General features: G+C 42.5%; 2 protein-coding genes across 16 annotated transcripts; both read left to right on the top strand.

Moving 5' to 3' along the window:
* Positions 1–37733: 37733 nt before the first annotated feature.
* On the top strand, positions 37734–70104 carry CFAP300 (cilia and flagella associated protein 300). 4 transcript variants are annotated; one of them, XM_050942284.1, is made up of 7 exons: positions 37734–37805; positions 39773–39854; positions 41182–41254; positions 53192–53358; positions 55053–55225; positions 64982–65048; positions 69439–70104. In XM_050942284.1, the coding sequence occupies exons 1-7, from the start codon at positions 37786–37788 to the stop codon at positions 69568–69570; spliced, it is 714 nt and encodes a 237-aa protein (XP_050798241.1). In that variant the 5' UTR covers positions 37734–37785; the 3' UTR covers positions 69571–70104. The 4 variants fall into 4 exon arrangements, with proteins under 4 accessions (XP_050798241.1, XP_050798235.1, XP_050798261.1 ...); XM_050942278.1 differs by having other exon boundaries at positions 37754–37895; XM_050942295.1 differs by lacking the exon at positions 37734–37805 and adding an exon at positions 38629–39421.
* An 879-nt stretch (positions 70105–70983) lies between these two features.
* On the top strand, positions 70984–224879 carry YAP1 (Yes1 associated transcriptional regulator). 12 transcript variants are annotated; one of them, XM_050941512.1, is made up of 10 exons: positions 70984–71532; positions 76354–76604; positions 139946–140061; positions 150173–150286; positions 181305–181406; positions 186363–186544; positions 189453–189500; positions 205576–205706; positions 220504–220616; positions 221350–224879. In XM_050941512.1, exons 1-10 carry the CDS (start codon positions 71251–71253, stop codon positions 221583–221585), a joined length of 1575 nt encoding a protein of 524 aa, XP_050797469.1. In that variant the 5' UTR covers positions 70984–71250; the 3' UTR covers positions 221586–224879. The 12 variants fall into 12 exon arrangements, with proteins under 12 accessions (XP_050797469.1, XP_050797468.1, XP_050797471.1 ...); XM_050941511.1 differs by having other exon boundaries at positions 186363–186556; XM_050941514.1 differs by lacking the exon at positions 189453–189500 and having other exon boundaries at positions 186363–186556.
* The last annotated feature ends 23118 nt before the right edge of the window (positions 224880–247997 follow it).

Here is a 247997-nt window from a genome sequence, read left to right as displayed (position 1 = left end):
TTGTGTGCAGTGCTAATGCAGCTATTTTGAACCCAGGATATTAGAGAGACAAGGTGGGTGAGGGATATCTTTTGTTGGACCAACTTCTGTTGGTGAAGGACACAAGCTTTTGAGTTTACAGAGTTTGCATAGGTGGTTCACAATTACATGGATATGGTATGTGCCACAAAGTAAAGAGGAAAAATAGCAGTTTCACAAAATAAAGACAGTTTTCTACTATGGCTCCCAGTGTTCTACAGTTTATGTGCATATCTAGGGAAAATTATTCCAGACCTATCTCGTTCTAAGAATAGTAGCTTTAAATTGAACAAAATATTATAGGTAGCAAACTAACTATAGCTTGAGGTTTATCCAGTGAAGATTTGAAAGTGAAAACTATAGTTTTAACTGCTTAACAGTTCCAAAAGCCCCTCTAAAATCTGAAGAGCATGTACTGTAGAGTTTGTCCAGCTTACATTTCTGCAACCTTTCCTTATTTACCGTAGTGCACTGTAACTGAGTCAATATGTCCCAATTAGAGCTGATTAAAACTCAGAATTTTCCTTATGGGAAATTTCAACATTCCTAAATTTTTCATTCCATGAAAACAAATATTTTGTGAATTTCCCACAAAAGTGACAGTCCAAAAAAAGTGATTTAAAAAATTTGAAATTATTTCGAAGTAAAATATTCACTTTGATTTTTTTTCACTTTTATATTTATTATTTTTATATTATTGCCTGACATGTTAATAGTAGTAGTGCATAACATGACACGTCACCATTGTCAGGTCATGTCAGAATATGACAAGATGTCATTGACATAATAATGGAGAATATTCCTTTTTATTTTGAATTCATTAAGGGTACCTGCTACTAAGTATTCTGGCATTTGTTTGTGTTCTAATGAAACCATTTGATCCTTTGAAGAAGAAAAGAAGATAAGCACTCATTACAACACAAATAGGATCTAGAAAATAGGCTGTAACATATGATTTGTACTAAGTAGCAGCTACTGTGAATGATTTTAAAAGTAAAATATAAAATAATTTTTTAAAAATTGCAACTTTTCTGTCATAATATGTCATGACTACAGTAGTTTTTAGAACAAAATGACTTGTTCAGGTTATGACCTAATACAGGTCCCCTTGTGCTGCTACTAAGTCATGAAATAATGTAAAAATAAAAATATAAACATGCAAAAAAAGTTTTGAAATGAAATTTCAAAATGTTTCTGGACATTTGTTTTGAATTTTTTTTGTTTTGTCAAAGTAACATTTTGCAGTGGGAAATTTTTTCAACTCAAATGTCTGACCAGCTCTGTCCACTTAACAGGTTGCTCTCTTGTTCTCTTTCCTGTAATGTTTTTAAAGTATGGGAAGATTATCCTATATGGTGTGCTCCCTTTGTTGTTTTCATTTACAAACACTATGAAACATAGTATGATAAATATAAGTTTCACAGAAGTCTCAATTTATAAGGCAAAACAGAAGCAGGAACATCGATCCCAGCCAGCTCCTTGCAGGGTGAGTGTATGGAAGGTGCCCACAGCCCTTCAGGGGGCATTGTGGCACCTGCCAGCTAATGGCTGCCCTCCCTTGTTAAGAAGGCTGCCTTTGATCAATCCCAATGCCTCTAACAAGCGCTGGGGTCATCTTACAGGAGGAAAAGAAGGACAAGGTGAAATCAGGCCTTCTCCTTTGCCTCCTGCTCCATTGCAAACTGGACACGTTAGAATGATTTGAGAGCTGGTTGCTTGTGGGGCTCATCAGCTAAAATTAATGCTAGCTGCTTCTGTGGCAGATGGTCCTATCAGCAGAAATTTTATTCCTCACAGCAGGAGTAAAATTAGGTTCTTCTCGAGTGCTTGCTCATATCAATTCCAATTAGGTGTGCGCGCCGCGTGCACATTTGTCGGAAGATTTTTACCCTAGCAACACTCGGTGGGTCGGCTGGGTCGCCCCCTGAAGTGGTGCCGTTATGGTGCCAGATATATACCCCTGCCGACCCAACGGCCCTTCAGTTCCTTCTTACTGTCCGTGTCAGTCGTTGGAACAGTGGAGCGCGGCTTAGCTGATCTCCACTTCCCTAGCCTACTTGTAGTTCTTTACTGATAGTTGTGTATATAGTTCGAGTTTTACTGTTTTAGTTAGTTTTAGTCGTTTGTACATGTAGTTAGTGTATATAGTTGCAGGGGGATCGGGGATTAGGCCCTTCCCTCCACCTGGTACTGGGGCTCATGCCCGGGTAACCGGGATTCAAACCGTGCTCGGCGTGCCAAAAGTCGATGCCAATGGGAGATCCCCATGACTCCTGCCATAAGTGCCTTGAGGAATCCCACCTTCCCGTCAAGTGCCGTATCTGTAAGGCCTTTAAGCCGAGGACGAAGAAGGAGTGGGACTTTCATCTCAAACAGCTCGTGATGGAGGCAGCTTTTAGTCCAGCGCCCTCGGCACCGAGTGCTGAACAATCCACATCAGGGAGAAGCACTCTTTTGGCTCTGGACTGCCCCGGAACCGCAAAGGCACCCCGGCACCGACCGTCGCCGGCACCAATGTCGGCTCGGCACTGCTCCCTGTCCCCACGGCCCAGGAAGCAACATAAGGCTCCCGCTGCATCTGTGCCATCCGCACCGCAGTCGGAGCACCCACCTAAGACGGATCGCCCAGCACTGACACCTGCCACGGCACCGCTAACAATGGCACCGTCGATTCCAGTCCCGCAAGGGCTGTCGAGTCCAGTGCCCGAAAGCTCCCCGTCTCACGCTATGGTCGAGCTCACTATTCTGTCTACCCCGGAGACCTTTTCCATGGTGAGGGATTTGATCGCAATGACGTAGACCGCACTGTCTCAGCCCCCGGCACCACTGGTGCGGGTCATTCAGTCTATTGGCAAGCCTGCCCTGCTGAGGCTGCCCTCCGTCAGCACCGCTGAAAGGCACCAATCAAGATCTCGGTCCTGCCAGCGTTCTTGGTCCCGTCGCCGATCCTGGTCCCAATGCCGCTCGCAGTCCCGGCACCGCTCTCCATCACGGTACCGGTTGCACTCGTGGCACCGCTCAGCTTCCCATTCGCCTGCCCGGTACTAATGGTACTGATCCAGCTCCAGGCACTGCTCCCAGCACCACTCATCTCGCAGCCATTCTAGGCGAAGAGCTTCGAGATCCCGGTCGACCTCCCAGCACCGATACAGTTGTAAGTCCCAGTCTCGTTCACAGTACCGTTACAGCTCCCAGTACCGCTCCCCGGTGCCATCCTGAGAAAGACCAACTCGAGACGTGGCTCCTTCTCAGGGTTCCTCAGGACCTCCTTGGCCATCAAGACACACCTCGGTGTCATCTCATGCTGGCAGCACTTCCTATGCACAGGACTGTGACTCGGACGTGCCCAGCCGCATGTTCCAGGAGATCCAAGGCCTCGAGCAAGGCCCCCATCAGTGGTCTTCCTGGACATCTTGGGCATACCACCAAGGCCAAGGTGCTCCCCTAGATGCACCATGGTCCGTGCCATCGGAACAGCAGGTGCCAGAGGCGACAGTAAGCCGCCCCCACCCCCACATGGGTACAGATGAGGCTTCCGTTCCACCAGCAGACACACAGGCCCCACCTGAGCCTGACACCACCCCTCAAGAACAAGAGCCCCCACAGGACCCTCTTGTCCCTGGCCTCTCCTCTTCTTCCTCACCAGATGAGGTGGTGGCAGGGACATCCTCCTCCGGCCCTCCCCGAATTGACCTGAGGGCTCATCAAGACCTTCTGAGACGAGTGACTCAGAACATGAATCTTCAGGTGGAGGAGGTCCCTGAAATAGAGGACCCAGTGGTGGACATCTTATCAGCTGACACCCCTACAAGAGTGGCTCTGCCTTTCATTCACACTATACAGGTGAACGCTGATACCATCTGGCAATCTCCACCCTCTATCCCCCTCACAGCCAGGGGAGTAGAGCGGAAGTACATGGTACCCTCTAAAGGGTCTGAATATCTGTACGTGCACCCTCCTCCCTGCTCCCTAGTAGTACAATCGGTCAACTTTGTACCGATTGGCGAGAGGGAGCGCCATGGCCAGCAAGCTCCTGCTCCAAAGTCCAAGGAGGCTAGGCACATGGACTTGTTGGGCCGCAAAGTATACTCTGCTGAGGGCCTCCAACTTAGGGTGGCAAACCAGCAAGCCCTACTCAGTCGCTACAATTACAACACCTGGGCGTCTATGGGGAAAGTCACGGAGCTAGTTCCCCAAAACTCCCGCCAGGAGTTTGCAGCCCTCTTGGAAGAAGGAAAGAAGGTGGCAAGAACCTCTCTCCAAGCTTCATTGGACCCAGCCGACTCAGCAGCCAGGACTCTGGCTTCAGGAGTGGCGATGAGGAGAATACCCTGGCTTTAAATGTCAGGCCTTCCACCTGAATTACAGCAAACTATACAAGACTTGCCCTTTGAAGGCCAAGGGCTATTTTCCGAAAAGACTGACCCTAGGCTGCAAAGCCTAAAGGACAACAGAATAATCATGCGCTCGCTGGGAATGCACACCCCGGTGACCCAGCACAGGTCCTTCCATCCTCAGCCTCACCGCACTTACCCCCCACCTAGGCCACGACAGGACTTCAGCAGAAGACGTGGCCGGGGGAATCGCAGGAGGCAGTCTGGGCCCCAAGGGGGTCAAAATCAGGCCCCCCCTAAACCACCGGCGGGGCCCAAGCCGAACTTTTGAAGAGATGCCCAAGGAAGGTGCACCAGTTGTTTTCCAGGATCCTTTTCCACCCTTTTACAACTGCCTCTCCCGTTTCCTTCCTGCGTGGTCCCAGCTAACATTGGATCATTGGGTCCTACGCACGATGGAATTGGGATACCACCTTCAGTTTGTTTCACCCCCACTTTCCCACCCCCCCTCCTCATCCCTCTTCAGGGACCCCTCTCACAAGCAATTCCTCCTACAAGAGGTACGGATGCTCCTCATCATGGGAGCTATAGAGGAGGTACCAAAAGACTTGAGGGGCAAGGGATTTTATTCCTGCTACGTCCTAATCCTCAAGGCAAAGGGAGGTCTAAGACCGATCCTAGACCTGCGAGGACTCAACAAGTTCATGATGAAGTTGAAGTTCCGCATGGTATCCCTGGGGACCATTATCCCATCATTGGATCCTGGAGACTGGTATGCCTCCCTCAATATGAAGGACGCATATTTCCACATCGCAGTTTACCCACCACGCAGATGGTACCTCCATTTTGTGGTCAACTGTCAACATTTTCAATTTACGGTCCTTCCATTCGGCCTTTCTATGGCCCTACAAGTATTCACAAAATGCATGACCGTAGTCGCCGCCTCCCTCCGTCGTTGTTGAGTGCATGTCTTCCCGTATCTCAACGATTGGCTCATTCAAGGGACCTCCAAGACGCAAGTGAGCCATCACGTGGGCATCGTCAAAGATCTCTTCAGGCGACTAGGCCTGATGATCAATATAGAGAAGTCCACTCTGGTTCCCACACAGAGAATAGACTTCATTGGGGCAATCCTGGACTCCAATCTCACCAGAGCCTACCTACCACAGCCTCGGTTTCAGGCGATGGTAACAATTATTCAAGGCCTCCAAAACTTCCCGACAACCTCGGCTTGCACTTGTCTCAGCCTCCTAGACCACATGGCTGCCTGCACCTTTGTGACCAAACACACCAGACTACGCCTCTGTCCACTTCAAACTTGGCTCACCTCAGTATACCAGCCGGGCCAAGACAGCCTGGACATGATCCTCCTGATTCCCACGAGCATCCTAGGCTCCCTGGCCTGGTGGCTGACTCCCACCCTGGTCTGTGCAGGGATGCCATTCCACCCACCTCAACCTTCAATGGCCCTAACCATGGATGCGTCATCTCTGGGTTGGGGTGCCCACCTCAAGGGTCTCCGCACTCAAGGCCTTTGGTCTGTTCAAGAACTAACTTTACACATCAATGTGCAGGAGCTGAGGGCGGTTCACCTCGCGTGCCAGGTGTTTCGAGAGCGTCTCCAAGGCTGTTGTGTCTAAGTGTTCACAAACAACACAACAGCCATGTTTTACATAAACAAGCAGGGCGAAGCACGCTCCTCCCTCCTTTGTCAGGAAGCCATTCAGCTCTGGGTCTTTTGCATAGCCCACTCGAGCGATCTGGTAGCATCCTTTCTCCCAGGAGTTCAGAACACCCTGGCGGATCACCTCAGCAGATCCTTCCTGTCTCACGAGTGGTCGATTCATCCAGACGTCATCCATTCTGTTTTCCGGAAGTGGGGCTTTCCCCACATAGACCTCTTCGCCTCTTGTGAGAATTGGAAGTGCCATGAGTTCTGCTCCTTCCAGGGTCACTCCCTGGGCTCCCTCTCAGATGCATTCCTGATACCATGGACGAACCATCTACTCTACACCTTTCCACCGTTCCTGCTGGTCCACAGGGTCCTGCTCAAGCTCCGCAGAGACAGGGCCCATGTGATCATGATCGCTTCAGCGTGGCCGAGGCGGCACTGGTACACCATGTTGTTCGACCTGTCAGTGGCCAACCCAATTCCCCTACCACTCTGGCCGGATCTCATAACTCAGGACTACAGCAGACTTCACCACCCAGACCTACAGTCTCTTCACCTCACAGCATGGTTGCTGTATAGTTAAGCCAGTCCGAGTTACGTTGCTCTGCCTCGGTACAACACGTACTCCTGGGTAGTAGAAAACCTTCCACTAGGTTGACATATCTAGCCAAGTGGCAGCATTCCTCCTGCTGGTGCGCTCAGCGTAACGCTGTTTCCACGCAGGTACCAGTTCCTAGTATCCTGGATTACCTCTGGTCCCTGAAACAACACGGCCTAGCGGTTTCATCAATAAAGGTGCATTTGGCGGCCATCTCTGCCTTTCACCCAGGGGAGAGTGGTCGCTCGGTCTTCTCTCACCCCATGGTTTCAAGGTTCCTCAAGGGCTTGTAACGTTTGTACCCGCAGGTCCGACATCCCGCCCCGACCTGGGACCTCAATCTAGTTCTAGCCAAGCTTATGAGTGTTCCCTTCGAGCCGCTAGCCACCGGCTCGCTGCTATACCTGTCCTGGAAGACAGCATTCCTCGTCACTATTACATCGGCAAGACGAGTCTCCGAACTTCGGGGCCTCACTGCGGACCCCCCATATACAGTGTTTCACAAGGACAAGGTACAGCTGCGACCACAACCCGGCCTTCCTCCCTAAAGTGGTATCGACCTTCCATGCCAATCAAGACATCTTCCTTCTGGTCTTCTTCCCAAAGCCGCACTCATCGCGCCAGGAACAGCAGCTGCATTTCCTAGACGTCTGTAGGGCTCTCACCTTTTATATTGAATGAAGAAAACTCTTTCGAAAGACGCCCCAACTCTTCATTGCGGTGGCAGTCCGAATGAAGGGCCTACCTGTCTCCTTCCAGAGGATTTCATCTTGGGTGACGTCGTGCATCCGTGCCTGCTATGACTTGGCTCACATTCCGATGAGCCACCTCACCACCCATTCTACTAGGGCTCAAGCTTCATCTGCCGCTTTACTGGCCCATGTACCCATCCAGGAGATATGTTGTGCAACTACCTAGTCCTCGGTCCACACCTTTGCATCACATTATGCATTGGTACAACAGTCCAGAGATGATGCGGCATTTGGATCAGCAGTTCTAAATTCTGCAACATCTCACTCTGACCCCACCGCCTAGGTAAGGCTTGGAAGTCACCTAATTGGAATCAATATGAGCAAGCACTCGAAGAAGAAAAGACGGTTACTCACCTTTGTAACTGTTGTTCTTCAAGATGTGTTGCTCATATCCATTCTAAACCCGCCCTCCTTCCCCTTTGTCGGAGTAGCCGGCAAGAAGGAACTGAAGGGCCGTTGGGTCGGCAGGGGTATATATCCGGCACCATAACGGCGCCGCTCCAGGGGCAACCCAGCCGACCCACCGAGTGTTGCTAGGGTAAAAATCTTCTGACGAATGTGCACGCGGCGCACGCACACCTAATTGGATTGGATATGAGCAACACATCTCAAAGAACAACAGTTACAAAGGTAAGTAACCATCTTATTCTCCCAAACCCACAGAGTCTGGGAAATGAGGTAATACTTCCCTTTGCCTCTAGTTAGGCCTTGAAATGGCTGTGTGCCTTGGAATAATACAGATCTGATAGGACTCCTTAGGTTTACATGGGCTGGATTAAATCTGGGACATGTTAGGATACTCTAGATTTGGGCATCAAAAGGGAAAAAAAGTTTGCAGTGCATACAGATGGCTGTGTTTTTCCTCCCTTGTCATTGCTGCCAAGAAAGGGAGCCCAAAGTTGCAGCCACTTGGCAAAAGAGTCTGATGTCTCCATTCTTATTAGGCTATTGCTAGCCCGAGTAGATGTCTAAAATCTCCAACAAAACAGTGAACATAGGCAGCAGCACTTGAAAATCAGAATTGGTTTGCACTATGCTGAGCCCATACCCTTCTGTCTGTATGCAGTATACTGTAACATTCCAGTATGATGAGGTTTCCCTCAGTAGATTTAATATTTAAACTCTGAGAAGAACTTTCCCCTCAGCGATTGAGAGGGAAAGCAAATAATTGAACTACTGGAGGCTGAGGTTCAAAAACAATCCTGCTAGTCAGAGAGCTAGATGTCATCTTATGCAATATTTTCCCCACTGGTTTAGGAAGCAAGCAAAGCTCTTGAGTCAATCCACTCTCCCCTTAACTAGAAATAAAGGCTGAGATTTGTAAAAGCGGATGCCTAAAGTAAGGTTTCTGGAGTGGAATTTTCAGGATAGCCCAGCTGACTTAGGAGCACAAGTCCCATTGAAAATCAATAGGATTTGCCCTCCTAAATCACTCTTGAAAATCCTACTTGAAAGTTCTTATTTAGGTGCCTGAATAAGTGGCCTGATTTTCAGAAATACTGAGTACCCACAAATACAAATGAACTCAGTGGGTGCTCAGAACTTTTGAAAAGTGGGCCACTTAAGAGAGATTTTTTTTTTAAATCTTGGCCAGATATTCCTTCTCACTTCAAGAAAATCAAAGGCTGAAAAACTATATTTAATTTTTTTATAGGGTGGACAAAGTATAGATTACATTAAAACCAAACATTTGCCAAACAGGTTTGCTTCAGAAATGAACATCTTCATGTTTGGGCAGGTTGGATTGCTTTCAAAAACTCTTTACCCTGCCCAGTTCCTTGCTGCTCCCAAATGTAAACCTCACCCACTTCCTTGCTTTGACAAAAAGTTAAGTTGACAAGAAAACATAAGAAAAACAGGTTAGCGTGGCTCAAGTGTAGCCTCGATATAAAGAACACGTCTGTTTATTGTAAAGCATTTTCTTCCCTAATCTTGCAGATCATGAGCCTAATTTTCAAAGATTTTGATCTGAATGTTTTAGAACAACAGGTGGCTCCAGATATGTCCAACCGTATACCAGTGTTTTCACTGTATTTAATAAAGAATGACTTTTACATGTTCTAAATAAAGCATGTGTCCTGGCCTCATGTAATGAAAGTACTGCTATACTTAAATATACTTATTGTATTGAATGCAAGACTGATGGATCACAGGCAATCTTACTATGGGAGCTAGAGCACAAAATAAAGCTGCCATTGAGCAGAATAAATCAGCACATTTCCTTTTCAAAGTAACTTCTTCCCTTGAAGTTGAAATTAACTTCTCTGAGTTGGAAATACCTAGTGACTCTAGCCTTTTTTCAGTCCCAGCACTCTGGCAGGTACTATGACAACCAGTAATAAACTCACAATTTATAAAGGACATCTGTCTGTGTCATAACATTTTAGTTGCATTAATACTGAATTATTATTTGCATTACTATGGTGCATAGAGGGCCCCTATTTTACTAAGCACTGCACAAATACAGAGCCTTTGTCGAGACTAGGAGAAAATATATTTGAAATCATGTTAGCTAATCCCTAGTTAAGAAGCACTTAAGCCCTAATGTAGATGGAATTTAACACTAAACCCAAGTTAGTTGGTCATAGGGTCATAGTAAAAGTGTCCTGCTCTGGTGAGCTTACAATGTAAATAGACATGAAAACAAAGGAAGTTTTTAAGATATAGGGAACTGAGATTAAATGATTTGTCCAAGGTTAAATAGGAAATTTGTAATGGAATTAGGCCCAGAGTTCCTGAGTCCTAGTCCAATGTCTTAACCACAAGACCATACTTCTCTAAAGGATGGAGTTACCAGAGGCACTAGCAACAATAGTAGTTCAAAGGAATTAGTGACCAAGTAGTGGTAGAGCCTGATACTTCATCTCACAATCCCAGAAAATATGAAACTATTACCTACAGTAAATGGGAAGCTGCTACAGTATAGTCCAAGGGTCAAATTATGTCCTCAGATTCTTCACTGGAAGCTCCCTGAGCATATGTGGAAACAGAATTTAGCTGTAAGTAATTTTTCAGCTGAAGTGTCTTTGGGAGCAAAGGTGAAGCAAGCAATGAATGCAGTAGTGTTTTTACCTTTACAGACCTGGACTCAAAGTTTTTTTTATTACCAAAAGAGCAAATGAGGTATTTGGTGGATTCACACGGGTCAAATATTTACCAGCCTGATAAAGCCACTACACTATTTGTCACAATGTGACAAATCAGAGTCATGGGACTGGAATCCCAGTGTGGCCACGGATCAGATTTTTTTCTGAAATTGCACTGTTAAATGCCAGGCTCCCTATATAATAACATGCTACTGGGGGGTACATCAAGGCATTTCAGAGAAAAGAGACTTGTAAGATTCGTGTTTGCCTGCATTGGATCCAATATTTAACAAGCTGCATAATGTGCATATTGGGTCAAATTAATCCCTGGTATAACTCAACTGATTTCAAGTGAGTTACATCAGGGATGAATTTGCCCCAATATGACTAGAGAAGTAGGGATAGACTGAAACCATATTTTTTGGATCTCTCTTTATACTGAATGGTGCTTCTCAGTAATTGTTGAGTACTGATTACAAATCCTAATATGGATAGCTACAACTGTGGCAGAAGTCCAGAGGACAAAGGAGTGGCTGCTTGCATATAACACAACTCTGATCACTGCCTATATTTGTTATGTTTTTAAATGTTTGTTTAATCATGTAACAGCAATGTTTCCCAGGGTTCTTGTTTCTCTAGGTTAGTTACAAAAAAAAAAGGTAGTTCTTCCCTGAACTTCTCTATTTTCCAGCAGTATCAAATCATATTCCACCTTTCCTCCTACTGGCAGAAGACGCTGACTCTCTGTAAGGTGCTGAAATATAATAAGCACAAATGCCAATAGAATGGAACATTGTCACAAAATAATGGTGTTCTGCTGTAACTTCCATGTTGTTGAAGATTGAAGAATTAAGCCATTAACCAAACTGAAATAGACCAAAACATTTATTTCCAAAGAAGGAAATGTTCCTGTGATACTCTTCTATTGCAAGGTTATATTTTAACACAAAGTATTGAATTATTATTTTGTTCAATTATGATATTTATATGGTTCTAGGGAAGAAAGATGATCTGGTGGTTTGCACTGAACTCAGCTGTGTGCAAAAGGGTCTATCACCTAACAGAAGCCAAGAATAGTCAGAAGGGTGGTTAAGTTAGAAAGCCATGGAGTTCCAGACTAGAGAGGCAGGGGTTATCTGACAGGGTCCAGAGGCAGATGAACCTGTTATGCTCCCAAGAAAACCAGACTGGAATATTTTAAAAGAACAATAAGTTCACTGCTGGGGGACAGTTTGAAAGCTGACGTTTGAGGTCCAAAATCTTCCATCGCACTAAATGCGGGGTCGTAGTATAGCGGGGTTTCAAACCAGTCAGTTTGCCAGTGGTCCCCAAAGTGGTGCACTGATGTGCACCGCCTAGTGCCCCTAGTGCCTAGTGCCCAGCAGGGGAGAGAGAACTACGAGGCTGCAGGCGCTGGTGCTCTCTGTCCCCGGCAGGTGCAGGGCCGCGACCTCTCTCCTGCTTCAAGAGGAGCCGCGGCCCGCCGCCTGCCGGGGACAGAGAGCACCAGCGCCCGCAGCCCCGGAGTTCTCTGTCCCCGGCAGTCACGGGGCTGCAGCTTCTTTCCCTGCAATGGTGTTGGGGATCACTGGTACTGTACAGCACTGTGAAAACATTTATCTAAGTTATATCTGCCTTAAAGGGAGCCAACCTATGATCGCGTTATATGTGATTTCATGTTATAGCGGGGTGCATTATTGCGAGATTTGACTGTAATCGGAAACTAGGAATTCTCATTGTTTAAAAACTTTTTGGATTTTGTCAATATCTCCTGAAGAAAAGGGTAGGACTTGAGATTTTGGTTGGTTTCCACCCTGTGAAGAGGGCCTATTTTAGATTTATGGTATTGCTTGCTTGAAGAAATTAAATACTGGAGATCTCAGATTGCTTAAACCTGAGACATGGGATCTGAGACTTGTGATTGTGTTCAGGGCTGTAGCAACAAAGAACGTGGCCCCCTCCGAACATATGTCTGGGGCCCCTTACAATGCAGAAACGATAAAAAACTAAACAACTAAATTAATAACATTTATCCACTGACCGCCATTATGAACGCAAATACACATTCTTTGAATGGGTCCAACTAAAATTCAAAACTGACCAACAGACAACTGATGTAGCCAATAGCATTATGATGTATCATAATGACTTCACGGTTTTGTCAGTAAAACCGACATGGATTGTGCAATAGCATGAATAAATGTCACTTACCTAGTTATACCTTACATTTTTTTTGCCACTTTTAGGGGCCCCCTTCCTTGCAGGGCCCCCTCTGGTCAGAGGGTACGGAGGGCGCTCGCTATGCCTCTGATTGTGTTGTCTATGGGACTGATGAATACACACTATGAAGACCATCTTTATTGAATTTCCCCTTCCTGGTTTGCTTAGGTTCCTCTGTCACTTATGCCTTGTGTGGCCTTGGTCAATTTAATCTTTCCACCTCTAGTCTTCCTTTGTAAAACAGAGATTATTCTTCCATCTCCCATACAGCTGCTATAAGATTATATACGCACGTTGCCAATTCTCGTGATTTTGTCATGAGTCTCATGATAGTTATTGTTTTCCTCCAGGTTCTGGCAGCAAGTGGATACATGATGATTTCAGCATTCATTCTTGAAGAAAAAGTAAGTTTCTAGCCCTTGTGGCGATGGAAAAAGCTTCAAAATGTGCACCCTAAAGACTCAAAAAGCAGAAGGCTAATAAAAAGAACAACAAATCTATTATGTTTACATAATCTCATGATTTTAAAGCCAATCTTATGATCTTTGGTGAGCCTGACTCATGGTGTTTGAACATTTGGGGTTGGCAATACTTCATACATTGTTTCTGAGGAGATCAGATTCTATGGTTTGTGGGGCTCATGCACATATCAAGAGATTGGATTGCAATAAGGAAGACAAGGGTGTGTACCATGCTGATATATCATCCATATTTCTCAAATGATTGCAGTACATGGCCCTGCAGAGGTAGAAGGATGTCCCAGCATGACACACACCCTGGGGGATGCATTGCTTCATTCACAATTCTAGTAATCAAAGGAGCAAACTTAAGTGCTACTTTATAATCTTTCCTTGTTTGTAAGATCTCTGGTACCTACTCGTGACAATATGGTGAATGTGTGTATGTGATGACTAAGTGAGTATAATTACAAAGGGCCTCTCAGTGTGCTGCTTTCATCGGCACACCGTGCAGGGGGCAGAAAGCCCAGTGTCACAGGTGAACTGTGTGAACAGGATATTGCCTCATCTCCTTCTCTGCTGCAGATGCTTCTGTCATCTGAAACCCAGCATGAATGTAACAAGAACTTGGCTGGCCCAAGGAAACTGTGTGATTCAGTTAAGGGTAAAGTAGCCTAGGATAGTGGGCAGTGTAGATGGAGATTCTGTGAATATGAATGGAATAAGCTGTAAATCCTCTTGGCAGTTCCCTGCCAGTAAACAATAGAATAGGTCTATCTGTTGCAACTGTGACACTATACCTCATATTCATATCTTCTGAGGTGTTGCTGAAAAAGTTATAATTTGCTGAGTATGGTTATCCTATTTGTGTGCATGTATCACTTTTGTATCTGAAGTTATAAATATTGACTATGTATCTGTATTTCAAATGTGGTTACACCTTGGTAACACCCATTAGGCAAAATGCTTCCAGCCTAGACAGCTGGTTGTGAAGGGCCTATTCAGGGTAATGGGCCATTAGGAAAAACAATGGGCCTTAGGAGAAGCTTATCCCCCACCTGTTGAGCCTTCCTGAGAACACTCCAGACAGCCTGTAAATAATGGCTGCTATGACTCTGTAAGGGCATGTGACCTGATCACATGACTCTGAACTCCATTTTTCCACAAACTGATCTAGGAATCAAGTTTGAAACAAAGGGTTCCTGTCATATGGAAAAGCTATATAAGGCAGGGAGTGACATCATCTGTGGTTCTTCACTCCCCCGCAACTCAACACCAGAGAGAAGCTCTGAAAGAAAACAACTTGGAACGGGAGTAGGGATCCCAACCTGAAAAGCAAGTGCAGCTTGTGCCTTGAGAATCTGCAAGCCTGCTTGCATCATCAGTCATGGCCAGGAATTGCTAATTCATATGCAATCTTTCTAGTATTTTAGGCTTAGTTTGTGGGTTTGTTTATTTACTAGGTAATCTGCTTTGATCTGTTTGCTATCACTTATAGTTAAGGCTAAGATTTTGACATGGATATTTTTAGGAAAAGTCATGGACAGCTCACGGGCAAAAAAAAAAATTCATGGAAGCCGTGACCTGTCTGTGACTTTTACTAAAAATATCAGGGACAAAATTGGGATCTGCGGGTCCCCACGCCACCTGAAGCAGGGCAGCTGTTCAGGTCCTAGGAGCTGTCTGCAGCAGCTGGGGGCTGTGGGGTATCCCTGCATCTCCAAGGGTTCCCTGCTGCCCATGGGGGCTGGGAGTTGTAGGGTGCTCCTGGCTTCCGTGTCAGCTGGGAGCTGTGGGGTACCCCCACTGTCTGCAGTTCCAGGGGCCCATAGGGCCGGGAGATTGGGGGTTCCCTGCCAGCCATGGGGGCTGGAAGCTGAGGGGTGCCCCCCCACCCATAGGGGTGGGAGCTCTGGGGTACCCCTGCCACCCACACCTCCAGGAGCCGTAGTGGCCAGGAGCTGCAGGGTACCCCTGCTGCCCACAGCTCCAGGCGCCTGCCATGGCTGGGATCTCGGGATTTACCCTGCTGCAGCTCAGATCTTGGAGGTTCCCCACCACCCTTGGGTGACCGGGAGCTAGGGGGTTCCCTGCCACCTGCGGCAGCTGAGAGCTGCGGGGGCTGCCAAAGGTAGTGGGGGTACGCCGCAGTTACCAGCCCCCACGGGCAGCAAGAGACCCTGCAACTCCACATCGCTGAAGTCACGGAGGTCACTGGAAATCACCAATTCTGTGACTTATCATAGCCTTGCTTACAATCACTTACAATCTTTTTGTAGTTAATAAACTTATTTTTTGCTTTATCTATTTTGCTTTATCTTATTTTTGCTTTATCCAATGTACCTTTGAATGAAGTGTCTGGGGGGAAATCTCAGCTTAGTTAACACAGGTTTGCTGTATATTCCTCTCCACAGTGAAGGAGAAACAAACTGATAATACATTCATCCTGGTCAGGGTTTTGACCAGGGCAGGATGGTACAACTCTGGGGTCTTAGGCTGGGAAGCTGGAGGTTATTTTGGCTGCAGCCTCTCTATTGTTGGTTCATGGAGTGACTGGCCAAAGTCTGCAAGCAACTCCAGCTGAGTGTGTCCCTGCCTGTGTGAATGCTGGTGGAAGTGTAGGACCGGGAGCAGTCTACACTTTGTCACAGCAGCACAGTGTGAGAGGGAGCCCAGGCTGGTGAGTCAGCGGTGGTACCTCAGTGGTACCCCAGTTCCAGGTGGCATCCTGGGTGGAACGCATCCCAGCTACCTTCTGTGGGCTGCATTCTGGGCGACTCTGAGAGTGCTGGGGGTTGGGAATGTGAAAGTGGCACCCTCCCTTGGCTCTGTCAGAATCCCTATCACCTCTGTGGAGCAGGAGTATCCTGTACCCTTTGAAACAGTGTAGCAATAGGTCCTCTCCACCTGTCAGCCAGAGACTGTGGGAGGAATCAAAGCCTTAATTTGAAATCCATGATACTGCACGCTCCCGTGTTTTTGCTATAAAAAATAACCTGGGGTGGTGGGTTTTTTAATTCTAATGGATCAAATGTGGACCTAGCCTGCATAATGGTTGTCTTTTTAAATGAGGACAATTCTCTTCTGACTCTAGGAAACATTCCAGAACCAAGCTATGAAGTTGCCTACACACTAGTACAGTGTCTTGCCCCTGATTTATAATTTGAGAAGCAAATTGTGTTCAGACAGAATGGGAGTTGAACAATGACGATTCTAATCCTGATCTTACTAACAGAGATGTGATCCAGGATCCTATTATATGAACTGTACCAACAAACATTGATAAAGTTAATTTTCAAAAGGCTTTTCTGTCACACACTTAGGACACAAAGTTAAAATATCTAGTCAAATACAAAGGTGCCCCAATATAGACTTACTCATGGCCTTTATAAGACTCCCTATGAGGGATGTATCGATCACATGAAGTTCAAGGTTATTCCATTAAAAGACTTGAGGATGGTTGAACTATGGCACTTTTTCCTCTAATTTATGCTGATTCAAAATGAGTCACTTTATGACACCATATCATTTGACAATAGTAAAGAAGCACTGAGCCACTTTTTTCTAATACTGAACAAGGACCTAGCTTCCTACTATACATTTGAAGAAACTGTACCATATCCTCACACTAAACTTTTGGCCTCAATGATATCTTGTGGCAATGAGCTCCACAGATTAATAATGCACTGTGCAAGAAAAACTTTCCTTTTATTAGTTTTGAATTTGTTGCCTTTCCGTTTCATGTCCCTTTGCTTTTATAATGTGAGACAGGATAAATAGGCATTTCGTCTTCACCTTCTCTACACTAGTCATTATTTTGTAGATTTTTGTAGTCTTATTCATCTCCTCTCTAAACTTGAGTCCCAGTGTTCAGAGTCTCTTCTCCAAAAGAAGTCTTCTCATGCTACTAATTGCTCTTCACCTGTGTCTGAACTTTTGATAACGAATAGCTAGGACAGTAATAGATGCTACACTTTCTAGCTGATGTGTGGCGGTTCAGTCACATAGGCTGTGTTGACTTTGGGAGTCACCTGGCTTAATCCCCATCAACTGCTTTGACTGACTATTTAGATGAATGTGATTGCAAAATGTGTATTTGTTTCTTTTTCTTTTCTTCCTTGACGGTACTGACTGTTCTGTAACCCCTCCAGTAGCAAGACAGCCTATTAAACCTGGTTTCCATTAACAGACCTCTTACTTAAAATGCCCTTCATCCCATCTAGTACTGTGCTGTGACCCCTGTTTCATGCAGCACTAAGGACCCCTTCATAGTGCTGAAAGACATTCCAGAAAGGCTAACCTACCCTTAACCTAATGTTCTACTAAAGTGTAGCAATCTGTTACCCAACAAGGTAACAAAACTTAAAACCAAGCCCTACCTAAAAGTAATCAATCTTTTGCTAACTAATGTATGCTAAGAGACTTCATCTTACAACATATAATTTCTTTCTTGCCTGTGCCTCTTAGTTTGTCTTCCTCTCTTGGTTATTGGCCTCATGACTAAATGCTTTGATTTAGTCACCATTCAGGAACCAGTCCCGCTTCATGCAGACAAGACTCTCATGGAGAATTTTGCAGGGGTTAGTACTGCAGGAACTGTACTCACTGTACCTCTGCACTACCGTTCTCTCTCTTTACTGTATTCAGTCTCATGTCTTGGATGATCTGATTCTGTAAAGTATTGTTGGGCGCACTTTGAATGGACAGTGCTGCACAAATAAAGCTGTATTATTTCACATAGCAAGTACTTAACCAATGAAACAAAACCAAGGCAAATATTTATTTTATCTCAACAACATGGGAAGAGTTACTTTGCAACAGTTTCAGTAAATGAATTCTTTCCTTCCACCTCCAACACAAGAAAAGGCCCACGGCCCAGCTCTTTGTTCCTCTGCTCCTGCCCTTAGGGCAGGGACAGAGCAGAGAGTGAGGAAAAGTAGACTTAAGCCACATTTGTGCGCCCTGTATTTTTTAGGTTTTCAGTGACTTGTATTTATTGGCACAAGGCTCCCAGTGTGAGTTAGAGCAGTTCCAGGGTGGCTGACACTTATGCTCTACTTCCCACGGGTCCTGGGAAGAAGAGGACAGCTGTAGTGCCGTGTGGTCTGGCTCACCCATTCCCTCTTTCCCTCTCTCTCTTTCACCTACTCCCATTATATTTCCTACACCAAGTGCTAAGAGCAAGGTTGGCATAGATTCCTTATGCTAACTGGGTAGGCCCCTTGTGCAAGATATTCTTCTCAGCAGACCATTTTCACCTGCTGCCAGAGCAGCATAAAGGGGCTTTAATGTAACTGAGAATTTAGCCCATTTTTTATAGAATCATAATAGTTAGAGATGGAAAATTCTGACTGTCCAGACCATCTCCCTGCCAGTGCTGGATTGCTCCCTGCGGTCCATTTTCTAGTGTCTTGTGCAGTCTAATATGTTTAACAGATACAGTAAGTGCTAATATTTTCCCACCACATTAGCAAATGGTCTACTCTGGTCTCACAGTTGTACTCAAGGGCTCTGCTCCAACCAAGCATTTCTCAGGTTTTCTGTCAGTCACTTCATAGCTGTTAAAAGGAAACTATATTAAGGACATAGATCAGGGATCGGCAGTCTGTGGCACATGGCCTGCCAGGGTAAGCACCCTGGTGGGCCGGGCCAGTTTGTTTACCTGCTGCGTACACAGGTTCAGCCAATCGTGGCTCCCATTGGCTGCGGTTCACCGCTCCAAGCCAATGGGGGCTGCAGGAAGTGGCGGCCAGTACATCCCTCGTCTCGCACCACTTCCCGCAGCCCACATTGGCCTGAAGCGGCAAACCGCGGCTAGTGGGAGTCGCAATCGGCTGAACCGGTGGATGTGGCAGGTAAACAAACTGGCCTGGCCCACCAGTAGGCTTATCCTGGTGAGTTGTGTGCCAAAGGTTGCCGATCCCTGGCATAGAGTATCTGATCTTAGAACATCTAAAAGTTTAGTGGGATAAAGCTGTTTTGGAAGAATATTTGTTGGAACTGTGGAAAATCTAAAAGGATATCTAATAAACACACTCTCTGATTGGATTCTAGGGTAAACAAATTCTGGGATTATAAGATAATAGATCAAATATGGCTTTGGAAATTGACATTCCCAGCAACCTAAAATGCTTGTTAGTAGGAGATTTTTGAGAATTTGGGGTCTAAATAGATGGAGGTGGGGGTAATCCTTTAAAACTAATAACGCTTTGAAAGAGGCTCATGCTACAAAAATAAAAGCCAAGAAAAAGCTTTAACTTTATAAATTATTGCATGAAATCAGGTAATGAGTCAAATATAGGAATAATTACTTTTGTTTTTAATGTCAACCTAGATCAGGGGTCGGCAGCTTACGGCACACGTGTCAAACACAGCGGCACACGAGTCGATTTTGAGTGGCACGCTGCTGCCTGCTGCTGTCCCGGCCCCCAGCCTAACTCAGCTCCCCCACCCACCGCTCTCCCTTGCAGGGGCAGGAGGCAGAAGCTTGATTCTGCGGCAGCCACGCTTCCCCCTCTCCTGCTTCTTCCCCCAGCGTGGTGCTTTCCTACCCCGCCCCCTCTCCTTCCCTGAGCCAATCAGTTAATGGCCCTTGCGAGTGGAAGGGGGAAGAGTGGCAGCATGCACACAGCTCCATACAGGGCAGGGGTCTGGGAGCACCACTATGGGCTGAGCACCTCAGCCCTCTACCCTGACCCCCCACACACACCCAGCCTTCTGCCCTGCATCCCCACAGCCCCATCCCTCTGCCCTGAACCCCTGCACACACCCAGTCTTCTTCCCTGCACCCCCACACACCCCCAGCCCTCTGCCCTGACCCATGAACCCCCCCCACACCCAGTCTTCTGCCCTGCAACCCCCATGCTCCCAGCCCTCTGAACCCCCGCCCCCAGGTCTGGGGTCCTGGAGTCCCAGCCGCAGGCTCTGCTCGCCCTAGGTGAACAGAACCCCAGGCTGGCAGCGTAAGATCAGCATTTTAACTTAATTTTAAATGAAGCTTCTTAAATATTTTGAAAAGCTTGTTTACTTTACATACAATAGTTAAGTTATATAATATAGACTTACAGAAAGAGACTTTCTAAAATGTTAAAATGTATTACCGGCACTCGAAACCTTAAATTAGAGTGAATAAATGAAGACTCAGCACACCACTTCTGAAAGGTTGCTGACCTCTGACCTAGATGGTGAGGGGGCAAATGGACACCTTCTTCTGTCTGTACCTCTCTTCCTTTAGTTTGAAAATCTAAAATTAGAACAAAAATCTATTCTAAAGAATGATTATGTGAATTGATCTGATTCTTGCTGAGACTTTAAAGTGACCTGATTAAAGTTTTCAAAATGAAAGGGACTAATAAAACCGATTATTTTGTCACACTAGTAAAGAGTTTAAAAAGTATTGACTGAAACGTTCAGAACCACTTTCTGGATGCCAAAGTCCCATTAATTTTAATGCAAGTTGGGTGTCCAAATATCTAAGGCAGTTTTGAAAATCTCCGCCATAATCTACAAATTAGGTTCAAACAAGGAACTCATGAAGAACAATTCCACATGAAGGGTAATAAATATACAGAATAAGGTTGCAGAACTGCTTAACAAACAGTATAAATGCTATAAGAGAGAGCCCTGTGCGTCAGTTTTGAAATGTCTAGTAGGACTCCTGAAAACCCAAGTTCAAATCTTGTCGGAGACAACTCAGTTCTGCGTCCTCCCTGGGTAGATAAACTCACATCCATGAAGCTTATAGCTTGGAGGACTTTCAAAAGAGACTTTATAAAGAGTACTTCAAGTTTAACAGTTCAGGTCTGTCCCTGAAACCATTAGCCAAAATTCCCCTTCTCTCACTGGCGTGCAGTTTGTTAGTCTTGTTCTCCATCCACTACAGCTGACTGCAAATGCTTATATAAGGGGCACAGGCCCAGACCCTCAAAGGTATTCAGGTATCTAACTCCCATTGATTTCAACTGAGAGTCAGTATATTAAAACTAATGAGTCTAAGAGTTACCCTCATTCTTTTGTGGAGAAGGGAGGGGTTCAAGGTTTAAGTAAAAAGGCAGGTGGAATTAATAGCACCCTTAGAAGAGCAGGCATGTTGGGTAGGATGCTGGTCTCTGCTTGTTCCTTAAATATTATATGTCCTTAATAAGAAAGCACTTACTTAAATATTAGGTGATGGGGTATCACATAGGCCATTTCTGCTTATTAATTTCCTATAAAGAAGTTAACCATTCTGGCCACGCGTGTTTAGTTTGGCAGCTGAAGGTACCCAAGGTTTAAAGTGTACTTGTTCTGCAGTTATATCATAATCTAAGCCTGGCCTCCCTCTTTCACTGTTGCCTGCTGCAAATGAAGCTACAAAATTGGTGTTAATTTAGTCTACTGTTGACCTCTTTAGATCACCCCACCCATTGGAGTCACACACTGTTTTGCATAATTTGCTTGCATTTCAAATACTAGGCCATCTTCTCTAGGTATGTGCATACTGCCCTCTACTGGAAAGAAGCGGCAATCAATCCATTGTACTCCTTGGCTTTTAAAAGAGTGCACTGTCCTGAAAACTGTATGATGATGGCTTATAATGGTCATGTATCCAGTTAGTCTGAAAATTTGTAGAAAAAGCCCACCAATAGCCTTACAGTAGTATCTCACTAGTCAGGAAGTGGATGATCATTTGCCATAGGCATTATTTTAAGAGCATATGTCAGAATTTTGCAACCGTCATCCTTTCATGTATTTATACCTGCTCCTGTATTTTTCACTCCATGTATCTGATGAAGTGGGTTCTAGCCCACAAAAGCTTATGCTCAAATAAATTTGTTAGTCTCTAAGGTGCCACAAGGACTCCTCATTGTTTTTGCTGATACAGATTAACACGGCTACCACTCTGAAACTGTATACAAGGTAGCTAAAATTTGCTGAACATGCCATATTAGAAAGAAGGATGGTCTTGTGGCTGACTTACATGCCTAGAGGTCAGGAAACCTAGATTCTATTCCCAGTTCTCTTTAGAAAAAAAAAAACTTTTGTGGCTCTGGGGAAAAATAAGTCTTCCTATGCCTTATTTGTAAAATGAGAAAATGATTATATGCCATTTAAGGACATTATAGAATTAAATAACTGTTAACGACATGTATAAGCAGGGTCTGAATGAACTCTCCCCTGACAACTAGCTGGGGAGGGGAAGAAACTTCAGGAGCAAACTGAATTTACATGAACATACCTACTCTGCGTGGGTGTCTAGCAGAAGTGATGAACTTTGGGTGGTGCTGGGTTACAAATTACTTAAGTACTGAATGCAGGGGTAGTGAAATATTATCACTGTTGTTGTCTTTATTGTCTGAGTAAAGGGGAGCAGAACTGTGCTTAACCTGTCCCAAATAAGGGGGTCACCCTCAGCTGAAAGGACCTCATTAAGCCAGGGGCTCAAATGCCAGACTTCTGTGAAAAAGAGAGGGGCAGGGACAGGTGTTCTAGCCAGGAGGTTTGGACTTTCCCTAAGGGATCCTGGTCTGGTTTAACCTGTTCTTCTCCACTGTTAAAAGATGGAGCTAAATGGGCTCCTGTTAGGACCCTTTGGTTATTTTAAGTGCTTAAAAGAGCTGACAGTAACTTGTGGTGGGACAGCATCTCTGCTCAGCCTCAAAGCTGAAAATCACTAAGAGCTGGGTGGAACTTCAAGAGACTGACCTGCAGAGGTCACAGCAGAGAGGCAAGTGGTGACCAGCAACCCAAATGAGTGGCTGGCAAGGCAGCCAGTGGAGCGGAACGAGCAGCTGGCAGGGTGGCCAGCAGAACAAGCAGCTGTGGGGCGGCCAGCCACCGCAAGTACTCAGATGGCAGAATAAGCAAGGTGCCTTCTTACCCTTGTGGGAGGGGAACTCAAACAGATGCACCTCTGAACCCTGGGTCCTCATTGACCAAGGATAACCACTGAGAGTGAGGTATGGTGATGGAGCAGAGAGGGGCACAGAAAAGAAACTTTTGGTTATAGAACTCAAGAACCTGAGGCAGAAGGCACTGCCCCGCACACTCTGGGGTGGATATCCTGCTCACAGTTTTATTATTATGAATCTTGTTTGTGGCATTTTCCCTAATTAATGTCATGTGACTTCCCTCCTTTCATTACAAGTTTATTTTCTACACTTATACTCTCTGCTTGCGAGTGGGGAAGTATTGCTTCTCAGAGGTGCCCTGGCGTGGTGTGTAGTTTTCCCAGGTTACTGGGTGGATGCTTGAGCTGGCTCTGTGATGTATTGTTGAAAAGGAACTGCTAGATATTGAATCTAACCCTGGCTGCTGCTGGCTCCACCTGGCAGAGGGGTTACACATGTATGAAGATCTCTGGATAGAAGTTGCTACAGAAGTGAAGAGCATTATATTAGAGATCCTTCTGGATTCATTCAGAATATGAGAGTCTGTCAGCCTTGAAGAAAGTAATGGATTTCCTCCTACAGTAAAGACCCTGTATTCTTCATCCTCGTCTACTGCTTCAGTGGGGTTTTTTTGGAAACCTTAAACACTCCTAACTCCACCAGAGAGGTCCTTTGGGGTCATCTGCCTGTCCCAAGTCAGGATAAAGGAGGAGGGTTGAGTGTGGGGCTAGCAACTCCACCTTGTAAAAAATCAACCTGCTACAGAAACGCCAACAATAGAGACAACAGAGACTGGCCCAAGATAGAGGACTCTGGAGATCTGTGTTTGGTGGCCCATACCCCGATTGGGGTGACGGACATGAGTGAGTGAGAGAGTAAACACCCCTACTTTAAGTTCTGTGAGGCAGGAATATCTTTTACTGTATGTTCATGCAGTGCGTAGCACAATGGAGCCCCCATCTTGGTCAGAGGCTCTTGACACTGCTGCAATATACATAATTTCTCTAAATGCCACCTCCTCACTCAATTTTTGTAAAAGGGTGTTGATATCAATACATTTTATAGCCCTCGTCTAAATACTTCTCAGTTGACTATACTGGTGTTAAGAAGGATTTGGGGTTGATTCTGCACCATTGAGGAAAATGGCAAAAATCTAAATTATTTCAATGGGAGCAGGATTGAGTCTATATCTATTGGATCTTTCAGAAGAAGAAGACTGAAATTTTTCCAGATCCAGGGTACTTCAATCAGGACTCTTGATTTTATGAATGCTGTTTTGTAACCTGAAAGCTCTACAAATCACTTATTTGCCTAAGTGCTGGGAAGGAGGAGTGGAGTTTAGCAATGGAAACAATAAGGACATTAACATCAAAAGCAAAAGGATGCCACTCCTATTTACTTTCTGACTTGTTCCAAGAGAAGAGCTGACAATCCATTCTGCATAGTGCCAACTAAGGAGAAAAAGTTAAAACATTCTGTTATTCTGGGGGTGGACAATAAAAAAAAAAAGAATAATCAATGATTGACTACTCTGAGATTTACTAGCGCCAGCCTTACCTGTACATACTATTAGACAAAGTAAAATTATGTGCAGCCTTCTTGCAATTACTTTAAGGATGGATTTTGCAGGCCACTTTATTCAATAATATTGTCTGGGATAAGATGAGACTGCAGTTTCTTACCACCTTCACACAGAGGTCTTAAGTTCAGTCCTGATAGATCTGAGATGATGTTTGCTTCTTTAAAGAAATGGTAGAGGATGTTACTTCATGGTAGGTTGAGAATGCCAGTTTGGTTGACTGTCGGGTTGGCTCACACCCTCAAGGTCTTGTGCTGTTTCTGGATTTCTAAGATTCAGCTGTAACCAGAAATGTCTTTTTTTTTAATTGTGGTCTGGCCAAGAGATTTTCCTCTCAGATGTGGGTCTTGCCAGTTATCCATATCTTTGTGCCCGCCAGGCTGGGCTGCTCTAATACATTCTAAATGGGGTTGCCCTGGAAGGCTACTTTTAAACTTCAACTAATGCTGAATGCTATTGTCCACCTTTGGTAGAAAAGTAGTAGATAATACTAATAGTGCAGACAAATCAGACCATAAAACTGCTCCTGCGCTTCAGACTCTGAAGTGGTTGCCAATTTGCTTCCAGGTTCAAGTTAAGGTGCTTATTACATCCAAATCCCTAGTCTTTGACCTCTTTCTCTAAAAATCTTGCCTCTCCTGGGGTTGAATTTACAGAGCTGGGTAAAGGCACTCTCAGTGCCTGGTTCCAGCTATGGCATTCCCTCCCCCTGGACTAACTAGCAGAACCTGAATCTTGCTGTTTATAGGTCAAATTGCACAAATCATCTCTGGTCTGGTATTTCCATGACAGGAAGTGTTGCCATAGCCACGGCAAATGAGCACCCTGGCTGGTACTATATTGGCTCTAAGGGAAAGTCTCCCTGTTGACGAGCGAGAGGACAGAAAATGTTTGGAAAATTTCAAAGAAAAACAAGCTAAATATTTTCAAACATTGATATTTCCTACCCTGTTTTTCAATCTGCTCTAGTGACACTATTTTTAATGTCTGTGTTTTAAGTTGTGCTCAAATAGTACTATGCTGGGGGTGTAATAATAAAAATAATTGGAGGCTGGTGTCAACACAAGGGCCCACAATCTTGAGAAAAATGCTATGGAATCTTTAATGATCAGACATTTTAAAGACATCAGACATGTATCATTCACACAGCGAAGAAAATTTGTGTGCTATCTCAGGTACTTAGCCCTCCCACTATAGTAGCTGAACACCTCACAACACCCCTGTTAGGTAGGGAAGTAATGCTATCCCTATTTTACAAATGGGGACCTGAGAGGCAAAGGCCCAAATCTTCAGAGGTATTCAGGCACCTAATTCCTATTTAAACCAATGGGAGTTGGCCACCTAACTATCAGTTCAATTCCCTGCTCCACCATAGGCTTATCCAAGTCACTTGTCCAGGATCACACCTGAAACCTATGGTGGAGCAGGGAATTAAACTGAGATCTCCCAAGCAAGCAACACAATCACTGAACTGTCCTTCCTTTCCCCTCGCTGGGTATCTAATAGAGTGGATTTCCTCATATGACCAAAAACAATTGCAAGAGAAAAATCTGTGTGGGATTTTAGACTAAATAGTTTAAAATAAAAACTAAAAGCTTAAGGTGTTTTATAAAGGTAAAAATAAACAAATATTACAGTGCAGGAAGGACTTCACAACTCTGAGTTTTAATCCAGCTGGCCATGGTTTGGACTCATGATTATGCAATGAAGGAGACTGGACTTATCGAGTGGAGGAAAACATCTGGGAACCTTATTTTATAATGCTTCATAAACTTTGTTTAAATAAGTATAAACAGCAGACAAAGAAGAAGGATTTTTATGAAAGCGAAAAAGACACATGACCTCCTCTGCAGCACTAAAGAGCAATAAGAACTGGCTTTGCCTGCCAGCCCTAAAAAGTCTTAATTTAATGTTAAAGATAAAGGTCTTGTGAGGCAACAGAACTACATTCCAACCTTTACATGTTTATAGCTTCCTCCTATTGCCATAACTCCACCCTTTACACTTGATGAGAAACAAAAGGCAACCAGGCTTACCCTCTGTTTCCTCTGATCTCTCACTGCAGTTGAGAGAATTTCCTGATTTTTCCATTGGTAAATTTTTCAAAGCAAAATATACTGATATAAGGCCTGTGTACATTGGGTATATCTGCAAATCCCTAGCCTGGACGCACTGCACCAGGGAAAAGCAAGACTTGGACAAGTGCTAATTATCCAAGTTTCAAACCATTACAGTCCAGCTATACTGGGGCTTTGCACAGATGTAGCTACCTTGATATAAAAATCCCTAATGTAGCCCACAGATGTATCTTGCAAATTTCAGCACCTAATTTAGAGTAATGCTGTGAAAAATTGTCCCTGCAAATATGCTCTTATGCAAAACTCCTGTACAATTTATGATAAATTTTCTGTAGCTTTATAGAACCCACTCAGACTCTACAGAACAGATATCATTCTCCATAAAGTTCTGCAGGATGGTTCATAAATTTCACTTTAATTCTACAGGAGTTGTCCAGAAAGGGAACCTCATTAAAATCACAATGTACACATGCACCGTACAGCAATAGTGCTCAGGTAGTAAGAGTCACATCTAAGGACGGCCATGCTGAAGGTGAGGATACAAGATTCTGATCACTGTCCAAAGAAGATCTGAGCCTGTTTACATTTTAAAGGAATTTGGGAGATATGTTGGGCCAGATTCAAGAGCTCTGGGGGTTGCAATACATAACGTTTAGGTGCTAGAAAATCCTTGCAATCCACAAAGCTTGAGTTAGGCACCTAGGCTCCCTATACAATGACTGGGGAGAGAAAGGCACCTAAGAACACAGTCCACAAAATCCAACAAGCTAGGCGGCTTTCTGCCTAAGTGAGCCAAAGGGAGATGCTAACAAGAAGCATAGGTGCCAACTCCATGCATGCTCTGGGGCTGGAGCACCCACTGGGAAAAATTGGTGGGTGCTCTGCACCCACCAGCAGCTCCCCGACCCTCCCCCCTGCCCGCCTGCCCCCCTGCCCCAGCTTACCTCTGCCTTCTCCCCTGAGCATGCTGCTGAGTCCTGCTTCTCCCCACCTCCCTCCCAGCGCTTGCGCCGCAAAACAGCTGTTTCGCACAGCAAGTGGTGGGAGGGAGGAGAAGAAGGAGGAACGTGGTGTGCTTGGAGAAGAGGCGGGGCCAGGGCAAGGATTTAGGGAGGGGTCCAGTAGGGGCAGGGAGGAGGCAGACTCGGGGCGGGGCTGGGGCAAAAAGTTGGCACCTGTGACAAGAAGGGTATGTACAAAGCCCCACTCCTCTCATTCTGTTAGGCACATGGCTCTGGACTGCAGGGAGACACCTACATCTGCTTGTGATACACAACCAATTACTCCTATCCTGAAGTCAGACATCTAAGCTGCTCCTTAAAAAAGCATTTATAACTTTTAGTCCGATCGTTAGAGCACATTCAATTCCCCCTTCTCCTGATGGGAATATAGGTCTCCCACATCTAAGGAGAGTGCCCTAACCAGTGGCTTGTTCTCATTCTCTCCTGTTGAAGCTGTTCCACATTGGACAACTAATTAGAGTAATTAATTAGAGTAGGGAGACTGGCTCCTGGGTCTCCCATCTCCCAGATGAGGCCCCTAACCTCCATACTTTCAAGTCATTCTCACTCTCTGGCCCAGTGATTCCTAAAGTGTTTATCTAAAGTGGAACAGCTTCAACTGGAAAGACTGAGAAAGACCCACATCAGAATACCTCATAGCCCAGGGATTAGGGATGCCCTGTTCAAATCCTTCCTCTCCATCAGACAGAGGGGGGAACTGAACCTGGGTGTCCCACATCCTAAATAAATGCTCTAATCACTGGGCTAAAAATCGGGGGAGGGGGGAAAAGCTCCTACTCTTGGATTTCAAATGGGCCCCAATTTGGTAAGTGTGTTCCCAGCTCATCTTCCAGATTGCGCTTTGCACTTGTGCTTATTTAATTTCATCCTGTTTACCTGAGACCATTTCTCCCATTTGAATTTAAGTCCTGTCCTCCAAAGCACTTGCAACTCCTTACAGCTTAGTATTGTCCACAAACTTTATAAGTGTACTCTCTATGCCATTATCTAAATCAGTGATGAAGATATCTAACAGAATCGGACCCAGAACAGATCCTTGCAAGACCCTACTTGATATGCCCTTCCACCTTGCCTGTGAACCACTGATAGCTACTCTCTGGGAATGGTTTTTCAACCAGTTATGTACCCACCTTATAGTAACTCCATCTAGGTTGTATTTCTCTAGTTTGTTTATGACAAGTTCATGTGAGACAGTATCAAAAGCCTTACTAAAGTCAAGATATATCACATCTACCGCTTCCTCTTCTTCCAAAGCAGACCTCCCCCACCCCAATCTATAAGTCGTTACCTTGTCAAAGGAAATTATTAGGTTGGTTTGACATGATTTGTTCTTGACAAATCCATGCTGATTGTTAATTATCACCTTATTATCTTCTAGGTGTTTGCAAACTGATCACTTAATTATTTGCTCCATTATTTTTCTGGGTACTTAAATTAAGCTGACTAGTATGTAATTCCGTCTTTATTTCCCTTTTTATAGATGGGGCCTATATTCAGAGGTGAAAGTAAGCCAGTACACCAGGGTATGGTATACCGGTAAGAGCTGGTGCACCGTACTGGGGCAGATCAGCTTCTCTGGCGGCAATATAAAAAGCCCGGGGCTCCCAGAAGCGGCTGGAGACCCAGGCCCTTTAAATTGCTGCCAGAGCCCTGCTGCCAGAGCTCTGGGGAAGCAGCAGCGGAACTCAGGTGGCAATTTAAAGGGTCCGGGGTGGCGGCAGCTGCTACCACCCTTGCCCTTAAAATAGCCGCCGGACACCCACCGCCACCTCCCAGGACTCTGGCAGCAGGGTTTTGGGGACGATTTAGAGGGTCTGGGGCGCCGGTAGCTGCTACCATCTCGGGCCCTTTAAATCGTCCCAGAAGCCTGCCGGAACCCTGGGGTAGCTGCGGCGGGGATCCGGCAGCAATTTAAAGGGCCAGTGGTGGTAGCGGCTGCCAAGCCCCTGGTCTTTTAAATCGCCACCCGAGCCCCACTGCTGGAGCCCTGGGGTAGCGGTAGCATGGCTCTGGTGGTGATTTAAAGGGCCAGGGGCTTCCAGCTGCTGCTACTGCAGTGGAGCCCTGGGCCCTTTAAAGCTCCGTCAGAGGCTGGGGCCCCAGGGTGGTGGCAGCAGCCGGGATCCCCCTCCAATGGTGATTTAAAGTGCCCGAGGATTTAAAGGCCCTGCCTCTTCCAGTATAGGTCCTGCCGCCTCCTAAGGACACTGGAGTACCAGTAAGTTCTGTAAGTTACTTTCACCTCTGCCTATATTTCCCCTTTTCCAGTCCTCTGGAATCTCTCCTGTCTTCCATGATTTTTTGAAGCTAATCGCTCATGGCTCAGATATCTCCTCATTCAGCTTCTTGAGTATTCTAGGATGTATTTCATCAGGCCCTGGCACAGGCACCAGCTTCCTCCAGGCCCCGGGATGCTCAACCCCTCATTCTGCCCTATGCCCAGCCCTCACCTCTGCCCCGCCTCTTCCTACCCCTGTTCCATCCCAGGCCCCAACCCCACCCCATTCATTATCCCAACCCCCCGCCACACCCCACCACTTCCTGCCCCCTCTCTCACCCCACCTCTTCTCACCCCCCCCAAGCACGCCCTGTCCCTGCCCCTTCCCCTCCCTTCTAGTGCCTCCAGCATGCTGCAGAACAGCTGATTGCAGGGGACAGGAGATGCTGGCAGGGAGGGGGAGAAGTTGATTGGCAGGGCTCCTGGAGGATGGGAGGCTCGGGGGGTGAGGAGAGAGGAGCTGGCTGTCGGTGCATGCTAAGCACCAACTAATTTTTTTTTCCATGGGTGCTCCTGCCCTGGAGCACCCACAGAGTCAGCACCTATGGGCTTTGGTGACTTTTTGTAAGACTCTTTTTTGAGTTTCAGATCATTGAAGATCTCCTGTTTAAGCCAGGGTGATCATGATAAATTGTAAACACATATATTAAGTAAAATATCAGGAGTCTCTTTGGGGCAGGATTTCATAATGGAAAAGTGACTCTAACATATTAATGAGTTGATAAAAGAAAGCTATGCTATATGGCCAAACCTACCACAAATAAAAGAATAAGCTTTATTGCCACATACTAACATTCAGCACTGAAGCTGAACAAGGTACAGACATGAGGGATTAGTTCAATGGGTGTGACTGAAGGAAGATGCTAGCACCACCCTAGATGACTGATTCATGAGCTCAGCAAGAATCATAAGAAGGCCAAGAGGTTATGCTAGATTTAGGTAGGTTATGTTTTAAAAAAAGGATCAATACAATTATACAAACTTTCTGATATATTAATGAGCATTTTAAAAAAATTAGTCCACGGAGGCACAATTCTGCCCTCCTTATGCTCCCCTAACTCCCATTAACACAGCTCAACACAGTATCCAGAGAGCTCACACTTTCTAAAATTACCCTAACCTTTATTTCATACTCCTACTTTAACTTTTCAAACATCTTCTTAAACATTAACATTAAGTAAATTCAGTATGCTGCATTTCTCATATACTACTGAGAGCTTTCGCTGAGCAAGGAGACAGGCCCTACTTGTATTCTGATGTAGTTAGTTTAATAATTCAGTAGGTTCCCAACTGCAATTACTGAGATAAGGGCAATCTTTTAAACAAGCATTTCTCAAACTGGAATCCATGAGGGGTCTCCTGGGGGTCTGCGGACCCTGCTGATCAACTCAACTCCTCCCCCTTCCTCACAGCACCTCCTGCATGCTGGGGAACAGCTGTTTAAAATTTAAACAAAAGGTCTTGAGCTGTATGTTGATAAAATGTTCTGTCTCTGTGGACCTGATTCTGTAAATATTTAGGCCCTATCCACAAAGGGACTTCAGCTTCACAAGGCCTAACTTTTTACGCTTCTTGAAAAATCACTGCAATTCACAAAGCCTGGCTTACTCACCTATGCTTCCTATACAGTGAATGGGGAAGACTCAGGCATGGGAGAAAGGGATCTACAAAAGCCAGTATACTAGGCAGGGAGATTCCTAAGATAGCCAATGGAAAAGGGGAGAATTAAACCTGAGTCTCCCACATCCGAGGTGAGTGCTCTAAACTATAAACCCACCATCTCCTGTGGCTATTTTGTATGCAGTGAGGCAAACACCTAATTCATTCTTACAAGAAACAACTTAGAGAGACAAGGTGGTTGAAGAAATATCGTTTATTGGACCAACTTCTCTTAGTGAAAGAGAAGTTTTCAAGCTTATGCAGAGCTATTATTCAGGTCTGAGAAACTTATTGAAAATGAATTAATACAAGGTGGAACAGATTGTTTAGCGTAAGTGGTTAACACATATTTCAAGGGACCATTCAAGGTGCAGTGGCCCGTTAACACCCCTTCAGTTGTAAGGAAGAAAGTGGGGGGAGCAATGGTGGGGGCGGGGGCAGTTAGTGAGTTATAGATTATTGCAATAAACCATAAATCCATTGTCCCTATTCATTCCATGATTTTTAATGCCCAATAGAGTTATGAATTTAAGATCCCAGGCTCATCTTTTGAAGTGTTGTGCAAGTTCCCTTTGAGGAAAATACTAGGATGCCAAAATGCCAATCTCTTCATGGACCACATTGAAAAATAATTTCTGGACAAGTGCTCCACAAAACCAATGCCTGAGATACATCAATTGTATTTTCATCCTCTGGACAGATAAACTGCCTCATAGATGTGTATCACAATTTCAAGCACCATGATTGTCCATTAAACTCCCATGCTTAGCAACAGCTTCCTTGACATTACAATCAGTTTCAACAATGGAACCTTACAGACAACTACATACAAGAAACCCACAGATCACCACACCTACCTTCATAGGTCCAGTAACCATCCCAAACACACCAACAAATCTGTTACCTACAGCCAGGCACTCAGATACCATAGAATATGCTTCAGAGGAGAAAGTCCGGGATGTACATCTTAACACACTCAAAACTGCCTTCACCAAACAAGGACACTCCACCAGAGAAGTAGATTGCATCATGGAACAGTACACCCAAATACTTGCTTCAATATAGAAATAAAGCTCCCTTTGACCACACATCCCAGTTGTCACATACCACCAGACACTGGAACTCAAATGGGATTTCATCAAACAACTACACCCCATCCTCGAGGGAGACTCCATCCTGAAAGAAATCTTTTCTGAATCTCCTCTTCTGGCCTTCAAACTACCCCCAATCTCTCCAACCTCATCATCAGGAGCAAGCTCCCCACAGAGCAGGACACCCCAGCTCAAAGCAGCACCAGATGCCTTCAGAATAACAGATGCAAAACCTGCAGACATATCTCCACTTCTACAATGATCAGCAGTCCCCACCACACACCTTTAAAGACCTATGGGTCTCTCACATGCCTATCAAACATGTGGCATACCTCATCCTGTGAACTAAATGCCCCAATAGCAACTGTGTGAGTGAAGCCAGACAATCACTACACTCTTGAATGAACTCACAAAGGGAAATGATAAAAGACAAGACCTGTAAGTGAACACTTTTCACAAAGCAATCATTCTGTATCTGACCTACCAGTCCTCACCCAACTCAAAGGAAACCTGCATAACACTTTCAAAAGATGAGTCGGGGAACTTAAATTCATAACTTTGGCTGACACTAAAAATGATGCTCTGAATAGAGACACTAGATTTATGTTTTATTATAACAATCTATAATCCACTAACTCCTTGACCCAACTGCTTCCCCTCTCGTGCCCCCACCCTTTCCTCCCTATGACTGGAGGGATGTTAACAGACCACTTCACCTTGAATAGTCCCTTGAAATATGTGTTAACTACTTATGCCAAAGAATCTGTTCCACCTTGTATTTAGCTGTGACACCTTGAGTAAGTTTACCAGACCTGAAGAGCAGCTCTGTGTAAGCTCAAAAGCTTGTCTCTCTCTTCAATAGATATTGGTCCAATAAAAGATACTACCTCACCCACCTTGTCTCTCTAATATTCTGGGACCAATATGGCTGCAACACAACTGCATACAGGAAACAACTCAGGCACCTAACTCCAGGAGAGAGGTTTCTATCTGTGCATCACAAGCAGAAATAGGCACTTTTTTACTTCCTGAATTTAGGTGCCTAGTACCTCCGTGAGAGTGGTGGGGCTTAGGATATTCCCCTTTCTTTGGCATCCCATTGGCTAGTGTAGGCCACTCCTCACCTAGTATGCTGACATATCTGGCTTTAAGACTAAGCTTGATAAGTGTATGGAAGGGATGGTATGATGGGATAGCTTAATTTTGGCAATTGATCTTTGATTACCAGCAGATAAGTAAGCCCAGAGGTCTGTGATGGGATGTTGGAAGGGATGGGATCTGAGTTGCTGCAGAGAATTCTTTCCTGAGTGCTGGCTGGTGAGTCTTGCCCACATGCTCAGGGTTTAGCTGATTGCCATATTTGGGGTTGGGAAGGAATTTTCCTCCGGGACAGATTGGCAAAGTCCCTGGAGGTTTTTCGTCTTCCTCTGCAGCGTGGGGCATGGGTCACTTGCTGGTGGATTCTCTGCAGCTTGAGGTCTTCAAACCACAATTTGAAGACTTCAATAACTAGGACATAGGTTAGGGGTTTGCTATAGAAGTGGATGGGTAGGGTTCTGTGGCCTGCTTTGTGCAGGAGGTCAGACTAGATGATCATATTGGTTCCTTCTGACCCTGAAGTCTATGAGTCTATGAGACTTTTGTGGATTTCATTCTTATGTTCCTGTCTCTCCCCACTCATTGTATCAGGAGCATAGGAGGCTAACTCAGGCTGTGTAGATCACAGTGATTTTATCGGCACTTAAAACTTAAGCATTGTGACACTCAGCATTGAAATGCCTAAGTCCCTTTTGTGGATCCTGGCTTAGGTATACTTTAAGCATGAGTCTCATGGGTAAGACAGGTAAGGGAGCACCTATCTCCACCCTGCTTGAGGCTTAGGTGTGAAATAGGTGTCCAGACGCCTGCCTGAGGCGGCAGTGCACATGTCCTAAGGGACTTTTACAGTGAAAATGTAGGCACCAAGTGAGTTTAGGCACCTACAGAGTTAATCAGCAGCCAAGCAGGGGTTTTGTGGATTGTAATAGTGCCTAAACCTGGGATTTAGGCACCTAAATCTTTGTTTTAGGTTTCTAAGACCATTTATCGATCCGAGCCTTAGTCCTGAACTCTTACTGCTGTGAATAGCCCTACTGACTTAATTTATAGACAGGTATCAAGATCAAGCCCTTAATTTGGTATCTAACACCAAAACCACACTAAGAAACTATAGTTTATGTACAACACTGTAAAGCAGTGAGATACTGTCACTTATTCCAGGGATGTTCTCCAATGTTTATCCTTTTCTCTCTTCTGATCAATTAAATTCGACTACCTAACCATTTTCCATTGATGCTGAAGACTTTTGCCAGCAGACAGAGAGAGCTGCTATACAGGTTTTCTCTTTCCTCCCCAGCTGTAATTGGTTGCTAATCTTTCACTGCCTGACCTTTGCCTTAAAAAGAGGTGTATTTTGTAAAGGTGCAACTGGGCTGATCCTCTGTAATTTGATTTCTGTTTGCAGTGCAATGGCTGGTTTATCTGTTTTGTATTTAAATACCATAGTTTTATTCAGCAGATTAAAAATATTATGATGACTCGTCACAGTCAAATATATAAATATGTGAAAAATAAATAATACTGAGAAAACTAGTCAGACAATACATATTGTGTGCCACTCTTACTGTTCAAAGGACTGTCATCTTTATGCTCTTGGGACTTCATTACACAACAGAAGGAGATAAGGATTTTCACACTGAAAATATCACAAAAGCTAAAAATCTCACCATAAATTAGTGAGGAAAGCTGTTGTATTTAGAAAAGCATTTTTGTTTTAAAAATATTGGGCTGACTCTCCATTTTGTGCTGGTGTAAATGACTACACAAGGTCCAAAGCAGTGGGGGATAGGCTGTTTAAAACAAACAAACAAAAGTAAATCTCCCCACCCTCCAAGCCTGACTTCTATTATTGTAAACTGATGAAAACTTGAAATGTTAAATTATGAAGCCAAGGTTACAGATAGATGACAATACAGTAAGGAAATTTATTCCATGCCGTTTTAAACATTTTGTGCTGCACTTATTGGGCCAAACCCTGAAGTCCTTACTCATTTTCTAGGTTCTGATTCATCAATGCACTTAAGCACCATTGATTTCAGTGGGACTTAAGCATATGCTTTACTGAATCAATACCTTAGTCAACAAAAATTTTCATTGAAGTCAGTGGAAGTATTTTTTTCTGAGAAGTACTACGGCTATCAAGTTTAGCCTTTTGTGTCTTACATTTGAGATTGGGTAAGTCCAAGTTGACAGTCTGTGCCTTGTGCTAGTTCTTGCTGCACCCTTACCTCTGATTCTCTGCCCAAACCAGTTCTCTCTCTGGTCACTCCTGCTGCTACCAACATTTGTGGCAATAGGAGCTTCACAAACGGAGATACTTATCTCCACCCATACTTGTCAAGCACAAGATCATAGCTATGTATTCCAGTTGTTTGTTATTTAGGACTTAGTTTCTATTTTGCAGCAAAAGATTGATTACTTCTTCCTACTTTATCCCTCCCCAAGTTTTTGTCAGTTCAGCATATTTCAAAGGAGCTAAAAGGTATATTCTTTATATTTATCAGCTTTTAAATGTTTAATGCACACCTGCCATCCTTTGAATGGTATAAAAAGAAACATTTGGGCAGGCAAATAGGAGTATATATTTTTCTCTATAGAATTGTATTTGAGAGGGAGAATTTCTGCAGGAAATGCAAGAGAGAAAATGGTTAATATTTTACTGATAAACAAGGATTGTCTATCTCAGCTAGGGGAGGTTGGCATGTATGTTTCAGGGTTCTGCTGTAGTTTGATTTTCTAATTAATATCAATTACAGGTCATTGGTGTGTGGACACTCATGGAAAATCTATAGCATTTAATAGACATAAAACTATTGAATACTATAGGTTTTCAGAGCAATTTCTATAGAATTTATTAACAATGTAATTTCTATAGCTTTTGGAATCACTGTATGGAATTCTATTTGCAAGATAGAATATTTGAATAACATATCATCTGGTGGTTTTGAACCATCCTAAAGGCTATAATTTTCTATTAATTTCCATGGGACTTTCTAATAAGAGGAGGGGTTGAGTTTTGGCATTTTTGTAGCTTGATCCTGAAAGAGCATCTACTTTTGTGGCTTGAGCAGTGATCAAAGTAATTTGGCATCCAACCCATCACTGAAAAATCAGATATGGTCCTAACCTCACCCTCAGCAATATTCACAGGTTCTTTGCTTGAAAACAGAAAACTCCAAAGCTGGAGTCTATTGACCAGACAACAAAGAGTAAAATGTTACTTGTGGATTTGGGGCAAAATAAGGCCTTCTTTTCTGGAAAAGCAGATTGGCAATGGAACCCGTGAGAAATAGTCATGCAGGAAAATGCTCCCTTCATTCTTTATGAAAAGCAGAATTTTCCGCAGGTTTCACAAGGCTCCACAATTGCCAACTCTCAGGATAGCTGATGTTTTCCTTTAGCCCCAGTTCCTGGAGTCTGGGGATAAAAAGCTTCAACTAGCTTTTAGGGTTGCAAGGAAAAACTTGAGGTGACCTCAGTGCAGCCAGGTGGCTCAGACACCACAAGGCCAAGCACCCAGAGTGAGTCATTTGCACAACAGTCTCATGATAATGGGGGGCTTGACTCCGTATTTTGAAAGGCTGGGGATTGCCAATACCGTGCCTAGGGCTTGACTGGGGAAGCTCCAGCTAGGGCTGGAAGCCTGGTCCAGCCGGCCAGGTGCCAGGTGACCTCTTGGGGGGCAGCTGCCTGGTGGTACTGAATCACAGCACTGTATGTGCTTGCAGACAGAGCGAGGCAAGGAAGGGGGGAAATCTCAGCGCGCTCAGCCTAAGAAGCAGGGAGAGCAGGAAGCTGAGCCGGCTCAAGAGCCTCCCTTCCTAGCCGCAAGGTGCAGAGGAAACTAGGGCGGCCCCTTGGGGCAGCGGAACCATTGTCAGCGCGGCAGAGCACTCCAGGGGAAGCTGAAAACCAGAGCACCACGGCCTGGGTGCGTTTCCATGGTAACCAGCGCGGCGTCTAGCGGAGGACCATGTCTGCCGGGGATGAAGGGTCCGAGCGGCGCTTCGCTTTCCGTTATCTCCCCCAGAAAACCCTCCCCTCCCTGGAGAGCAGGGATACGCAGAGCCGGCTCCGCAAATGGTGGGAGGGGGAAACGCTGCTACCTCCCGGGGGGCATGGCGGGGTTGGGGCGGGCCCGCGGGGGGCTGGGCTCTGCCGAGAGGGGAGAGGAGGAGGAGGGCTGCGGGGCAGGAGGGGCTGGGATCTGCTGGGGGGGAGGGGGAGGGCTGCGGGGCAGGAGAGGCTGGGATCTGCTGGGGGGAGGGGGAGGGCTGCGGGGCAGGAGAGGCTGGGATCTGCTGGGGGGGAGGGGGAGGGCTGCGGGGCAGGAGAGGCTGGGATCTGCTGGGGGGAGGGGTAGGGCTGCGGGGCAGGAGAGGCTGGGATCTGCTGGGGGGGAGGGGGAGGGCTGCGGGGCAGGAGAGGCTGGGATCTGCTGGGGGGAGGGGGAGGGCTGCGGGGCAGGAGAGGCTGGGATCTGCTGGGGGGGAGGGGGAGGGCTGCGGGGCAGGAGAGGCTGGGATCTGCTGGGGGGAGGGGGAGGGCTGCGGGGCAGGAGAGGCTGGGATCTGCTGGGGGGGAGGGGGAGGGCTGCAGGGCAGGAGAGGCTGGGATCTGCTGGGGGGAGGGGTAGGGCTGCGGGGCAGGAGAGGCTGGGATCTGCTGGGGGGAGGGGGAGGGCTGCGGGGCAGGAGAGGCTGGGATCTGCTGGGGGGAGGGGGAGGGCTGCGGGGCAGGAGAGGCTGGGATCTGCTGGGAGGGGTGAGAACGGGGAGGGCTGCAGGGCAGGAGGGGCTGGGATCTGCTGGGAAGGAGGATGAAGAGGTTATTGATGTCACACGTTCCCTTGGTATATGGATTAACATTAGAGTTGCCAAAGGTGTCCAGTTTTCAACCATAATCCCCTGTTGAAGGGGACCCTGGCGGCTTTGGGCAGCACCGCTGACTAGGTCTTTGAAAGTCCGGTTGGTGAAGTAGCGGGGTTAAGGCAGTGCTCCCCATAGCTCCTGGAAGCGGCTGCGAGGTCCCTGCGGCCCCTACATGCAGGGAGATACCACATGCTGCCTCCACCCCGAGTGGTGGCCTCGCAACTTCCATTGGTTGGGAACCACGACCAATGGGAACTGCAGAGCTGGCACTGGTGGAGAGGGCAGCACGCTGAGCCTCCCTGGCCTCCCATGCACCTAAGGGCTGCAGGGACCTGGCAGCCACTTTCTGGGAGCCGCCGGGACCCCACACCACCTTCTGCACCCCAACCCCCTGCCCCAGCCCAAAGTCCCCTCTCACACCCAATCTCCCTCCCAGAGCCTGCTCCCCTGTGCCCCAGCCCAGAGCCCCCTCCTGCACCCGAAACCCCTCATTCCTGGCTCGAGCCCAGAGCCCACACCCAACCAGAGTCCTCACCTCCCTTCCGCACCCCAACTCCTGCCCCAGCCTGGTGAAAGTGAATGAGGGTGGAGTGATGGAGTGAGGGGGGCAGGGACAGCACTTGGGGAAAGGGAAGGTGTAGGGCCTCAGGGAAGGTGTGGGGCAGGGGTGTTTGGTTTGTGTGATCAGAAAGTTGGCAACCCTAATTAACATCAACCTTGTTTTGCAGTAAAACTGTGGTAAGTCCAGAGCTTGACTTACCGCAGATCTTTTCAGTGTTTTTCAGGCATATAAAGAGCTGTTTGGAGGACAGTTCCTGAAGCAAAGTTAATTGCTGTTATTTTAAATAAAATAATATAGATATCAGCCATGCAAAATTCTTCTTGCCCTAGAAGAGTAATTTTTTAATCTATTGGACATATGAATAAAATATAATGGAAAAAAATAATTATCAATAGTTGTCATGAAAGGGTGAGAGTGTGGTTTTTGTGCCAGGGCTAGTAAATATCTAGACAATTTTCAACTGCTAAAGGGATGTGTCCAGTGTGTATGTTTTTTAATATTATTACTTACTATGTTCTGGGTTTCAGGTCCATGCATGGCAGAATCACCATGCAAGCATTCAGTTTTGACCAACATTTCAAGACCTATCAAAAGGATGAATTTGTTAAGGTAGTTATAAATCTATCACATTTAATGGTTCCGTTTTAAAGGAACTGTAACTTTTTTTGTGCTGGAATAACACTTAAACTTTCACATTATATCTGCTATATTATGCTTTTACAAGTGGCGAACAGTTACCGTAACTTTGATAATAGGTGGATTGGGGGTGGGGTGCTCTTATTTTTGGTGAGCTGTGTAATACTATGACAGTATTTTACAGACAATGTTAACATTTCTCTGTTGGTCCAGTAACATGAGAGCTAAAGAATGGGACTCTGGTTGGTTCTGGTCCTGGCTGCCATTAGTTCTCCGTTGATGTTTGGGAGACAGTCACATAGGCCTAGATTTTCAGAAATGCATATGAATAGGCAGTTAATGCAATCAGCTGCTCAATCACAGTAATTATATGCACGAGCTAGACGTGCATGTGCATTTAGAAGTCTGAAGAAGTGAGGCCATGTTTTCAGAGGTGCTGAGAGCCTGCAGTTCTCGTTGACTTCAGTTGGTCTTATAGATGCTTAGCATTTCTGAATATTAGGCCCTTTGTCTTTAACTTCTGTATTCCTCAATTTCCTTGTGTATAAAAGAGGATATATTCATCTCTGTGAAGTCATTTGATTTAGTAGCGAGAATGCATCTGTTTAGTGTAAAAGTAGGTTGGTTTCCTCTCTTATTTGTTGAATAGACATTTGACAACATCAGCTGATTTTTCTTGGAGATTAATTCACAATCAGGTGGTAGCATAAAAGAAAAACTCTATTCAGAAATGTAGCTAAGCAGCTGAGCTCCCGCTGGGATTATTCTACATCTTAATTGACTGAAGACTTATTAAAGACACATCTACTGCCTCCTTAACACTTTTTTTTTAGAAGTAAAATGATAAATTAGTTTGATTGTAGAGATTACATATAGTAATTTGTGGTTTATTTTTCTAACTTTGGTTTGCAGAAAGTATGCAAATTATGTATGGATTTTGATTATGCTGCAGAAAAAAGCATCCTGATAATTCCCTATTCTACAAAACTTTGTAATGCACTTAAAATTAATCAGACCAAGCTGCAGGCATAGTTTGGGACAACTGATGTTTCGCAGACTGAAAACCTCAAATTTACATACACAGATACCTTTGTGGGTATATTTTTTTTAAAAATTGTTTAGTCAAAATTGCAGAGGCATAAACTTGGGGATGTAATTTTTGGGTATGCAAACTCAGAGGTCATACTGAAGCCACTTATTTACTGGGCCCTAAAATTTGTCATAGAAATGTAATTTATTGCTTTGGTTGATATTATGAATCTCATTTTGTTAACTTTTCGTTTTTAATTTGAAATTTTAGGCATTTTTTAATGATCCAAATGTTACTGCCAATTTGAAATTGCTTACAGCTTCTGGACAGTGGACTACACTAGGTAAATACATTTAGAATAAGTCAGTCTTTTAAATCTTTCTCTGTGGTAACTATATTTTCTCCAGTTAATGTTTTGTAACAATGACACGATTCAGATCTGTACCTTCACCCTCATGAAATAAAATTTGCAGCAGAAGATCATTTAAAGGAATCTCCTTCCTTTAAACCATTGCTAAGGGCCATTAATCTAATTTCTTTCATTAAATTGTCAAAGTTAAAGGGTAAACTTCCTCATTGATGTTTAAGGCTAGCCCATTTCTTTAATAATAAAGAAGACTCAGGTCCCATGTATATTACAAGTAAAACTGTGTTTTTTGTAAATCGACTGCTGACTTGGTTACACAGTCCACACACCCAACAACACAATTGTGTGTCAGGAGTGGCTGTAACCATGCCTACTACCTCACCAGGGTGCAGTGTCCAGAAGAGTCTCATAGAGAAGCAACCACAACATTTCTGAATTGTCCTACTGCAAAGAGAGTTGGGAGGAAGAGAACTAACTAGGGCTGTTAAATATCAGAGGGGTAGCTGTGTTAGTCTGGATCTGTAAAAAGCAATGAAGAGTCCTGTGGCACCTTATAGACTAACAGATGTATTGGAGCATTACAGGTGCCACAGGACTCTTTGTTGCTTAGGGCTGTCAAGTGATTTAAAAAATTAATTGCAATTGTGTGATTAAAAAAATTAATTGTGATTAATCACACTGTTAAACAATAATAGAATACCATTTACTTAAATATTTTTTGATGTTTTTTACATTTTCAAATATTGATTTCAATTAAACACAGAACACAAAGTGTACAGTACTCACTTTATATTTATTTTTATTAGAAATATTTGTGCTATAAAAACAAAAGAAATAGTATTTTTCAGTTCACCTCATACTAGTACTGTAATATCTCTTTATCATGAAAGTTGAACTTACAAATGTAGAATTACGTACAAAAAAAAATTGCATTCAGAAATAACAACATAAGACTTTAGAGCTTACAAGTCCATTCAGTTCCATTTCCTGTTCATTCAGTCACTCAGACAAATACATTTGTTTACATTTGCAGGAGATAATGCTTCCCGGTTCTTGTTTACAAAGTCACCTGGAAGTGAGAACATGTGTTCACATAGCACTATTGTAGCCGGCGTGACAAGATATTTATGTGCCAGATGCATTAAAGATTCATGTCCCTTCATGCTTCAACCACCATTCTAGAGGACATGCGTCTATGCCAATGATAAGTTCTGCTCGATAACAATCCAAAACAGTGCAGACCAATGTGTGTTCACTTTTATCATCTGAGTCAGATGCCACCAGCAGAAAGTTGATTTTCTTTTTTGGTGGTTCGGGTTCTGTAGTTTCCACATCAGAATGTTGCTCTTTTAAGACTTCTGTAAGCATGCTCCACAACTCACCCCTCTCAGATTTTGGAAGGCACTTCAGATTCTTAAACCTTGTTTCGAGTGCTGTAGCTATTTTTAGAAATCTCACATTGGTACCTTCTTTGCATTTCGTCAAATCTGCAATGAAAGTGTTCTTTAAATGAACATATGCTGGAGTCATCATTTAAGACAGCTATAACATGAAATATATCGCAGAATGCAGGTAAAAGAGAGCAGGAGACATACTATTCTCCCCAAGAAGGTCAGTCACAAATTTAATTAATGCATTATTTATTTAACGAGTCATCAGCATAGAAGCATGCCAAATTTCAATTGGTATTCTGTTGTTTAACAGTGTGATTAAAACTGTGATTAACTGCGATTAAATTTTTTAATCACAATATTTTTGAGTTAATCGCATGAGTTAAGTGTGATTAAGGTAGAATTAACATGGTTACATGAGCACTGTTGGGGGCCCTGTCTACAGAATAATATAAGCATGACCTAGCTGTTGGACGAAAGCCATGTGGTAGGGGCTGTGCCAGTTGTAAAAGTGACACAAGGTTGAACTCATGGTTAATTACCTTGTGCCCTGTCACTAACTGGTCACAGACTCAGCTAAGTGTTATAACATAGACAAGACCTTAAAGGAGCATAATCAAAAGAAATGAAACATGAGTGCAGGACAAAATCCTATAATATGTACTGCCATATATAAGAGATTGTAAAAGCACCACAAGGAAATGCAAATGGTAATACAGTAGAATTTTGTGTCTAACTAAGTATTTATAAGGTCTGAATCATACTGGTATCAGAGCAATGGCTCTGTGTTTTAGGAACACAAAGGTGTTATCCCTCAAGAATTTGCACTCTGCAACTTGGTTTGGCTGCAGTTACTCTGTGTGTGTGTTTGTGTGTGCGTGTCTAATCCACACATCTCCTGGGTGTGGTGTTCTATCCCATTGGGGGGAGGGGCAGCGAGAGAGAGAAAAAAGAAAATGAGTCTGCTCTACAGCCTTAGCTAACAGCCAGTTGGCTTGTAGCTCATGTGGCAGAGGCTCATGCACTAAGCTCCAGTAGTCCCCCTGGTTTGATCCCGCCTGCTGACGACTGGGGTCTGTTGGTATTACATGCGCGTGCATCCATGTAGTTCTTCTGTGTGGCTGTGTGTGTGTGTTTCTCCATTCCTGCTCTCTGTGGAATGGGCAGGGAAGTTCCCCATTGTACTTTGACACCAGATACTCTGCCTTGTTGTCTGCAAAGTTTCATCTTCCTAGAATACTGTATCTGGCCTTTAACACAACACAGCCCTGCTAGTTGCCTCTTTCCTAGTCATCAAACTGTAGCAAGCAAAAGAAAATATAACAGACCAAATCAAGGTAATCTTCCCTCTCTCCTGCTTTGGGCAAGAGTTCTTAAGCTATCTGTCCTGCTTGTGTGACTTTCCAGCCCCCTTCTCAGGGAAGGTCAGCAGGTTACATACCTCCTGCTGGGGTCAAAGGGTCACCTGCCAAGTATCCTGGCTTTTTAACTCCTGCTGGTGCTGAACACATCTTGGTGTGGTAAGCACAGAAATACCGCATTTTCCTTCCATGAACCAGAAGTGTTTGCTCTCTGAACACTGAATGGCCAGTATACTCCATCACATTTTACTCTTTAAAACCTGCCTTCTCTCTCTCTGCTTACCTTTTTTGGTTAAGTATGTGGGCTCATTTTTTTCCCTTTAGTTTTCATGAACATTTTTTTCTGAAAAGTATAGTAAGAAAACACAAGCTGATGATTTTCTAGCATTCTCTTAGTCAAATTTGCAGATCTTCAGCCCTAGCTACCCTGTTTTGAGAGAGAGACACACACACCTATCTCATAGAACTGGAAGGGACCTTGAAAGGTCATTGAGTCCAGTCCCTTGAACTCATGGCAGGACTAATTATCTAGACCATTCCTGAGAGGTGTATGTCTAACCTTCTCTTAAAAGTTTCCAATGATGGAGATTCGATAACCTCCCTAGGCAATTTATTCCAGTGATTAATCACCCTGACAGTTAGGAAGTTTTTCTTAATGTCCAACCTAAACCTTCCTTGCTGCAATGTAAGCCCATTGCTTCTTGTCCTATCCTCAGAGATTAAGAAAAACATTTTTTCGTCTTCTTCCTTGTAACAAACTTTTATATACTTGAAAATTGTTATCATGTCCCCTCTCAGTCTTCTCTTTTCCAGACTAAACAAACCCATGTTTTTCAGTCTTCCCTCATAAGTCATGTTTTCTAGACCTTTAATCATTTTTGTTGCTCTTCTCTGGACTTTCTCCACTTTGTCCACATCCTTTCTGAAATGCGGTGCCCAGAATTGAACACAATACTCCAGTTGAGGCCTAATCAGAGCAGAGTAGAGCGGATGAATTACTTCTCGTGCCCTTCTAATACATCCCAGAATGATGTTTGCATTTTTTGCAACAGTGTTACACTGTTGACTCATATTTAGCTTGTGGTCCACTATGACCCCCAGATCCCTTTCCACAGTACTCCTTCCTAGGCAGTCATTTCCCATTTTGTATGTGTTTAATTGGTTGCGCCTTCCTAAATGGAGTACTTTGCATTTGTCCGTATTGAATTTAATCCTATTTACTTCAAACCATTTCTCCAGTTTGTCCAGATCATTTTGATTTTTAATCCTATCCTCTAAAGCACTTGCAACCCCTCCCAGCTCAGTATCATCCACAAACTTTATAAGTGTACTCTCTATGCCATTATCTAAATAATTGATAAAGATATTGAACAGAACTGGACCCAGAACTGATCCTTGCAGGACCCCACTCATTACGCCCATCCAGCATGACTGTGAACCACTGATAACTACTCTCTGGGAGCGGTTTTCCAACCAGAGTTTTGCACCCACCTTATAGTAGCTCCATCTAGGTTCCATTTCCCTAGTTTATTTGTAAGACGATCATGTGAGACAGTAACAAAAGCTTTCTAAAGTTAAGATATACCACCTCTGCCGCTTCCCTGTTATCCACCAGGCTTGTTACCCTGTCAAAGAAAGCTATCAGGTTGTTTTGACATGATTTGTTTTTGACAAATCCATATTGACTGTTACGTATCACCTTATTATCTTCTAGATGTTTGCAAATAGATTGCTTAATCATCACTCCCCAGCATCTGCTAAAGTGGGAGCTGCTGGAATTCCTATTAGGATGCTGTCCTAGGACTCTACTTAGGAACTCTATCTTCCATATCAGCCTCCAACTAACATTTGAGGTGTCAGTTTAATTGGAATCTCCCCTGTCCTGCCCCTTTTGGCTGCAAAGTAAGATAAATATTTTTTCTGTCTTCTGTTCACCCTCTCATGCCAGTCTCCTGGCTTCTTTAATGGGAGTATTTCTACCCTTTCCCACTCTCTAAATAGCTCTTGTCCCCATTGCCTGTCTGCTGCTCCTAGCTTTTCTAAGCAGTAGCAGCAAAGTCAAATTGATCTGATTCTTGTCAATTTCACTGCTGCCCACAAATTTTGAATAGCAGCAGTGAAAACTAACCGGCAGCTTTCACTTTGTAGTAGTAGTGGCACTGCACATGTCTGTCAACAGACTTAAGGAGGCAGCACTGCATCTGTTCAAACTCAATTCACATATGCAGAATTATCTTCAAAGGACTAGAAATACCTGTTGGGGTTTTGTTTGTTTGTTTTTTAAATAAAAGCTTTAATTCTGCAGAAGCTGGCAGTATTTGCCTGGGACAAATTCCCAGTTGCCTCTCACAAAATGGATTTTTCGAGCTCTAATGACATTCATCTATAGACCCTATGTTTTTGAAATCTGTGAGAGACAATCTAAAATTAGAAAAGTTATCAATATAAACCACTACTGCAATTTTCATTCACTGAAATGGTTTTTACCTGTCATTTGAACCCACAAAATGTCACTGTGACCCTTGGTTTTTAAAATAGTTCCAGTTTAACCCTAACATAAGCACTGATACATGGTTTTCCTTAAGTTTTAAATCACATGTTTTTATAAATAGTAATTTGCACTGAAAACCTCAATGCACACCAGTACAAAAAAACAAAACCTCAAATATTGGTCATATGTGCTGGATGTTCTCTTAAAAAAAAAAGTCTTATGAAGGCTTTTAGTTGGGGTTATCTGATTATCAGTTTTCTTATTTAAAAATTAAGAATGAGAATTTAGGATGTGGTAGATATATTTCATACATCCAGTTCTTGATCTCTGTGGATCCCCACTTTAGAAGATGTACCCCATGCTGATGAGATTCAATGCTGCTGGAAGAAGTAAAGCTACTTGTGGTACTCTACTATACAAAATGTCGCAGAACTGTAGACTAAAAAAGGCCCTGCCCCCATATTATACCTGGTTTTTTTGTTTCCCACCCCCAAAGTTAGCAGAAGACCATCTCTCCCCATTCTGTTGATGTTTGTTGGGATGGTATTCAGATTGGTTAGTCCTGTCCAGGCAATTCTGAGTCTATCCAATTAGTTCCAGATCTAATATCTCAAATGGAGAGGAGACTCCATTACAGTCTTTAATCTCGTCATCTACCATTGTCAGTTTGGTTTCTGAATGCCTAGGGGATGAACATCTATTGTCTTTCTGACAAGCTTAGAACACTTTTCCTGGATTTCAGGAGACTGTGAGGAAGTCATATATGGAAGTCTTAAAATATGTAAAATATTGTTATAAAAAGGACAATGATCAATTGTTCTTCATGTCCACCAAGGATAGGATGAGAAGTAATTGGCTTAGTTTGCAGCGAGGGAGATACAGGTTGGATAATAAGCCAAAAGTGTCTAACTGTGAGGATAGTTAACCTCTGAAACAAGTTACCTAGGGAGGTTGTGGAATCTCAGTCTTTAGAGATTTTTAAGAACAGGTTAGACAAACACCTGTTAGGGATGGCCTTAGATATACCATATATACTCGATCATAAGCTGTTTCATTTATAACCTGACCCCCCCAAGGTGGATAAGTAAAAATGGGAAATTTTTATAACCCATTCATAAGCTGACCCTATAATTCAGGGTTCAGCAAGCTTTGGCTCCCGGGCCATGAGGATAAGCTGCTGATGGGCTGAGGGCTTGTCTACATCAGAAAGTTGCAGCGCTGGTGAGGGAGTTACAGCGCTGCAACTTAGGAGGTGTACACATCTGCAGGGCACCACCAGCGCTGCAACTCCCTGTTTGCAGCGCTGGCCGTACTCCCGTTTTGTCTCGGGTGTAGAGGATCCAGCGCTGGTGATCCAGCGCTGGTAATCAAGTATAGTCACTTACCAGCGCTTTTCTTGACCTCCGTGGAATAAGCAGGTATCCCAGCATACCTGAGGAAGCCTCTGGTAATCAAGCTGGTCTCCTTCCCCGGCTTGCTCTCGCGTTCCCCGAACCCCGAGCAAGCAGGTCTCCTTCCCTGAGGTTTGCTGGGTGGTTCCGGGAAGGCGAGAGCAAACCGGGGAAGGAGACCAGCTTCGCCGCGGTTTGCTCTCGCGTTCCGCGAACCACCCTGCAAACCGCAGGGAAGGAGACCTGCTTGCTCGGGGGTTCGGCGAACTCGAGAGCAAACCGGGGAAGGAGACCAGCTTCGCTGCGGTTTGCTCTCGCGTTCCGCGAACCACCCTGCAAACCGCAGGGAAGGAGACCTGCTTGTTCGGGGAACGCGAGAGCAAACCGCGGCGAAGCTGGTCTCCTTCCCCGGCTTGCTCTCGCGTTCCCCGAACCCCGAGCAAGCAGGTCTCCTTCCCTGAGGTTTGCTGGGTGGTTCCGGGAAGGCGAGAGCAAACCGGGGAAGGAGACCAGCTTCGCCGCGGTTTGCTCTCGCGTTCCGCGAACCACCCTGCAAACCGCAGGGAAGGAGACCTGCTTGCTCGGGGGTTCGGCGAACGCGAGAGCAAACCGGGGAAGGAGACCAGCTTCGCCGCGGTTTGCTCTCGCGTTCCGCGAACCACCCTGCAAACCGCAGGGAAGGAGACCTGCTTGTTCGGGGAACGCGAGAGCAAACCGCGGCGAAGCTGGTCTCCTTCCCCGGTTTGCTCTCGCGTTCGCCGAACCCCCGAGCAAGCAGGTCTCCTTCCCTGCGGTTTGCAGGGTGGTTCGCGGAACGCGAGAGCAAACCGGGGAAGGAGACCAGCTTCGCCGCGGTTTGCTCTCGCGTTCCCCGAACAAGCAGGTCTCCTTCCCTGCGGTTTGCAGGGTGGTTCGCGGAACGCGAGAGCAAACCGCGGCGAAGCTGGTCTCCTTCCCCGGTTTGCTCTCGCCTTCCCCAAAACCCCTTGAAGCCGCCCAACAGCGCTGCAGTGTGGCCACATCTAACACCACTTGCAGCGCTGGTTGCTGTAAGTGTGGCCACTCTGCAGCGCTGGCCCTATACAGCTGTACTAATACAGCTGTAACAACCAGCGCTGCAAAATTTTAGATGTAGACATGGCCTGAGATGGTTTGTTTACTTTGAGCGTCCGCAGGCACGGAGGTAAACCTACGTAAACAAAGTGTCCCAGCCTGCCAGCTGCTTACTGTGACAGGCCGGGACAGCAACTGGTGGGGAAATTTTTTTGAGGGAGAAGCTGGGGGTCAGGGGAATAACCCCTGTGACCACCCTCCACATGACCTCAGCCCTAGCCCGGGACCCATCCCATCCTTTCCCACCTTATCTGGGGAAGGCCAGGGGAGGATGTCTCTGACCTGGCTGGAGCTGCTCCAGCAGGCTAGGCAGCATGGCCGCAGTCTGCTCCAGCGGGCCAGACTGGGCGGCGCAGCTGCAGCATGTTCCAGTGTGCTGGGCCAGGCAGCACGGCCGCAGCGTGCTCCAGTGGCATGGCCACAGCCTGCTCTGGGAGGCGGGGCCGAATGGCACCGCTGCAGCCTGCCAGCCCCGGAGCTCCAGCTGCTTTGGAGGCTGGGGGGAGAGCAGCATAGCCAGAAGCAGAAAGACTCTAGCTTTCTGGCTGTGCTGCCTCTCCTTGCTCCTTCTGTTGGGGGGAGGGGCTGTGTCCCACCTCTCCCTCTCTATACTCGTTCATAAGCCGACCCCCTTCTCTGGTACTTCCCTTTTTTACTAAAAAAATTCGGCTTATGAATGAGTATACGGTACTTAATCCTGCCTTAGTGTGAGGGGATGGACTAGAACTACCTCTTCAGGTCCCTTCCAACCCTACATTTCTATGATTCTGTATATTTTGGAGTAGACATTTGGAGATACAAAGACTTGTTCCATTCCCTATGTTTAAGCTTATTTTTGAAAAAAATGCAGGTTTACTTTCAGATATGTAGTCATTTAGCATCCAATTCTGCCTACTACATATCAGTTTTTGGTTCTTCAGTCTCACTGCATCTAATTAGAGGCCTGGTTCAGCTACTGTTAATTTCATTTGAAAGACTCCTATTGACTCCAAAATGGGAGTTGAAATGGGAAATAAAAAGGGGGAGGTTGTTTTTTTTTTGAGGGGGGGGAGAGGGGATTAGGTCTATTACACTTATTCTCAGTGACTTGTGAAATCTCAGCCCCTGGATTTGAATTTTGATTCTTACCAGAGTGATGTCGTCTTCACTTTTTCTCTTGAAAGAAGTTGCAAATTTTAAAGCTGATGTTCCTTGCTCCCTGTTCCCTGATAAGGTGATTGTGAAATCTCATGCCAAACTTTTGCCTAAGTGGTAACAATTTTCACATAGAGAAAAAATGCAAAAGAAATTGTATGATGATCTGGTAAGTGAGGTGAATTTCAATAGGTTAGATCAGGGATCGGCAACCTTTGGCATGCGGCCCACCTGTCGGGCTGGGCCGCTTTGTTTACTTGCCGCGTTTGCAGGTTCAGCCGATAGCGGCTCCCACTAGCTGCGGTTCGCCACCCTAGGCCAATGGGGGCTGCAGAAAGTGGCGGCCAGCACATCCTTCAGCCCGTGCTGCTTCCCGCAGCCCCCATTGGTCTGGGACAGCGAACCGCGGCCAGTGGGAGCCGCAATTGGCTGAACCTGAAGACGCAGCAGGTAAACAAACTGGCCCGGCCTGCCAGGGTGCTTACCCTGGCGAGCTGCGTGCCAGAGGTTGCCGATCCCTGGGTTAGATGTTAAAAAGGGACTTGGTTACTGTTTTGGAAAAAAATAAATCTTTTCATATATCTTCCATATAATTTATGAGGAGAAACCCAAAGCAAATGTCCTTTTGAGTCAGTCTTTCTAAATGGGCCATACTTTGCAAGTATTATGATCAGGATGGAGGACCATTATTAGATACATTAGAAGTGTATTCTGTCAGAAGTGTCAGTGTTTATTGCCTCTTTTCAGAGGCAATGTTGTACTTAGAGTGAATTTCACAACTTCACAAAGCATTTGATTATTCTCTGGTGATGCTGGAGATTCTGACTCCAGCTAGTTCAGATCCTCAATTCAGTTCTGTAGGGCACTACCTAATTATGTTTAACTATACAGTCCATAGCCTTCCTAGATTATGATTCTGCTGGTTAATTCCCTGTGGCAGGGATCTGCAGAGGCAATTCATGAAGGCGAAAAGATGGAAACTCAGTGGAAATGTATTTGAGCATAAGCTCTCATGGGCTACAGCCCACTTCGTCGGATGCATAGAATGGAACATAGAGTAAGGAGATATGTATACACATACAGAGAACATGAAAAGGTGGGAGTTGTCCTGCCAACTCCAAGAGGACAACTCCCACCTTTTCATGTTCTCTGTATGTGTATATATATCTCCTCACTATATGTTCCATTCTATGCATCCGATGAAGTGGGCTGTAGCCCACGAAAGCTTATGCTCAAATACATTTGTTAGTCTCTAAGGTGCCACAAGTACTCCTGTTCTTTTTGCGGATACAGACTAACACGACTGCTACTCTGAAATCAGTGGAAATTGAAGTTCTCTGGATGAATTCCCTCTGCAGAGCCACCGTGACGCTCTTCATCTCTTCTTGAGAATCCTTTTAAGGACACTTTGAAACAGAGAGGAAACAAAGATGGGTATAGGGACGTGAGCTTTTCTAGTCTGATTCTGAAACATTTGGATCCTAAGATGCAGCAAGTGATGGTTAATGACTAGAGCCTCTCAAGCGTGGCACAGAATCAGAGAAATGTAAGGCTGGAACAGTCTCGAGGCAGGACCAAGTAAACCTAGACCATCCCTGACAGGTATTTGTCTAATCTGTTCTTAAAAACGGACCATACTGAGGATTCCACAATCTCCCTTGGAAGCCTATTCCAGATCTTAACTATCCATATAGTTAAAAAACATTTCCTAATATCTATCCTAAATCTCCCTGGCTGCAGATTAAGCCCATTACTTCTTATCCTACCATTAGTAGACTCAAGGAACAATTGAGCCCCATCCTCAGAACAGCCCTTGATATATTTGAAGACTGTTATCAGGTCCCCACTCTGTCTTCTTTTCTTGAGAGTAAACATGCAGTTTTTTAACCTTTCATCATAGGTCAGGTTTTCTAAACCTCTTTCATGTTTGTTGCTCTCCTCTGTACTCTCTCTAGTTTATCCACATCTTTCCTAAATATGAGACCCAGAAGTGGACACTGTAGGCCTGAGCAGTAGAGTGGAACAATTACCTCCTGTGTTGTACATATGACGCTTTTGCTAGTACACTCCAGAAATATATTAGCCTTTTTTGCAACTGCATCACATTCTTCACTCATGTTCCATTTGTGATCCATTACAAGTCTCAGATTCTTTTTAACAGCCAACTATTTATTCCCCATTTTGTATGTATGATATTGATTTATCTTTTCTAAGTGTAATATGTGACTATGGTGTGGGTCTGCAGAGGCCCTGTATTCTAAATTCCAGTTACTGGTAAGTATTCTGCCTTTTCCTATGAATGCAAAGAAGTCACTGGCAAACTTCGATACTTCCTCTTGTCTTATAGATTTTTGTGTCACTGTTAGCATAAAAGGATAATGAGACAATGCTCTGTGGTGGGTTTAAGAAGTTCAAGGCACTTTTATAAGCTAAGAAACATTTCAAAATGTCTTGAATTTTTTTAATGGTAAAATGTCTGAAATGACATATTAGCTTTCAATTAATATAAATGCTAAACATCATATTTTTAAGTTTGTGGGACCTTGGTAGTGGCTATGGACTTTTGCACCTTGTTTGTTCTAATTTGGAGTTGACTCTTCAGAACTTCTAAGGCTGGACATGATGAAGAAAACATTCCAGGATGGGACCTAGCTCTACATACTTCGTCATGTAGCTGCCATATATTTTGTCTAAGAATGTCCATGGCAGTCTTTATTTATTCAGGAAAAAGTGCATGGGGCTGAAACTTGTCTAAATACAAGACTATGTTACAGCTATTTGCACACTTGTCTCTCCCTCTAAAAATGTTTAGCTCCTAAATATGGTTTATTGTATTTGTTTGTTTGTCTGTTTTAGCCATAATTGCATATATTACAAATTTCTCAACATGGTTTTGTTTGGAGTAATTATGTGCATGCTGTGTTCACGTGTGAAAATGTATCTTGAATTTTTGTGGAACCCTTAATAAAGGGAAGATATCCTGTATTTCACCTCAGGGTTTCCCTGTTAATGAAGACTCTGTCATCTTTCAGGTACCAAAGTGAAAAAAATTGAAGCCATAGTTGTTCCCTGTACACAAGTTTCCATGTCATTTTTTGACCGACTGTACTCTGAAGAAGTTGTTAGAGAAACTGGCCATATTGTTAAGTGTTATGATGACTATTATGATGGCATTCCCATCTCAGATGAGTTAAGAAAGGTCAGTACAGCATTTAAGAATTTCTCAGTGGTTTTCATACCTCTGTCAGTCACTGCTAGTCACTTCTTGCCATCCTGTGGCTGTCCCCAAAGCATACAGCTAAGTAATTCTCAGATTTCGCATGGATGTTTCACTGGCATGTTGTACAGTTATCCCTACTGCCTGGAATAGGAAAGCATTAAACACAGATCTGAAAGTTAGAGATGCAATTATTTAGATTTGTGCTCACAATTCCCAGAGAGTAGTTATCAGTGGTTCATAATCATGTTGGAAGGGCATATCAAGTAGGGTCCACAGGGATCAGTTCTGAGTCCAGTTCTGTTCAATATCTTCATCAATTATTTAGTTAATGACAGAGAAAGTACACTTATAAAGTTTGTGGACAATACCAAGCTGGCAGGGGTTGCAAGTGCTTTGGAGGATAGGATTAAAATTCAAAATGATCTGAACAAACTGGAGAAATGGTCTAAAGTAAATAGGATGAAGTTGAAAAACTCCAAATGCCAAGTACTCCACTTAGGAAGGAACAATCAATTGTACACATACAAAATGGGAAATGATTGCCTAGAAAGGAGTACTGGAGAAAGAGATCTGGGGATGATGGTGGATCGCAAGCTAAATATGAGTCAACAGTGTAACACTGTTGCAAAAACACCAAACATCGTTCTGGAATGCAGGGCCGGCTTTAGGCCGATTTCCCGGAATCGGGCCCTGCGCCTAAGAGGGTCCCGTTCCTTAGGCGCCTTTTTAATTTTTTATACTCACCTGGCGGCAGTCCAGGTCATCAGCGGCATTTGGCGGCGGGGGGTTTTTCACTCGCTCCGGATCTTCGGTGGCATTTTGGCAGCGGGGGGTCTGCAAAAGACCTGGAGTGAAGGAAGGACCCTCCGCTGCCAAAGTGTCGCCAAAGACCTGGACTGCTGCCAGGTATTTGAATTGGGCCCTGCAGTTCCTAAAGCTGGCCCTGCTGGAATGTATCAGCAGGAGTGTTGTAAGCAAGACATGAGAAGTAATTCTTGCACTCTACTCTGCGCTGATTAGGCCTCAAATGGAGTATTGTTACCAGTTCCAAGCACCACATTTCAGGAAAGATGTGGACAAATTGGAGAAAGTCCAGAGAAGAGCAACAAAAATGATGAAAGGTCTAAAAATGTGATTTATGAGGGAGATTGAAAAAATTGAGTTTGTCTAGTCTGGAGATGAGAAGACTGAAAGGGAACATGATAACAGTTTTCAAGTACATAAAAAGTTGTTACCAGGAGAAGGGAGAAAAATTGTTCTGCTTAACCTCTGAGGATAGGCCAAGAAGCAGTGAGCTTAAATTGTAGTAAGTGCAATTTAGGTTGGACATAAGGAAAAACTTCCTAACTGTCAGGGTAGTTAAGCACTGGAATAAATTGCCTAGGGAGTTTGTGGGGACTGGACTATATGACCTCTCGAGGTCCCTTCCAGTCCTACGATTCTGTGATTCCATTAAAGCATTTTTCAGATGTAAAACATGTAAATGAAAATCACATCCACTGTGAGGATTTCTGCCTGACTGAAAAAGTTTCCCATATTTTATATGTAAATAATGGAAATTCCTAAATGATCAGTCTCTGTGGTTAACATACAACAAAATAGTTGCATTTGTTAAGTTTTTTAAATTTCATACTAGAAAATGAAATTGACATTTTTTTCTTGCTCCTTTCCAGGTTTTGCTTCTGGAAGATTCTGACCATTTTGATTTATTCAGCCAGTCAAATCGTGAGGAGTTTCTCTTCTGTCTTTTTAAGCATCTTTGTCTTGGAGGAACTCTCTGTCAATTTGAAGATGTGCTTGGTCCATACTTAGAAACTACAAAGGCTTTATATAAAGATCTTGTAAGGTAAGGTTGTTGCATTTAGAATCTGATTTTCAGAAATGCATACAAAATTTTACATGTGCAGCTGTGCATAGAATTGCATGTGCACATTTTGAAAATTACGCTCTTTGAATCTTATGAATATACTTTGTGCGATAAGATCGAAGATAAGTTGAAACAGAACATTAATGCTTCACTAGCAAAATAATAGTTTTAATGGCGACTCTTTTATAAAGGAACTTTTTGCCACATTACAAATATTTGCTGTATAGTTTATTTCCATTTGATTGGTTCCAGTCATTATTCTACATATGGAAAATGGGGAATATCATTGAAACCAGATTAAGTGCTCCAACTGTAGTAGATAAAATCACATCAACCAATTGTGGAAATATATAAGTTCCTAATAAAGTTATTATTTTCTGAGCTTAACATTTTACTCTTAGGAGAATAGACTTCTGAGTCATCTCCTATTCCCTAGTGCATGTAGCTTTCACAATTCAAAGTAGCAAGTTTGAAAGTTGTTAAAATGATATTAATGGAAATTTTTATTTTTGCATTATGGACTCAGTCCTATAAGGTGCTGACTACTTTGGCTCTGATCCAGCACACTCTTAAGCACATGCTTAACTTTAAGGATGTGAATAATCCCACTGAAGTTAAGCACTAAAGGATATATAAAACATGTCAATGGGACAACTACACGCGCTTAATAATTTTGCTGGATTGAGGCCAGTGTTCAGCATCTTGCAAAATCAAGCTCCGTTTGTCTTATAAATCAGGCCCAAACAAGGTGCTTTGGGTTGAAATGTTGGTTCTTTCACAGTCACCTGGAATAAAATATTTAAGTCTTGATTTTTGCCACCCTTAATTATGCTGGTAGTATCCTACGCTTTAAATATTCATAATGAAATCAGTGAGACTTTTGCAGAGTAAATACTACTTAATAAAGGTAAGAATCTGGTCTTTCTTAACTTAACATAATGGATTAAAGTGAGCATTCTTGCCTGGTTTGGAGAATGAAAGAGCTTGTCTATTTTGCTTGAGACTAACCCATATTTTCTGAATCAGCATCTGGTGTTCACATCAATTTAATTTTTTTTAACTATTGCTTATTCTGTTTGTCAATGATAGATCATAGGTTGACAATGACCATTTAAAAAATCTTGTTCAGAGTTATGTATTCTGCAAAATTTTAAAAATCAAGACTAGCCACACAGCGCATAAATTAGACACTAATGCCAGAAGAAGACATCTTTATTCATGTAAGTAAGGAGTTCCATTGAATTCCATGGCACTTGTGAATAAGGATTGCTGTATCTGGCCTTAAACTGGAAGAATTTACTTTCCTGTTGGAATTTTCTTGTTTTAAATATTTTTGTAAACCACTTTGGTTGACTAAGTTTAAATCATCCTCCATTCTAAACAATTTTAAAAGTTTCTCATATCCAGCGCTTTCCAATGGGCATTCATTTCTATAATACTGAAATCATCAAAATGAGCTCTCATTGGGAAGTAGTGTTAAGACAGTTTCGGCCATTGAAACAACCCAATTAACAGATGGAAGATACTGAAACAGAGATTTTTATTCTAAAGTTTGTTTTGCATATTCTTTTTAACATGCACATAGTGTTACATATTAAGTTTATTTAACTAGTTACAGTATCACAACTAATCCCAGCAGTTTTCTTAAGTAGTGTAGATGTGGTGCTTTGCTATATGGTTTCCATAGTACTGTACAGAGTATTCAAATGGGCACCTCAGGAATACTGAACATGGCAAGAAAGGAGCTAACAGTAACAGAAACTTTATCTTCTCCTCCCTCACTCCACACTCACAACATGCTGTCTGCTGCTCTAATCCCCAGCCTTAGTTTACTCTCTGCATTATACTACAGCTGTTCCTATTCCCATGCTGTTGAATGACATTGAACAAAGTGCTAAGACTACAATTAGTTCCTCTACACTCTTCATTCCTTTTGCCTCTCAAATACCTTCTTTCTTCTAGACAGCTTTACTTCTACTCTCTGAGCCACTCCTGGGCTGCTATCTCCAGCTGAATTTTCTTTATCTTCAACTCTCCTTAAACCTTCTTCTTGGCTTCTCTTTTTATATACAGCTTTCTCTGACCAGGATCTTGCAAACTTTTAAAAACAAGAAATTATTTGGCAAAATTGCTTCACTCCCTTCACTAGTTCTATCTTCTTCTTTCATGCCGATCTGACTTTTACCTTTGTACTATCTACCTTTTAAAGCCTCAACTTGTTCTCTTGACTCCATTCTCCTGCTGTTTCATTGTCTTCCTTGCTCTTTCTCATTCCCTTACCTTCATTCTTGCTTCTTTCCTTAGAGACAACAGAAATTGTCTGTTTCTCCTTTCGTTTGTCTTCCAAGTCCTCAAATATGCTGTTTACTCGTTTTACTTACTCTCCTTCAACTCTCTCTCCTTGATCCCTCCAGTCTGCCTTCTCCACTCCCCTAAAACTGTCCTAACCAAGATCACTAACTTCCATCTCTACGCTAAGACTTTTTTTTCCTATTCTTTTCCTTTATTTCTTACTTGACTTTCCCCTCTGCCCATAACCTCTGTGGCCATTGTCCTCTTCAGTTGCCAGTCAGGCATCACCTTTTGGCAGCGGAACTCCCATCTCAAACTCAGTCTTTCCAAAGCTGAACTCCAGGGGCTAGATTCACAAAGAAACATAGATATGCTAATACTTAGCATCACCACCCTTAACTTTTGTTGGCATCCTTTTGCCTGCAAGAGACGGTGGGAATTGCAGCCTATAATGTAGATGGTTTGCAATACCTCATGTGACTGAATAGTCCAATACAAGATTTGCATGATCTTTGGCAGTTACTGCAAATGTATGTATCTTGGTTGAAAGCTGTTTGCTTCCTATGGGCTCTTTTCTTTTCAAGCTGTAGGAGCTACTCCTGTCATGGACTTTGATGTCCTGATGGAGATGATGGCGCCACTTGTTACAATCACAGAATCATAGAAGATTAGGGTTGGAAGAGACCTCAGGAGGTCATCTAGTCCAACCCCCTGCTCAAAGCAGGACCAACACCAACTAACCATCCCAGCCAGGGCTTTGTCAAGCTGGGCCTTAAAAAACTGGTTGCCAAGATTTCCCATTGGTCAGGATCAGTTCCAAATTCCTTCATATCTTGTTTGCATATATCTTTATAGCGAAGCTTGGGACATCCTGTTGTTCTTGTTCCCTGTGATAGCTCCCTGTGTAGCATGTCCTAGGGTATGCTTCAGTCTTGCAACCTACTCAGATGGTCCAGCAGGACAATCGTCTTTGCTTGAGCAGGGCTGTCACTCTTGGTACATTTGCCCTTTGAAGAACCTCTGTGTTGGTGACTTTATCTTGCCATTTGATCTTGAGTATGCAGTGTAAACAGCATAGGTGGAAACTGTTTTAACCTTTTCTCCTGATGAGCATAAATTGTCCATGTTTTCCCACCATACATGAGAATGCTTAGGAAGCAAGCTTAATACACTAGCATTTGGTCTTGGTAAGCTTTGAGTTGTTCCATGTTCTTTTTGTCTGCTAAAAGTGGTGGCAGCCTTTCCAATGCAAACATTTAGTTCTTCATCTGAGGAGAGGTTGGTGGTCACTGTAGAACCTAAACAGCTGAACTTTTGGACTATTTCTAGCTGGTTTGCCTAGTGCCTAGAAAATAACTGGGATTGACAAAGCCTGAGTTCAGCATCTTAGGCTCCATATGCAATTAATGGGAAGCAATAGGCATCTCAGGATGGGATTCACAAAAGTCAGCATGCTAGCTGGTTACCTGCCAAAGCTAGCCAAAGGGAGATGCCAAGGCAAGGAGTGTGTCCTAAGCCTCACCTCTCTCTAAGAGAGAGGCTGCAGGGAGACGTCCCTGTGCTTGGGATTCTGAAATGCAAACCCTTTCTTGGTGTTAGGTGCCTATGGTTTTTGTTTTGTTTTGTTTTGTTTTTTGCAAGCAGCAAGAGGAAGACTAGCTGGACCTCCCTCATAACTTAAAGCCCAGAGGGTAGGGTACTCACCTGGGATGTGAGAGACCCCTAGTTCAAGTTCCCCAACTTGGGGAGAAGGGATTTGAACAGGGATTCACTGGGCAAAGGGGCTCCTTTAGTGTCTCCTGTTGAAGCGACTCTATAGTGGATATACCATTAAAAATTAATTGGAGCAGGGGATCCTGGGTCTACACATGCACACAAAATTATTCTCTTGTTATTTATGCACAGTGGATCAGATTCAGCACTGGGCTTCAACTCCTCCTCATCCTTCCCTCGCCATTTTGTGCATCTATGGGGGGCCCAATCCAGTAGGTGAGCTCTGAGCATGCTTCCTAACAGATTGGGCCCTGCATTTAAGTAAGGTAGATGAATGCTTATCTTCCCCTGGTTTGTGAATCATTCTGGGGTTAGGTGTCCAGATTCCTGGTGTGGCTGCAATGTGCATATGTAGAGACAGAAACATAGGCTCCTAGAGAATTTTTTTACTGTCAAAATTTAGGTGCTGAGTGAGTTTAGGTGCCTACCATGTTTGAGGGCAGCTGAGTGTGGGTTTTGTGAACCCCAGTGGGCCCTGATTCTGGGATTTAGGCACCTAAGGTGCTAGTTAGGTGCCCACATTCTTTTATCAATTTAGCCCACATCTTTCATCTTGATAGGTACTGAGATCTTTGTTAATCCCATGACCAAAGTTGCTACCATGATGTCATTTTAGACTCTTCTCTGTTTCTTCTCTCTCCTGGGTTTTATTTGTTGCTTCTTCCTTTTCAATATTTCTGAATTACACATAATGTTCTCCCTTCTGATGTCTCCTTTTCATGTGCGGTTTATCCAAAATGCTGCTGCTAACTCTGTTTTTCTCAAACCCCTCTTTGATAATATTTCCTTCTTTTTAAATCCTTTCACTGGCTTCCTAGCTCCTCCCTCATTAGTGTCAAACCCTTCAACTTCTCCCTTAAAGTTGTACATCATCTTGACCCCCCTTACATCACTAATCTCATTTTCTTCTTCTCTCCCACTCTCTATCTATTGAGGTTGTTTCTGTAATACTCAGTTTGTGTACACACAGGTGCTTTAGTCTAAGCTGAAAGATCTCTAGAAGAGCCCTCCTAACACATGAAATGGCAGCTCTTTAATGATCTTTTCCTATCCCCTCTTCTTACAACAGTCTGTACCTAACAAACTCTGCAAGTCCCAGCACTATTCCACCCAAAATTCAAATTATTACAAAATGCTATTTAATAAAAGGAAATGTCAAACCTTTTAATATTTTATCACTTACAATGTAGGTCAATTTATTAATATTTCTTCCCTTCATAGGATGATCCACTAAGCACTGCAATTTACAAATATAAAGAAGGGTTATAAATAACTGATTTAACAAACAGTATTACTGTATTCCAAGTTAATTACAAGTCTCTTCTTTTAAACTGTCACGAAAGAGTAATTCTACATACATTCATTATAAACGGAATTACTGATTTTCAAAATAATCACTAACGTGGTAATGTCTCTTCCATAAGCCTTTTTACTTTTATAGGAAACCTTTTATTTCAGAAGCCTAGCTCTGCTGGATCTTCTGTCACTTCCAACTTTTAAACTAAATTCTAGTAGATCAAAATAATTTTTTTTGGACCAGATGCGCCCAGGGTTGGGGGAAAGAATAGCATGCAAGGATCTCTACCCTGGTGTGACCCACACTTATCTGTCAGAATTGCAGTCCCTGTGCTGGGGACTTCAGTGTATTTGTTACAGAAACTAGTTACTGCTTGATTCCAATCCGTTCCTTATTTTGATTAGGTTTACCTGAAGACTTTCATGTCACGTGACTGCTTCAGCATATCTGTGAAAAATAATGTAGATACTTTTGTTCATTATCTTTTTAAGTATGCTTTCTAGTCAACATGTCCTGATTAAAATTAAAACACAGTTTATCATGAGATTTAATGATTATGGTCTCCTAATTTATAAATATTTTCCGTGGACTGCACCTTTAAATTTCTAATGAGGTTTTCCATCTCCATTTTGGAGAATAATTTCACTTTAAGATGGCAGCTGTTAGAGTTTCTTGCACACTGTGCTCACACCCATGGAGATTTCATGTGCTTTTTTGTTGTTGTTCCTTTCCTTGATCTAAACTAAATTTAACTGAAAGCATGTTGTTGTTCTTTTGTGTGTGGAAAACATAATATAATGGTGATACAGAGGTATAACTAGAGCTCAAAGTAAGTATGAAACAGTGAAGAGGTTTCTCCTTTTTATAAAAGAGAACAGATCTAGGTTAATATAGCCATTTATGGAATGTGGATGTTTCCCAGTTTAACAATTAGGTGTGAAAAATAGATGGAAAGATTTGGAGAAATATCACTGCAAATATCACTATATCTAAGAAGGCTAGTAATTTTTCCCTAAAACTCTTAGGGAAAAATGAATTGCGGCTTAGACTTGTTTTCACATGAACATGTCAGAGCATAAGGGTAAAATCCTGGTCCCATTGACTTCAATAGGGTCACAATTTCCGCCTAAGAGTTTTAATAGAGGTGCTTCCAAAGCATTATGTACTAGAAACAAACACTGAAGCTGAAAATTATAATTTCCTTCCAGGAAGCCAACAGGAAGCAGAAAATACCTCTGAATTTCTAGCCCACTTAAAACAAAAAACAACACCCCTTTTCACCATCTATTTTGGTAACCTAGAATTTCCTTTTTTGAATTAAGAAACATGCAAGTGAAAGGCTGCTGAACATTTTCATACAAAGCAACTAACACTAGAAGGACCTGCAGATACATTTGTAATATCTGAAAAAAATTAATTTAAGAATCTCTGCTAAAATACCATGTACTAGAAGAGGGACCCAGTCCACAGCATGTAGATTTGATGATAATCCACAAGTGACAACTTCACGATCCTACAGATGATATCATCAATCCAAAAGAAACCAGGTGCCTATTGGTTAAAGAGATTGTATTGATGGGAGCAGTTTGGGTTTTTGTTTTATTTTTTGTCTAGTTCACATTCTCTTTTCAATAAGTAGAAGCTTTGGTAAAAGAGGACAGATTGCCAAGGCTGCCTGTTCTGTGCTGTTGTGGTGTACAACATGAACAGAAGTACTAATGCCTAAAGTCTGATTCACCTAATTAGTTATTAGACTCTAGCAGAATCTGTCTCAGAAAGTATCAGAGGGTAGCCGTGTTAGTCTGGATCTGTAAAAGCAGCAAAGAATCCTGTGGCACCTTATAGACTAACAGACGTTTTGGAGCATGAGCTTTCGTGGATGAATACCCACTTCCTCAGATGCATGTAATGGAAATATCCAGGGGCAGGTATATATATGTGTGCTAGCAAGCAAGCTAGAGATAACGAGGTCAGTTCAATCAGGGAGGATGAGGCCCTGTTCTAGCAGTTGAGGTGTGAAAACCAAGAGAGGAGAAACTGGTTCTGTAAATGGCAAGCCATTCACAGTCTTTGTTCAATCCTGAGCTGATGGTGTCAAATTTGCAGATGAACTGAAGCTCAGCAGTTTCTCTTTGAAGTCTGGTCCTGAAGTTTTTTTGCTGCAGGATGGCCACCTTAAGGTCTGCTATAGTGTGGCCAGGGAGGTTGAAGTGCTCTCCTACAGGTTTTTGTATATTGCCATTCCTAATGTCTGATTTGTGTCCATTTATCCTTTTCCGTAGAGACTGTCCAGTTTGGCCGATGTACATAGCAGAGGGGCATTGCTGGCATATGATGGCATATATTACATTGGTGGATGTGCAGGTGAATGAACCAGTGATGGTGTGGCTGATCTGGTTAGGTCCTGTGATGGTCCATCACAGGACCTAACCAGATCAGCCACACCATCACTGGTTCATTCACCTGCACATCCACCAATGTAATATATGCCATCATATGCCAGCAATGCCCCTCTGCTATGTACATCGGCCAAACTGGACAGTCTCTACGGAAAAGGATAAATGGACACAAATCAGACATTAGGAATGGCAATATACAAAAACCTGTAGGAGAGCACTTCAACCTCCCTGGCCACACTATAGCAGACCTTAAGGTGGCCATCCTGCAGCAAAAAAACTTCAGGACCAGACTTCAAAGAGAAACTGCTGAGCTTCAGTTCATCTGCAAATTTGACACCATCAGCTCAGGATTGAACAAAGACTGTGAATGGCTTGCCAATTACAGAACCAGTTTCTCCTCTCTTGGTTTTCACACCTCAACTGCTAGAACAGGGCCTCATCCTCCCTGATTGAACTGACCTCGTTATCTCTAGCTTGCTTGCTAGCACACATATATATACCTGCCCCTGGATATTTCCATTACATGCATCTGAGGAAGTGGGTATTCATCCACGAAAGCTCATGCTCCAAAACGTCTGTTAGTCTATAAGGTGCCACAGGATTCTTTGCTGCTGTCTCAGAAACTGAACCTCTTCATGATAAGGCGTTTTGTGAGTTAACACACTTCTCAGAACTGTATGCAGTATGGAATCTACAAGACTCAAGTGCACCATAATGAGTTAATGTAAATAAAAATTATGTGGAATTAGTGAAAACTGGTAGAGGCTATATTATCTGATTTCTGAAGAAATGTAAAGATAAATATGTCAATATAAAATTAAGAGAAAAGGATGTAATTTTGAAAACTTTAATGGTGAATAAAAGTATTGGAATGTCTGCAGATATTATAACTGAGGAAACTGACAGCTTCACACAAATAGGTTGGTAGTTTAGAAATGTAAAGGTGCAGTAAACAGAAAACACTCCTAAGTTAGGGCTTGTGTCCCTAGTGGGGTAATGAGCTCTATGGGGGTGTGACTTTTAAAGTGCATTCATTAATGTGTTGCATATTAATTGCTCTGTGTAGACCAGGGGTTGGCAACCTTTCAGAAGTGGTGTGCTGAGTCTTCATTTGTTCACTCTAATTTAAGTTTTCGTGTGCCAGTAATACATTTTAACATTTTTAGAAGGTCACTTTCTATAAGTCTATAATATAGAACTAAATTATTGTTGTATGTAAAACAAATAAGGTTTTTAAAATGTTTAAGAAGCCTCATTTAAAATTATGTTAAAATGCAGAGGCCCCTGGACCAGTGGCCAGGACCTGGGCAGCGTGAGTGCCACTGAAAATCAGCTTGCGTGCCATAGGTTGCCTACCCCTGGTATAGACTCTGCAATACATTAGTGCACTTTAAAAATCACACCCCTGTACAATACGTTACCCCACCGGATAGATATACCCTTTCATAGCTATGCAGAAAACATTCCTCATTGGAAAAATATGTTAAATAAATATATAAACCACTTCAACTATAAATGGATGGGCGTCCACATCTCTTGCTTTTTGCATCCTTAAGATAATCACTCTTTTTTACTCTGCAGTTCTTCTACTCAAAAAATACATGAGGTAAAAATATTAATTAGCTAAGAGAGAGAGGTGCATCTCTGATGAAAACGAAAATTGTTTTACAACCTTAGCTTTGGAGTCATTACTGTGACCCTGTGATGTAGCTGTAATTTAGTGGATGGAAATAAGGAGAATCTAGCCCCAATTTTTAAAAAATAATTCAATACTTTCTATAAACATGTTGCAATGTCCAACCATTTCTAGGATAGAGATGACATGGATCAAGTCCTAACCACTAAATTTCCCTTCATAGATTTGAGCAAGAATATAATGTAAATGCTGGCAACTAATTTAGTAAATATTAAAGAAGTCTATTAGTCATTTTGTAGATGCTGGTATTAAATATGGGTTATTTCCCCATATTTCAGTGTTCAAAAGGATCCTGTAACAAAGGAAATAATTATTACATCAACTGTCTTCAAAGTTTCTGCATATGTAAGTATTAACTTTCTTGCCACGGCACCTATACATCATGAGAGCTAGGCATAAAACACACTCTCAAGTTTAATTATACAACATGAAAATATCAAATTGATTTGAAAATTACACAAAAATGTAAATAAAATGTACTATTTAATTTGAAGAGATTGTTCAGGCACACTACTTTTTATTAACCCTTTTTGCTGATGTCATCTTTGTTCTAGTCTTTAATAACATTTCACCAATGAGCATGAGCACCATTTCATTTTCTATTCAGTAAAAAATAAATTTTGAGCCCTGTAGCTTTCTAGGAATATAGGTATAGAGCTCTAGAGAGAAGAGCTTATGCAAAGCAATACATTCCAGCCCAGGCCTTTGCTACACTGGAGAGTTGCAGCGCTGGTGGTGGGCCTACAGCGCTGCAACTTACTCACCGTCCACACTTGCAAGGCACATACAGCGCTGCATTTCCCTGGCTACAGCGCTGGTTGTACTCCTGCTCTGCCTCGGGTATAAGGATTGCAGCGCTGGTGATGCAGCGCTGCTTCGCAAGTGTGGCCACCAAAAGCGCTGTAATTGGCCTCCGAGGTATTCGGAGGTATCCCAGAATGCCTGTTCAGCCACTCTGCTGTTTTGTTGTGAACTCCGGGCTCCCGGAGCTGCTTATCTAAAAAACAAACACAGCTCGTTTGCTCGAGCAGAGGCAGGCAGGAGGATTCATTTGGAATGTTCATAGTTTGCTTGAGGAGAGAAGCAACACGGGGGGGGGAGTCCATTTTGGAGCAGCTGCTTATCTGGTGTGAAGGCTATTTGCATTTAGTGAATAAGAGAGGGGTGGGGGAAGGGGTCGAAACTTTTAAAATGATTGAAGGTTGGTGCTGTGTATCTTCCAGTCATTAGAACTTGCAAGGCAGGGTGCTGACACAGTGTCAGCTCCAAAAATTCACTCTCTCTGTCTCCCCCACACTCCCTGTCACACTCCACCCCACACCCCTCTTTTGAAAAGCACGTTGCAGCCACTTGAATGCTGGGATAGCTGCCCATAATGCACCACTCCCAACAGCGCTGCAAATGCTTCAAATGTGGCCACACTGCAGCGCTGGTACCTGTCAGTGTGGCCACACTGCAGCGCTTTCCTTACACAGCTGTAACTCCCAGCGCTGTACAGCTGTAAGTGTAGCCACACCCCCAGTGCAGCCATCTAGATCATACTGTTATTCTATATAAACTCAAGATAGAATCAGTAGACGCTAAGGGCTAGAGTAACAAAGGAGCTTAGGTGTTAACAATGCTTCCCAGTTTAGTTGTTCCTCCACTAGGCAGATCCATTCCAAATCCTCCACCATGCACCTGAGCATGCAACAACTTAAATGTAAGGTAACATATCTTCCAAAAGAAAAAGAGTTGGTGTCACTGCAGACAACACACACTACCGGTGGCCCAGTTTTTCATCAGTGGGCCATCATCTTTTAACTATCATGCATCGTTCATAGACCGTTTTGGAATGCTTTTTAAAAAATAATCTCTTATGTGTTTGTCAGTATTTTCACCTCTCTCCTGCCCATTAAACTCAGGTTTCTTTTCATATAAAAAATGCTAAAACTATATGTCTGGAACCAAAAATTATTTATTAGCATTTTTATTTTAACACTTTTTCATATCTGCAGTTGTTTTCATATCTGTGAATTCGTATTGGTTTGACATCAACTTTAGATGTTTAGATGTTTATATTATTGTTTGGTTAGATTTAGGTAAAATATCCAAAAAGACTTCTGGGTGCCTGTCATATTTTAAAAATACTATCAACAAAATAAACAAGAATATATTCAGTGGTCTCCACAAAACCAACAGATGGAGAGATGGGGAAGAAATCCCATTCCAATCACAGATTCCTGTCCTTAGTACAAGCCCTCTTCCCAAAAGCCTAGGAAAAGAAGTTGGCTTTGCAGCATTTTCTTGAGGTCAGCAAACACGGGTTATTTCAGATGAAGGGGGAGAGTGAATTCCAAAATCCAGGCCCACCACGGAGAAAAGCCTGCGCGCAGTTTCTTCTTATAAAATGAAGAGACTTTAGTTTGAGTACCTGTACTACCTCAAAACAGGTTCAGTTTCTGAGTTGATTTAGGTGTAGTTTTTATGTAGTGTGCATATGGTAATCTGATTTTGAGGTGACAAAGACATTGATCATATTGGTAGTGTCCGCATCCGAAAGAAATAGTAACAACCGCTTAGCCAGACATAGATGAAAGAAAGCTGTCTTGGTCACTGTTGCTATATGATCATCTAACAGCAGCTGGGAATCTAATAGAATGCTAACTCTGAACACTGGAGTAACAAATGGTAGACATGCATCCTCAATTAATGAGGCAAAGATAATCCTCACTATATCTTCTTGTTGAATCCTCATTCTGTGAGCATCGCTTCCTTTTCATCCGGACTGAGCCTCAGCCACTTAGCCCAATCTCTACCAAAAACTGGGTGGATAAAATAGAGAAATAGAGCTTGGAGTCATCAGCATAATGAAGACACTGTGTCATCTCAGGCCTCCTTACTAACCCCAGCCCCATATGCTTATCTTGACAACTTGGTAACACTGCTTTCAGTGCTGAAACCATGTAATTATAGAAAGCACTGTGATACATTGGTACTGAATATGTTCCAAAACTACTTCTAAATTTTTAATCTTCTGACCTTTCAAAAAAAAATTAAACTAATACTAGATTTTAGGACTTAGTTACATGTATATAAGTATTTTAACACAGATTTTGGCAGTCCAGAGAGAGAGGGGAAGGGAAGTATTAGAAATGTTTGTAACAATTGTATACTTCTGAACCCAAAATGGTTTAAGAAGTCCAAATGATTTGCATATAACTAAATTTCAGCACGAAGAAACCTGAAGTATTTATGATATTAAATAACAAGGAAATTTCTTGAATGCTAACTCATCCTTAACTACAGCAGTGCTATTGGCACCAGAGTAGTAAATATAAACACATATATATATTTGCCAACTCTTAAGATATACTGTATTGATAAAATGTTACACATGGCATTTTGGAGAGATGTTCAATAGTATCATTATTTACAGTATGTCACACATATGCTATCTCAAATCATCACCAGATTATCTCCATTTCTCCAAAGCCAGCAGTGAAAACTATCCAGCTCTGGCATCAGTAAGTCAACCGAGTGTCACACACACACCACCTGTTTAAACTTAGAACTGCAGATGGAAATGATGCTATTCTTAATTGTTGTATAAGGCATCCAAATATTATGGTGATGAGGCACCGAAATATACAGATAGAACTACTCTTATCTAAAACTAGTGCAAATAAAAAATACAATAAAATATATCTCAGCTAACTAAAATAACTTTAAAAGGCACCCAGAACATAGTACAAAAACTCTGCCTAATTTAAATCAGATTGTATTTCCTAGTATCAATATTTTGATCAATATTACTTTTTGACACAGTAGTACTAATACATCACATAATTTTATTTTTTATCCAACAAACTTTAAGTGGGATTCTGTAGCCTTTACAGAGTCAAAACTTCGATTGAAGTCAATTCTGTCTGCCTGAGTAAGGACTACCAGATTGAGCTCTTCGATAACAGTCAGAAATCAATAAAATCTGATTCACAAACATAGCTTGATATTGCTCCTCTCATTTTTTTTGAATCTTAAAAGTACGGACATTACTTTCAACAACACGCAGTAGCTCTTACTAGGTAAATACAGAGAAAGTTATTTTTGAGTATGTAAATATTTGCTGAGATGGTGATCAGATGCCTAACTGAATCCTGACTGGAAAAGGCTCAGTAAGAGAATATATTTAGGGCCCCATTGAAGTTAAGACAGGTTTTACCATTGACTTCAGTGGCAGTATGATCAGATCCTTATTCTTTAACCATTTGTAATTTAGTCCCTAATTATGCAAACACTTACATAGGTAGCAAAGAGTCCTGTGGCACCTTATAGACTAACAGACGTTTTGGAGCATGAGCTTTCGTGGGTGAATACCCACTTCCTCAGATGCATGCATCTATAAGGTGCCACAGGACTCTGCTGCTTTTACAGATCCAAACTAACACGGCTACCCTCTGATACTTGACTTACATAGGTGACTATCTTTACACATTAAATTAAATGGAACTACTGACTTACATAAAGTTACTTACCCATGCAAGTGTCTGCAGGATTCTTGCCTTAATGGGCATCTATTCTACCATTAACATGAACTCCACACTGTCAGCAAAATTGTCACAGTGCATTTTGTAGATAATATATTAACTGAACATAAGAGTAATTGAATGTAAGAATTCATAATGTTCAAATAAAACTGTTTAATGATTGTAGTATATATCTAGTTTGTTATTAATACTACATTTCCCCCCCTCAGGATGAAAACGGTATGTGCTATCCTTCAACCAAAAGCCATGAACAGACATTTGCCTACTTGATTGTGGATCCTCTGAAACGACATGTTCATGTTTTGTACCATTCTTTTGGTGGGAGCTTATTTTTTAACTAATTATTCTTAATGTCCAATTCTACGTATTAGCAGTATAATGGAATGGAGGAGCTCGTCTTTCTATATGGAATTAATTAAAAATTCCATAGTTCCATTCCCTTCAATGAAATACACATTGCCTGGCTATGCAAAAATGTGAACTGTGATATACATTTTCCATAGTTTTTGTTGAATTATTAAGAAGGAATGTTTTCTGTTCACAGATAAATCATAATTTTATACAAAATGTTTACAAAGTCTTTGCTCTTGCTAAATTGATTTTAATTGTAAGATTCAGATCCTGCAAACACTGATGCTTGTACATACTTTTTACTTATGGATATAGCTGCCTAAGCCTCCCTTGAAGGCAATGGAACTAATCATACATAAATCTTTACAGGATTGGGGCCATAGTGAGTGCATCAGACTGTCTGAATATGACTTACATTAACTTGCATGGAATTCTTACAAGGGTCCATGAATCTTGCTCTTTCAACCCCCTATATTTTGTTACCTGTTGTGTTTCAAAAGCCTCAATAAATATATTAAAACTGTTATTCTTTTTGTCACTAATTTTAATAAATTTCATTTTACCTAATTTAGTTAATAAATGAGAGCTGTTATACACTCACTGGTCTGTATTATGAAGCATACTGAATCTAACCTCTTGGGTTAAACGGACTGAAAAGCAGGTTTCCATTGGACTCATGTTTTCTCTGTGTCATTTACCCTCTCCCAGAACCGTCACTCCGTAGCAAAATTAGTGTCCTTAGTGAAATGTAGGAGTTACGAGGAGGGTGGGGTTCCATTGTGCGATGGCGGGTTCCAGCTCTTCCCCCTCTCAGCCTGGGGATGAGGGCAAGGGATCCCATTTCTCTCCTTCACTTACGCCCCTCCCCGCCCCTGCCTAACTCCGTGGGTGGAAAGGGGGGCGGTGGGAAGACTGGTTTCTCCCGCGCCCGTTCAGGGGATTGGGGCGGGGGGAGCGGTGCCCCTCCTGGGGGCAGGGCTCGGAGAAGTCGCATCTCTTCTCCCGCACGCCGTTCTGGGGGCGAGGGGGTGCTATTTTTCCTTCCCAATTCCGGGGGGGAGGGGCGCAACAGGAGTATGGAAGTTTGGAGGAATTTATTTTTAACTTTTCGATGCATGGATTTCTGTGTTGCAGGGGAACGCAGACGGGCGGGAGTAGATGCTTGAAAAATGAGGCGGGCGGGTGCAAAAGGCCTGGCTCTCCTGGATGTGCGGGCAGGAGTCCGCACAGGACTTGATAGCGGCCACTGAGTCTGCCAGATTCTGTGCGGGCGGGCGCAGAAAAAAACCGACGTCTCTGAGTGGATACTGTGCGGGCGGGCGCAGCAGGACTCTGCTAGAGGCTGGCTGTAGGATACAGTGCGGGCGGGCTCGAAAGGGGCGGAGCTGGCTGTGGAGTGATGCGGGCGGGCACATCTCAGAACTTTTGTTTAGTGTGTTGTGTGAGTTAGTTTCCGCCGCTGGGGCAGAGGCGCCGGCCAGGCTGGGCCGGGCTCGGGGAAGTTACTGCTCGGTCGGGCTTGTTCTGCCAGTTGCTGCTGCCGGTTGTGTTTTCCGGCTGTGAGGGGCTGAGCAGCAGCAGCAGCGGGGGAGGCCCGGCCTGGGCAGCGGGGTATGCGGGGTGGGGAGCCCGGGCTCTGAGTCGCCGAGCCCCGGTACGGACGCGGAGCCATGGATCCCGGGCAGCCTCAGCAGCAAGCGCAGCCCCCGGCGCAGCAACAGGCGCCGCCGGGCGCCCCGTCCGGCGCGGGGCAAACCCCGGGCGCGGGGCCTCCTCCGGCCGGGCACCAGATCGTGCATGTGCGGGGCGACTCGGAGACCGACCTGGAGGCGCTTTTCAACGCGGTGATGAACCCCAAGGGCGCCAATGTGCCGCACACGCTGCCCATGCGGCTCCGCAAGCTGCCCGACTCCTTCTTCAAGCCGCCCGAGCCCAAGGCCCACTCGCGCCAGGTGAGGGGGCGGCCGGGCGGGGGCGCAGCTGGGAGCTCTCCTGGCGCTATCGTTAGCGCCCTGGGGGCGGGGGGTAGGAGCGCCCCCCTCCCCTCCTCTCCCCTGTGTGTGTGTGTGGGGGAAGGGAGCGCCCCCTCCTCTCCCCTGTGTGTGTGTGTGGGGGGGAAGGGAGCGCCCCCCTCCTCTTCCCTGTGTGTGTGTGTGGGGGGGGAAGGGAGCGCCCCCCTCCTCTCCCCTGTGTGTGTGTGGGGGGGGGGAAGGGAGCGCCCCCCTCCTCTCCCCTGTGTGTGTGTGGGGGGGGGGAAGGGAGCGCCCCCCTCCTCTCCCCTGTGTGTGTGTGTGGGGGGGGGGGAAGGGAGCGCCCCCCTCCTCTCCCCTGTGTGTGTGTGTGTGGGGGGGAAGGGAGCGCCCCCCTCCTCTCCCCTGTGTGTGTGTGTGTGGGGGGGAAGGGAGCGCCCCCCTCCTCTCCCCTGTGTGTGTGTGTGTGTGGGGGGGGGGAAGGGAGCGCCCCCTCCTCTCCCCTGTGTGTGTGTGTGTGTGGGGGGGGGGAAGGGAGCGCCCCCTCCTCTCCCCTGTGTGTGTGTGTGTGGGGGGGGGGGGAAGGGAGCGCCCCCCTCCTCTCCCCTGTGTGTGTGTGTGTGGGGGGGGGGAAGGGAGCGCCCCCCTCCTCTCCCCTGTGTGTGTGTGTGTGGGGGGGGAAGGGAGCGCCCCCCTCCTCTCCCCTGTGTGTGTGTGTGTGGGGGGGGAAGGGAGCGCCCCCCTCCTCTCCCCTGTGTGTGTGTGTGTGGGGGGGGGGGAAGGGAGCGCCTCCCTCCTCTCCCCTGTGTGTGTGTGTGTGGGGGGGAAGGGAGCGCCTCCCTCCTCTCCCCTGTGTGTGTGTGTGTGGGGGGGAAGGGAGCGCCTCCCTCCTCTCCCCTGTGTGTGTGTGTGGGGGGGGGAAGGGAGCGCCCTCCACTCTTGCATTCCGGAGTTTTGCAGGGGGCTCAGTCCTTTTCTTGTGAGGCAGTTCCCCCGTTTACTGGGAGGGGGTGCACCCCTCTTCTTGCCTGCTTTCTGGGGTTCTTAGGGATTTTAGTTGGGAAATCTTATAAATAGTTCTGAGCAGGAGTTACCAATCTCAACAGCTGATTTTTGTGGTGTTCATATTAGGCCCTGTCTCTGCCAGGGCCTCTCACTCCCCAGCAGCCTTCTTGGGCACCCAATAATTGCTCTCTTGTTTTCCAGCTTTTGTCGGGAGAGTGGGATTTAAAGCCCCTAAAATTAATCTTCGAAATCTTTCACTTGAAAGAACAAAAGGATTTGGTTCTCTGATGTAATCTTCACACTGTTTATTTATCTGAGTGGAGGCTGAGGAGGAGAGGATGATAAAGGGATTGTGTCCAAACTTTTTAAAAAAACAATATGGATGTGGCTTTTCCACCATTTCATCATTGCACTCTGTAGGATTACATTTCCCACATCAGAAGCTAATTCCAGTGCATTGGTTTTTCGGTCCCTGTTGGTACTAATCACCTTTCAGCTTTACTGAAGTACCATTTAATTAACAATATCTGCAGATTGAACTGAAATAACTTGCCTTCTGCAGTCCTGTAGTCTGAAGACACAGGGCATAATCCTGCAAGCCTAAAGTACAGGCTGAAAAAGAGTTGCAGGATTGGGCCCATAATAAGTCTCTAACAGTGTTTGTTCTTTAAGCAGTTTGACTCATGTGCCAAGATTGAAGTGTTGATACAAATATGACTAAAAGTTAATATTTAGGCTGCTGTTTACTAAATTTTTGTAAACTGCCTCTCTGCTCAAATGTTTTTATTAAGCAATGAACTTTGTTGCTAAGTTATAAAATAGACTTTATTGTAAGCTATTGTCACTTTATCTGTGTAGCCAATAGAAAAGAGATTTGCTCTGTATTACCCTGGTGCCTGGTACTCCTGTAGTTAAGGGTCTGTCAACATTTCCATTATTAAACTCTGGTTTGGAAGGAGTTACAACTCGGCTGTAAAAAATTTACTCTAAGCTAAACCTTGGCGCATATCCTCTCAGCCCAGGAGTTGATTCATTTTCCAAATATTAAAAAAACCAAACAAAAAGAAGTCTCGGAGTGCGACCCCCCCATTATAAATTAAAAACACTTTTTTTATATATTTAACACCATTATAAATGCTGAAGGCAAAGTGAGGTTTGGGATGGAGGTTGACAGCTTGCAACCCACCATATAATAACCTAGGGACCCCCGTCCTGACCCAGAGTTTGAGAACCCCTGAGTTAAAGGACTGCAAAGAAAATAGAAAGTGGCGGGGATGGGTTATTTCTTGATTCGTGCGTTCTTGTAACTTACAGAACTATGAATTATTGATTCACAGAGTTAGTTCCATTTGGAGTGGCTGGTAACAGCCTGTTTGAACTCTTGAGATTTGGGAAGAAGGTTACTATGTGAACATTTGTGTTCTTATGCACAAATGTATACTAATAGGTATTCAGCAATCATTTATAGCTAGATGCTGTAATCATGTATACTGTTGAGTACATATTAAGGCGACAGTAAATGCAGCTACGTATTGTATGAGGTGCCTGTTATTAATATCTATCCATATAGCATGCACCTTAAAAGCTTGGGGGCTGTGTGTGTACATTGCAAATGCTACTGGAGTACACAATTTAGCTAAAATCTTTGTTACTTTGTACTAAAATCAGCCAGCACCATGTATTGTAGTAAATCATGTAGTTAAAAGCCAGTTGAAGCCATTGGATTATTGGGTTAATTGTTGGCCTTTTCATTTTAAAATGATTGTGGTGGTGGTGTCCCTTTTCCTTGGCTCTTGTCTGATACTGCCATAAGAATATCCACCTTGAGATCTTTATATTTTTTTAGGTAAGGAAAATATTAAGTATTTGGTTAAAATCCAGAAAACCAAATACTTCGCATTTGAGTGAGTTATGTCCTTCCAATACATGGTTGCTTTTTACAAATTTTAGCAAAATGCAGACACTGGATAATTGTATAACATAGGCCAAATTCTGATTTTGAGAGTTTGCATGCTATTACATCATAAGGCACAGCAGCTGATTTAATGAGAAATGGGATGGGTGTACACATCTGAGTTCATAAATGAGCCCCATGTATTCTGCTATACCTAGGTACAGTGGCATAGCAAGGGCTGACATTTACATAGTAAAATGTAGGTGTGCAAATTATCCTACTGTACATGGGAAGTGAATGCCCTCATATATATGTCAACATTTAAATATAGTTTTCATAGCTATTTTTTTTTTGTTCTCCGTGGATTTGTGTCCATATCAGGAAAAACAACACAGTTTTTAACATGATTCACTGTCCTCAGTTCAAGAAGGACCCAAGGTTTTGTGAGCCAGGGTTGAGGAAGGTTTGCAGGGATATTCTTGGAAAATTTGATTTGTTTGTCCACATTCTGGCTGTGGCTAGTACTGCTCTCTTTTTATATGCACCATACATAAATTAAAGTACAGTTTACTTGAAGGTTGGGAGCCCTTTTCTTGCATATCATATCTTGTACTGTAATGAAATAGTCCTTTGGAGCCCAATTTGTAGTCGCTACTCATATTGAACTCCCACTGAAGCCAGTGGACTTGAGTAGTCATTTACATCTGTGCAAGATATGTGTATAACACCAATAATTTAGAGTAGTAGTTTACACCCACTTTGCATAGTCATTTCCACCAATTTAGTATGCAAGGGAACTGTGAATCAGGCATGATAGGAGTACCCTTTGAAGAATGGGGATAAGATCAGGCCTTAAGGCAGAGGTGGGCAAACTATGGTCCCCAGCCCTGCCCCTGAACTCGTGCCCCTCCCGGCCCCTCTCTGCTGTTCCTCCTCCCCTGCAGCCTCAGCTTGCTCTGCTGCAGGTGCAATGCTCTGGGCAGCAGGGTTGCAAGCTTCTGGGGCAGTGCAGCTGCAGAGCCGGAGCCTGACCCGGTGCTCTGTGCTGCGCGGAGGCGTGGCTGGCTCCAGCCAGGCGGTGCAGCTGCTTGTCCTGGCGCTCTGGGCAGCACGACTGTAGCGCTGCCAGCCACCGGTGGTCCAGGCAGTGTGGTAAGGGGGCAGGGAGTAGGGGGGCGGGGGTTGGATAGAGGGCAGGGGTGTTCGGGGTGGTCAGAGGGCAGGGAATGGGGGTTGAATGGGGACAGGGGCACCGGGGGCAGTCAGGAAGGAGAGAGGGGGTTGGATTGGGCAGTGGGGGGCAGTCAGGGGCAGGGGCTCCCGAGGGTGGTCAGGAGACAGGGAGAAGGGGTGGTCATATGAGGCAGGGGTCCCTGGAGGGGGCAGTCAGGAATGAGAGGAGGAGTTAGGGGACAGGGAACGGGGGGTTGGATAGGGGGGTGTCTGTCAGGGGGCGAGAAGAAGGAGGGGTCAGGTAGGGGGTGGGGGCCGGGCCACACCTGGCTGTTTAGGGAGATATAGCCTCGGCTAACCGGCCTGCCCTACAATTTTGGAAACTCAATGCGGCCCTCAGGCCAAAAAGTTTGCCCGCCCCTGTCTTAAGGTATGATCCTCACAAAGAAAATGGCTTTTTATATGCATACAAAGTAAAACTAAACAAGAATGAGAAACCTTTAAAATTAATATTCTATAGGTATATGTAAAAGTTTTACAAGCTAGCTCTTAAGTAATCTACTTTGGGCTACATCCTTGAATGTTAGCAACTTCAGAATAAGTAGAATTTTAGAAAAAACATATTTGCCTGCTTGTCTGGAAAACATTCAATAAAGTTAAAAGTAGATTGTATTCCAACAGGCATGTTTCTGCTGAAGTAAAATATCTTATAACAATTTAACTCCTGACAGGCCAGCACTGATGCAGGGTCAGCAGGAGCCTTGACTCCTCAACATGTCCGAGCTCATTCTTCTCCAGCTTCGCTGCAGCTAGGAGCTGTCTCTCCAGGGACACTTACCCCCTCTGGAGTAGTGACTGGTCCTGGAGCTTCACCTTCTTCTCAACATCTCCGCCAGTCTTCATTTGAGATTCCTGATGATGTACCTCTGCCACCAGGTTGGGAGATGGCTAAGACACCATCTGGCCAGAGATATTTTCTGAAGTAAGTAAAATCTATTCGAAAAAAGGTTAGCTGAATTTCCTAACAAAGTTTGTGTTCCATGTTCAAGAATCTCTGTGTGTAGGAATTGCTGCATCTTTACTAAAGTTCATTTAGTGTAAAATTTATTTTAAAACTATAGGGCATGATTTTCAGTAGTACTGAGCACCTGCAGTTCCCATTGACTTCAACTGGAGGTGTGAGTGTTCAGCTCTTATGAAAATCTTGTGTGTTTTAAATGTGTCTTATTCTTCATTTGCTTAAATATGATGTGGTTGTTTTCTGTGTTTGTGTTTTAAAAATCACTTGAATGTATATAATATTTTGAATTGCATAAAGTTCTCCTTCAGGCCAAAATAAATGGAAATGTCACACAAATTGCTATAAAATGGATGTTAATGTTAAGTAACTTTGGCACAGATATTGTAGTGAGAGGAGTAAAGTATTTATCTGATTGTTCAAAGTGCAATGATATAGGCACTGATTATGCATTCAGATCCACGCATGCAGACTCCTGTGCCCATGCGGAGTCCATTGGCACGTGGATCTGATTACAGGGTTGGAGTTTATTGTTCTTTAAATTAATTTTACATTGTTTGGCTTGAGAGGGAAAATTCATAAAATTCTTGAAAATTGCTCCTTACTCACGCACATTTGGCTTTTTTCCTGTACTGAAATTAGCATACCCTCTTCTATAACTGGCAAGAGCCTACACATGCCAGCAGTGTGATATGTAATCCATTAGAGAGTGTTTTTCGGTGTAGTTTCTAAAGCAGCAGGAGCCTATCCTCCTTTCTGAAAGAGTGAGCACCACGACATATAATTGGCCTTCAAATACTTGGACTGTATTTTTAGCATTTTTCTTTACTTATTTTTAGCATTTTGTTAAACTGGAAGGCTCCAAGTAGCCCATTATTTGCCATTTTGAATTTAGGGAAAATAAAGCATATATATATAATCCTAGTTTACTTGAACCAAATAAAGCATTTGCGTAGTCATACCTTGCTCGCTTTAAGATTATTGTAGACTTCTCTGTCATGTTTACCAAAATAAAGCATTCAAGCCTGAATTCTTTGGGAGATTATTCTGTGTTAAGAACCTGAAAATAGGCAGTAGCCAAAGAGTATGTAGCTCTGATTTTTCTCAGTGTCACTGAATAATACATGTTAGGCCAGATCCTCAGCTGGTGTAAATTGGCATTGCACCTTTGAACTTCTTGGAATTAGGTGGCAAGTTTACACCAGCTGAGACTATTTCCCACTGGGTCTTGAGGCGCTCAACATAAATTCTGAAATTAGATCAAAACTGTGTTGTTTTTTTTTACTGTACTACTTTAATTCTTACGAACTAGCTTATGTAATAGGGCAGAACTGCAAACACAACAGGCTACTAATTCAGATCAAATGTAATGGATTTAAAATTGCACAATTGGTAGTATTTCTTTCTATTTTTAGTAATTGTTGACTATTTCAATTTTATAGAAAGGGTTTTATTGCTTTATAAGAGATGCAAAATGTCTTTACACTTAAATACACTTTTATAATTGATTCTTTAATTATGCTCATTCAGGTGAAAGCAGAGGGAAGGATTTGATCTTGGAAAATTTTTCTACAGTTTCATTATTACTACAGAAAATCTTTTCCTTTTTTCTGCATGTTTCCTTTTTTGTCCTTTCTTGGTGTCCTGGTATCCATTTCAAAGGGTCAGGTTTCAGCAAGAACAATAAAGAGCCTGAGACTGGAAAGTACACACAAGTCTGGCAAACTCATCTGCATGAGCAAGGTCGTTTGTTCTCAAGCAGACATCCAAAGTAAATGATTGAAAGAGCTGCTAGCTGTGAAGGATGTGTCTTGAAGGGGAAAAGAGTGGAAACAAACCAGGTTGTTAGGAAGAAAAATAAAGGCTGTACTTTTTGAACCTCTCCCTGCTGGGTCCCATGCTGACCTGGGGAGATTTTCAACAGCTTAATAGGCTGTTTTCTTTCTACTTTCCTTGCGTGATTCTGTGCTTTGGGAAAGTCTAATGAGAATAGTTCAGAAGGCTCTGTTCACACTTGAAGATCAGCATTTGTTGTCCCTTACAGGTGTAGCCCACAAGCCTCATTGCAGTTCAGAATTACCTGTGTTATCTTTATAATCTGAGTACCAGTGAAACACTTTGGATATTTCAAAAACATACAGTAAAGAATTTTTTTGAAGAATTCCTTTTTAGCACAAGCTAATGTATATTTCAGGAGTTTTCTTAGAACAGTTATTTTGAACTTTAGATAGAATACATGTATAGGTCCTGGAAGCTGATTTAAACTGGCAATTTGTCTATTTATACTTTTGAGTTTTCTCAAAACGTAAGTAAGTGTATCCAGACTTTTGCTGTTAATATGACTTTTGTGCTCTAATACAGCTAAATATAAATATATACATCTAGGAACAAAGAATGTGGCCATATTTACAGGATGGAGGACTCTATTCTGGGAAGCAGTAACTGAAAAAAGATTTGGGGGTCATGGTGGATAATTAGCTTAACAGGCGCTCTCAGTGTGATGCTATGGCCGAAAGGGCTTGTTGATCCTTGGATACATAAACAGGGGAATCTTGAGTAGAAGAGAGGTTATTTTATCTCTGTATTTGGCACTGGTGTGACTGCTGCTGGAATACTGTGTCTAGTTCTGAGGGGTCCAGATTCAAGAAGGATGTTGATAATTTGAAGAGTGTTCAGAGAAGAGCCACAAGAATGATTAAAGAATTAGAAAATATGCCTGATAGACTCAGGGAACTCAATCTGTTCAGAAGAGTAAGGGTTGACTTGATTCCAGGGGGGAGGGATAGCTCAGTGGTTTGAGCACTGGCCTGCTAAACCCAGAGTCATGAGTTCAGTCCTTGAGGGGACTATTTAGGGAACTAGGGTAAAAATCTGTCTGGGGATAGGTCCTGCCTTGAGCAGGGGATTGGACTAGATGACCTCCTGAGGTCCCTTCCAACCCTGATATTCTTTGATTTTATGATAAGGGGAACAAATATTTAATAATGGCTCTTCAGTCTGGCAGAAAAAGGTAAAACATCATCCAATGGCTGGAAGTTGAAACTAAACAAATTCAGACTGGAAACAGGGCATACATTTTTAGTGGCAAGGGTAATTAATCGCTGGAACATTTTACCAAGGGTTGTGGTGGAGTCTTCATTGCTGACAATTTTAAAATCAAGAACGGATGTTTTCCTAGAAGATATGCTGTAGGCGTTATTTTGGGGAAGTTCTCTGGCCTGTATTAGGCCATGTCTACATCTAAAATTTTGCAGCGCTGGTTGTTACAGCTGTATTAGTACAGCTGTATAGGGCCAGCGCTGCAGAGTGGCCACACTTACAGCAACCAGCGCTGCAAGTGGTGTTAGATGTGGCCACACTGCAGCGCTGTTGGGCGGCTTCAAGGGGTTTTGGGGAAGGCGAGAGCAAACCGGGGAAGGAGACCAGCTTCGCCGCGGTTTGCTCTCGCGTTCCGCGAACCACCCTGCAAACCGCAGGGAAGGAGACCTGCTTGCTCGGGGGTTCGGCGAACGCGAGAGCAAACCGGGGAAGGAGACCAGCTTCGCCGCGGTTTGCTCTCGCGTTCCGCGAACCACCCTGCAAACCGCAGGGAAGGAGACCTGCTTGCTCGGGGGTTCGGCGAACGCGAGAGCAAACCGGGGAAGGAGACCAGCTTCGCCGCGGTTTGCTCTCGCGTTCCCCGAACAAGCAGGTCTCCTTCCCTGCGGTTTGCAGGGTGGTTCGCGGAACGCGAGAGCAAACCGCGGCGAAGCTGGTCTCCTTTCCCGGTTTGCTCTCGCCTTCCCGGAACCACCCAGCAAACCTCAGGGAAGGAGACCTGCTTGCTCGGGGTTCGCGGAACGCGAGAGCAAACCGCGGCGAAGCTGGTCTCCTTCCCCGGTTTGCTCTCGCCTTCCCGGAACCACCCAGCAAACCTCAGGGAAGGAGACCTGCTTGCTCGGGGTTCGGGGAACGCGAGAGCAAGCCGGGGAAGGAGACCAGCTTGATTACCAGAGGCTTCCTCAGGTATGCTGGGATACCTGCTTATTCCACGGAGGTCAAGAAAAGCGCTGGTAAGTGACTATACTTGATTACCAGCGCTGGATCCTCTACACCCGAGACAAAACGGGAGTACGGCCAGCGCTGCAAACAGGGAGTTGCAGCGCTGGTGGTGCCCTGCAGATGTGTACACCTCCTAAGTTGCAGCGCTGTAACTCCCTCACCAGCGCTGCAACTTTCTGATGTAGACAAGCCCTTAGACAGGAGATCAGACTAGATGATCACAATGTTCTCTTCTGGCCTTGGAATCTGTAAGCAATTCTTGTTTGTGAATAAGTGGTTCCCTCTACAATATGCAGAGTTTTGGCCCCTCATCCAGGTATTCAGCCTCTTCACTAGTTTGGTATTGTTGCTGTTTGTTCCCATTGCCCCATTCAGAAACCATTCCATGAAAGCAAGTTCCTTTCTGGTAAATCAGTAAATAGAAGTACTGTACATTTATACAGAATAGATGAAAGTATTAGACATATCTTCAGTTGTTGGTCAGCCCGGTGGTGTTGGTTATCGTAGTGCACTCTATACTTATGCTTGGAAGGATTAGTTTTTTATGGATAAATGTTTATAAACATAGATTACACCATACACATCCAAACCAAAGACAGATATTTCCTGTGATGATAATTCAAATTTACAGATAGGAAAAATAAGAAAAATGCTTCTTGAAAAAAAAAAAAGTTTTTATTTAAGGATATTTACTTTGTATATTTTGACATATGATGACAATTGTGTTTTAATGATTAAAAGTTTTAACATTTTGACCCCTATTGTCTTACTCCCCATAATTTCACACAACTGTGAAAATTTAAATCGATACAAATTTTAAAAAGTTTAAAACCCATTATTTTGTGCAGCTTAGAGAAAAACAAAAAGTGCTTAATATTGATATCCATCAAAATTATACAATATATAAAAAAATTAAATTAAACTCTGTCTATCCTATGGACAGTTAAATACAGTATGGAAATTTCACTTGTTGAAAAGATCAAGAACTGCAAATGCAACAATTTTCACAATGGGATAGGCATGTGAGAAAATGACCCAGAATAGCCAAATGTTATAATGACCAACTCTTGTACTCATGTATCAGTCTGGGATATTCTGAGTTAGGATCCAGTGTTGAAATCCCAACATTAGTCCATTTCAGCATCATCATTTAAACTTCATGTGTAAGTTTAAATTTCTGCCCAGTATGTGGTGGTCCAATACTCGATTAATATTCATATCAGCATTATAAAGAGGAGTTTTATTAGCATAATTATTCTATAGTGTAATTGAAGTAGAGTTAGAGCTGTGAGGCAAACACATTCCTGTCATGGGTGGTAGCATTTATACTTCATTAAAGCTGCAAACTTCTGTGAAATGTAGCTAGAGTTCATCAGTGGTAAAATAAGTCTTGCCTCCTTAGTAAGTAGTCAGATGTTAGCCTGCACAATATTATCATGCGGAGCAGGAGTGTTTCAGAATGGACTGAATATAAAATAAAGATTGCATAATTGGTCAGTGTGTCAATAACATGGCTTTTGAAGCACTTCCTGTTGGCCAGTGGTAGGTTGACATTTCAATGAACTATGAAGAGGGGCTACCATCTCAACATCTGGGCAAGAGATAAAATGCATTGCTGCAGTAATAGCAGTCAAAGCTTTTCAAAAGGGCAAATCCGTATGGTAGATGTAATTTCTGGTGTGACTTGCTTATTTTATATTCAACACTGGCCTATTTTAAATCATACAACACAGTCCACTTAATTCCTACAAAAGTGGTGTAATACCACTTCCCCTCTCGCCGCGTGAGGAAACTACTATTGCTCAGTCCAGCTGTCTTGTAGTTGCTTTTCCTGCAGGAAGCAGTTCTTCCATGCAGTTTGTCAACAGCTTCCTATTGTCTTTATGAAGTGTTCTACGACTTCCTGAATAAAGCTAAGTTGGTTTTGAGTGATATTTACCATTACTATTAACGTTTTGTAAGATCTCTTATCAGATGGGTTATTACTAGCTGTGTATTTCTTACATGTTCTGTACAGAGTTAGGGATTGATTCAAGTAATTTGGTCTAATATGGAACTAAAGGCCCTTAAAACAATAATGCAGCTTGATTCTTTGCTTTTATGTGATTTGTAATATGGAAAGGTAAAGGACCTAATAAAGTGATTGACACTGCTGTAACATTTCTCTCCCATTCTTCCTCAACACTTACACAAAAACAGGGAAGAACTGATCTGAGTTTTCTGGGCCAGAAAATGTTTGTTGATCTATTTGGATCCAAGGTGACATTAAATTGAATGTAGTACCTTAGTGTACAGATGAAGTACGTATTCAGCAACATAATTAATGGAGCTTCTCTGAAGTTCTTCGCCCTGCTCAGTACATAGCTCAGGTTCATTCTGACATTAAATGAATGGCACTGTTGGAGACTAAAATTATAACTACTGCTTATGATAGGTTTAGGCTATTTTTTTTATACTCGTGCTATTAAAAAGCAGTTGACGTTTTTAATACTCACTCTACTGAGCTATATGTAAGCCAGAGTACAAATAAAAACTTAATTTCATGTTCACAACATTGATTTCTGACTATTTTTTTTAAAGTTTTCTTAGTGTTTACGATGCACTGTATATCAGCCAGCTTCCCCAACTTTAAAAAAACCCACATTTATATTAGCTAATTTCACAACAAACTCGGGTATCTAAAAGAAGGAAATATACTTGTGTGTTACATTTAAAAATTCTTAACTTATGTGTGTTCCTGATGAGTTACTATTTTCCAAAACAAAGAAGTGTGTTTTATACAATAAGATAACTTCTTTATCCTTGAAAAATGAAAAGCCTTTAATATTTCTCTGTGATACTGATGCTGCAAAATTATTTTGAAACTGCAGTTGCACAAAGTATTTCCATATTTGGGGGGAAGGGCAAGTCTGTCTATTTGTCTTGAGAGTGAGCTGGGAGAAAGATGAAAGTATGTCTTTAATGCTCTGTAAAGAAATTGCACTAAGCTTAGTGGGTGGGCATCAGTGGAAAGAATGACACACAATACCTCACTGCTTTCAGAAAGAAAATGCAAGAGCACTGATAGTATCCTTGTGTTGAATAGTCGGCCATATGCAGTATTTTTGTAGTACTGTATAAAAAAAGTTAAGATAATAAAGACCATGCAAACTAACATTACATCTCATGAAAATATGAATAAAGCATTTTAAATGTGTTTTCCTTTTATAAATTTCCATTTGTTCCAAAGGAAAACTGGACAATTGGTATCAAGTTGTGAAATTACAATGAATTGTGATGGCCCCCTGGAAAAAAATCTTAATTAAAGATAGATACGCTTTTGGGGATTCACACTGATATTTTTTCGTTGGTTGTTCATTTATATAATTTTTAAAAGGACTTCGTACTCCAAATTTCTGTTTTCGGAAGAATAACATTTGTGGTTTGTAGGGATGTCATAAACAGATAGTTAAGGGTTAATGTCTCGTTTACCTGTAAAGGGTTAACAAACAGTGAACCGGACACCTGACCAGAGGACCAATCAGGAAACAAGATATTTTCAAATCTCAGTGGAGGGAAGCCTTTGTTTTTGTTTTTGGGTTTTGCTTTGTTCTCTCTGGGTCCTGGAAGGGACTAGACGTGCAACCAGGTTTCTTGCCAATCTCCCTGCTACAGTCTCTTATATATTCAGAATAGTGAGTATTTAGTAGAGAAGGCGGTTATAGTCTTTTGATTGTTTTCTATATTTGCAAATGTGTAGTTTGCTGGAAGTATTTTAAATTGTATTTCTGCTGGAGGAGGCTTTTTCTCCAGTTTCTATAAGCTGACAGACCCTGTAACTTTTACCATCTAAATTAGAGAGACAACTTTTACCTTTTTCTTTCTTATTTTATTAAAAGTTTTTGTTTTTAAGACCTGTTTGATTTTTTCCCCTTGTTGAGGCTCAAGGGAATTGAATCTGTACTTAACAGGGAAGGAGAAGGGAGGGGAGGGGAGAAGGGTGGAATCCCTTTGTTTTAGATTCACAGAGCTTGAATCTGTCTCTCTCTCCAGGAGCCCAGGGAGGGAACACCTGGAGGGGAAAAGAAGCAGGGGGAACAAACCTGATTTCTCTGTGTTGTGGTTCAAGGAGTTTGAATCACAGTGATCTTCCAGGGTAACCCAGGGAGGGGAAGCCTGGGAGAGGCAATGGTGAGGGAAGGGGTTTACTTTCCTTTTGTTAAGATCCAGAGGGTCTGGGTCTTTGGGGTCCCCGGGCAAGGTTTTGGGGGGGCCCAGAGTTTACCAGGCACTCCAAGTCCTGGTTGGTGGCAGCTTATCAGATCTAAGCTGGTAATTTAAGCTTAGGGGAATTCATGCTGGTACCCCAGCTTTTGGACTCTAAGGTTCAGATTGGGGATAGAATACTATGACAAGGGGCTTGATAAGTATTGACTTCAATTAGGACTTTATCTTTCCATTGACTTCAGTGTGCACTGGAGCAGGCCCTCATTGAGAGCCAAATCTTAATGATGTATGGGAAACAAGGCTCCGCAGCTCCCATTAATAGGAGCTGTGCATGTACCTTGAAGGGATGTGATTCCCCGTGTTTAACTATAGGAGTGTATTTTAGAACAATAACGAGATCACATTACTGCCATTTTCTTTAAATAGTGTTAAGAGTGAAAAGCAAAATTTTCATTTTTTTTAATATGTAAAACTACAACTTTAAAATCCCCTTGCAGCACTGATGTAAAACTGCCTCTGATATTATTTGAAGAACAATGTAATCTTACTTTAATATAGATTAAAAAGAAAATGTTTTTAATTTTGTTACAAAATTGCTCACATTTTGGGTTCCCCATTTGAATTTAACTTCAGCTTTGTATTCAGTTGGCGTTGCTCTCATTTAAAATATATTGTAACATGTTAACAAGCACAAATTATCACTTTTAGCATTAATTTGTCAATTATCAGTGTATTCTAATGGGAAGTCTTAAAGAGGCTGTGAGTATCAATAACAGTAGTTACAAAGTTTATACAGTTCTTAGAAGGGGACTGCTTATTAAAGGGTTAATCAGACTTTGATGCATTTATGAAGAAAAATTGTTGCAGGCCCTGGTTGCTCAAGTACTGTCGCACCAAGTTTTCTGGGAACAAGTGTTGCCACCAGGGAAGCACTTTTATTTGCTGGGTTCTTGAACTCTCCTTAAAGGCAAACAAAAGTTTGGTATAAATCTTCTAACCATCCTATCCCTCCTCTATCATTCTCAGAGGCTAGGAAAAAGGATAGTTGAATTGTTTACTACTCCTCTGGTTCACAGCATGGGAGGGATAATAATCTGTAACCCATCAAACATATAATAGATAACTGGTGCTCTATAGAAAGCTGTAAATTAACAAAAGGATGCCAGTTTGGACGTTGCCATTCAAGTAATAGTGGTATTAGCTTCTAATTATAACATTATTCTTTTTTATATTAAGCATTATTGGTAAGTGGTAGCATTTTCATTATCTCCTCATTAGTGGCAGCCGTCATCACGTACCCCATCATAAAACCCATCTCTTCTCCGTTCCATAAGAAGTACAGCAATAACATTAAGATTTAAGAGTTTTAAACTAGGGCTGTCAAGCGAGTTAAAAAAAATTAACTGCGCTTACTCGTGCAATTAAAAAAAAATCAATTGTGATTAATCGCACTGTTTAATAATAGAATACTATAAAAATATTTTTGAATATTTTCTACATTTTCAAATATATGGATTTCAATTACAACACAGAATACAATGCATTGAGTGCTCACTTTAATTTTGATTAACAATTTGCACTGTAAAAAACAAAAGAGACAGTATTTTTCAATTCATCTCATACAAGTACTGTGGTGCAATCTCCGTATCATGAGAGTAATTTAGAAATGTAAATTTTTTTTCTTTTTATTTGTTACATAACTGCACTCAGACAATACAATGTAAAACTTTAGAGCCTACAAATCCACTGAGCCCTACATCTTGTTCAGACAAACAAGTTTGGTTACAATTTCCAGGAGATAATGGTGCCCACTGCTTGTTTACAATGTCACCTGAAAGTGAGAACAGGCATTCACATGACCGAAGCATGAAGGGGCATACAAATATTCAGCATATTTGGCACATAAATACCTTTAAGTGCCGGCTACAAAAGTGCCATGTGAACGCCTGTTCTCACTTTCAGGTGACATTCTAAATAAGAAGCGGGCAGCAGTATCCCGCTTCCATGTAAACAAACTTGTTTATCTTAGCAATTGGCTGAACAAGAAGCAGTACTGAGTGGACTTCTAGTCTCTAAAGTTTTACATTGTTTTATGTGAGTGCAGTTATGTAATAAAAAAAATCTGCATTTCTAAGTTACTTTTTCATAATAGAGATTGCACTACAGTACTTGTATGAGGTGGATTGAAAAATACTGTTTCTTTTGTTTTATCATTTTTTACAGTGCAAATATTTTTGATCAGAAATAATAGTGAGCACATAATAAAATCAATACATTTGAAAATGTAGAAAAAATCCAGAAATATTTATTAAATTTCAATTGGTATTCTTTTGTTTACCAGTACAATTAATCATGATTAATCTTTTTTCAGTTAATTGCGTGAGTTAACTGCAATTATTCGTCAAGCCTATTTAAAATCTTCGGTACTTAGAACGAATTTATTGTTCAATGTCCCTGATTTATGAATGCTGCACACTAATTAATGACTTTACATAATTGATACTGAGTGGAACAAAGCAGGTATCAGTTTACTTTATTCACTTACATTGGTTGCCAGTAAGGTTTTTTGAGAAAAAGTAAGCCCATTATGTGTTTTTAAAACATTTTACCTCAGGGATTGAATTGAGTCACAGATGAAGTGAAGCAAGATGATTGATCTAGTTTACCTCTGAATAGTCATCTCTACGTATCACAGACATGATTAGTTGCCAGGTGAGGCAAATCGTGGTATAGCAAGGATGTTATGTCAGGACTGAAGTACATGATGAACTGTGGAAGCAGTTAGTATGCTTTCACATCAAAGCTAAAATTCACTCAGATTCCCCTAAAAAGAGAGAAGTAAATAGTTAGAGTACTGTTGGCCAAAAATAAAGATGTTTCTCCTTCTTTCTGCATGTATTCAGATCCTGTGATATGTTTCCCTTCATAGTTTAGGAAAAAATCCAAATGATGTAATTGACTTTAGTTTAACCCCTTGAAGCTGTGGGTCCGCAGCTCTTTCTATGTTGTAAAATCTAATTCGTTTTGCCATTACTATGTTAGGAAATCTCAAGTGGCTAAAACATATAATAAATATTTAAGTTGGTGAATTCCCCCATTAATAGTCACCTTTTTTGTGTAAGGAATAAAAATCCTCTTTCACACAAGGATGTTTAATTCCTAAAGCTTGAATAAATCAAGGTTTATTTTCCTCTTGTAAATTCTAAAAATAATACCGTGTTGAATCCAGGAAGTCTGTACAGGAGGCATATGCAAGTAGCACATGTAAAATACCTAGGCTAGATGCCACCAGGACATGTTTGTCTATGGATGAATACACACTTTCATAATCAGCAGTGGTTGTGTCATCGCTCACACCTCTGATGGAGTAATCTGACAAATTTGGGTTAAACTAATATGAAACAAAACTCTTACGTGGAGCCTAAGTTTTGGAAAGTTAAGATGCCGCACAATGATTGAACATATTTTATCAAACAATGCTTTTTAAATTAAGTTCAGTTTATTTAAAAGGTATACTTTGAAACTTGTCAGGTATGGAGCTGTTTGGTGTTAAGCATTTAATTTATGGGATGTTGTAATGCTCTGTTATGAAAGTGGTGACTAGTAAACATATTTTTGCTGTGTTGGAAGTAAAAATATTCTAAACTGGTTTTGATTTGTACTCTGGCTTTTTGTGTGCAAATTAGTACCAGAAGCAATGCTGGCAGTTTTTACTGGATATCAGGAGTTTGAAGCCTGTAAGATTAAGGTTTAACATTGTTTCCTAGCCTCTTTAAAGATCCATTCATGAATTCAAGCTCACATTTTAAGGTTGGGGCAAGCACAAGTGAAACACCAGCTGGTTTTTATCTTGCTTACTTTGGGCTAGGTTTCAGGCAAACATAGCCTATTTTAAATTACTGTATAAAATCTAGATGCTAATTTAATGGCTATCTTGTGAAGTAAAATCATTACTAGTATACTGCAGGTCAGCAATGCCAGTTACTAAGGAAACAAATCTTTGTCTTCAAAACAATTTTGTCCTTTGCTTTAATTTCATCAATAAGACTGTTCTGTGTCATACTGAGACACCAGAACCCTTTTGCTTAAACTCTGGCAAGCTGTCTGATAAAAGATTACATCACTGTTAGTAGAGAGTTTGGTTATGGATTATTACTCTGATGTTGGGTAGTCAAAACTGGTGCTGAACTGTTTTATAATAGAGCCAAGTAAAGGTAATTTACTATTGCTTGTTTATCTGCAAAGGGTTCTGATTTATGGAGGGCTTTGTGAGTCAGTGTGTATAGCCACATTAGAGTTATTTTAATAGTGTTGTTACTTCAGGGATGCCTTTTCCTTTCTCATTAACTGTTGGAACTGAAATGTTAAATTTTTTTTTTCTTCGGAATATATTGTAAAGTTAGACATTTATGACGTGATAAAATGTTTTCTAAAAGCCTTATGGGTTGTATAGCTGAGATGGAGTTTCTTGGTAAGAAAAGTAAACCGGTAGGGATATAGAAAGGGATATTTCTGGGGGTAGTAGGATGACATTAAGCCCTCGTCCAGACTAACCCGCGGCATCGGCGGGTTAAAATCGATTGCTCGGGGATCGATATATCGCGTCTAGTCTGGACGCGGTGTATCGATCCCCGAGCGCGCTTACATCGATTCCGGAACTCCATCAATCCGAACGGAGTTCCGGAATCGACGCGGAGAGCCGCGGACATCGATGCCGCGCCGTCCAGACTGGTGAGTACCTCGATTTTAGAAATTCGACTTCAGCTACGTTATTCTCGTAGCTGAAGTTGCGTATCTAAAATCGATTTTAATTCCTAGTCTGGACGTGGCCTAAGAAAAGGAAAATTAAAGGTTGATATTGATGAAAACCTTTTTCTTAGTCTGTTTTTTAGTTTTCTCAGGCCACGTCCAGACTAGGAATTAAAATCGATTTTAGATACGCAACTTCAGCTACGAGAATAACGTAGCTGAAGTCGAATTTCTAAAATCGAGGTACTCACCAGTCTGGACGGCGCGGCATCGATGTCCGCGGCTCTCCGCGTCGATTCCGGAACTCCGTTCGGATTGATGGAGTTCCGGAATCGATGTAAGCGCGCTCGGGGATCGATACACCGCGTCCAGACTAGACGCGATATATCGATCCCCGAGCAATCGATTTTAACCCGCCGATGCCGCGGGTTAGTCTGGACGAGGGCTAAGAGAAGTAGTGGAAGACTTTCTGTTTGGAACACTTAAAACTGGACTAGATCAAGCACTAAAAAATATAGAGAAGATGGCATTGTTTTGTGTAGCAGCCTAGCTCTTTTCAGTTCCCAGTTTGTAACTTCAGGACAACCATTTGTAATCTGCTCAGTGAAGTATCGAAAATGACTGTGTACTGGGAAATGTGATGTAATGATTGAAAAGTGACCCCTCCCCCTACACACACACGCGTTTGCAAGACTCTTCTACAATATGTACTATGAATCCTAGCATACTCCAAAAACAAACATAAATCTTTTTCGGTAGAGAGAAGGTAATGCTTTCCTTAACCGGGTGTAGCAGTTCATAGAATCTTGTATTGGCCGATGAGACAAGGTGAATTTCGCCCTTTAACAATAAAATAGTTCAGACATCTCCACTTTGTAGTGAGACCATTTAATAGCACTTTCCAACTTCAAAGCGCTCTGTAAATATTAACATAAACTTTAGGTAGTTTTAAGTGCTGGCGTTCCACCTTTCACTAAAAATTTGACGAGAAACAGTGTTACATATTAGAGCTAGAGGAAGTTTGGTTGGCCTGGTAATTAGAAAATTAAGCAATTTAAGTAGAAGGTGTGTTTTCCTTTCCCATTTTATTTTCACCACCTTCTTACTGCTTTAAACTGATGGACTATTAGAGTTGAAGACAATGTTAAAACAAACCGCTCTTTGATTAGTCTCTTCCATAAACAGTTTTTAAAAAAAAGTCCCTGAAAATTACATACCCTCCTTTAGGAGTTTTTACTTCTCCGTGAGATTCTTTTCTTGCCATTGTGAATACTACCTGCTGGTCAGCTAGCAGTATAAAGATGCACTGTTAAGTTTTGTATGTTAGTCTTCAAGGTAAACTACAGAAAGTCTTGTGGGTTTTTTAAATGTGGTGAAAGGTCTGAAAGTTTCTCTGCTTGATTTTTGGAGGACTCTGGCTGGCTGAAGAGCTAGTAAGATTACGACAAGTGCCAAAGAAGGTAAACCCGATTGAGTTGGAGATTTGTTTTTATTTAGACTGTATAAAATTAAGTAGGCTGTTTTTATTAACACCTGTCTAGGTTTAATGGTTAGACTAGGTTTGTCAACACCTCTTCTCCTTCAGTCAGTGGCTGAGAACGCTCACTAGATACATCTCTGAGATCCCCAACTCATCCAGCAAAGCTAAGGAAAGGTAAGACTTAACATTTGTGGTATTTCTAAAGTAAAAAGAAACACATTCCTTTCCCTCTCTTTTTAAAAAACAACTATTTAAAAAACAATCTGACATGCCTGCCTTATATATTATAAGAAGCAATAAAGCATCCAAATTGGTGGTTTGGAGGAATCCCTCCTCTCTCTCCCCACCCCCGTTTTTGCAGGTCATGTTTGAGAGACTTTGTTTCTAGACTTCGTGGCCTACTGGATAAAACCTGTTTTACTTGCATAGATTTAAATTCCAAGTGGGTTTGACCCTGTAAGGTGGTGAGTTCTTTGGACTCCAAAGTGTCAAGGATGCTCAGCGTCTTGCAAGAGCAGCTCGCTGGGAAGAATGGAAGCCTAGTGCTGTCTTTGTTGAATTTGACCTTTCAAAAGCAGCAAATTTACTGTGTTTTAATGCAGCACATACATCATTCTACAAGATCAGTAATAAATCTGAATCTGGTTATTTTGTAATTTTAGAAAACAATCTTCTCTCTTTTCAAAGACAACAAGTATTATAACTCTCTAGGATGTCAGGCTCAAGTAATTGTAAGGTAATGGGAATGTTTGTAAATTTAACATTTGTTTGTAAGATATTGGTGATGATCTGCACATTTTCTGGCACTAACAAATGGCTAATGACGACTGAAAAAACCCTATTTGCCATTTCACAATATCTTGATGATAATTTAGTCACTATTTCACTTTGTAGTGTCTCAGTAACTGGACCATATAAAGTCTTAGAATTAAGTTTCTAAAATCCTTCTACTCAAAGATAGTTCCATTCATTAATATGCCTCTGAAGGGACCTATACTTGATCAACTCTGATTTGTTGAGGAAAATAAAGATATTATCTATTTGATCTCTTACTTCGAAGCTTGGTGAATCAAATTTTAGTCGCATGTGGTAATGCTGTTTGAAAGACCCTATGATTCTTTAATTAAAAAAAATAAAATTGTGGGGTGGCTTCTCAGCTTCTGTTGTTAGGGTTGTATTGGTACCCTGAAGAGAACATTACAAAAGTGCAGCTATTTATGTAGTTCTTGCTCCAGGCTGCAATTTGTTTATACAGAGTTGCTGAGCAAGTCAGAGTTTGCATGTCAGCTGTAATTGATTCCTCCACCCTGCAGTCATAATGCAGTAGGAGTTCAGACCCTCTGCTGTGCAGTTTTGCTCGTTTAAAGTATCTTTAATTGCTTGTTTTGCTAAAGTGAAGTGAGGGGCATGGTGCGGGGGGATGCAACAGGATTTTAAAACTTTCTAAACACAAGTTAACTACTGGTATGTTACTGACTGCCTGAGGGAGTCACAAATGTTATTCAGTAAAAACTCTTAAGATATTTTTTGTTATAGATGACTACTAGTGTTATTTTTAACAATTTTTGTATCTGATTCAAATTTAGTTTGTCATCGTCACAAAAAGAGGTGTTCAGAATGATCTATACGGGGTTCAGACGAGAGAACTTCGAGTACTCGAGCCTTTGGGTATGTCTGCACTACAAGCACTACAGGCAGTGTAGCTGTAGCACTTAAGCGTAGAATCAGGGTTAGATGGGACCTTGAGAGGTCTTCTAATCCAGTCCCCTGCACTCACAACAGGACTCAGTATTATCTAGACAGTCCCTGACAGGTGTTTGCCTAACCTGCTCTTAGAAATCTCCAATGATGGAGATTCCACAACCTCCCTAGGCAATTTATTGCAGTGCTTAGTCACCCTGTACAGCAGGGGTCTCAAACACACGGCCCGTGGGGCTCCTCTGTGCGGCCCGCCAAGCCCCCCGGCCCCCCTGCCTATCTCCAGGCCAGAGGTGGGCAAACTACAGTCTGCGGGCTGGGGTTGCCCCCTGTGGCGCTGCGAGCCCTGCGCTGCTCCCTTAAGCCCTGGCAGCATGTCCCTTCGGGCCGGAGGGGAGGGGAGAGGAGGCACAGGGCTCCTGCGTTGCCTCGCTTCAAGGTACCCCCCTCACAGCTCCCATTGGCCGGGAGCAGAGAACCACGGCCAATGGGAGCTTCATGGGAGGTACCTGGAGGAACAGCAGCAGAGCCCTGTGCCCAACTCCGCTCCTCCAGGGGCCGTGCTTCCGGCTGCTTCCTGGAGCAGCGCTGGGCCAGGAGCCTGCCCGATGCGCACCTCTGCCACCCTGGAGCTGCTCTAGGTAAGCGGCGCTGGGCCGGAGCTCGCACCCCTTCTGCACCCATCTCCCTGCCCTGAACCCCCTGCCGCACCCTGCACACCTCCTGCATCCCCTGGTGACAGGGAATGGGCAGCGTTGGGGTAGGGACTTCGGAGAAGGGGGTGGAAAGGGGCAGGGAAGAGGTGGGAAGAGGCAGGGCAGGGGCGGGGCCTCATGGAAGTGGTGGAGTAGGAACGGGGCTGGGGGCAGTGAGGGTGGAGGTGTCAGTGATGCAGCCCTCGGACCAAAGCACTAGACCTCATGTGGCCCTTGTGGTCATTTGAGTTTGAGATCCCTGTTGTACAGTTAAGAAGCTTTTCCTAATGTCCAACCTAAGCCACCCTGCCGCTATTTAAGACCATTGCTGCTTGTCCTATCCTCAGATTAAAGAGAACAATTTTTCTGCCTCATAAAAATCTTTTATGTACTTGAAAACTGTTATTGTGTCCCCTCTGTCTTCTCTTCTTCAGACTAAATAAACCCATTTTTTTCAATCTTTCCTCAAAGATCATGTTTTCTAAATCTTTAATCATTTTTGTTCTTCTCCGGACTTTCCCCAGTTTGTCTGCATCTTTCCTGAAATGTGGTGCCCAGAACTGGACATGATACTCCAGTTGAGGACTAATCAGCATAGAGTAGAGCAGAAGAATTACTTCTCGTGTCTTGCTTACAACACTCCTGATAACGCATCCCAGAATGATGTTGGCTTTTTTTGCAACAGTTATACACTGTTGACTCGTATTTAGCTTGTGATCCATTGTGACCTCTAGATCCTTATGAGATGTTCCCCTCTAGTGTTATCTGGACTGGTGATCTGCTAGGTCATGCCGATCCTCGATTCTGGGAGCCAGCCTTACCCTGCTCTGCTGTGAGAACCCCTACTCCTGGGCTGTTTATGCACAGCCTCTAGCATATAAGCTGCTCCTTGGATTGCACAACCGAATGACACTAGCCAATATCTCTGGTCCCAGACACAACCCTAGGAACCTCCATCTTGCAGTGTCCAGTTATGCCCGCTGGACGCTGCAAGCTTATATGAGTTTGTCAATTGAATAAAGAAATTGATATGCACCAGGCTTGTTATCCCAAAGGGAATCTCTGACACGCTTCAAACCAAACATGCTGCTTCTGATAGAATAAACAAACAGATTTATAAACTACAAAGATAGATTTTAAGTGATAAGCAAAAAGTCAGAGTGGTTACCAAAATAAAATATAAGCACGCAGTCTAAACTCTCAACCCTATTAGACTGGGCAGTAACTAGATTAAGCAGTTTTTGTCACTCCACTGGATATTGCAGTCCTTAATATAAAGGTTTGTTCCTTAAACCTGGGCCATTCTCCTCTGTTGGAGTCTTGTCTTCTTCTCAGGGTCTTAGTTGCTTGCAGTGAAAGTGGGGGCAGGAGAAGGGCCCAGTATGTGTCCACTCTGTTTTATACCCTCAGTCCATGTGCCTGGGGAGCACAAGTCCAGGCATGTCTGGGGGCCATTGCTGAGTCTGTCCAAGCAAGGTTGAGCAATTCCCTTGGTGTGGCCTCATGCAGGTGAGTCATTGCATTGTAGCTCCCTTGCTGAACAATGGTTGTTGATGGGTGGTTTGACACCCTGCCTGGGTGTTTACTTTCCTTGCTGTTGCCTCTGGGGAGCTAATATCTGGTCGATTCCCCAACTTGCAGCATGCTTTAGTGACCACCATACAATACAATTCTCATAACTTCATATGTCTTAATGATACACATCTATAGATAGAGGAAATGACTTTCAGCGGATCATAACCTTTCCCCTGATACCTTACAAGGCATACTTTATATGCAAGATCACGATTATATGAAAATGAGGAATATGGGGAATTACAGTATGCTCCCCCAAGGCACAGAATGTCACACCCTGCAGTACTCCTTCCTCAGCAGTCATTTCCCATTTCATATGTGTAGACACTCGTAGTGATGGAAGGGTTTTTTCAATCACTGTAGTAAATCTACTCCTTCGAGAGGCAGTAGCTAGGATAATAATTTGTCCATCACCCTGATGGTGTCTATATTATGGCTTAGGTGTGCTAACTACACCTCTTCGAGGTATACATTTTTGCCACCCCGTGAACAACATAGCTAGAGTGACCTATGTTTTAGGCCTATGTTTTGGCCTAGGTTTTGGAACTCTGGGTACATGCAGTAAGAGTTTTGGTGCCCCTCAGCTAGAAATGCTGTGGACTTCCATGCCGTGTCATTGATTTCAGTTCTGTTTTATGATACCCAGGGTCATATAGAGATAGATTGTAGCTCTTACAAAATTTCATTCAGGTTTATTTGGAATGTTGCGTGTTATGTTCATATTTTTTGTTCGCCAAAAGCCATAGCTAGTTTGCTTGTGTGTTTGCGTAATTCTTTAAATGAGGAAAAAACAAACAAACATACAATTGCAATATGTGCTTGTACATGTAGCTTATTTAATAGCTGGCTAAAAATAACTAGTGTTCACTCAGCAATCAAAACATGCATTTGATCAGTATTTTCCTTAGCCTGAGGTTTTGGGGAGAGGGTAGCTGCTGAGTCCTATTTTGGGTCTTGTGAGGGATACTTCTAGCATCACTAATTTTTTTTCTGTTTTTTAAAAAATTGGCTGTACTGGAAAATGCTACTTTTAAGGTGTATCTAAGGTCTTAGAAAACAAATTGATGATGATTTGTTCTTCTATGTGAAGTAATATTATCTAGTAATTAACCAGACTAAAGACAATAGTCTTTATGTTGTGGTAGTGCCTAAAGGCACTGATCCATTTTGTTGGGTGCAGACCATACAGATAGTACGAGGGTATAAGCTCTTTGAGGCAGGAGCTAACTGAAAAGACAAAACCTATAAAAGGAAGGGGAAAGGACTGAAACATAAAAGTGAAGCAATTATTGTGATTCTAGACAAATGCTTAGTTCCATTGTGGCTCTTCTAATATGAGGTCCTCTCAACTGTCCCTTCATCTAGCTATTGTTAATGCCTTTTTATTAAAATTAAAATATTGAATGCAGTTTAAAGCATTCATTCTGATATACAAAAATTAACCAGTATATTGTTTGGATCCGTGCTATCACTCACCCTCCAACTCCTTACGTAGAAGGGCTATCTTCATACAGCCTCTGAATTTGTCATTCATTAAATAACACGCTTTTACCTAGAAGTTGTATATGCATGTTATAAATGGTAAAGTGAAGTAATTTAAAAAGAGAAGAGGCTTGTGCAGAAGATGATGTAATAGTAGATGGAGATGAGAAGTGGGGGCAGCGAAGGTAGCTGAGGGTATGGCTACACTTACATTTGTACAGCGCTGGGAGTTACAGCTGTCTTCGTACAGCTGTGTAGGGAAAGCGCTGCAGTGTGGCCACACTGACAGCTACCAGCGCTGTAGTGTGGCCACATTTGCAGCATTTGCAGCGCTATTGGGAGTGGTGCATTGTGGGCAGCTATCCCACAGAGCACCTCATCCCATTTTGGCGCCGTGGGAAGGGGACTGAAGGGTGCGGGTCATTCCGCTTCCTGTCCCAACGCCCCGTGGTGCATCGCTACACATCCCAGCAGTTTGGCGCCATTGTGAGTCTGCAGCGCAATTTGTGTTAGAAATGGAGCCAGAGCTGCTGAGGACTGTGCTGATGAATGTCGCCAGCACATCACGTTTGGCAGTTGAGCTATTCCTTCAGCTCCAAAGTGACAGTGAGTAGTCTGATGATATCGATTCGCCTGACGCGCGTGACACTAAATTGCTTGTGGCAGTAACGGACGTGCTCAGCACCGTGGAATGCCGCCTTTGGGCTTGGGAAACAAGCACTGAGTGGTGGGATCACATCATCCTGCAAGTCTGGGATGACGAGCAGTGACTGCAGAGCTTTCGGATGAGAAAAGCCTCTTTCATGAGACTGTGTGCTGAGCTCGCCCCAACCCTGCGGCGCAAGGACATGAGATTGAGAGCTGCCCTGCCGGTGGAGAAGCGGGTGGCTATTGTAATCTGGAAGATGGCAACTCCAGACAGCTACCGATCGGTCGCGAACCAGTTTGGAGTGGGAAAGTCAACCGTTGGAATAGTGTTGATGCAAATTTGCAAGGCCATTAATCGCATCCTGCTAAGAAGAACTGTGACTCTGGGGAACGTGCAGGACATTGTGGATGGCTTTGCACAAATGAGTTTCCCTAACTGTGGAGGGACGATAGATGGGATGCATATTCCCATTCTGGCACCACCCCACCTGGCATCCGCGTACATTATTTGGAAGGGGTATTTCTCTGTGGTTCTCCAAGCGCTTGTGGATCACCATGGGCGTTTCACTGACATTTACACAGGATTGCCTGGAAAGGTGCATGATGCACGCATCTTTCGGAACAGTGCCCTGTTCAGGAAGCTGCAGGCCAGGGCTCTTTTTCCAGACCGCAAGATCACAGTAGGGGACTGTCATAACCTATTCCCAGATTTGAACCTTAGCGTCCAAAATATGGGGGTTAGCATGAAAACTTCCAAGCTTAGTTACCAGCTTGGACCTGGTAAAGCTGCCACCACCCAAAAAATTAGTGTGTTTTGGGGCACTCTGGTCCCCCAAAAAACCTTCCCTGAGGACCCCAAGACCCAAATTCCTTGAGTCTCACAACAAAGGGGAATAAACCATTTCCCTTCCCCCCTCCAGGTGTTCCCTCCCTGGAGAGATACACAGAAGCAAGCTCCATGAATCTAAACAGAGGAATTCCACCCTCCCTATTTCCAGTCCTGGAAACAGAAGTACTTCCCTCTTCACCCAGAGGGAATGCAAAGTCAGGCTAGTAAATCTAACACACACAGATTTCCCCCTGACTTCTTCCTCCCACCAATTCCCTGGTGAGCACAGACTCAATTCCCTGGAGTTCCCCACTAAAGAAAAACTCCAACAGGTCTTAAAAGAAAGCTTTATGTAAAAAGAAAGAAAAATACATAAAAATGGTCTCTCTGTATTAAGGTGACAAATACAGGTCAATTGCTTAAAAGAAATATGAATAAACAGCCTTATTCAAAAGAATACAATTCAAAACTCTCCAGCAACTACACACATGTAGATACAAAATAAAAAAATATAAACCTTACTGCCTTACTATATTTGTACTTACAGCTTGGAAACAGAAGATTAGAAAGCAAGAGACAGAAATCCTCTCATAGCCGAGAGAGAGACAGGCAGAAGACAAAGAACAAAGGACTCACACACAAACTTCCCTCCACCCAGATTTGAAAAAGTCTTGTTTCCTGATTGGTCCTCTGGTCAGGTGTTTCAGGTTACTCCTTTCCAGGTGAAAGAGACATTAACCCTTAGCTATCTGTTTATGACAGGGACGTCGAAATGCCCATTGTGATCCTTGGAGACCACGCTTACCCGTTAATGCCATGACTCATGAAACCGTATACAGGGAAATTTGACAGGAGCAAGGACCGGTTCAACTACAGGCTGAGCTGGTGCAGAATGACTGTGGAGTGTGCTTTTAGCTGTTTAAAAGGGCGCTGGAGATGTCTTTATGGGAAGCTAGACTTGGGGGAAAGCAGCATCCCCGCGGTTATATCTGTGTCCTGTACCCTCCATAACCAATTTGAGGCTGAAAGCCAACAGTAATGTTTGGTGCCTTGCACGGGAGTGAAGTGCAGTGGTTACAATGATTTGCAGTGCCTATTTTTCCCTTCGGGTACAGTATTTTTCACTTTCTGCAATAATAAAAAATGTTTTAAAAGCCAAGAAATCATTATTCAAAATACAGTACATAAAAGGGCAGGGGCGTAGGGTGCTGAACTGTACATTCAGAGGTTTGAATATGTCCTGCCTGGATTGCTGTGCAATGCCTGCTGCACTTCAGGATTAATATGCTGCATGGTGATGGGGGTTGAGTGCATAGGGTAAGGGTCGTAGTTCTCAGGGCTGGTAGGTGAACATACAGGTGTTGGGGGCAGCTGGCGGTGGTAAAAACCAGGATGCTGGAGAAGGGGGTTTTGAGCAAACACTGGGGCACAAGGGAGAGAGCTTTGGGAGGGGGGCTTAGCACAGTAGTGATCTGCCTGCGTGGCTACAAGTGACTGCATACAGTCCGTTTGGCGCGCCAGGAGGCTTATCAGCTGCTTTGTGCTTTTCTTGGTAGCCAATTCCTTTCTCCTGCTTTGTGTTTCCCTCCACTGATGCATTTTCTCTCTCCAGTCCTGCAGCCTCTTATTCTCTCTGGCATACTGATTCATAACTGCTTTCACCAAATCTTCTTTGCTTTTCCTTGGTTTCCGCCTCAAGTTCTGTAGTCTTTCGGCAGGCTGTGATAGGGCCAGAGGATTCAAGGACACTTAAAAAAAAAACAGAAATAGAAACATTTAATACAGAGGCTGCATTGTTTATAATCACAGTGAAGGAGTTTGTAGGCTATTTGTAGCATCATTTACACATAGCAAACATAGCACAGAGAGGCCACAGCAGCGAAGACATGGTGAGTAATGGGGTGAGTGTTTCTGCCGCGACTCACCTGGAAGGGGAGCTGCTTGAGTCAGGGCTCACTGGGGTTTCTGTGCATTGGGGAAAGCAGAGAGCAGCTGGGGGGGATCTGCACTAAACACTATCCCTACATTTTCCACAGGATTTTCTACTGCCAGATATATCGCTGCTGTGGGTTACCTGGGAAGAGCGGGAGGGTCTTCTACAGCAATGTGGATTCTGCCCTGGTCCCCATGCAGCTTGCCTGTGTGCAGCTATGGTCCCCCCACCCCTCACGGCACAGTGGCGCGGACACGTTAGCCTGACTGGGACAAGGACCACGGTGGCTCTCCCTGTAAACTTGCGCAAGCGCATTGCCCACGCTCTGGCTGCAACTTGAAGAGATTACAGAGGCTGATTACCAAGACGCGATAGACCACATGAGTGGGCTATTCCACATCTAGGCATGCATGCATGCAGCCATAACCCCCCCCCCCCCTCATCTCCCAAAACATTTCCATCCTTAAAATAAAAGCTGCTTACCAGGAACCCGCTCCTCTGCTGCTTCTTCACCAACAAGTTCCAGCTGCTGCGACTGGCTAGCTTCCTCCTGGCTTGAGAAGAGCTGCTGGTTGCATGCCTCCTGGGACTCCTGGATGTCTCCCTCCACCCCAGTAGCCTCACTCTCGCTTTCCTCTACACCCTCCCCCTCTTCTCCCTGCTCTGAACTCTCCATCGTGGTCGTCGGATTGGCAGTGGGGTCACACCCAAGTATCGCATCCAGCTCCTTGTAAAAACGGCAGGTCGTGGGGGTAGCTCCTGAGCGGCGGTTTCCCTCACGGGCTTTGCAATAGGCACTCCGCAGCTCCTTTACTTTAACCCTGCACTGCAACGCGTCCTGTTCATGGCCCCTTTGCAGCAAGGACTTTGATATCTGGCCATAGGTATCATAATTTCTATGGCTGGAGCACAGCTGTGACTGCACAGCTTCCTCACCCCAAACACTGATGAGGTCCTGCAGCTCGCAAGTGTTCCATGCTGGGGCTCGTTTGGGGCGTGGAGGCATGGTCACTGATTGATTGATTGATTGCACTCCACACCTGGCTGAGCAAACAGGAAGGGGATTTTTAAAATTCCCGGGGCATTTAAAGGGTGGGTCACTCGAGCCCAGGGCAGTGGAGTGCGAAACGATGAGCAAAGTGGCTGAAAAGGTATGCTGGGATACCTCTTAATACCCTGGAGGCCAATAAATGCGCTTTTGGTGGCCACACTTGATGAGCAGCGCTGCATCACCAGCGCTGGAATCGCTACACCCCAAGCAGACCAGGTGTACAGCCAGCGCTGCAGCCAGGGAGCTGCAGCGCTGGCTGGGCTTTGCAAGTGTGGACACAGAGTGAGTTGCAGCACTGTAACCCCATCACCAGCGCTGCAAGTCTCCAGTGTAGCCAAGCCCTGAGAGTAAATACTAAAGGAAAAGAAAAGTGCATACAAAACATGTTTTTTTGAGTCAGATACTTAAGTAATCAGTTCTGGAATATAACCTCTGTCAAGTCCTGCTTTGGTAAGTAAGCTTGTTTGCAGGATCTCTAAGAGTTAACCATTCCCTTACATCTTCCCATGGGCTTTGGAGTGCAGACACATTTCAGAGCTGTCAGTTGCATTCAAACTTGCAAGGGAATAGAATTGTGGAAGTGTAGCACTGGAAGCGATCTTGAAAAGTCCAATCCCCTGCACTCAAGGCAGGACTACATAATAACTGGAAGTTTTTAAGAAACCTGTCAGGAATGGTCTAATGACCGAGATTCCACAACCTTCATAGGCAGTTTATTCCAGTGCTTAACTATCCTGACATATAGGAAGTTTTTCCTAATGTCCAACCTAACCCCCCCCATTGCTGCTATTTAAGCCCAATCTCTTCCAAACTCTGTAAGGGATTCCAGATTTTCTGGAGATGTCTCTAAAGTACCAGTTTGAAAAGGTTCCAGGTCATGTATTAGAGATGCTCATGCAGAAGGAAGCTCTACATATGCAATTAAGTGAAATGCGTGGGTGTTTATAAAATAATAATAGTAATTGTAAGAATGACTGTTCATTTTTAAAAAACTAGCTATGTGTTTGTTAATACATAGTCTGTTTCAAATTTGTTCAGATTTTTTAAATGGAATAGAAACTCTAATAGCTGAATATAAGAGCCTGCTATGCTAGAGAGATGGGGCAAAAATTTTTCATATACTTAGAGCCTTGCGTGGATCCATTTATATCCACTGATGCGAATATTGGTGGAGCTGCAGTGCTCTACTAGGAACTGCAGCGGCAAAGGCAGCAGCACATCGGGCCATCGCTTGCAAGAGCCAGTGCCCTGCACGGGCACTTCTCCGGCATGGCTGTATCATCCCCAGCCCCGCCCAGTGGGGTGGACACCAAGCTCACTGGCAGCAGTTCCTGGTTGTGCTAGTGTGTGCAAGCAGCTCACACGCTCCTGGGCAGGAGTCCCTTCCACGCAGCGGTCTGTGCCTCCTGTCCTGGAGCATGCACGTCTCTTGCACACACTAGCACAACCAGGGACAGCTGTCAGTGAGCCTGGTGCCCGCACCAGTGGGTGGGGATGGGGATGGTACAGCTATGCCAGAGAAGCTGCCCAGGTGGGGCGCTGGCTGTGTGAGAGGCAGCCAAACATGATGCTGTGGTTCCTGGTAGAGTCCTGCAGCTCTGTGGATATAATTTTGTATCCACACAGGGCTCTACATATACTCATTTTAATTCCTTTAATTTTATGCTTGAGTGAACTACTTTTTCGAGTGCTTGCTCATGTTGATTCCATTCTAGGTGTGTGCACGTCCACGTGTGCGGCCGTCAAATTTTTTTGCCTTAGTGGTACCTTTAGGGTGGCTGTGGCGCCCCCTGGAGTGCTGCACTCATGCTGCTGTATATCAGGTGCTGCTGACTCTACTGCCCTTCCTGTACCTTCTTGCTGCTCGTGGTGGTCAGTCGGAATGCAAGTGCCTTTCTTGCTTCGTAAGAGCTAGTGGTTTCTCCATCCTGAACTTCTTGCCTTAGGACCATTGTACATAGTTCCCATTTGATTATGTTAAGTGTTAATAGTTAGGGTCCTAGTGGGACTTGCCCCAGGCAGGGCATGCCCTGGTCTCCAGGGTTTAACCTTGCTTTGACTGCAGCAGGCCTATGCCTGTGAGTGACCCACCACAGCAGCTGGGGGAGTCGCAGGTTAAAGAGAGGTGCCAGATCTGCAAAAGCTTTCGACCCCGCACCCAAAGGAAGCGGGGTTTCTGCCTTAGGGCTCTCCTGATGGAATCCACCTTCTGCTCCGCTTCTGAGTTGCCCCATTAGGTCGCACTGAGTGCCTTGGTCGCAGCAAACCGCGGGCACCCATCTCCTCCCAGCACCATTTGCCATCGCTGGTGCCGAAGAAGAAGGCCAAGAAGCATTCCCTGGCACTGAGCAAGAAGGCCCAGGGGTCACTTACCAAGACCCCTGGCCACTGGGCTACTCTGGAACCATGCTATTCTGCCTCTCTGGGTGGGGCACCCAGCCCCCTTAAAGATCTGCCACCGACTCCTGGGAGCAGTATGGGATGCCCATTCCTGCCAGCACCATCGTCATCCCAGGCTCCCCAGACACAAAAAGAGCACCACTCTCCACCTGCTCCGATGAAGCCCTGGTGCCGCAGGACCCGGTTAAGTCTCCCCAAGAGGGCAAGCCTGCTGTAAAGACACCTCAGGGACAGGGGAACACTAGTGGTCGTTGAACAGAAGATGTCGATCCTCACTGTCGCATCGGGAATCACGGCAGGTCCCAGTTGCATCGTAGGTCACCTAGGCAAACTTTTAGATCCCCTCTGTGCTACTTACTGGCATGGGGTTGACACTCCCCTTACTATTCCCAGCACTGCTCATTCTCTCTACAGTTGTCCTCTAGGCATCCGTCCCGATCACCAGTGCAGTCAGAATGTTCCCCGTCTCATCACCGGTCTTCCTGGCACTTGTACCACTCTCCATGATACCGTTACTGGTTAGTTACACCTGGGCAATGGTTGCTGGTAGCCACGACCAGTAAGCAAATGCAGCCATCGACAGCTCCTCCCTGGTCACCAGAAGGGTGTTCCTCCAATACGGAGGGCCAGTTTAGCCCTTCGCCAAGGTCTCATCACTGTGATTTGGGCACTCCCGGAGCCCACTCCCTTGGCTGCAGCACCACAATGGCAACACAGCCGGTGGCCAGCGCAGTGACCTTATTGGAATGCATTGGATGTACCGGTTGTGATGATGCCTTCTTTGCAACACTCCTCGGTGGCTGTGGTGGAGCATCGGTCAGTGGCCCCACCGGCTCTGGGCCCACTGATGACTTTAGGGAACATCAAGCCCTTCTCCAGCACATGGCCAAGAACTTGGGGCTCGAGGTGCAGGAGATGGCAGAGCAGGAGGACATCCTCTTCAACATCCTTTCGGACTCTACACCCGCCTGAGTTGCCCTGCTGTACATGAGGGGGTCCTTAAGATAGTCACGGCCTTGTGGCAGCCCCCCTCCTCCATCCTGCCAACCTTGAAACAGGCCGAGAAACAGTTCTTTGTGCTGGCCAAAGGTTTAGAAAATCTTTATACCCACCCATCCCCGCAGGGCATTGGAGCTATGCTCCGGGTCTGCTGCTCCAGAGCTGCTCTGCACTCCAGCTCAGGGCTCCGCTCCAAAGCCCTGCATCCCTGGTCTCACTTGTTGTATCTGAGGCCAATGAAAAAAATAAGCACGTCCCCACCAGAAACAAGGAGGCTAAAAAATTGATTTATTTTGGAGAAAAATTTATTCAACTGCCAGCCTGCAACTTCAGGTGACGAACCAGCAGGCCCTGCTGGGCCAGTACATTTTAATCTCTGGGACGGTTTTAAAGTTTCAAGAATACCTCCCTCAGGGTCTGGCCCAAGAATTTGGCGCCGTATTGGAGGAGAGTACTGCGCAATGAGATGTTCCCTGCAGATGGTATGGGACCCAGTGGATTCAGTGGCAAGGGTGGTCGCATTGGTGGTGGTCATGTGACGCAGCTCCTGGCTCCAGATTGCAGGCTTCTCCCAGGAGATGCAGGCCTTGATCCAGGACCTCCTCTTTGATGGAGTTAGTCTGTTCTCAGATCAAACAGACGCCAGGCTGCACGTGTTGAAGGACACCAGGGCTACCCTTTGCTTGTTGGGCATGCATGTGCCGCAATCTGCCAGAAAGCCCTTCCAGCCACCGCCATGCCTGGCAACCTTGTAAGGAATCTACAAGGAGAAGGGACGCTAGTTTTAGTTATCATCGTTGTCGCTCTTTGTCTTCCTGCTCGCCAGCCTAGCCTGGGGCTGCCAAATACCCAGGCCCCCAGAAGAAATCATTTTGAGGGTGCCACCTGAAGGGCAGAGTGGTGCAGGTCCTAGCGGACAATACAGCTGCAGTGTATTACGTTAACAGGCAGGGTGGTGCCAGGTCTTTGGCCCTTTGTCAGGAGGCGCTCAGCTTGTGTGGCATGCCATTCATCCAGTGGCCACCTACCTGCCTGGAACCAGGAACGTTGTGCTGGATTGCCTCAGCAGGACCTTCTCATCACATCATGAATAGTCGCTTCATCTGAAGGTTGTCAGCCTAATTGTCCGCAGGTGGGGAGGGCTCCCCAGGTGGACCTGTTTGCATCCAGGCAGAACAGAGAGTGTCATGTGCTTTGTTTTCTGCAGGGCAGGGACAAGGGCTCCCTATTGGATGCCTTCCTGATTCTGTGGTCGGGAGCGCTGATGTACACCTTCCTGCCAATACTGTTGATCCACAAGATAGTGGTGAAGATGAAGCAAGACATATCCTCTGTTACCCTCATAGCCCCAGCGTGGCCTTGTCAGCGCAGGTTCGGCATGCTGCTGAGTCTTTTGGCAGCCACTCCAATGCAGCTACCTCTTCGGCCGGATCTGCTGTTCCAGAACCACAGTAACCTGCTGTGCCCGAACCTGGTATCACTGCACTTGGCAGCTTGACTGCTGTGTGGCTGAGTATGGACCAACGAGAGTGCTCCGCTGGTGTCCGACAGGTCCTGCTGGGCAGCAGAAAATAGTCCACCAGGGCAACATATGTGGCAGAGTGGAAGTGGTTCACATGTTTAGCCTCAGACCAACACATTCGTACTGAAGAGGACATCCTGGACTATTTACTGCACCTTAAGTTCTAGTGTCTGTTGCTATCTTTGATCAAAGTACACCTGGCTGCCATTGTGGCTTTCCATTCTCTGTTTCAAGGCCGATTGGTCTTCACCTATCCCTGAAAAGTCTGAAGCGCCTTTACCTGCATGTCTGGGACCCGGTTTCCTCTTGGGACCTGTATCTTGTGCTGTTGAGGCTCATGGATCTGCCTTTGAACCCTTGGCATCCTGCTCCCTTCTGCTTCTCTCCTGGAAGGTTTCCTTCCTGGTCGCTATAACTTAGTCCGAGATCAGGGCACTCACTTCAGAGCCACAGACCATCTATGAGGACCAGGTCCAGCTGCGTGTGCACCCGGTTTTTCTGCCCAAGGTAGTCTCCCAGTTCCACAGTGGTCAAGACGTTTACTTATCAGTCCTTTGTCCAAAGCCACATGTGACGGAGGAGGAACACAGGCTGCGTACCCTGGACATCAGACTGGCACTGACCTTCTACATTGATAGAACAAAACCATTCCATAAGTGCAATTGTTTGTTGCTGTTGCTGACAGGATGAAAGTCTGCCCATTGTCAGCCCAGAGAATCTCATCTTGAATCACGGCCTGCACCCGGTACTGCTATGAGCTGGCAAAGATGCCCCTGCTGACGATCGTAATGGCTCATTCTACTAGGGCGCAGACATCCTCTGCGGCCTTCCTGGCGCAGGTGCTGATCCAAGAGATCTGTTGGGCCCCCGTCTGATCATCTCGCCTCACGTTCATGTCACACTGCGCGCTGACCCAGCAGGTTTGAGATGATGCTGGCCAGAGCTCTGGCCCACCGCTCCTGCTGGGCCACACGGGTGGTGAGGCTGCGAGCTACTGCTGCTCTGAGCAGCATGATAAGGGAGGGGGGAGATGGATAAGGGGCAGAGGGTTCTGGGGGGCGGTCAAGGGACAGGGAGCGGGGGTGGTTGAATGGGGCAGACGTTCTGGTGGGGGCAGTTGGGACGGGGAATGGATCTCCAGCTTTTGCTAGCACTAAAGAATTTCTAAAAAGGTTGATCTGTGTATTCTGTGTGATGCATGAATCATCTGCATTAAATCATCTAAATATAGTTCATGAGGGCCACCTTTAAATGTTTGTGAAACTGTTCCCTGTACCATCTCTCTAAAGATGGCATTTTTCATATCTAACATTTTTATCCGACTTAAAAACAAAGACTCCAAGAGAGTCAGATTACAGTATTTGACTCCTGTAGTCTGGTAGGTATTCAGCCACTAGTTGTGATTAGAGAACATTTATGTAGGTCTGCCTCTGCTTCTAAATGATCAGTGTCTCTTATTTAGATTTGAAAGGCTGCTGCTTGGAATTCTGTATACTTTTATTCAGTCATCAATTTTTTTGTAGCTCTGATAACTAATTTGACAGCGCATTCCAGCAGTCACTTTTCAACTAGTACTCCTCATAGACATTCCCACCACTGCTGCTTGTTACTCTACACTTAGCAGATTATCCCCCTGGACAGTCCTTATATAAGAAGAAATTGTTGCTTCCGTAGTGTCTATAGTATCTTTCATTCTTTTAGGATGTGGATCCATTTTCTTAGTCTTCTAGTTAAGGATTTCTGAATTAGTTGATAAAATGGAAGGCTATTGGAAACACAGTCCCTTTATGTCTCTTTAATGCAGTGCAATGGGTTAAAAGACTGCATACCCTGAGAGAGTCCTGGTAACGTAAGTGTGAGCATCCGCCTGGCCTGGCCCACATATGAGCAGTCACACTGCAAAGCCATATTTGCGTGTCCTCTGAACTGCGTCCATATAGATGCTGTACTCATTCATGAGATGTCAGGACTTGAGGGAAAATGTCTCCTACCAAATTCAGGCTTCAAATTGTATTTTTTGTTGAGCTATTTGGCTAAAGCTTGATTAACACCTAAAACTTAGGTTGACCTAGCTATGCCACTTGGGTGTAAAAATTCAGATCACTGAGAGACTAAGTTACGCTAGCCTAAGTCCTGTTGACCTAGCTACAGCTCTTGAGGGGGTGAATGGATTTACTGTAGCTGTGGAAAAGGAAAACTCCCACCCCCTGCCATTGCTGTAACAAGTATTTACGCTATAGCAGCGTGTAGCTGCATCTTTGCTGTTGTAGCACTTGTTTAGGACGTATCTACACTACAAAAGGCATTTGTTTGAACTCCTGGAGGGAGGTGCCAGAGATTTTTATAATGGGAGGGGCCATCTGCCTTGAAATCTGCATCCCATGCTATACTTAGGACCCTGAACATAGTAACATCTAAAACTCTGCAAGATGCTCCACTTTAATGTCTCTAACACCCCGCCTCCCCCAACAAAAAAAGTCATGGCTTGGAGTATATTTGTTGTCAGTGTGGTAATGAGGTAGGGATGGTCTTTCCTTATGCCCATTAGACAAGTTGATTAGTTTTTAATTGTATAAACATGGCTAGATATGATGCACAAGTCCAATTTACAAATAGCAAGTAAAATAAACAAGAATAATTGTTTTAAACCCATCGTGTGAATTGCACACATGGTGTTTTTCTGGCTTTGTAAGTGAAATTGAAGTTTTATTGCAGACATCTGTTTAGGCTTGCCACCTTTCAATTGTGCAAAAACTAAACCAGGGCCACTCTGTAGTTCTTCCCCTCCAATTGCACACAAATCTTGAATGAGCGGTGGTGATTAAAGAAATATAGAAAATGGAAGTGATAGTTTACTTACATCCGACGAAGTGGATATTCACCCATGAAAGCTCATGCTCCAAAATGTCTGTTAGTCTATAAGGTGCCACAGGACTCCTTGCTGCTTTTACAGATCCAGACTGACACGGCTACCCCTCTGATATAGTTTACTGGTGTGTCATATATAGCAAATGTGGCTATGGTCATTGTAACATTAGAAACTCGTATTCAAGGGTGTTTTTTGTTTTGTTTTTTGTTTTAACCCCCAACAGTATGAGCAAACTGGATTCACCATGTTGTGCGGGTACAGTAGTCTGAGCGAAAGCTCACTAAAGTCAATGAGGTGTGTCCCCCCATCCCGCCCCATCCCCCCTCATTAACTTTAGTGGGCATTGGATCAGGCCCTTAGTATAACAAATGTGTTTTCATCTTTCCTGACTAACTTGCAGGTAGAGACTATTTTGAAACTTTTAAAAAGTGACCTTACTTTGACTGAGTTATTTATAGTCCATTCTTTTTCATCATTTATGCAAAGGGCTACAGAGAATTTAAATGTGGAGAAACTGTAGTGTTGTGTTTCTTAGACATGAGGTTGGAGGGATGGGAGCTTTGATCTTGTTGTTTCACATAAACATTTGAGATCAATTCTTTGTAGAAGCTTAGGAGCACTGAAGGTGGCTTGGAATATGGAGTGACTCAACGTTTTTTGCGGCCAGTTTTTAAATAAATGGTTAGGACGTTCATTTCAATTTGCTGCCAGCCAGAGGATTTTGACCAACAATACTAATGCAGAAAATGTAAGATTAACAACTACAGGTTATATTGCTGAAGATCAGTTAGTTTTTAGGACTCCTGAAAAACTGCTGCTACTAACCTTTTTGTCAAAGGGGCAAAAGTTATTAAAGGGCACTTTTGTAAACAAAACCATTTGTTCAATTGCATACCTGATGTTACACCAACTTATAAATTGTTTTCTCTGATCAGTTCCATAGAATTTATTTAAAGGGGGCACATGGGAAATGTACCTACTTTTTGGTAGTGACGTAGTAGGGGTGTGTGTAGTTTTTTTTTATTTTGTTTTGTTTTTCCCCTCCCCAGGATATTCTGCCCTGAAATTTATGTATGAGAGAGAGAGAGAGAGAGAGAAGGTATTGGTATAGCATGGTTATTTTACCTCTGCTGCAGAAGTTGACTGCTTGGCAGAGAAAAGTGAAGCCTTGTCTCTGTAACACAATATTTTGTTAATGCTGCATTTGATCAATTCTGAAATTTCAGGGAATGTTTTAGGCATTAATGGACAGAACCCTGTTGATTTTGGTGAAAAGCAGAAAACAAGAAGGGGAAAAGGGGTGACACGTGGACCCCTTTGTGTTTGGTTAGCAGACCCATAATCTTCAGCAGCCTCTTTAAATGTCCGTAGTTAAAAGAACCAGCTGAGGGCTGCCATTAATACCTTCTAGCATACCAGTATCCCCATCCTTCCCCAAAAGTTTCACGTGTTGATGTCCTGAATGACTTGTCCCCCAGACAGAAGGGAAAGAAATAAGAATGGTGGAAAGAATGGGAACAAACAGAGTTCCAGCGCTGGTTGGGCAGGAGGAGAATGGGAGACCATGGTATGTGGCAGGGGGAGGGGAACAAAGCCCCTGCCATGAGGATGGATGGCAGAAGAGGAGAATGAAGTAGTACAAAGAGTCCCTTGTATGGGACAATGGGGGGCTGGCATGGAGGAATTGGGGTGTGTGGCACAGAGCCTCTGACGTTGGGGGGAGGGTGCAGGGAGTCCCTGAAATAGAGGGAGATAGGTGGTTGGCACACAGGGAGCTTGCGGAGGCATGAGGGAATGCAAGGAGCCCCTGGTGTGTGTAAATGAGCTCAGTTTACAGAAGCAACAAGGTATGTGACCCTCTGGTTGCAGATGACAGTGTCAGAGTGTGCTAATGGATATTAATCACATGCAGTGTAATGCTTATACAATACAGCATTAGTTACAGAGACTTTAATAAGGCTTTTGCTTCTTTATTTATACCTTGCATTCAGTTATGTCCAAGTGTTCTGTGTCTGTAAGAGGTGCATGTATGCTGTAAACTGTTGGGTAGACATCTTTTTTTTTTTTCTCCCTAATCTCTCTTGCTCTCAACTCATAATGCATAGTAATCACTGTAGCTATGGTTCACTCTTGAGAATACCAAAATGAAAATAATGAAGATGTTCTGTAGTTAACTATTATTCCTTCTCTGATTTATGACTTGTTTTTCCAGCTGATCTGCTTCATTTAACTGCTATGCTGTGTAAAACTAAAGTAAACTTTGGATGCTTTTATGTGATAAACCAGAGTTTTTCCGACTGTGTTCTGTTCACAACAGAAGGGCGCAAACACAGCTCCATGTGTATGCGTGCTCTCTCTCTCCCTTCGATGAAACCTCTACAGGTCAAATATCCTTACTATGAAGTTTTTTTGCTTGGAATACTGTTTAATCCAACATATTTTGAAAAATCTTAGTTTTGAGAGAATAACAATCACTTTCATTAGAAGATAGAACTAAGACACTCTTTTTTTTTTTTTTTTTTTTTTAACTATGATTCAGTTTCATAAGTTTTCAGACTGTTCAAGGTAAACACTGTTAAGGCCATCTCTATGGAAAAAAAAATGTTGTTATTCTGTGTATTGTTATTGTTCTGTCCTGTACAGTACAAGATTTTATGGAGATATTTGTGCTTTCTAGGGGGGATGTATCCGGTATATTTGAGATTGTAGAACGTAATCTTGATCTTGCAAACACTTGTGCCATAAGTTACTCACCTCTGAGTTAGCTCTGCTGAACTCAGTGGGACTAACCTGCATAAAGCTACTTGCTTCCAGGAGGAAGCATGGTAGAAGAAGGAAAGAAAGGGGGGTGGGGGGAGAGGAGGCACTCAGATCAGATTTATGTTCTTTTTCCTGCAATAATTGATGCCAAAACTTCACATTTAACAATGCAGGTGATGCTTTAGGTGGTAATAATTTTGTCAGCTGTACCAGGGGAAATTTGTGCTGTCATGTAGGTGAGTAATGAAAGAGGAATAAAGGTTTTTTTAAAAATATTTTAGGGTATTTACATACTTTTTAAATCAGATCTGTGTTCAGATACTGGTTTGTGGTTATGTAGTTAGTTGAAAACAAATTCAGCGTTGTTTTTTGATACCTTGATTTTATGTATATTTGACATTGACAATATTGAATAACATGGCATGGTGTCTTAACAATTTACCAGTATTTATTCATAGACTTTAGTATTCATTTAATCTGATAGCATCCATTGAATGATCTGATTATGTTTATAAATCCAGGATTACTCTGTAATTCATTTCGATAAACACTTTTTAAAAAAAAACTTGAACTCTGAGTAACAGAAGAAAGAGGCTTCTCTTTTAAAGAAAAGGTTAAGCCATTGAAGGGTCAAAAAGGTGAGTTCTGTAATCTGGGATTATAAATTAGTGTTGAGGGGTTGCTTATCAGTTATTGTAACTAAACCAGCCCTAATAAGGAAGACCTGTGCTGAACATCTTTATTGTTCCTGGACTGATTGGCTTTGACCTCTTTGTTTTAACAAATCTGCTGTCAGCAGGACATTGTCTGACAAAGGGCTTAATGATGGAAGAATGTTGCAAGTAAGATGGGTGAGGTACAGTTCAGAACCAGGTAGTTTTACTTCGAAAAATTAACAATGAGACTTAATTGCATTACATGTATATACCTATATGAATGAGTTCAATTTCATATAATTATTGTTTACGATGAATTGTTAACATCATTCAAATTTTAAAGTGTGGTTCTACTCTGAAAAAGTGATTTAAGAAAAACAATATAATTGAATTTCCATTTGTCAGATTTCCTGACTGAAAAAATATGATTATAATGCCAACCCTGTGAAGTTCTTTGGTTCTAAGATTCACACAACATCCAGTAATAGTTATAGATTTTAAAGGCCAGAAGAAACCGTTATGATCATTTAGTCTGACTGCCTACGCAACACAGTCCAAAGAACTTTATCCAGTAAATCCTTTGCTGAATAACACATAAAAGATTGCTCAGACCAAATTCTTCCTCATTTACATATGTCATCAATAGTGAGTTGGGGGGCAGGAAGGGGAATATAACTTATTTTCTTACTCCCATACTTTTCATAACTCATGGTATGGTTGTGGCATGTCTGAAATTGGAGACACTATCAGAAAGAGAATGTTGGGTGTAATTTTTATTGGAAGAAATTTTAACAGCTGGAAAATATTTGAAAGTAGGGATACAATGTACTGCATCTGCCATTATTAAAGTGTATCAACTTTCCTTAATATTGTATTTCCTTAATATCACACTAAACATAATAAAGTTTTGCGGGAATTACAAGACTTGCTTTAATGCTAAATACCATCATACCAAAAGGTGTTTGAGTACTCAAGATCAGTATTTTCTGGCTTAATTCCTTCTGTTAAATACGATTCAGAAAATCCAAGCATCATGTACATAGATAAAACTGAGCCTTGCAGCTTCAAGCTGGAAAGCCAGCAGTTAGTGTTTTGATTCTTTTTTCTTTTAGAACTTGATGACGATTTTTGATACAGATTTGAAAACGTGATTTTTTTTTTTACTATTTGTAAGACTCTCCTTGTAACTTGAAACTGAAACTCCTCACTTTACATTATTTCATATTGTTAAATTAGGCATTAATTTTTTTAATTAATAGACACCATTAAAACATTTAAAAAAATAAATAGTGCTATGTTTACCTTGCAGCTGTTTAGGGATTGGGGAGGCAGTAGGTTTCATTTGGGGTCTAGATCTTGTGACAGGATTTTTTTTAAAGTCCCGTCGTCCCCTCTCTCTCTCTCTCTCCCCCTCCCCCCCACCCCCGGGCTGTTATTTTAATCAGTATGTCTAGTTTTACTGTGGATTCAGTAATCGCACCTGTTTTTTTTTTTTTTTTTTTTTTGCTGAAATTCTGTTTTATAGCTTCTACCGAAATCTTCTCAAATATAAAAACAGGCTTTTGAAGAGAGAGGTCATAATACAGATGTAGCTTTCCTCTTGTTTGGATTGTTAAACACTAGTAACTAAGATTGGTACTTGGCATCTCATGGTGCACTAATAATGCTTCAAACTAAATTCTAAAAAATATGCTGAAATACAGCGTCAACTCTTAGGGGGAGACTTCTTTGCTGATTCCCCTAAGTGAAATGGAGGCCAGTTATGTTTGAAAGCAAATTCAGTTCAACATATACTTTTCTCGTGGTGCTCCTGAAGCTCACAAACACTCGGTGCCATTATTTGGTTCTCTGCCTGTGGAGTAGAACTGAGGAAAATAAACAATCAGAGGCATAGTTTGGATAATGTTTTACTAGACATGACTTTCTTCTGAGAATTTTGAAAGGTCATTTTGAAGCAGTATTTCTAGGGATGGATGGGAGAGTAGATGGAGTGTGGAACAGCATTTACAACCAGCAGAAATTAAGTTATATAGCTTATTTCTGCTCTTGTATCCACTTCACAAGAAGAGCATTAATTAAAAGTAGCTCTATCGTGGCATGACAGAGAGAGCAAGATAAGTTCTTGTAACATGAGTAACTGCTCTCATGACAAAATATCTGTAGATATGCTAACAATTATGAAGTACCACCTTCCAAAACCCCTTGTTTTTGAAAGCGCCTGTAGTCGGAAAAATGCTGTTTTGTAATCTGTGAAAAACTGAATGTTGGGGAAACTAGTCATCAGAGATCTTGAATAACTGTTGGTAGTGGAAGGTTAATCAGATATCCCTCAAATATGCAGAGCAGGCAAAAATCTTGAAGAGTTAATACAACATGTTACGGAGGGCTTGTCTTCACTACCGGGGCGAGTCGACCTAAGTTACACTATGTAGCTGGAGTTGATGTAGCTTTGGTTGACTTATCCCAGTGTCTTCACTGTGGTGCATCGATGGCAACAGTGTTGATCTCCCCGTAGTGAAGACCAGCCCTAAGGAAGTGAAAATAACATGCCCACAAAGCCTTATTCCTATACCTCTGGGACTTGAAATCTGCCAGCCACCTCACTGAGGAAGGTAGAAAATGGACTTGTGTCAGAGGAAGAGAGACTAGTCCTGCTTGTCCACTCTCTCTCTAAAGATTATACAAATTGTTTTACAAGTTTGTTTTGTACCTTCAGTTACTGGATGACGCATAAAGATGAGAGTCTCTCTTTGGCAAGGGTTTGATCAGTGCAGTGTTAGATGTGACTCACTGAGCAGTTTCAGTGCTGCCTTCCATATTGTGCACACTCCCAGTCATATTCCATGTACTGTGTATGTCACTTTCTGAAGTGTCAGCATCGCAATGAGGCAGCAGCACTTCAGAAAAAGAAAACGTGTTCTGCTGTTGCTTGTAGGCTACTGCAAGGACCAGCAGCAAAAGGACAAAAATCCACATTATTTTAACTCGTCAAGGATAATTAGGAGTAAAATGTCATCAGAAGGCATACATGGTTCCAAATAAAGAAATGTACAGAGATGTATGAATCCCAAAATGGGGCTATTCGGTGTTTGTCTGAACATGAGGCTCCACGCATTCAGCAGCTGTCATGTATGTTTGATTTGTTCATTATTTGACTCACATTTTTGCACTTGCTGCTGCTATTGATCTGATGATAAAACTGATAAAATTTTAATGAAAATATATTTTCAGGCCAGGTCTATTCCCTGCTGTTTAGCTGCAAAGGTCTTTGCTTTCCCACTATAAAGTGTTGGGGGAGGAGCTGCTGAAAAGAGAGTTAACCCTCCTATTCAGAGTTTGAGGGGCTAGATAGAGGATTCTGTGGGTGCCACTGGATCATGGACTGGAGGACAGGAAATAACGTTCTACCAGGAGTAGACTTAGAAGAGCATGAGTCTCTGTAATCTGGGTTTTCTCACAGCAAATCTTCGAAAAACAGATTCTTGGAATGCCATCTAATATTTATGGTATTAGTAAAATGCCTATTACTGTTGGTATGGAGGGTCTTCTGTAAATTTTATATACTTCTAACATACTATTCATTGACCAGATCTCCTCTTTTCTCCCTGGTGTTCATATCCCTCTTTCATCATCTTCCTCCTCCCCAATAAATAAATAAAAGCTTTTTTTTATTAGTCCACCCTACTATCTTTGACCTCTAGCATTGAGTAGTTACTTTAATCTAATTCATATTGTTCAGATTCTAATATGATATGTAACGTGATACATGATTGAGATTTAAATCTAGCGTAAAGTCTGGTTGGTTGTTTTTTTTAGTAGAGTCCTTCTATCCTGACAGTCTGAACTGTTACATTAAATAGTCTGTGAGATCCTCTAAGCTTTAAAATAGTGGCTCTCAATCATTCCAGACTACTGTTCCCCTTTAAGTAGTCTTATTTATCTTGCATACCCCCAGGTGTCACCTCACTTAAAAACTACTTGCTTACAAAATCAGACATAAAAATACAAGTGTCACAGCACACTATTACTGAAAAAAGCTTGCTTTCTTATTTTTAACTATATAATTGTAAAATAAATCAATTGGAATATAAATATTGTACTTATATTTCAGTGTGTAGTATATAGAACAGTATAAACAAGTCATCTGTATGAAATTTTAGTTTGTACTGATTTCACTAGTGCTTTTTATGTAGCCTGTTGTAAATGTAGGCAAATCCCTAGAGGAGTTGATATACCCCTGAAAGACCTCTCCATAGCCCCAGGGTAACACGTATCCCTGGTTGAGAAGCACTGCTTTAAAATATAGTTCAAATACATGTTAAGTGCACGTGGTTACACAGAAACGTGTATATTATTGATAAACAATGGCAATACAAAAGGTACACAAATCACAATCTCTCATCCATGTCATGTAAACTTTAAACTTTGTATTGACAGTTACAAAAATAGATTATTATAAATATACAAATATAAAAAGCATGCGTTTGTGGTTTAGAAACTATAGCCTGTAGAAAGATTAGTTTCAACAATGCAGCATTGTCTGAGAGTCAATTAAGCATGTACGTTTAGCTAGCTTGGGAACAAGCCGTAGCATGTGACATAAATAATGCTTGCACAACAAACATAGGCTTGATAAGTGGGCCATAAATCTGGGCTGTCAGCCCACTGAGTTTTAGAACTAGCCCTGTCATCACAGTATTCTAAATCTTTCTGATGACAAGAAAGTTAGATTTGAATTGGAAGTGGACTTCACATCCTCAACAACAGCCTTGCACTGTTCCAGTTTTCTAATTTAGCCATGCCTTTTTTCTCTCCAGAAACCCAGTTGTTCCTGCTGAACAAAAAATCTGTGACTCCTCTCAGAAGTTAGAGTTCCTTATCATCACATACTTGGTTTCATAGTCAACCAAGTACAGAGTCTCCGGTCTCTTCACAAATGATTGTACTCCAGCAAAAATGTCTTACATTCACGTAGATCACATTTCTAGCATTGCATCAGACTCTTTTTCCACGTTGTCTAGCCTAGTTAGTTGAAGGAATTGATAAATTAGAATTTCATATCCATCTAATACAGTTGCAAGTACAAGTCCAGACATCTAGAGTGTTCAGAAAGATTAACATCACCATTTTTGTCAGTCAGGTCATACTTGCCAGAAGGCATTATTATTTTTTTCTGTGTGGAAAACAAAGATCTGGCAGTCTGTATGTGTATTGGTGTTGAAAATGCTTGACAGCTGGATGAAAAATTTCTGTATTTATAATGTTTCTAGTAAAGCAAGTTAAATTGCATTGGTATGTCTCATGCCTGATATGTATGAACAGCTAATTTGATAGCTTCCTGAATTGTGGCCAGAATTCATATTTTTGGAAACAAATGGTATTGGCATGAAGAAAAAGCAGCTTTTCAGAGATCTTATAGGATAGCAAATTGGTTTCAATGGTGAATTTCTATCTGTAAGAGTTTAAAAATAGCAATATAAAAAAGGCATTTTATATCCTGTTTTAGAACTGAAGGCAAAGGGTAATAACCAACAACACTTAAGTGAGATTTGAATTCTGATCTCAAAGATGGCTGCAAAGGTGACAGTTTACAAGTTAAACAATATTGCTTAGATAGAAATGGTGAAGCCTTGTCATGGCTTGACCTGATAAGTTTCTTGTCTCTTCTCTGTTCCTTCCTTACTATGTTCAGTGAGGTGGTAAGTGATGTTTACTAAGGGTATGTCTACACTACCGGCCAGATTGGTGGGTAGCGATCGATCTGTCGGGGATTGATGTATTGCATCTCGTCTAGACACAATGCATCGATCCCCGAATGCGCTCCCTGTCAACTTTGGAACTCCACCAGGTTGAGAGGCGGAAGCGGAGTCGACAGCGGCCGTCAATCCTGCACCGCAAGGACACGAAGTAAATGATTCTTAGTCGATCTAAGATACATCGACTTCAGCTACGCTATTCTTGTAGCTGAAGTTGCGTATCTTAGATCGATTTCCCCCCCCGCCCATCCCGCAATGTAGACCAGGCCCAAGTTTCAGTGATTTGACTATTCTGGATTTATAGGATGATTGGATATATCAGAAGCAATAAGGTACTAAAATGTTATGGTAACTGAAGGAACTCAATTGTCTTGATGATCACAATTAGAATCTCTTTACCCAGGCTTGAAAAGATCCTTACAATATTTTTTATTTAAAAAGCGTTCTGTCAAATTTAAAAATAAAATAAGTTGGTAGTATCCCTCTAATTTTAAACGTTAAATAAAAATTCGAATTTTGTGTACACCTTGAGTTTACATAGGCAATTCAGTGTAGTAATTTCTATTCCCTTTTGTTCTATTAGTCTAGAAATGATGGAATTTATCTTCCTCATTAAAGCCTTCTTTTCGGAAATCATTCAAGCATGTGTTTAAGCATTTTACTGAAGGGGGAAATTTCTGGCCCTAAAGTCCTATCTACAGTACAGTTACATAGCTAGGTCCGGGGACCAGTAGCAATGTGGTTGTCTCTGACCCAGTTAGACATCATTAAATGGTATGATAGTAAGGGCCTAACTCACAAAACTGAGTTTTTTGTTTTTTAATAAACCTTGGACGGTCTAATGCTTTTGCCTAGTTAGACTGCAACATGCTACAAACTTTAATGGGGTTTCTGACTTTTTAAGTGGACATACCTGCTGCTGACTGTTTAATGCAGATTTCTTGGGTCTTCTAAAAACTGAAAAACTCTTTTTTGCTTCCCATTACCTGATCTGCCTCTTTAAGAACACAAGAGTGTGGCAATAAGGCTTCCTTCACCTGGAACTTGAATTTTATTCTCTAGATGGCATGGAGTTCAACACTCAAAAATCAAAACGTGTCTCTAAACTTCAGACATTAGCTGGACCAGTGCTTCTGTAGCACTTGAGTTGGTCCTCTCTCCTTACAAACTCAGATACTATTGTTGTATGATGGGTGGATAAACAGCCATTACAGACCATTTTTAATGATGTAGAGACCTTGACGCTTGCCCGCTGACTTGTGACAAGCCGAAGTTGTATGTGTGGCATTTATATGGGAGCATAAGGATTTTTGTGTCCATCAGGTGTTCCAGTGTACAGGCCTCTCTGTGTTCCTTCAAAGAGATGAGATAAGTTTTTGGTGTTGCATTCCTTTTTAGTTTTTTGTAGTTATTATTAATTACTGCCAGGATACAATAGGGGTCCTTTTAGCTCTATAGCTGCCTGGGTTTACAGGGTACTTATTCTTGGGAGATCTCCAGCCTGATTCATTGCTACTATTTGGAATTTAAACTTGTTGCTAAAGAAGTTCAGGTGGACACTTGGAGTCCTTTGTATTTCTCTTATGTATATGCATTTGATTTAAAAAACAAAAAACAAAAAAAACTCTGACTGTGTAAAAAATGCCACTTACACCTTAGATCTGCTCTTTGTGTGCATTCAAACATACCTGCTTATTTTAGTGACAAATTATTGTTGCTTTTTACTCCTGGTAGCACTGCAGAGCCAACAAAGCTATGGGACATGGAGCTGGGCTCAGCATCAACAGAATTGATAACTAAGTTCTAATTAGTTACACCTGTGCAAACCCACTGAAGGTGTTACTGAAGGCAGAATTTGGCATCTAGAACCTTTATAACAAGTGATGTGTGAAAAGGAAAGAATCCAGCTTGACTTTCAGAACCCAAGGTGAGTGTGTAGGGCTGACAGTTTAGAAAAAAAACCCAGCTTTATTTGTAAATTGGACACATCTGACATTGAGTCATTAAGAGTCAATAGATATGGACCAGCACAAAGCCACTTTTTATATCTCCCGTCCATCCTCCCCCCTAGATTACAACCACATTTTGAGATGGTACTTGAAACATAAGTTCTAAGATGTTGGGAGGTTTGTGCTTTCTCTTATCGTCTTTCATAAAAAAGGCTCCAGAGGTGATCCTGGCGATTACAGGCCAGTAAGCCTAACTTCAGTCCGAGGTAAATTGGTTGAAAATGTAGATGTTGTGAAGGCCAAGCCTATAACAGGATTCAAAAAAGAACTAGATAAATTTATGGAGGACAGGTCCATCAGTGGCTATTAGCCAGGATGGGCAGGGACAGTGACCTTAGGCTCTGTTTGCCAAAGGCTAGGAATGACCGACAGGGACAGGATCACTTGATGATTACCTGTTCTGTTCATTCCATCTGGGGCACCTCATGTTGGCCACTGTCAGAAGACAGGATACTAGGCTGGATGGACCTTTGTTCCGACCCAGTGTGGCCATTCTTATGTTTTTATGCTCATAATAGAATTATAAGATAATAGATTAACATGATTTGTTGGGGAACAGTCAACGCAGCTTTTGTAAGGTGAAATCATGCCTCACCAATCTCTTAGAATTCTTTGAGGGGGTCAGCAAACATGCACGGGGTGATCCAGTGGATACAGTGTACTTGGACTTTCAGAAAGCCTTAGACAAGGTCCCTCACCAAAGACTCTTACGCTATCAGGGGATAAGAAGGAAGGCCCTTTTCTGGATCAGTAAATGGTTAAAAGACAAGAAACAGGGTAAGGAATAAGTGTTCAATTTTCACAATGGAGAGAGGTAAACATCAGGATCTTACAAGAATTTGTATTGGGACCAGTGGTGTTCAACATATTCATAAATGATCTGGAAAAAGGGATAAGCAGACATTACAAAATTACTCAAGATAGTTAGGTCCAAAGAGCAATGTGAAGAATTACAAATGGCTTTCACCAAACTGGGTGACTGGGCAACACAATGGTAGATGAAATTCAATGTTTATAAATGCAAAGTAATGCATATTGGAAAACATAATCCCAACCATACATATAAAATGATGGGGTATAGAAAGAGACCTTGAAGTCATTGTGGATAGTTCCATGAAAACATCCTGCTCTATGTTCAGCAGCTGTGAAAAACGCTAACAGAGTGTTGGGAACTATTAGGAAATGGATAGATAAGAAGACAGCAAATATCATAATGCCACTATACAAGTCCCTGGTATGCCCACAGCTTGAATACTGCGTGCAGTTGTGGTTGCCCCATCTCAAAAAAAAAAGATTTATTGGAATTGGAAAAGGTACAGAGAAGGTCATAAATATGATCAGAGGTATGGATCAGCTTCCATATGACAGTAGAGATTGAAAAGACTGCGACTGTTCAGCTTAGAAACAAGGTGATTAAGGAGGGAGGTTATGATAGCAGTCTATAAAATCATGAATGGTGTGAAGGAAGTGAATAAGGTATTGTTTTATCTCTTCACATGAGACAAGAGCCAGGGGTCACCCATTGAAATTAATAGGCAACAGGTTTAAAACAAACATTAGGAAGTACTTCTTCACACAATGCAAAGTCAACATGTGAAAGCTGTTGTCAGGGATGTTGTGAAGACCAAAAGTGTAATGGTTCAAAAAAGAATTAGATAAGTTCACTGAGAATAGGTCTATCAGTGCCTGTTAGCCAAGATGGTCAGGTATGCTTCCCCATTCTCTTGAGTGTCCCTAAACCTCTGACTGCCAGAAGTTGGGACTGGACAATGGGGGATTGATCAATCAATAATTTGCCCTGTTGTGTTCGTTTCCTCTGAAGCATCTGGCACCTGGCCACTTTTGGAAGACAGGATACTGGGCTAGATGAACCACTGGTCTGACATAGTGTGGGCATTCTTATGTTCTTATTTGATTCTCTTTCTGCTCAGGGTCTTATTTAAGATTCCTTTAAGCCAGGAAGTTACTAGTATTAGCTTCTGTCCTTTTGGTGGAAGCAGTTTTGATAAGTGTCTGTGATGTTCTTTTATGTGTTTCATTATAGATTTGAGAAATTTAGGTCTTTGGGTTTTTTCTTTGTTGCTTTTTGAGAAATAACCAGTCTCTAAGCTGTTGATTTGGGGCCTTGTCTGCCTAAGGAGTTTTTGCATCAGTATTTCTACACTGATATAACTGGACCAACGCAAACATTCCCTGCCTCGTATAGAGACACTGCATCTACATAAAGCAGGGGATGTACTGGTGCAACTTACTCTGGCTTGAAAGATTCAAATACTGTTATTTTTGTACTCTGGCTACAGAGTGAGACCTCTCTTGGTAAACTCTGCAGATGTTCTCCAGCCATCACCTTTAATGGCTTCATGTTGGATCTTCTGCATTTGAAGACAATGGGCTAAATTCAGCTTGGGGTGTGAATGGACCTGATTTTATTGGAATTCTTCCCGCTTAGACTAAAGTTTCATTGGCCTGTGGTGTGTTGATTCATATTTGGAGTACTGGTGCTTTCCTAGTACCTGTCCGATCTTAATTTTTTGGTTTAGGAAATTGCTAAAATCAGAGCAATCAGAATGTGCGAAAAATGTCTTTGTTTCTGCTGCACTTCGTTAAGAAGGAGTGACCTGTAAGTTCCAGATTATTAGATTTGAGATGGGGAAAGTATCTATCCATTAAGAGAGAACCAACTCATCTTTTATAAGATGTTCCCCTCCTAGATACACACAGATCAATGTAAGCTCTTTTTTTGTTTGTTTGTTCTTTTGAAAAAGCAACCAACAGTAATGTTTTATGTGTTGTGTAAACTTTGTGTAACAAAATAAATTATTGGTGCATATTTAATTGGAAACTTTTCTGAGGCTTTCCAGAACGAAATTAAATATTTAGGAACCCCAAGCTATTAAAAGGGAGTTGGACTGTCAGTTGTTTTTGTTGATTGTCTCTCCTCCCTCGCTAAGTTTTCTTTCATAATTAGAGTTTCCATAACCCCTTAGTGAGGTAAGGGGAAATGCAGGATAACAGCAGGTAAGTCAGCCAGTCGCATCAGCAGGCCAGACTACAAGAGTTTGTAGAACTAACCTTTGTGACCTTCACAAGGGGCTTCTCCAAAGAGACATTTTCCCTGGACTGTAATGATTAAGAAAAACCTGGCAACTCCTTTGATCAGCAAACCAAAAACAAGTAGAGGAAGGAGCAAATGGATGGTTTTGTGCACAAAACTACTAAGTCACTGCATCCCTTCTGTGTGCTGAAAATAGTGCTGCCACCTTACATAGAACACACAAATACATATTTCTGGGGACACAGAAGATCTTTGGAGCTGAAATACAGAAAATCTTTTATTCAAAAATAAATGGGAAGCCCATTTATTCCCAGTTACAATTGTCTGAGGGAGCATCATCTAAGCAAAGAAAACAGTTTGCAACCTCTGAGAGTGAAAGAGCCCCTCACACAATGATACAAGAAGAAAAATGATTTTCAAAAGAAGCGTAAGGGAATTAATCACCTAGCAATTCCAGTGGGAGTTGGGTGTCCACGTTTAGGTTCCTTTTGATAGTCCCAGTGTTGAGTCTGGGTTGAGCTTTATTCTGGTATTACTATTACTTTAGTTCTGAACAAAGGTAGCACCTGACCTCTACCTTCATAGTAAAAAATATAGATTAGATATCCAGATGTAATGTTGTTGTATCATGCTTAATTATTAAGATATCGTCCACATTTGCAAGTTCTAGTGAAAGTAGTATTGACCTTTCGCAAATATTTTAAACCTTGTTTTAATTTAGTTTTTGTCAATAAAAAATTAACTTTTGGAAAACATAATCTAGTTCTAACTTAACTGCCAGTACCACTTTTGCTCATTTCTTAAAAGGGAGGGGTGGGAAACCAGTTTTATATTTATCTCCTGGTCCTTGCAGGTGCATTTGTGCTTGTGTTCATGCCGTATTCTGAAAACCTATTTTCACCTCTATTACTTCCATTCTCTTAGAGGAGACGCATTGATTGATGGTGTTCCCATGATGTAATCCTTTCACCCAATCAACAGCTGCTTCCCTTCAGATCCTTACACAGTTCTGGGTAGACAGTGATCACCTCTCCCTGACCTGACAACTGATTTCTTTTAATGCTCTTCTGTTCAGCTTCTGCCTCTGAGACCATAATTAATTACTGAGCTTCATTTTATGTGATCATAGTTTCTCTGGTGAGGAGAGTTTTACGTCATTGAGTTCTTTTGCTGTCCTTTGCAAACTTTAAAAATACTGTAACAGCAGGTCCCTGATTGCAATTGGAATGTCACTATGCCTCTCACTACATGAGCAGCCTCTGAAGGTGTGAAGTCTGAGTCTCCTGTTGCACTCAGATGATGATTATGTGGTGTGGCATTGAGACCCCAATCATAATTGGGACCTATTGTGTTAAGCAGTGTTCAGACACACACTGAGGACTAGTCCCTCCCCTGAAGAATGTACAATCTAAATAGGCAAATAGCTCACACAAGAAGCCTGGGCTGAGGCTGGAATAGAGCCTAGGTCCCTTGAGTGCCCAGCCACTGGACCACACAGCTTCGTGCTATGTCACTTCTCATTGTGTACTGTCCCTTCGTGTTGCTTGTTTTCCACCTTTGTGGTAGTAGTTGATGAATTCTTTTTCTTTGGCACTTTAGCCAGGTGTCTGTCTAGGTGTCTCAGTTTCTGGAGTGATACCATACCCTCAGTTGTTGGATAAAACCTAGCTATTTCTCACTTGGACACAGTCTTTTTGTTTGCGTTAAGGTGGAAGCTGTTTTCTGAGTAGGTATTATAAGCTTTGAAATCATGGGCTTCCTGGATTGCAACTTCTTTTTAGTTTGTGTGACTAGAACCTTTTCTACTTTTCTGATGTTCCACCTTGACTTTAAGGTGGTTCAGTTTTATGTAGTTACTTGTGACTTGGTATTTTATCTCAGAGGAGGAGGATGGTTTGGCACTTACAGTGCTGTATGTGTTTAAGGATCATTATAAACATCTGTTTTACATGCTTTTTCTGTTGAAGCATCAAACTCCTAGCTTCTCTGGATTTACATATGCTTAATCAAGGGAAAAACAAAACAATTAATTATATCCCATCTGCACACCTAAGGATGCAAACTGTATGCTAATTATCTCTCCAGTCCACCAACAGAGAGAATTTTTATAAAGAATATTTGTTATATTTGTTATTTGGGAAATAGTTCTTTCTTTCCTGCTCAAATATGGTTGTTTACATTTCCTATTCAATTAGCATGACAGTGTATATAACACTGAATTAATCTTTTTTTAAATTAGACCAAGCAAATCCCTGCATCTTTGGGAGTGGTGGTTGTAAGCAAATTAAGATAAAAAACCCTTTGCTAGTATATTTTCACCCAGAAAAATTTTCTTTGGAATTAAATGTCAGAGAATGGCTTCACTAATGTGGGAAATAGCATAAATCTGTAGTCACATGTCTATAGATAACCTAGTAACAGTTTTTCCACTCTAAGTCTGATCATCTCCTGTCTAATTTTGTCAAAAGAAGTTGTTTCTTCTACAGCTTTCTTTCCAAAAGTGTGTGGGGATTTTTGGTTTGGTTTAAGGAAGTTTGAAGAGCCTTTGGTCCTGCATAGCTAAACATAAGATTTCACTGAAGTCATCTCAAGTTATTTATGCTTGAGCTATTTCTCTTGAGTTAGCCCAGCTCACGTGAATGCGGCCAAACTGTGAAACAAGACTTAAGTTACTGTATCCAGACAGGCACTAAACTCACTCTGTATATGATACTAAGACTTTTGTGTGAGCACATCCCATGATTCTTAGCACTGAAGTAAGCTGAGATGAACTAAAAACATTTTTTCACAGTTAATTGTGAAATAACTTGTCTGTCCTTTTTGGACCCGGGAGTGGAGGGCAGTGGGGGCGGAGGGCAGTGGGGTGGGGATTGTGTGAGCAACTCACAAGTATAGGACTACAGGTTTTCTAATTAGTATTACACGTTCTGGTGACAATGGGAAATGGATTGTTGTTGGTCATCATAGGGAAAGTGTGCAGATTCATTACAAATGATCTTATTCCTGCTTGCAACTCCTCTGCGGCAGACTGGAATTGGCCACACCCCTGAAAACCCAGCCATCCAGTTTGAACTGCATCTGTCAGCTGCAGGGTGTCTAGCACACCTGCTTGGAGCAACAAGGAAACAAAACAGCCAAGAAGGAATCCTTTTTATTCTTCCTGACCATAGCAACTCCCTGTGTAGCCTGTCTGGCCAGGCCTCTCTTGCTGGAACACCTCACAGACAACCGGAGGAGTAGAGAAATTGCCTGGGCTGACTGGACATTGCTCATACTATGAGCCAGCCATGCCCTACTGCTTTCCCTCTCTCCTCCAAATAGCCAGCCCTGGAGGGATGAGAGGGAGAGCGCCCAAGAGAAGGAGGAACAAGCAGGAGGGTTGTCAGCAAGGAGCTTGGTAGCTCCACTCCTTATTTCTGACCATTTTCCCATCCCCTTTAACAAGTTGTGAGTTAACCCTTATGTAACCACTTCTTGCTTTTTCAGTGAGGTCAAATGGCTGTGCTGTGTAAAGGCTTTCCCTGCCCTTCCCTCAAGCAGGGTTTAGGGAGCTTCCATAAAGTTCAAGGAACCCACTTATGGATTATCTCAAGAGTGATCTTTTCAAGTGTTGCTCTTATTTCTATAGCACAGCAGCAGGGACAAGAAAAGGCCCAGAAAGTGCAGTGAGATTCCTTATATTCATCTTCCTGTGAGCAAGGACAGCTTTTTTCACAGTTGGGGTTAGAGACCATAGAGGAGAAAGCTGAGAATCAGTTTTTAAAATGTAATCTGAAACCATCCCCAGTATTATGTGCACTCTATTCCTCCATTAAAGCCTCTGAAAAAGGAAATGTGGGAGAGAAGGGGAGTTACTCTACTCACAAGTAAATCTGTTGTGATATATGCTTTCACAAGTATTCCAAGAGATTTCACATCTTCTCTAGAAGCTTTTTAATTTTTTCAGCCAACAGGACTTATCATCCCTGTCCTCCCTTGTTCCATTGCCAGCAGGTACTCAGAAGGCCATAGTATGTTGGAATTCTTCTTGACGTATGTGCAACGTGCCTCAGGTGGCACGTGACCAGGATTCATCACCAAATTTGGTCCGCTGGTTGGATCATTAGCTTCCCCACCCCAGGCCAGGTACTGACGGGGAGTGCAACATGAACGCTGATCCATGCCCCCCATGTTGGAATTGAAGAGGTTTGTTGTAGAAAATCTGTGTCTGCTTCAAAAGCAGAGAAGCTTATTCAGAGAACCTTTTCACCAAAGTCTAATGGAATAACCTCCAACAGTATTAGTTGGCTCAGGCTTAGCTCAAGTAGACCATAAGAACAGAACTCCTGTTCTGAACAACCAAGTACTGGTGATGTCTTACAGCACTTCAGCAATGGCCTCTATCAACAAAGAAGGAGGTACCAGATCCACAGTCGATGTATGTCTAATCTTTTGTTCCTGAGTGGTTAGATGGGTGCGAGGGAAAGGGGAACTTTTTATATTCTCAAGCACTACATGTAAAAAGGAAATACACCCCAGAGCAGCAGCTGATGAAGAAGGCAAAAGATAAATCTAGGAAAGTGGAGTTTACAGCCCAAGATTTTGAATGGAGAGTCAGGCCCTGGGTCACCCACTTGTCAATGGATCTATTTGCATCCAGGACCCAGCAAAAAAGAAATCAAAATCTTATACCAGATGAAGAGATTAATAATCCATAGCTACGATTGTGTACTTTCTCCCATCACCAAATACTGTATATGACTATCTCTCTCTCTTCTTCAGGACAATTTAAAGAGCAACATTTCTAGAGCGATTCCTGGTTCTCATATTCAATTCAGGTGGCAATCACTGCTCAGGTATGCCTACTCTACAAGAGGGATTTGCTCTCAAGGACAGAATTCTGTCCCCAAATCTAGAAAAATTAAATCTAGCTACATGATGTTTGAGGTAAAAATTAGAACGGACTATGCACATATTTTTATAACATGCTGTTTTTATCCTTGAGAAAGTATTCCATGAGCAGGGCATAGTCAAGGACCTAATCTAGACGTATGCCAAGTGGTTGTCATCTGCAAATTTTATAAGCTTATTCTCCACTTCATTATCCAAGTCACTAATGAAAATATTAAATTGCACTTGCCTCAGTACAGACTCCAGCAGGACCCCACAAGATATGTCCTCCTAGTTTGACACTGAACCATTTATAATTAAACTTTGTGTACATTTTTTAACCAGTTGTGTACCCACTTTACAGTAATTTTATCTAGACCATATTTCCCTAGTTTTGCTTATGAGATTGTCAAAGTAAGATTTTTAGGGCTGATACACAGAGAACCTTGCAGCATTAGCAGGGCAGTATAGTTCAGCTATAACTCTGTGTGCACACCCTTATTCAGAATAGCAGCAGCTTTGTTTGTTTGTTTGTTTTTATTTAGCTTCTCTCTACTTCTCCATCCCCATTCTCTAGCAAACAATATTTGTGGTTATTTGTTCAGAGTCATGGAACTGTCATGCCCTGAAGGATCATATCCAACATACGAAGAGAGATGTGGGATGATTACTTGGTCCTGTTTCCACAACCTTCACCAAGTTTTACAAATTAAATGTATGGACCTTCAGTCCCTGTCTTAGGAAGCAGGATTCTGTATACTATGCTCCTCCAGTAACTAAAATATTAATTTTAAAAAGACACATAGCTACCTCTTACTCATCCTTTGTTTTCCCCTCTTGTGACACAATGTTATTGAACATCCCATTGTAATGTATCTATAAATTTTGCCTGTGAAGAGTAGGAAAATTTGACATTCCCTTCCCTGAAAGTTCCCTTTCTTCTAGAGGGAAAATGAGGAAGTCCTTAGATCCAAACTACCTAGCATGAGAACTGAAAGAGTCTTAAAATGGTCATTCACTTCTACATTTTCTTTGTAGGACATTTATGTAGTTGATATGAACATATGCCCTCTGGAAAGTGGGGTGGACTTTGATGTTGGCTGTGCAGTAGGAAATAGTTATATGAACTTCTTATTCTAGCTAATAACCCGTGAATTAACATTTTTAAAGGGTTTAGCTTTACGGAGCAGCTTTGGAAATATCTCAGATTGGTTGGGCTAGGTCTTAAGAGTCATAGAATATCAGGGTTAGAAGGGACCTCAGGAGGTCATCTAGTCCAACCCCCTGCTCAAAGCAGGATCAGTTCCTAACTAAATCATCTCAGCCAGGGCTTTGTCAAGCCTGACCTTAAAAACTAAGGAAGGAGATTCCACCACCTCCCTAGGTAACCCGTTCCAGTGCTTCACCACCCTCCTAGTGAAAAAGTTTTTTTCCTAAAATCCAACCTAAACCTCCTCCACTGCAACTTGAGACCATTACTCCTTGTTCTGTCATCTGCTACCACTGAGAACAGTCTAGATCCATCCTCTTTGGAACCCCCTTTCAGGTAGTTGAAAGCAGCTATCAAATCTCCCCTCATTCTTCTCTTCTGCAGATTAAACAATCCCAGTTCCCTCAACCTCTCCTCCTAAGTCATGTGCTCCAGCCCCCTAATCATTTTTATTGCCCTCTGCTGGACTCTTTCCAATTTTTCCACATTCTTTTAGTGTGGGGCCCAAAACTGGACACAGTACTCCAGATGAGGCCTCACTAATGTTGACTAGAGGGGAATGATCACATTCCTCAATCTGCTGGCAGTGCCCCTACGTATACAGCCCAAAATGCTGTTAGCCTTCTTGGCAACAAGGATACACTGTTGACTCATATCCAACTTCTCGTCCACTGTTGCCCCCTAGGTCCTTTTCTGCAGAACTGCTGCCTAGCCATTTAGTCCCTAGTCTGTAACAGTGAATGGGATTCTTCTGTCCTAAGTGCAGGACTCTGCATTATTCCTTGTTGAACCTCATCAGATTTCTTTTGGCCCAATCCTCTAATTTGTCTAGGTCCCTCTGTATCCTGTCCCTCCCCTCCAGCGTATCTACCACTCCTCCCAGTTTAGTGTCATCTGCAAACTTGCTGAGTGTGCAGCCCATGCCATCCTCCATATCATTAATGAAGATATTGAACAAAACCGGCCCAGGACCGACCCTTGGGGCACTCCGTTGAAACCAGCTGCCAACTGATCACTACCCGTTGAGCCCGACGATCTAGTCGACAATCCAGCCAACTTTCTATCCACCTTGTAGTCCGTTCATCCAGCCCATACTTCTTTTAACTTGCTGACAAGAATACTGTGGGAGACTGTATCAGAAGCTTTGCTAAAGTCAAGGAATATCCACTCCTTTCTCCTCATCCACAGACCCAGTTATCGCCTCATAGAAGGCAATTAGGTTAGTCAGGCATGACTTGCCCTTGGTGAATCCGTGCTGACTGTTCCTGATCACTTTCCTGTAAGTGCTTCAGGAGTGTGGCCACTCCAATCTCTCTTGATGTCAAGTTAAATTTAAAATAAAACCCAACAACTTCAGACTCACTTTTTTATTGTGATGTGACTTTTAAAAAATGCCATTTGAATTTTGCATTACTTGGAATTTTGTGACAGTGTCTCTTCTTGACGTCCGAGTTGACATATGCACTGCTGACAAATAGGACTAAGCATAACTTCCAAAATTGACATGCTTTAATTGGTTTCATCATAAACTTGGCTAATATTTGAAGGAATCAGCAGAGACTTACCCCTTCTAGACATTGTGTATATACATAACCTAGATATGTGGCTTTCTTAATTCGTCTTGCCTGGCTAGATGTTGGACTTAGAGCATTCATTGCAGACATGTTTACATTCCTTAATATGCTGGAGGTGTTGTAATTGTGTTCTAAGATTGCCTACCCATCTCTGTTAAAAGCCTGATGTTTGTTCTATGCATTCGATACAAAGACTGGACTCTTTAACGTGGGTATAGATCGTCTTTTGAGCTCTGGCTTATGTCCTGTACTATGTTTAATATAGCCTTTTTAGGGAGCATGATGATTCATTTATCTTTTTCATTGCTTCTGTGGATGTTTAAGACATACATGAACCTGTCTGTAGTTGGTGTTTGTGCTACATCAGTAGCTGGCAGAGATATTGTAAGAGACTTATGAATCAAGTGTAGGGACTGTGACAATTGGCCCTGGTGTCAAGTGCATAAATGAGCTATTTTGTAAAATCAGTTCGTTTAAGGGGGAAAATAATAATGTAATGTTAGTGCCAGAGCTCTGTGACCAAATTCAAACATTGGATGCTACGTTCTTGCAGAGCTTTCTCTATGCTGTTGTTCAAAGTGAAAGGAAAAACTTTCTCCCATCAGGCAACATATTGTTTTCTTAGATCTAACCACTGTCAGAAATACCTGTATTCTTGATGCATAAAACTAGATGGACCAGTTGTTGTTAAAAAGAAGCTGACGTATCCATTACAGTATTTAAATTTATTATTGGAACACATTGCTATCAATGACAGTTTTTATTGCTTTTTTCATAATTATGGGTTTTTTTCACTTCCACCTGTTTGTTTGATTAATTTATAATTCTTTAAATTCTTTTTTAAAGACCAGTAACATTTCATATATAATATATTTCCATAAATTTGGGAATCTTATAGGGATTAATAGCTGAAGATTTTCAGAATAGTAGTCTTGTATGGGTTTATCTTCACTTTATAACTTCCCAAGGAAGTGACATTTTTATTTTCCTTACATTTTTAGATTAGATTGAAGTGGGAGCTGGCACCTGGCAGACTTATGTCTATTTTTATGCATAACCTTCCAAGCAAAATACTTCACTGTTGTCTCTGTAGAGAAGATAAACTTACTAAGTGGAGTAAAAACAATGAGGAGTACTTGTGGCACCTTAGAGACTAACAAATTTATTTGACCATAAGCTTTCGTGAGCTAAAACCCACTCCCATCAGGTGCATGGAGTGGAAAAGTGAAGTAGTTACCTAAGATTGTGGGTGAACACCAGTGGTCATACTTTTAACAGTATATTTTAGCAATTTTTGGGAAATAACTGTTTGGCACAACAGAGTTCATTACACTTTCTAAACTAACACTCCTGTAAAGCCATCCCTCTTTTTCTCTCTCTTTCATGTGCACTTTTGTTTTGAGAAAAGACTACTGATATCTTTTGTTTTTGTTCTGAGCAAGTCATTTTGCAGGTTTAAATCACTATTTCAGGGGGTAGGCAACCTATGGCACGCATGCTGAAGGTGGTAGCGAGCTGATTTTTTTCAGTGGCACACTCACTGCCTGGGTCCTGGCCGCTGGTTCAGGGGGTTCTGCATTTTAATTTAATTTTAAATGAAGCTTCTTAAACATTTTCGAAACCTTATTTACTTTACGTACAACAATAGTTTAGTTATATATTATAGACTTACAGAAAGAGACCTTCTAAAAACATTAACATGTATTACTGGCACGCGAAACCTTAAATTAGAGTGAATAAATGAAGACTCGACACACCACTTCTGAAAGGTTGCCGACCCCTGTAGCTGCTTTTTTATAGAGCATCAAATCTGGTCCTTCCATAAATATACTTGTTACATATATTGTATATACTCAATCATAAGCTGGTTAGTTTATAAGATGACCCCCCCTTAAGATGGATAAGAAAAAATGGAAAAATTTTATGACGCATTCATAGGCTGGCCCTATAATTCAGGATTCAGCTAACTTTTTGGCTCCTGGGCCATGAGGGTAAGCGATTGGCAGGCGGAGATGGTTTGTTTACCTTGAGCATCCACAGGCACAGAGATAAACCTAAGGGCTTGTCTACATCAGAAAGTTGCAGCGCTGGTGAGGGAGTTACAGCGCTGCAACTTAGGAGGTGTACACATCTGCAGGGCACCACCAGCGCTGCAACTCCCTGTTTGCAGCGCTGGCCGTACTCCCGTTTTGTCTCGGGTGTAGAGGATCCAGCGCTGGTGATCCAGCGCTGGTAATCAAGTATAGTCACTTACCAGCGCTTTTCTTGACCTCCGTGGAATAAGCAGGTATCCCAGCATACCTGAGGAAGCCTCCGGTAATCAAGCTGGTCTCCTTCCCCGGCTTGCTCTCGCGTTCCCCGAACCCCGAGCAAGCAGGTCTCCGTCCCTGCGGTTTGCAGGGTGGTTCCGGGAACGCGAGAGCAAACCGGGGAAGGAGACCAGCTTCGCCGCGGTTTGCTCTCTCGTTCCGCAAACCACCCTGCAAACCGCAGGGAAGGAGACCTGCTTGTTCGGGGTTCGGGGAACGCGAGAGCAAAGCGGGGAAGGAGACCAGCTTCGCCGCGGTTTGCTCTCGCGTTCCCCGAACAAGCAGGTCTCCTTCCCTGCGGTTTGCACGGTGGTTCGCGGAACGCGAGAGCAAACCGCGGCGAAGCTGGTCTCCTTCCCCGCTTTGCTCTCGCGTTCCCCGAACCCGAGCAAGCAGGTCTCCTTCCCTGCGGTTTGCAGGGTGGTTCGCGGAACGCGAGAGCAAACCGCGGCGAAGCTGGTCTCCTTTCCCGGTTTGCTCTCGCGTTCCCCGAACCCGAGCAAGCAGGTCTCCTTCCCTCCGGTTTGCAGGGTGGTTCGCGGAACGCGAGAGCAAACCGCGGCGAAGCTGGTCTCCTTTCCCGGTTTGCTCTCGCGTTCCCCGAAACCCCTTGAAGCCGCCCAACAGCGCTGCAGTGTGGCCACATCTAACACCACTTGCAGCGCTGGTTGCTGTAAGTGTGGCCACTCTGCAGCGCTGGCCCTATACAGCTGTACAAATACAGCTGTAACAACCAGCGCTGCAAAATTTTAGATGTAGACATGGCCTAAGTAAACAAAGTGCTTACCCTGACAGGTGGGGAAATTTTGCGGGGGGGGAGGGAGAAGCTGGGGGTCAGAGGAGTATCCCTTGTGACCATTCCCTACATGACACCCCCCCAACCAGGGACCCCCACATTCTCCCCATCCCATCACTTCCCACCTTATCTGGCCTGGCTGAAGCTGCTCCACCAGACTGGGCAGCGTGGCCACAGCGTGCTCCGGCAGGCCAGACCAGGCTGCGCGACTGCAGCATGTTCCAGCAGGCTGGGCTGGGCGGCACGGCCGCAGCGTGCTCCGGCGCCCCGGTGGCGCGGCCACAGCCTGCTCTGTGGGGCGGACCGAGCAGCATAGCTGCAGCCTGCGAGCCCGAGAGCTGCAGCTGCTTCAGAGGCTGGGGGGAGAGCAGCATGGCCAGAAGCAGAGAGACTCTGGCCCCACTTCGTCCCTTCCGGCTCTGCTGCCTTTCCTTGCTCCCTCTGTTGTGGGGAGGGGCTGTGTCCCACCTCTCCTTCTCTATACCCATTCATAAGCTGACCTCCTTCTCTGGTGCTTTCCTTTTTTACTAAAAAAAATTCAGCTTACGAATGAGTATATATGGTAATATGAATTAATATTTTTCACTGCAAATGACATTCACCACTATTTTTATAACTATTTTAAAGTTCAATAGGTCAGTGAGTTTTGGCCTAGAATTGAGTGTTCCTTTTTTTCCTTTGGTTTCCTGTTGAATGTTTTATTCAATATCTTTGGTACAGCTACTGGAAAAATTATGTTTTCTATTTAATCAGGACGTGTAGCTATGGAATGTTATCTGTATTGTTCTAAGAGCTAAATTTAGGATGAAGAAAATATTTATGCTCTCTGAGAATATCAATATCGTGGTTCGGCATGTGGAACAATCTTCATTTATATATTTAGATTTACTAAAGGTCTAGGTGCCTATACAACAATTAAATATACATAGAAAAGAATCCATTTCTTTAACTGAAAGGAAGTACCCAAGGTCACGTCACAATATTATACGTTTAATTTTAACAAAGCAGTCCATTTAACAGTTAAGAACTTAAAATGCTTCTGAATAGACACTCCAAATCCTAACACACTTTTGAGGTTGTGATTAGCTTGTATTTGGTATCTGTGCACAGTTATTTAAAAGTATGCTTTCTGTCCTAAAGACAAAACTTAAAATTGACTTCTTAAAACTTTACTTGAACTACTTAGTGCATTCTAATTTATTCTCTTTAGTCTCAGTAAATTGAATTATAGAATCCGTGGTAATTCTCTCCATAATCCCATAAAGATGTAAACTCTCCAAGGCAAGGATTGTCTCTTTTTATTTGTTTGTACAGCACTTACCAAAATGGTGTCCTGGTCCATGACTAGGACTTCTAGGCACCATGGTAATACAAAAAAAGGAACTAAAAAGAAGAAATGATTGACTAGGTTATGCAAAATTTGGCCATAGTTTGTACACACAATGTTGGTGCAAGTTCCCAGGGAGAGAGAATATATCCTGTTTTTGAAGTATTAAGGCTAGGAGTGCTTATCGTACATAGTTGTAATGACAGAGTAATTGCAAAATCTTAGAGTACTGGTCCCTGTGTGTATTTCACACATGAGTACACATGTGCACCATACACCTGAGATCAGAAATTTCTAGGAAATAGTGTTTGTTGATTTGCACATGTACAGTTGTTCTCGTGCTCTGAATCAAGGGTATAAGGGGAAGTGAAGACCAATGTGTCTCTAGTTCCTTCTTACCATGGTATGGCCTGAGTGTCAATCTTCAGTGTCCAAAACTATTCTCATCTAACTTCTAATCTGCAAATGCATGTGTTGTGCATAGTTTTGGTGTGTTTAGTCTTTTAATGTTTATAGTTAGTGTAGTTCTCCCCACCTCGGGGACTTTTTCCCACAGAGAGAGGCCATGCCTAGAGCTGGGAGGTTCAGGAACTGTATCTCCTGTCCCTGCTCCTTCTCCACCGGTGACAAAGACCAGCGCTGCCTTTACTGCCTTTGGGAGGCTCGTATCACTGCCAAGTTGTCACTTGTTTCCTCCCCAAACCCACAAGGGATGAGAGCTCCATCTGCAGAAACATTTCATGGAGAAGTCAATGAGACCCCAGTTGAATCCAGGGATGCCAGAGAGATTCCCCTGTACATCAGCCTCTGACAGCAAGCAGCGCCCCTCTATGCATAAGCCCTGGAGCAGAGGCCAAAAACATTAAGCCTAAGAAACCATCTCACAGGAGTAGGGGACATGAGGATAAGCATAAGGATAGATTCCCATTAGATCTGCCTCTAAGAAAAAGGATCCCTGTCTGCCTCAGTCCAAGTTGCACGAGTCCTTGCATGCCCTCCTAAAGACTCAGGTTCACATACATCTTCTCATAGAGAAGAGAAGTTGCAAAGGAAGAAGGATCTACTAGTTCTGGCTCTGGCTCTAACTCTAACTCACAGGCTGACAGATGGGCACGTGCAGTCTCTGGTTGGAAGTTCTGTGTTGGACTTCCATTCGATGGCACCCACATACTACAGAAAGGATCTGCAAAGAGCCGTCTCCTTAGATATGCTGTACCCATTGATCCAGCCTCCTGGACTCCTCAAACTCCAAGACCTCACCGGAGCATATTTTTGTCTTAGCTGACCTATAATCTCTTGTTCTTTCTGGTCCATTTCTCTTCCTGAACATTCTGACCACAGAAAAAAACACCTCAAAGAGAGATGGCCTCTCTCTTACCCCATCCACAGACCAGAGCATGCTTCAGCTGGTACTGTTGGTAGAATTTGAACCTACCGTTTCGTAAGATGAGTCTGATGTTCTGGAGGAATCTTCACCCCTTTGAGAGAATCCAGTCTGGATACAACTTCCTCAAAGTCTTGGAGCTGCCTTCCTCCCAGAAATGCCTACCCAGGGACTATTGGTACCCAAAATCTTGGGGCCCTCCTCAACCAGTTGACTTCATACTGGCCCTACTGGAGCTCATAGATCCATACACTAGATGCCCTAGATCTGGATGAGAATCACACCACCCCTCTTCCCCTTATCATACCACCCAGCCCGTCAGAGTATACAGAGGAGGAAGTTGAGTTCGCTCCGCTGGACAGTTCAAGAGGTGTGTCATCCTCAGCACCAGATGAGGGAGTTGCTTTGTTATCCCTGTCTGCCTGATGACTACAGGCAATACCAGGAGCTCTTGCAGAGGGTGGCAGTGGACCTCAGGATCTCTCTTGAAGAGGTCTGTGACATGTAACATAGACTCCCAGACACTTTAAAAACCTCTGGCCTAGCATGGTGGCCCACCCAGTAAATGAGGCCATTAATGGAATCTGCCAGGGCAGTATTGTGTGCCCCAGCCTCCTGTTCCCTGCAAGGGGCTAAAAGCATTATTTTATTCCAGATGAAAGGGCAGAGTTCTTATTTACCCACCCAGTGCCCAATTCCTTGTGGTGCAGCAGTCACAGAAAGATCCAAGTGGTGTCAGACCAAGGCAACTCTGTCAGAAAAGGGTGCTAAATGCCTTGATTTTCTGGGGAGGAAGGTATCTTCACTAACCAGCCTTCAATTTAGAATTGGTAATTATGAAGCCCAGTTAGCAAAATATGAATTCACAAATTATTCCATAAATCTGAAATTCAAGGGCAAATTTCCACTGGAGGATAGTGCTCAATTCTAAGCCTTCATTCATGAAAGCAAATTGGTGGCTAAATTTTTGCTCCAAATGGTCGTGGATGCAGCTGACGCTGCATGCAGAGTGTTTGCCATGGCTATAGTCATGAGGCAAGAGACCTAGTTTCGCTCTTTGGGGTTACCTAGGGAAGTCCAGGATACCAGCAAGGACTTACCCATTGATGAGTCTAATCTCTTCATTGAAGAGACAGAGGAGACAATACACCCACATCATAAGGACTCTAGGGTAACCCTACTCTCCCTGGATATTTACACCTTGGCTTCAGAGAGAGAGCACCATAAGCAGATTTATAAACTGAGACCTCCCTGTCAACACTTTTGTCACCGGTGCTCTTATGAACTGCCATGTAAGTGCAAGAGGGTACAAAACCCCAGATTTGTGACTTCTTCCACTTCAGCGGCTGCCACTCAACCCCACCCACCATTCAGGTATTCCTTTTGATGGGATGCTCAAGAGCTACGTTCCTCTATTAATGCCATCCTTCACTGCCCCGCCAAACCTTGGGTGGCCACCTCACTCACTTTGCTCACAACTGGAGGGTAGTAAGGTTGGACAAGTAGATGCTAAGGATTATTTCACTCCAGCTAGGCAATCAAGTTTGTCTCTCCTCCCCATCACAAACCCCCTTTTTAGGGACCACTCTCATTAGGCGGTTCTGCATCAGGAGGTAGAGTCTCTTTTTTTCATTGAGGGGCTATAGAGCACAAGCCACCTCAACATCAAGGGAAAGGGTTCTATTTCCCATATTCCTTCTTCCCCGCCCCCCAAACAAAATTAGAGGTTGGAAACCAGTTCTCGATCTATGACAACTCATCTTTGTCTGAAAATCAGAATTTCTCATTGCCACGTTGGCCAGCATGTAGAGACGTTACAAATGTAACTTGGCAATAGTGAAAATAATAATAAGTGAAAATAATACTTTCCGTGCTTTCCTGAAGTGTATAACTAATAATCTGTGGATGGTAGAAACCTGGATCTGGACAAGAAATGGAGGCTAGACCAAAAATACAGGGGTGCCTGTAAGGGAAATTAAATGAGGATTTTTAGTATGTGGCTTAGTGTGCAAACACAGCAGCAACACTGACGCATAAATGGAAAATTCACAGTGGAGACTGACACTCTATCATTAATTTGTACCTTTATATATGACATACACATTGCATACGTTCATATCAGTGCATGATCTTGAATATCAAGTGCACTGGAATTTAGACATGACAGGATGATGTATGAATGGAATGTCTGCTTTAAATCTTGATATCCCTGACCAGTTTAGATTTCAGTATTAAATTTAGTACTTCCCCATTTGGACATGCCCATATGTCCCAAAGAAGGCCAAAACACCAACAGGGTCCCTGTCATGATGCCTAGTGTGGAAAACCATTCCTGACATCAAATTTAGGTGATTGGTTGAACATTGTGTAGTAACAGTACTTGCTTAAGAAAAGATTGGTGCATATCTGAGTGATATTTGTATGTGCACTTTCAGAGCAATCCTAATATATGTTACATGGAAAGAAATGTGGTTATTTTATAAATAGCCTTCTCTTTCATATTGTAAACATTTATTAACATGACAATGAAGTTGCTGGTGGTAAATGGCTTCAATATTTGTGTGAACGATGCTATGAATGCCATCCCCAGCTTTGAACAAGTTATCTTAAGATCAGTAGTTTCCACTTACCAGAGTGGTTTGTGGAACTCTAGTTGTCTGCAGAGCACTTACTGGTGGTCTGCAGAAAGCCATCTCATCATATAGTCAGTTCATCCCTTACTGTTTACCCCAATAAACTGACAAAAAGCTAAAAAAATTTTTTTAATTTTACTTTTCCAAGTGTATAGTTGCTCTGGTTGCTACAGTGAGGCTCTTCAGTTGTCAGTGGGAGGGAAAGTGATCCTCAAGACAATCACTTTTTCAAAATATGCTCCACATAAGGAAAAAAAATTGGGAAGTCCTCATATTACTTAACACTCTGATAGTCTGTACTGTCTGATCAGTCTCTAATGATTTACTGATTAGCTGATTAATAGTCAGTGCTTGGGGGAATTAACACTATACTAAATTACCTGATTCTGCGTGAGATTATAGACACAATTGTTTTTGTTTTGAAAGATTTTGAAGTCACATCTAAACATGAGAAAATAGAAAGTAAAAGAGATTGTGAACAGATACTTCAAAACACAAGGGGCCAGATTCTTACACCCTTAGTTCTTATAGTTCTTTTCACCACCATTGTTCCCAGTGAGATCCATGAGACTGTTTCTGGAGGAAGTGCTACTTACTAGAGTAAGGCTTTCAGAATCTGGCCTATAGAAAGCCAAGGAAAAACTGACAAGAAGGTTTTCTGCTAATAGTTTTGAATTATGCTTTTGCTGTGTGTTTTTTCTAATCTCTCAGTTTTAGATTTTGTCTACTGTAGCACAACATTGTTGTGAGAACATGAGACTCTATCTAACTCTAGTTTATTTTGTCTCAGTCACATTGATCAAACAACAACATGGCAGGACCCTAGGAAGGCGATACTTTCACAGATGAACGTTACAGCCCCCACCAGTCCTCCAGTGCAACAGAATATAATGAATTCAGCATCAGGTAAGCAAAAAATGTATAAATATTTATATTTCCAGAAAAGGCATTACAGGTGCATAAATAACTCTCTTTTTCTGATAAAATTTCAACTTCTGCAAAAACAAAGTACAATTCCTCTCAATGACCCTGCCCCTACTAGTATCTTTCCACTAATTTAGAAACATTATTTTTCTTTCCTTTTTAAAATGTGAATGCATAAATCTTGATGCCTTAAGCAACTGGATAATGTGAGCTGAAGAGAGAATGAATTTGTGATATCAGCACAAGTGTAATTTAATTTTTCTTGTGCTTTCTAAAATGGAGGATTCTAACGTTTTAAAAGATGAGGTGGTAAACTAAATCTTCCTCCTAAATATTAAATACATTGTTTATTTTTCTTTTTCCCCTTGGAGGTGTGCTTGCAGATATTCTCCTAGCTTTTTGAATTTTGTTCTCCCGACCCTGCTGTCTTTGAAGATATCCGCACCCCCCCAAAAAAAAGGGGGGAAGTCCTTTAGGCAGAGGAAATGCAATGTTTTCCTCCTTCCATCTCAATTCCTAAGGTCCCATATCTTGGTGACCATTCCTTTAGCTGATGGAGAACCAGATTTGGCTTCTCTTGGAGCCTGTCAACGCAGCTTTTTCAGCTGTCTTGTGGGCATCACTAGAGAGCAGTGCAAGGTGCTCATTCCCCTGGGCTAAAATTCACTATTTTCCAAGTGCTCCCTGGCCCTGCTACTCTAGGAAGCAAGCGAATCATCTTGGTCCCTTTGCTAATTTGTGACAGCTGTTGTGGTTTTCCTCATGTTTTGTCTGCTCCTTCCTCTCAGAGTCTAATTTTTCTTTTTTCTGCCTCTCCACCACCACCATGTCCTCAAGATCATTCTTGTGCCTCTTTGGTCCTCTGCATATAGATTCATATATTCCAAGATCAGAAGAGACCATTGTGATCTAATCTGACTTCCTAAATAACACAGTCCATTGAACTTCCCTAAAATAATTCCTAGAGTATATCTCTTAGAAAAACATCTAATCTTGATTTAAAAATTGTCAGTGATGGAGAATTAACCACAACCCTTGGTAAATTGTTCCAGTGGTTATTTATACTCACTGTTAAAAATGTGTGCTTTATTTCCAGTCTGAATTTGTCTAGCTTCAACTTCCAGCCATCAGATCATGTTTTACTTTTCTCTGCTAGATTGAAGAGTCCATTATTGAATATATGGTCCCTATGTAGATACTTACAGACTATAATCATCACTTCTTAACCTTCTTTTTGTTATGCTAAATAGGTGGAGCTCCTTGAGTCTATCGCAGTAAGGGCTTGTCTACATCACAAAGTTGCAGCGCTGGTGAGGGGGTTACAGCGCTGCAACTTAGGAGGTGTACACATCTGCAGGGCATCACCAGCGCTGCAACTCCCTGTTTGCAGCGCTGGCCGTACTCCCGTTTTGTCTCGGGTGTAGAGGATCCAGCGCTGGTGATCCAGCGCTGGTAATCAAGTGTAGACATTTACCAGCGCTTTTCTTGACCTCCGTGGAATAAGCAGGTATCCCAGCATACCTGAGGAAGCCTCTGGTAATCAAGCTGTTCTCCTTCCCCGGTTTGCTCTCGCGTTCCCCGAATCCCCGAGCAAGCAGGTCTCCTTCCCTGCGGTTTGCAGGGTGGTTCGGGGAACGCGAGAGCAAACCGCGGCGAAGCTGGTCTCCTTCCCCGGTTTGCTCTCGCGTTCCCCGAACCCCCGAGCAAGCAGGTCTCCTTCCCTGCGGTTTGCAGAGTGGTTCGGGGAACGTGAGAGCAAACCGCGGCGAAGCTGGTCTCCTTCCCCGGTTTGCTCTCGCGTTCCCCGAACCCCCGAGCAAGCAGGTCTCTTTCCCTGCGGTTTGCAGGGTGGTTCGAGGAACGCGAGAGCAAACCGCGGCGAAGCTGGTCTCCTTCCCTGGTTTGCTCTCGCGTTCCCCGAACCCCCCTTGAAGCCACCCAACAGCGCTGCAGTGTGGCCACATCTAGCACCACTTGCAGCGCTGGTTGCTGTAAGTGTGGCCACTCTGCAGCGCTGGCCCTATACAGCTGTACTAATACAGCTGTAACAACCAGCGCTGCAAAATTGTAGATGTAGACATACCCTAAGATATGTTTTCTAATCCTTTAATCATTCTTGTGGCTATTCTCTGAACCTTCTCCAATTTATCAACATCCTTCTTGAATTACGGGTACCAGAACTGCATACACTATTCCAGTAGCAGTCACACCAGCGCCAAATAGAGGTAAAATATCCTCTCTTCTGCTCGAGATTCCCCTGTTTAGACGAGCCTGCATCTGGTTCTTTGTTTAGACAAGTTTGTATCTGTGTTATACTGCTGCTTACACACTACAGACAGCAGCAAAAGATTAACAGGCATGAGATGAGATTGAGCAGTTTGTGGCTGTGACTTTTGAAGGTGAGGCACGTCAAGCCATTGTCCTGACTTACTGCCAGCTAGGGATGGATAGCACTCTGAGTTCAGTTGGAGTTCCCCCATCCCTGAAACAAGTGAAGAGATCTTGGATGGATTTAAGGAGGTCATGGCTCAGTGCAGTTAAAAATCCCAGGATTTCTCTTATCTGAAAAGATAATCTAACTCAGCCATGACTTTTCCATTAATGTATAGAATGTATGATGGGAAAGCTACAGACATGATTCCCCTGCAGGATTCTTTACCCGGAGACTTCGGAGGAATAGGGAATGAGAGAAATGAGGCATTCCCACTGTTGCAACCCTGATTTATTTATCTCTCTGCTTATACCAGAGAACTAAATTTCACTCCTGAACTATGCTGTTCTGTATTCTAAGGTGTTTTTAAAGACTCTCATCTCACCTTATTGCAGAGATTGAGAGGAAGAAAATGTTTATATTTAGTGAAGTGGCACACAATGCAAACTTAGTATAAATTTTAAAACTGACCTTTCTCTTTCTTACCCCCACCCCCATCCCCACCATGATGAGCGTTCGCAAAAATTGTTTAACTCAATATTTACTAAAGGGCTAGGGGGCAATCTATCAGGTCTCTGTAATGTAGGCAGTCCGTAAACACACTCAGACACTTCTCAAGAAGAACTGATAAAATTCAAAACCAAATGAGCAAAATGCAGGTTAGTGACCAAAGGAAGTTAGCCAGGGGCCTTAGTAAGTCAATCTTGCTGTGGACACCATAGAGGGAAATAAAATAGATATGTGAGTTGTGCTGTTTAATACTTCTGGAGAAATAACATTGTTTAATGCAAGTCCATGAATAACATAGTCTGTTTTTTTTTAAAATAGGACTTTCTGCATTGTAGATCAGTCTAGTAATTTCTGCCCTCAAAAATCAAATTTCGATCATCTCTGTAAAGAAACTATGTAAGAATTAACACAGAGTTCTTTGTCATATTTTTGTCTGGTCTAACTGTTGCGCTTAGAAAATGGGATGCCAAGTAAACACTTCAGCTGACATTTTTTTCTTTAACCCTTTTAATTCACTTGGAGAGTTGATAGTTCCAAAATTTGCTTGTGTTTAACAAAAGTACAGTGTGAGAGAATTGAATTCTAGGACTGCATTCATTGTAAATTGATGCTACTGCTGACAGCCCAGTTTGATTTAATGTACCTAATGTTTTAGAATTGATTTTTTTTTTTTAACTAAGGCTTTCATATTTTGCCACATATACATGGTTCTATTACTTTGTTGCTGAGTTTGATAATTAATGCTTTCTTAAATGTCTGACTAAAGAGTGCGAGAAGTGAAAGGATGAAATGGGCAACTGTTAAGTATCTTCCCTTGGGAGGGGCAAGGATTGTTTTTCTATGTTAGTACAGGACAATGAGACCTCAAGCTTTTTGGTTGCTACCATAATATAAATATTTACTATTACTAGTAGTAATGATCTTTAAAGTTTTCTTAAGTTTCCTAATTTGAATAGTTATCCTCAGGAGTTGGTTTGTAAGGGTGGAAAGTAAAGTTTATTAATGCCTTGATGCCAAAAGTTGGGATTTGCTGACATGAATATTGTTACTGGCAGTGAAATGTGATCTAATGCTTCTTGTTCCAGAGATCTCAGTATCCTTAAAAAAATATTTAGGCAGATGGCTGCACTCTTCCTGATTTGAGCTTGCTCCACATAACCTGCCTAAATTTCTTGAACCATACCGATGGGAAAGGATGTTGCAGTATTATAGACAAAATAATCTATTTAATCTTCCTGTGTCAATTTGGACTAAATGAAGTAATTGAAATTTCCTCAACTCATCAACAATGGGAAGAAACAACTTGTTTTTGTATGTGGTCTATTTACTAGTAGAGATTGGTCTTCATATTTGTTTTGGGACTTCTCTGCTGTACCACTGAAAGCCAAACAGATTGAGAGTTCTACAGAAGATGTTCTCAACCTTTTTCTTTCTGAAGCCTCCCACCCCTCTAACACGCTATAAAAACTCCACGACCCACCTGTGCTATAACTGATTTTCTGCATATAAAAGCCAGGGCTGGCATTAAGGGATAACCAGCTGGGCAATTGCTTGGGGCCCCATACCACAGGGACCCCTGCAAAGCTACATTGCTCAGGCTTCAGCCCCAGCCCCAGGTGTTGGGGCTCAGGGCCCTGGGCTTCAGCCCCATGCAGTGAGGCTTTGGCTTTCTACCCTGGGCCCCAGCAAGTCTAACGCTGGCCCTGCTTGGTGGCCCCTGAATCCTGCTCATGACCCCCCAGGGGGCTCTGGACCCCTGGTTGAGAACCACTGTTTTACAGGAAAAGCTGCATAGCTTTGGCTAGTCTCTTATTAAAATGATATAAGGTGCTCAGGTACCTTAGTGAGATACAGATATAAATTTCAAAATAAAAATATCCATGTCTGTTTCCTATGCTATCACAATTGATAGAACTGGTGTGGAAGATTTTGCACAAAGTGTACAAGTAACGTAATTGTATCCTTTGAATCATTAATTTTACCCATCAGGCTGCTCAATTTGCCCTCTTCAGCCAGCATGTAGAGATGTTACAAATGTAACTTGGCAATAGATTTTTATTTTAATGCTGTCCATCCTTTTGCCTTCTATTCCCACTCGCCCCCAAGGAATTAATTTTCTTTAGTGGTATTTGGTAGAAATTAGATCAGAATTTAGCAAGAAAATGGCCATGAGAGAGAGGTGGACAGAAGCAAATACACAGTTTATAGCTCCTTGTGGGTAATATAGCGGAAAATGAACCAGGGCCCTGTGGAGGGTGTAAATTTCAACTACCTTATCTTGAGGATTCCTGCTCATTTTTAGTTTCAAATTTACCTTTTCGCTCTACAGTTCATGATATTGTTTACACTGCATTTGTAAACACTGGATATTATATGTGCTTATCAGGAAACTTAAGAAGAAAGTGTGTAAGAGATCATCGTACACTGCACTACATTTATTTAGAGGTGTGCTTCTCTTTTGGGGAACTTTTTATGAAATTTAGCCATGTCAGGTTTACGACTCTGGTGAGAGTCTCATGATAGAAAATTGAGATTTGAAAAGTAGTAGGGGTAAGGGAAGAACGGTACCTGCAACCTGCAATGTGTTTTGCTTTTTCTCATGTAACAATAAAGGTGAAGGATGTACGAAGTTATTCCATGTGCATCTTTTTAAACTCTGCTTCCCATGTAGTGTTGGACGTCTTGGTGGAGTTGGATCATTTGATATTACAAAGCACCTAAAAGTTCTTGGTTGATAGGATCACATAGTTGGCTGGCTGATGGTTATAGATAGTTATAAAGAGAAACTATTCCACTGTCTCCCTTGTGAATTGCTCTGAAATTTTTATTTAAAAATAAACCTTTAAGGTATTTTATAATACCACTATCTGGATTAGCTGATTTTTACTACTAGAGTTTAGCTGTTGCTTTAGTTTGACAGTTTGTTGAATTATGGACTGTTTGGTCTTAATTACTTAATTGTTATCAAGTTGGCAGATGTACGTATTTATGTATATACTTCTTCTTGCTGTATGTAGAAATGTCTTGTTCCTTTTCTGCCCTATCTCCATCTCTCTCTAAAAATTGGACGCAAGATTTGCTCAGTATACATTAATGAAACTTGTTTGATATACTTTCTGTCCTCTTCTTTTTTTTCCGCCCCTTCTTTTGTCTGGCAACTACATGTTCTGTGTTTCCTTAATTTATAGTCTGTTATTCAGGGCAGGGACAGAATTAAAAAAAAAAAAAAAAAAAAAAAAAACCTTTGAAATACCATGTATTCATGCCCAGTTATGGCATGATATATTTAGTTATAAAGACACATTTTCTCAGTACGCTCTGTAAAGGATAACTTGTGTTTGGAATTGGAATCTAGTTTTTTGAAAATTTTGTCCAGATAGTGTCAAAGTTAACAAAGATGAATAGAACAGGAAGAAGGCTCATTTCCATTGCGGTAGGATATTATTTGCATTGGGAAGGTGTTTGTGATCAAACATTTTATATTGGATAAAGCAATCATTGAAATTGCTTATACTCTGTCTAAATGTGAAAAGAAATAATATGTACTCTCCGCAGTACACTTCTGGATGAGAATTTCAAAAACACTCTGCTCCCATTGAAGTCAATGGGACTTCTATAATTATATAGGAAATATGCTTGACACCTTCAGCTCTTCTGTCTGCCCCGTGTGTGTGTGTGTGTGTGTGTGTCTGCTGTTCTACCTCTTCTCCACTCTTTGAGTTTTCCACCTGGTGAGTGGCTCAATATTCCCTCTACTATTGCTCAGTCAGCTGCTCAATGAAAGTGACATGCTTCAATTTAGTTTCACGGTTGTTCAGAAAACTAAACAGCAATGAAAGCAGATAGGAGTCTGGTTAGTTTTCGCTCTGCAGTGTGGCAAAGCTATGAGCAACGGCAGAGACATGGGAGCTCTTTTACAGACTCAAGAAGAAAGCACTGTAGCAGACAGTGCTAGCAGCAGTTTTGTTTTCTGCAGAAGCTGATGGCACTTCCCAAGGAAGGTTTCCTACTCTACAACCAAGTGAGCAAGCACATTTTTTTTCAAACCCTGTTCACAGATATCCTGTTAATCTAGAAATGAAATTCTAGAATGCTCATGACTCCCTTGGTCTGGGACTAACAGGCTGATTTTCACACTCTTGTCCAGACATGCAGATGGACTGCCATCTGTTGGAGCTTTGCTTCCAAGATATCTTACTCTTAGGAACTACCTGCTCCCAAACACTTAAGTGCAGTAGAACATTTGTGTTACATCCACTAGGATGTGGACTTATCTGATCTTCATCATAGTCATCTAAATTTGAATTGTTTTGCCTGTCTAGCTGCCATCTCCTAGCTCTGGGACTAGGGGATGGGTGAGATTATCCTTTTCTGGAATCTGGTTTCATGGGGATGCATGGATTAAGAGGTGACTGGTGTGGAGAAAGTAAATAAGGAAGTGTTATTTACTTCTTCTCACAACACAAGAATTGGGGTCACTGAATGAAATTAATAGGCAGCAGTTTTAAAACCAATGAAAGGAAGTGTTTCTTCACACAGCGCACAATCAACTTGTGGAACTCTTTGCCAGAGGAAGTTGTGAAGGCCAAGACTATAACAGAGTTCAAAAAAGAACTAGATAAATTCATGGAGGATGGATCCATCAGTGGCTGTTATCCAGGATGGGCAGGGATGGTGTCTGTAGCCTGTTTGCCAGAAGCTGGGAATGGGACACAGGGTATGGATCACTTGATGATTACCTATTCTGTTCATTCCCTTTGGGGCACCTGGCATTGGCCACTGTCAGAAGACAAGATACTGGGCTAGATGGACCTTTGGTCTGACCCAGGATGGCCATTCTTAAAGTCTTATGGTCTTAGATGTGGAGAGAGCAAGGTTGGTCTAGTGGTGATGGTGTTAGTCTGGGACTCGATACCTGTTTCCAGTTCTCTGTACTGCTACAGACTTCTTATGTGATCTGATTCTAGCAGACAGGTTAATTCCTTGGACTTCAGAAATCTGGGGCACAAATCCCATTAATGGTTGACATGGGTATTTTCACATCTGTAAACAGTTTTTGGAAGTGGCACACCGCCACCAGTAACTCATGAGGAAGACTGAGTAGCTTTCTATTAATTATATAGTTACTTGATTTACTCATTTTATGTGTACAACTAGTTGCTGAGGTCAGACTGTGTTTGGGGCAGGTTTCTTCTGAAAGGAGGCAATCTTGGAGCCATAGCTCCAGTAGTGGAACAGTCCAGAGAAGCAGAGCCCTGCTAACTGGCAGATATCCTCTTTATATCTGTGCACCGTGTTTGTGGATTGCAGATGGATGCAGCTCCAAATTTTATATCTAAATCTTGAAAATCTGCATATCTGCCGATATCCATGCAGGATCCTACAGAGAAGGAGGTGCAGAGCAGCCAGTTTGCACCTGAATGGAGAAATTTTACGCAGAAACACAGTTCAAATGAAAGCTGCTTGGGTCAGGGACTGTTCCTATGTATTTGAACAGCAACTAGCACAATGCAGGCCTGATCCTGACTGAGGCCTATGAGTGCAAATACATGTTAATTTATTCTTTAAAAATTCTCAAGAAAAGTTCTCCTAAAATTAAGCAAAAATCTGTTTTCCCCCAGACGACGAGCCACAGAGGACCATGGCGGCAGACAAGCATCCGCTGAAATGCTGCTGAAATTCTGGATGACGCTGTTTGTCAGCGGCAACCAGCATCATCAAGAGGTATCACTGCCAAAATTCCACGGCATTTCGGCAGATGCTTGTCCACCGGCCAGTACGTGGGCGCACTTAGATGCCTTGGCGGGCGCCATGGCACCCACAGGCACCGCATTGAGGACCCCTGGTTTAGAGTGATCATGTGTACATACCAGTCAGGTCTGTACTATATAGGACTTCTAAAAACATAGCCAAATGCTTACCAGCCAACCTTTGTAGATTGTTCTTATTGGCATTTTGTTTCATGTTAGATTGAAGAAGAGGGGGAGAAAAGCCTGATGCCTGTTGGAGGAAGTTCTGTGTAATTTTATCTTTCTTCTTGAAATTTGTGGCAGAGGCACCAAGAACCTTGTTTAGGCACCCCTTCTTATTGTTTAAATCCAAAGAAATAAGGATGGTGTTCTTTCAAGTATCTAAATCACTTACACACTTCCAGAAGTCCCACCCTAAGTTAAATAAATGTATGTCCCAACAAAGGCAGAAGACGACATAGTCCCACCTCAAAGAGCCTATAGTCTAACTAAAGAAAATACAGGTGGATGATTGGTAGGGAGGATGGGGACGACATGATAAACTATAGATGAGAACCCGTAGTGTTCAGGAGCAGTGTTTCAGTGGCAACTCTCCAACCCATATCTTGCATGTCATTTGGTAGCCGAAGGGCCAGAGAAGACCATCATGTTTCCTCATTCAGGCATAGCCCTTGGAGTCTGCTACAGGGGAGATTTTGAGATAACATGCACAGGCCTACCTGCTGGGAGTGGGATGTAGCATGAACCTTCCTGTCTCCTTCAGACTCTGTGCATTTGTGTTTCTTATTTATTTGCTCTTCCTCCACTTTCTCATCACTTTTTCTCTCCCTCCTTCCCTGTAGTATCATGCCTTGCATCTGCTGCGGCCTATAGCACTTAAGCAGCGGTGGGGGATGATTCCGGTAAATTTTGCTCTGCTGCCTTATGTTGGAGGAGCAGCAAAATAAAACTTCAGAAGAATCATGTCAGTTTCGTGCTGCTGCTGAGCCTTACTTACCAGACAAACTTTCACCATTAGAGGGGGAGAATTACTTCCTACCCTGATACAATTTCAAGTGCTCATACTGGTTTCATTCTGGCAGGCTTGACTTATTGCTGGTTTTGTATTTTAAAATTCCTTTACCCCGAATGGACCCTAGCAAAGGAATAAGTGCCAAAACATATTAAAAGACAAACTCCAGATTTTTAATAAAATGGCATAAATGCTTTATAATCTCATTTGTATGATTTCCTCATAACCCCTTTTCTGCCCTCCTCCCAGGACTGTTAGACATGCGCTTGAAACTATTTGTTTCATGTACTGTTTTACATGTAAAATGTTGGGATTTTTTTTTAATTTAGATCTATTTTTGAGCTGGAGCAAACAAGAGCCTACTATGAATTCCTTCCTTCTATATTGCAGGCCCACTCCCTGATGGATGGGAACAAGCCATGACCCAGGATGGAGAAATTTACTACATAAACCATAAGAACAAGACCACATCTTGGCTAGACCCAAGGCTTGACCCACGCTTTGGTAAAAGTTCATCTCACTTAAGAATTTTTTTTTATTCACTTTAGTTTCAGTTCACTTTAGACATTTTCACTTTGCAGGCACATTTTGGAATATTTTTAGCAGTAAGATAAAATACTTTGATTTGAATCACATACACCCTAATTACATCCTTTAAAAAATAAGTATAAATTAATATTCTCTCTGTCATCTAAATCTTTGATGCCAGGGATCAGGACTTCACTAGTTGCTTCATAGGGTTACCAACTTTTGTGGCATCCAGGAATTACTTTGTCAGAATAAAGCATTTGATCCAGGCTCTCTGTTCTCCCACAGTTGCAAATCTTTTACCAGCTAAAATGATGCTTCCCAAAGAAATATTTACTTTCCTTTATAATATCCTAACGAACGTATTAATAATAATCATGCTGTCAAAAATCCATTTGAATCACACACCAGCTTATAATTCCAGCTTGCTACAGTGATGATCATGAGAAAGCTGTCCGTTTTTAAACAGTATTGAGAGAAATATATGATAGTGTTGCTTGTATCAAAATCTTATTTGAGGCATGGAAAATACTCATCGGTTACTATTTTAGTAAAAATAGAATTATTAAAATCTTTTTAAATTAGAGGAACTAATCTTTCACTTTTTTTGGTAATGTTAATTTTCAGGCAAACAATAAGAGAATGTTATAAACTTTTCAACCTTTTTAGGCTGTGTACCACTTTCCAAATAATATAGTCTACTACATATCTCCATCTGAGATAGGGTCATAATATACCTATGAAAATGGTGGGGGGCAGGTGGGGGAGAGGAGGAAGTCTGTAAGGGATAATATTATGCGTCGTCTGCCATTACAGGATTTTTCTCATGTACCCCCGATAAGAGCTCATGTACCTCAGTTGAAAACCGTTGCAATAATGGGATATAGCTAGAGTACAGTGGATTGTGGAAATCTCAGATATTGTTTAGCTGCATCATATAAACAGTTATTGAGCCGTACAGAATTTTAATAATTTTCTCAGGTCATGTTTTAGAATTAAGGTATTTTGGGTATTTTGTTTTGTTTTGTTTCTGATACGAAGTCGTGATACTTGACAAAAAGTCTGCCAGCTTTAATAGGTACATTAGCTTTTCCTTGATTTGTTAGCCAGATAATTCACTATTTTCAGTTCCTTTGGGTGGATTTGTGAGGTATTTTTTCAGAGCTATGGAAAAACCTGTATAAAAAAGAGAGCAGATTTTGTGGTTTTCAAGCTTTAGTCTTGGACTCAGTGCGTCTAAATGAAAACAGTGTGCAGATCACTGAGTAGGTCAGGCTGAGGGGATACAAAGCCTTTGAAGCTTTACAGGGGTTGACCTAACAACAACTGTGGGCCCCTTTTGGGAGAGTCATTAACTCCATGACTGCCATATAAACAGTATTGTGGAAAACTCAAACTCAGCAGTTCACTTTTATTTTAAAATGGCTGCTAGAAATTTCAGCTATTATTTTCAACTTTGTAGTCGTAAATGTTTAAATATCTGTCCTTATGAAAACCACAGAATTATCACAATTTGTTTATAAGCTGCTGACTAGCTTGTAAACTGGTTGAACCACAGTGCAACCTGAGTCAAAGGTGGGGCATATATGGGAGGCTGTCATCTTTGGCAGATCTGTCCATATTGCCCTTAATACTAGCCTTCTGAGTTGTCCTATTTGTGTGTTGCAAAAGCAGTGTATTAGTCATTTAAACTTCAGAATCTACTTAATATATGAATAGTAATCTGTGGTTGAAACAGGAAGTAAAGTAATTTAGAAAAATAGTGTTGCCTTTTACTATGAAAAGAGGGATGCCAATTATGTTTACTTAAGTAATCACTCAGGAAATGTATTTTGCTCTTCTTCCATGTATTGTTTTACAGTTTTGAATTATAAGAGCTTGGGTCAGCCAGCTAGAATTAAAAAAGAGAAAATGTTTTTAGGTAAGATGTATTTAATTTCTAAGTACTAATTTCAACTCCCGTAAATAGTACTGTCTCATTAGAAGGATGGAACTACTTGTCCTGAGCATACTGAAGTTCCATAAAATGTTAAGGCTGTGGCAGTTAAACTGAAAAAGGACAGAAATGTCCAAAAGATTGCATAAGGGTTTCTTACTGCATAGTTTCCCTTTTTGGGCCCACTGTGTGTGTGTATCCCAGACAGGATTGAGTATGTGCCAAGGCTTTTTATTTTGTGGTTGGACTTTTAATCTGTTCCAGACCTTTTCAGTCAAAGAGCTCAAGTGTAACTGAAGGGGGCAGGGAAGGTGGGGGGGGACACCAAAAACCCATGTGAGCTCCTCTGATCTAGAGTGACGGCAAATAGAGACAAGCTGCTAGCTGCTGTTGAGCTTGAAGGAGTTTTCCTTGAAATGTGTACAACTTCACATTCTATTGTGGTTTACATTTTTATCATCTGTGCCAAGAAAGTATAAAATCTTATTCTTGTTCCCTTTTCTGATATGACCTCCTCCAGGCTACTCCAGCAGTGTACTTACTATAGTTTTGTTAGAGTGTCAAGGTAGGTGAGGTAATATCTATTATTGGACAACTTCAGCTGGTGAGAGAGACAAGTTTTTGAGCTTACACAGAGCTCTTCTTCAGCTCATAGTTTTGTTGACAGAGGTAATTTACTGTGCCTGATGTTTTATTTTACTTTGTCGTTTGCAGATCTTCAGTAAATGTGTGCTGATTTGATTGATCAAATTTGATTGAGTCAAAAGCTTACCTTTCAGTGATTAGTAGGAGTTCAAAATAGTGTTTATTTTTGAGACTGCCATGCCCTTTTGTAGCCTGATTCTTTCCACTAAGGGCTTGGTTTCCATTCATTGTTGTTGGTTTCTATTCATTGTTGGCACTTGAAACAAGCTACTCTAGATAAATTCATCTTCAGATCCCTAAACATAAGGGGAAATTTCACTGTAATGGCAATTTTCTATTGACATCACTTTTTTTTTTTTAAAGTAACAACAGTAAAGAGGCATTTAGTTCACTTTCTTGATGTTGCCTCTGCAGATCCCTCACCGCATGAGCTGCAGAACACATAAGATAGTATGTGCAGGCCTGCCTCTCAGTTTCGGTGTTGTGGGAAAGATGGCATGAAAGACACTAGCTGTTGCTGAATTCCTCTCTTCTACCAGCTACTGTGCTCAGGAAGTTGATCCCCATTTCCCTATTTTGCTTTGTCCTCATCAGTTTGAAGTTTTGTTAATACACCTCTATCCCGATTAGAACGTGACCCGATATAACACGAATTCAGATATAACACGGTGAAGCAGCAGGGAGCCCCGGACCCTTTAAATCACTGCCCGAGCCCCGCTGCCAGAGCTCCGGCGGTGATTTAAAAGGCCTAGGGCCCTGGCCGCTGTGGGGAACCCCAGACCCTTTAAATCCCCACCCGAGTCCCTCTGCCAGAGCTCTGACAGTGGTTTAAAGGGACCAGGGCTCCCCACAGCAGCTGGAGCACTGGGCCCTTTAAATCCCCACCGGGGCTCTGTCAGCCAGGCTTGGATGGGGATTTAAAGGGCCCAGCGTTCTGGCCACAGGGGCTGGAGCACCGGGCCCTTTAAATCCCTACCAGAGCAGGACTCAGGCTCGGGCGGTGATTTAAAGGGCCAGAAGCTCCAGCCGCTGCCAGAGCTCTGGTGGCGATTTAAAGGGCCTGGGGCTCCCCGCAGCAGCTGGAGCACTGGGCCCTTTAAATCACCACTGGGGAAGCCAGTCCAGTCCGTCACGGCATATCAGCTCTTGCCGATACACGATACCAGACCAAATCTGATATAATGCGGTCTCACCTATAAGGTGGTGAAATGTTTTTGGCTCCCGAGTACCACGTTATATCTGGGTAGAGGTGTAGTTAAGTAAGGTATGGTTTTGTTGGTGGTGTTTTCAGTTACTGCTTTTATTCAGGAGTTCACAGGGATCTTGTCCAAGTTGCCTTGCAACTTTGTTTCTGGCACAGCTGATCAGGAGTGGAGGATAGCCTTGAAAACCCATCTCAAACAAGAAGTCCTACTGTCCAAAGTGTTTGGGCAAGGGGTATTCATCCTGTGGCTTTGAGACTTGCACTGTGTTCATGCCTCATGCCAGCCTGGAAAGAAGCATAGTTTGAGGCAAATGGATTGAAGAGAAATTACCTTGAAACAATACCCCAAGCCTGAGTGGGTCAGTTCTGAAATCTAAAGGCTCCAAATGCAAGAGAAGAACCTTGGCTATGACACTGGAGTGTCTGAGACTCTGGTATAAGGTCTTTTAACTATTGGATTTGAGGTGTTCAGATCCATCACTGTGACAAAATGCTGTTGTCTGGACTTGGATCTTAGTCTTCAAAGCCGGTGTCCACAGAGGGAAGGGTCTCGTCATGCCCCACCACAGGCAGTCATTTCAGATTAGGCATGACCAAAGGAATTAGGCCTTCCTCAGACCTGGAACAGTAGGACCCTTTGCAGTAGTAAGGCACTTGGAACAGATTCACTGCACATACGCTTCTGTGGGGCCTCTGCACATGCACAGTGGGACTTGTAGGGTCAGTCTTCAGTCATGAGTCTTCCGTTAGTGTCTCCTGCAGAAATGTCTTTCTGACAGAATAGTTGATACCTTGAATTTATGTTCCAAGACCTCTATTTTGAGGAAAATGGGAGGAGTTTGAGAAGATTATGACTGTATCTGAAGGGTATAGATCTTCTGATAATGATCCTCCTTGGTCTGACCATCCTACCTGTCTGTCTGCTGCTAGGCAGTTATAGGCTTTGCCTTGGATTTTGGCAATTTGAACTCCAGCTCCTCTTGTTTCATGTTCTTTTTCCAGAGGCTATTTCAGCAAAAGGGATACAGGATCAGGCTGACTACAAGTATAAATTGCTTTTTACAAGTGTTCTAGACCACTGGAGGAGCTTTTTCTCTCACCATGAAAGGTCCCCAGATTCTGCATTACTAAGGGGGGATGACTGTTAAGAACAAGTTTCTCAGTCTTCACCATTACCTATGGATGGTTCTCCTCTGGGAGCAATGAGAAAAATATAGGATCTGGGAGGTTAGGATTGTTCGATTTCCTGATATCCGTCTCATCTAGGTAGAAAGCAAATCCCATAAGTGTGTTGGAGTTGACGGAGTGAGGAGGAACTGCTTTTCCAATACATTTCAGGCTTGTAAAGACAATGAAGGAGCTATGGACTCATCCAGCTGCAGTGCTACAAGTTTCCAGGAAATACCTTTTTTTTACCAGACACCCAGGGAGGGCTTTTAACTACTTTTTAAGCATCCTTCCCTGCTCTCCTTCACAATATTTGTGGCCTCAGAAGGATTTAGGCATTTCAGAGATCTTTTTTTGTACTCATGTGAGCTGGGAATCTAGGAACTTGGATCAATTTGTGAAGAAAGCATATTTCTGGATTTCTTTAACTTTAAAGGCAGCCAACTGTTAGGCTCTTATGAGCCACTATAATTGTGTCTTATGGGTTAAATTTTCTGCATAGTCAAATAGATGCCTGGGAGGGAAAATATTTGAGGTTTTGTCCACCATCAAAGAAGATAAGTTGGTGGGATGATATTATTCTTTAAGAGCCTCATAATATTTTTTACTTTGGAACTTGGTCTCTAGCAATGGTGGGAGTTTGGAGATGTTTTTAGCTGCAGATATCAGGACTGTCTTCTAAAGTGCAGGCAAAGATATGTTGGTTTTTGAGGATACTAATCTGTTCATGTCGAAGAAAGGTGTTGAACTTAGAAAAAATGAAAAAACTATCAGAAATCATCCATTAGCTTTTTGGTCTGTCTAAGGTATCCTGGATCTCTTATGTGTCAGAGGTCCTGATACCAGTCTCCGCCCTTGTTGCCTCACTCCAGTTGGTTTCCACTTGACAGTTTCATGTGGGAGTCTGTGTGTTGGCATCCAGAATAAAACCCTACAATCTGACCCCAACTCGATGGGATCTGACTACATGTGTTAGGTCAGGTCAGAAAACAACCTGATGAGCTCAGCCTCAGGTTGGGTCAGTTGCCTCTAATGATCTTCTGCTGCTTGTGGGCTTGGCGTGGTAGTAGTGTGTGCCCCACTCCTGCTGGCCTTTGTCATCTTGGTGCAGAGTGAGTATGCTGATGATTAGCTGTGCCTCTCACTGTGCAGTGCACACAGTGCCACTGCTGGCAGGAATAGAGTACGCTATAAGGAATGGGATGGAGAATAGTACAGAAAAGCACTATGCCGTTAAATACCTGAGTGGTATTCCCTCACTTGGAATACTGTGTTCAGTTCTGGTCACCCCCTGCCAAGAAAGATTGGGGGAGGGGTGTTTCAGAAGCGTTAGGAACATGGAAGAGGGATTGAAGAGAGTGGAATAGTTTACCTTAGTAAGGAAATTAATAAGAGGGGATAAAAGCTTACAAAATAATGAATACAGAAATTAGATTGAGGTTTCTATTCTTCTCCCTCCCCGCATCTTTTAATAATATCGAGGGGAGCACATCAAAACTGATAAAAGGAAATATCAGTTTGTGACACTCATTGCCAGAGGATATCAATGAGACAGAAAGCTTAGGATTCAGATAGATTTTAGATTAGATATTTATGAATAACAAGAAGATCTGGATTTAAATTAGTGAATATTTTAAAAAAGCTTTAGAATGATACTTCAAAGCTTGAGTTCTTATTATATCAGCCAATCTCTAATTATTGGGGGTTAAGAGGAAACTTTCTCTGGGAGAAGGCTATCCCATTATTGCCTGCTTCAGCATTTGTATTTCTAAAATAGCTACTACTATCTAGAGTTAGAGAGATGATATTGGACTGGATGGAACAGTAGCCTGGCTCATGGGACTTCTGGCTGTTTCTCAGTGGGTTTATGGAAGCCCACTTTGAACATTGGGAGTCTCCATCTTTTGATGAAGAGAAAATATAAGAATGGCCATCCTGGGTCAGACCAAAGGTCCATCTAGCCCAATATCCTGTCTTCCAACAGTGGCCAATGCCAGGTGCCCCAGAGGGAATGAACAGAACAGGTAATCATCAGGTGATACTTCCCCTGTCGCTCATTCCCAGCTTCTGGCAAAAAGAGGCTAGGGAAATCAGTCAGGATTGTTTTAGCTGCATGCTCTATGGCAAACTTTCTTTACAGTGTTTCATAAAAACAAACTACACCTCTACCTTGATATAACGCTGTCCTCGGGAGTCGAAAAATCTTACTACGTTATAGGTGAAATCACGATATATCGAACATGATTTGATCCACCGGCGTGCATCTCTCCCGCCTCCCCCCCCGGAGTGCTGCTTTACTGTGTTTTATCTGAATTTGTGTTAGATCGGGTCGCGTTATATCGGGGTAGAGGTGTAGAATTGTGACTATCTAAAATCTTTAACTTAAGGTGTTCTCAGTTCTTTATTTTTGCTGTCTGTCTTTTCCAAAGCCTCATGATCAATCAGACAAAGTCAGATTACATAGTTTGAGTGCAGAAAAGATTGATTATGTTGCTCAAGGAATGTGTGGACGTGTCTCCTAACAGTGTTACCATTTTCCATAAATTGGTGTCTCGTGTTAGGGCAGGTAGCATCTTTTTGGACCTGAAGAAGAGGTGTAACACAGTCTGAGAAACAAAGTTACTGCACTCTTCTTTTCCTGCATCTCCTAATAATAGTAAATGTGCACTCTTTTTTTCTCATTAAAAGCAAAATAATGTTTCAATTTTTTTGTGCATTTTAAAGGTCTGTTTATTTCTGTGTAAAGGGAAAAGATTATTTGAAGAGATCGTTAAATCTATTAAATCTGAGATAGCTGTGCAAAATGCACAATATGGAATGTATACATATTAGTAAAAATATGCTGTTCCCTATTAGTGAATTCTATGTCAGATTCCTCAGGCAGTGATATTGGTGCATCCATTGCTGATAATTGATATCCTGATCTGTTTTCCTGAGTAAGCACCAACCTTTTGTTTGTTTTTTTCATTTTTGCCTGATACTTTGAGGACAAGACAAAATAAAATATCTTGAATATTTTATAATAGAAATATTAATGAAACTGCTATAGAAATAATATGACTTAGAGTATTCATAATTGTTAGACTAAACCAAAATAAACCTGGATTTAAGCCAAAATAAGTGTCCCTACAGCTTTTTGGACCAATTTAACTAATTTTGATTTAAAATAGCACTTGACGTTAAACTGACACTATTTTTTTTCATATATACAAACCTTCAACCAGTTTCCAGTATGGCAGAATTGTACCTCCCAACTCCTTAGTTTCTTTATAGCCTCTTGTAAGTTTGCCAAATGCTTTTAAAATCCAAATAAATGGTTACTGGGTTTCTTTTGACTGTTTATTTTTTATTGGCATGCTCAAAGACTTCTAGTAGTCCAAGAGGCCCACTTTCCCAGTATAGACATCTAGGCTCATATTTGCCCCATTATATCTTGTTTAGACAATTATTTTATAAGCTTTTCATGTGGTAAGAGAGAAAAGTGTGTGTGTGTGTGTGTGTGTGTGTGTGTGTAAATATAGATATGTAGATATAGATATGCGGGGTACGGCAAATAGAAAGTAGATGTCTCAGATTCACTAAGGACCTTGTGCACACACACAAGTTGTGCCACTGTAACTATATGAATTATGGCTTGGTCTGTCATGACTTGTCTGCCCTCTGTTGAATGCCTCAGCATCCTGATACCTCTGCACAAGGTAAACCTAGTCAAACTGGCTGCCAGCAGGACTTAAGCCCAGGCTATACTTAAAAATTTGGTCAGCTTAACTATGTCTCTTGGCTGTGAAAATTTTTGCACTCTGAGTGCCATAGTTAGGTCAACCTAACCCCTGATGGACACATGGCTAGGTCAACGGAAGAATTCTTCTATTGACCTAGCTACTGCTTTTGGCGAGTGGATTAACTACATCAATGGCAAAACCCCTTCCCTCAATGTACGAAGCATCTACACTATGGCACTCCAGTGACAGAGCTGCAGCACCTAATCTGTGCAGCTGTAGCATAGACATACCCTTAGTCCTTCAGGGGCCTAGAAGGAGACACTTACCAATGAGGAGATACCAGGCCACTTAAGAAGGCTTGGCTTCTACTTCTGAGGGGCAGTGCTAGGTGAGACTGGGGCAGAGGAGGTCAGGGCCTTGCCCCAAGAGTTTAACTAAATGCTTGCATTTGAGTTTTGTTTGGCTGTCTGTGCCATTAAATAAATTCTGGTCTTATTGTTTTATTACTTAACTGTTTAGAGACTGATGCTGATCCTATGGCACAGGCCACCCCACTTCATACAGGTGACCAAAACTTGTGGACTACAGCAGGAAGTGCCTCTAGTGCCATTCTTTGTCCTGCGGGAGGGGGACGGGCACTACAGAGCAGCACCAGCTGCCACACTGGTATAAACTGTATGCCCTTAGTTTGGCTGTAGTGTTAGGTGTATAAAAGTACTTTTTATCAGAATAGCTATTCCTCTATGAGAAGGGGAATAAGCTACACTGTTTTACTGCTGTAACAGCATCCACATTGGGGAGTGTACCAGTATAACTATTTAGGTTAAAAAAAATCACACCCCTAACAGAAGTATTTATATATAAAGTTTATGTAGACAGTAGCTTTGCACGTTTTAGAACAGGACATATGACCTTGGATTGGGAAGGAGATTGAGGGTGCATGACTCTCACTGAGATTATTAATATTTAATAGTATTGCTTCAATTGTGTATATAACTTTTACACCCTAACTACAGCAGGAGGGTAGAAAGTTGTAGTAGCTTCATTCATGTTCAGTACTGTTTTTGAGAGCAAGGCGATGGAATGCAATCTTGTATATCGTGATTGTTACAAAATGGTGCTACCTAAAACATTATAAAACTTTTAGTGATTTTTCTATGAGCTTCAGATTTCTTATGTTTTCACATATTCCAGCTGTTACTGTTGGTATATAAGTGATGTACATTAATTTATAAATAACTCCCTAGTCCTTAAGGGAAATTTCTGTACTATTTTAAAAAGTATGATCACCTTAATTTTCAATTAATCTTTAATTAAATGAAGAGACTGGAAGCTGCCATCTAGCCTGTCTTCTGACCTGATTTGTGAAATAGGAAATGAGTGATGTGTAGCTTATGAGTGCACAAAGGACAATGAGGACAACTAATAGATAATGTTTTCACCTCAGCTCAGAGAGCCGAGAAGCGATGTGTAAGAAATTTTTGTATTCTCATTTATCTAATATTGAGAATGACTTATGATACATCTATTTTGCTAGATCTTAAGCTGAGAGCTACACTGATTTACATCAGCTGAAAATCAGGCCCACCGAATCATCTAAACTTACATTTCTACTAGTATATAGAACTTGACCTAAGATAATCTGAGTGTCATTTTTCTCAAGTCTATCAGGCGCTTTCATCTGCTGAATAGCACTCCTTTAACACAAATGTGCTGCTAGGAAGTAACAGCATTCTTTGGAGGCATGTCAGATCCTTTCAGTTATATCGGTACAACAAGGACAAATGTCTATTTTAAATTGTTCTGAAAATTCAGTTTTTAAATCAGGTATCTAAATGAGTTCAAAGAAACTTTAGTTTATTTTGAACTGCTTAGATGTCTCATCATTCACGAACAGATTATAGCCATTTTCACTTGCTGCTCAATCTTGTTTGTATTTGAAGTGTTTCTGCCTGTCTGTGCTATAGAAAATGCAACGTCTTTTAAGACTGAAATTTAAAGTAGTGGAGTGAGTATACTCCACAAGATTACTGTTGAGTGCCACATACAAACAAATCTAGAAGTCGCTGAACCAACTGCAACAGCATTTTTTCCCTAGTTTTAGTGATAAATTAATTAGGGGTAACAGGGCAGTCTTTGATACTGTAAAATCATGGAAGTTGGTCACAAATCCTGTTATACTGTTTTAGGATACAAAAGGGACAGTTCTTAATTGATGTTTGCAAACAATGGTAGCCTTGTTTAAAGAAAATTAAGATTTCAAAAACCTGCCTACATTCATTTCATAGTCTCAAAATATCTATTGCCCTAGTAAGAGAAGAACTAAAAGAAACCAATACTTGAACATAAATAAGAATGGCAGATGTAAATGTTTTGAAGTCATAGTTATGGATAAGTTATTAGAAGAATAGACATAGTAGGAAAAACTTCATCTCAACCAAATATTCAATACAGGAGTGTGTACAGTGGTCACTTGTCTTCTAAAATTGGGTTTAAGCATCAGTCTTCATCCAGTTTTCCCCTGAATTCCAGGGTATTCAAATTAATCTGCAAAACAGAGTTGCTATCAGTGAAAGCACTTCATTATGCTCTTTTCAACTTAGTTTTCATAATATTGTTTTTCATAAACCATTTTGTTTTCCTTGAGAGATAAGAACAAACAAAAGACAAGTGCAAAGTACAGTAGAATCTGAGTTATGAACACCTCAGGAATGGAGGTTCAGAACTCTGAAATGTTCGGAATTCTGAACAAAACAAAACTTGCCAAAGTTTACAATTTAACAGTGACTTAATACAGCTTTGAAACTTTACCATGCAGAATAAAAAATTTTAACCATCTTAATTTAAATGAATTAAGTACAGAAACAGTTTCCTTACCTTGTCAAATCCTTTTTAAACTTTCTCTTTATTTTTTTAATACTGTACAGTCCTTGTGCTTTTTTTGGTGTCTGCTGCTGCTGATTGCATACTTCTGGTTGCAAATGAGGGGTGTGCTTGACCAGTCAATTCATAACTCTGAGGTTCTATTGTACTGCACTTAAGAAGGAAAGCTCAAATGCATAAATACAAAATGGGGATTAACTGGCAGGGGGCTAGTACTACAGAAAAGGATCAGAGGTGATAGTGGGTTACAAATTGAATATGAGCTAACAGTGTGGTGCGGTTGTGAAAAAGGCTAATATTCTGGGATGTATTAACAGAAGTGTCATATTTAGGGCCCTTCGTTTTCAGTTTTTATTTTTATTAAGTCTCTCAAATAATTGCAGTTAACGCACATGATTAACTCGAAAAAGTTAACTGCGATTAACTGCACTTTTAATTGCATTGTTAAACAATAGAATACCAATTGAAATGTATTACATATGTTGGATGTTTTTCTACATTTTCATATATATTGTATTCTGTGTTGTAATTGAAATCAAAGGGTATGTTATTTTTGATTACAAATATTTGCACTGTAAAAATGATAAACGGAAGAAATAGTATTTTTCAGTTCACCACATATGAGTACTGTAGTGCAATCTCTTTGTTGTGAAAGTGCAATTTACAATGTAGATTTTTTTTTTTTATGTTGCATAACTGCATTCAAAAATAAAACCATGTAAAATGTCAGAGCCTGCAGGTCCACTCAGTCTTACTTCCTGTTCAGCCAATTGCTAAGACAAGTTTGTTTACATTTGCAGAAGATAATGCTGGCCTTTTATTTACAATCTCACCAGGAAGTGAGAATAGGCATTTGCATGACACTTTGTAGCTGGGATTGCAAGGTATTTACTTGCCAGATATGCTAAACATTCGTATGCCCCTTCATGCTTCGGGCACCATTCCAGAGGACATGCTTCCATGCTGATGATGCCAGCTGAAAAAAAACATAATGCATGAATTAAATGTGACTGAACTCCTTGGGGGAGAATTGTATGTCCCCTGCTCTGTTTTACCCACATTCTGCCATGTATTTCGTGTTATAGCAGTCTCGGATGATGACCCAGCACATGTAGTTCATTTTAAGAACACTTTCACTGCAGATTTCACAAAACGCAAAAAAGATATCAATGTGAGATTTCTAAAGATAGCTACAGCATTTGAACCAAGGTTTAAGAATCTGAAGTGCCTTTCAAAATCTGAGAGGGATGAGGTGTGGAGCATGCTTTCAGAAGTTTTAAAAAAGAGCAACACTCTGATGCGGAAATTACAGATCTCGAACCACCAAAAAAGAAAATCAACCTTCTGCTGGTGGCATCTGACTCAGATAATGAAAATGAACATGCATCGGTCCGCACTGCTTTGGATGGTTATGGAGCAGAACCCCTTTATCAGCGTGGACGCATGTCCCCTGGAATGGTAGTTGAAGCGTAAAGGGACTTGTGGATCTTTAGCGCATCTGGCACGTGCCTGTTCTCGCTTTCAGATGACATTGTAAATAAGAGGCCAGCATTATCTCCTGCAAATGTAAACAAACTTGTCTTAGCAATTGGCTGAACAGGAAGTAGGACTGAGTGGACCTATAGGCTCTGACGTTTTACATGGTTTTATTTTTTAATGCTCTTTTTTTGTACATAATTCTACATTTGTAAGTTCACTTTCATGATAGAGATTGCACTGCAGTACTTGTGTTAGGTGAATTGAAAAATACTATTTCTTTTGGGTGGGGGGGGGGTTACCATGCAAATACTTGTAATAAAAAATAAATATAAAGTGAGCAACCGTACACTTCGTATTCTGCATTGTAATTGAAATCAATATATTTGGAAATATAGAGAACATCTAAAGTTTAAATAAATGGTATTCTATTATTATTTAACAGCAATTGTGATTTAATTTTTTGTCGCTTGACAGCCCTAATTTTATTTAACTTTTCCCAGTTATTTATTGGTATTTATTACTACAACAAAAAAAGGTGAAAATCTCTGGGAAAAACTTAATTTTTCTGAGTAAATATCAGAGTTTATTCTGATGGACATAAGGAGAGGGGGAAGTATTCAGTAGATTAATGCTCTGATTAATGGAATTCAATGTGGTTTGCTGCAGAACTAAAACAGAACTCAAAACATAATGCCACCTCCAAATTTAAGAAAATATATCTCTAATCCCTAAATAAAACCTTTCATTTGAATGAACAGTTTACTGTTGTAAACTTAGATCTATTAGCCTATAAATATTTACATTAAATAATTGTGCCATGCCATTTGCAGCACATGTACTGAACTTCATTCTTTTTTTCCTGATTTTATTTTTTTTAAACTTTCAAATACTACTTTGTGTTCTGAAACACATTTTTATACAGGTTTTCATTTTGTTCCCATGTTACTGTGTCAGATCTTTAAACAGTTGTCTGCTAACAGCTTGAAATGTTTACTTGGTGGGCACGAGATTAGTCAGTATGTTCAAGTGCACACCTTTCAGAGCTTGCGTGTATGCCTGTTTGTAGGTATCTTCTAGACTAATACATAGCCTTACTTCAACAGGCAGCTTTGTATATACTAATGTATTGTAATGCATATATCTCATACAGTGTATTTTCCTAATAAAATAACTAATTTTTATATAGTAGAGTGAAAATCAGGGGAAAAAAACAAATGTTTTTTGTAAAAACCAGGGTTTTTTGGTAAAAATGGTTTAAACTGAAAACGAAGGGATTATATAAGACATGGGAGGTAACTGTGCTCTGCTGTACTTTGCACTGGTCAGGACAACCTGAAGTTCTTATCCAGTTCTGGGCACCATACTTTAGGAAAGATAGGGACAGAATGGAGAATGTCCAGAGGAGAGCAGTAAAAAGTTTAGAGAACCTGACCTGCGAGGAAAGCTTAAAAACACTGTGTATGTTTAGTCTTGAGAAAAGAAAACTGAGGAGTGGGCGGGACCTGATAAGTCTTCAAATATGCTAAGGGCTGGAGGACTGATCAATTGTTCTCCATCTCCACTGAAGATAGGCAAGAAGTAAACAGTCTGCAGGAAGGGAGATTTAGGTTAGATATCAGGGAAACCTTTCCAATAATAAGGATGGTGAAGTAGTAGAAAGGTTACTGAAGGAGATTGTAGAGTCCCCATCACTGATTTAGTTGGGGATTGGTCCTGCTTTGAGCCAGGGGGTTGGACTAGATGACCTCCCATGGTCTCCTCCAACCCTGATATTCTATGATGCTAAGGTTTTAAAGAATAGGTTAGAGGACAAATATCTGTTAGAGATGATATAAGTATAACAGTGGTCCTGCCTCAGCTCTGGCATGAAGTAGATCAGCGGTTTTCAACCAGGGGTACATAGACATCTTCCAGACTCCAGAGGGTACTTCAACTCATCTAGATATTTGCCTGCTTTTACAACAGACTACATAAAAAGCACTACCAAAGTCAGTACAAACTAAAATTTCATACAGTGACTTGTTTATACTGCTCTTTATACTATATACTCAAATGTAAGTACAATATTTATATTCCAATTGATTTAATTTATAATTATATTGTAAAAATGAGAGAGGCAATTTTTCAGTTATAGTGTGCTGTGACAAACTTTTGTATTTTTATGTCTGATTTTTTAAGCAGGTAGCTTTTCGGTGAGGTGAAACTTAGGGGTATGCAAGACAAATCAGACTCATGAAAGGGGTACAACAGTCTGAAAAGGTTGAGAGCCACTGAACTACGTGACCTTTGGAAATCCCTTCCAGCCCTACATTTCTGTGATCCTATGAAAATATGCTGTAAAGGGATCCACAAGGATGACTTACATTTTTCATAAACAACAAATTGAAGGACCAAACTTTGTAAAAAGGCATACTTGAAATATGTTTTAAAGAGTTTTGATACTACTTTCTACCAATCCTACTGGTAACTTTTGTCTTTACAATCACATTTTCCTATTAAGAAAAAAAATCATCCTTGTTATGTGAAAAGGGCACTAAATATTGTGTGCCCTATCACAAAATGCTGTCAAATGCACAAAATAAACTGAGAAAATAGAGAAGTAATTTTTTTCCTCAGTAGGAATGGTTTTACTGTTGTGAGTAACAAGTTACAATTTTAGATCACAGTGTGACCTTTTGTAAGCTGATGGTGTTCCTTTTAAATAATAAATTTAGAGAGTACAGGTAGCTTGACTTTTGAAGGGTGAAGTGATTAAAACACAGATGAGTATTTGAATTGGTTTTCCCTATTCTCCTTGTAGATTACCTAGAAAGGTACTTAAACACAAATCTGCAGGAGGAATCTCTGTGGCTGTAAACTAGCAACAGTCCTGTGCTAGATTACACCAGCAGAGAACTGGCCCCTTAGGTCTGTGAATTGTAATAATTCTCTGCCTTGCTCTTTGAAAAGCCAGTGAGCAATAATTGTTTCCCCCATTTTTCTCATTAAAATAGGTGAAGGGTGGTCTAAATCTTCCAATAACTGTCAAGTATTCATTATCTACTGCAAGTCCATGCTATTTCAGGGGTCGGCAACCTATGGCACGCATGCCAATTTTTAATGGCACGCGGCTTACTGCTGGGACTCTGCATGTCATTAAAAATCCTGCCGACACAGCAAGCCGCGGGGTCTGCGGTCCCGGGCCGGAGTGCCGGCCCGAGCGCAGCAAGCCGCTGCCACCTCCCCTGCGTTCCCCTAGAGCCCTGCTGCCGCGCACGCAGCGCTCTGGGGGCTGGGGCTAGGTGCTCCCGTGGGGCAGCATTTGGCTCTGTGGGGAGGGAAAGATGCTCTCCGCTCATCCGGAGCCCTGCTGCTGCGCGCACAGCGCTCTGAGGGGTGGGGCGGAGCAGGGCTGCGTGCTCTGGGGTGGTGGCAGCAGGGCTCCAGATGAGCGAGGAGCCTCATGGTAAGGGGGCTGGCACTGGGGGGGGGCAGTGTTGGGTAAGGGGTGGGGGCAGTCAAGGGAGTGGTGTACTGGGGGATGGTTAGGGGCAGGGGTCTCTGGAGGGGGCAGTCAGGGAGTGAGGGAGGTTGGATGGGGCATGGGAGTCCTGGAATCTGTTTGGAGGGTGGATAGGGGTCAGGGCAGTCAGGGAACAGGGAGCAAAGAGGTTCCTGGGGGAGCAGTTAAGGTGTGTGGGGGTCTCTAGAAGGGATGGTCAGGAGACAAGGAACTGCGGGGGTTGGATGAGTCGGGAGTTCTGGGGGGACTGTTAGGAGGTAGGGGTGTGGAGAGGGGTTGGGACAGGCAGGGAGTGGGGAGGGGGTTGTATGGGTCCAGAGTTCTGGGGATCCTGTCAGGGGGTGGGGAGCAGTTAGATAGGCATGGGAGTCCAGGGAGTCTGTCTGGGTGCGGAGGTGTAGGTAAGGGTTGGGGCAGTAAGGGGACAGGTAGGGGGTAGGCTCCTAGGGGGGCAGTCAGGAGATACTGGGCAGGGAGGCTTAGATAGGGGTTGGGGTCCCAGGAGGGGGTAGTCGGGACAAGGAGTGGAGGGAGTTGGGGATTCGGGGATGGGCAGTCACCCAGACCTCTGCCCTGAGCCCTGACCCCCCCCCCTACACACACACACACACCCAGCCCTCTGCCCTGTACCCCCTAGCCCTGTACCCTCCACCCCTCTGTTGACTCCTTCATCCTCCCCACGACCCCAGCCCTGACTGGCACCCCCCTACATACCCAACCCCCCTACCCTGACACCTGCACCCCCCTCACATGCCCCCAGCCCTCTGCCCTGACTCTTGCACCCCCCCCATTATTAGCTCCCCCACATCCTATGTACCCCGCACATCCCCACCCCCACCCTGAGCACCAAACGGGAGTCCCTGCACCCTCATACCACATGGGAGCTGCCCAGGTAAGTGCCCCCACACCCAAACCTCCTGCCCCAATCCTGAGCCCCTTCCTTCATTCTAGCTCCTGGCCAGACCCTTCACCGCCAGCCCGGTGCTCGGTCCACTCCAACTCTCAGTTCAGTGCAGAGAGAGGAAGAGTGGGCCAGAACCAGAGAGAAGATAGGTACCCACTGTATGTGGGCAGGGCTGGGATCCCAGACCAGCACTGGGCTGAGCGGGTCCGGCAGCTGGGATCCCGGCTGGCAGGAGCCGGAGCATGGAACCCCTGAGTGGCAGTAGGCTGAGCCGCTCAGCCCACTGCCGGTCTGGGGTCCTGGCTGCTGGCCCTGCACAGCCGCTGGTCTGGGGTTCTGGCTGCCAGACCCTTCCTAACTGGGGTTAGGCCCCACTCAGCCCACTGCCGGCCTACGTGAACAGAACCCCAGACCAGCAGCGGGCTGAGTGGGTCGGTGGCATAAGATCAGCATTTTAATTTAATTTTAAATGACACTTCTTAAACATTTTGAAAACTTTGTTTATTTTACAATACAACACTAGTTTAGTTATATAATATATAGACTTGTAGAGAGAGACCTTCTAAAAAACATTAAAATGTATGACCAGCACGCGAAACCTCGGCACACCACTTCTGAAAGGTTGCCAACCCCTGGCTGCTATTTGTTGGTGAGTGAGGATTGAACAGTTAATGCCTTATATTTAAACAGCATCCTCAAACCATTCCAAAACACCTGGTATATGTTAAAACTGACTGTAGTCAACAAATCATGGAGGTAAATCATGTTACAGCTGCAAGTGCATGACACACACAAACCTTTATACTATCTTTAGTTCCCTGTTTTAAAAAAAAATACTAGTTCCCCTCCCCCAAATCCTCTTCTCTTCCCCTAGAAACAAAGCAATGTTTGTTCCTTTTCTGCCTGTGAGGTCTTTGCCTACCCTGTGTGGGTGCAAAGCCCCATATTTAAATGCTTTCCATACCCAAGAAAGGTAAGAAACCAGATACACCAGGAAACTGATAAAGCCCGGCTATAACAGATAAATGACGTTGTTTGCCTTTGAATTAAAGCCATTTAAAATGAGCTATGTGTAAGGATCATCACAAGACCTTTTGAGTCTGTAAGTGGCAATCAAGGTGCACAAAAACAAATATGCTTACATGAGATCATACTGATAAAGCTTATTTAGGTAGCTTTTACTGTGCAGATTTCAGCACTCCTTCCTTGCTTGGTCACAAAGCTTTTATCCACCCACACTGTTTCTTATCTGAATGTTTAGAGAAAAAACAAAAAGCTTGCCCCAAGGTGATAGTTTGGATACGTAATTAAGAGTTTTATAAAAATTTTAAAGATTATAAAAAAATGTTAATTTTCCTTGTCATTTTGTTTGAAGCAAGGTGTCTTCACTGGTAGTCAGGGTGGATAAATCAATTATTTTAAAAAATGTGTTTTATTTCAATCAGATTTATTTTATTTTTGTTTTTATTAAACATTTTTATTTTTTTAATCTGTTTAAAATGAAATTTGAATTTAATATAAAAGGTGTTAAGGCCTAGATTTATAATCTTTTTTAAAATGTTTAAATAAATAAATATGCTGAATCCATGAGACTCTATCAAAAACTTTCTATATAAAGAAAGAATCAGGAGAAAAACATCTACCGTTTGAAGTCAAGCTTTATAAATAGGGCACAATAGGTCAGCCTAAGCAACGTAGGAATCTGCCTCATTTTCAAGAGACTTAGGCAAGATGAAGAATTTAAACTCCAGTCACTTTTACCTAGGCATATTTGAAAATTTTCCCATGCTGACCTGAAATAATCAGTTTAATTCACTGACTAGAGTTAATCCTTCTGCGTAATAAATCATTTAGTTGTAAATGTGAAACATATTTTGGATACATAAACGTCTCTTGTCAAAACATTTTAATCAGAATACATTTTATATGCTGTTGTGTGTCTAATTAAAATTCTTGTTACCCTCCGAATGCAGCTTGACACAAGTAATGAGCAAAAAGTTAATTATCTATTAAACAAGCAAAATAACGTTCTAACGTTCTAAAAGTTCAGTTAAAAAGAATCTGAAAATATTAAGCTATATAGTTTCTTCAAAAAATGTATCTAGTTATAGTGTGTACCCTCTTAGGTAGCAAAAAGATGAACCAGATCTAGTGCAAAGGCTCTACTTAGTTGTAAATCAAGGTCTTCTCTAAGGGTTACACCAACCAATAAGAGAATTCACCTTTCTTTAGAAAATAACTGAAGTACAAATGGAACAGTTGATTAAAATTGGTTATTTAAATTGAGGCTTTCCACGTGGTGATTTAAATTGCCTTGATTTAAATCTGTTCACCCAGCTCCGAGTATTAAATATCCTATTTTGAAAACAGAATTGAAAGCGGTAAATTCTGATTTTTCTCCTGAAAACTAAAAGTAATGATGACTTGTTAAAGTCTTTATTTGAATTTAGATGGTTTTTCCGTTTTATGTTAGCTGCAATCATGGTGGAATTAAAATTGTTTTTAAAGTGTAATTTTTAATTTTCAAAATTTAACTTAAATTTTGTTCTAGTTCTTCTTATATTGGAATAAAAGTAATTATGTGGATGATGTGTACTTGTTTCTTCAATTAGTTACCTACGTTAGTAGAATGTCGGATTTTTGAGGTTTTTGTTCTACTGAGAAGTTTCACACTTAAAAATGCTCGTCTGTGCTGGAAAGAGACAAGTCATGGTCTTAATTTAACAGCCGTACTGTGAGAAACAACAAAACTGACAAGTAGGGCTGTCAAGCAATTTAAAAAAAAATTGTGATTGCTGTTATATTTAAATAAATGTTATTCTATTATTTTTTGGGTGTTTTCTACATTTTGAAATATATTGATTTCAGTTACAACACAGAATACCAAGTGTACAGTGCTCACTTTATATTTATTTTTTATTACAAATATTTGCACTGTAAAAAAATATATATATTTTTTCAGTTCACCTAATACATATACTATAGTGCAATCTCTTTATCAGGAAAGTTGAACTTGCAATTGTAGAATTAAGTACAAAAAACCTGCATTCAAAAATAAAATGTTAAATTTTTAGATCCTGCAAGTCCACTGTTCAGCCAGTTGCTCAGACAAAAAAATGTTGTTTATGTTTGCAGAAGACAATGCTGCCCGCTGCTTCTTTACAGTGTCACCTGAAAGTGAGAACAAGTGTTGTAGACGGTGTTGCATGTTATTTACATGCCAGATGTCCTAAAAATTCCTATGTCCCTTCATGCTTCAACCACCATTCCAGGGGACATGCGTCCATGCTGATAAAGGGGTTCTGCTCCATAACCATCCAAAGCAGTGCGGACCGACGCATGTTCATTTTCATTATCTAAGTCAGATGTCACCAGCAGAAGGTTGATTTTCTTTTTTGGTGGTTCGAGTTCTATAATTTCCGCATCAGAGTGTTGCTCTTTTTTAAAACTTCTGAAAGCATGCTCCACACCCCATACCTCTCAGATTTTGAAAGGCACTTCAGATTCTTAAACCTTGGTTCAAATGCTGTAGCTATCTTTAGAAATCTCACATTGGTACCTTCTTTGCGTTTTGTGAAATCTGCAGTGAAAGTGTTCTTAAAATGAACTACATGTGCTGGGTCATCATCCGAGACTGCTGTAACATGAAATATATGGCAGAATGTGGGTAAAACAGAGCAGGAGATATACAGTTTTCTCCCAAGGAGTTCAGTCATAATTTTAATTAACAGATTTTTTTTTTTAATGGGCTTCATCAGCATGGAAGCATGTCCTCTGGAATGGTGTCCGAAGGATGAAGGGGCATGCAAATGTTTAGCATATCTGGCACTTAAATACCTTGCAGTGCCAGCTACAAAAGTGCCATACATATGCCTGTTCTCACTTTCTGATGACATTGTAAATAAGACGACGGCAGAAGTATCTCCCGTAAATGTAAACAGCCTTGTTTTATCTTAGCAATTGGCTGAACAAGAAGTAGGACAGAGTGGACTTGCAGGCGCTGAAGTTTTACATTGTGTTGGTTTGGGTTTTATTTTAGTGCAATTATGTAACAAAAATAATCTACATTTGTAAGTTGCTCTTTCACGACAAAGAGATTGCACTGCAGTACTTGTATAAGGTGAATAGAAAAATACTGTTTTTTTTATCATTTTTACAGTTCAAATATTTGTAATAAAAAATAATATACACTTTTTGATTTCAATTACAATACAGAATACAATATATATGAAAATGTAGAAAAAATCCAAAATATTTAATAAATACCAATTGGCATTCTATTTAACAGTGTGATTAAAACTGCGATTAATTTTTTTGACCTAATCGCATGAGTTAACTGCAATTAATCGACTGCCTTTCTGATAAGCAATTATCCCATGCTATATTAACAACCAACACCATCTTCAATCAATATATTGAATTTACATAAGTCGAGAAAGCTGAAATGCTTTAACCAAACTGATGGAGAAGTATAATTGAAGTCACTGGTATTTGTATTACTAAATCATTAAGGTGATTTTGAAAATCCTGTCTGTAAGTGCCTAAATATGGGTTTGGAGTCTTTCTTTAGGCTTCTATTTTTGAATATTTAGATCTTTATATAAAATAAAGTTCACAATATGTTCATTAATGTATTGAAAGTCTAAATAACCTTTCTTTAACATTGAAGCAACTTTCTTTAAAAATGACAGATTTTAAACCATTGAGAGATTAAAATTTTAATTCAAATACAGTTGTAACCCCAGATGTTGCAAGCACTTTGAGCACAGCATTAGTCCCCTTGAGGTCAGTGACACTGTTTCTGTGTGTAGACTTGCATACCTGCGGAAACTGTTGTGGGATCAGAGCTCTGCTCTTCAACATTCTGTGTTTTCCTGTAGTAGTTACCCAATCCCAATAGCAGGTTTTTTGTTTTTTGTTTTTGTTTTTTTAGAAAAAAGCATTTATTGTTTAGTTCAGTATAGATTTTAACTTTAAAGTCGCGATAGCACAAATTTTGGAAAGTTATACAAAGGTTTGACCTGATTAAAATCAGTATTTTGTTTTCTAATCAAGTGACTTTAAATTGACTTTATTCTAAATCACTTGTAACCAGGGTGGAGTATTTAACATTCCAAAAGGTAATGTCCATCTACTAATGACATTTAAAATAGAGTATAACTTTTGTTATAAAATTTTCTGAAAATATTCTTTATCCTGTAAAGATGTTTCAAAAGTCTGATGAAATTAAATGAACATATTGATATGATTATTTTTGCTACCAATATCTATGTACTCCTCATTGGTTTTATCAATTACGGGTTTCTCATTGAGCCCAGAGGCTGCTGATAGTCTGTTTAAAACTAGAACACTATCTGATCCTATATTTATCTTGTATGTATTTAGTTTGACATATTAGTAGGGTATCTGAATTAAACACACAATCACAATTGTGGTTTTACTGGCTCAGTAGTTTAGATTTATGACTGTGAAACTTAGACCTTTAGAACCAATCTATTTTTGATGCAAGTAGTTTAGAACCCTTAGAAGCTGTGCTACATATGAAAACAAAATATTTTATTTTTGAACTATACAAATCGGTGTATAGATTTTAAATCTTATCCTAAAATTACTCTAAACATGCAAGTAAATGAGTGCTAAATATGACATCCGTCAGCACCTTTGTTTAATGTAATATCAGATTGTGTAAATTTTTATATTGAATATTATATAAAATTAATTGACGTTAATGAGTCATTGATATCTTTGATTATACATGGCAATCTCAGATAAGTAGCACCTCTCAATACTGTGTCATTTGATAGAAACACTATCAGTGTGAAATCTAGGCCATATCTGCACTATGAACTTATGCCAAGTTACATTGGCATAAACGTGCCACAATAATATATTGCTCATGCATGTGCGTATTAGTCTCTTTGTGTTAGAGTTGCACCTTTGTCCATGCAAAGTGTGGTGTACCATGCGTAAGTATCCCAGTATACAAGCCACCCTCCTGAACAGTGTCTATTGAAGAATTTTCACAGTGTGTTGTGGGGGATGCAAAGTTGTGGGGGCTGGGAACAATGGGTGACGTACTCATCATGCAACCTTCTCCATCCCATAATGCTACCCCATCTCCTTTTCATGCTTTTTTTAAAAATCCCGTAAACCTGCCTAGCACCTGTTGCTGCTCCCCATCTCTGACAGAATCATGGACCCTGCACACCTGTGCACTGTTGTCATGAACGTTGCAAATACAGATGAACAGTTCTCTGGTATTTGCAGAGCTGCAGAAGTACTGCAACAACAGGAGAAATGACCATTTCTAAGGGGCATAGTGAAAAACAATTCAAAGTCGTTGGTGGTGTTCACAGAGCAGCTGCAGACCGTGCAGCACTTCTTTTTGGCCCAAGAAACAAATGCTGACTTGGTGGAATCATATCATAGTGCACGTTTGGAACGACGAGCTGTGGCTGCAGAACTTTTGGATGCGAAAGGCCATGTTCCTGGATCGGTGCACCTCGCTCGTGCCAGCCCTCCAGTGCATGGACGTCATAAAGAGAGCTCTACTAACCATTGCAAAGCAAATGTGGTCTCATTTTGGAAGATAGCAATGCCAGATTGCTACCAGGCAGTGGGAAATCATTTTGGAGCTGGCATGCAAGAGTGTAGAGCTGTGATGGAGCGTTCACACCCAAAGTGGCTATAGCTGCCTGGTTTGTCCTGTATCTGTGAGGCAAAGCAGGAAAAGTTGCTGCTGGGGTGGAGGTGGAGTGTCTGTCTACATGTCTTACACTTTGAGCAGCCAGACATGAGAGCAATTAGAAGATCTCAGTGCAGAGCTATGCAGCTGAGGGAAGCCTTGAAAGAGAACTTTCCAGTACAGCAGATTACCGTGGCTGACACAGTGCTCTACGTGGCCCTGAAGTTTGTGGGTTGTTAGGAGTTGTGTAGTGCTTGGAGTACATTTATGAATATCACACTCTTTTAATGAACCTATGAATTATGTGATGGTTCGTGTAATAATTACAAATGTACAGTGAGTTTTCAACTAGACCGATGAGTTCTGCGGTCCTGTTCTGTTACAAGTAATGTGCTTTTGACTAGCATTAGGCAGTCTGCCGTATACGCTATGAAGTAATAAAGATGAAATTATTTCCAAAAAATAAAAATTTATTGCATACCAAAAACACTGCAAAACTGTACAATTAAAAAAGTATGGTGCAAACTTATAAATTAATGGAACAGAACTTTAAACGTAAAAGAGTAAAAAAAAAAAGTTCCAGTCAATTTCTGTCAAACATACACCAATCATGCCATTCTCGGCCATTGTTTGTGAAGCTGTAGTTTTTCTTACTGTCCCATTGTGTGAAATTGTAGGGGTAGGGATGAAGCTTATGGTGCCACCTGGAACACTGCTAAAATGGAGTTCTCCATTGACTGAAAAGAGAGGCGAGCCCATGATTGTTGAACCTGTAAGTCGACAAGAGCCTGCCACATCTATGTTTGCTGCCTGAGAAGCCCCATTATGTCCTGGTGTATCTCCCTCTCCTTTTCCTGATGAGATTCCTAGGCATTTTGCATGTCCACTCTTCCTTTCTCCAGACCATCTTGCTGTGTTCAACCTCCTGGGCCACAGTTCACAGTCCTGGCTTGCAGGATCTCACTGAACATGTCCTCCCTAGTCTCCTTTTTCTCCACATCACATCCACAGTGTGTGGATGGAGCCCCCCTCAAGGCCACAATGCAGCAGCTAAAGATAAAATAGACAGATGTATCATTGTATTTATAGTCATAACAGAATGCATGAGATAAGATTCAGAACTCCCTTTCTTATTCCCACAAAACTTTTAAATAAGATATGCTTACTGATAATTCAGCTTTGGACAGCCTTTGCATGGCACCTCTCTCCAGCCACAGCCATGGTGAGTATGGCTCTTGAGAGCTGCAGGGTGGAAATGAGAAGGGGATTGTTCAGTTGCATAAAACAATAACATTTCAGCCCCTGTTTGTATGAGTAAGAGTACAGGACGAAGGCACTGAGTACTGGCATTATTTTCCACAGGTAGTGGTGATTTTAGCTGATATTTCACTCCTGAGGGCACAAAGGTAAAGAAAACACAGCTGTTTTTGGCATTCCAAAGCTGCACAGGCCTGTATGCCACTAGCCCATTTACTGCAATGGTGCCTGCTAAAGTCATCATGGAGTGGCGTGGGGAAGTGTTCTACTGTGGAGAAGGAAGTAAGGCAGACATCCCTAGAAATCTTTGTACGAGGATTGCCAATTATCGCCATGAAAGTTTCACTGAGATCTCCCAGGAGGATACAAGGGACAGCCCTGCGTACATAAAATGTTCTGCATGCCGCCTCTCCCAACATAACCCTAGAGGGGAATGAAAAGCAAATGACAACTCTGCCTCTGTTTGTCGTACCTCTGCCTCTTCTCATATGAGTAAAACAATGAAAAGTCAATAGCTATGTTCTGCTAACTTGGGATTGGGCCAGTTGCCACCTTCACGTTTCAACATTTTAAAGGAGAATGCATGCAGATACTTACCTGAGGTTCTTCCCTTGGATTGAACTCGTCCATGCTTGACTGCTGGGAGTGTCTAGACTGCAGTGGAGCCTCAAGAAGATCCCGGCTTGCAGCGTAGCTGGACTCCCCTGCCATGTGTCCCTCTTGCTCCTCCTTCCCACTATTTACGGCACTCTCCCTCTGGCTCCACCAAGATATCCACAATAGCCTGAGGGATCCTGGTGGGATCTCCACCAAGTATGGCATGCAGCTCATTGTAAAAGCAGCAGGTATCTGACTTAGCACCAGATTGACTGTTGGCCTCTGTGGATTAGGTCCAAAGGCCCCCTGCTGGAGGCCTCGTGGTCCTGTCACCCTGCCCCAGAATAGAGCAAAGAGAAGTCCTCCAGGAAGCCTAAAGTGGCTGCAGAGAGTGGCCAATCTGGGGCCAGAAAGGCCCTGTATAAGAGAAGCAGTATTGCAGAGAAGTTCAGTTGCTGGGTAGAGCTCAACGAGGGAGATCCGAGTGCCTTGCTGGCTAGACGAACCGCTCACTGCAGAGAGCTCACCAGACAGAACGGAGCCCAGGGAAGGCTGCTGAAGACCAGATGTCTAGCTGGCAGGAAGAGCATCAGGACCAGCGGAAGGCCAGTGCAGGCAGGCTGAAACCTGGGGGACTGAGCACAGAACCTGGCCAGGCCAGCAAGGGTACAGCTGGTGTGGCTGAAAACTGAGCTCAGGGAGGCCTGCTGAAACATCACAATTTGTGGGTACCGAGATGGGTCCTGGCTGGGTGGTTTGAAGGTTGTGCCTCTCAGAGAAGCCTTAGAGCTATGGCCTTATACAAGGTCCAAGATGAGAACTTGGACTGTGCACCCCGGAAGAGGGGACAGTGTGTGGGGCTCGGGCTGAGCTGTGGAAGACCTGCTGAGAGAACCATTGGCTGGGGGGTGCTTGCAAGAGGTGCATACCACCCTGATACAAGAACTAAAATCAAAAGCTGACTTACACCCAACCAACGAAAGGGGGATGCTCACACGAGAGGCAGGTGCCATCTCCCAAAAAGGATTGTTTTCATGCACTATTGGCCCGATAAAGGGAGCGCTCACAAGAGGTGGGTGCCGACCCCATGACAGTGTCCCTAGCCTTGTGGTATGTCTGCACACAACAAGGGAGAGTGCCTAGTTGTACTTACCAAGCTGGGCTATACGCATGGGGATCTTAAAGCGGGTATGGCTTCTGGTCTCTGTGACCTCTGGGCAGTGATGTTCATAATTGTGACCCAGAGCAGTGACAGGCAGGCATTGTGAGACAGCTGCGGAGGACTGTTAGGGATGACATAGTGGACACAGTTGTCTATACTCGCATCTCGTTGACCGCAGTATGTTGACTATGGTTCAGTGCCATTTACGGAGATGGTGTTACTGTGTCGCCATAACATCACTTATGTTGGTGGAAGACAACTTTGAGTGTAGACATATGCACAGGTCGACATAAGTCATCTTGCATTGACGTAACTTTGTTATTACATTCCAGTCTCAGTAAGCAGCACCTCTGAATACTGTTGCAATTTTGTATGCAGTGTTCTTCTAGTCATGTTGGTCCCAGGATCTTAGAGAGGTAATATCTCTTATTGGACCAACTTCTGTTGGTGAGAGAGACAAGTTTTGAAGCTTACACAGAGCTCTTCTTCAGGTCTGGGAAATGTATTCAGTGTGTCACAACTAAATACAAGGTGGAACAGATTGTTCAGCACCACCTACTATAAAGAACTCAAAGACCACAATTTACCCAGGAGCTAATGGATATCATCAAATCCTTCCCCGAACAACTCTAGGAGAAACTGTACATCATCATCCCCCACAACTCCCCACTCCAGGGACCTTCTACATGCTTCCCAATATACACAAATGATGGAACCAAGGCAGACCCACCATATCTGTCCTTGACACTTTTAGTGAAGGAATATCAGGACTCATAGAAACATCCTCGAACCACTCACCACACCGGCTTCCTCCAGGACACAACCAGTTACCTTCAGAAACTCCACTACATTGACAACCTCCCTCAGAACACCATCCTTGCCACCGTGGATGTCCCCTTCCTATACACCAATATCTGTCACAATGACGGCATCTCTGCTTGCTTCAAATATTCACTAGACAATGGATAACCCTCAGATATCTATCCCAAGCCCACCACCAGGCTCATCCGTTTCATCCTCACCCATATCAATTTTACATTCAACAGCAAACACTTTGCCTAAACCATGGGAACAGCTGTGTGTAATAGGATGGCTCCCCGATATGCTACCTCTTCATAAGGAAGAGGAAGAATTTCTGGACAAATGCACCATGAAATAAATGATATACCTGAGCTACATCAATGGTATTTCCATCCTCTGGACAGAAGATGAAACTTCCTCACAGATTTCCACTACAACGTCAACATCAACCACTGCCCGTCCATTAAACACTCTCTAGAATACTCCCTCAGTAGCATCAACTTACTGGCCACCACGATCAGCTTCAACAGTAGAAACATACAGACAACTATATACAAAAACCCCACGGACCATACTTTTAATACCAGTAACCACTCCAACCACACCGAGAAATCTGTTACCTACAGTCAGGCACTCAGATACCACACAATATGCTCAGAGGAGAATGGCCCATGTATATACCTTAACACTTCACTAAACAAGGATAATTCACTAGCGAGCTAGATCACATGATGGAATGGGCCACCCAAATAGCCTCAGAAGAACCTGTTGCAATACAGAAATAAAACCCCTTTTGATTGCACATCTGTAGTAGTCACATGCCATGCCACACTGGAACCCATATGGGATATCGAACAGTTACAGCCCATACTTGATGTGCGCTCAATCCTGAAAGAATCTTTCCTGAACCCCCTCATCTGGCCTTCGAACAACCCACCGAGCCAATTCAAGCACATCAGAAGTAAGCACCCTACAGACCACAACACACCAATTCAAAGAAGCACCAGACCTTGCCTGAACAATAGATGCAAAACCTGTAGGCTTATCTCCACTGCTATGGGGATCAACACAACACACCTTTCAAGATCTCTGGGTCCTACACATGCCTATCACAACATGTGGTGTACCTCATCCAGTGCACTGAATGCCCCAGGAACAACTATGTGGATGAAATCAGACAATCACTATGATCTTGAATGAACTCTCACATAAAAATAAGACAAAAACAACAGATCACGTGGGTGAACTAGCAAATAGGAGCGGCAAACGGTGGAGTTTTAAAAGGGAGTTTTCCAGGTGAAGGAGTAGCGGCTACATTACCCTAGTGTTGAGTTTGTTGTCTGTGTGCTTGCTGCTTGACTGTAGTGTATAGTATGGACTGTTTCGGGGGGCTGAGGCTAGTGACTTGCTAGGCAAGTCTGAATGCTTCTTAACAAAGCTTTAATCCCTAATCCCATTAGGATCTGTTAACCAGGGGGGAGTGCTACTTGGAGAAAACAAGTATTTAAAAAGCCAGCTCCTAAGCGGCTAGAGGAGCTAGGGAACAGGAGCAACAAATGGGAGTTTTGAGAGGAAGTGAGACACACCTAGCATTCTCTAAACTTAGGCCAATAAACACCCCACTCCACCCCCAAAGAAAGAAGCTGCATAGAAAAAAGAATGCAGGCAGAAGTCCACAGTGGACTGGGAGCTATCCAGTTTATTGCACTGAATGCAGGATGTATGATTTCCTGTCTTGTGGGCAGGTGGTGGTGGTGTGTGTGTGTCTGTGTCTGTGCGCGCATGCACGCACGCATTCAGCACAAGGAGCTCATGGCCCTCAGAGGCAGAGTACAGGCTCCTCAGACCAGAGTGGCAGAACTGGAATAGCTGAGGGGGATACATGAGACTTTCTGGGACACAGTAGAGTGGTCTCACACAGACCCCAGTTTGACAGCCTCTGTGCTGTTGAGAAGGATGAAAATCTCAGGGAAGGAGAACATCACATTGGAGGAGAGAGAAATGATCACATGGTTGGGGCTCTCCTTCCAGATGTCATGGGATCCTCTCACACTGAGGATACCTCTTTGAGGGAGGGAGGGCCCAGTATAAGGAAGAAACAGGTAATTGGAATGGGCGATTTGATCATTAGAAATACAGACAGCTGGGTTTGCGATGACTGGGAGAACCACCTGGTGAATTGCCTTCCAGGTGCAGAGGCTGCAAAACATCTAGACAGATTTATGTGCAGTGCTGGGGAGGAGCTGGTGGTCATGGTCCATGACATAGGAAAAGTTAGGGGAGAGGTCTTGGCGGCTAGATTTAGGGGACTAGTAAGTAGATTGCAGTCTAGGATCTCCATGGTAGCATTCTCTGAAATGCTTCCAGTTCCACATGTAGGGTCAGTTAGGAAGAACTGCAGGGTCTCAATGTGTGGATGAGACAGTAGTGGAGGGGAGGAAGGGTTTAAGTTTATTAGGAACTGGGGAACCTTTTGTGAAAGGAGGAGCTTATACAGGAAGGATGGGCTCCACTTAAACCAAAACAGAAACTGATTGTTGATATGTAAAATTAAGAGGGTTGTAGAGAAGTTTTTAAACTAAGGGGGCTAGGGGAAAGCCGACAGGTGTGGAGGAGCACATGGTTTGGACAGAAACATCCCATGCGGGGGATCTATTAATGGGAATTTTCCTAGTAAAGAAGAGAGGATAGAAGTAGATAAAGCACAGGTAGGAACTGAAGGGAAACAATGAAAGAGTCCCATTCATTTACTTCACATGAAGGCAGACAGCTAAACAGGGGCAAATGTTATAAGTGCTAGAAGTCTAAATACTGCAGATGGGTGAACTTGAGTGCCTTGTATTAAATGAGGATATTAATATAATAGGCATCACAGAAACATGTTGGAATTGTGACTATCAATTGGACACTAAGACCAGATTATAAAATGTATAGGAATAACAGAATAGGTTGTGCTGGTGGGGAGGTGGCACCAGGGCCGGCTTTAGGCCTGTTCCCCTAAATAAGAGCGCCTAACTTAGGCGCCTTTTTAATTTTTACTCACCCGGCAGCGCTCCAGATCTTCAGCGGCAGGTCCTTCACTCGCTCTGGGTCTTCGGTGGCATTTCAGCCGCAGGTCCTTCAGTGCCATGGAACACCCGGAGCACTGCCAGGTGAGTCATCCCTGCCGGGGCCCCATCGAAACTATTCAAATCAGGCCTCACACTTCCTAAAGACCCCATACTTCCTTAGTGGCGCTATATGTGAAAGAAGGCATAGATTCAAATATTAATCAAACCATATCATAGAATCCGTATGGATAGAAATTCTATGCTTGAATAATAAAAGTGCAGCAGTAGGCATACACTATGGATAGGGCCTTACCAATTTCACGGCCATGAAAAATATGTCACGGTCCGTGAAATCCGTCATTCCCCATGAAATCTGATCTCCCTGTGCTGCTGGGAGCCTGGGGCTCCTTGCTGTTCGTCTGACAGGGCTCTAGAGAGGCACTTCTGTTCTGGAGCAGCCTGGGACCTGGGCTCCGGGCTTCCATCCCCTCCCATCCCCACGTGGCTCCTGCCGTGGCTCTGGGGACATAGCTCAGGGCTCCTCCCCCAGCAGCTCCTGCCAGGCCTGGGGGCTTCTGTTCTCAAAGGCTGCAGCTGGGGAAGCCCAGGCCTGGGCTTCTGCCCACTCCCACAGCTCCAGTTCTGGGCATGGAGCTCTGGGTTTCTCCCCCAGTGGCACATGTTGGGACACGGGGCTTCTGCAGCTGGGGCTGCCTGGGCTCTGGGTTTCTGCCCACACCTGTAGCTCCTGCGTGGCTCTAGGCACAGCTTGGGGCTACTCGCCCCCCACCCCCTCAGCTCCTGCTGGGGATGGGAGCTTCTGTTCCCGGTGGCTGCAGCCGGGGCAGCCTCAGCTCAGGGTTTCTGCCCCCCACAACTTCAACTGGGACAACCCAGGCTCGAGGTTTCTGACTCCTCTGGCACTTCCTAACTTTTGAGTACTTGACTTTGCAACCTATTCTTTTAACGTAGTTTTGGGGCTGTAATTTCCTAAGTTTATTTTAAAGGACAAAGGTAAAACTTCAGCTGTAAAAGTGTCACCATCATGTTTCATTAACAGGTTTTCTGCCATGAACCTTCACTGGCAATGCAGCACAGACTTCTACCATTTGTACTTTAGGTAACTACCGTTAGCTGACAACAGGAGAAGGCTGTAATTCCACATGGGGGGAAATGAGTCACTGGCACAGTGACCATGTGCTGGGTCCACAGGGTGATTGTGGGGAGTCTGACACAGCTTTCTCTCATTCCCACTCCAGGAAGTGGGGGACTTCTGCTCCATATGGAATCTCTAGATGGAAGATGGGCTGTTGGGTCCTGGGGATTTAAGTGGAGAGCCCGAAAGTAAGGATTACAACTCAGTTAAGTCTGTATCTTGTTTCACAGACAAAAGGCACTTCTCTACTGTGAGAGGTATTCTCCCCCAGCCGCATAATAAATGCCTGCAGCAACCAGTGGATGCGTGAAGGCTTAAAAAAAAAAAAAAAAAAAAGAAGTTGCAAGAAACCTTTATAAGGAAAAGTGTTAACCTAAATATGAGGTCACTAGTAGCATCTCCTATTTAAAAAACAAAAAAATTGACCCTTGTTCTAGGTGCCCATTATTTTATAATTAAAAACTTGGTCAAACAGACAAAGCAGCTGGCTTTTCATTACACCAAAACAGTCAGTTAGCCAAAAACGCAACTCCTTGCTCCATAAACTCTAATCCATAAACTCTAATCCACTTCCCAACAAAAGAAAATACCCACCATTCTCCTTTCCTAAATGCCTGCCCTAGTAACCGTGTTTGCTGCATGTCCTTGGCACTGACATATTAGTAAGCTCCAGCTCTGGCACCTCTGCTGATCCCAGCCATAGCAGTGTCTCAGGTAGGCAGGTCCCAAGCTATGTTGGGCTTTATAAATCATAATCAACTTCTTCTGCCTTGTCTTGATTAGGCAATAAAGTGTGTTTGTGCCGTGTGTTAACTCATTTTAGTTAACATGTTAATTTAATAAAATCTCAGTGAAAAGATAATTGTAATTTTAACACATTAACAGGTAAAGGTCAGCACTAATGGACAGCCTGCAGTTCACTTTAACCTGTTAACATGTGGAAACTATAAACTGCCTTGACTTCACTAGGATTTTACCTCATGTTTCCTAAAGCTTTGTAAGAACACACCTTTTTATTTTCCCTTGTGAAGACGCACCCTGTACCCCTCTACTCAGAGGAAAGAAAAAAAAGCACCAGTGCACATCCTGGAGTTCTGGTATCACATGTTCATGGAGATGCCCAGCTTTAGAATAGTCTGCTACCTTCTGTGTCAGCTTTAGTTTCCAGGTTGATTTAAAGGTGTTCCATGTAACAGTACAATGCATTGTCTAAACTTGAAATGTTTAGGTGTGAATGCCCATTGCATGGTCTGCATCTGAGAGAGAAGTTTGTAACTATCTGAGCAAATGTGGTGAAAGTTGTGGTCACTGCTGCTGTATGACATCAGCTGCCGTCTGATAAACATCACCCCCTAAATCATGCACTCTATTGACAAACATGCCCTCAGGTAGAGGCGCAAATATAATCTTTGCCATATCCTTTGGTTGCTTCTCCTAGCCCACCATCATCACTGCAATCTAACCTAAACTGATTTTCATCCAGCTCACTCTCATCCACACCCCATATGCCACCAGAGACTATGGAAGGTGTTCGATCATAGTGTCTGTCTGTGATAAATGGAGTCACAGAGTTGAGTATTGCCAGCATATTCTGTGGGGAAGAGACAGCAAAATCCATTCCTACTCACTAATCATCCCAATGACCCAATCTCATATTGAACAGCAAAGATAAAGAGAGACCCTTATTATTTCCCCCCATTAGAGGGCCATAAAGACAGAAAAGCAAATACCCAGAACTACCCTTCAGGATCTCTCTGACAGAAAAGAAGGAAGTCACAGGAAGCTAGCCTAAGCTACTTGCACTTTGGGAGTAGATAACACTTCACAGTCAGTAGTTTCAAAGACAGCTGGTGCTCCGAAGCTGAAGCTGCGTGGACTCTGGATAACCATTGCTGGGAGATCAGCAACCCACACCATCAGTGCCATTTAGTGATAAAAGCAGATTGACGAAGGTCTGAGACTCCTAGATACTGAGTTCTGTCATCCAGCCTTCTTCCTATTCTTAATTCAAAATGAAAGATTGTCATAATTATCCAGGTTGACAGTTTCAGTGGTGATTTCTTAAGCAGAGGTTGTACGTGTATCTTTAAAAACATAGTGTGCCCTGCATTCCTTTTAAACAAGTAAGTAATAAGTGCCATCAGCGGACACAGCACTTGGCCCCTCACCAACTTTCGCTGGTCAGGAAGGACATACTGTGGATCCTCAGAATTACCTCAAGAATGGAGGTTGTTGATAACTCTGAACAAAACATTAGGGTTGTTCTTTCAAAAGTTTGCAACTGAACTTTACTATGCAGAAGAAATATGCTGTTCTTCCTTCATTTTTTTAGTAGTTTACCTTTTAATACTGTACTGTAGTGTGTTTACTTATTTTTGGTCTCTGCTGCTGCCTGATTGCATACTTCTGGTTCCAAATGAGGTGTGTGGTTGACTTGTCAGTTCGTAACTCTGGTGCTTGTGACTGAGGTTCTACTGTAGATTCAAAAACCAGTTGTGAAACAAAGGTTGCCTATCACATCCAGAGTCTCGGCATCACTTGCCTAATTCTGAATCAGAGACAGCTTAGCCTCCAACCTTTCAAGATCCTGCTTGTCTACAATGCGCAGAGTTCACCAAGTTTTGCATGTCCAGTTTTCTCTGCAAAATGATAAAAAAAAAAAAAAAAAAAGTCCTCACAACTAGGGGTGCTGAAATCTGCCCCTGAAGCAGTAGTCTGGCTACAGCAGACTATCCTGTACAAACTAAATCTGTTGTTTGAGAAGCTGCAAATACCATAGAAGAGACTAAGAATCCTCCTCTGTGCCTACTGAACAGCTACTTCAAAAAAAAGTCTTGACTATTGGCAACCAATATTTTACAACCTGTGACTTCTGCCACCACCATCTTTCTTCTCCATTCATCTTTCAGAAATTATTACCAGAATGACCTGAGACGATGAAGCGAGGGAAGAAGATGCATAGAGAAGCATCACAGAGTAGACAAGTTCTGTATGACTTTTTAGTAAAACCTCTGTCACATTACATTTCAGTTCTGAGTGCTTCAAAACCAGACATATTGACAAACTGGGAGGGAGTTTTAAGAACTCTAAATGAGGGATTGATTTTATTTATAGACCTAAGTGTGTACATGTTGGCTGAATAGAGGGTAGGAACATACAAATATCTGAAATTTGTCAGCACTAAGGATGGTGAAAAATTGCTTAGGATTGTACAGGAAGGTATAACTAGAAGTAACTGACTAGATGCAATTTAAAGGAAAAATTAAGTTGACTGTTGTAAAAAGCTTCCTTGACACAATAAGATTTTACTATGTAATAGTCTCTTAAGGGAAGTCCTAATAGACCCATCAACTGGGTCATTTAAAACTAGGAAATAGAGCAGGGAATTATCCAAAGTAACAGGATATAGATGAGCTGACACAATACATCTTTTGTCATTTGAATATGTAGGATTCTGTGAAAGCAGTATTGAGTCTTTCATCTAAATAACATAAGTAAAATGTGCCTGGGCTTGTCTTAAAGATGAGACTAAACAACTGTAAAAAGTGGAGGTGAAATCAATCAAATTTTAACGTAATGTTTTGATTCCTGCCATTTAGAATGAACAGTTGTGTTTTTGTACCACCTTTAAAACATAGATCCAGATTTTCAAAATTGCATGTACAAGTTGAGCAGGCACATTCTTGAAAATTTGAGCATACTTTGATCCCACAACAATAGTATCTCCCTATTTGGACTTCTGTCTCAAAACCTGTGGAAAATCAGTGCAGGTATATGGTCTGTAATGCCATGGTTTGCAAAGGGTTACAAGTTCTGTAAAACTACTTTCAGCATGTTTCTTTCCTTTCCCATAGGTTTGAATGTCATTCTAAAATGTACTTTGTATTGTTTTGACTCCATAGCTATGAATCCGCGAATCAGCCAAAGTGCTCCAGTGAAACAGCCACCCCCACTGGCTCCTCAGAGTCCTCAAGGTGGAGTGATGGGCGGGGGAAGCTCCAATCAACAGCAGCAGATGAGACTGCAACAGCTGCAGATGGAGAAAGAGAGATTGCGACTGAAGCATCAAGAACTGCTTCGGCAGGTGAGGCCACAGGTTAGACACAGACTTCCACTATATTTTTTGTATGTTTTTGTTGTTGCACTTGCGTGGCAATTCCAGGGAGCGTAAAGCACCAGACACCGCATAAGGTCTTAAGCTCCAAAGAGAGGACTGGGCTACATTCATTATGATGTCACCTCAGTAGCAGAAGCTCTAGACCAGTGGTTTTCAAACTTTTTTTTTCTGGCAACCCAGTTGAAGAAAATTGTTGATGCTCGTAACCCAACAGAGCTGGGGATGTGGGAGGGGGCTCAGGCCTAAGGCAGAGGATTGGGGTGCAGGGGTGAAGGCTGTGGGGTGGGGCTGGGAATGAGGGGCTTAGGGTGTGGGAGGGGACTCTGGGCTGGGGCAGGAGGTTGGGGTCCAGGAGAGGGGTCAGGGCTCGGCTAGGGATGCAAGTTCTGGAGTAGGGCCAGGGATGAGGGGTTTGGAGTGCAGGAGGGGGCCCCAGGTTTGAGGGGGATGGGTTCAGGGCTGGGGCAGGGGATTGAGACGCAGGCCTACCTCTGGCGGCTCCTGATCAGTGGTCTAGCCAGGGTGCAGAGGCAGGCTTCCCACCTGTCCTGGCACCATGGACCACACTGCGTCCCAGAAGTGTCCAGCAGCAGGTCCAGCTCCTAAGCATAGGCGCACACAGCTCTCACTCGCAGACACTGCCTCCCGGCCAGTGGGAGTGCGGAGCTGGTGCTCGGGGCAGGGGCAGCGCGCAGCACCCTCTGGCTCCCTGTTTAGGAACCGGATGTGCTGCTGGCTGCTTCTGGGGCGCAGCCTAGTGTCAGAACAGGTAGGGACTACTAGCTTTTACTGACCGGCTGCCAGGGTCCCTGGGTGCTGAGCAAGGCAACCCAGTACTGGGTTGTGACCCAGAGTTTGAAAATCACTGCTGTAGACTTGCTGGATGCAAGACTTTTTCTTCACCAAATTCCCGAAGAGCAAACATCTTCACTAGTTGAAGTGTCATTAGGGTGGTACAAGTAAGAGAGCACCGCAGAGTAATGATCTTATTGGAGATTTCTCTGAGAATATTTTTCACCTCCAAAGAGCTCGGACTGATACAGGAGCCAGAGAGGCTGGTTCCCCACATCTGCTTGTCCTTCATTTTAAGGATAAAGCTTTTCAATATCACTTTTTTTTTTTAAGTATGACTTTACAACACGTTGCAATTCAAAGGATACGAAAGTGTTTTTCAAATTACATGCTCTAGGTAGAGGAATCACCTCGTTACTGAAATTCATCCACGTCCAAATAGTGTGCAGGCTGAACAATTGAATAGGCTTTGCTGGGTTTGGAACCTGTTGTTCTCTTGTGTCTAAGTATTTCAAACCTGGTGCTTAAATGTTACGCCATTCCTTCTAGAACTTTCCTGTTAACAAAAACTGGTCATTGAGAGAATGGTTGGTCTGGGAGGCAGGAATTCTGGATTTTGAATCCCAGCTCTGACTCCCTTTGTGACCTTGGGCAACCCATTAAACCTTCCACCTGAGTTTCTCCATTTATAAGATGCAATAACATTTATGTACTGTCTCACAGGGTATTGTGAAGATTAATGATTGAAAGCACTTCGAAGATGGAAAGTGCTGTAGAAATACTCACTATTCAAATAGCCCAATGTTTTCAAAGGATAACAGCAATATAAGTAGGAACGTTTTAAAGACAAAAGGAAAACATCATGCACTGTAATTTAGTTAAGTCAGCTTTCAACACTGGGTAGAGGTGCTCCAAATATCCAGTTAGTAGTGAATTAAGTATATTCACTACTAACTAAACACACAACCCATTATAAGCAGCTTCTTTAAATAAGTTACAGGAAGGAAAATGTGGGGGGGTGGGGGCGGGAAATATATGTGAGAGACATTGCTTATGTTGTCATAATAAGGAAGTAATTCCGAAAGTGTAATTATTTACTTACAAGCAGCATACTTAACAGAGCATTTAACATGTTCCTTTTTTACTTTATCTGTTCTAACTAGCTTTTAATTTAACAATTTACTCAGATTCGGTTGTAGATTATGAACTTGGTTAGTTTTGCAACTGAGTAACCTTGGGGAAGAAAACCCCACCAGACCATGTCTTCTGTTTCCACAATCGCCACTTTAAAAGTTTCATTAACGTTTTTCTTTCTGGGTTTTTGGTAGAAGGTTAGCTGCCATCTTGTCCCAGACATTTAGGTTATCCTCAGCTTTGTAGAACTGATGAGGGAAGCACTGACACCTTAGTCTTTTCTTTGAGAAAAACTTCTAAAGTCTTATCCTCTTCCCTTTCCGCTTTGGTGATGGGCCTTGTATCAGGAGAGGATAGTATCTTCATGCCCTCTTTCTTTTTCTTCGTCACCTGTGGTATTCTGTCCTTGACCTGGAGTCTTATTCCCATTGTCCCTTTTGAAATCAAGGCCTGTTTGTAGGAATCTTTAGCATCTCTTGATATAAGATGGGTCATCTTTAAAATTCGGTACTTCTTCTTAAGGAGTGCCTAAATAAGATAGCATCAGGACTCCCTTTCTGCTTAAGCACCCCGTCCTCTGCTGTTCCTGCTTCGCTATTAATTCTCCAGCAAATGTCTATCCTATGCTAGCATGCTTCTAGATAGATCTTCAAGTTTTCCTACCTCAGCTCTCCTTGAGAAATCTGACTAACGTTGGATCAGGTGACCGTCAGTTCCCTCCATGTTCTCCTTTGCTGGTTAAGTTTTTCTGTCATGTTCACATGCTCAGTAAACATTTGAGTTTTGTTTCACTGTGAAGTGATTTTCATCAACTCTTAACTCCCTTACCTTGTCTCATCTCGGGTTGTCTTGGGGACTTGATACTACAAGATGGTGTTTGTAAGTCAGCCTGCACAGCCAAATCATGCAGCTTAAAGTAATTTTTATCCATCTTATTTTTTACTCTTAGGCATTGCGGAATATCAGTCCCAGCACAGCAAATTCTCCAAAACGTCAGGTAGGCTCTTAACTGATGATTCAGTGTAATAAGAAACAATTAAAGTGTTAAATTAGGCTAGCTGAGGAACTTGTTTTACATGAAGCCATGAATAACAGCTGGCTCTGCTATACATCTTTTTAAGCCACCGCTCTAGTTGTGATCCCTAACATCAATGTTAAGAGTGCTTCATTACTTCATCATTATTTCAGTATTTTAAAGCAAATGTGGAATTTGTTACACTTTTCGCATTGCAAAGAACTTTCTCTTGTTTTTCATTCTTGATGATATTGAAATTCCAATTTTCATCCCATCAGAATAGTCATGTAAGCAAACTTCCCATTAAATGTAATGTAATAGCTAGTGGTTTTTAAATAATCTTCAGACATGAAGTATGTTCTGATCAGCACAGTGTTTATATCTAAAACAAATATTATCTTGAGATGAGTACCCTATACATTAATTCATTGAATAAAAGATCACCCAGAATATTTACAAGAGTATTTCTTTTTTTTTTCCTTTGTGTATATATAACAGGATCATTGAGAATAAATTAAACTGTCAAAATAGTTGCTAGAATCTGATAATATGCAACATGGAAATCAAAAATAAGTCATTTTAAATTCTATAATTAAACAGGCACTTATTATGCACCGAAATCAAAACAAACAAAAAAAACATCAGTGCAAGAGGAAATGATCAGAATTTGAGGAGTAATAGGATTCTGAATACATAACCAATTGAATGTGAATTCCTCTCAAACCGTTGGGAATTAGAAAGCAATGTAATATATTGCTGAAAAGGTGTTTTTCCCTATATGTGATCTTAGGACTGAATTGTCCTAGAAACTTGCAGTCATCATATGGTTATTGTTAATATACCTATTCTTTGGACAACACTCATTGGCAATTTGTGTGTAGCATATACCAGGCTTTGTGCTGTGTTTTTACTGTAGGAAAACATAGTATAATGAAAACCTATATATCCTGCACATCTGCATCCAGACTCTGCTGAAAAATAGTATCAGAATCCACCACCTTAAAAAATTAATTTCTAGCCCTTATAGTTGCAAACAGAACCTTCAAAGTAAAACACATGCTTTGCTGTCTTCTTGAGCCTGCAAACAGATATCCCTCCGAAAAATAGCTATTCCGTTTATCTTTGCCATCAACTCTGAAACCTAAAAATGGTCATTAAAATGCCAACATTACTTCACTGATAATTTTAGGAGCGAGACATCACTATTGGATGCACAGATGAAAAATGGAACAACTGGTTGTTAAGGTTTGCTGGATGAGGAAGTAATTCAAGTTCATCACGAAATTAAGTTACCTAGACTCTTGGTCACAAATGGTTGGTAAAGAAGAGCTTCTTTTCCACTCCCTAAAATCCGAAACTGCCTTCCACACCTTCCCACCTTATCCTAACCCAACTGTCAGAACTTCCACCTTGTCTTCCTTTCCCACAACAGCCGTTGCAGATACTTGAGAACACAAAAATATGCAGCAGATTGAAAAATTTGGAGACAGTATGAATACCAAAATACGGAGCATTTTCATATTTAACTCAGTGCAAGTGTCAATGTTTTAAACTGCTTTTGAATTTCTAGTTAATCATTATACAATGCAACAGAAACCAGAGGTACCAGAGTGCAGTTATGGGGTCTTGAGTTTAATTAGTTGGGTAGATTAGAGCAGCTAAAAAATTATGATGGATCTTGGAGTCCTTAGTGATTTCAGCATCTTTGCCTTAAATGGCATTTATAAGTTAGCTGAGGACCTCTTTGCCACTTAACAAGCATGAGACTATTCTCAACAGTTGTCCACCCTCAATCCTATTTTATGATCTGGGATTGGTTAATGAGGCATGTGGCAAAAGCAGGATTAAAGTCTGATTTATTAAATTCAGGTTTATGTTGGGGCTTAACATTGCTCACATAATGTCATGGGACCTATTGTGTACTGGTCTTCCTTTTGGTTTAAAGGACTTAAGTTTCAGAGTGCTCTGAGGTAAACAGAATGCAGCCAGTAGGTTACTCTGTTGATGGCCTGGAAGAGGTGGTAGAGGATTTTTTGTTCTTGACAGTTGTTACAGTGCCATCTAACAGTACCTTTTGTTTACTCTTTCCTCATATGTCACTTTACTAAGATGATCTGCCACAGATGGAGGAGGAAGATTAGAGAACTACTAGTGGAAATTGTGCTCTAAAAGTTTCTTGGAGGTTTTAGGTCCATGTCTCTGACAATAATATAATTGAAGTCACAATCAGCATAACTAATCCAGGTTATGAACAGCCTGGTGAATCAGGGCTGTCTTTAGTCAGAAATAATATACTTCTTCAGTAGACTACTACTACTTCTTGTCAGGTCATTCCTCTGTTTTGCTTATTAAAATCCATCATCTTTAGACTGGATTAGTTGCTTCCACAATGGTAGATTCTTGGGGTTTTTTTTCCCAAAGCTTTAAGAGACCTTGAGAGTGCTTCATGCTGTGTTCAAGTTGGATTCATTGCCTTTATTAGTGGGATCATTGATCTGTTTTGGGTGGAATCTTTCACCGTCTCCCCTTGGGAGGTCAAGGAGCCATTCTCTCTCAAGTGACTCCTTGTGCAAAAATGTCTTGATGCTGGCGACTCATCAACTATTTCCATTTTGGGAATGGATACTGAGAATTCTGTGGTAAGGTGGCTTTGACTTTTTACCTGAACAGTTAGATAACCTTGACACTTTTCAGTCCACTCTGAGATCTGAATATGGTACTGAGATTGCACTGGTTTTGCTGGTTAATTCTTTTAGCTGTCAGCTGCCTTGCATGGGGTTAAACATGAAGTGTTTTGAGTCTGCAAATACTACCATTGGCTGGGTTGGGTTTTTTTTGTTTTTTGTTTTCTGTCCGGGATCTGAGAGGGGTAATATTGATCAGTTGCTAATCTTTGTGAAGCGTACTGCAAAGGGCTCTATGTTTGTAGGGGGCTTGAGTTTCTCATAACTCCTATATATGTCCTAACAAAAAAAATCCAGAGCATCTGAAAGCGGAAGTTGCAATTTCCTTTTTGGGTGAAGATAGAGGAAATCACTCTCAGCTATTACTGCTACTTGGAAATCCAGAAGCACACGAAGCATTTATGTAGGGACTTGTACCAAGTCATCACCATCATCAGAGTGCCTAACAAATATCTACAGTTGCAAATATTAACAAAGAGTAAACATATCCCCTCAGTTGAGCTATTCACCATACCATTTCTGGATGGGTCTCCTTGCCACCAACCCAGTCATTATCACCAATATCTTACTGGAAGTCAGCTTCAGCCAGCTGTCATCTAAATCCCATATATGGCCAGACTGTGGGCAAGTAGAGACTCGATACTGCCAAAATCCTGTGAAAAGGTAGAGCTGTATGTCATCATTGACCTCATTGTAGCCCTAAACAGCATGCATTCCTCCACTAGTTGGCTCACATACATGTTTAAGATAAGAACAGCCGTACTGGGTCAGACCAAAAGTCCATCTAGCCCAGTATCCTGTCTTCCAACAGAGGCCAATGCCAGGTGTCCCAGAGGGAGTGAACAGAACAGGTAATCATCATATGATCCATCCCCTGTCACCTATTCCCAGCTTCTGGCAAACAGAAGCTAGGGACACCATCCCTGACCACCCTGGCTAATAGCCATTGATGGAGCTATCCTCCATGAATTTAGTTCTTCTTTGAATCCTGTTATAGTCTTGGCCTTCACAACATCCTCTGGCAAAGAGTTCCACAGGTTGATTGTACGTTGTGTGAAGAAATGCTTCCTTTTGTTGGTTTTAAACCTGCTGCCTATTAATTTCATTTGGTGACCTCTAGTTCTTCTGTTATGAGAAGGAATAAATAACACTTCCTGATTTACTTTCTCCACACCAGCCATGATTTTATAGACCTCTTTCATCTCTCCCCTTAGCTGTCTCTTTTCCAACCTGATCTTATTAATCTCTCCTCATATGGAAGATCCTCATCTTTGCTTTAAAAAGCCCTGCACAATCCTAGCTCCTGCCTGTCTCTCTTCTCTGTCTCTTCCCTGACTCTCCACATTCTCATCTGTGCCACCTTCGGTGTGGTCCTGTATAACTGGAGCTCTCTCCCAATCCATCATACCTCCCCACTGTGGTCCTTGCTCTAATTAAAATACCTCTTTCAAATTGTCTCCTCTTCCACCAGACCTATTAACTCCTGTTCCTCACCCATTTTGGAATGAGAATTAACAGAAGAGATGAGAAATTGTTTTTAGAAGGAGATATGAGAGACACATGGCAAACTTCACCATTTGCTCAATCACATGCTTTTGTTTTTCCATATTTCTCATCTGCTTGTTGCCTGCTTAAATTGTAAACTTATCTGAGTAAAAGCATGATCTACTTACACTTTGCTACATAAATAACTATGGAGCTTTAAAGAGTGGTTGAGTTTCTTCTTTAATGATTTTTAAGTTCATTTTAGCTGTCACTGTCTCTCTGTCCTAATTTGTGTGGCTAACGTGTGTACGCCTAGAGCCAGTAGGTGTGTTTTGTCAATAAACATTTTAAATGCTAATAGAAACACTGAGGTAGATGGAAGTAGTATCTCTCAGAACTTTTCTTGTATTTTTAAAGATAAGCTAGGCAAATAAAAACTATAGAAATATCATTTTCTAAACTTCTTTTTTACTGCCAAACATATTTAGTAACTACAATTTTTATTTTCTCCACATTGAGCTTTTTCAGAAAACAGAACACTAATGTGTACATTTAAGATAAAACCCCAGTGATTCTTTCTTTAAAAAAAACAAAAACAAAAACCAACCAGATCAATCAGGCAGGAGCATAAATCAACTTTTTATGGTTTTAGAAAATAACGGGGAATTAAAAAAAATTAAAAAATAACACCTTTTGTATAGGATGCAGTTGTTTTCTCAAGTTGGCAAGCTTAGAACTGATACTAAGGGGAATTTTTTTCATCTGAATGTTCCATGACTAGGACAAATGGCGAGAGCTGGTAGAGTAGACATGTACTTGGTGTCTGGTACCATTATACTGACACACGGCTTTTCGGCCAGGTGGCAGGGAATGGACCAGACTCCAGACTTCAAGCAGGGATGCTGGTGTTGGCCAGCCCAGGACTTTCTAGGCTATATGTCTTCACTGCCATACAAGGTGTGTGTTTTACAGCAAGATAGCTAAGTCAAGTTAGTTATCTCATTTTAAAATCCTAGTGGGGACAAGGCACTGTAGTGTTACTTCAGTGTTGCTAGTCGAGATCTACCCCAAGTAGGGGAGGGACATAGTGTTGACCGCAGCTAGCTTCGTTGAGGTGAAAGCTCAAGTTAGCTATCTCACTGTAAAAACACACATTTTTGTAGTGGTGACATAGATTTTGGCTCCAGTCAACATTTTTGATCAACTAAACTTAAAAAAGGAGTTCCTTCCCAAAATCTTAGGAAATTATAAACTATCTTTTGTTAGTAAGTGGCACTGCATAGAGTTCTGTAAGTAATCAGAAATATTGGCTTATTGTCTATATTCAAATTGTTGAATAAAGTGATTTTGGACCTCTTTGTCTAGAAAGACACTGGTATTCTATGTACTTGGAGGTTAATTCTGATAGACTGTCTTGTCTTAGGCCCTGAGCCTGCATTGTACGTCATCTCCACAAAGCCCCAATAACCTCCGGGGCTCTGTGTGGGTGCAGCAGTCTATCTGTATGATGCGTAATGCAGCACCACCACCATAGGCCCTGAATCAGGAGAGTACTTCAGTACATATTTGAATACTGTCCTGCATTGGGTTCTCAGAGTGAGAGACTTCTTGTGAGTTCTTTGGCAGAATGTTTCTTCATAAAACAGCGTATGACTGTCTCTAATGTTCTGTCTTTTCTGTGTAGCTGAAACTTTTGCCAAAGCATAGAGTTATGTTCATCAGAACTGCAGCTCACATTTACGTGGTTACGATTTGATGAAGAGGTTGTTTGATATCATGTATTGCTAAGAAATGTGAAAAATGTTATGGAGAACACTCTAATGCACTACTTTCAAAAGTGTCTAGAAAATCTAAACAAGAGGGGGTCTGAACAGTTGCTGTCAGTGAAAGGGTGCCCTATGTGGTTGAATTCTGGGCGGCATGCTGTCTGGCAAAAGAACATATAAGACGCAAAATACGTTCATTAGGTGTACTGCAGACGTAACATTATTGTTTCTACTTTATAGGCACTGCTGTTACAAATTTTATGTGGCTTCTGAAACTGCATATCTAAGCTCCTTGTTAAGAACAATAAATCTAAGTTAAATGTGTTTATTTGTTTAATATGTGGTGAAAACAGTGTTAATGTTACTAAGAGGTTCGTGCTTTTCTATTAGTTCAAATGTGGGAGGAGTTTGAGTATCAATAACTGGAATTTACACAGTACAAAATATTTGTTTATGTATGAAAAAAATAAATAAAACAAAGTACTCTCCCCACTAGCAACAGAACAAATGTTTAATGGATTTGCAAAAAAAGCAAAATGTAAGTTTTTTTTTTTTTTCACCCAGTCATAGCAATAATTACTACTTTAAAAAACTATTTGTGTCCAAGGCCCTCCAAAATGAAACAACTACAGAGAAATCAGTCCATGGCTATAGAACCCACCGTATCTCTTGCAAATTTTTTGTATGAATCCAGTGCCCTAAGAACATGTCCTTGTACCTAGTACAGAGTTATACAGTACTGCACCAAATTACCATCTGTTCTTTAAGAGCTGGCCCCTGTGGGTGCACATGTGCTCTGTGTGCCCAGGACCAGAAATTCTTCAATAGCAGTGTCTGTTGGTCTGCGCTTCCTCATGCTTCCAACCAAGGGCATACAGTGCAGCATAGACCAGCTGTCTCTCCAGTTTCTTTCTCCCACTTGTGCTCTGGAACAGAACCTCCTGTGTCCATCCTCTTTCCAGCATTCCTGGTTGATTTTCAGACCTGTGAGTAATTGTAGTTTTTATATTTAGATAGATTAGATTAGTTAGTTCGGGGATCAGGCTGTCTCTTCTCTTTGTTCCCACACAATTTGGGGTACCTATCATGCCCAAAGTTCCAGGCTTGAAACCCTGCCTGGCCTGCCTATAGATCTTCCCAGTGAGTGACCCACACGAGAGCTGCCTGTACTGCCTCAGGGAAGTGCACATCCCCTTGAGGTGTGGTATATGTTGTGGTTTTATCCCCCACACACCAGGCAGTCTCGGAAGTTCAGACTCTAAGGACACCTTATGGAGATATCCATGAAGCCTCACTTGGCCCCAGGGCCTTCGCACTCCCCATTTAGCCAACCTGAGCCTCCAGGCAGCTTCTCTCCAGCTCCAGGATCCATTGGTGGTTCTTCAAATGATGCTCTCCAATTATATTCCACTGAGGGGTTACGCATTCGTGCCATGCATCTGGAGCTGGAGAATTTGAAAGTAGTACACCTCTACCCTGATATAACGTGACCCGATCGAACATGAATTCGGATATAACGCAATAAAGCAGTGCTCCGGGGGGGCAGGGCTGCACACTCCGGTAGATCAAAGCGAGGTGGATATAACGCAGTTTCACCTATAACACAGTAAGATTTTTTGGCTCCCAAGGACAGCGTTGTATCGAGGTAGAGGTGTATCTGTTGGTCCATGCGTGCACCCTGGCTTGCCTTATGCTTCCATCTGTGGCAATAAAGGATGGGGCGGACTGACTGCATCTTCAGTTTCTTCTCAGTGCCTCATGGTCCACATCGGAACTCTCTGTCCTTGCCTCTGATGCATGTCTAGAAGCAATAGTTGTACATAGTTTTTAAACAGTTTTTACAGTAGTTTACAAGTTTTATTTCTTTTCTAGTTTTTAAAAGTTTCTAATAGTTACCAGCTTCAGTTGTTTTAGATAAACTTGGGGTTTTCACTCCCCCCACCACCCACATGCAGATACCTCACTATGCTCAGTTTCCTCCATGCCCAAGGACCCTTCTAAATCAAGGCACGAGGAAGGAAAGGGTAAACCTTCATAAAAAGAGGAATAAATCACCTTACAAATGCTCAAAAAGAGGTCTGTCTACGTCTGACACCACATGGGATTTCGTGCCCTGGATCAGGTGCATCTGGAGCTCACAAAGCAGAAAGGCCACTACCTATGGTGCCAGGAGCAATTAGTGCCTCAAAATTTTACTCTGAGGTGAAGTTCAACTCCAGCACTAAGCAGACATGGAGGAGACTGTTCTTCATCTACATGAGCTGTACCAATCTCGCAAGTCCACCGCTTCCAAGATGGCATGGGCAGGTTTGGTTTAAACCCAAGACATCTACTAGCTCTCCTCCAATGAGAATTTGATAGGCTTCTCAAGCATCTAGAAATTTGTATAGATCCAGAATCTCCAATCTTCTCACATCTGTTTCTTCTGAGAAACATCCCAGCTCCATCAATGTGACATTCATCCGTTAGGTGGAAGCCCTAGCACCGTTGGTGCACCACTTACAAGCTCCTGTCCCTAGTGCATCAAAGTCGGGTCATGTGGTGCTGTCAGCCCCAGCATTTGAGCCTGATGACTCCTGTTCGTCAGCCAAAAGTGATCGGGTATCAACAGCAAACTTGCAAAGAACCATTGTCCTGGCTGGAGCTTCCAGAGTTACCTGGGTGTCTTTGTCTCATGGCAAGCCATGCTGTTTGTCAATGGATCAATGTACCCACCTCCATATTCATATAATTTTGGCCACTGGCTATATCTGGGCTGCGAAGATCCATATTTTCAGGCACCAGAGAGGAGCCACAGTTCTTGCAGGAACCTTTGACTGATTAGGAGCAATCTGAACTGCCAGATCCACCAGCAGCACTTCTTGCTCTCCCCAAATGAAGTACGGACACCAGCATCTCCCTTACCTCCAGAAGATTACAAGCAGTACCCGGCCCTCCTAAGGAGGATTGCTGACTCTTCAGATCTTGCTAGAGGAGGTTCAGGAACCTACCCACCAACTCGTGGACATCGTCCAGGCTACAGCTCCTGCTAAGCTGGCCCTTCCCAACAATGAGGTCCTATGGAGCCCACTAAGAAAATGTGGCATATGGCTCAGAGGACTGAGGAAAAAGTACTTTGTTCACTCAAAGGGAGCAGAATATTTGTTTTTCCAACCCTAATCCCAACTCATTAGAGGTCCAGGCAGTAAGAGAGCAGAGTAGACTGCTCCAGCCTAGGTCATCCTCTCTGGACAAATACATGAGAGACTGAATCTTTCTGGCAAGAAGAATTTCTCCTTGGCTGACCTATTATTCCCCATAGTGAATTATCAGACAGAACAAAAAGTAGCCTGTATATTGTTCCTTAATTACTCAAGGCTTCAACTCCAGAGGGGATGCCTTCCTGGTGCAGTGGTTGGACCCGCTGATGTATTCCTTCCCTCCCATACCTTTGCTACCATGCATCCTCAGGATGATCAAGCCGGACAAAGCAGCAGTGATCCTGATAGCTTCCTGGTAGTGGAGACTATTCTGATTCACCACTATCCTTTAGTTGGCCTCTTACCCATGCATTCACCTTCAGCCATTTCCTTACCTACTGTCTCAGAACGAGGGCAAGACCATCCACCCCAGTCCAGCTTTCCTCTTTCTGACAGTGTGGTTTTTAGATGGACAAGGAACATAGGGAAAGACTGGTTACAGGATGTCCAATCCATTCTCTTCAAGGAAGTGCTATGCCACCAGTTGGAAGCGATTCTCCCTGTGGTGTCAGCAGCACCACTTACCTCCTGAAAAATTGGGAATCCCTCTTATTCTGGAATATCTTCTCTCATTGAAGACATTTGACCTGTTTATCAGTCCCCTAACAACGTCTGGCAGCTATTAATGCCTTACATCCTCCGGCGAAGAACTGCGCTGTTTTCACCCATCTCACTACCATGACCGTCGTAATGTAAACCTGTCCCCACTTATAAAGCTGAGACTCCATCCTTTCCACTCTTACGAGCTTGCTATTTGAACCTTGAACCTCCTGCTCCCTTTACATCTATCTATGAATGTAGATAGCTTGGAGGACCGGAAGCCCCACTCCCTTAATGTACACGGGACAAAACCTTTTTAGAAGTCTCCAAGGTTATTCATCACTATTGCTGAAAGAATGAAAGGGAAAGCTATGTTTTACCAAAGACTGAGTGGATTTCCACCTGTGTCCTCCTTTTTATGATCTTATAGAACCCCCTCATCAGGGCCCATTTGATTAGAGTATAAGCAGCCTCAGTGGCTTCTCTGCAGGGAATCCCTCTGATTATTTTTTTTTTTTAGAGAGAGAGAGCGCACAACTTGAGGCTCCATTCAGACCTTCACCCGGCATTACACACTAGTTCAGGGTGCAGCTAGAGATGCTTCCTTTAATTTAATGATCCTCCAGTCTGTGGTGCAACATGGTTCCTGACAACCACCTTCTAATTGAAACACTGTTTTGGGCTCATCCATAGTGAATACCCCTGCAAATCAGCACTGGAAGAAGAAAGGAAGCTTACTTACTCTCTAGGAAATGGAGTTCTTCAAGATGTATGGTCCCTGCGGGTATTCACATTCCACTCTCATTCCCCTTTGCTCAGGTCCTCTTTGGATTTACAGTAGAGCAGGAACTGAACCGGTGTTTGGTCTGCATTACTCCTTATACCCTCAGTTGGGAGCATGAGAAGGTGTCACAGGTGTTGACTAACAGGCACTGCTGTTGATGAATTTCCAGTTACAGGAGGACATGCACACCCGCGGAGAGGTAACACGCATCTTGATGTTACTGTCCTTTAACAGGGCTGTTTTCAGCCGCAGTAAAATTTATTCACTAAGTATTCTGTAATATAATCTTTCCCTTACTTTCACTGCAGTCTACCCAACACTCAGATGTTATTCCAGTTAAGCCCCAAAAATAATGCAACAGATGTTGTAAGGGACACTGGTATTAGAGGAGCTTTTGTCTTTTTAAAAGACTTGAACACCTGCAAAAACAATTCAAGTCAACAGGCTGCATATTAATCAATAGTCCAAAATTAGTGCAGATCTATGGAAATTACAATTCTTAGATCAGAGGCCATTTTGAATATTCCATTCATATTTTGCAATTGAATTTTGTAACCTAGTTGGCTTGTGCCTACAAAGAGTTAAGCAAACACGTTGAAAATAAACTTTTTTGTGATAACTATCTGTATGTAGAATCAGCAATACATTAAGACAACTTACTGGCTGAGCAGGGGCAAAGTTATTACTGAATTCTCATAAAGGTTTGAGAAACAGCTTTTCTATTTAAAATTAACAGCAAGCAACTGAGAGACTGAAAGACAGTGAAATTAATGGGTGACCCATTGCAGATTACTAAATGTTATGCATTAATGAGTAAGGGTCTGATCTTGAAAACAGAGGCACTAGCATGAACCCGATTGTGCCTTCCAACAGGATCTAATGCAGGATTGATCCTGGAATTTGTCACTAATATTATAAAACTTTGTTTATATCCTGAAACAAAGGGGTTGATTTCCATAATGCAGTTTAGTCTTAATTAATTTCTGGTGTTCTTATTATAGCTGGAGTATAGGTCTTGGTGTATATAAATGATTCATGGACCCCATCTAGTCAGGTTGTCAATCAGGATTGAACCCAAATTGTGCATCTGAAGACATGAGCCTTTATTGCTTGAGATAAAAGACATGTCTATGTGTTTGCTGAGAGGCAATAGCAGACTCTTAAACCTTGATAAGTGGTGTAACTACTGGAGTGGGACTTGGGTGCTATTCTCAGAATCAAAGAGGAGATGTTTGCATCTTCTTATACCCAGTAGCACAGTGGTTAAGGTAGTCATCTGGCATGTGAGAGACCTAGGTCTGTCTCCCAGGTGAGCATCCTAACCACCAGGGTATTGGTTATTCTAGGGTGGGGATGCCTCTCTCTCTCTTCTTGAAGCTGTTCCACTCTGTATAAATAATTATTCAATTGGGCCAGCGAGAGCAGAGAGTGTGTGACTCTGGATTGTTGATTATGGCGTTCACCGGGATGGGGGAATATGCCTGGGTTCAAGTCCCTGTTGTAATGAATATTTAATTAGTTATACGAAGTAGAATAGCTTCAATGTGAGAGAGGCACCCCTCCTTCCACCCCTGAGTAGCCAATAGCCTGGTGGTAAGGGTACTCACCTGAGGAGGGGATTTGCTCCAGAGTAGGAATTCAAATCCAGGTCTCCCACATTCCAAGAAAGTGTTCTAATTGTTGGACTGCTGGGTATAAGGGAGCAATGTAACCATCACTTCCTCCTAGATTTGGGGAATCTAATCCTGTGTGTCCATATTTCCTTTGCGTTAATTAAAACAAACATGCCCAAAATCAAAACATTTTTTTCTGAAATTTTTAATTTGCTGAAAATTCTGAAAAATTTTGCTTAGATCTGACCCAAAATTGTTTGGAACTGTCAACAAACCAAGAAATGAACTATTAAAACAACTCTACTCATGTAAAAAGTATGATGAAACTAAAAGGAAAAGGCTCTTTTAAAAGAGTCAGTTTTCTGAGCTCCATTTTGAACAAGTTATACACTTTGTGACTATCCAGTGAAGCTGTTAAAAACTTGTGTAACTGTAAAATAAACAAACTTGAAAAAGACCAACTGGATAAGTTACAGAATACTGACCTCATTTTTTTTTAAAGTAACTTTATCTAAGGAGTTGACAGATCATTTTAGTCTTGTAAATAATATCCAAAATTAGAATTTTATATTAACATAGTGAGTTTTAAGCCTTTATTTTCCCAAAGGTAGTTAGAGAAGTTTGACATACTTACAAAAATAGGAAGAGATCAAGCCATAGTAATCTCAGCCAGAATTTTGTCAGACTTGTATTTTTGCATCTAAAAGGTCAGATAGTTCAAAATAAAGAGCCGTTTTTTAAACATGAATATAAATAATATATAAATAAATAATATATTTTCTCATCAGCCTGTAAGTAATTAACATCTTGTTCAAACATTGGTAAATCTTAGCGGATTTCAAGAAATGTGGAGTTGAGGGTCTAATATTCCTCTTTCCTCAATGGGAAGTGCTGGTATATAGACACAGGAGCTCTTTGACACAGTAACTTGAGTGCAGTCAGTTTATATCCACACTTCATTAAAGGTGATACAGTGCTCACACTTTTGTAAATGAGGTGTAATTGAATCAAGGGAGAAATCCTTACTGACTAGATACAAGCTTCAGTTACTCTGTAGATGAGGGGTCGGCAACCTTTCAGAAGTGCTGTGCTGAGTCTTCATTTATTCTCTCTTAAATTAAGGTTTTGCGTGCCAGTTATACATTTTAATGTTTTTAGAAGGTCTCTTTCTATAAGTCTATAATATATAACTAAACTATTGTTGTAATGTAAAGTAAATAAGGTTTCAAAAATGTTTAAGACGCTTCATTTAAAATTAAATTAAAATGCAGACCCCTCCCCCCCCGACTGGTGGCCAGGCAGCGTGAGTGCCACTGAAAATCAGCTCGCATGCCACCTTCGGGACTCATGCCATAGGTTGCCTACCGCTGCTGTAGATGGTACCTCTGGATAGGCAAAACAGAGGTCCTTGTATCCATCTTTTCCTATATTAATGCATCTTTTTTTGATAAAATGCTTTGTTGATCTCTTCAGTCAGATGTGAGAGTTCCTGCAGCTGAATACTTCTCAGATATTCATGTTGCAGTTACAGCCACTCTTTTTTTGACCAAATGGCAAAGGAGGCTTAGTCCCCACTATCGTTAGACTTCTCAAGAAAAAACAAGGACAAAGTTCCCCCTTTTTTTTTTTTTAATCAATAAAGCTGTGTGACTGTTTTTTTTCCTGTTTTCTTTACTCCCTTCAATTTTATATTGATTCTTCAGCCAATGTAGAGATGAAATCTGGTCGTCTTTCCTGTTACTTTAGCACCATTCACTTTTGAGAAGGACATCTGAGACTAGTTTTCTTGTTTTTGTTCTTTTTTAATATTAAATCAGTTGGTGATGCTGACTGTGTGTCTGTGACCAGAGCCTTTAAGTAAAATATTATTTTAGTTCATTGTTGTATATGAAGCGCTGTTTCGCACGGTACCACAGAAACAGCTGCTACTTAGATCTCAGACATGGAGGCTATTCCGGAGATCCACCAGCCTCCATTCCAGTTCAGAGTGAACATACGTGTCTACACCACAAGTTTGCTTGTGACAATGTGAAATGAGGGGTGACAGAACATCTTAGACTAGTAATTTCAATCAAATGTACTTGGTAGATACGTGAAAAGAGACAATTGCCGAGAACACAGTTAAACAATGCCAGAGCCCTGGCAAAGAAGCAATTAAATAAGACAGAGGAGTATCTAGCCACACCCTGCACAACTGGAATCCTTGTGTAAATAAAGCTTCATCGCTGGGCAGGGAGCCTGTAACCTGAGCCCTGCTGCCCAGGGCTGAAGCCAAAGCCTGAGCCGCGGGGAGGGGCACAGGCTTCAGCCCTGAGCAGTGGGGCTCAGGCTTCGACTTTGGGCCCCAGCCATTCTAACGCCAGCCCTGGCAACCCCATTAAAATGGGGTCATGACCCATAGTGTGAGAAGCACTGCCAGACTGATTCCCCTTCTTCGTCTCCACCTCCACCCCCCACAAGTGATATCTCTCACAGATCCTGGGAGACAGGCCAGTCCTCGCTTATAAACAGCCTCCCAGCCTGAAACAAATACTCACCAGCAGCCGCACACCATACAATATAAACACTAACCCAGGAACCTATCCTTGCAACAAAGCCCGATGCCAGCTCTGTCCACATATCGATTCAAGTGATACCATCATAGGACCTAATCACATCAGCCACGCCATCAGGGGTTAGTTCACCTGCACATCTACCAACATGATATATGCCATCATGTGCCAGCAGTGCCCCTCTGCCATGTACATTGACCAAACCGGACAGTCTCTTCGCAAAAGAATAAATGGACACAAATCTGACATCAGGAATCGTAACATTCAAAAACCAGTGGGAGAACACTTCAACCTCTCTACCCACTCAGTGACAGACTTGAAGGTGGCAGTTTTGCAGCAAAAAAACTTCAAAAACAGACTCCAAAGAGAGACTGCTGAACTCCAATTAATATGCAAATTAGACACAATTAACTCAAGCCTTAACATAGACTGGGAATGGCTGAGTCATTACACTAATTGAATCTATTTCCCTATGTTAAGTTCTCCTCACACCTTCTATGGGTCTTCTTAATTATCACTTCAAAAGTGTTTTTCCCCCCTGCTGACAATAGCTCATCTCAATTGATTAGACTCTTCCTGTTGGTATGCATACTTCCATCTTTTCATGTTCTCTATATGTATAAATATCTCCTGTCCGTGTGTTCCATTCTATGCATCCGAAGAAGTGAGCTGTAGCTCACGAAAGCTCATGCTGAAATAAATTTGTTAGTCTCTACGGTGCCACAAGTACTCTTGTTCCTCATGCAAAGTCTAGCTCAAGAGACCCAGAAAGGAAAAAGTCTACATGTTCTAAAGATTCATTAATCTTCTTAACCTACCTCCTCTTAACTCCACAACTGATCCCACCCTTTCCCTTAGAGAATCAAAGGGTTTCTCATTTGATCTCACCCTGTCCCTCCTTATAGCATAAAGAAACGGTTCAATGTGATTTAAAGTGACCAATCACACAGCAATAAATAGTGAATAACAAAAGCACTCAGTGAACAGTTTACAAGCAAATGTAGGCCAAAATTTATTATTTGACGTAATTATTTCAACAGTTATGAGAAATCAATCTGTTCGTAAACAATTCCCAAAAAAGAGTGTGTAAAATTCTTTGATTACATTGTTTGCAACCACTTCTATTGATAATTGGATTTTAGTTTGCATGTGGGTGGTGTCAAACAACAATTTATTTACTTATATTAATAGTTACAGTTAAGTCATTGTAATAATTGGAGAAATAGCCTGAGCTTGAATTCTCTGTAATTTATTGAGCAGAATGGGGATTCTTCCTTTGACTTTAGACATTTAGTAACTACAGAGACATGTATTCACCTATACCCTGAAATGCTGATGATGTGCCTGAAACATCGCATTGAATTTATTAATGTGCTCATTTCTTGTTTTTTCAGGAGTTAGCTCTCCGTAGCCAACTTCCAACTATGGAACAAGATGGTGGCTCTCAAAATCCAGTGTCATCTCCCGGAATGGCTCAAGACCTGAGAACAATGACTACAAATAGTTCCGATCCCTTTCTTAACAGGTTTGTAGGAGTAGCAACTGAAAAAAATTAAGATTCTGTTTAGTACGTGTAATAGTTTATTTTGAACATCTGTCTGTGCCAGAAACTACAGCTGTAATTGAATCTTTCCTTAAATGGCAAGTGAAGTAAAAGTTAAGGATTTAAAAGCTATCTCCTCTGGGAGGAAGTAAACTGTTCAGACTTGTAGGAAGGATTCTTATTCAACGTCGTAACATGTTTCCCTATGCATAGTCTGTTGACTAACAGTCATCTTAAAATTACTGACTCAGAAGAGCTTGTGAATAGCTTTCTATGAGATCAAATGAACTGTGAGGCACATTTACGACTACACTTGGAGGTTAATTTTAAAGTTTTTCACATAGGGTATTTAGCTTGGCAATATTTTCGCTGAAATAGGATTAGTGCCAGAAACAGTGGTGGGATTTATTTTAAATACCATATTGTTTAAAGTTCATTTGTTTGTTCAAGGAGTTGGCATTTTGGATTGTGCATAGGCAAAGTATCAATGAAGAAAGGAGAAATATGTGTCCAGGAGATTTAAGGAAAATAAGGAGGAATTTTTAAAGTATATTATGAACAAAAAGCATCCTGATGGCACTGATCCATTACTAGATTGAAATGATAGAATTATCAATAATACTGCACCAAAAGTAGAAGTGTTCAATAAATATTTGTTCTATATTTGAGGAAAAAACAGATGATGTAGTGCTATCATATGATAACACTTTCCATTCCAGTAGTATCTCATGAGGACATTAAACAGCAGCTACTGAAAGTTAGACATTTTTAAATCAGTAGGTCCAGATAACTTGGATCCACAAATTTAGTTCCAGAAGACTGGAAGAAAGCTAATGTGCTAATATTAAAAAGGAGGTAAAGGGGATGACCTAGTAGTTATAGGCCTGTCAGTCTGACATCAATCCTGGGCAAAATAATGGCGCAGTTGATATGGGACTAGATTAATAGAGGATTAAAGGAAGGTAATTTTATTCATGCCAATCATTGTGGGTTAATGGAAAATGGATCCTGTCAGACTAACTTGATAGTGATATTACAAGTTTGTTGATAAGATACTAGTGTTCATGTAATATACCTAGACTTTTGTAAGGTGTTTGACTTGGTAACACATGACATTTTGATTTAACAAAAAACCTAGCACAATGCAAAATTAAGGTGGTATACATTAAATGGATTAAAAGCTGGTCTCAAAATGTAAAAGAGAATCATTATGAAGTGGATTTGTTTCCAGTGGGGGTCCTTCAAGGATCAGGCTTGGTACTACATTATTATTCTTATCAATGACCTGAAAGAAAACACAAAATCCTCACTGATAAAGTTCCCAAATAATACAAAATTTGGGGGAGTGGTAAATAATGAAGAGATCAGATCACTAATACAGAATGTGTTGTATCGTTTGATAAACTGGGCACAAACAGTATGTACTTTTTAATATGGCTAAATATATGTCTAGGAACAAAGAACATGGGCCATAGTTACAGGATAGGGGACTGTCTCCTGGGAAGGAGTGACTGAAAGGGATTTGGGGGTCATGATGGATAATCAGCTGAACATGAGCTCCCACTATAACACTGTTGCATAAAGGACTAATGTGACCCTTGCATGCATAAACAGGAAAGTCATGAGGAGGAGTACAGTTGTTATTTTACCTCTGTATTTGGCACTGGTCCAACCATTGCAGGAAGAGTGTGTCCAGTTCTTGGGTCACAATTCAAGAAAGAGGTTGAAAAATTCGAGAGGATTCAGAGAAGAGCCCAAGATTGATTAAAAGATTAGAAAACCTATCTTTTAGTAATTGAGCTCCTGGAGTCTATCTATTTAGTTTAACAGAGAGAAGATTGAAGGATGATGTGATTAGAGACTATCAGTACCTATATGAGGAGTAAATATTTGATAATGGCTCTCCAGTCTAGGAGGGAAAGGTATAACACAGTCTGATGGCTGGAAGTTGAAGTTAGACGAACTCAAACTGGAAATAAGGCATACATTTTTGACTGTGAGGGTAATTAACCATTGGAACATTTTACCAAGGGTTGTGGTGGATTCTGCATCACTGACAATTTTTTTAAATCAAGTGTGGATGTTTTTCTAATAGATATGCTCTAAGAATTAATTTGGCAAAGTTCTGTGGCCTGTGTTAGTCAGGTAGTCAGACTAGATGATCACAGTGGTCCCGTCTGGAATCTATGAAACATTGCTGTTTGTGTAACTTCTGCACACAGTCTCAGGCGTTAAGGACAGTTTTCACTTGACTTGACACAAATTTAATGTTTTAGGTAGATTATGTAAATACTTACTAGTTGCTGCTAGTGTTTTGGGGAAAATACTGCAGCCTGACACTAGTCCTACAAGATATTTGCTTAAATCAAAATGTGAAAGAAGTTGATTGACTCTGACCAGCAAATAACCCATTTTGCTAGGGGATTCCAAAGCCTGTATTATTCTCAGAAGCATCAAGCATCTAGACTTTTGCCACAAGTTTTTATCATAGCATGGTTTCTATCAACTTTCTAAACTAACAAACCAGTTCATCACCTACTGAACAAAATTTATGAGAAAATGACTTCTTAATGTAATAACTTTATGTACACATGAGCTTATCAATGTTTTTTTTTAAATCTCCTTTAAAATTAAGCATTGGTCTGCTTTGTAAAAGTAGGTATTCCAAACATACTCTGTGTTTCCATGCAGCAAAATATGCTCATCCCTATTTTTTAACCTGACCTTATTTCATATCCTATAGAAAAACAAAAACCTTAGGTTTAATACTGAAAGGGCATCTAACTTCTTATTAAAAGCAGCAAAGAATCCTGTGGCACCTTATAGACTAACAGACGTTTTGGAGCATGAGCTTTCGTGGGTGAATACCCACTTCCTCAGATGCATCTGAGGAAGTGGGTATTCACCCACGAAAGCTCATGCTCCAAAACGTCTGTTAGTCTATAAGGTGCCACAGGATTCTTTGCTGCTTTTACAGATCCAGACTAACACGGCTACCCTCTGATACCTAACTTCTTATTGTTCTTCAGGAGCTTGCTCATGTCCATTCCATACTAGGGTGTGTCCACCACATGCAGTTGTCAGAGATTTTTCCCTTAGTGCTGTCTGTGGAACCAGCTCTGGTGCTCCCTGGAGCCATGTGTGTATGTGCCAGTATAAGGGGTGCCACCAGCTCCACACCCTCTCAGTTCCTTGTTACTACCCATGATGGTTGCTTGGAACAATCCCTCTTGCTCTTGCAATGCTGCTTTCCCAGTGGTTTGGACTTTGTAGCATATTGTTTTTGTAGTTAGTTATGCCGTATATACTTGTTCATAAGCCGAATTTTTTTAGTAAAAAAGGGAAGCACCAGAGAAAGGGGTCGGCTTATGAACAAGTATAGAGAGGGAGAGATGGGACACAGCCTCTCCCCCCAACAGGGGGAGCAAGGAGAGGCAGCAGAGCCAGAAGGGAAGAGGTGAGCCCAGAGTCTCTCCTCTTCTGCCACGCTACTCTCCCCCCAGCCTCCGAAGCAGCTGCATCTCCAGGGCTGGTAGGCTGCACACTGCTGTCGTGCCGCCCAGCCCAGCCCGCTGGAACATGCTGCGGCTGTGCCGCCCGGTCTGGCCCGCTGGAGCAAGCTGCCACTGCGCTGCCCAGCCTCCCGGAGCAGCTCCAGCCAGGTCAGAGACATCCTCCCTTGGCCCTCCCCAGATAAGGTGGGAAGGGATTGGATGGGGAGAATGCAGGGGTCCTGGGCTAGGGTGAGGTCATGTGGAGGGTGGTCACAGGGGTTACTCTCCTGACTCCCAGCTTCTCCCCACAAAAAAATTTCCCCACCAGTTACTGGCCTGGCCTGTCAGGGTAAGCAGCTGGTGCACTGGGACACTTTGTTCACTGAGGTTTATCTCCGTACCTGCAGACACTTGAGGTAAACAAACCATCTCGGCCCACCAGTGGCTTATCCTGATGGCCCAGGAATCAGAATTTGCTGAACCCTGAATTATAGGGTCGGCTTATGAATGGGTTATAAAGATTTTCCATTTTTACCTACCCATCTTGGAGGGGTCGGCTTATAAACGAACCAGCTTATGATCGAGAGTTCTTACTTAATGTAGTGTATATAGTGTGAATAGTGGTCCCTGTCATCGAGGGACTTTTGTCCCAGGGGCTGGGCATGCTCCAGTCCCTGGGCTTCAAGCCATGTGCCTCCTGCAGCAAGCCTATGGCAGTGAGTGACCTGCACTCTAGCTGTCTAAAGTGCCTCAGGGAAACTTGCGTTAAGGAGAAGCCAGATCTGCATGGGCTTCAGACCGTGCACTCAAAGACATTCATCTGAAGGCTGTACTCATGGAGGCAGCCCTCAGTCTAGCCTCAGAGCTGAGCTTCTGCGAACTGACACCGAGCCCTTTGGCTTCCATGCGAAGTGCTGCCCCAACACTGTGCTCTTCCTGGCACCATTCTCCATTCCCGGTGCCGAAGAAGAAGCATAAGAAACAGCTCGCCGAGAGAGGATGCTTTACTGTGCTGAAGAGGAAAAAGCAGAGTGACTAGCATGGTGAGATCTGCGGTAGGCCACTTGTCCTCCCCAGATGCACTGCTGGCTCCAGCAACTTCACCTAGAGCACCCACCCTGACTCCCAGGAGCAGTCATCGGACCTTGTGGCTTCAGGCCTCTTTGACCCTGGAGGCTTGTCAGGCAGAAAAGGATCTGATGTCTCTCCCCATCCTGCCCACCCACTAAAGGCCCCTGCCAGTCAGGGCTACTGGGGACAGAAAGTATCAAGGGGCCATCATAGTACCGCCCAGAGGAAAACCCTTCATGGTTCCACTGTAACAGTCTCCGCCCAGTCACTGGCTCCCCAGCACTGCCTATAGGCGGAAGTGGGTACAGCATCCCCATAATCTCTGAGGGAGGGATCCTCTTCAGAGTCTAGAGGGGAATCCTTCACCCCGCTGAAGAAGTACCAGCAACCGACCTATGCACTGGACTTCAGTACTGGCTACCCCACCTGGCAATTGGCCACTGGGCCACTGGCAAATGCAGTCACAGTCTTGAAACCTGTGGGGTTTCACCAAGTGCTGGTGCCCTCTTCCCGCCATTCATACTCAGTGGGGTCCAAGAGGCGAGCCACTGTTTCATCCCACCCAACACCGGACCCTGACTCCAGTACCAACCCCAGTACCGAGGTCTCAGAAGTGGGCCCAGTGGAAGTGGTACAGGTGAAGGAAAAAGAAGCAGCCCCTCCTCCAATACTAGCCTCTTCCTCAGTATCCATGGATGAGGTGGTCACAGACCCTAGTAACCCATTCCCTCCAGATGACCTCAGGGTCCATCAGGAGCAAGTCGCCACAAATGGGAGCTGGAAGCTGAGAAGCTGAAGAGTCTGTGCACAGCTTATTCTGATATCCTGGCTTCAGTGGCTCCTGTCAGGGCGCTATGGCAGATCTCTTCATCTCTGCCGCCTACCTCAAAAATGGTGGAGAAGAAATACCATGTACAGGCCGGTGGTTAAGTACCTGTATTCGCATCTCCCTCCCCTTTCCCCGGGTCCCTGGTGGTTTGGGCTGCAAACGAGCGGGACAGACAAGGGTAGTCAAGCGCTACCCCAAAAATAAAGAGGCTAAGAGACTGGACCTGTTCAGACACAAGGTTTATTCAACTGCAGCCTCCAGCTACATATCTCAGCAGGCTCGGCTGGGGATGTACAATTTTAATCTGTGGGACTCGATAGCCAAGTTTAAGAACTTCCTGCCCCAGGAGTCAAGGCAGGAGTTCGTGGCCATTCTGGTGGAAGACAAGAAGATGGCCAGGACCTCCCTCCAGGCAGCTCTGGAGGTGGCCGACTCAGCAACCGGAACGATAATGTCAGCGGTTGCCATGAGGCACTGTTCGTGGCTCTAGACTTCAGGCCTCTCTTACAAGGTACAGCAGTCCATCCAGGACCTCCCCTTTGAGAGTATCTTTCTGTTCTCTGAACAGACTTCAAGCTTCATGGCCTCAAAGACTCAAGGGCCACTCTTCGCTCCCTGGGCCTTGACATGCCCCAAGCCTTCAGGAGGCATTTAAGGCCCCAACAGCCTCCCAGATTTCCAGTGCCTTCCAGTCAGGAGCCCTACAAAAGAAAGGGAAAGGGCTATAAGAAAGTCGTTAGTCCCTACTTTCTGCCTCAGCCTCCCAGTAAAGCTCTCATAGATATCCCAGTGGGGTCAGACAGGCCTTTTGAAGGTGCACCTGAGGATGGCATACCAGTCTTGACTACGGACCCATCCCACTTTTGTTTTTGGATCACATGCGAGCTTTACTCACAGACTGTTATGTGAGACTTTAGCTTCAGTAAAGGATTCAGGAGCACTCTTAAACTACACTGAATTGACCAAATGGGGTTATGTACCATCAACCAAGATAGACTACGTTGTGGCTGCAAACTCTTCAAAGTATTTTCCTCTTCCTACCAACATAATATCTATCTTGCTTTCCCCTTGAGCTGGTTGTATCCAAACCCTAGGTTATCTTGATGGTAGTGGTATGATCATATGTTCTGAAAAATAAGTAGAGCTGTGTGCTATCTGCATATTGCTGGCAGTTGAGTCCTGAGCTCACACTCTAAAGTATTCAAATTACTATATTTTGAGGACTTTAAATGGTACATAGGTCTTGTGCTGACCCTCTGCACAAACCCAATTTCACTCAAAGTCCTCACATTTTTAGATATATATGTATATTAGGATGCATAAGTGACAATAAGTTTATCAGTGAAAGATCACACCATAACTTGTTTAGAGTGTAAGCAAATGGGGCCTCTCACTTTGTCTGAAAAGCACCATTCACACCTAAATAATACTTTCTTCTTCTTTCATATGACAACTTGCAAATCAACATTAAAGGTGGACATCCAAGTTTGTTATCCACTCTGACTTCTGGTAAAATGGAACGAATTGAGGCTGTCCCTCTACAGAAGGATCTTGGAGGGCAGCAGTTCACACATGCACATATTATGCTGTCTTTCATTTTCTGTTTGTACACTAAGTAATTCCAAAGCTCATGTGCGGTTCTGATGCCATTTGCTGTGATCTGTATCTTATATAGCATGCTGAATCCAGGTGGTTGGTCTGTGGGATCCGTAATCAGGTCTTGATTCTTGACCCCCACTGTTTTGGTGGGGGTGTCTTGATTTTGAGAACGTTGGGCACCAGTCAGAAGGGGTTCCTGGACATACGGCAATATCATAGGAGAGGACGGGGGTGGTGCTTGGAGATCGTCATAGATGGGCAAGTCTATGTTTGTTGTTGTGCAGTTGCATTCTCTTATTGCTGCTTCGGAGAGACAGTGGTAAGATATGCGCAAGGATGGGAAGCCAGACTATTGATTGTTGACTCCAACACTCCTGTGACAATTCTCAGAGCAATGTCCAATTGCATGTCGACAGGTTTCATATTCGTGCCACCTGCCCATACTGACATGCAGTATATGCAGCTCCTGAGAAGAGAAGGGCTAAGCATCTTGATACCCATCTGATCCCAGCTAGCTTGTGGATTATATTGTATTTTTTATATTGGCAGCCAAACTTTTTTACAGATGTTGGCAGTATGTGAGGGTGCAATCCAGAACTATTTCAAAAGATTTTGGGAAATTCTTGTGCTGGAGTTGTTGCAGAAGATGACATTCCAGAGCTTCTTTGTGTCTTGGTTACTCAAGTGGAACGCAGCATTTTTGAAGGTGTAGTTGGAGTCAGCATAACCAATAGTACACTTTCAATTTTTTCAGATCTTCTGTGAGTGTGCATTCCATTTGGGTGGCAACTGTGGCATCATCTGCATATCCAAATTACTGTGACTGGGTTGATGGCATATTGCTGATATAAATATCCAAGTACGAAGGTTCCAAGGCGGATCCCTGTGGGAGCCCATTGCTCAGTGGATGAGGTCTGTTGGTCTGTTCTGTCAGTAGGCACCGTGTTCTCCAAGACAGTATTTTTGATACTTTCAGAAACAGGCCGTCCTGCCAAACAACATTGCATACTGAGGACAGAGCCACAAAGTCTGCTGCTGTTTTGAGCCCACGTTAATAGCTGGCTTTGTAGGTTGTCAGTGTGATTACGTGATTGCAGGTGCTTCATTCTGGTCTTTAGTGCTTTAAATTTATCAAACAGACAAGCTGCAAGAGATATTTCTGCCAACTGTTTATAAGTGCCAAAAAAAAAAAATGGAATCCTTATTTTATTCCTGGGACTAAATCAGTTAACTACTTCATAAAGTACAGGATTCCTCCATTGTTATGGAATAAATGTCACAGGAGGACAGTGTGATGAGTTGGATCACAGAAACCGCCTTGGGACTGCCACCTAATGTGCTGAGACTACCTCTGAGCCCATTTTCCCTGGCAGCTTGGGACTTCAGAACCGTGTCTTGTTGAGCCAGACATGCTAACCTCCTGCGCAAACAGACCCACGTCTGAACCACATCCTCCAAAACCTGCAGGCTTAACTGAAAACAGCTTACGACGTGCTCCTGTCTCCAGCGCACACACATCCAGTTCCCAATGGGGTCCAAACCCCAAATAAGTCTGTTTTACTCTGTATAAAGCATATACAGGGTAAACTCATAAACTGTTCGCCCTCTATAACACTGATAGAGAGATATGCACAGCTCTTTGCTCCCCCAGGTATTAATTACTTGCTCTGGGTTAATTAAAAACCAAAAAGTGATTTTATTAAATATAAAAAGTAGGATTTAAGTGGTTCCAAATAATGACAGGCGGAACAAAGTAAATTACCAAGCAAAGTAAAACAAAAACACCCAAGTCTAAGCCTAATACAGTAGGAAACTAAATGCAGGTAAATCTCACCCTCAGAGGTGTTCCAATAAGGTTCTTTCACAGACTAGGCTCCTTCCTAGTCTGGGTCCAGCAATTACTCAAACCGCTGTAGTTACTGTACTTTGTTCCAGTTTCTTTCAGGCATCTCCTTGGGATGGAGAGGCTATCTTTTGAACCAGCTGAAGACAAAATGGAGAGGTTTCCAGGGCCTTTTATATTCTTTCTCTTGTGGGCGGAAACCCCTTTGTTCTCCTGTGCAAGATCACAGCAACAATATGGAATTTGTAGCCACCTGGGCAAGTCACATGTCTATGAATGGTCCAGCTTTTTGCAGGCCAACACCATTGTTTACATGTTAGTTCGAATGTTCCCAGAAAAGCTCAGATGTGGATTGGCATCTCCCAAAGTCCATTGTCAGTTAAGTGTTTCTTGATTGGCCACTTAATGAGACTAGTATTTTCTCAAGAAGCTGACCAAATGCTTCACAGAGGCTACTTAGAATCAAACAAATACATAGCCAATATTCATAACTTTAAATACAAAAATGATACGCACATACAGACAATATAATCATAACCAGCAAACTACAACCTTTCCATAGACACCCCACTTGGCCTCCTCTGTATAAGAACTGGTGCAGCCACAGGACCCTGGTTGCAACAATGATCTATACGGTCACAGTATATGTCAGTAACGTCACAGACAGAACCCAGAGGGTGGGTTGTTTATTATTGTTTAGAAATTAATATTCACACCCATCACCAAGCAACTGGAACCTTAACATTTTAACCAACATGTGGATCTCAGAATACCTGGGGTATACTGCCATATGGTGACTATGAGGTAACAAAGTAGTTAAATGCAAGAGAGTTTTTGGTAAATCCATGAGAGGGTGGTGGTGTTGCCAGGTCTGAGTAGCAGAGGAAGTTGCTGATTACAGACTGGAGCTGACCACTTACAAGTCATTGGTGGAATTCCTGGCAAAGTAGGAAAGATGCTGTTGCTCCTTTCTCCTGGTACCTTTTCTCCATGGTGTCTGCAGTTGCCAACTGGTGCAGGCTTCTTGCCCAATATTTCTTCCTACTTTGGTCATAAAGAATGTGGCAGTGGAGGGATGTTGCAGTGAATCTCCAGCAGCAGTAGCCTCCTGAACACCTAGATAAATAAACCACTTCAGTCACCAGGGCACAGAATCTGTTTTCAGGGAGCAGAGATTAGTATGTAAGGAGTTGAGTGTTAGGGACTGCTTATTTTCTTCAAGCTAATTTTTGGTGGGGCTCATTCTTTCATCCAGATCATTTATTTTCTACATATGCTTGCATCAACCTTCCCTTCCAGTTCTGCTATTTTTGTCAGACACAGTTAGTCCTTCTGATATCCTAGCTATCTTCTAAAGCCAGCTAGTTCTCCTCTGATGGAATGAGCATGCCCCTCCTCTTGAGCTAGCAAGCCCACTTCGTTCCCCTAGCTGTTTCTTCTTCCATCTTTTGGGCCTGAGATCTCTCACTATGGTGGACCCTCAGCTATTTTCCATGGATTAAGAAGTCTGTCCGCACTAGCTGTAGTTGCCAGGTAGGTCATGGCTTCCTCTCCTGGTATGAAAAGGTTGCTTTGAAGGCATAAAGTATCAGGTGGTAGCCATGTTAGTCTGTATCCACAAAAACAACGAAGAGTCCGGTGCACCTTAAAGACTAACAGATTTATTTGGGCATAAGCTTTCTTGGGTAAAAAAACTCACTTCTTCAGGTGTGGTTTTTTACCCATGAAAGCTTATACCCAAATAAATCTGTTAGTCTTTAAGGTGCCACCAGACTCCTTGTTGTTTTTGAAGGCATAGTTATTGTAGCCAGTGCAGAGAAACTTTCAGTATTTTGTGATTCATTCTTCGGTGGTCGTATCTTCACATATTCAAAATCCATTATTTGACTTTAGAGAAGTAGTTCCTGGTTTCAAATGCTTGTTATATATTTATATGTGAAATCCCTTGGCGACTTTACTTGCTGCTTTTTGATGATGGTAATTCAGTTTGTGGATTTATAAATGTTGTAAAGTAAATAATATTGGTGCATATGCGTTAAATTAAAAAATGATGCATGTGATGGATTCTATCTGAAATGGCTATAAGCTAGAAAAGTCAAACTTTTAAGCTGACCTTAATTCACACTTCCTTAAGAAGAAAAAATAGCCAATAAGTAGAGTCTTCTGTAAAGAACCACAGCCATGCTGGGCCCAGCTCCAAAAACATATTTTATCAAAGCCCCATTGAGCTGTTTGAACTTTTCTTTTTTTTTCTTGGGGGTGGGGAGGATTGTAGCTATTACAGATTTTCAAAGTATTTCTGGGTTAAACATTCTTTTTTATAACTATTCTTACATCTATCTTGAGGAGAGTGTACCAGTAACATGTGGCTTGGAATACCTCGTTTAAGAGTTTTTTTTAATTTCTTAAATCTAATTCCTGTTCTAAATTGAGCATTTTACACTCAGGATGGTTTTCAGTAAAAACATAAATCAGTTTTATACTAACTAATATGTTGGCAAAGGAGATCAGGCTGTTCTCTGTACAAGACATAAAAGATCCTACCTCAAAGAGCTTGCAGTCTACGTAAACTGAAATACAGAACACCCTGGGGAAGACTCAGAGAAAGACACCAACTTAGAGCAGTTTTTAAAAATTTAAATTCAGCATTTCACTGAACACAATCTTAATGGCAGTAGTCAGCATTTGTGGGCTTTGTAGTGTTTTAATATTTTAAGATGGAGCATGCAAAGATGCATCTTTAATAGGTGTTTTCCACCTTCTAACTTCTATTATTGTATACATAAAATATCAGCAGTCCAGTAATATTTTAATTGTTTGATTCTATATTGGTGCTGATGGTAATATTCATTAGCCCCAATGTTGTGCTTTGTTCTGTATGAACATCAAGAAAGAGTGTCTCTTCTCCAGACACACACCCAGTCTAATTCAGGTAAGACAAGTTTAGCCCCAGACAGTACCATTAGGTAGTATGGCCATCTAGAATGGTGACTACCTCAAGACATTTCTGTTAAAAGGCAGAGGAAGTATGCTTTCAGGAGTGATCTGAAGAAAGAGGAGAGCGTGGCAGTTCCAAGCATGAGCGCAGCAGCCAAGAAAACTTCATTGTTCGAGTGATTTAGTTCATTTTAGGTTCAGTGCTAGTTCTAGCATTTCACTCCACAAATAGAAATGGTATTTTTTCACAGACATTTTAAAAAGCTTATTTATTACTTTGAACAGTTGACTTCTGCCAGCTTAAGGGAAAAAAACATTTACTATACTGCATGAGTAATCAAATATGCTGTTTTAAAATCTAGATTTGTTAAGCAATAATCCTATAAAAATGTTGAGTTTTCTTGATAGTATGGCAAAAATGTCTTCAATAAATCAATCTGGTATTTCTTGTTGACAGTATTTTGCTTACATCCTGGGTTGAACAGATGTCAGCTATCCAATGTCTACTTGTCTGTAGGTGACGACAACTACTGCCATACATGTGTCATTGGTGCATTACCAGAAGGATTAGTGTGTGTCTGAATGTTACGTCAAGTTGTGCACAAAAACTACATTAGGGTTCAAGTATTTATTGAAACTGGAAAAAAGCAGTATTAAGACAGCTAACTGATTTCTGGTTTTTATGCTGCCACAATCTGAAGAAATACGGGTTTGAAAATTGGAAACAAATCATAAACATTCAGAATGAAGTTAGTGGTTTGAAAATCTTCTGCATTGTTCCTATGTGTTTTCTCACCAAAAATACAGGTGAACAGGAAATCTAACTATGTACAAAGTAATACTTGATCAAATGCACAAAGTAAACAAACTGAACAATTAGTCTGTTATAGTAACTTGAGTATTTGTTTTCACTAGTATTTTTCTAAAAACTTCCCACCATCCTACTGCTCTCCCTGGTGCCCCCTGGTAGCAACTATAGGAGAGCTAGTGTCAATAGGCCCCTAGTAACACCTGGTTTGTTTACCTCCATGCCACGACCTGTTCTCACCAGTTTTAATACCGGTGGCTGATCTACATTAGTACTCCCACTATTGCTATGAAAAGTGAAGCTGAATTGGTGGTGGCACAGTCTTCTCCTTAGGGTATGTGCAACATGCCTCAGGTGGTATGTGACCAGGATTCATCATCCAGTTTGATATGCTAATTGGATCATTAGCTTGCACAAGCTGGGTACTGATCGGGCGGGCAACATGAATGCTGATCCATGCCCACAGTATTGGATGATAATTAGAAAATTGCATGTGCAGAGACAACCTTGGCTTTCATTTTGAAATATTGGGCTACTAAAAAAAAAACTTTTTTTTTTCAAATTGTTAGTGTCCTTTTATTTAGTTAATATTTGTGCAATGCTATGAAAATGTGCTACACAAGGGATAAATATTGTTATTAAGTCTTGTCTACACACAAACTTGTACCAGTTTTAATTAGAGGTATGTTTTTTAAACTGATTTAGTTTAGACAAGTACAAAGCTCTGTGTAGACACACAGGCTCGGATCCACAAAAGGACTTATGTATTGTGATGCAGAGAGTCACAGCGCTTAACTTTACTTACACACCCAGAAAATCACAGGAACAAGCCTGCAATCCATGTCACCTGAGTTAGGCACCTAGGCTCCCAATACAGTGCATGGGAGAGATAGATGCCTAAGAATGCATTCCTCAAAAGCCAGCATGCTTGGTGGGAAACCACCTAAGCTAACCAGTGCGAGATGCTAAGGAGACTCAGCCCCTGCCTCTCTCATGGCAGCCCAGTGTGCTAGTGATCGACAACCAGGTACCCCTTTTAGTTATTTCTTGTGAGAAAGGATTAAGTGCCTGCCTCATGCCACACAAAATACCTGGAGGAGGATGTGGTGACGCCTCATAACTTTTAGCCCACTGGTTAAAGCATTCAGTTGGTACATTGGAAACCTGGGTTCAGTTCCCGCCCTCTGAGTTGATAATCTGACATGGGGCCCTTAATCTTTCCTGTTGGAGGTGTTCCACTGTGGATGAATATTTGGGCTTGGTCTACACTACAGAGTTAGATCAACCTACAACAGCTTACGTTGACCTAATTATGTCAGTGTACATGCTACAGCCTTGCTCCTGCCCATGTAAGTGCCCTACTGCACTGACATAATAACTCCACATCCATGAGAGGCTAATAACGAGAGGTAATTACCGCAGTGACTGTAAATTGACCTAACGTATGTCAGGTCAGAGAGTGAGAGAGTGTGACTGTAGCTTGGTGGTTCGGACACTTGGGAAGTGGGAGGCTAAGGTTTCAGCCCCCCTGCTCCAGTTAAACAATTAAAGTAGAACAACTTCCTTAGGAGAGATTGAGGGAGACCCACATAACAGTTACCCATAGCTCAGTAGTTAGAGCACTCTCTTGAGAGGTGGGAGACTTATCTTGCCACAAGTTGTGGATTGCTCTGGGGCTTAGTCAGGATATAGCAGCTGCTTCATGCTAGGTATCCAGGTGCCTATGCACATGCCCAGAGGCGGAAACTTAGATGCCTACGTAATTTTGACTGCAAAAACTTTAGATGCCCACGTGGTTAGTAAGCAGCCAAGCAGGAGTTTTGTGGATCACACTGGAACCTAAAACTTGGACTTAGGTGCCTAAGTGTGGGACGGTTAGGTGCCCAAGTACCTTTTGTGAGTCTGGACCTTGCTACTTTTAAAGAGCAGCTTAATGAGATTCTTTGCAAACTATAGCTAAACTGAAAAACTCACTTTTAAGCAGAAAAAGGAATGTCTGCAAAGATTTTTAAAATTAATATCGTTAAACTGTTGCAGCTGTCTCATGTAGACAAGCTGTTAGCTTTTAATTCTGATTCAGTATGGCAGCATGGTACACTTTCACCAAAGTCATCGAGCTGATCCAAATGTGCACATTTTACAGTTTTAATTTTTGAAAAGCTCCACCTTCATATTTCACTTCTTTTCTTTTAATGTAGTGGGACATATCACTCCAGAGATGAGAGCACAGACAGTGGCCTCAGCATGAGTAGTTATAGTGTACCCAGAACTCCTGATGACTTCCTGAACAGCGTTGATGAAATGGATACAGGTCTGTTTTTCTTTATACTCATAGTACAAGGGTTCTCCCTTGTATTATCTCCCCCTCCCCACAATATATTTGTCTTTCTTGCTTGCTCAGTCAGTAGTGCACAAGAAGGAACATGCAGTTCAGGGAAGCTGAGAAATTCTTGACAGCACTATCTTGTGGATATGCACCAGATCAGAAATATTACAGCATTCTTTTCCATAACTCTTGTCTCTTAGGAGGATTTAAAAGATGTGCAGTTTGTCACAAACTTGTTTGTAAGAAATTAGTCAAAGATTCTGTCTAAGGGGAAACTCTCCTAAATTGTAGTGGTATCCTATGGTTATGTGTGTATTAAGTGTGCATTAGCTTTTGGAGTAATGTTGCTTGTCCTAGACTGAGGACAAAAACTCATATTTGAGTATTACTGTGCTCAAATATGTAATATTCTTTCAGTTATTACAAGATGCCATTGGTTTTCTTGAATGTAGTATAAAATACTGTACATGTACAGCAAATACTGTAAAGATCGATGTATGGTAACATTGGGGAACTGGGAAGGTAAACACTAGAGGAATTTTCTATGTACATTGAGAATTAAATACTGTTTGATTTATGGGAGTAATCAGATTGCCATTAATGGGATCAATTGCATGAGTAAGGCAACCAGGATTTAAGCCCTTAATTTGTTATCTTAAGTGTATTGGTTTGATACTTTCAATATGTTTAATGTCTGTCTGTTTTATGTTATAACTAGGTGATATCAGCCAAAGTAACATACCTTCCCATCAGAACCGTTTCCCAGATTACCTTGAAGCCATTCCAGGGACAAACGTGGACCTTGGGACACTGGAAGGAGATGGGATGAATATAGAAGGAGAGGAACTGATGCCAAGTCTGCAGGAGGCTTTGAGTTCTGACATCCTTAATGACATGGAATCTGTATTGGCAGCCACCAAACTAGATAAAGAGAGTTTTCTTACTTGGTTATAGAGGCCTCAGGGAGACTGCACTGTAAATCTGTGAAGGATCTAAGGAGATAAGACATCTGTACCTGAAGTTCAAAACAAGCCAATGTGGCATACTTTTGGTTTGTGGTCAGAAAAAATAAACAAACAAATATTCAACAAGATTCTTTCATCCAACATTTTGCTCTTCCTTGTCCATCGCTGCTGTTATAGATTGCTGACCTCTCTCACAGTTGACTCTGAAGAATAGACATCTTTGTGATCTTTTTCTATTGCTGTTTCAACTACTGTTCAGTTGGGAGCAGGGGGATGATGAGCCTGTTTGGATGACAAATGCCATTCCTTTTGTACTAATATGCGCTTGCATATCATTTTATCTAAGGACTCAGATTTGTGAGTTAACATCTGCATGTCACCACTTGTAGTTTGCTCAGCTAGTTGTCTCCTCTGCTGCCTGTGGCAAGTGGTAAAACACAACTTACTGGTCTGAAAAGCCCAAAAAAGGATGTATCTGGTCAAAAGAAGTCAATACTGATTTGCAGATATAGCTCAAAGGAGGGCTGAAGACTGTTTGACGTTAAGTGTTTGTTACTGCTAGCTCTTTCTGTAGGCAACAGAATGTTCTTGTTCTTATTTTATGGTATAGTAAATCATGAATCATTTTATATAGAAACTTATATCAACTTTTGATTTTCACCACGTACTCTAGGCTAACTTTTGTCAGTCAAAAACTAGAGGAGTTTTTGTTTTGTTTTCTGTTTTGTTTTGTTAGTGAATTTAATTATAGATATAGCTTGGGACGTAATTGTAGGTGTTCTTTTTTAATAGTGAAATCTACATTTTCTGATTTCACAGTCTTATTTAAGTCTCAATTGTCTGCTTTTTTTATATATCTAAAATGTCTATTTTAGCTAAATAACTAGTGAGTACATATGGTTTTATGTTTTGCCCGTAACTTTTATTTTTAAAGGCTAGCTTTGAATGTAATCATTAGAATAAATGACCAGTGGCTTATTTTTCATATCTGCTTGCAAGAATTTGAAACTAGAATCTGGTTGCAGCACTTTGAGAATGAAGTGTCCTATCTAAGCTTTTATAATGCCTTTTAAAGTAGCGGGAAACCATACACTACATGTTTTTAATTGACTGTTACAAGTAATTTCTTGGGATTAGGTTTTAATTTTGATTAAATCAGTGAGTTTAGATTGTGAAGTCCATGATGGGAGACAACTTAATGAAAAGTCTTTCCTTAATTTGCATGGAAAAATAATCTAAATTGTCATCTCACTTTCTACTGTAATGAAAACACTAAAAAAGAAAAAAAATGAAGACTGTCCTAAACAAAATAAGTATTTAGTTCTGTGTGGTGAAATATAAGCCCTGGACGCTATGTGTAGAAGACTGTAAAGATATGTGTTAGATGGTGACATGAGCAGGTAATGAAGTGTATATTAGTAGAGTTTAGTGCAGGGGTAGAGATGAATATGACTTACCTATATTTTAACAGGAAAAGATGTAACACTAAAACATCTGCAGGAGTTGACACAGTTTCCAAAGAGTATTTTTAAATGAACAAAACGAGCATGAATCAAACTTTCAGTATAAGCTATGAAGTAATTTTTTGATGATTAATAGTGGCACCAGCTAGCACCTCTGTAATTAAGGGTTTGAGGGTCTGTCAGCATTCACATTATAAGTCCTTATTTTCAAGGGTTTATAACTGGACCATAAAAAGACTTTAGGTATGAAACTTGGTATGAAAAGTCTCAGCCTGAAAGGAATTTTTTTAAAGAAATTGTTTTAAAGGGCTTGACTATTTTTTAAGATATAGGAGTAAATTAAAAAAAAACAAGAATTGTTTTTCAGTTCTTCTGTACTCCAGAAACTTAAAATGGCTGTATTTTATATTAATTTGTAGACTATTAACCTAGAAGGACTCTTTAGTCCTGGAGTTTTAAAAATTGCTTTAAAAATTAAAGCAGCAGAAATTGAGATGTGAAAAATTGCCACTAAGTACTTACATTTGCTATTTCTCATGAGGATTTTGGTACTCAGAAATTACAAAAGCATATGTGGATTGTTGCAGAGTATGGTTTTTAAAGTGTTGATTCTCACTGAGGCATCTTAACAGCAGTTACGTTCTACTACACCAATAGTCCACGGATTAGTAGGCCACTTACATGCGCAATAACAGAAACAGCCCTTGAAACGGTAAATTGTGTCCATAGCAGGGATTATAGGAGCATCTCACAGTCCCATTAAGAATTCTTCCCTCTTTCCTTCCACCACTTAACAGAAGATATTTTAAAAGACACTACACTGTTTAAAATAAATTGAATGGTCTGATATAAAACCACAAAAGCAAGGAAATTCAAAGTTTTGATGAGCATAGGTCAAGGTTTTTTTTCCCTTGCTTTTATGTGTTTCTCATAGCTTTAATGTTGGAATGTTTTCTTATTGTAAAAACTCTAAATAGCTTATACTATATTTGGATAGCACTGCTGGGGTAGGTACTGACAAACTGGGAATTCTTGAATTGCTGTGACAGTAAACCTGTTTTGTGATTCTTTAATCAACTTTAAGACATTTCCGTTCTCTTTCATTTATTAGGGAATGTACCTTTAAAGATGCTGTACTGTTGGCAATTGAAATTGATTTGGATTTTATTCTGCAAAAGCAGAAGTGATGAAGTGGTTAAAATTTGTTTGACGTACAAGAGTGTTTTGGGTAGTATTTTATACTGATTGATGTATATATTTAAACAACAAAAATCATTGTCCTAATGTTATAGGTTCTAGATTTAAGTATACCGTGTTCAGAATACAGAGGAGGCATGTTAACTCTACTGTGCTTTAGCAGTATCATGGCAGACAAATGCTTTGGAATAGGCAACAGTGTCAGTAAATCACATGGATCAAAAATTGTACCAATCAGTGTTGGAACTGAAGCAATGCAAAAGAAGAAGAGACAATTTCAACATGATTAACACTTTACATAGCTTTTGCACATCTGGTGAATTAGTACTAAAGTGACTTTTCACTTGCAAGCATGGTTTTATACAAATAGCCAGTGTGCCTGTCTAAAATAATTACTTGTTTTTCTGTATCTTGAAAAAGTACTCTCCACATTTTAAATGTTCTATGTTAGAGAACTCTTGAATGCACCCTTGTCAAAAATATATATATAGTTATCAATGTTACTTTTTAGATGTAAGAGCATGCCTGTTAGGTACCTAAGTACATTCTGTTACATTATTTTTCTTTATGTAATACTTTTTCAGTTGTTTTATGTGATATAAATATATACTTTGTTCTTAAAACATCTTGTTTGTTTTTACATTTAATAGTAGATAAAACTATTTGACTTAAATCAGGCAAACACATTGGAATTGTTTTTTGTTGCATTGCGGTTTTTGTCTGTTCTCTTAATCCCCATGTAACATTTTTTGTAATTATAGGCTCCAATCTTGCAAACACTTATACACAAGCTTAATTTTAACCCTATGAATAGTCCATTGAAGCCAGTGAGACTATTAGAATGTTTAAAGTTAAACATGTTGCAAGATTGGAGTCATGCTGGAAGGACATAACAAGTGGGATCCCGCAAGGATCTGTTCTGGGTCCAGTTCTGTTCAATATCATCAATGATTTAGAGCATTCAGAGTACACTTATAATGTTTGCGGATGATACCAAGCTGGGAGGGGTTGCAAGTGCTTTGGAGGATAAGATTAAAATTCAAAATGAACTGGACAAACTTGAGAAATAGTCTGAAGTAAGTAGGATGAAATTAAATAAGGACAAATGCAAAGTACTCCACTTAGGAAAGAACAACACAAAATGGAAAATGACTGCCTAGGAAGGCAAGTATCAGAGGGGTAGCCGTGTTAGTCTGGATCTGTAAAAGCAGCAAAGAGTCCTGTGGCACCTTATAGACTAACAGACATTTTGGAGCATGAGCTTTCATGGGTGAAGCTTGCCTGCGTATATATACCTGCCCCTGGAAATTTCCACTACATGCATCTGACGAAGTGGGTATTCACCCACGAAAGCTCATGCTCCAAAACGTCTGTTAGTCTATAAGGTGCTACAGGACTCTTTGCTGCCTAGGAAGGAGTACTGCAGAAAGGGATCTGGGGGGTCATAATGGAGTCAACAGTGTAACCCTTTTGCAAAAAAATCAATCATCATTCTGGGATGTATTAGCAGGAGTGTTGTAAGGTAAGACACAAGAAGAGATTCTTCTGCTCTACTGTGCTCTGATTAGGCCTCAACTGGAGTATTGTGTCCAGTTCTAGGCGCCACATTTCAGGAAAGATGTGGACAAATTGGAGAAAGTCCAGAGAAGAGCAACAAAAATGGTGAAAGATCTAAAAAACATGACCTGTGAGGGAAGATTGAAAAAATTGGGTTTGTTTAGTCTGGACGAGAGAAGACTGAGGGGGGACATAGCAGTTTTCAAGTACATAAAAGGTTGTTACAAGGAGGAGGAAGAAAAACTGTTTTTCTTAACCTTTGAGGACAGAACAAGAAGCAATGGGCTTGAATTGCAGCAAGGGAGATTTAGGTTGGACATTTGGAAGAACTTCCTATCTGTCAGAGTGGTTAAGCACTGGAATAAATTGCCTGGCGGGAGGGGGTTGTGAAATCTCCATCATTCGGGATTTTTAAGAGCAGGTTAGACAAGCACCTGTCAGGGTTGGTTTAGATAATACTAGGTCCTACCATGAGTGCAGGGGACTGGACTAGATGACCTCTCGAGGTCCCTTCCAGTTCTATGATTCTATGATTATGATAAGACTGGGGGGAAATCACTCGCTCATAACTTGCATAAAACAATATGTTAAAAGAGCAAAATAACCTGCTATATTTGATAGCCTGCTGAAAGTTAGTTAGAATCTTTTATGCATTATGAGAAATTTTCCCCTTAATTTTAGATGTTTGTAATGTTCAGGATTTACCTGCATAATGTGAATACTTCTTTTGGCTAACTCTAGGCTTGCATCGTATGGTAGATAACTAGTGAAGACACTATTTTTGATTTCAGGTTCTGAGCTATGATTTCTGAAATGTACATATAACAGACCTTCTTGAAGGTGTTTTCCAGTTTAATTTCACCTACAGATTGTTTGTTTGTAGGGCTCTTGAATTTTGGTATTCTTTTACTTTTTTAAAATGGAAGATCTGAATGACTTCTGTGTAATGTGATTCTTCACACCTGTAGTCTTTATATATAAACTTTCCTTAAGCCTTTGCTTTTAGCAATCTAGCGTTCCTCATGTTCAGCATGGGAGTGTAGTTACAGCCCTTAACATTAAATGGAGTTTTGTGTTTTTCTCCATTAAAGGTCCAGAGCCTTCTATTTTCCTTCGACCACCAATAGTCTGCCACCTACCCCAAGTTCAGTGCTGGGGATAATCATGCAAGTTTTTATAAACTTTAGTTTTAACCGGCCCATCATACCATGCACCTAGAAGTGAACTGGGAGCCAGTACAGAGCATGGAGCACAGGTTTTATGTGCTAATAGTAGCCTGCCCTGTTTAAAAGGTAATGACACAATTGCACTAACTGAAGCTTGAGTAGCCTTCAGAGGCAGCCCTAGATAGAATGTGTTACAATAGAGCAGGATAGACCCCGGTGTTCTAAAATGCTTTTTAAAAACATTTTCAACACTTGACTGTGAACAAAAGTGCTGGTTTTATTCTGCCTGGAAAAAAATGTTTCAGGGGGGCTTTGAGTCTTCAATGTGTTGCTATCCAGGGCATGGAAACCAACCTGCTGCACTGTCTGGGATTATTTAGAAAGGAAATTCAGTTTGGGTTGGATTGTGATCCACCATGATTTTCTAGGGACCTGTTTTGAGGTAGAATAGAGCTCACTGACTGTTAATCTCTGGATATAGTTGTGAACTGCAGAGAAGCAGGTATTGTATTGTAGCTTCATTTTGATGAGTGAAAGGTGTGTCACCCCATTTCAGCACCTTTTATTATTGTTGAAGATCAGTTTGTCTGAAGTCTCTGTATATCTAGATAGCATCAAAATGGGAAAATATCTGTTGCACACAGTGATTAACTTTCCAGTGCTGTGAGTAAAATGGCATAGTCAACAGAATGTGAAGAACCAGCTTGTCTTAGAACTGTTAGTGAGAACTTTGCATCAAAGTATATATCATGTAGTATTTGGTGCCTTTTTAAACCCCCCCCCCCCAAAAGGAAAAAAAAAAAGCACGATGTTGTTCTAAAGGAAAAGCTGAATACAAAGTTTATGGATACCAGTAAAGTTAATAAGACTGATATCAGTTCTAGTGCATTTTTGGCTAATGAAGTTGGTTTTCTTTGTGTTCTAAGTTAAACCTGTCTCTCTCAAAAATCCCCCAGTAATGCAGAAAGTCCAGTGTGTGCCATATATAATGCCTATAAATATTAACTTTGAGCTGTTCTATGTTAAATGTAATTGGTCATGAAGCTTACCAGACTTTGTATAATTGGCTTCCATTGGAACTTTCTGTAAAATCTTGGAGGATAAACTAATGTTGATATATCTGCATTTTGACTAATAAGTGATTAAAAAATACAACTGAGTGACTAAGCATATGTCTACACAGGGATAAAAGACCCATGGCTGGCCGGGTCAACTGATTCTGGCTCGGTCTAGGTCCCAGAGCTTGGCTCCAGCCCATGCCCGAATGTCTCTACACAGCGATTTTTCAGCCCCACAGCCATAGTCCTGCAAGCCCACAGCAGCTGACCCAGGCCAGACATCTGTTTGGGGTTTTTTTTCCTGTTTAGACCTACCCGAAGAGCAGGACAATATATGTTTGTTTCCTAAGTCATATGATACCAAAATGAACTCTTTGTGTAAGAGAGATGTTGGCCCATCTGGAGCTCCTTTTCTTCCCTCTGCTGATGTGCTTTTAAATTATGTATTTTTGTCCATTAATTATAATTTATTGAGATTGCAGTAGCACCCCAAGGCCCCACTCAGGATTGAGGCTCCATTGTGCTAGGTGTTGTGCACCCACAGAGGAAGACATAGTCCCTGTATTCTAGAATTTAATTAAGAACATGAGAATAGCCATACTGAGTCAGACCAAAGGTCCATCCAGCCCAGTATCCTGTCTTCCAACAGTGGCCAATGCCAGGTGCCCCAGAGGTAATGAACAGAACAGATAATCATCAAGTGATCCATCCCGTCACCCATTCCCAGCTTCTGGCAAACAGAGACTAGGGACACCATCCCTGCCCTGCCCATCCTGGCTAATAGCCATTGACAAACCTATCCTCCATGCTCTTTTCAATGTTATCACCTCTAAAACAGAAATTATCAAGTTGGGATTTAAATTGCTCAGCTCCCGTTACAGGATGTCTCTTGCTGACAAGCATTCACCGTATTTAATCACTTGGGATGTGCTTGATTCCTATTTACTCCCAGAACTACTGTAAAGGAAAAATATTGTTTTTCTCCTCAAGTACTTTGCCTGGCTTCTGGTTTGATTGTCACAAGCAAGACACAAGGACTGTCCTCCATACTAATGCAGTTACGGGTGCTGAATTACCCCCAAGAAGCTGCACTTCTTCCTCATGTCCAGCATTAACTGTGATTCTAAAGTTGCCCGATGTTTCCCATTATTCCATTTCAAAGTCACTCAAACGTTTCCTTGTTAAATGTCATCTCAGTCAGTATCAACTCCTTAGCTGAGTTTTTCTCAGTCCTTCTCAGTGAAGTTTGACACAATAGGCATCGTTTTTTTATACACGTGGTCCATTGATGACTAATCTATGGCTCAGTGCTTTTTCAGGAAATCCAGGCAAAATTATGGACTTTCTCTTTTTTGCATTAAAGAACTGTAGACTTTCAAATGAAGGTATTATCCAAATCTGGAGCAAAACTATTTAGCTCTATCATAGCTTAAAAGTCTGTGTTACGCATATGGGAAGGTGATTTTTCATTCCAAGCATAAGAACACCGAGTTAAGTGATTTAATCAAGTTAGACCCATGAAAACTCCTTTTCGCTTGCAACAGTCTTGCAGTTTGCTCCTTTTTCCTCCTCCTGCAACTGCTTTGAAATACTATAAAAGTGAGAAGTGCAGCTCCAATTTCAGAATTCAGTGTTGTTTTGCTTATCCTTTCTTTAATTACAGGTTTTTTTCCAACTCTTTTCTTGTGTCCATCTCAAAACAGCCTGATGGTTTTTAGAGGACATTACTCCACCCTGGTGTTTTACCCTTCAGTTTCCCTTCCAATTCTCACATGAGTTTTTCATTAGAGGTTTCTTAAGTATGAGATCCATGCAGCCCATTTCCCCCTCCCCCCGCCACCACAAAAGCATAGGATCTAATGGCAGGAGTGGAATTTATGAAGATAAATAAATACCACCGAGATATTTTGGTGAGAAATTTACCCTCTATGCAACTATCTCTTCCTCACACCTTCGAGATTGCCTTTGTGTGCTTGTACTCTTATTATTACAGTCAATCTGTTGCTAAACCTATCTTTTTTGCTCTTGTATTTCAGTATCTGACGTAAAAGGTACCATTTTAAATATCCATAGGAAAAAGAGGCCCTTAAGAATTTAGCGTGCACTAAAATCATCCAAATAGTAAAAATATTTACCCAGAAGCTTCTAACCTTCTGAAATTCAGTGATTAAAACCTTGCCCCTTCAGGGCTTTTGAGAGATTTAGGTTGATCTTAAATTTGGTCTAGATATTGATTTAATCATAAAGATATAATCAGATACTATGAGGTTGGGCACAAATATAAGAATCTAGATACAGAGGAGACTGAGAAAAGGAAATCTCATTTGCCAGAGGCATGAGTCCCAGAGAAACTCAGGCAGCCAAATATTAGCAATGTATAAATAAAGCATTTTGATCTCTTCTTATCTCTACTTTTTGGCACAGGCTTGGAAAATAAATGCTTTTTTAAACAAATCCATTCTTACAGAAAGGTTCCATGTCTTGACAGTTGTTTCCAGTTGTTTTACTGCAGGTTTTACTGGAGGAGAAGTGTCAGATGGTCCTACATGGATTCTGCTTCACAGCCTCTCTAAAAAGGTGAAGGCTGACAGAGGCCATGATAATATGAAGGAAGCAGATCTGGATTGCTGTAATATAGTGGAGTGTCTTAGCCTCTTTCAGGGCTGTTTTGACGGTGGTGAAGTGAAGACATATGGTGAAACTGTCCTTTTATTTGAGTTGGATACACGTATGTTTGTGTTTTATTTTAACTTCCTTTGAACGTGTAGAACAGAAGCTGCATTTGGGAGTTCAGTGTTAGGTACATTTAGGTAGAGTGAATGCTGGCTGAGAAATACGAACCCTCTTCTAGCTCTGCAACTGACTTTCTCTGTAATTTTAGGTGAGGCATTTAGCCCTGCTGCATCAGTTTCTCCTGTTAAATGATACCACCTGCTTTCTAGGAGTGTTGTGAGGGTTAATTAATGTTTATAAAACCCTTTGAAGATGGAATGTGTTATTTAAGTGCTGTTGTCATTCTCAAATCCTTGCTATTTTCCAAAACATCCCTGTGGTTTTTCTGGCCCTTCCCTTCATTAGGAGTGTAAACAAAACCAGAACTAGAATTTTGCACATAGAATAAGAGATGCAGATCCCATTCTGCCTGTGTGTGTCACTCTGTCCCTTACTACCATTTCTCAGACGCATCTAAGGTATTACTTTTGAGTATTATCCCCAGCCTCTTTTCTGAAAGGCAGAAATAATTGCATATATCTAAGGATAATATGTATCCCATTAAGTCTGAGGAAAAAGAATAGCTTGACTCATTAAGTGTAACAACTTAAAGTATTCAGCAATTCCCTGTATAATACTGTAAGACCCTGAGTTGGACTGATATTTGATTTGCATTTATAAGAATGAATATACAAAACAAGTGCCTACCCAAAGCCATGCATGACACTTCTTTAGAAACACAAATTGGAACACGCACATCCAGGAGCAACTTCCACTATAAATAAAGGAGGGAAGATACCCCTAAATACTACCCCCTCCAGCAGTACTTCCTTGCTAGAAATGTCTCTAAAAATGTAGAATGCCCTGAAGGTCAATACATTTGGCTATTTTGGACCAAAAAGGGGAAATGAAAACTCTTCAAAGTATATGCCGCTAGCAGCCTCTCGTCTCTTACATCAAGGAGGCGCTAACATATCTGCTGAGCTCAACTGCAACAAGTATAGCATGGGGGAGATGGGGTCTCAGGTGGACACCTGCATTTTGCAGAATGAATTCAAAACTTGCAGCCGTCTTCAAGCTTAATGCATACATGTGTGTGGCATTAATAATATCTTATCTCTCCACACACTTACTGTATATCTGCGCACATGTGAATATTATGGATTAAGATCTTCACTTACAGCAGGAATTAAATTTCTTACGTATTAATAATCTAGTGCTTAGTGATAGTCTGCTAACTTACAGCACATACATAATATAGAATTAATTTTCTGAGAATTTACCATTTTGTTAATGAGTTTTTACTTTCAAATGGGCACTAAGATTAACATTTTAGCTACCTCAATGGGCACAGGCTATTTTAAAATTAATCACCTTGTTGATTCATTTGATAACCATTTCTGTGCTGCAGTTTTTGTTGCTAACTGTTGTCATTGTGGAATGGTTGCTTCAGAATATTAGAGGGTATTCTGGATTTGGGGCCTGATCTCAAGTCCTTTTTAAGTCACTGAGAGTCTTTCCATTGATACCAGTAGGCTTTTAGCCTTGTGTGCCCCCTGCATAGGAGCCAAGTGATTGCAGTGAAAGGAAATGGGAGTTCCTTGCACCCTGCTGTGAATGAATAGGGCCTTGGGTTCCATTCCTGACTGTGCTGTCTGACCTTGGGCAGATCTTAGTCTTTCTTTTGCCATCTGTAAAATGGTGATATTCTTTGCTTGTCTCCTTAACTGCTTTGTAATCGTCAGAGGAAAGATTAAATTAATAATACAATATATACCTTTGTATATATAATTAATACTTTAGGTATCTAGTTATGATATAAACATTGTATTTATGCATATGATAATACAGGACTAGCTAGATTTAGCTTGGTAGAATCTGAAGCGCATCACCTGCCCCGAACCACCATGACTTTGGGCACTCTAACTGCTACTTGTCCACTGGTACGTTCTGACTGTTCAGTTTGTGCATGAACTGAACTAGCGGAGACTGAATGTGTCAAAAAGGCTGTGAACTGAGCACAGCTCAAAGTTGATAGACAAAAAAACGTCCTTCAAGGGAGCAAGAAACTTCCTGAAACTCATCCAGCTCTTGTGGAAAAGATGCATTTCTGGCTGAAGTTCAAAGGAATTGCTGGTGAGCTTGAAGCTCAGATTAGCCTCGATATCAGTCCTAGCAAAACAAAAGTATCATACTCAATGGAGGGGGAGGGGGAGTTTTCTAACAGTCTGTTGCCTGCTCTCCACTTGATAATCGTGCTGAAAAAACGATGCCTTTCAGATTTACAGTGGGGATCTTGGTCAGAAATATTTTTCTCTTTTGAGGTGGCATGGGGTGGGGAAGGCCAATATACCACTGCCATTGTTCCAAGCATTTAGCTTTTTAACACGTGACTAGAACCTTTCTCCTAGTCAGGAAACAGGGTCCTTCCAAAGCTGCTGCTGCTTCCCCCGAGGCCTAATAGTGCCACTCTTGTCTAAGCAATTTACATGAGACTTGAAAGAAAAGTTCTATTCATATTCATGTGATTCTGCGCTGGGACTCTAATGTATCTACAGAGCGATTCCACTGAAGTTAGTGAAATTTCACCGACGTAAGGGCAGATTTGGCCATGGGTCATGAGAGAATCCATTGCACTACTGATGACCAAGGGCTGTTTCCTCCCTGTAGTTGTGGCCAAAATCCAGCTTGGGTAATTGACAAATTATCAACCTAGATTGCTCCTGCAGTTTCAAATAGAGAAGAGATTCTTCACTTTGCCTCGTTAGAACTCTTGCGCAGTCTGGCTGGGGCACCTTGGATTCTGCAGAGGTGGCTGAGTTTCCTCGGCAAGTAAGTGACAATATATAGTATGTACAGTACGTTACGCTCTTTAGGATGAAAGGTGCTTGATGTATGCAAATCATTTATTAGTTCACTGATGGGCTCGCCAGTTCTATCTCTCTGCATTCCATATGTGCATGACCTATTCTGACTTCACCAGCCAAGCCCTTTCCCAAAACAGGTTTTAATGCACGCTCAACCCTTTTGCTAGTGTGGTTGGGCTGCCTTCTGTTTTCACCTTCCCATGTTGCACTGCTGATCAGAGAGACAGGAACTAATAAAAATACCTTGGAGCTTTCAGAAGACAGCCCCTCCTTGAAGATATTCTTTAATGAATCAAATGTACCATGAACAACGTGCCAGAGGGGAAATTTCAGGCCTAAGCATGCCAGCCTGGCTCAGCCCAGGTGTTCATTCATATCTCAGAGCTGCTGTCACTTTAACTTTACTGTTTCTCTCAGTGGTCTGTTCACACTCTCCCAAGGAACTGTTGGTTTGAAAATGCAGAAGACAAGTTCATCGTATTTTCTGTTTCCAGCTCTGAATGGAATGAGTGGGACACCCCAGAGCATTGGTACCAAACACAACTTGAGGTGGGAAGTGTCCCAGTATTCTGGTCACCTTGAACCCAGGCGCTGTGCTCTGGGGCTGCGTCTCCATTGCCTCATTTTATTTAATGATTGAAGTGATACTGATTACCTATGGCGGGAGCGCTATCAATCCGCTTTTGGCTGGGGCCTGAGAGAGCTTGTGACCTTCAAGTGGGCATCAGAGTCAGCTCTAAAGAAGAGCTTATTGTTTGCCTAATAGTGTCAACCTGCTGCTATGGTGCAAATGGCCTAAAAAATACATTGAATCAATTGTCTCCTTGATATGGAAAATGAGAAACATTTGTGTAATCATTTAAGAAGTGTCCTGTGGCCTCAGCATGTGACTGGGAGTCAGATTCCTGAAACCTAACACTGGCTCAGTCCGTGTCTTGAATAAGTCAGTCTACCCTCTCTGCCTCTGCTTCCCCGCCTGTACAATTGGGGGTAATACCAGCCTCGCAGAGGATTAATCGGGCGATTAGAAAGCATTTAGAAGATAAGTGCTCTGTTGCTCGCAAGCTAAACTGTAGTTCGAGTGCTTGCTCATATCGATTCCAATTAGGTGTGTGCGTGCCGCGTGCACGCTCGTTGGCAGATTTTTAGCCTAGCAACACTCAGTGGATCGGCTGGGCGCCCCCTGGAGTGGTGCCTCTATGGCGCTGGATATATACCCCTGCTGACCCAACAGCCCTTCAGTTTCTTCTTACCGCCCGTATCGGTCATTGGAACAGTGGAGCGCGGCTTAGCTGACCTCCACTTCCCTAGCTACTTGTAGTTTTTCTCGTTATTCTTATGTATATAGTTGAAATTTCTATACTTGCAGTTATTTTTTAGTAGTTCTTTACATAGTTAGTGTATATAGTTAAGATGGGTTTGGGGATTAACCCCTTCCCCGCACCCGGTGCTGGGGCCCATGCCCGGTTCACCGGGTTTCAAACCGTGCTCGGCCTGTCACAAGCCGATGCCAACAGGAGATCCTCACGACTCCTGACTTCAGTGCCTCGGGGAATCTCACCTCGCCGGTAAATGCTGTATCTGTAAGGCCTTCAAGCCGAGGACAAAAAAGGAGCGGGACTTTCGTCTCAAACAGCTCCTGATGGAGGCAGCTCTTACTCCTCCGCCCTCGGCACCGAGCGCTGGACAATCTACTGCCAAAAGTGCCTCTTCAGCACCGGATCGCGCCGGCACTGCTAAGACCCCTCGGCACCGACCATCTCCGGCACCGGTGCTGCCTCGGCACCATTCTCTTTCCCCAAGGGTGAAGAGGCCTAAGACTTCCGCTGCTTCTGTGCCCTCTGCGCCACAGCTGAAGCACCCGGATAGATCGGACCGCCTGGCACCTACACCTGTCACGACACCGACTGCCTTGGCACCGTCGATTCTGGTCCCGCAAGGGCTGTCAAGTCCGGTTCCTGAAAGCTCCCCGCCAAGAGCAGTGGTTGAGCGCACAATTCCCTCCACGCCAGAGACATTCTCCATGGCGAGGGATCTCATTGCAATGACTGAGTCTGTGCTGCCTCAACCCCCGGCACTGCCGGTGCAGGTCATACAGTCTCTGGGTAAGCCTGCCCTGATAAGACCACCTTCTATTGGCACCGCAGAACGGCACCGCTCGCGAACACGATCCCGCCAGCGTTCCCGGTCCCGTCGCCGATCCCAGTCCTGATGCCGCTCACAGTCCTGGCACCGATCACTTCTTCGGTACCGGTCATACTCGCAGCACAGATCAGTGTCCCATTCGCCGGCCCGGTACTCTCGGAACCGATCCAGCTCCCAGCACCGCTCCAGGCACTGTGACTCTCGCAGCCAACCCAGATGCCGAGCTTCGAGATCCCGGTCGACCTCCCGGCACCGCTCCGGTCGTAGGTCCCGATCTCGTTCCCAGTACCGATCCCCGGGGTCTCATAAAGCAAATACTACCAGAGAGGGTTTTTCAGCCCCTCCTTGGCCATCCCACCACCCATCCGTGTCGTCCCAGGCGGACAGTTCATATACACAGGACCGGGACCCCGATGTGCCCACTAGGATCTTCCAGGAGACCCAGGCCCAAGATCAAGGCCCCCATCAGTGGTCATTCTGGACGCCTTGGGCAGATCACCAGGCCCAAGGTGTACCTCCAGCCCCATCTCGCTCTGCCGCATCGGAACACCGGGTGCCGGAGGCGATACTCTGTAGTGGGAGTAGGGGGGCAGCTGATGAAGTGCCAGCTCCCCCACCAGAGTCTGACTTACCAAGGGAGTCAGAGGGCATCCAGGTCCATGAGGCCACACAGGACCCACTTGTCCCTGGCCTTTCATCTTCATCCTCTCCTGATGAGGCGGTGGCAGGGACATCTTCCACGGGCTCTCCTCCACTTGACCTGAGGGCTCACCAGGACCTCCTGAGATGTGTGGCGCTCAATATGAATCTCCAGGCAGAGGAGGTTCCAGAGATAGAGGACCCGGTGGTGGATATTCTGTCAGCTGACGCCCCCACAAGAGTGGCCTTACCATTTATCCAGACAATCCAGGCCAATGCTGATACCATCTGGCAGTCTCCAGCCTCCATTCAACCCACTGCCAGGGGCGTTGAGCACAAGTACATGGTGCCATCCAAGGGGTACGAGTGCTTGTACGTCCATCATCCTCCCTGCTCCCTTGTTGTACAATCCATCAATGAGAGGGAACGCCATGGCCAGCAAGCTCCGGCGCCAAAATCGAAGGAGGCTAGGCGTATGGACTTATTGGGCTGTAAGGTGTACTCTGCAGGGGCCCTCCAACTCCAGGTGGCAAATCAGCAAGCCTTGCTTAGCCGCTACAACTACAACACCTGGGCGGCGGTGGGCAAGTTTACGAAGCTAGTCCCCCAGGACTCCCGTCAGGAATTTGCAGCCCTCTTGGAGGAGGGGAAAAAAGTGGTGAGAACTTCCCTCCAGGCCTCATTGGATGCAGCTGACTCTGCAGCCAGGACTCTGGCCTCGGGAGTCACCATGAGGCGTATTTCATGGCTCCAAGTGTCAGGCCTCCCGCCAGAGCTTCAGCATACAATACAGGACCTGCCCTTTGATGGTCGAGGCTTGTTTTCTGAAAAGATGGACCCTAGGCTACAAAGCCTGAAGGACAACAGGGTCACCATCTGCTCTCTCGGCATGCACACGCCAGTGACTCAGCACAGGCCTTTCCGTCCCCAGCCTCACTGCCCGTACCCTCCGCCTAGACAAATGCAGGACTTTGGTAGAAGGCGGGGTAGGGCCGGCTGTAGACGACAGTCAGGATCCTAAGGGGGCCAAAATCAAGGTCCCTCTAAACCACCTACGGGGCCAAAACCTAACTTTTGAAGTTACGCCCAAGGACGGCATACTAGTTACGTTCCAGGATCCTTTCCCTCCTTTTTCCAACCGCTTCTCCTTTTTCCTCCCTGCGTGGTCCCTCCTAACTTCAGATCGTTGGGTCCTACGCACGGTGGAACTTGGGAACCACCTCCAGTTTATTTCGCGCCCCCTTCCACCCCCCATCCTTGTCCCTCTTCAGGGACCCTTCTCACGAGCAACTTCTCTTACAAGAGGTGCAGTCGCTCCTTGCCATGGGAGCCATAGAGGAGGTACCAAACAACGAAAGGGGCAAGGGGTTTTACTCCCACTATTTCCTAATCCCCAAGGTGAAGGGAGTTCTCAGATCTATCCTAGACCTGCGAGAACTCAACAAGTTCATGATAAAGTTGAAGTTCCGCATGGTATCCCTGGGGACCATCATCCCGTCCTTGGATCCTGGAGACTGGTATGCCGCCCTCGGCATGAAGGATGCGTATTTTCACATCGCCATTTATCCTCCTCACAGGCGGTACCTCCGCTTTGTGGCCAACTGTCAGCATTTCCAGTTTATGGTCCTACCGTTTGGCCTCTCTACTGCCCCAAGAGTATTCACAAAGTGCATGGCTGTAGTCGCCACCACCCTCCACAGCCGTCGGATACACGTTTTTCCGTATCTGGACAATTGGCTCATCCGAGGGACCTCAGAGTCACAAGTCTCCTATCATGTGGGCATCGTCAAGGACCTATTCATTTGTCTAGGCCTGATGATCAACACAGAGAAATCTACTCTGGTTCCCACACAGAGGATAGACTTCATTGGGGCATTCTGGACTCCAATCTCACCAGAGCCTGCTTACCTCAGCCTCGGTTTCAGGCAATGGTAACAATTATCCAAGGCCTACAGAACTTCCTGACGACTTCTGCTCGCATGTGTCTCGGTCTCCTGGGTCACATGGCTGCCTGCATCTTCATGACCAAACACGCCAGGCTACGCCTCCGTCCCCTCCAATCTTGGCTCAACTCGGTATACCACCCGAGCAGAGATGCCATAGACATGATAGTCACCATTCCCCCAAGCATCATACGCTCCCTTAACTGGTGGCTGATGCCCTCCCTGGTGTGTGCAGGGATGCCGTTCCATCTGCCCCAGCCTTCTATGTCCCTGACAACGGACGCATCATCTCTCGGCTGAGGTGCTCACCTCAGACATCTTCGCACTTAAGGCCTTTGGTCATCTCAGGAGCTGGCCTTGCACATCAATGTCAAAGAGCTGAAAGCAGTTCGCCTTGCGTGCCAGGCATTTCAACAGCATTTGCAAGGCCGTTGTGTCTCAGTGTTCACAGACAACACAACGGCCATGTATTACATAAACAAACAGGGAGGGACACGGTCTTCCCCCCTTTGTCAGGAAGCCATCCAACTCTGGGACTTTTGTATAGCCCACTCGATAGACCTGGTAGCGTCCTTCCTCCCAGGCGTTCGAAACACTCTGGCAGATCAACTCAGCAGATCCTTCCTGTCTCATGAGTGGTCGATTCATCCGAAAGTTATCCATTCTGTTTTCCGGAAGTGGGGATTTCCCCGCATATACCTCTTCGCTTCCCGCGAGGACAGGAAATGCCAGATGTTCTGCTCCTTTCAAGGTCTCTCCTCAGGTGCAATCTCGGACGCCTTCCTGATACTGTGGATGGGCCAACTGCTTTATGCCTTTCCACCGTTCCCGCTGGTTCACAGGGTCCTGCTAAAGCTCCACAGAGACAGAGCTTGCTTAATCATGATTGCTCCAGTGTGGCCCAGGCTCTTCGGGCTCTCATGGTAGACCCACCGTATACTGTGTTTCACAAGGACAAGGTGCGGTTGCGACCACACCTGGCATTCCTCCCTAAGGTGGTATCGGCCTTTCATGTCAACCAGGATATCTTCCTTCCGGTCTTCTTCCCGAAACCACACTCAACACGAAAGGAGCAACAATTGCACTCCCTAGATGTTCGTAGAGCGCTCGCATTTTATATCGAGCGGACAAAACTCTTTCGTAGAACGCCCCAACTCTCCGTCGCAGTGGCGGACCGAATGAAGGGCCTACCTGTCTTTTCCCAGAGGATTTCATCTTGGGTGATGGCCTGCATCCGTACTTGTTATGACTTGGCTAATGTTCCCTCGAGCTGCCTTACTGCACATTCTGTCAGGGCCCAGGCTTCATCTGCTGCCTTCCTGGCTTGTGTACCTATCAAGGAGATATGCCGTGCAGCTACCTGGTCTTCGGTACATACCTTTGCCTCTCATTACGCTCTGGTTCAACACTCCAGAGATGACGCAGCCTTTGGCTCAGCAGTTTTGCATTCTGCCACATCTCACTCCGACCCCACCGCCTAGGCAAGGCTTGGGAATCACCTAATTGGAATTGATATGAGCAAGCACTCGAAGAAGAAAAGATGGTTATTCACCTTTGTAACTGTTGTTCTTTGAGATGTGTTGCTCATATCCATTCCAAACCTGCCCTCCTTCCCCTCTGTCGGAGAAGGCGGCAAGAAGGAATTTAAGGGCCGTTGGGTCGGCAGAGGTATATATCCAGCGCCATGGTGCCACTCCAGGGGGCGCCCGGCCAACCCACCGAGTGTTGCTAAGGTAAAAATCTTCCAACGAGCATGCATGCGACGCGCGCACACCTAATTGGAATGGATGTGAGCAACACATCTCGAAAAACAACAGTTACAAAGGTGAGTAACCGTCTTTTTTAAAAAGTCATAGTAAAAAAATGAGGGAATACAAACTATCGACGTGCTCTATGAGGTGCTCTAACAAGGTGCAGCTTGAAAGATCCCTCGTTACGACACGGGGGACAATCTGCTGTAACCAACAGATATCTAAGGGCCTTCGCCAGCTATTTAAAAATATGAATACTGAGCTCTCTCCAACGCCTTTTAAATTCCATTATGACATCCCCCCTTTCTAAGCTGGCAACATTTTCATCTGCCACTAGTATGACATACTGGGGTGCTATCCAGACCAGTGGGGGACTGTCACCTTTGCCCTGCAACCTGGGGTGCCTTGCGGTGCACTTAACGTTATAGAGGGGGAAGTTTACTGATCAGCAAGTTATGAATTTTCAAAGGATGCCTCATAGGCATACTTTGTACACAGATTATTACAGTAGGTTGTAGGTGTGAATACAGGGGTGCATTCCATCACAACTAGATACTACCTCTCTTTCGGACCCTTCTTTCCAACTCAGATACCTCCCAGTTCACACGAATTGGAGGCCTGATTCTCCACTGCCTTACACACTGTGTAGTTATTGCTGTGAAAAGCAAGAACAAAATGTTAACAAGTTAGAAAGATGCAGAGATGTAAAGAACGCTGGGGAAATCAGTACCAATGTGCTCGTTGGCTCCTTTTACCATTTTGCATAAATTCATAAAAATCCTGTGTGTTGAATCAAGCAAAATAAAAGTCCCATCCACTCAAGGACTACTCCCATTGCATGATTGGACGTAGTCTCCTTACACGCTTGCTGAGTCTAAAGAAAGTCATTTCTCCTGGGGCCTGGTTCATTAACAGAAAGGGCTTTCCAAACTATATTACATATGAAACCCTGACCGAAGCCTTCTCAGGCTTGGCTGCTTCTCTTTTTTTTATAGGAGATCTCTGGTCTACAGCTGCTCTTAAGGTTCCTTCCCTCAGGAATTTCTGTTCCGTTCTCTCCCCCACCACACTGACGTGTTCTGTGATGTTAACCCTTAGAACATATATATTCCCCCAATGGTTCTAGCCTGAGGGATGGAGCCAAAGTGATCTCTGCTGCATTCCTCATCCAAATCTGGCCCCCTTTCTCCCCTGAGCAGAACAATTCCATTCCCATCTCTACTGGCCACCTTCTCCCTTCTGATGATTACTAGCAGGCAAAATCCCCAGTCCCAGCAGATCTTCAGCCTCCTCCATGCTTCAGAGGTTCCTGTTAGTGCCCACCACCCCCACACCACCAGGCATGTCACATCCCTTGTCAGCTCTGGGCCAACAGGGGAGAGGGACTCAGCAAGAAGGCAGGCAAGAAAAACTTGGGAAACTGGTAGGGCTAGTGGAGATATTTTCTTTCTTTCTTCCCAGCACAGCCCACTCTAACTGACCCAAGTCTGCCCCTCATAAACAAAACCCAAAGCCCTTGGGAACTGACCAGAAGATTAGCCAAGATTGTAGGGTTTGATATTAAATATGAACTTCCAGATACGTCTCGCTCCCTATGTATGTTTAAAACCGAAAGTTCAGATAACCAGCCAAACCGTTGAGGGTTTATCTGAACCACAACCTTTGACATTAACCCTTGGCAAGCTGGAAAAACAAACACATCTAAATGATACTGTCTTGAGAACCAGTACATTTACTCTTCCAAGGGCAGAAGGGAATATTGTGTTCATCTAGTCTGATCTCTTTTGTATAACACAGGCCATAGAACTTCCACAAACTAATTCCTTTTGGACTATAGCATATCTTCTTTTTAAATCCAATCTTAATTTTAAAATAGTAATGGAGAATCTCCACCATGAAACTTGATAAATTGTTGCAATGGTTATTTATCCTCACTGTTAGAAATTTACAGTCTGGATTTGTCTAGCTTCAGCTTTCAGCCATTGGATCTTGTTATACTTTTGTCTTCTAGTCTGAAGAGCCCTTTATCAACTATTTGTTTTCCATATATGTACTTGCAGATGTGATCAAGTCACCCCTTAATCTTCTCTTTGTTAAGATAAATAGATTGAGTTCCTTGAGTCTATCATTGTAAAACTGATTTTCTAATCCTTTAATCATTCTTGTGGCTCATCTCTGATCCCCTTCCAATTTTCAACATTGTTCTTGAATTGTGGTCCCCAGAACTAGACACAATATTCCAGGAGCAGTCTCCTCCGTGCCAATTACAGAGGTAAAATAACCTCTTGACTCCTACTCAAGATTCCCCTTTTGGCCACAGCATCACCCTGAGTGCTCATGTTCAGCTGATTATCCACCGTGAGCCCCAAATCCTTTTCAGAGTCGCGGCTTCCCAGGATAGTGATCCCCATTATGTAAATTTGTTCCTAGATGTATACATTTACAGTTAGCCATATTAAAATGCACATTGTTTGCTTGTGCCCAGTTTACCAAGCAATCCAGATCACTCTGTATCAATGATCTGTCTTCATTACTTAGCATTTCCCCAATTTTTGTGTCATCTGCAAATTTTATCAGTGATGATTTTGTGTTTTTTTCCAGATCATTGATAAAAATCCTAAACAACATAGGACTAAGAAGCAGTCCATGTGGGACCCATACTATAAGTATACCCACTTGATGATGATTCCCCATTTACAGTGACATTTTACGAGTTTTTAGCGTTTTTAATCCATTTAATGTGCTCTGTTAATTTTGTATTGTTCTAGTTTTTTAATCAAAACATGAGGTACCAAGTCAAACACCTCACAGATGTCTAAATATATTACCTGAACACTACTGCCTTTATCAACCAAACTTGTAATCTCATCAAAAAAATCAAGTTAGTCTGATGTCTAGGCACAAGCCCATGTTGATCAGTATTAATTATATTACCCTTCTTTAATTCTTTATTAGTTGAGTCCTGTATCAGCCACTCCATTATCTTCTCCAGGATTGCTGTCAGACTGACAGGACTTTTCCTGTTTGCAGAGTTGTTGTAGCTATGTTGGACCCAGGATATTAGAGAAACAAGGTGAGTGAGGAAGAAAGTTAATGTTATACAAAGAGTTAAAAAGGGAAACAGGATCATCTGCACAATAAAAGGCCTAGTGAGTGAAGTAATGTCTTTTATTGAACCAATTTCTGTTGGTGAAAGAGGCAATTTTAGAAATAATGAGGATGTTTTTGTACTGGCAGCATAAAATCTTCAGCTTACATGAGTGCCTATGCTGAAGTCCTGTATGATCACACAGCTTTTTTCCCCCCTATAGAAAAGCATACTTTATGCATAAGGAAGTGGTCATCCTGTTCCCTAGTGTGATTTGATGGGGTGTGCAGACAACTAATGCCCTGTCTTGTGTTTTATCTGTTAGGACATTGATCCATAAGCATTCCAGATAATTTTTTTCCAATTTGTCAGTGACTCAGAAACAGGTATTGCCAGTTGTGATAGAGTGCCATTCCCTCGCCCCTTTGCCAACTCAATCTTTCGTAAGTAGTTATAACCACTGATTTTAACATTCCAATTATGTGAATCATCCCACTGCCCAAATAAGTACCTGGGGCCCACATTGAAGTCTATGGTGCCGTGGTTTCACTGTTACTGATACCTATGCTAGTTAGAGTAAAGCTAGCTCATGTATGTCTACATAGACTGGATCCTGTGATTACATACCCACACTTCCTGCCCTAAGGAGTGTACAATCTACAAGAAAGTTGTAGACAAGACAAGAGGCACTGGGAGATCCAAATTACAGAGTAGCTGTTGACTTAGAAGGTTTATATATACACTGTGTATTTACTGAGAAATTTCAGTGTTTGTGAGCTCCACAGAAATAGTGCATCTTTAGAAGGGTTTGAGGGACAGATCCTTTGCTGGTATGAACTGGTGTGGCTCTGTTGATGTCAGTGAAGCTGCATCATTTTACACCAACTGAGGGTCAGGCATTGGACATTTTCTCTCTGCTTCTTGTTTAAAGAGAACACCACATACTGACAGAACTCCATGATTACTGGTGTAAAATCAGTGCTTACCATCACTGAATATACAGTATGCTGCAGAAATCAGAACACAGCTTCAAAGCCCCCTTCATACATAGAAGTATTGATCCACACTGTACATGACAGCAATCAGACCAAATAAAGGGAAAGAACACGTGGAAAGGTATTTTTACTTTCCACATTTAATTACTAAAAAGCTTTTTATCAGACTAACCATAGCCCGGAAAGCCTGGTATGAGGTAACCAAGGGCAGTATTTTTCAAACTGTAGGTTGCGACCCACTAGTGGGTCATGGCATGTAAGGTGCTGGGTCGCCTTGCTCTGGGCAGCACTGCCGACCAGGGCATTAAAAGTCCTGTCGGCAGTGCTGCCCAGCTAAGGCAGGCTAGTGCCTACCTGTTGCAATGCTGTGATGTGCCCCGGAAGCGGCCAGCAGCGGGTCTGGCTTCTAGGCAGGGAGGCCACGGGGCTCTGCGCGCTGTCCCTTCCCTGAGCACTGACTCCACACTCCCATTGGCTGGCAACTGACCAAAGGGAACTCGAGGGGGAGGGGTGGTGCCTGCAGATAAGAGTCACACAGAACTGCTTGCGCACCTCTGCCTAGGAGCCAGACCTGTTGCTGGCCGCTTCCAGGGCATAGCATAGTCTGCGCCCCAACCCCAAGCCCCAGCCCTGAGCCCCACCAAACCCAGAATCCCTTCCTGCACCCCAAACACCCATCCCTAGCCCCACCCCAGAGCCTGCACCCCTACCCCAGAGCCTTGACCCCTTCCCTTACCCCAACTCCCAGCCCAGAGCCCCCTCCCACACCCTGAACCCCTCATTCCTGGCCCGACATCACAGCCCTCACTCCAGCACCCCAACCCTCTGTCCCAGCCCTGAGCCCCTCCAACACTCCAATCCCCTCTGCCCCAGCTCCATTGGGTCATAGGCATCAACAATTTATTTCAACCAGAAAAAAAGTTTGAAAACCCACTGACCTAGGAGACAGAACATGAATGGCCCACTGATGGTTCTCTGCTGAAAGTGACTCTGTAAGAATGGAATCGTATGGTCCCCTCATGAGTCGCTCCATGAATTCTTGATCAAATATGCCCAGTTCACACATAAAAAAGATATTAACAGGCAGTCCTGCAAACTCATTCTGAGACTTGAAAGTGAAGCTGGGTTCTTTCTGTTTTGTGGATCATCAGTATTAATGTTTCTGCAAACCTAATGCTGTCCTCTCACCTGTGTAAATCCACAGTATTCCAGTTATGTCCCCAGTGACATCTTAGCCATTCAGCTGTCTTCAGTGGAGCTATACAAGTGTAACTGTTTGAATGAGCTTCATGGCTGGTTCTGCACATTAAAATGAATTTATTGATTCATATATTTGAAGGACAAAAGAGACGATTAGGATAGAGTGGTCTCTTGAATATACACTTGTTCTGAAGTCCAGAAGGAGGTGAGAGGCAGACCATTTGAAAACCTCTAGGTGAAGATTAAAGGGGGAAAATATGGTGATGTCATGATAGGGGTCTACTATATAGACCACCAAATCAGAAAGAGGAGTGAGATAAGTCCTTTCTAAACAAGTAACAGAAATATCCAATTCACAAGACTTGGTAGTAATAAGGGACTTTACTTACCCAGACAGCTGATGAAAAAGTAATATGGCAAATCACAAAATGTCCCATAACTTCCTGGGATGTACTGTGACAAGTTTTTGTTTCAGAAAGTGGAGGAAGTAACCCAGGGCACAGCCATGTTTGACTTGATTCTGACCAACAGGGAGAAATTGCTAGTGAATCTGAAGGTAGAAGGCATTTTGGGTGAATCATGGTAGATTTCGTGATTCTAAGGAAATAAGAGTGAGAGTGGCAGAATAAGGGCAATGGACTTCAAATAAGCAGGCTTTAAAAACAGAGAACTGGTAGGAAAAGTCCCATGGGAAGAAAGTCTAAGGGAAAAAATAATTCAGGAGAGCTGGCAGTTTCTCAATTAGACAATATTAAAGGCACAACTACAAACAATCCTGATGCAAAGGAAAGTTGGGAATAATAGTAACAGGCCAATATGGAAAAGTGGAAATGTGGATGAATTGCTAAGGAGAAGTACAAAAGAATACCCTAAACATCTAGTGACAAAATCCTAAAAAGGCTAAAGCACAAAATGAGTTATACCTAGCAAGGACCATAACAGGCAATACAAAGAGGTTATTTAAATATATTACAAAAAGAAGACAGAACGGATAAGTTCTCTATTTAGTGGGGAAGGAGAGCTAATAATTGATGACATCAATAAGGCTGAGGTGTTTAATGCCTATTTTGCTTCAGTCTTCTCAAAAAGGTTCATGGTGACCAAATATTCAACACAATTCAACAAGAGGGGAAGGAATGCAAGCCAAAATAGGAAAAGAACAAGTTAAAGAATATTTAGATGTAGTCAAGTTGGCAGGGCCTGATGAAATTCATCCTATGGTATTTAAGGAACTAGCTGAAGCAATCCCAGAACCACTAGCCATTATCTTTGAAAACTCATGGAGGATGTGTCAGGTCCCAGAGGACTGGAAAAGGGCAAACATAGTACCTATCAAAAAAATGGGAACAAAGGGAACCCACGAAATTGCAGTCCAATCAGCCTAACTTTGATGCTTGGAAAGATATTGGAACAAGTTATTACACAATCAATTTGTAAGCACCTGGAGGGTAATAGGAACAGCCACCATGGATTTATCAAGAACCAACCTAATTTACTTTTCTACAGGGTTACTGGCCTAGTGGATAGTGAAGAAGCAGTAGATGTGATGTATCTTGATTTCAGGAAGACTTTTGATATGATGCCACATGACCTTCTCATAAGCAAACTAGGGAAATATGGTCTAGATGAAATTATAATAAAGTGAATGCACACTGGTTGAAAGACTGTACTCAGAGAGTACTTATCAATGGTTTGCTGTCAAACTGGGAGAGTGTATCTAGAGGGATCCCGCAAGGGTCAGTCCTGAGACTGGTACTATTCAATATTTTCATTAATGACTTGGATAATGGGAGTGGAGAATATGCTTATGAAGTTTTCAGATCATACCAAGCTGAGAGAGGTTGCAAGCATTTGGAAAGAGAGGATTAGAATTCAAAAGACAAGTGCAAAGGACTTCACTGAGGAAGGAAACATCTAATGTACAATTACAAAATGGGGAATAACTGGCTAGTGATGCTGAAAAGGATCTGATGTTATAGTGGGTCACAAATTGAACATAAGTCAACAATGTGATGCTGGCAGTTGCAAAAAAAGGCTAATATCATTCTATGGTGAATTAACAGGAATATTGTATGTAAGATACAGGAGGTAATGATCACACTCTACTTAACACTAGCGAGGCCTCAGGTGGAGTACTGTGTCCAAGTCTGGGTGCCATGCTATAGGAAAGATGTGAGTGGAAAGATTAGAGTCCAAAGGAGAGCAACAAAAATGATAAAAAGGGGGAATCATGACCTTTGAGGAAAGGTTAAAAATGAACTGGCATGTTTAGTCTTGAGAAAAGAAGACAAAGCAGGGACCTGATTACAGTTGCCAATTTTGTTTGTACATATTCCTGGAGGTTTCATCACGATGTATTTAATTTAAAAAAAAAATTTAATTCCTGGAGACTCCAGGACAATCCTTGAGACTTGGCAATGCTAGAACTGATAAGTCTTCAAATATGTTAAGGGCTGTTATAAAGAAAACTTTGATCAATTGTTCTCCATGGTAATGGTCTTAATCTGCAATAAGGGAGATTTAGGTGATAAACACTTTCTAACTATAAGGGTAATCAAGCTCTGGAATGGTCTTCCAAGGGAGGCTATAGAATCCCCATCATTGGAGAGTTTTTAAAGCA

The sequence above is a fragment of the Gopherus flavomarginatus genome, chromosome 1 (genome assembly GCF_025201925.1).
Source record: "Gopherus flavomarginatus isolate rGopFla2 chromosome 1, rGopFla2.mat.asm, whole genome shotgun sequence".
Lineage (NCBI taxonomy): Eukaryota > Metazoa > Chordata > Testudines > Testudinidae > Gopherus > Gopherus flavomarginatus.
Note: the sequence above shows the minus strand (reverse complement) of the source record. Positions and strands in the feature narration are given on the sequence as shown.

Bases quoted from the DNA above. Each gene is read 5' to 3' on its own strand.
- CFAP300 (XM_050942278.1), top strand. From the start codon at position 37,786: ATGTCTGCCGGGGATGAAGGGTCCGAGCGGCGCTTCGCTTTCCGTTAT. The intron at 37,896-39,772 runs GTGGGAGGGGGA...TCTGGGTTTCAG, and splicing joins CAGAGCCGGCTCCGCAAATG to GTCCATGCATGGCAGAATCA. The intron at 41,255-53,191 runs GTAAATACATTT...GTCATCTTTCAG, and splicing joins TGGACAGTGGACTACACTAG to GTACCAAAGTGAAAAAAATT.
- YAP1 (XM_050941511.1), top strand. From the start codon at position 71,251: ATGGATCCCGGGCAGCCTCAGCAGCAAGCGCAGCCCCCGGCGCAGCAA. The intron at 76,605-139,945 runs GTAAGTAAAATC...ATTTTGTCTCAG, and splicing joins GGCCAGAGATATTTTCTGAA to TCACATTGATCAAACAACAA. The intron at 186,557-189,452 runs GTTAGACACAGA...TTTTACTCTTAG, and splicing joins TTCGGCAGGTGAGGCCACAG to GCATTGCGGAATATCAGTCC.